The sequence below is a fragment of the Vipera ursinii genome, assembly GCF_947247035.1.
Source record: "Vipera ursinii genome assembly, chromosome: 12".
NCBI classification, from domain to species: Eukaryota; Metazoa; Chordata; class Lepidosauria; order Squamata; family Viperidae; genus Vipera; species Vipera ursinii.
In genome coordinates, this window is record NC_139525.1 from 18,733,165 (window position 1) to 19,021,522 (window position 288,358).

Below are 288,358 nucleotides of genomic sequence, written 5' to 3' on the forward strand. Positions count from 1 at the left end.
GAGAGAGGGAGGGAGGGAGGGCGGGCGCTTATTACTGCAAGCAAAGGGGGAAAGGCCTCCCCGCGGAAACAGCGCCTCCCCGCGGAAACAGCGCCTCCCCGCAGAGCGCAAAAGAAATTGTTCGCGCAGGCGCCCCAGGACCCGGCGGGGCTTCCCCTCTCCCGAGACGTCGCTCCCTGCCCCGCGAGGAAGGCCGAGTTCCACAGTCATCCGGCTGCACCTTATGGCAGTTTTGCCAAAAACAGGCACTTCTGGTTTTCAGCAAAACTGTACCATAGTGAATAATGGACTTAAGGATGACTGCAGCATTTATTTTTGTACTTAAGATCTCAGCGTTGGCTTGACCACTGCCACAAAAAATGCTTTAAAATTGGGTGAGTTACATGACAGACCCAATTTATCACCGCAGGCTCCATTACCGTTGTAAGTCAAGGACTGCCTATATATAATGATGCTTAAAACATTAAAAAATAAAAACATAAAATTGGGGGGAAATAACTACAATCTAGATCAGGGGTCTTCCAACATGGCCCTTTTAAGACTTGTGGACTTCAACTTCCAGAATTCCTCAGCCAGCGTGCCTGGCTGAGGAATTCCACAAGTCATAAAAGGGCCAAGTTTGAAGATCCTTGATTTAGAGCCATGGTGGTGCAGTGGTTAAAATGCAATATTGCAGACCAGCTCACTGCTCATTCCATCCTGACCAGCTTAAGGTTGACTCAGCCAGCCTTCCATCCTCAGAGGTTGGTAAAATGAGGACCCAGATTGTTGGGGGCAATACGCTGACTCTTACGAGAGGGCTGTAAAGCACTGAAGAGGTGTGTATATATACGTAAGTCTAAGTGCTATTGCTATTGTTATGTAACATCATACAACCTGGGATCCACAAGTTTCCAGGGCTTTCCAGAAGGCTAACTGGGATGGGGCCAGTTTCACCTGGGATGGGGAATGGGGAACGATGTTCTGGGGCGAGGTTTACAGCAGAAAAGACAGGTCTTCTAGGTCCCATCTGAACTATCTTTGCCTGGTATGCAGGGAATGGAAAGAAGTTCAAAAGCTGGATAAACCACAGGAAAGGCGTTAGTTCAGTAAGTCATGGTTCTGATCATTATGGTTCATTATAGCTGTTAACATCCAGCCAAACTGTATCTCCTTCATCTCAGCTGGACAGCTTTTGACCAGAATCCAGTGGACCATGTTCTCATGTAATTATCATTTATTATTTTGTATCCATTATTCACTTATATGGGATTGGGCTATAGCCCTTTAAACACAGTGGAATATCCTAATGATATATAAGATCACTTTGTTAAAATTCAGTGGTGGAATGATGCTATTCCCACTATTTGACTGGATTTACACAAAATTGTTATTTTAAGTAGAAAAGACATTTTAAAAAGAACTTCCCAAGCATGTTAAAAAGTGTTAATATTTCACGGGGTTTATTTTCACTTTGTCATTTTAAATATACAATTAGACAACACATAAGCTGGTGGGTTACCCTTTCAGAGATATTTTCTTACCAGATTCTCAGTCCTTTCAACCATGGCAGAACTTCTTCAGACGTTCTTCACAGGAAATTCAGAGATATATCTGCCTTGAAAATTTGTTCTTGTTGTTAGCTGCGAAGTCGTGTCCAACCCATCGCGACCCTATGGATAACGTTCCTCCAGGCCTTCCTGTCCTCTACCATCTTCTGGTCCATTTAAGCTCACGCCTGCTGCTTCAATGACTCCATCCAGCCACCTCGTTCTCTGTCGTCCCCTTCTTCTATTGCCCCCAATCTTTCCCAGCATTAGGCTCTTCTCCAGTGAGTCCTTCCTTCTTATCAGGTGGCCAAAGTATTTGAGTTTTAGCTTCAGGATCTAGCCTTCTAAAGAGCAGTCAGGGTTGATCTCCTCTAGGACTGACCGGTTTGATCGCCTTGCAGTCCAAGTGACTCGCAGGAGTCTTCTCCAGCACCAGAGTTCAAAGGCCTCAATTCTTTGGCACTCAGCCTTTCTTATGTTCCAACTTTCACAGCCATACATTGCAAATGGAAAAACCATAGCCTTGACTATACGCACTTTTGTTGACAGGGTGATGTCTCTGCTTTTTACTGTGCTGTCTAGATTTACCATGGCTTTCCTCCCAAGGAGCAAGCGTCTTTTAATTTCTTGGCTACAGTCCCCATCTGTAGTGATCTTGGAGCCCAGGAAAATAAAATCTGTCACTACCTCCATTTCTTCCCCATCTATTTGCCAAGAATTGAGAGGGCCAGATGCCATGATCTTGGTTTTCTTAATGTTAAATTTCAACCCAACTTTTGCACTCTCCTTCTTCACCCGCAAAAAGAGGTTCTTTAGTTCTTCTTCACTTTCTGCCATTAGAGTGGTATCATCTGCATATCTTAGGTTGTTGATATTTCTCCCGGCAATCTTAATTCCAACTTTTGATTCATCTAGCCCTGCCTTTCTCATGATGTGCTCTGCATATAAGTTAAATAGGCAGGGCGACAGTATACAGCCTTGCCGGACTCCTTTCCCAATTTTGAACCAATCGGTGGTTCCGTGTCTAGTTCTCACTGTTGCTTCTTGGCCCGCATATAGATTTCTCAAGAGACAAATAAGATGGTCTGGTATGCCCATCTCTTTAAGAACTTGCCAGAATTTGTTATGATCCACACAATCAAAGGCTTTAGCATAGTCAATGAAGCAGAAGTAGATGTTTTTCTGGAACTCTCTAGCTTTCTCCATGATCTAGCGTATGTTGGCAATTTGATCTCTAGTTCCTCTGCCTCTTCAAAGTCCTCCCTGTACTTCTGGTAGTTCTCGATCCACATACTGCTGGAGTCTAGCTTGTAGGATTTTAAGTATAACTTTACTAGCATGAGATATGAGTGCAATGGTGCTATAGTTTGAACATTCTTTGGCACTGCCTTTCTTTGGAATTGGAATGTAAACTGATCTTTTCCAATCCTGTGGCCACTGTTGAGTTTTCCAAATTTGCTGGCAAATTGAGTGTAGCACTTTTGCTGCATCGTCTTTTAAGATTTTGAATAGCTCAGCTGGAATACTGTCACCTCCACTAGCTTTGTTGTTGCTCAGCTTTTCTAAGGCCCACTTCACTTCACATTCCAAGATGTCTGGCTCAAGGTCAGTGACCACCTCATTGTGATTATCAGGGACATTAAGCTCATTCTTGTATAGTTCTTCTGTGTAATTTTGCCACCTCTTCTTAATCTCTTCTGCCTCTGTTAGGTCCCTGCCAGTTTGGTCCTTTATCATGCCCATTTTTGCATTACACGTTCCCTTCATCTCTCCAATTTTCTTGAAAATATCTCTGGTCCTCCCTATTCTATTGCTTTCTTCTATTTCTTTGCACTGTTCATTTAAGAAGGCATTCTTATCTCTTCTAGCTATTCTCTGGAATTCTGCATTCAATTGGGCATACCTGAAGACTTGGTTGTTTGAACAGGCCGGCCTGGACTGAGGGATTGGATTTTAAATTTTAGAATGTATTTATTGGTTAGGGCTATTGATTTAATCTTATTTTAATTTTTATACCTTGTGTGTTGTTAGCGTTTTAATTGCCCTGTACACCGCCCCGAGTCCTTGGAGAGGGGCGGTATATAAATCTAATAAAATAAATAGAAATAAATATCTTTTTTTTTTCTTCCTTGCCTTTCGCTTCCCTCCTTTCCTCAGCTATTTGCAAAGCTTCCTCAGACAGCCTTTTTGCTTTCTTGGATTTCTTTTTCTTTGAGATGGTTTTAGTTGCTACCTCTTGTACAATGTTGCGAACCTCTGTCCATAGTTCTTCAGGCACTCTATCAGATCTAATTCCTTAAATCTATTTGTCACCTCTACTGTATATTCAACAGGGATATGATTTAATTCATACCTGAGTGGTCTAGCGCTTTCCCCTACTTTCTCCGGTTTAACCCTAAACTTTGCAATGAGAAGCTCATGGTCTGAGCCACAGTCAGCTCCTGGTCTTGTTTTTACTGACTGTATAGAGCTTCTCCATCTTTGGCTGCAGAGCATATAGTCAATCTGATTTCTGTGTTGACCGTCTGGTGATGTCCATGTGTAGAGCCATCTCTTGGGTTGTTGGAAAAGAGTGTTTACTATGACCATCGTATTATCTTGACAAAATTCTATCAGCCTGTGCCCTGCTTCATTTTGTACTCCAAGGCCAAACTTGCCTGTTATTTCAGTTACCTTTTGGCTTCCTACTTTAGCATTCCAATCCCCCATGATGATAAGGACATCATTTTTTGGTGTTAGTTCTATAAGGTGCTGTAGGGCTTCATAGAACTGGTCAATTTCATCCTCTTCAGCACCGGTGGTTGGGGCATAGACTTGTACTACTGTGATATTGAATGGTTTGCCTTGGATTCGAACTGAGATCATTCTGTCATTTTGGGGATTGTATCCCAGTATTGCTTTTCCTACTGTTTTATTGACTATGAAGGCTACTCCATTTCTTCTGAGGGATTCTTGCCCGTAGTAGTATACCTGATGGTCATCTGAATTAAATTCACCCATTCCTATCCATTTTAGTTCGCTGATAACTAAGATGTCGATGTTCAGTCTTGTCATCTCTTGTTTGACTACGTCCAGCTTTCCTTGATTCATGGATCTTACATTCCAGGTTCCTATGGAGAATAAATCTTTACAGCATCGGACTTTCCCTTTACCACCAGATACATCCACAGCTGAGCGTCCTCTCGGCTTTGGCCCAGTCGCTTCATTCTTTCTGGCGCTACTAGTACTAGCCCTCTGCTCTTCCCTAGTAGCATATTGGACGCCTTCCGACCTGAGGGGCTCATCTTCCAGCGTCATATCGTTTTGCCTTTTGGTACTGTCCATGGGGTTTTCATGGCAAAGATACTGGAGTGGGTTGCCATTTCCTTCTCCAGTGGATCACGTTTTGTCAGAACTCTCTGCTATGACCTGTCCGTCTTGGGTGGCCCTGCACGGCATAGCTCATAGCTTCATTGAGTTACGCAAGCCCCTTCGCCACAACAAGGCAGTAATCCATGAAGGGGGCCTTGAAAATAGCCCTGGTTAAACTGTATAACACAAAAAAGTTATCACTTCTGTATTATGCAATACAAATATTTTATCATAATTTTTATGTCATAAAGCATTTGATAACATTTGCTGAATTTCACTCCTTCAGGATTCATGGATCCCGGATTTTGGACGCAGTTGTGGAGGTTAGCCCACTTGAGGTGCTTTGGTTCAAAAATTATTGCATTGCTATATTGCACTGTTCACCCAAATAAAAATTTTGGGAACGAGAATTTTAGTAATATATAGACTGTTCATTCTTTCATATATTTTTGTTGCCTGCAGATAGGATTTAGCCTGGCACAGATGCCGATCAGAACGAGGCACCAGGGGTGATCCAAGGAACTTTTATTGAAGTAAAAGGGAGTCAACAATACACAAATACAGACTTTAAACAGTTATGATAAAAAGTTAACTTTCTGCCTCGGCAATACCTTTGACTAACTTCCCTAATTCCAAGACCTTCATTTTGGAGAATGGTTAAAGCTGACAAGAAATTTTATTCTTAACTTTATTTTAATAGAGGCCTATTTTACCAAGCTTGCTAATGGAGTCTCGAACGCGGCCGCCCTCCGGCCCTCAGCCGGGACGCGCCTCTTCCTCCCGCCGGCATCCGCCGCAGCCCCTCCCGCGGGGCCGCTGCTCTCCAATCACCTCGGCCCAGATCGCCCTCTTGTCATTCGTTGCAGAGCGCCTCCTGGACCCCTCCCCGCCGAAAGGTGAAAGGTCGGGCCTTAGCGGAACAGGAAAGGCCGTGGACCAATGGCAGGCGGCGGAATACCGGCTTGACCAATCGGAAGCTGGCCCGACTCCCCGTCTGACCAATGGGAGCCGGGCTGCCGGCGTCGGCCGTCTCTCCGGCCGAGCGAAGAGAGTCTCGCGGCCATGGCGGCGCCGCGGCTGCTGCTCCTGCGGGCCTTGGCGCTGGGCGGGCTGGTGCTGCTGGTCGGCTGGGGCGGCTCCGGAGCAGAGGGGCAGAAGAAAAAAGAGGTGAGCGGCGCGGCAGCCGCGGATGAGAGCGGTCGAGGGTAACCCCGAGGTCATCCAGCCGCGCCACCTGAGCAACGGGACCGTGCCTGGGGAGAGGGGTCCGCTGAGCATGCGCAAAGAGCCTGAGCCAAGGCCCGCAGGCTGAGGCGCGGAGGGAGGGGCTCTGCTGGAGGGGCCGCGAGGAAGCCCGGCGCCCCTTCCCGGCCTTGGCGGCCCTCGCGCTGCTTCCCTCCGCCTGGCCGGGGGCAACGCTGCGCGGGAAGAAGCGCTTCAGACGTCCGAGCAGCTCGCCGGGAAGCGGGCTCGACCCTCCCGGCGCCTCCGCCTCGGGCTTCATCGCCGCCTCGTCTGAAGGCGTTGGCGGCCTGGGCCGGGCCTTTCAGGGCAGCCCGACGTTCGGCAGGGAAAGCTTCCCAGCGCAGTCTGGACGCCGCTCGAAGCTTCTCGCTGGCCCGCGGCATGGGCTTCCGAGGAGCGCCGCGTCGGTCCCCCCGTCGGGGTTCCTTTGCCCGTGAGAAGGGCTCCCCGCCTTGCGCTTGCCGAGCAGGCCGGAGTTGACTTTTGGCAACGCTGGTGCTGATCGCCGCCTCGGAGGGGGGTTGCTGGGGCGGGGGGAAGAAGAGGATGGAGCCCTGGGCGTGGCTAGGCAATATGTGTTCTGTCTTAATTATTTTTATAAATAATACTCCTTCACCTATTTTCCCCACAACCACAACCCTGCAAGGTGGGTTGGGCTGAGAGAGAGGGACTATTCCAAAGTCACCCAGCTGGTTTTTCATACCTGAGGCAGGACGATAACTCGCAGCCCCTCAGTTTCTTGCCTCTGTTTATTCTTTCTAATTTGCAGACCTGGTTTTTCATAGAGGGTTAAAAATAATGAATATTCATGTATTGTTGGGCTTCTTTCAATCTTGCCAAGGATGTGAATTTGCTTGCAGATGAACTTGAGAATGAAAAGGAAAAAAGGGTGGAAATTGTGGAAAATCTTGTGAAGAGAGAATCATGTAATCCTGCAGTATTCCAGATTTAACACATCATGGTAAATTAGTGGGAGCTGGCACTGCGCATGATAACCCCTGATGTGTATTTAAGTGAAATAAATTAACATTTAAGCTGTGACCATAGGGGGCTGAAAAATGGCATGCATTTCACATTGCAGAATTTCTTTCTTACCCAGATGGTGCTTTCAGAAAAAGTAAGCCAATTGATGGAATGGACTAGCAAAAGATCAGTTATTCGACTGAATGGGGACAAATTTCGACGTCTCATAAAGGCACCACCAAGAAACTACTCTGTGATAATAATGTTCACTGCTCTTCAGCCTCACAGACAATGCATTGTGTGCAAGTAAGAATTTTAATTTAGAAATTCACAATATTACCAGAAGAGTATACTAATTAATGCATTTTAAGAATTTTTATGCTGGGATTATGCTTGTTAGATGATGATTAAATAGCCATTTGTGAAGTGGTAATTTAGAAATATTCCTCTTAAAATGAGCTTGTGTATGGGGATGAATATTATGCTGAACCTGCTATAATTGCAGGTTATGAACAGCATTTCTTTGAACAATTTGTATAAAGTTCCTAAATTCCCCAAAGCAAATGATTTTAGAAACTACTGTTTAGTTCATCTTTAACTGATCAGTTGGTGAAAACTGACACTTCAACTGATTTGGACAGAAAAAAAACATGTCCCTTACAAACTTCCTAATCTTTGGAGAGGATCCAGTAATTGTTAAAGATAGCACGTTAGAAGAGTCGCTGGTCTGCTATTAAGAACATAGAGTATCAGAGATAATCAACCAACAGAGATTGAAGACAACTTAAGGCAGTTCTTGACTTACAACCACATATGGGATCAGAAATTTCATCATCAATCATTGCCATTATAAGTCAAGGCACCACACAACCAGTCTCAGGTTTGCAATCATTTATGTGATGGTCTTTAAGTGAGCCACTCTGGTTGTTAAATAAAGCACATGGTTGTAAGTGCCAGCCCATTTTATTCAATGGGCATTTTTTCCAAAAAATCCAAAAAATGTTGCAAAATGCAGTCACATGACTGCGAGACATAGGTCTGGTGTCAAACTCGCAATATCACATGATGTATCGTGATGTATCGCAACTGTTTTCCCATTGCTGGCAATGGGGCGGGCGCGGTTTTGGCATGATGCCTGCGGGCTGGCAGTATGAACCCTGCTGTAAGTGGACCTAAATGTGATCCAGTTGTTAAGCCCTGAAGCACAATCACATGACTGTGAGGATGGAGTGACTGTCATAACTTTGAGCACTGATAGTAAGTAATCTTCATGTCTAAGTTTGGTCATTAAGGGACCATTGCTCTTACAACACTGGTTGTAAGTTGAGAGCTACATGCACATGTATACCTCCGATCATTGCCAAAGAGCTGTTCTGCAAATCTCAGGAGTGCAGACTGGGGCTCCTCGTATCTCTTGGTTCAGAAAGACACAGAATACTTTTGACATACAGGGTACTTAGACTATGATGGTGTGAATGTCAGTCAAGCAAGCAGAGTATTATTCTGTTTCAACCTCATCCAACTTTTAAAGGAGAAAGGAAGTTGTAGTTTACAGTCTGTAAATTGATATACCGTGCTTTCCTGAAAATAAGGCCTATCCCAAAAATAAGCCCTAGCCTGATTTTTTTAGGGTGGGCCTAATATAAGCTGTACCCCAAAACAAGCCTGGGGGGGGTGGGCATGGCCAGCACAAGCAGCGGTGAGCATGCGGGGGCCAAGGGTGTCCAGCAGGAGCTGCAGCCTGCCAGCCCCTTGGAGCAGTGCAGGTAAACCCAGTGTGGAAGCAGAGGCGTGGGGGAAGTAGATGATCCAGACATGCCGCACACTGTTTTTATCCAGAGGGAGATGGGATCTTTGTCTGTTTGCAAACGGGGCAGTTGGAAACCGAGGGATTCGCTCCCTTTCCAACCGCCCCACTTGCAAACAGACAAAGCTTCCAGTCTCTGTCATTTTTCCATTCAGGCAAAAAGTGTTTGGGCGCCTATAGGGCGCTTGGGGCAGCTCCACCCCCTCTCCCACCTGCCTCTCCTTGTGGTGACTGTGGCGGGCTACGTGGCCTCTTTTTCACAAGCAGCCACTGAAGGGCGCCAGCGGCCATGTGGGTTTCTGCTGGGTGAGGAAGTTGTTGCCGCCACCGTGAGGAGAGGCAGGTGTCTGGGGAAAAAAATAAGACATCCCCCGAAAGTAAGACTTAGTGCCTCTTTTGGAGGCAAAAAAATAAGGGTAGGTCTTATTTTGGGGGAAACACGGTAGCAGTTCTGGGTGGAATTATGAGGGAGCAGATGTAGCATGTATCGGGTGGTTTGGCAATCAAGATTACTATGACTGGATATGTTGACTTTACACTAAACTGGGAAGCAAAGGCACAGATATTCAGGAGCCATTGCTGACCTTGATATGAACATATAGAATGCAGTAACAATTCTTTCCACACCATTCTGAAATTAAATTCTAGCTTCTCAGGCCCGAAGCACATTTGTCCTCCTGTGTGTGTGAGTCGAAGTATATTCACAGATCTGGCACGGGCTTGAGGAATCCAACATAAGGAGCTGCAAGAGCTTTAGTTTTAGTGAAGTTTCATCAAACAGCAATGTACCACCTTTATAGAATCTTATAGAATTGGCCTTGAGTATTTTGGCAGTCACATTTCAAACTGCAATCAGGTCTACGATAGAGACAGTGGTGGGGGGAAAAACTAAATTTGATTAAATTTATTTTTAAATTAAATATAAATTTGAGCTAAATAAGTACAGTTAGATGAATTTCTGTACATTTCCTTATGTGAATTCAGTGGCAAAGATTGGAAGGGCTCTTGGTGCTAATCTAAAGCTTTGGGGTATCCAAATAAGGCTAGCAACACACTTTCTGACAATTGCTAATGCGGGTGCAACGTTCGTAGCACTGATACCAGGGTACATGACTGGGCTTACTTTCATGAAATCTTATCTTTTTTCATTAATGCTTTCTTTAATTTGTGACAGGCAAGCTGATGAGGAGTACCAGATTCTGGCAAACTCCTGGCGATTCTCAAGTGCATTTACCAACAGGATCTTTTTTGCCATGGTGGATTTCGACGAAGGTGCTGATGTATTTCAGATGGTGAGTGTCTGGTGACTTAAAGTACTGAGCTTATAGGAATGGCTTATAGGGGTTTTTGTATGACAAATACTGCTTTTATTTTTTAAAAAAATCTTAAGATATTTAGAAAACAATCCAAATTATTTTTATTCAAAAATAAGTCCCTAAATATTATTTCTCTTCATTAAAAATATTTTGCATTGTCCAAAGGCCAATAGAGGTAAAGAGTAAGATTGTAAGAAGGTGAGCTGCAGGTTGCTTGTCTTGATTAGTGTTTCTCAACCTTAGCAACTTTAAAATGTTCCCAGACTTCCCCAGCCAGCATCTTAAAAGTTGCCAAGGTGGAGAAGCTCTACAGCTTTCTTTTGAAGAGCTGAAGAAAAGAGTTCTGCAGTAGACACATTGTGCCAAGGTGGAGAATCGCTGGTCTAGAGTAGCTGGAAGGTGGGAACTCCAGTGGACAAAAGGCTTTTCCCATACTTGTACAGGTACTCCTTAAGTTACAACCAAAATTGTTGGGATGAGAATTTTGGTTGCTAAGCAAGGCAATTGTTAAGTGAGTCGTGCCCAATTTTTTAACCTTTTTTTGCTGCAGTTAAGCAAATATGTAATTGTTACGTGAGTCTGGCTTCCCCCATTGACTTTGCTTGTCTGAAGCATGTTGTGAAGGTCTCAAAAATAAAATAAAATAAATCACATGATTTTTGATGCTGCAACTGCTTGCTAAGCACCCAAATTTTGATCACGTGACCACAGGTTGCTGCAATGGTCATAAGCATGAAGACCTGTCATGTCAGTTGTAACTTTGAATAGTCACTAAGTGAATGGTTTAAATCAGGGATGTCAAACTCGCAACATCGCGTGACGTGTTGTGATGTATCGCGACTTTTTTTCCATTGCCAGCAATGGGGTGGATGCGGTTTCAGCATGACGCATCTGGCCTGTGGCCCGGCAGTTTGACACCCCTGGTTTAAATTTGACTACTTGTATAGCCTAATGGCAGAGGAACTGATATCAATTATATATTAACTAAATATTGCTCCCATAAACTGAGAATCTGGGTTTTTCTGACAGCATGGATTTAAACTTTGGCGCTATAGACTAAGTTTTCAATTACATATTTTTGTATATTTTACTTAAAAATAAAGCTCAACATGAATTCTGCTCCAACCTTCATTAATTTCCCACCAAAAGGGAAGCCAAAAAGAGGAGACACTTATGAGCTGCAAGTACGAGGTTTTGCTGCTGAACAGCTTGCCCGCTGGGTGGCTGATAGAACAGATGTCAATGTAAGTAAAAACCAGATTTTGCCTCTGATGTGATGCTTTTAACTCTGACTACCCAAAGAGATGGTCTCTTATCCTGTTGTTGCTTTGGGGAGCCACTGCTGAACTCCTGGGCATCTCCTTTAACTTCAGAGAGTAGGACTGCTATGCAGAGAGACTGAAAAGTCAGTTTAGTTGGTCGAAAATAGAACCAACTTCCTTCTTATCTGCTGGATTCAGTACAATACCACAAGCTAAAACTAAGCAAAACACATTATGTCTTAGAATATTGGGACCACAGTTTGGACAATATTATAAACCACAATTTGTGTTCATGTGTCTTATTGTAACTTATTCAGTAAAACTTGTTTAATAAAACCATGGTCTAACTCAGGGGTTCCCAACCAGGGGTGCTTGCACCCCCTGGGGGTGTGAGACGATATTCCAGCAGGTACGAAAACTTGTCTTTTCAAAATTATAGTGTATATGCATAATTTGTTGCCGTTATTTCGAACTTTTGAATGGGGTGCGAGAATATATCAGAAGCATTCTAGGGGTGCAGGGTATAGAAAAGGTTGGGAGCCGCTGGTCTAACTGGACCCATATAGTTTGCATGAACCAATTGAAAACATGAAAACAATATTTTTTAATTCCCAAAGTGGAAAGGACAGTGGTTGAAGGGTGAGATATTTAAAAAAAACATCTCTAGTTATCAGATGTGCTCAGCTGCCAAAGCCATCATGGCAATGCTTTATAAAAATAGGCTTTTTATTACGGGTTTAGTATTTGTCTTACAACTTAGGAGTGTACTAGGGTGTGCAGTGATGCAATTCAGTGCTCGTCCCACTGATTTATAATTGGACCTCTTTAGAATGAACATTTTTTGTAAAATAGCTTGGATATATTTCAATAATCAAATTATTTATTGTAATAGTAATTAAAATATGAAAGTGGCTTGAATATCTAACTTTAGAAGTTAACCAGCATTTTTCTCCATGGATCATTTCTAATACTTTAAAATTTTTATTACCTTTCTCAGTATAATTTTTTCTTCGCTGGAAAATTGATCTGGAGACCTGCTTTGTAAAGATTCTCCATCATCACATTAGAGGAGTGAAATAAGTGGCAACTATTTTTATTGTAGAAATTATAGTATTTATTACTTATTTTAATTATTTCTGTTCTGCCTCTCAAAAGATACAAAGACACATATTAATAAACAAGGCACAACATAATCTTTGTTTTAAAACGTGTGGATCATATGGTGGATCAGTCATCCCGTGTAGTACTTTGCCAAGGCCCCCCATGTCAAAGAATTTGATGTGCTCACTTTCCATAAATCATGTAAACATTTTAGAAGCCTTGTGGGAGACATCTAATTAGGTAGCATTGTAGTGACCCAAATGCTGAAAAGTTACATTCCATTGATGACAGTGAAGTAACTCTCAGGGCAAGTAGATTCGAGATGACAATTGCAACCTGCCTTTGTCACAGATCCGAGTGATAAGACCACCAAACTATGCTGGACCCTTGATGTTGGGGCTGCTGCTGGCTGTCATTGGTGGCCTCGTCTATTTAAGAAGAAGCAACCTAGAATTTCTCTATAACAAGACAGGCTGGGCTTTTGCTGCTTTGGTAAGCAATCTGACATTTAAAAAGATCTATTTTGATTTCTTGATCTGCTCAATCACACAGGCCCACAACATGAACTAAGAAGTTGCATTGTGCATTCTTTTTCCCTTTTTTTAAAGCGAGAAGTTGACATATATAGGAAAGAAAGTTTCTGTATTCCTATTTGGGAGGTTTTTAATGCAGGAAACAGGAAACAGGCAGATCTGAAACCAACATTTTAGACTATTTTAGTTCCTTTGAGAATAAATTTATTGTTGATAGGATATAAATTATACCTGATTAAATTATACTGTTGTGTAATTAACATGTGAATCGTTTGTAAATGCCCATTTTGAGGTTTATCTTAAAAATACTCATTTGAAATAACAAAGTGTGAAAAAAGCCCCATTTGTTAGTTGATATATAGCCATGTAAGGGACGCGGTGGCTCAGTGGGTTAGGACGCTGAGCCTGTCGATCGGAAGGTTGGCATTTTGGCAGGTCGAATCCCGAGTGCCGCGTAACAGTGTGAGCGCCTGTTACTCGTCCCAGCTTCTGCCAACCTAGCAGTTCGAAAGCATGTAAAAATGACAGTAGAAAAATAGGGACCACTCTGGTGGGAAGGTAACAGCGTTCTGTGCGCCTTTGGTGTCTAGTCATGCCGGCCACATGACCACGGAGACGTCCTCAGACAAGCGCTGGCTCTTTGGCTTGGAAATGGAGATGAGCACCGGCCCCTAGAGTTGGAAACGACTAGCACGCCTCTGCGGGGGAACCTTTACCTTTATATAGCCATGTTCCTTTAGTAGGTTTGTTGGTGGCACACACAGCAGCTGATTTACTCTCTTGTTTTTAGTGCTTTGTTCTGGCTATGACATCAGGGCAGATGTGGAATCACATTAGAGGGCCACCATACGCTCATAAGAATCCTCACACAGGTCAAATGGTGAGTTAATTTTTCCTTGAAACTGGAGCTCATTTTCCTTGGCTCCAGGCCCTCATCTGCTGGGAAATTTCCACATTCAGTGGCCAGTGGGGGTGGGGGGGGTAATGCTGCTGAGAGCATTAATTGCCAGAACTTGCCATCACATTGTTCTGAGCTCAACTTTACTTCTAAAGAACTGGTCTGGGGGGATTTTCTGTTCACAGGCAAATGCAGGTTTGGAGCTTTGTCCCATTGAAGTAATTTCACGTTTTGATCTCTTATTTTCTAGAACTACATCCATGGGAGCAGTCAAGCACAATTCGTTGCTGAAACACATATTGTTTTACTGTTTAGTATCCTTGATGATAAACAGAATATGCAAAAGTACAATCAGAAATAGTGTTTCTCAGCCTTATGCTGCTGTGTGATGATTTTACAATTTAGAAAACGGCATACATTGGGCTGAGGGGGAATGTGCTGCAAATTTAGTCATGCTCCCTTAGCACGTCATTAATTAATTGCATAAAGACTGCGGGGGCCCCTTGCAGTCCGAATGGCAATACTTTTAATTGGTAGCACCCCATTGGGCAGTTGAATGCAGTCTTCCATTCATCTCCTTCCTTAATCCTAATACTGTAATATGCTTCCCTCAGATCTAGTTTAGTAAAAAAATCCTTTCGATAGGTGGGATAGCATATCCTTCATTAGGGGTAGAGGGTACAGATTACATTCACTAATTGTGTTCAGAATTCTATAATCTACACACAAACGGAAAGAACCATCTTTCTTCTCCCTGAACAGGACTGGGGCTGCCACTTTGGGTTTGGCAGGCTCGATGAACCCTCTTTCTAAATTTTTCTTTATGAATCTTTCCATTTCTGCCATTTCCCTTGTGCTCATGGCATACATCCTGGGTTTTGGGAGTTTTGCCCCAGGTTTGAATTCTGTGGTGCAGTCTGTGGGGTGGTGGGGGGGAAGCTCATCTGCCTGCTCTTCACTGAAGACCTCAGCAAGGTCCCTGTATTCCTCCGGTATCTCTGGTAACCCCTTCTCTTTCCCCACTGCTGCTGTCTCCTCCCTTCGGGTTGGGGGGGTGCTTTGGGGGGTTACGTTTTCCTGCTCCCCTTTTGGGAAGTTGAGTTCTGCTGTCCTCCAGTTTATCTCAGGGTTCCATTTCTTCAGCCATTCCAGTCCTAAAATCATTGGGCATTCCATGCCTGGGGCCACTATAAACGTTATGTCTTCCTCATGAGTCCCCAGGGACAGGTAAATTGGTAAGGTGGCTAGGGTAGCTGGTTCCCCCCCCCATTGATCCATCTAATTGACTAAAGGAGATTGGTTGTTTTAGTCTCACTGGGATGCCCAATCTCTCCACCAGCGTTGGGCTGATGAGGCAGTGGATGCAGCCAGAGTCTATCAGAGCTTTTATTTCGAAGGCTAGAGGAAGCTAATATAGTCAGTGTCTTAAGTATAGGTGGAAGGGGTCCACTTACCAATGGTTCTCCCTCTGAGCTGTCTTCTGAGGTGTAGGCCGGAGTCCAATCCCAGTTCCTGGCAGGAATTGTGGACTCTACAGCCCCTGTCCCTTTCATGGAACATTCTTTTAGGTTGCCTTGGGGTTTCCCTAGTTTCTTGGAGGGTGATGCCTCTGTTTTACGCTGGGGGGGGGGGTTGAGCGGCATTCTGCGGCGCGGTGACCCTCTCTCCCGCATTTGAAACAGCCTGTTGATTTTTTAGCTGTGGGCGGTGGGTTCTCCCTCTCACGTGTTTGCTCGGTTGGCGGGCGGCCCCATGGTTTCCCCCGACAGTGTCTCTTCAGTAGGTCTATCTCCCCCTCCTCTTCCAGGACATACCAGTCGTCGAGATGGTGTGGGTCTCCCCGAGGCAGGCAAGCATCATACAGATCGTAGTTTAGCCCGTTTTTGAAATGGCTAAGGAGGATGTCTTCTGGCCAGTTCAGTTTGCTGGCAATGGCTCAGAATTCTTGGGTGTATTCAGCCACCGGCCGTCTGCCCTGCCTGACTGTTTTGATTCTCTCCCGGGCTTTACGATCAGCCAAGGGATCTTCGAAACGCCGCCTCAAGGATGCCATGAACTGGTTGAAATCGTTGAGTTCTGGGGCATTGGAGTCATGTAGGTTCATCACCCAGTCTGCAGCCGGTCCGTCCAGGGCGGATTGCACAATTCGGATGTGGGTTTTTTCACTGGGGATGTCCCGTCTGTATTCTTCTATAAAGCTAAAGACTTGGATTAAGAAAAACACCAATCGTGATGGCTCCCCCTTGAAATTTGTTTCCAGGGGCGGGAGTCTTTGACTGGAGCGTTGTCTGCGCCACGGACGGTCTCTCTCCTCCTCCTGCTCCCCGTCTGTGGTTCTGGGGGGGGGGTACTGCTGAGGCAGCAACTCCCGTTCTGTTGGACGGCCCCGGGGTTTCAGGTGCTGGATCCCCTCCGTTACCTCTCCAGTTGCAGCCCCAGGCGCTGCTCGGTTGCATTTTTCAGCTCTCTCCTCCCTTAGTGAGCTCAGGGTTGCTTTCATCAGATCAATAGCTTTTTCCAGGATCTGCTCCTCCTCACTAGCGTGCAGGGAGCTCTCCATCTCTTGCCTCCATTCCGGTTGGTGGTCGCTCCGCCTCAGGGTCACTTCACCCGATGCCTTTTCCCACTCATTTTTCCTTCCAATGCCCATCGACCACCGGGGTTTTCGGTTGTGTTGCTCCACCGCTTCTTCCCCAGGGAAATATGCCGCTTCAGCTTCCCATCGTCTCTGGGATTCCATTCGGGGGAAGACTCCCTCTCCGTGGGGCTTCCCTCCTCTCTTGCTTCGTCACCAGACATAGTATTTATTGCAAAGTCCCCCGGTAAGGTTTCTCCCTTCCAGGTTGACTTTCAGTGCAAGTCCTGTCTACTGTCAGGACCCACCCCAAACCACGTCTTAGGAAAACAAAAACTCTTGGAGTCAGTTCTTGTCCAAAAGGAATTTTTCTAGGACATGCTTGGTTGTGGAAATACAAGACAGGACTTAGTATTGTTTTACAAATTGAAACTCTATAAAGGGATCCCGGTTCAACCCCCCTTCCCTCAACCCCATTTGGCCAGCCCCCATTATTTTACTTCGGTGTCATCCCTTTCCTGGGGAAAAAGGAACTTTGAATCTTTATGGTTATTGCCTTCTTCCTCTACAGAATAAACGAAGACACAGTCCAGATGCCTTCTTCTCTAACCCTCCCTTTTGTTCCCCCAGTTCGAAAGGTTCCCTTGGTCTTTGAAATAACCTTCCTCAGGAGATGGCAGAATCCATGGGGGGGGATAATGTTTTAAACATACATTTATGAATGTGATATAAATGGATTCTGACAGTCATGCCAATCTGGGCAGGAGATCACTGGGATGAATCTACAGACCCCTCACCTCCTGAACACTCTTTCAGGATGCCACTAAACACGAGGGCAGTTACTTCCCCTTGTGCCATCCCTCTCCTCAACACCTAACTCCCACCACACTATTGGGGGCAATAAGCTGACTTTGTAATAATGCCGCTTGGGGGCCCCCAAGCCCTAATAAGCAGGCATATACACAGAATGAAGCCGCCCTGAGTTTTCAGAGAAGGGCGGAATATAAATAGGATTATAAACACCCATGTAGTTTATAATATAATATAATACTTTGTAGTATTATTATTATTATCCATATCTTATCCCCTTCTTTTTTCTTTAATTCCATTTATATCCCGCCCTTCTCTGAAGACTCAGGGCGGCTTACAAGCTTAGCAGTAGCCTTCATTCTATGTATATGCCTGCTTATTAGGGCTTTCACACACACCCCAAGCGGCATTATTACAAAGTCAGCTTAATTGCCCCCAACAATCTGGGTCCTCATTTTACCTACCTCGGAAGGATGGAAGGCTGAGTCAACCTTGAGCCTGGTGGGATGCGAACCTGCACTAATTGCAGGCAGCTGGTGTTACTTAAGGAGGCATTAGCCCACTGCTCCACCAAGGCTCTTATTGGTATTATTGTGATGATGATGAATCTGTCACTTTGTAAGTACACAGAGGGCTTCTGCACTGGAGACAAATTCCTAGTGTTTCTAATCACACTTGGCCAAATAAAATATTCTATTCTACTTTATCTGTAGGAGCAGGTAAGAGATAAACACATTTGTATGAAGCTGGCTTATTTTGTTGTAATTGTAACTGGTCTCAATGTTGTAAATGCAACATTGCTATCTTGAGTTACTGCTTGCTGACTGCCTTGAAGATACAGTGGTGTAAAAAACATATTTTCAAGTAAGCCTTGCATTTACAACCATTGCAGTATCTCCTTGTCATGGGGTCTCCATTTGCATACTTCATAGCTGGCTTCTGACAATCTGAGTTAATGGAGAAGGTGGAAATAATGTGATGCCTTACTTAATAATTGTGATTCACTTAACAAGAAATGAGGCTATGAGCCCATTGCAGCCACATGATTTTCCACTTAGCAACTATGGTATTTAGTGATTGAGCAGCCAGCCCCAGTTATAGTCACTAAGTGAGAAATAGCTGTAAACATATCCCTGCACCCTAGTTGGAATTGTCATTCTGTGTGATGTTCAAATGACACACTAAACTATGGGCAGATGTTTTGTTAACCATTCCTGTAGTTAGTGTAGAAATCTGATTTTTTTGCAATAATTATGTAAGATGGGAACTCTCAATTTCTCTCAAAGATTAAAGGCTTTGTTCTGTTCTTGGCTATAGCCTTAACCTGCCTTCTCACAGATGCAGGTGTCACTCTGGGGATTGTGCTTCTTTACGAAGCCGCTACATCTGACTTGGAAGTGGGGAAGAGAAAAAGTAAGTATCAAAACAGACAGCAAAACGCTTTCATTGGATTACGTGGTTAGATGCATGTGGGGAAGAGAGGGTTTAAACAGTTGCACAGCATTTCTTAGGATAAATCCAGTATAAAATATGTTTGCCACCCCTTTTAATTAAAGGGTTTAGGACTCTTTTTAGTGTTCCTGAAAGTTTTTCTCTCAGACTTGCCTTCCTGGAGCATTGCTGAAGAAAGCAGTGGCAGTCGTTAGAAAGGACTTTGGGCTGCTGGAGCTGCTCCCTCCGGTGGGGTCCACAGGAAGTTGCTTGTTGTGTAAATGAAATCAAGGCAGTGGCTGTCTTCACATTTTGCAAAACAGCCCCTCCCCTTTCCAGGGCTTTGCTGCCCCGTTCTTTACATTTCAAGCTCCCGATGAACCAGTCTTCTCTGCTCTTCCGTAGTAATGTGCGTGGCTGGCATTGGCCTCGTGGTGCTGTTCTTCAGCTGGCTCCTCTCAATATTTAGATCCAAGTACCACGGCTACCCATACAGGTATGTGTGTTTTCTATCTTAAATTACTCTGCTCCAAGAAATGGATTCTTAACAGAATGATGACAGGCACCAGCCAACTTCCTAATATGTGGCACACCCAATATGGGCATAGTTTGGATTGTCCTAACTTCTTGATAGATAGAGAACCCCACTCACCGAAAAGCCACGTTGTACTTCCCGCTCTGCTTTCTATTATCTGGCAGATTTTCATTTGGTATATTTTTATCCTTTAAAGTAATGCTTGACATTTACATAGGGAATGCTGCAAAATACATTTGTTTTCGGTTGGTGTCATTAGGACTAGGAAGGAATCACTTTTTATTAGATAATGATCTAGGTGCATTCATATATATATATATATGTGTTTGTGTGTGTGTGTTTGTATGTGTGTGTCTGTTTGTATTTCTTTTCAGCTTTCTGATGAATTAAGAATGTTGCTGTGTTGCAATTCGCCAAAGTGGAGCGCTGGCATCCAAGATCCAGATCGTGCTACCTCTCCTTGAAATGAACGAAATCGTTGCACACCTAACCAAAGATACCTGGTGCCTTGGCAAGACAAACTGTTTGCCTTAAATGTCAGGATGCATATTACAGCCCGTTACTCTTTCCCGTTCATCTGAGGCCAAGGGATTGAAAGCAAGGGACCCTTAATTCTCAGGCCACCGTTCCAAAAGCTTCACTCAGTCCATCTCCTGCACCTTATGCCTTGCATGTGTGTACAAGAATGCTCTGTTTGTAGCTCTGCACACTGCAAGACCTTCAAAAGTGGCTTATCTGGGTTGGTGGGCTTTTTCAGACAAGGATGCCATTTTTCCAGCACCTGCAGGGATTTTATTTTTCAGCAAGATTTCTTACTGGGGAGAACTCTTGCAAGATCTAGGCATGCTGTCCCTTGATACAGGAAGAGAGTCAGATTTTGGTGTTTTGGTTCTGTGCGGTAGGTGATTTGCTTTCTCCTGAAGAGTAGAGCCAACAGATAAACACTGAGGGGGGAACCTCCTAAACACTTGTTTAATAAAGTGGCTTCCTTGGGACTTTTCTTTGAAGAGAAATGAGGAATGATGCAATGTGTAAGGCCGTTTCTATTGCTATTTACTCGGTCTCCTGTTTCTGTACAGAACTTCCTAGAATTATATGCTGCCCTTTCATCATATGTGGACAGTTTTGAGATCTGCACCATCATGTAGATTTAGTTTTGCAATTAAGTTCTATTATTGTGCTGATCTTTTATCAAACACAGCTATCTGCTCAGCTTTGATAATGGACATTATTTGTGGTGAATAGGACTATATCCAGCCCTCCACTATGTACCCAAAATACACCACTGGCATTCTTAAAATTCTTTCCATAATTGAGCAATTGGGAGGATGAACACAGAAACAGAATCTCTTCTTCATCTCTTGTGTCGGTGCTTTGTATGTAATCCTGGCATTTGTACCAAAATCAAAGGGTGATCTCATTGAAAAAGTAACTGATGGGGAGGGGACCCACTTAAATTGAAACATTTCCCATTCTGAATCCTGATGAGATATTAGACATGGTAACCTGTCTACCAATAGTATGGAGACATACTATTCAATGGACTTTTTTTTACTTCCAAAGGCCTTTTGGAGAGGAAAGAAAGAATCCCAAAATAAGTAGAGACAGTGATCGCTGGTTTTCTTCAGGTGAGAGAGAGTCGTGTGCCATTTGAATAATTCTCCCTTTTTCTCTGTGTCCTGGCTGGTTAGGCCCAGACTCTCTGTAGGAAGAGGGTTTGGTAGCATTGGTTTATTTTGGGCAGGTTGTAATAAGGGCTGTGGAAGATCAACAAAAACATATTTCTTCAAGTAGCTACTATTGTAACTCAGTTGTTTAGTTTTCACTTACGCAGGTTTCCTATATTCAGTTACTTTCCAAGTGCCTTAACACCATTAGACAATTTTTCAGTATTTGATTCCAACAATGTTTGAAAAATACCTTTTTATACAATTGAGAGCATCCAACCTGTAGCATGGATATTGAAATGACTATTATGGATATTTGTCAGCTTTCAATAAACACTTTCTTAGCCTGAATCAACATTTTTTTGAGAACTTGACTACGTCTGGAAAACCTCACTACACCAAGATGTTCTCCTGCACATTGTTCCCCCCTTCATTGTGGTGAGGAGGCAGCTGAACACCTGCCTTTCAGTCAGCTTCCATATTGGCACTACTGAGATTCCTTTCGTTTAGATGAGGGGATTGCAACCGGGCCACGGAAATGGCTGGCCAGCTTACGCACAGGCATCCTCACTTGCGCGAGCAGAGGGGGAGCGTGCCCCATTTGCATGACCGGCCACTCGCCAGAACTATTCCCCCCCCCTTTCCCCTTCGCCAGTCTGCAAAGCCAGAAACGGGGAACTCTTGATTTAGATGCTTTTAATTACAAAATTGGCGCATTGTGTCAAGCCTTAATTTCCAAGAATATTTACAATTATTTGCGGAAGGTGTTCTTCAGAAAAACAATAAAAAAATAGATTGTATGTCAGTTGACACAGGATCTTTTTTTAAATATAGATTGGTCTATTTGTTGAACTGGCTGAATTCTACATAATGATTTATTAATAAATTTCATTTTCTGCATAGTTGTTTGCAGATGCGAGTACAACAATATTTAAAACAACCCAGCAACGAAAGCAGTGCTAAAATGTGGAACTGTCACTTAGAAATCCCATTCAAAACTGAAGGATGCTTCTTAATTTGGTTTCTTTGGAGACCACTTCTGCTATTAGGTTCCACAATTGGTGTCTCGCTCAAGGCGTGTCTCCTCTGAATTCTAGTTATTTTCCTTATATTTTTAAATTTAGATTTTATTTTATTACTTTATAAATAACTCAAAGCGGTGGATACGTCCTCCTATTTTCCCCACAACTCTGTGGACTGGGCTGAGCTGAGAGGGGTGACCAGCCGAAGGTCACCCAGCAAACTTTCATGCCTAAGGCGAGACTAGCAATCATTTTCTGGTGATTGGGCCAAACTCAGCCAGCTTTTGTGCCTAAGGCAGGACTGGAACTCAATCTCCTGGTTTTTAGGCCGTCTCCTTCATCACTACATTAAATTGGGCTGCAAGTTGAGCTCTGCATGCTCAAGCCACTACTTGCTTGGCCCAATTCCAAATAAGACCATGGCTCGATAGTGGGCCGCGGCCTGGGGGTTGAAGACCACTGTTCTAAGGAACCAGAGAACGCATGGCATGGGCAATCTTGCACAATATGTTTAATAGTTTGCACATAAACGTCACAATCACAAGGGGAATCCCCACTGACACAGGGCCAAGGCACTTCTTCCAGTATCACACCTAATCCTGTTCAACCTAAGGAAGATAAGTCAAAACCAGGTGGTTTGGTAGAGTGCTAATGGTGAGGCCACAATCTTGGACCATTGCTCTCTCCAGGGGTTCTTGGGGTTCAGCTGAGTAGGGGTTAAGGGAATGGCTGTTTTCCAGGCTGGGCTTACACGGGATTTCAATCTTGTGATGGGCTGCACATTGTCCTGGTGGACAGGGAGGGCCCTGTTCAGCATCCTTGACCATAGCTGAACGAGAGCTTCTTGTCTTCTAATGCAGGGCAGTACTGGTAAGTACTGGTAACCAGTGCAAAGGAGTGGGATGCAATGTAACAGATGATACGCGTTGTCCGGTGGAGTTGGACATCAATCCTTTGGTGTGGGTGCTGGCACAATATTCAGCTGTGAAATAAGCCAAAGCCAAGGCTGTTGTTCATAGGTGTTAGCATCAACACCCTGGGATGTTCCAGCCGGTCTGTGCAGTAAATTGTTACAGCTTTTCAATTTTGCAGATTTTTTTCCCAGGAGTTGCCAGAAGGTTAATCATCTATCCAGTGTTATCCCCAGGTACTTCAGAGAGCTTTTGGTTCTGAAACTTCACTGAAGGCTGGTAATTTGTATATCTATTGCTGAGGTGGAATGTGGCTACATGGCTACCTGTTTTCATTAGGTTTGGTTGGAGGTGCCATTTTTTGAAGTAAATTTAAAAGGAGGCAAGCCAACGTTTTACTGGTCCGCAGTTCTTCAGTATTCTGAGTCAAATCTGCAGCTCTACTGTTTTGTTAAGAATCCAGCCCCCTCTGCACTTCTGGTGTAAATGGGCATGAGTATAAAGCAGTGGTCCCCAACCTTTCTGGTTCCACGGACTGGCAGCAATGGTGGGAGGGGGGCAGTGATGATTGTGCATGCGCAACCTAGATCCCACGTATGCACAAATTAAGCTTTGTGCGCTTGTCTGCCACTTGTGCAGCCTAGTTCCCAACAGGCAATGGACCGGTACTGGTCCATGGATCGGTGGTTGGGGACCTCCGGTATAAAGCATGTGGTGGAAGATCATGCTTAGAATAGAATGGATAGAATAGAATAGAATAGAGCTGTAAGGGACCTTGGAGGTCTTCTAGTCCAGCCCCCTGCTCAAGCAGAAGGACCTATACCAGGGGTCAAACTCGCCACGTCATGTGACGTGTCGCGACTCTTGCATTGCTGGCAATGGGGTGGGGGTGGCTTTGGTATGATGAAGCCGGCCCATGGGCCAGCAGTTTGCCACCCCTGACCTATACCATTTCAGACAAGTGACTTCAATAGCTAAAGTTCAGATCTAATTTGTCTGGAGAATTTCTTATATCTTGTCCTTGAAGTAGAGACGAGATGATTAGCTATGGATTCCATGCTAAAGGTAGAATTTTTTTCTCAACAGTAATGTTAAATGTAAAAAACTATAAAGTCATACAATGTGTTTTAAAATAAGAGAGAAAAACAGCGTTAAGCTCTGTGGCAAACTAGGTGTGCAACACACAATCAGTCTGTTGCGGTGGAACGTCAAAAGAGTCCCCGCTGCCTGCCTTGAACGAGGCAGAAACAGCATTTTGCATTTGGTCGAACGGCAGGAGAGACTTGGGGCCTGGTAATCCGACCTCCGTTTCAATGACGTCATACGGCGTGACAACAGTCGACGACAGCCGCCATAGTAGCCAATCGGAAGCTGTAGAGAGGAGCGATGACGCCAACCGCCCTAGCAACAGCACCGGCGCGACTTGCCCAATCGAAAAAAAGATGCCAGCCCCCGAGAGCCAATCGCGGGACGCGGAGCGATAGAGGGAAGGCGGGGGAGAGGAGGCGCCTTCCCTCCTCGCCGACAAGATGGCGGCAATGGCGACTGTGGTGGGGTTCGTGGTACCAACGGCTTTGTTTCCTCTTAGCGCTTGAAGCTGGCCGCCCCCGGCCCGGGAGCGAGGAACAGCGACGGAGACATGACCACGGAGCCCGCGAGGTAGGCGGCGGGAGCGGCAGCCGGCTCCGCGTGCCTTCTCGTGAGGCAGTTCAGCCGGGTGAGGGGCGGAGAAAGGCGGGGGGGGCGGCGGCGGGAAAAACCCCGATGCCGGTATTCTCGCCGCACGCCTATCTAGAAGCGGTAGCCTCCTTCTCGCCGGCTGTTACGCGAACACCGTGTTGCGGATTATCCGACGGTGCTAGGTAGGGTTGGGGGACGGGACAGGCCCTCCCCCTCGCGCTTCCCGCCTACGCGCATGCGCAGTGGGGGCGGGACAGGGCTGTCTGCTCCTGGGCGCCCCCGTGCGGGCACCCGCACTTGCCCTCCGCACTTGGGGGCGTGGTCTTCGCCACCTTTTTTTCCGGCCTCGCGCGGTGGCTCCGGCGGGCTTGGTCGTGGCAGCCCGGCGTGACCGAGAAGTATGGGCCGCTGCACAGGTGCGTAGTTACCTGCCCATCTTTGGACACATGGAAGGAGCTTTTCGCAGTCCTGTGGCCGGTTTGTTTGTGGCGATCTTGCCCCGTGAGCCTTGTCCTTGGCGGCGATGGTGGAAATCGGGATGGACTTCTGATCATAATCCTGGCATTTAATGGCTTCTAGCGGAGACATCCGGTATATAGATGGGGATTGCTGGGACCTTAAATAAAGGATGGAATCACCCCCGACGCTTGGTAGTAACTCTTTTTGGGTTCGTCCTGTGTGTATACACAGTCAGTTTTATTTGTGGCTTAGTCTGTTCTGTAGATCCATCACGGGGGTTAAAACTGAGACAATTATGGTTTGGTTGAAAATTAGACCAGTGTCTGTCAACCTTGGCAGCTTCAAGATGTGTGAACTACAACTCCCAGAATTCTGTGGATTGAAGTCTGCACATCTTCAAGTTTCCGAGTCTGAGAAACAGCGGATTAGATTGCTGTGAGAACATAGCCTTTGTTTTGACACAGGGTTCAATTAAATGTCTGTGTTTCTTAACAGCAGGGATTGTTTTTTGCTTCTTCAACAACAGAATTCACACTTTCTTAAAACATATATTGTTGATTCAGGATGTATGAAATCTCCACTTGTGGTTTGTAGATCATAGTTTATGATTTCCATGAACCATTTGTGTTTATATAAGTAATCATGATTAAGCAAACCATGGATGAAATATTATTGCTCCTCTTTAATCACTTTACCTCTTGTTCTAAATTTGAATATCATATTTTAATTTGCCTTTTTCCGCAAGCCAAGTTGGTGAGTTCTTATTTTATACTGTCAACAGTTTTCCTTGTCTACTACCCTTATACAAAAAGGATTTATTTTGTATTCTGATAACCCTATAGAATATTTCTTCAAATATTTCATTTGGTAATCATACATTTGACAAATGATCCTTGAATAGGAGAACCTCATGGTAATGGGCAGAACCACTGATTTAAAATTTATGAAGGAAAAACTTCAAAAAGAGAATATTGCCAAATGTGATTCGTGTGTGAATTGTGAATAGTCATAGTCCTTCAGTCATTTATTTCAATCAGTGAAATATGTAGTCTATATTAACTGTATTCTTACTCTCTTGGAGGAATAAGACACTTGCCTTGTCTCCATTTTCATTTATGAAACAGTTCAATAGTGCTTTGTATTAGTACTCTGAAAAAGTTTGAAGAAAATGCAAATGATTTCTAATTTTTTACACTTTATGTTCTTGCATTGATTTTTCCCTGCCCTTCAATGGTCATTACAGATTACTAAATGGTTTAATAATTGCCCTTTCAAGTTTCTAGTTGTCTTTCATCAGAATTCTTTTTACTGAACAGTGCAAGCAAGACTTCAGGTAATTAAAAATTAAGGTAGTAAGCATTATCCAAAAGAAGGAATATGTACAAATTGCTTGAGGGATTAAGGAGCTGTGAAAGGTCCTTAGTTCCTGAATGTTTTGGTTAACAATAAGACAGTTTTAAAAATTCATAAAGTTGGAAGCTGACATTTTGTTCAAGTAACCCAATCTTTCACTTAGCGCAGGAATCCTAATTAGAGCATCCTTAATGGATGCCTATCCATCCTTCATCTGAACACATCCACTTCCTTCATCTGAACACATCCAGCAAAGGGACCTTGCTACTTCACTGCTCAATTCTTTTTAGGAAGCATGCACTAAAATTCAAATACTTTCCTCTATCTTGAGAAAAATATTCTCTGACTTGTGGAATATGTCACTTTTCTGACTCATATCACTTTAGGTACTTGAAAAATGGTGAGATGTGTGCCTTCAGGTTTTTCCCCCCAAGGGCAAACATAATTTATTCAATCATTTCTCATGGCAGATTTCAATCCCTGAACTGCACTAATTTTTCTGAATATATATTAAATTGTAGTTCCAAAAACTGGACATTGTATTTGTGATGGGATCTGATCAAGATGGAATTTAATAGAACATTTTTCTATTGATTTGAAAGCTATAAGCTATAAGCTGACTTTGTAATAATGCCGCTTGGGGGGGGGCGAAAGCCCTAATAAGTAGGCATATACATAGAATGAAGGCTACTGCTAAGCTTGTAAGCCGCCCTGAGTCTTCGGAGAAGGGCGGGATATAAATGGAATTAAAATAAATAAATAAATAAATAAATAATCATGTTAATGCAACCTAAAACTGCATTTACCCTTTTAGTATCCATGTTGCACTGCTGATTCATATTTAGCGTGGACAACTTCAAATTTTTTTTCCAGATATACTATCACCAAGCTTTGTTTTCTCCACTTTATATCATTGCATTTTGTATGTTGGTAAGAACTTTGCATTTGACTGTTAAACTTCATTTTGTTTTCTGTCCTTCTGTGTTATTAAAATAATTTGAATAGTATTTCTATTTTGTAAAATGCTGTTTCACCCAGTTTTGTGTCATGTAAAAATCCTCCATCTGGATTATTACTGAAAATGTTGAACAGTGCTAGACATAGGAGGTTCTGGACTTTGTGGCATCTGACTTAATATCTTCTTCAAATTTGATATCATTTGATATCATTTTTACCTCTTGGTGTACAACATTATTTTTACTGAGAAAGTTGCCTAATGAAAAAGACTTGTTCTTGACAAATACATTCTGATTTCTACTAATCATTTGTGTTGGGTTTTTAAAATATTTTATTAATTTTCTAATTTTACAATCATGAGTACTTAACAATGTGTTGTCTGGGTCCATTGGTAATTCAATGGTACATATTAACTTTCTCAGTCTAGTTCCAATACTATACCGTCCAGTGCTTCCTTGGTCCTCTCTTCTTCCAGTGGTATGCATTTTTCCACACTGGGCAAATACAATTCTTGTTATTGTTACAATTGAATATAGACATCTTCAACACATTTTTCTGGTATTATACATAATATCGATAGTGTCAGTTTATAATATCTTTTCTAGCCAGAACATATCTCAATTGTATTTGCATTTAAAATCCATTTGTTCAATCAATATTCTGTTTTTCCCGCTTTTTCAAAATTTTAATTTCCTATCAATGTTCAAAATATCTTTATCACTTACAATTTTCTCATAATGAATTACCGTATATTTGAGTAACTAAAAGCTTCCCTTATTCAAACCCATTTAAAATTTTCGTACTTCCCATCTCATAAGTATAATATTCTAGTTACAAATAATACTTTTATTTCTAAACATTTACCTATTTTCTTAACCATAATCAAACATCTGCTTAATAGTATAATATTCCATCTAATTCAGGGCTTTTCAACCTTTTCACCCATTGTATCACTTTTAGGATATGGCAACATCTGAGTACCACCAGTCCGCCTAGCAAGGTGTCAAAAACCTGACCAAGAAAAAGGAAAAAAGGGATGAAGTACAGGTAGTCCTTGACTTACAACAGTTCGCTTAGTGACTGTTTGAAGTTACAATGGCACTGAAAAAAGTGCCCCCCAAGCCACAGCCGAGCAAGACACCTGCCTGCCCACCTGGCGGCCCTCTTCCTCCTGTTCGAAGTTTTCATTGTTGTGAGCATTTCTGCTGAGGATTGGCAGTGGGGGTGGGGTGGGGGGTGTTTGGTTTTTATACCTCCCCCCCCATCTGCTGGGTGGTTGCAGCAGGTTTTGGTCACTTCGCATGACCCTGGGACACTGTGACCGTCATAAACAGAATCAGTTGCCAAGCATCTAAATGTAAATCACAAGACCCTGGAGATGCTGCAACATTCCAGCTGATCAGCGCTTCTTCTGGACTCAGCAGAAGCGGCAGGACCAGCGCTGAGCTCCAGCTGGAGCCTGGTGCTAATCCTGGCGCTTCCACTCAGCCCTGACAGCCCTGCAGCTCGAGCCATCTCTTGCTTAGGCTTCTGTGGTGCTGCCACCGGTTCAGCCCATTCCCCTCCCCCACTGCCATTTTTCTAGGATGATTGCGTAGCACCTGCTAGGTGCCAATGTACCACAGGTGGTACCCGTACCACTGGTTGAAAAGCCCTGCTCTAGGGTATCTGGATTAATGCTAATTTGGCTTGTTTTCCTATAATAGAAAATGGAAATAGACTTTATCTTTTGAAAATAATATAGCTCCTTGTATCCCAGTCTTATTGTATATTAATGAAAAACTTCTGTCATTTGTTCATGGGAGCATGTTTTAAAAATGTTAAAACTTTAATTTCAGATGGTGTGCTGAAGGTGGAAACTTAATTTGCTGTGACTTTTGCCATAACGCATTCTTCAAAAAATGTATATTGTGCAATTTAGGCTGAAAGGAGCTGTCAACCATAATGGATGAAAATAATGCCTACAAATCACTATTTTTATCATTTGCTCTAAATTTTTCAAAGTATCAATATTAAATTGCATAGTTTGCTATGCCCTAAAAATTCAGAACTTTTCTGACAAGATTATTGTCATCTTACACGAATATGGAACTTTGCAAAATAGTGAAATGGTTCCTTATTTATAATATTAGTATAAAGTTTTAGAAACAATATGTTCAGGTGACATGTTCAGAAGTTAAGTAGCCTGATTAATGAGAATATACAAGTTATTGTTTTTTCTGTGAGCCTATGTAGTTATTTAAATACGGAATCAGGCTTGTTAAAGGTTATGTGTAAAAGTATACACTACTATGCGATACACTAGTACAGGGGTGTCAAACTCGCAACATCACGTGTCGTGTTGCTACGTATCGCGACACTTTTTCCACTGCCGGCAATGGGGTGGGCGTGGTTCCGGCATGACGCATCCAGCCTGTGGGCCGTCAGTTTGATGCCCCTGCACTAGTACATAGGTAGTCCTCAACATAAGACCACAATTGAGTCCAAAATTTGATCTCGATCTTATGACCATTTTTGTGATGGTCACTAAGTGCAAGCCTATTTTATCAATGGATATTTTTTGTTGGAAAAAGGCAAAAAATGTCACAAAGCGCAATCACACAACTGCAGGATGTTATTACAATTGGTAATAAATGCAAGCTGCCAAAATACAATAAGATGATTGCAAGGGTGGTGCAGCAGGTAGTGTAGTTGTAACTAATTTGTTCTGTGGTTGTCATAACTTTAAATGGTTCTTAAGCAACCAGCTGTAAGTCAAGGACAACCTGTAGATTATCCCTGGTCAAATATTCCAACTTTATATTCCTTCTTTGCACAGTCTTAACCTTTAAATCATTCTTGTGGCATTGTAAGAGTTGACATTGTATCACTTTCTAACATTTAAAAAGAATCTTTTCAAAAGCTTTCACCAGCCTACTTTGTAAATCTCATAAAAAGGCATCATCCAGAATTTCTTGTTAAAGCTCTGTTCCACGTCCAAGTCCTCTTTTTTTCTTTTGTATTCCTATTTTAGTAATTATTTGTTTAGCAATGGAAATTTTGCACTTAATTATGGTCATAAGTCAAGGATACCTGTATTATAACTCTTCATAATTCAGTACTTTCTCCTAAAACTTAGAAAGTGTAAAACATTGTGAAAGCATGTGTTTTAACGAAGCATTATCTTTATTACTCCAACAAAATACTGTTTTTTGAGAATCCTTTTTTATACAAACATAATAGAGTTCTATGAATTCTAAATTATTTTTGTTGCATTAGTCGTAATTTGAGATCCATTGATACTTTGCTATATAAGTTAAGACATTTGCCCATTATCTAGGCCAGACCTGGCCATTTTATTGTGCTCAGGCCATATCCAGCCCTTCAGTTGTTCCTGTGTGGCCTGTGGCATTTTGGATGTCAGTTTTGGGGTGGGGGTAGAACAGTGGTTTTGGGAGGCGGGGTGATGGGGGTCACAACATATGGCTCCTTAGGAAAATTTAATTGCTCACACTTGGTCTAGGCCAGGGATAGGCAACCCTGGCTCTTTTATGACTCGCGGACTTCAACGTGGCTGGCTCAGGAATTCTGGGAGTTGAAGTCCACGAGTCATAAAAGAGCCAAGGTTGCCTACCCCTGGTCTAGGCCATACAGGAAATACTAATTCTTTATTTCACTCATTTCTTAGCAGCTTATCAATTGATTTATTGATAACAAATATCTTTAGGAACTAATAGTAGGTTTTTTAAAAAATTTTTTTTAAGGATTTATTTAATATTAAACAAATTTATATGGTTGCTCAATTCACAGTGACATTGGGCAGTTTACAACATTAAAAATGAATAGTATAAAACCCCTACCCTATCCACCATTTAATATGTTTTATTTTACTTTACTTTTCTCCAAGGCTGGTCCCAATCAGTTAATAGAGAGTGAGAGGTCCAGCTCCCAACCGTTCACTTGCACTGTTCTGCAGGATGAAGCTGTTAGCTGTTATCCCTGCAGCCTCCAGGCACCATGATTGAGCAGAGACAGCATCACTTGGGTCACCAGGTATACAGATGTAAAGCTGAGTTTCATCAGCATATTGATCTCTTAACCCATGTTGATGTATGATGATACATCACCATGGGTTAAGACAGGGGTCGGCAACCTAAAAAAGGAAAAGAGCCACTGGGAACCGGTTCCATCACAAATTAAAAAAAGTGGGAGCCGCATGCGTGTGTCCATGCACGCGCATGTGCAAAAAGTTTTTTTTGCGCATGCGCGGACGCACGCGGCTGCCATTTTTAAAAAAATGAGATGGAACCGGTTCCCGGTTGCCCGACGGTGACGGCCCATCTGCAAAGCTGCCGCTTTCGGCAGCTTTGCAGACGGGCCGCGGCAGCCTCCTCAAAGAGCGGCGCCCCTGCCCATTCCGGGAGGTGCGCGCGTACCTCCGCGCGAACGGGCAGCGGTGCCGCTCTTTGAGGAAGCTGCCACGGCCCGTCTGCGAAGCTGCCGCTTTCGGCAGCTTCGCAGACGGGCCGTGGCAGCTTCCTCAAAGAGCGGCGCCCCTGCCCATTCCGAGAGGTGCGCGCGCACCTCTCCGAACGACCGGAGTTGCGCGGGCACCTCCCCAAACCTTTGGGGAGGTGCGCGCGTACCTCCGTGTGAAGGGGCAGCGGCGCCGCTCTTTGAGGAAGCTGCCGCTGCCCATTCGCGCGGAAGTACGCGCGCACCTCCCCAAAGGTTTGGGGAGGTGCGCGCGCACCTCCGGTCGTTCGGAGAGATGGCGCAGCTCTCGGAATGGGCAGGGGCGCCGCTCTTTGAGGAAGCTGCTGCGGCCCGTCTGCGAAGCTGCCGCTTTCGGCAGCTTCGGAGACGGGCCGCGGCACCTTCCTGAAAGAGCGGCACCGCTGCCCATTCGCGCGGAGGTACGCGCGCACCTCCCCAAAGGTTTGGGGAGGTGCGCGCGCACCTCCGGTCATTCAGAGAGGTGCGCGCGCTCCTCTTGGAATGGGCAGGGGCGCCGCTCTTTGAGGAAGCTGCCACGGCCCGTCTGCGAAGCTGCCGAAAGCGGCAGCTTCGCAGACGGGCCGCAGCAGCTTCCTCAAAGAGCAGCACCGCTGCCCATTTGCGCGGAGGTACGCGCGCACCTCTGCCCATTCGGGGAGGTGCGCGCGCACCTCTCCAAATGGGCGGTGCCACTCTCCATTTGGAGAGGTGCGCGCACACCACTGCCCGTTGGAAGAGGTGCGCGCGCACCGGGCGGCTGGGAGCCGCAAGAGACGGCTCAAAGAGCCGCATGTTGCCGACCTGTGGGTTAAGAGATCAATATGCTGATGAAACTCAGCTTTACATCTGTATACCTGGGATAACAGATATCCTGGGAAGACTGAGTAGCTGAGTAGAAGACTGGAGCCTCAGGATCCAGGTTTTTATCATCCTTAGTTCTAGGCAGGATCGTGCTGTTCAGGCCCTGTTTGCAGCTTAGGAATTCTCCTGGACTCATGTCTCTGGATGGAAGAGCAGGAAGTGGGTGGGAATAGAAGAGTCTTTGCACCAGTCGTAGTTTTTCCTAGATCATGACTCTCTGTGCTCAGTCACTGAAGCCCTAGTCATCTCTTGCCTGGACTACTGCAATGTGCTCTACATGGGGCTACCTTGAAATCTATTTGGAAACAGCTGGTTCAAACTGCAGCAGCAAGTGCAGTCTTTGGGGCTAGATATCTTTTGTTATGGTTTTGTACTATATTCCTGTTGTTTTTTCTGTTTGTTTTATTGTTCTATTATTTTATTTTGTTTTATTTACATGTCTTTTCACCTAGAATAGCCCCACGGGGAGATAGATTGTCAATAAATTTAACAAATAAGTACAACCAATGCTGTTTCTGACTAGAAGGATAATCCATTTTATACAGGACGCTCTGAAATTGCCAAGTAATCACCTCTGTCACCTTCCCTAAGAAAGGAAGGTTAGAAACTGTTTTCTGTTTTCCTTTTAGTCCAACCCCTTGCCCGAGCAATCTTCCAGAAAGGGGGGGGGGCAGCCTATTTTCTAGAGCACTTAACATTAAGACAAGTAATGGATGTTACCTTATGAAAGAGAGATCCAACCCAGAGAAAGTTCCTGACAGAATAATTAATCAGTGGAACAGCCTGCTTTCAGAAGTTGTCCCATCACTGAATGTTTTTAAGAAATTGAACAGCCATTTGACCAGAATTATAGAGGATCCCCTGCTTTGGCAAAGGGTAAAGACAAAGACCTTCAAGTTTCCTTCCAATTCTGTTACTCTGTATTCTGAGATGTCAGAATTTTTGGTTTTATGGCTGTTATTGTTAACTGATCAGAATTGTATTCAAGATGGGTCACCATACAAATTGTTTACATAAATAATTATTTATGCAAATTGTTTAAATAAAATCAGTATGTTAAATCAATATGTAAGTGCCTGATCAGATATGTAGATTTTGGCAGATAGAGGTGCATAAATAATCATTTCTATTAGGAAAATAGAAAACATTATCAGCTTGGATACCCTGAGGGTTCTGAATGTGAAATAAAACATTCCACAGATTAGGACAGTGCGGGGCATTTTATTCTGCATGTTCTACCATAGAGAATGGTAACTTACATGCAAGCCTAGTGGTGTGATAATTTATGCTAAGTGTTATTTGCTGATTATTGTCTAAAATATGTGCCAATAGAGTAATATTGCAACCTAATTGCAAGCAATGTAAGTGATAGTTAAATAGAAACTAGCATACTTTTGCAGCCTGGACATTGTTTAACATTTATTTTAAAAAGTCATTACCTTGGCTAAAGTTAAATGTAGCAAATAATTCTTTTGTAGATTCAGTAACAGGTAATATTTAATGTCTTTCCCCTCATTGACTGTATTTCTGGGGTCATGGACTGAATAATATGGGAACAAAAGCTTACTTTAAGTTTCCATTGTTCCTTGGTAGAACAATAGAAACAGTTTGAGTTTTGTTTTGCCATAACATAGAATATTCGAAACTTCTAAAAGAACATTTTGAAGGGGACCATTTTTTTTCTATCTCAGAACAGCCCATTCCCCCCTATTATATGCATATCAGATTTGTTTTGGTTGGTTGAGATACAGAGCTCTTGCTTCATTCTGTAATACTAAAAGAGATATATTCAATGGTGCATCTTTTTTTAACAGTGAAAGCAAGTTGAATACATTGGTGCAGAAACTTCATGACTTCTTGGCTCACTCATCAGAAGAATCGGAGGACGCAAATTCTCCTCCAAGATTATCTATGAGTAAAAATACAGGTAAAACTCATCATTGTAAAGCTGTTAAGATTTGTAGTTTTTGTAATATATATTTTCTGACATCACACAGAATTATATAGCTAGGAAATACTGTTGGAACATGACAGTTATTGCTGTTTTGTTTTAATAAATATAGTAAACTTATAACTAAAAAAACTATATGGGAAAGAGGAAATGTTTCTGACTAATTTTATTGGTATTTCCATTGTTTCTTTGAATTTCATAATGTGCTGCATTGTTTTTCTGCCAATTTTATTTTCAACTATTTTTGCTTATGTCAATTTCTTCTTTCTTCTTTGTTTATTTTCTTACTACTTTTATTTGTGTGAAGCAAAAATCAAAATTTTTGGCAGCTTATATAGAAAAATACAACCACAACAACTATGCAAACCTTGAAAGTAGAAAGCACTCCGAAATAGTTCAGAAATTTATAAAAAACTAATAAAGTAAGAACTAGTTTGATCTTCACAGCATCAGCAGCATGAAAGAAATAGCTGCAGAGGATGTAGAATTGGAATTCTGGCACTTCAGTAGATTTGGAGAACTATATGTCTATTTCACATACTGTAGCAGTGAATTTTTTAATTAATATTACTACCCAGCTGTCAATCTCAACAACTTTGTTGGTATGGATCAAAATATGGGTTACTTCTATGTGGGCATTGGTTTCTCATACACTGCATGTCCAGTGTATTTAATTTTCTTTTTAAAAGTATAGCAGCTGTTTTAAAACTCATATCTAAAAGAGGGTAGTACAGAAGGGGAAACATTTTTGTTTCATGCTAGTAAAAAATCCTAGATCAGCCAAAAAGTTTAGATCATGTTGCAACAATATATAATCATATTGGTTGTCCTTGGTGAGTTTCTTGCAGACATTTCATTACCAAACTAGGTAACACCATTAGTGCTAGAAGGGAGTGGGGTTATAGTCTTTACAGTCTTTACACTATGTATTGTACATGAGGGCTTTTCAACCGATGGTTCGCATACCACTGGTGATACTTTGGTACCTGGCAGGTGGTACGCAACCATCCTAGAGAAGTGGTAGCAGGGTGGAGAGGAATGAGCTGAAGCAGTGACAGCACCGCACAAGCCTGAGGGAGAGACAGCTGGAGCTACAGGGCTGTCAGGGCTCAGCAGAAGCGCCAGGACCAGCGCAGGGCTCCAGCTGATTGGCACTTCTGGAAGCTGGAGGTGCACTGAAGAGAAGAGGAGGAGGGGGGAGAGAGGAGAGGGTATAAAAGGAGGTTTTGGCGAGAAAGGGCCAGCAAGGGGCTGCCCCCGCCTCGCCCCCTGGACATGTGAAGAGGCAGCAAGCGCCCAGGATCCCTGTTGACCATCTCTGCTGACTACTGAGAAAGAAAAAAGGTAAGTGAAGTGCTTCCCTTTCCTCCAGGACACCAGCACTCGCCGTCTTCTCCATGCACCCCCAGGGGGCAGGGCAGAGATGGGGGGGCTCGCTTGCTCCAGGGCTGCCCCGCAGATCTAAGGCTGAGCTCGTTCTGGCTTTGGTGACCCCCACCAGTAGATGAGTGCCATGCCTGCTCGCTGACCTAGCCTCACACCCAGCAGGCTTCCGTTTCACCGGGACCGCCCCTGCCTGCGTGGGATATTGACGGCTGGCGGCAGCATAGCCACTGGCAGCACTGGCTGTCTCTCCCCCTCCCATCATCCCTTCCTGAACGCAGAGGAAGGAAGGAAGCAAGGAGTTAGTAAAGGAACTGGCTTCTGAGCGCTTCTCAGGTTTATTTTTTTTAACTTCCAGATGCTCCAGGCAGGAGGCTTCCCATTTTGACCTCTCCACCATCATTGGCTCTGTGTCTGAAGGGCCTCTGCATGGCTCTCAGCTCACCTGTCCCAGACCCGTGCACATGTTTGTGTGTGTGTGTCAGCACCCACCTTAACCTACTTCTTAAGAAAGTAGAACTCTTGGAGACAGGGTTTTCCAAGCAGAAACCTTTACTAAGAAATAGAAGATAGCAGGCATAATAGACAGGATCTGAGGGATTCCCTTACATCTCGATAATTTTAACAGTCACTCATGCGCTCGTGACCTCCCGGTTAGACTACTGCAACACTCTCTACATGGGGCTGCCCTTGAGGACCACTCGGAGGCTTCAGCTGGTGCAGAATGCGGCCGCGCGAGTTGTGATGGGAGTCTGCTGATACTCCCGTGTGTAACACCTCTTCTCCACGAGCTGCATTGGCTTCCAGTTACCCTCCGGGTGAGATTCAAGGTACTGGTGATGACCTATAAAACCTTAAATGGCCTGGGTACAGACTATCTAAGGGAACACCTGCTGCCCGCATCAACTTCCCATTGTCCTGTGCGCTCCCATAGGGAGGGCCTCCTTAGGGGGCCGCCGGTCAGGGAATGCCGGCGGGTGATCCCCAGAGGGAGGGCATTCTCTGTGGGCGTGCCTGCCCTTTGGAATGATTTACCTGTGGAACTCCGGACTGCCCCCGACCTGCACTCGTTTCACCGGGACCTGAAAACCTGGCTTTTCTATCTATCTGGCCTGGACTGAGGGGGTTTTTAGTTTTAAGTTTTTAACATTGTTTTATTGTTGGGCTATTATTAATTTTATTCTTTTTTATTCTATTTTTATCTTAATTTTATATTGTCTTTTAAATATTGCCCTGTAAACCGCCCTGAGTCCTTCAGGAATAGGGCGGTATAGAAAACTAAATAAATAAATAAAATAAATAAATAAATTTTAAAGTGCCCCCAAGCAAACTCCACCCCACAGTTCATTCAGTCAGTTCCAGATCAGCCAATCTCCAGGTGGTAAATCCATTGTGGGAAAGGAAAGGTAACAATCTGTTTGCAGCACAATCATTTTCATAGCTCCTCACACCTCCTTTGGAGAAATAAACCAGATCCGGTAAGTTCAGAGAGAATGCCTAGTATAGAAAGCAATTTGTTACATTGTAATGGATAGCAGACAGACAGAATAAACAAAAGGGTACATTTATGGAGGAAGTGAAAACAATAAAGCCCATAAGCCTGTCCCCTCTCCCCCTTGGGAATGGCAAAATCCAGGGAAATCCAGGGGAAAATGAGATTTGGTTTTAGCACAGAGGAGATAGTTAGAAATGAAATATAAATGGATTCTGACATCCTACCCCCTTAAAAATAGGAGAAATTCACCTGTAGAGGAAACAAAAATATAGGTGTTAGCCTGGTTTGTTGGGATATTCTGTATGAAACTTCTTTAGCAGCTTCAGTGCTCTGATGTGACGTTTATGGACCCACTCGTTTTCTGAGGAGGGAAGGTGTTTCCAAGCTACTAAGTATTGAATTGCTCTGTGATACTTTCTAGAATCTAGGATTTCTTTTACCTCGAAATGTTGTTCTCCTTCAACCATGATTGGAGCTGGTGGTGGGGGATTTTTGGCCATAAGGGGGACTGTTGTTCCCTTTTCAGCAAACTGCAGTGAAAAATTGGGTGTATTTGCCTAAGTTTTTTGGGTAGTTCTAATTCTACTGTTACTGGGTTTATGATTCTTTTAATTGGAAAAGATCCTATATATTTTGGTTTTTTACAGGGCTGTAGGGATTTTAGGTATTTTGTAGATAAATATACCATTTCTCCAACACTGAATGGTGTGGGTTTGACTCTCTTTTTATCTGCTTGTGCTTTGTATGCTTGCCTAGCTTCGTCTAAAGCTTTCCTAACGATTAGCCAGGTGCTTTGCAATTGTGCCATCCATTCTTTCAGCGATGGGATTTCCAGTTTGGTTGGGATTAGTTCTGGCATAGGGTTGAAAGTTTGACTGGTGGCTATTTGAAAAGGAGTGTAGCCTGTGGTAGAGTGGACTGTGTTATTGTAAGCAACTTCTGCGAAAGGGAGTAGGTCCGTCCAATTTGTTTGCTGGAAATTATTAAAGCATTTTAAGTATTGCTCAGGTACTGAGTTTGAGCGTTCCAATTCACCATTCCCTGTGAGTGGTTACTAAGAGGGATAAAAATTCCTTCCAAATTTTTGATGTAAATTGCACTCCCATCCTGATCCCCATCTGCGGGTGGGGGGTGGGCTGCTGAGGTGGTAGCTACGGGTTCAGCGGATGTCCCCAGTGCTACAGTTTCTGGATTCCCTCCACTGTCTCCAGCTGCAGCTCCGGGGCTCAGGTTTCTCCTCCCTTAGAGAGCTGAGGGTTTTTTTTCAATAGCTTTCTCTAGGATCCAGTCTGACTGTGGTGCATAACTCCCATCCTCTTCGCTAACCTGCAGGGATTTCTCCATCTCTTGCTTCCATTCAGGTTGGTGGCTGCCCTGTCTCAGGGTCACTTTTCTCGATACCTTTCCCCACTCGCTTTTCCTTCCAACGCCCATCGACCACCGAGGTTTGTGGTTGTGCGTCTCCACCACCGCTTCCTCTGAGGAATATTATGCTTCAGTTCCCGATAGCTGGTGGATCTCAGTCGGGGGGAAAGCTCCCTTTCCATAGGGCTTTCGCCCTTCCCTACCTCATCATTTGACATTGTAGTTTTTGCAAAGTCCCCCGGTAAGGTTCTTCCAGGTTAACTATTAATGCAGATCCTGTCTAATGTCGGCACCCGCCTCAACCCACTTCTTAAGAACGTAGAACTCTTGGAGACAGGGTTTTCCAAGCAGGAACTTTTACTAAGAAATAGGAGATAGCAGGCATAATAGACAGGGTCTGAGGGATTCCCTTACAGATTGATATTTTTAAAGTGTCCCCAAGCAAAACCCCACCCCACAGTTCATTCGATCAGATCCGGATCAGCCAATCTCCAGGTGGTAAGTCCATCGTGGGAAAGGAAAGGTAACAGTCCATTTGCCACAGGATCAATTTGTTACATTGTAATGGATAGCAGACAAGCGGAATAAACAAAAGGGTACATTTATGGAGGAAGTGAAAACAATAAAGCCCACATGCCTGTCCCCTCTCCCCCTTGGGAATGGCAGAATCCAAGGGAAGATGAGATTTGGTTTTAGCATAGAGGAGATTGTTAGAAATGAAATATAAATGTATTCTGACAGTGTGTTTGTAAGCGTGGACAGGCGGGGGTCTCCTTGCAGCCACTCGCTATGACATTGGGGAGGAAAAGAACGGGAGAGGTAAGAAGCTGCGATGGGAGCTTCTTGCAGCCATCCATGGGGCTGGGGGCAGGAGCATGATGCGATCAGCAGCACTTTGAGAAAAATAAACAAGTATTCCAAAAAACCAGCTTTCATTAGTTTGAGCCTGCCATCGCAGAAGGTCTCTGTTGAGGGTGCGGGGCTGCAAGGGGTGAGACTGACCACGCACACACACACACACACACACACACACACACACACACACACACACGGGTCTGGGAGAGGTGAGCTGAGAGCCAAGCAGAGGCAATGACAGGGGGAGGGGTCAAAATGTGAAGCCTGTTGTCACCTCTGCCCAGAGCCTTTGGCAGTTTTTTTAAAAAAACAACAGGGGAGGGAGGGAGAGGCAATTTGGTTGGAAGTTCAAAGGAGAAAGCAATTCTGTGTTCTGTTTTGTCACAGAAAGAACTTTGCTGGCAATCCAAGTTAACATTGGTATTCTTGAATTGTGAGCTCTTAGGAAACTATCGCTTCCTTGTGTGTTGCTAACAGCCATTTCCAGTGGGGAAAACATGACAAAGCAGAGTGGGAAAAATACCTTCCTTTGATATATTTCCAGTCGGAATTAGATCAAGGCAAGGTCCCTGCAACAGAGCCCTTTTAAGGATTATGTATTAATAGAAAAGCAAGCCCCTTCATGGATTACTGCCTTGTCGTAGTGAAGGGGCTTGTGTAATTCAATGAAGGTATAAGCTATGCTGTGCAGGGCCACCCAAGACGGAAAGGTCATAGCAGAGAGTTCTGACAAAAGGTGATCCACTGGAGAAGGAAATGGCAACCCACTCCAGTATCTTTGCCATGAAAACCCCATGGACAGTACCAAAAGGCAAAATATGACGCTGGAAGATGAGCCCCTCAGGTCGGAAGGCGTCCAGTATGCTACTGGGGAAGAGCAGAGGGCTAGTACTAGTAGCGCCAGAAAGAATGAAGCGACTGGGCCAAAGCCGAGAGGACGCTCAGCTGTGGATGTATCTGGTGGTAAAGGGAAAGTCCGATGCTGTAAAGATTTATTTTCCATAGGAACCTGGAATGTAAGATCCATGAATCAAGGAAAGCTGGACATGGTCAAACAAGAGATGACAACACTGAACATCGACACCTTAGGAATCAGCGAACTAAAATGGACAGGAATGGGTGAATTTAATTCAGATGACCGTCAGGTGTACTACTACGGGCAAGAATCCCTCAGAAGAAATGGAGTAGCCTTATAGTCAATAAAACAGTAGGAAAAGCAATACTGGGATACAATCCCCAAAATGACAGAATGATCTCAGTTCGAATCCAAGGCAAACCATTCAATATCACAGTTGTCCAAGTCTATGCCCCAACCACCGATGCTGAAGAGGATGAAATTGACCGGTTCTATGAAGCCCTATAGCACCTTATAGAACTAACACCAAAAAATGATGTGCTTATCGTCGTGGGGGATTGGAATGCTAAAGCAGGTCAAGAAGCAACAGTGAGAACTGGGCACGGAACCACTGATTGGTTCAAAATTGGGAAAGGAGTCCGGCAAGGCTGTATACTGTCGCCCTGCCTGTTTAACTTATATGCAGAGCACATCATGAGAAAGGCAGGGCTAGATGCATCAAAAGTTGGAATTAAGATTGCTGGGAGAAATAACAACCTGAGATATGCAGATGATACCACTCTAATGGCAGAAAGTGAAGAAGAACTAAAGAACCTCTTGTTGCGGATGAAGAAGGAGAGTGCAAAAGTTGGCTTGAAACTTAACATTAAGAAAACCAAGATCATGGCATCCGGCCCTCTCAATTCTTGGCAAATAGATGGGGAAGAAATGGAGGTAGTGACAGATTTTATTTTCCTGGGCTCCACGATCACGGCAGATGGGGACTGGAAGCCAAGAAATTAAAAGACACTTGCTCCTTGGGAGGAAAGCCATGGCAAATCTACACAGCACACTAAAAAGCAGAGACATCACCCTGTCAACAAAAGTGCGTATAGTCAAGGCTATGGTCTTTCCATTTGCAATGTATGGCAGTGAAAGTTGGACCATAAGAAAGGCTGGCTGCCAAAGAATTGAGGCCTTTGAACTCTGGTGCTGGAGAAGACTCCTGCGAGTCCCTTGGACTGCAAGGCGATCAAACCAGTCAGTCCTAGAGGAGATCAACCCTGACTGCTCTTTAGAAGGCCAGATCCTGAAGTTGAAACTCAAATACTTTGGCCACCTGATAAGAAGGAAGGACTCACTGGAGAAGAGCCTAATGCTGGGAAAGGTGGAGGGCAAGAGAAGAAGGGGACGACAGAGAATGAGGTGGCTGGTTGGAGTCACTGAAGCAGTAGGCATGAGCTTAAATGGACTCCAGAAGATGGTAGAGGACAGGAAGGCCTGGAGGAACGTTGTCCATGGGGTCGCGATGGGTCGGACACGACTTCGCAGCTAACAACAACAGAAAAGCAAGTAAGCTACCTCTGTTCCTAAACACTAAAGATGTTGCACATAAAAAAACGGACGAGCTCTGATCAACTATCAATATAAAAGTGGCGGGGAGATGACATTGCCATAGGTGTATACTATAGGCCACCCAACCAAACGGAGGAAATAGATGAACCTTTTGCTAGTCAGCTAACTAAGGTATGTAGGAAGCACATCACAATAGTAATGGGGGACTTTAACTATCCTGACATCAACTGGGAGGCAAACTGCACCAAGTGGAATATCTAACAGATTCCTGACAAACCTAGCAGACCACTTTGTCTCCCAAAAAGTAGAGAAGGGAACTAGTGGAGTAGCCATTTTGGATCTAATTCTCACTAACAGATGAAATGATAAAAGGTGTTGAAGTCATAGGAAGCTTGGGAGGAAGTGATAATACAATATTGGAATTCAACATTATGGAAGCACAAGCAATAGAACACAGTCAAACTAGAGTCTTGGACTTTAAGAGAGCTAATTTCAATAAACTTAGAGAGAGCTTGGGAAGGATTCCATGGATGAGAATCCTCAAGGGGAAAACAACTCAAAAAGCTTGGGAAATTTTGAAAAGTGAGATAATAAAAGCCCAGTCTAGCACAATACCAACAAAGAGGAAAAATAACAGTGCTCAAAAGAAACCAGCATGGCTGCATAAAGAATTCTCTGATAAATTGAAAGATAAAAAGGACAAGTATAGAAAGTGGAAAGAGGGGCACATAACTAAGTCAGAATATCAGCAAATAGCCCGTGCCTGCAAAGATGAAGTGAGAAAAGCTAAGGCTCAAAATGAAGTAAGGCTTGCAACGAAAGTAAAAAACTAACAAAAAAAGCTACTTTCAACATGTAAAAAACAAGAAAAAAGTTAAAGAAATGATTGGTCCATTAGTGCGTGAAAGTGGCAAGAAGATGACAAGCATTATCTTTATCTTAACTGATAAAGATTTTCTCAAAAATTAATTACATTTAAAAATTTAACTTTTATTTTTTCCATATGAACCACCTCAGCATTTCTTAAGGAATAGATAAAACAGTGGAAAAAAGAAGAGCAAGAGTAAAGAAATATAAAAAATAGCATGCTACTTAAAATATATATCCCGCAGCTCATATATGATCTTCCAAACTGAGCCGTGAGTCCAGGAGGACGCCCAAGTTGCGGGCCCTATCTACGGGGGATAACACCTCACCCCCCATAGTTAACGATGGAATAGACTGGTTAATCCGAGATGCTGGTATGCACAGCCACTCAGTTTTATATATTTGTTTCCAAGCTTTCTTATTCTTTTTAACCGTAATTAAAAATATGTTTAATCTGTAAGTATTCCATTTAATACATCTAGTCATCTAGTCCTTTAACTCTTATTCAAAACATTTTTATTTATTATACTTTTCTTAAATTCAATCACATTTAAATATCTAAAACATTTCCTTTAAGATCTTTTCTATTTTTTAAACCATATTCAAACAAATGTTTCTTTTTTAAGTATACTGGTAAATCCCATCATTATTTTCTTGATTTTCACTTTGGTCTTTTTCCTTTGCCCAGTATCTTTGCCCAGTATCTATCTCATGCGCTCGTGACCTCCCGTTTAGACTACTGCAACACTCAATACATGGGGCTGCCCTTGAGGACCACTCGGAGGCTTCAACTGGTACAAAATGCAGCTGCGCGAGTTGTGATGGGAGTTTCCCGTTACTCCCATGTAACACCTCTGCTCCGCGAGCTGCATTGGCTTCCAGTTGCCCTCCGGGTGAGATTCAAGGTGCTGGTGATGACCTATAAAGCCCTATATGGCTTGGGTCCAGGATATTTGAGGGAACACCTGCTGCCGGCATCAAGCTCCCTTCGTCCTGTGCACTCCCACAGGGAGGGTCTTCTCAGGGTGCTGCCGGTCAAAGAATGCCGGCGGATGACACCCAGGGGGAGGGCCTTCTCTGTGGGGGTGCCTGCCCTCTGGAACCAGCTGCCTGTGGAGCTTAGGACTGCCCCCGACCTTCGATCATTCCGCCGAGACCTGAAGACCTGGCTCTTCGAGCTTTCCGGCTCAGGCTGAGTTTTAATTGGGTTTTAACTGGGGTTTTACATGTTGCAGGGACTTAGTTTAATCTTTTTTAAATTGGTCTTAATTTTTGTATTAATGTTTTAAAAATTATACCCTGTAAACCGCCCTGAGTCCTTCGGGAAAGGGCGGTATATAAATTCAATTAATTAATTAATTAATCGATGTATTTTGCTGAGTTCAAAGGTTTTTCCATATGTTCATAAATGTACTGTAGTTATAAAAAGTAAATCAGATGAAGTGTCTTTGTACAGGGCTTCTGCCTTTTCATGTTTGTTGAATATCTTTTTCTTTCCGCTTCTCTTATCATATTCTTTCTCTCTGATGTTCCTGACATTTCTAGAGTCCATTTTATCCACTCTTGTCCTCAGATTTATTTTGTAGTCTTAAGGGATAAGTTGTTTTTTCCAGTTCTTGTGAATTTTTTTCCATTAGGATTAAATCATGTTTCCTTGTTTTGTTAAGTTCCATTTTTAAGTCTCTATTCTCAATTTTGTATCCATTTATCTCTTTTATCTGCTCCTTCTCTGTTGTTGTTTTCTGGGGGTTTTTTTGGAAATAGATATATTTATATTTTCAAAGTTATTTTGGATTTCTTTGTGGTTTAAAATCATTGTTGTTTGAAGTAGTTTGAGTATACTATATATCTCCTGTGGAGTATTTCTTTTCTTGATATGTTCTTTCTACATGTCTCTGATCTGTGATGGCCAATTTGAGTTTTTCTCTTCTCTTCTTTTCTCTGCAAATAGCTTTAGAGTCCTGATTAAATAGATATTTGTAATCCAAATAGTTCAAAAAAGATTTTTTTTCCTGAAATTTATAATTCTCTCTTTATCTACAGCCCAGATTGTCTTTGTTTTTAAAGCTTTGAAGGTCACAGATTAGCGTTTCACAGATTTTGCCAAGTCTTATATTAAAGTCATAGCTGTCATAGTCTTCATCCACCACTAGGTGTCACCATTAGTTTTTCAATTTCCAAAATGAACAATTGTCTTTAGAATGAGAGTCATAACCATTCAACAATTTTAGATTTATCCAGATTTAAGTTTTAAATTTCAGGTTTTATATTTATTTCATTTCCATATATTTTGATCCTCCATAAAAATATTAATTTGCTGCTTCTGTTAATATAAAGATGGAGCAGAAATCCCCCTCCTTCCCTTTCAAAGGTATTTTGCTACTTGGGGATCTTTTCCAGGAAATTAAATATAGAATAGAAAAGAGAAGATGAAATTCTTCACCCAGTTTCAAGCACATTGTTCACAATTGTGCTGGTTAGTGCTTTTGGACTTCGGTTGCAAGTAGCTTGGGGTGGTCGATGAAGTACGGCTAGCCTTTCTCCTGTCAGGTTAGAAGGCTTTCCCCAAGTCAAATGGAACGACTGCCGCCATTCCAAAATTGCCGGAGCACCCTTCTTTCTTTGCCCCCTGTCCAGGGTGACTTAGACCCATTTAGGGTGCCCTGGCAGGGTGAAATTAGCCACGGGGATGCAGAGAAGCCACAAGCTCGCTACCGCGCAAAACTGGAAGTCTCTGATCAGGCACTTTTTGATAAAGTTATGTGATTATCCATTTTATTGGAAGAACCAGCAGTCGCAGACAAAATACAGGAGTCATCTAAAACATACAGTGTAAGGACTGTAACAGACACTATTGTAGGACAAAGAGGCAGAAGACTGGTGCAGTGCATCCATGAACACCAACTAGCAGACAGAAGACATAAATAAAACTCCAATTTCACAATACATAGACAGACTTGACCATAGTTTCAACTGGGAAACTGTGAACATCCTAAATCAAGCCAAGTCCCAAAAACCCAGAAAATTCCTGGAGATTTGGCACTGATTGGCCATCAACAGGTACCTAGTGCTAAAAATCATCTGTACCATTCAAAAGAGTCAGTCAGAAAGTCCAAAAGGAAACCAGAAGACCAGAACACCAGCTCATTAACAAACACCTACTGTATATGTGTAGAGATTAACACCAAGATTAATACTAGCCCAACAATCTAAGAAGTAAACAACTGTAACCAAAGAACTACCAAGGCAGACAAACAAGCCAACAGTAAACAACAGCGTAATCAAGAAACTACTAAGAACACACCCACCAACACTGACAGGGCAAGCCACTGGAATATAAAAATAAGAGCAAATCCCACTCCCTTCTAGCACTGATGATGTTACTTAGTTTGGTAATGAAATGTCTGCAAGAAAGCTCAAGAGAGGAGAGCATCAAGGACCCTACAACCCTGAGTTACAACTATTTTCTTCTGTTAGTAATCATGTTAGTTGTACTACAGTTTGATTCTGTGCCCCTCCCCCCGCCCCTCCAAAACCACCTAGTGGGGTGTTAGATGGTGGTTAGTACAAGGCTGGTGTTCCTTGCATGGCTTTATACAACCCTCCCCCCTCCAAATCAACATGGTGTAATAGTGAATAACCTTATAAATATAAGGTCATTTGAGTATTTTGAACAATTATTACAGTTTTTTAAATGTTATGACATGTTTGTATGTTTTTTGTAGATTGTGACAAAATGCCTGGAAATCTTCCAGCCCCAGTGGAAAACAACAAGGAAGAGGTAAGAATAGAAGGTAGTAATTGTATTGATGATGATGATGATGATGATAATAATAATAATAATAATAATAATAATAATAATAATAATAATAATAAGATGATGATGATGATGATAACAATAAAAATACTACTACATAGGAAATTATTCGATAGTTCAGATCTTTCAGATTACTTTTATTGAATATGTGCAAATTGCTCTGAATTTGAGTTATTTTGAATCCCAAATACCTCTTTTAAATTTTAAACACTCTATTCTAAGCACCAAACAGCTCACCTTAAATGCAAAACAGACTTTTTGTCCATCTTTGTTTTTAGGCATGAAACACTTGTAAATGATTGAAGGGAGACATTTCAAATGTTAAACATTGTGCAACCCTATTTATTACTATTGTGTTTGTAATTTAAATCTGGTATGAACATATTTTGTAGTAATACTATATTTGGAAATAGGATGAATGTCTGCCTTAAACCTATAATCGAGTATTTAAAAACGACTAAGAGCAAAAATATGAAAAATTGCACCATCAGTTTTCAGGTCACTTGGTAGCCTTCAAAAGTTTAGGAAGGGATTGTTATTGTGAGAAGTGAAAAGCAATTCTTCTGAGTAGTCTAATATATGTATACTAGAGTCTCTTTCCAATCAAGCTGTCTTTGAACTCCTGATGACTTTGTGGACACAACCATGTAATTTGTTTGGCACCACTATGGACATGGTTTGCCATGTTCTTGTTCAGAGTTGTTTTTTCAACTTCCCAGTCTAGTCTAGTTGCCCTTACATAACTAACCAGGCTTGATCTTGCTTAGCTCCCAACTCCAGAAAAAGAAGTGCTTCTTTTTGGTTTGTGTGCTTGCATTTCTTTCTCTCTTTCTCTCCATAATCTATATTTCTATATACCTATATATCTGTCTTTCTTTATATTTAAATACAACTACATGAATAAATTTGCAAAGATAGCAAAACATGTTTTTCCTAGTATTTTTCTTTTCCACAAGTGCAATTCAGAGCCAGTGCATTTGTGACAAAGGTAGTGAATAAGAAGCTACTTTCAAATAAGAGTCAGTCTAGAGCAGGGGTCAGCAACCTGAAACAGTGAAAGAGCCACTCGGAACCGGTTCCCTCACAAAAGGAAAAACTGGGAGCCGCAAAAAATGTGTGCACATGCGCGTACATGCGCATGCGCAGAAAAGGGTTTGACTGAAGAGTGGAGCCAAGGCAAGATATGCACCTACCCTGCATATTTGAATTGATTGGTTGAAATTTTTTAGTCCCACTTTTTTTTTTCTTTTTTCTTTGGACTGCACATGGCAGAGGACTGGGAGCCGCAGGAGACGTCTGAAAGAGCCGCATGCGGCTCCGGAGCCATGGGTTGCAGACCTGTGGTCTAGAGACTATGACTGGATTATATAACACAAGATAATTTCAGTTATTAAATTAACAGATTTTCTGAGTCTACAGTCCAAGTGGCTAGCAAAACAAGTTAGGCTTGTTCAACACTTTGAGCCATAAAAAACCCTCTAACTGGGCTAAGCATGTTGTGGGCATGCATTTTCTGTATCTTTCAACTGATTTGGCTAAGCTGTGACTTGATGTCACAGAAGTGAGAGTATGTCTGTGTCAGATTCACTGCTGATCATTCTCTAGGTATGATGGAATACAATTTCTTTTATTCCTCTGTTATCTGGGGAAAGCACCAGTTTTGTATTGCACTTATTTCTTAAATTTCTATTCTACCTTTAAATCAGGAGTCCAAGGAGATATTGTGTAATGTTCCTTCCTTTTATTTTATTGCTACCACAAAAACTCTGTGAGGTAGGTTGAGTTGAAAGAGAGTGGTCCTGTAGCTGAGGGTGGACTGGAACCTCGGCCTTCCCATTTGGACTCCAATACCATAACTATAGTATGCTGCTATCTCATGTTCAAGAAGACTGTCTCTTTGAGATCTGCCCCATCTATGTAGCAGTACAAAATTGTTATTTTCTACATGCAGTACACATTTCCAATTTTGAGGGGTTACCAAGGACTTTAGTAGCCTAAGAATCTGTATCTTGCTAGGCATAGAGTGCAGAGACATTCAAGGGAGTCATAATAGCAGTTAGGCACTCCCCTTCCATACCTCAAATATACATTTCTTGTGGGTTCACTCTACACCATGCTTTTCAGCCACTTGATGTGCGAAACTATTCTAGCTGACTGTGGATATAAGTTCTACATGTAGTCCTTGCAGAATGTCTACTCTTTCAGTAACCAATATTTGAAATTATGATAGTATTGAATGAGGGGTACTTACGATGGAATTCTCAGTTGTGTCTGTTGCAGCATCTTGCAGTCCCATGACCACCATTTGTGACTTCCACTGCCAGCTTCTGATAAGCAGAATCAATGGGAAAGCTGGCAGGTGGTAATACATGGTGATGCTGCAACTGCATGGAATTTGCCTAAAGAGAGTGGAGTGCTTGATCTGCCATCCTAAGTTAGGGTGATCACATAACATTGTTCTTTATGTCTGCATCACTCAGTGACCAAAATCCCCATCCACTGGGGGACTGCTAATATTTGGTTTGTTGATATATTCTTGTGAAAGATTTAGTTTGACACAAAAGTCTTTTTCATTCTAACTGAAACCAGATTGATTCTTTTCAATAATTTTACCCACCGTTTTTGCTTATTTTATACAGTGATTCTAGTAATATCCAGCATATAAATTAGGCACATTTATTTATTATTTATAAATATTTTTGCCTGCTCAAGGCAAATATTTACTTACACATATTTTTGCCTTTCCAAGTTTTTTTTAACACATCCAGTAATTGGAGTATACATTTATGTAGTAATGAATTAGTATATTTGTAGCTAAACTTTTTATGATGTCTTAAGGATTGAAATACAGAAGTAATTTGCATTCAAAATAATGTCTGAGATGACTTGCACAGACAGAGGAATAATGCTCTTTTGATTCTCTATAAGAGGTTTGCATTTTTTCATTTACAGGGTAGTAGCTCTTCTGAAAGATCCAAATCATTAGGATCATCACGCTCCAAAAGGTCAGTTGGTGTGTTTTTAAATTTTTAATTTGCCTGTTCTCTGAATTGATTGACTATAAAAATTTATAATTATGCTCAGAGGTGATTTAACAGAAATATTATGGGGCGCTTGATGGAGTATATTTTTTGTACTTTTTAAAATAATTCATAATATTAATTTACCCATTGAATACAAATATTCTCAGATCTGAAATCCAGTTGCACAGAATTGACAATATGGAATTATATATCCATTATAATTCTTTTAGTTGATTGTTTAAATTCTTCATAAATTGTGTTAGATTTGCATAAAAATATAATTTCAGGCTGTAATTCTATGCAAAATTGGAGTTTGCTAAAGTTTTGTAATTTTGTTAAATTATGTACACATGACATAACATTTGTCTTTGCTGCTCATTCAGAAAACCCACAGTTGTAACAAAATATGTTGGTTCAGATGAAGAACAAACTTTAGATGAAACCATGACTCAAGATATTTCAAATGAAAACTCGGAAAATGAAGTTGATATGAAAAGTTTGCCAAAAGGTAATTAATCTGTTAGTTCAGAAGTACTGTTAATATTAGAATATTTTCTTAGTCACTGAATAAGCTTCCCTATTTTTTCAATTCTCTTCCATTTTGAAAATGCTGGCTGCTACTGATAAAAATAATGGATTCCTGTTCAAGTAGCAGTAGTTAATTTCAGGATATAAAGAAGTGGGGATAAGCAGTTCATTAATTTAAATGTATATTACAACAGATTGTATACAAATGTAACATAAATTAAAGTTTTGGAGGAATTAAAAGAATATATTTGTAACATCTGTTTTTAACTTTTTAAAAATGCCCCAATTAAGCAAACAGGATTAAGTAAGCAAGAGTGATTGGGTGATTCAGGTGTGGGCCCCAGTGCGGTGGGAAGCAGGCCCAAGGCCTGTGGGGTTCCAGTTGGTGGTGGCGGGATGGATTGGGATAGGCGAGGTATTTCAGTGTCGGTAACTTCAAACTAAATCATCAATAGCTTTTTTGGGGGGGGGAGGGCCTGCTGTAACTTTGAATGGTCGCTAAGCAACCAATTACGTTGAAGATCATCTATACCAGAGGTCTCCAACCTGTCCGGCTTTGCAGACTGGTGGGGGAGGGGAGAAAGGATGATTCCATGCGAGCCACTTGCACAATTGGGGATATGCACACTCTCATGGCGTTTCCATGGCCAGGTTCCAAGCGGCTCACTGCCTGGTACTAGGTCATGGCTGGGGGGGGGGTTGGGGACCCCTGACCTATACTCCTGCCACTTATTTTTCCCAACAATAACCTATGAGAGAGGTTGGTCTGAGGGAAAGTGATTTGATAGATATGATCAGAATAGCAAACAAATTAAAGGCACATAACTGATAAATTGAAAGACAATCTACCATTTGGGAAGCTAAAGCTAAAGAATTTTAATCAGATAAATCCGCAAGTACCTGTATTAGGAAGATAATACATAGATAATCTATATGTGGAAATGATTAAATAGTACATCTGTATAGAAAAAACAGTTTAGTAGGAGAGTTGTAACAGTGGGGAATATGTAGATTTAATGTACATTCAGTTAGATAATTTAATACTATTAAAAGGAATTTAAAATACCTTTTTTAAAAAGTGAGTGGTATGATTTTTTTAGTATAATCTATCATAAGTATCCTTTTATAGTGCCCACTGTGCTCGCATTGGCAGAGTTAATAGATTTCTCTTGACTCTGATAATTGCACTCCACTCCTGGTGGGTGATTGATGTATTCTTATTAAATAACCAATACCCGTTTTGAAGGCAGTTGCAACAGTTTTATTTATAGCCTTAGCTTACAAAAACTGTTTGGTGCATTGTATATGTATATTGATAATTTTATAAGGTTTTCTTTTTTATATATGTATGTACTGTTAATACTTGCATTAATGGTGTGCTGCATTTTAAAATTCTGTCATTTTGTCTGTGGATCATATATAAGTAAATCATAATATAACTGTAATGTTGTTATACTGAAGTATAGAAACACTGGATGTTGCAGATCATAAATGTATATTGCACTATATTTGAGTACCTCTGTCTAAATCATGTATTATCACATTTATTAGTGAACTATATAATCCATATATTAATGTCAGTATTTTATCACAAATATATAACGCTAATTATTATCTAATACCATACTACAATGAAATTATTTGTGCTGTGTATTAGTGTGAATGTATACATGAGAAAGATGAAGTACGTGAAACTCATTCAAAGCAGGCCAAAAAGGCGGAAAGGTTTACCCAGGAATATTTCAGTGCATGCTGCATATGGGAAAAATCAGTTATTATCTTATAATCAGTAGATATGATTCCCAGAATGTGGATGAGAAATTGGCACCTGGCTTCCGGTTTGCGCACGTGGCACTGGTGGATGTGCCAGGAGAAGCTCCTCCCCCCCCCGCCGTCAGGTCTTTCTTCCTCCAAGGACCCTGCAAAGGGTTAAAAGTTACCCGTGAGGAGGCGCACTCTGCAATCGCGGAAGGGCGGCAGCCCTCCATTTGATCCAGAGTTACTCCTCTGGCCCGAAGAAGAAGAGATCCCTACTGAAAGCCAAAATCACTATCAAGTACAACGAAGCAATCTGGAGGATTTGGGTGAGACCTTACCCTTCTAGCAACTTTATTTGTACCTCTGAAATTTTTGGGCCACTAAAAAGTTTCATTGCTTATTTCTACGGGGACCTACTACCCTATTTACTACTAAAAATGAATTAATTGGATAAAAGACTTACATTAGTCTGCAAAAGGATTGTACATGCTATTGAGGACATCTTGTGGCGAAACTTGGTATAGCAGGAAAACCTTTTTTTTACTCTGAATTCTGGCTCTAACAGATTTGTCCTTGACATTATCTTTAAAGATAAAAATTGGGAATACCTGGCACTTAAAACAATCTTTAGGAATAGTGGAGCTGGACATTTATTGACTTTTATTAAAATAGCCTCCACTAAAGGCCTACCTGTAAAATACTAAAGAAATGGAAGAATATATTCCACCACTTGACTATAAACTCATACTTGTTACAATTTTGGAAATGACTGCAGAAATAAAAGCCAGACTTATGACAAATCTGACAGCACAAAGTCACCAAATGAGACTGTTACTTCAATTGATGAACTGACAATCCAAAAACAAACAGAAGCAGAGGATGAGGAATTTAACAACAAAATAAGAGAAGTACAACAAGTACAATCTACTAAGAGCCTTGATGCCCAAACTTTGATTTCAACTATAAAACCTACTATCCAACAAGCAACAGAAGCTGAAGAAAGCAATACTAAGATGGAGGATGCCAAAGTTCTTCAAATACAGTACACCAAGAATTCAACCAACCAAACAATAACTACAACACCAGACATGACCTCTTACCTAAGCCAGATGGATTTGAAAGAAGAAGAAGACCACATTGAATTAATGACAATTGCACTACGCCAAGCATGGAGATTGGAACGAAAATTTAATGACTACAAAGGGGTCACTATGAAAAATTGATAACTGGATGGTCTCCCTAGATTCAAACAACGTGCATAGGAAGAAAGGGAGACACATTTGAGAAGCTAAAGGCAATGATATGGAAGCTGCCTGGCACAAGAAGAAAGCTAGAATTAGATTTAAAATAAAATTCTGTTGTAAGTGTTGGGACTTGCAATAATAAAGCTTAAATTTTTCTCTCAACGGGCCAAGGAGAACTGTTAAAAGATATAAACTGAGTCTATATTTAGGATTTTTTTTTGCCCAAGATGGTGGCGACCATGGGTGGTGTTTTTTGAGCTCCGCGGTGAGCCAATACAATGGATGGCTGGGGGGCTCACCAAAACCCAGCCGAGGTACATACTCGGAGTGGGGGTGCAGGAACAACAAGCTAGCACCGTTTTGCGGTGTGGAGCCTTCCCCCCCCAGAGCAGAGCAGCGGCAGTGGCTGGGCGGCTTGTGGTCTGCCACTGATCAGCTGGCGCCCGGAATCAGCTGTTGGGTGCCGTTACCGGCTTCAATCGATCTCTTACTTTTGGCTTGCCTCGGGCGTTGGACTGGAGTGGCTTCGGCAGCCTAGAAGTCTTCTGCGGTGCCTGAGATTAATCGGAGGGCACCGTTCGCAGCCGCGTGGATCCCTCTACCCCTGACTGCTACTCTGGCCTTTCGACCTGGTATTCCTGTCTGGACAGTGGTTGGATGATCTGGGAGGGGGTTCACCGGTCATTGTTCCCCTGTCATGGTCCGACCATTATCTCCTGCGGCTGGTCTTCCGTTATGCCACCCCCCGCCGCTGGGCTGCAGAGCCGACCAGATGGTTCCGCCCCAGGTGCCTAATGGACCCAGAACGGTTCCAGATGGCGCTTGGGTCTATACACATCGCCCTCACTCACAGCCCAGTTGATGCCTTGGTTGATGCCTGGGAAAGGGCGGCTACTGAGGCACTCAACTGTGTTGTACCCTTGCGACCCCTGACCCGGCGCAGATCTCGCTGGGCTCCATGGTTTTCTGTGGAGCTCGGGGAGATGAAGCGTCGGAGACGGTGTCTAGAGAGCGGTTGGAGGTCCAGCCGTTCCGAATCTGACCGATTGCAGTTAAGAACCTTTATAAGGTCTAATCTTGCTGTGATGAGGACGGCGAAGTCTAATTACTTCACCGCCCTCATCGTGTCCGCAGATAATCGCCCGGCCGCCCTGTTTAGGGTGACCCGCTCCCTCCTTAATCAGGAGGTGAGGGAGGAGCCCTTGCAGGGGCAGGCCGAGGAGTCATCATCTGACGGACAAAATTGCTCAGATCCGGGCCAGTTTGGACTCTAACTGGGCAGAGTCTGACATGGAGGAATCGGACAGTCTTGAGCATGTTATCTGGACTGAGTTCGATCCTGTTTCCCCTGATGATGTTGACAGGATTATGGGGAGGCTGAGCTCCACCACGTGTTTATTGGACCCGTGCCCCTCCTGGCTGGTTTATGCGGCTCGGGAGGGGACACGAGGCTGGCTCCAGGCAGTGATAACTGCTTCTTTGAGTGAGGGTAGTTTTCCCGCCGCCTTGAAGGAAATGGTGGTGAGGCCTCTCCTCAAGAAGCCTGCCCTGGACCCGGCTGTTTTAAACAACTATTGTCCGGTCTCCAACCTTCGCTTTCTTGCGAAGGTTGTTGAGAGCGTGGTGGCGCATCAGCTCCCTTTGTTCCTGGAGGTAGCTGATTATCTGGACCCGTACCAATCGGGCTTCAGGCCTGGGTACAGCACGGAGACGGCATTGGTCGCGCTGGTGAATGATCTCTGGAGGGCTCGGGACAGGGGTTGCTCCTCTGTCCTAGTTCTATTAGATCTCTCAGCGGCTTTTGATACCATCGACCATGGTATCCTATTGTGGCGTCTCGGGGGAGGCACTGTTTTGCAGTGGTTCTCCTTTCTCCTGGGCCGCTCGCAATTGGTGTTGACGGGAGGGCAGAGGTTTGCCCCAAGGCCTCTTGTTTGTGGAGTTCCTCGGGGGTCAGTTCTCTCTCCCCTCCTGTTCAACATCTACATGAAGCCGCTGGGTGAGATCATTTGTGGTTTCGGGGTGGGGTATCATCAGTATGCTGATGATACCCAACTTTTTTTCTCTACCCCGAACCAACCCAGTGATGCCCTCGCCGTGATGTCCCGTTGCCTGGAGGCGGTCCAGGTCTGGATGGGGAGAAACAGTCTTCGTCTCAATCCTGCCAAGACTGAGTGGCTGTGCATACCGGCATCTTGGACTAACCAGTCCATTCCATCTTTAATGATGGGGGGGTGAGGTGTTACCCTCCGTTGATAGGGCTCGCAACGTGGGCGTCCTCCTGGATTCGCGGCTCAGTTTTGAAGATCATATAGGAGCCATGACCAGGGGGGGCTTTGCCCAGGTTTGCCTGGTATGCCAGTTGCGGCCCTACCTGGACCGAGATGCCCTGCGCACAGTCACTCATGCACTTGTGACCTCCTGATTGGACAACTGCAACGCTCTCTACATGGGGCTGCCCTTGAGGACCACTCGGAGGCTTCAGCTGGTGCAGAATGCAGCCGCACGGGTTGTGATGGGGGTTTCCCGATACTCCCATGTAACACCTCTACTCCGCGAGCTGCATTGGCTCCCGGTTGCCCTCCGGGTGAGATTGTTTTTTTTTATTATTAAAAAGTTTTACAATATATTTTTTAAAATAGAAGAAACTCCCTCCCCCCTCCCCTCCCCCAACCCTCCCCTCCCCCTCCCCAACTTCCCAGAGCTGAATACAGGGTATAAACTCACAAACTTAAGCTAAAATATGCTAACAACAAAAATAAAACATTAAATTCTATCGCACTTTAACTCTCCATAGTCATAACTATATTACTAACAAATAACTAATAATACGTCATATAAAACCACTACTTATTCAAATGCTAAATGAAACTTTTTAGTCCCATATTTATTCTGAATATATTCAATCCATCTTCTCCATTCCACAATATATCTCTGTTGCGATTGTTCTTTCAAATATGCTGAAATCTGTGCCATTTCCGCCAAATTAGAAACTTTCAAAGTCCACTCTTCTATAGTCGGCAGTTCCTCCTTCTTCCAATATTGCACTACTAAAAATCTTGCTGCCGTAATTAAATTCAACATCATTTTAGTATCTATAACAGTAAAGTCTGTAATAATACCCAACAAAAACAACTGCAGAGAAAACCTTATTTTTTTCTTAAATATCTTTTGCATATTCCACCAGATTTTAATCCAAAACGCTTGACTTTTTTACAAGTCCACCATATGTGAAAATACGTTGCATCCTCACAACCACACCTCCAACATTTGGGCTGGCAGTTCGGATACATACTTGCTAGTATTTTAGGGTCTAAGTGCCACCTATAAAACATTTTATAAAAATTCTCTCTTAAATTTTGGGCCTGTGTAAATTTTATGTTTCTAACCCAAATCTTTTCCCAAGTATCCATTGTTATAACCACCTGAAAATTCTGGGCCCACTTTATCATACAATCTTTAACAAGTTCCGTTTCTGAATCAATTTCTATCAATGCATTATATATCCTTCTTATATGTGCTTGACCTTGATCTCTAATCTGTTTTACCAAATTTCCATCAGTTATCGAAAAGCCAACTTTCTGATCTTCTTTCCATCTTGCTTGTAACTGCCCATACTGAAACCAGGTTTGCACAATCTTTTCTTCTTTTAAAATATTATATGGCTTTAATTGCCATACATTCCTTTCTATCCTTAAAATTTCTTTATATGTGGTCTCATCATGTTTAAATCCAACATTTATATTTTCTATTGCATTGTTTAGGTTTTGCCCAAATTGGTATCTTATAATTTAACTTATCCGTGCGCCTTTGGCGTCTAGTCATGCCGGCCACATGACCACGGAGACGTCCTCGGACAAGCGCTGGCTCTTCGGCTTTGAAACGGAGATGAGCACCGGCCCCTAGAGTCGGAAACGACTAGCACGCATGTGCGGGGGAACCTTTACCTTTTTTAGTTTAGTTAGTTAGTTTATTCAATTTCTATACCGCCCTTCCCCCGAAGGACTCAGGGCGGTTAACAGGGCATATATAAATAACAGTACAAAAATTAAAAAGAAATTAAACCAATGCCCAATTATTTATTTATTTATTATTACAATAAAAATAGTAAAAAAAAACCATTAAAAAACCCTAATATTCCCCATCAGGCCAGACCAGCTAGTTCAAATAAGTGGGTCTTCAGCCCGCGCCGGAAGGAGCGAAGGTCCGATGCCATCCGGAGCTCAACCGGCAGTTGGTTCCATAATGCCGGAGCACCCACAGAGAAGGCCCTCCCCCTGGGGGCCACCAGTCGACATTCCCTGACCGGAGGCACCCTGAGGAGGCCCTCTCTGTGGGCACGCACAGGGTGGAGGGGAGTTGACGCCGGCAGCAGGTGGTCCTTGAGGTATCCCGGACCCATGCCATGTAAGGACTTAAAGATCATAACCAAAACCTTGAACCTCACCCAGAAGACAACTTTAATTTAATTTAACTTATGTCTATATTTTTTCCATACTCGCAACAGAGCATACCTTAATATATGTACCCTCTGGGTGAGATTCAAGGTGCTGGTGATGACCTATAAAGCCCTAAATGGCTTGGGTCCAGGATATTTGAGGGAACACCTGCTGCCGGCATCAAGCTCCCTTCGTCCTGTGCGCTCCCACAGGGAGGGTCTCCTCAGGGTACCGCCGGTAAAAGATTGCCGGTGGACAATACCCAGGGGGAGGGCCTTCTCTGTGAGTGCGCCGGCCCTTTGGAACCAGCTGCCTGTAGAGCTTAGGACTGCCCCTGACCTTCACTCATTCTGCCGGGACCTGAAGACCTGGCTCTTCGAGCTTTCTGGCCTAGACTGAGAGTATTAACTGGGGTTTTAATTGTATTTTTAATTGTAATTGGGTTTTTATTTCAAGGTTAGTGTAATTATTTTAATTTTTTTTTAATTTTTATAACTTGTTGCATTGTTTTAAAAAACCTTGTGAACCGCCCTGAGTCCTACGGGAGAAGTGCGGTATATAAGTTTAATAAAATAAAAATAAATAAAATTAGTTTTTTAAGGGAATGAAAATTAGCTACAAACAATAAAACATACTTTGTTAACTATAGATGAATTGTAAGGATGACAAACAGAATATATATGTATTTCAGATCTGATAATTACTATACAATGAAATAGACTAGCTATCAGAACATAACTTTGAAATATTATAGAATTTGCAATGATATAATAAAAGATATTATTTTAAAAATTGATGAACTACTAAGATGATAAATAGAATATATTAGTTGCAATGATAGAGCTAAAAAAATTTCTTAATGGACTAAGGGGAATCTTTAAAAGATACATATTGATTTTATATTTAACTTTTAGACCTTTAAAGGAAAAGAAAGTTAGCTATTAGAATTGACTTATATTACAGAATTTGGAAGGATACAACAAAGATATTTTTGCAATAATTGGTGAACTATTAAGATGTTAAATAGAATAAATTTGTATAACATAAGAATGCACTGAAATGAACAATATATGTATTTTAGACAGGATAATTACTATATATAATGAAATGGGGGAAATGTGGGCTACCCAAAAATTAAGTTTTCTTTTATATATTACAGGCTAGTTCGGAATATCTTATTCGAATTAGGTAAAACTTAAAAACAGGACATGGATATGTATATGTGAAAATATATTGAAAATTGTTCTAATTGATTGTGTTATAATTAGAAATGTATTAATTTGATTAATTTGACTATGCTATCATAACTAAGGGAATTGAAGAGGGAATTCTTGTTATTTACTATTGTTTACTTTTAACTACCCAACCACCGTATTGCTTCATAAATACCTGGATGTAAAACTAAAAAATCAATAAAACTTGAATTAAAAAAAAGAAGAAAGAAATTGCCACCCAATAAAAATACCAGGAGACTTGAAAAAGACTGCCAAACTAGGATTGGCAAAGCCTTCTGTTGAAGGTTGTTTTTTTTTTTTTAAAAAAAAACCCTTGGAATTACAGTCCTTTAGAGTCACCACAAAGGTTAGATAAAGTGGCTAATCCTCAGAGCCCAGTAACTGTTTCTGATTTCATAAATTTTATTGTAATTTTTAACTATAATTTTCCTAGGAACTATTGTTGTACAACCAGAGCCAGTACTTAATGAAGACAAAGATGACTTTAAAGGACCTGAATTTAGGAACAGAAATACTGCTAAACTAAAACCAGAAGCTCAGAAGAAGCGAGGAGGTAAATGCATTATGAATTACGTTAAATTCTATCTTTAAAATGTTCCACATTGGTCATTACTTTGTGCATATTGTATGTTGGATTTCAGTGTCTTCTGCTCTCTTAATAGGCAAGATAGGTTAATAAGAATTACATTACTTTTATTGCCAACTGGCAATTGGGAGTTAGGGTGGGCAATCTGATAGCCCAGAGATACAAGACCACAAACTCTTTTCCTGTGGCACCAGCTACCCTGCCATTCATAGCTGCTAGAAATCAGCATCATACTTCCTTTACATTTTGAGGTGAGAAGAACACGAAAAGCTAAAGTAATTAAAAAGCAAGATCGTCCAGTTTCCCCAAATTAACTCAGGTTAAAAAAAAAATCCTGTCCACCTTTGTGATACATCATCTCCCATTCTGCGTCATTTTAAAACCCCAAAAGAAATCTCAGTGTGCAGAAGTTTAGTGTATCAGGTGTTGGTTCAGAAAAAGCTATCAAGAAAAGAGAACTATTTTACCAGCTGCTTAATGAACTTTTAGTGAGCTAATTGCTGTTAGGAAGTGTGCATTGGATGATGTAGTTTGTTATTCATGCCATATAGAAGATTTTAATGGTGTGCAAAATGTTTCTTGGAGAAGCAGTTCCTGTATATGTGATGTACTAAACAAATTGAGCATAGTTGCTCACTAATTGCTGTTTAAAGGAAGAACCAACTGCCACAAATTGTCCTATAATATAGCTTAGTTGTGTGTAGAATCTGCAACCTGAGAAAGTTGTGTATGGACCTTGTAAATTAAAAATGTTTTGTGAATTGCAAGACCAATTGTGAGACTGATGCACAATTCCCATGCTAATGGAAATCAGGCAAATCAGTAGAACTATATGTAGGCTTGAAATTTTGATATATAACTATTATTTTGAAAATGTGAAATACAGTTTTATTTAGAAGTTGAAACTTCTTTTTTTGTTCAATTTTTAATTTTTAAAAGCTTGTTAATCCTGTTGTCTTTATAAGTCATATAGTATTTATATGTAATTTTTATAATGTTTATCTTTTTATTTATATTAATTATAAATTATCCCTGGGAGGATCATCTGAGTTGGCTCGGGAGTTCATGGCTTCCATGACGGCCATGGACCTGATGCAAGTAATTCAGGGCCCGACTCATGGGGGGGGGGTGTCACACGCTCGATTTTGTTTTTCTATCTGAACAATGGTTAGATGATCTGGGTGGGGGTTCTCCAATTGTTATGCCCCTGTCATGGACCGATCATCATCTCCTGCAGCTGGTCTTCTGTTTCGCCATTCCCCGTCGGGCTACGGAACCAACAAGATGGTTCCGCCCTAGGCGCTTAATGGACCCTGAGCGGTTCCAGGTGGCGCTTGGGTCCCCACCTGCCACCTTCGCTCACAGCTCGGCCGATGCCCTGGTGGAAGCCTGGGAAAAGGCAGCCACGGAGGCACTCGACTGAGTTGTACCCATGCGGCCCCTGACCTGGTGCAGATCCCAGTGGGCTCCATGGTTCTCCACGGAGCTCCGGGAGATGAAGCGTCGGAGACGGGACCTAGAGAGCTGTTGGAGATCCAGCCGGTCTGAATCCGACCGATTGCGACTAAGGTCCTCTATGAGGTCTTATCTTGCGGCGATGAGGACGGCAAGGTCTAATTACTTTGCTACCCTCATCACTTCCGCAGATTATCGCCCGGCCGCCCTGTTTAGGGTGACCCGCTCCCTCCTTAATCAGGTGAGGGAGGAGCCCTTGCAGGGTCGTGCCGAGGAATTTAGCCAACATCTGTCAGACAAAATCGCTCGGATCCGGACCCGTCTGGACTCCGACTGGGCAGAGTCTGACGGTGATGACATGGATGGTCTTGGTGATGTTATCTGGGAAGAGTTCGATCCTGTGACTCCGGAAGATGTGGACAGGATCATGGGGAGGCTGAGCTCCACCACGTGTTTATTGGACCCGTGCCCCTCCTGGCTGGTTTATGCGGCTCGGGAGGGGACACGAGGCTGGCTCCAGGCAGTGATAACTGCTTCTTTGAGTGAGGGTAGTTTTCCCACCGCCTTGAAGGAAGCGGTGGTGAGATCCCTCCTCAAGAAGCCTGCCCTGGACCCAGCTGTTTTAAACAACTATCGTCCGGTCTCCAACCTTCGCTTTCTTGCAAACGTTTTTGAGAGCGTGGTGGCGCATCAGCTCCCTTTGTTCCTGGAGGAAGCTGATTATCTGGACCCGTACCAATTGGGCTTCAGGCCCGGGTACAACACGGAGACGGCATTCGTCGTGCTGGTGAATGATCTCTGGCGGGCTCGGGACAGGGGTTGTTCCTCTGTCCTAGTCCTATTAGACCTCTCAGCGGCTTTCGATACCATCGACCATGGTATCTTACTGCGGCGTCTCGGGTTGGGAGTGGGAGGCACTGTTTTGCAGTGGTTCTCCTCCTACCTCCTAGGACGTTCGCAGTCGGTGTTGGCAGGAGAGCAGAGGTCGGCCTCGAGGCCTTTCGTTTGTGGAGTTGGTCCTCTCGCCTCTCCTGTTCAACATCTATATGAAGCCGCTGGGTGAGATCATTCGTGGTTTTAGGGTCGGGTATCATCACTATGCTGATGATACCCAGCTTTTCATCTCCACCCCAAACCACCCCAGTGATGCCCTCGATGTGATGTCCCGTTGCCTGGAGGCGGTTTGGGTCTGGATGGGGAGGAACAGGCTTAGGCTCAATCCCGACAAGACTGAGTGGTTGTACGTGCCGGCATCTCGGGAAATTCAGGTTATTCCAGCTTTAACCATGGGGGGGGTGAGGTATTACCCCCCGTAGATAGGGCCCGCAACTTGGGTGTCCTCCTGGATTCACAGCTCTCCCTGGAAGATCATATAGGAGCTGTGACTATGGGGGTCTTTGCCCAGGTTCGCCTAGTGCACCAGTTGCGACCCTATCTGGACTGGGATGCCTTGCGTACAGTCACTCATGCGCTTGTGACCTCTCATTTAGACTACTGCAATGCTCTGTACATGGGGCTGCCCTTGAGGACCACTCGGAGGCTTCAACTGGTGCAGAATGCATCTGCGCGAGTTGTGTTGGGGGTCTCCCGATACTCCCATGTAACACCTCTACTCCGCGAGCTGCATTGGCTTCCAGTTGCCCTCCGGGTGAGATTCAAGGTGCTGGTGATGACCTATAAAGCCCTAAATGGCATTGGTCCGGATTACTTATGGGAGCACCTGCTGCCGGCGTCAACTTCCCTTCGTCCAGTGCGCTCCCACAGAGAGGGTCTCCTCGGTGCCGTCGGTCAGAGAGTGTTGGCTGGTGGCCCCCAGGGGGAGGGCGTTCTCTGTGGGTGCGCCAGACCATTTACCGGTTGAGCTCCAGACAGCTCCTGACCTTCGCTCTTTCCGCCGTGACTTGAAAACTCACCTATTTGAACAAGCCGGCCTGGTCTGGGTTTCGGGTATTTTAATTTTAATTGTAATTTTAATTAATTTTATTGCAATTGGGCTTTTCTATTTAATTCTTATCTTAACTTTTGTATATTGTATTTTTATTGCATCTTATTGCCCTGTACACTGCCCTGAGTCCTTTGGGAGAAGGGTGGTATAGAAATTAAATAATTAAATTAAATTAAATTATTAAATTAAATTAAATTAAATTAAATAAATAAAAAGATACAGTTATCTACTTAGAAATCTTATTCATATTATACTGAATTATAACTAAAATTTAAGTGTAGGTGAATGTCTTGAAATGGAAGCTAATATTTTCTATGTTGTAATAATTTATTTGTTTAATAGTATTTTTCTACATGCCTTATATTAACCTCCAATTCAGGGCCTTCCATATGTGCTTGATAATATGTCACAAATTGTGCCATGAGGAATCTCTTTTCAAATTATACTGGATAAAATGTGTTAAAATAATATTTTACAGGAAAAAAATGAAGAGTTTCTAATACATTCTCCTCTCTCTCTCTCTCTCTCTCTTTCCCTCTCTCTCCCTCCCTCCCTCCCTCCCCTCTCACTCTGGTAGAGGAAGGCCTTCATGGAATTGTTAGCTGTACAGCTTGTGGTCAGCAGGTGAATCATTTTCAAAAAGATTCTATCTACAGACATCCTACATTGAAGGTTCTTATATGTAAGGTATATATCTATATATTCTCTTTCTATTTCTTTCTGTGTACCAGCATTCTCATGAATGTATCAATAGGGTGAAGATACATTTATCGATGAAATCCATTTTGTGTTTGTATGCACTCATGCACTGATTTTTGTCTTCTGTGGTCTATAAAAAAGCATCATCTCTTTAAACTTGTGTCATGAAAATACGGATTTTGGAATAAGACAAAAATATTTTTGAAGCAAGAAAATATTAATAATTGATGCAGCATCTAAACAGTTACTGAAGTTCTTTCCATCTCATGTCAAAAGAGACCTGATGCGTCCAGAAAGTGAGAACCCACGTACCCAGAGTCAGGGCCTATAGGCCAATCACAATATGCTGTATTACTTTTAAATTTTGCAGAGAAAATGTTTCTATACAGGTAGTCTTTGTTTAGCAACCATAATTAGGACCAGTAGGTCGGTTGCTAAGTGACACAGTCTGATTCACATGACTGATTGTGCTTATGGTTTTACTTTAGCTTTCCTTTGATTTGCAGCATCAGAAGGATATGATGCCAAACAGCTAGGTGAGGTCCAACAGTGGTCTGTGTTTCTGGGGCTCAATTCACAAAGAAGCGAGATTAAAGGGCAAATCTTTTTTTTTTATTGAAAAGTTTTAACATACAGTTTATCTTTAACAGTCCCCCCACCCCCTCCCTTCTCCCTTCCCCCCTACCTCTCCCCCCTCCCCCCCGACTTCCCAGAGCTAAATACAAGGTATATATAAAAAAACAATCATAAACAACCATATACTAACAACCATAAACTCTAAAATCCATCACTCTCTAGCTTATATAGGATAAGACAAACCTTAGTGATATTAAATATATATAGAGAAGCTAAAAGAGAAAAAAAAGAAAGAAGACTTATTCAAATGCTACATGAAACTTCTTAACCCTATACTTGTACTGGATATACTCAATCCATTTTCTCCATTCCATAATATAACGTTCTTGCGAGTGATCTTTCAAATAAGCCGAAATCTTTGCCATCTCTGCCAGGTCGGAAACCTTTAAAGTCCATTCTTCTATGGTCGGCAGTTCCTCTTTCTTCCAATACTGACCTATCAAAAGTCTTGCTGCCGTAATTAAATTTAACATCAACTTAGTGTCCACAACCGTAGCATCCGTGATTATTCCCAACAAGAAGAGTTGCGGACAAAATTTTATCCTTTGCTTAAAAATCATCTGCATATTCCACCAAATTTTTATCCAGAAAACCTTGATCTTTTTACAAGTCCACCATACATGAAAATATGTTGCATCTTCATCACCACACCTCCAGCATTTTGGCTGGTAATTCGGATACATACTTGCAAGCTTTTTAGGATCTAGATGCCATCTATAAAACATTTTATAAAAGTTCTCTCTTAAATTTTGAGCTTGTGTAAATTTTACGTTCCTCACCCAAATCTTTTCCCACGTGTCCATTGTGATAACTTCCTGAATGTTTTGGGCCCATTTTATCATACAATCCTTAACAAGTTCTGTTTCTGAATCTCTATCGATGCAAGATATATCCGTTTAATATGTGCTGGTCCCTGATTTCTAATTTGCTTTATCAGATTTTCATCAGTCATTGTGAAACCAATTTTCTGGTCTTCTTTCCACCTGGCCCGTAGCTGAGTATATTGAAACCAATTTTGAACAATCTTCTCGTCTCACAAGAGACTATATGGCTTCAAACACCAAACATTTCTTTCCAAGCTTAGAATCTCCTTGTACGTAGTCACATCATGTTTGAAACCAGCATGTATATTTTCTATTGCGTGTTTTGGAATTGCCCACAATGTTATCTTACAATCTAGCTTATGTCTGTACTTCTTCCAAACTCTCAGCAATGCCTGTCTTAAAATATGCACTCTAAACACATTATCTACCTTCTTATCATACAACAAATATGCATGCCAGCCAAACAGCAAGTCGTGGCCCTCAAGATTTAATAATCTCTCTTGTGTCAAATTAATCCAATCACTTATACCTGCTAACGCAGCAGCTTCATAATATAATTTAAGATTAGGCATTTTAAGACCACCTCTTTCACGAGTATCCTGCATAATCTTAAGTTTAACTCGTGGCCTTTTCCCTGCCCAAACAAATTTGTTGATACCTCTCTGCCATTCCTCCAAATTAGAATCTTTCTTAAGAACCGGTATCATTTGAAATAAAAATAAAAATTTAGGCAGGACATTCATTTTTACTGCTGCAATTCGCCCCAACAAAGACAATTGCAGTTTTTCCCAACTCTCCATTTCTTTTTGGATTTTTCCCCATAATTTTTCATAGTTATTTTTATATAATTTTGTATTAGAGGGCGACAAAAACACCCCCAAATATTTAACCCTTTTGACAATCTCAAATCCAGTTAACCCTTCTAAAAGGGCCTTTTGCGATGCTGTCATGTTTTTAGCCAAAATTTTAGTTTTTTATACATTAACTTTAAATCCAGAAACCTTCCCATATTGCATTATTATCTCCATCAGGTCCACAACAGAGCTCTCTGGCTGGGTCACTGTAACAACCAGATCGTCTGCGAACGCTCTCAATCTATAATCCTGATCTCTAATCTGTATACCCTTAATTCTTTCCGAATTTCGTATTTTAACCAATAATATCTCCAATGTTAACACAAATAACAAGGGCGATAACGGACACCCTTGCCTTGTGCCCTTCTCAATATTACATGCTTCTGTCAGGCTATTGTTAACTATTATTCGGGCTGTTTGTTTTTGATATAATGCCCTAATTGGTTGCAAAAATTTATCCCCAAAATTCATTTTATCTAAAACTTTCATCAAAAATTGCCAATTCAATTGATCAAAAGCTTTTTCAGCGTCTAAAAAAATTAGCGCCGCAGGGATCTGGTTGCTCCTTTCCAAAAATTCCAACACATCTACTATATGCCTCACATTATTTTTCATTTGCCTACCACTAATAAACCCAGTTTGATCCCCATGAATCACCCGTTGCAGAACCCTCATCAATCTATTAGCCAACACCTTAGCAAATATCTTATAGTCTGTATTTAATAGTGATATCGGTCTATAGTTTTTTACTTGAGTAGCATCTTGGTCTTCCTTCGGAATCAGAGAGATAAAGGCAGTTCTCCAAGATGGAGGCACCTTTCCCCCTCTCTGGATTGTCTGGAACAATTCCTTTAACGGTTTAACCATCTCTAATTGTAAATTTTTGTAGTAGGCCGCAGTCAAACCATCTGTACCTGGCGCTTTGTCAACCTTCAACTCCTTAATTACTGTAAATATTTCTTCTTCTGTAATCAGTTGATTAATCTCCTCTTTTTGTACTTGTGTAAGCACCGGGATGCTAGCATTCTCCAAATATTCATCAATGTCTTTTTCATTAATCTTCTCCTTAGCATATAATTTAGAATAAAAATCCACAAAGGCTTCCTTAATAAAATCCTGTTGAAACACCATTTTTCCCTTGTGTTCAATTTTGTCTATGTTAGAAGCCCTCTGCTTTTTCCTTAGTCTATAAGCTAGCCATCTACCTGGCTTATTAGCATTGCAAAAAGTATTATGCCTGGCAAACCTCAAATTGGTTGCCACTTGATCAGCCATTAATTTATCAAATTGTCCTCTTAATAGCTTGATAGCCTCCTTAGTCTTCACATCCAATGGATTCAAAGTCAAAGCATTCTCTTTTTCCTTAATTTCATTCTCCAATTCTTTCCTTCTAGCTTCCAAAGTACGTCTATGTTTGTTGTTCATATATATCAACACTCCTCTCATATAGGCCTTGCTAGCATCCCAGACCATATCCATAGAGGTATCCTTATTCATATTAATTTCAAAAAAATCCTTCATTCGCTGTTTACACTCTTCCACATTTTTCTGGTTTCTAAACAAATTCTCATTTACGCGCCACGAGCGCCTATCTCTGTTATCCTTATTAATCTCTAACCATACTGGGCTATGGTCAGAAATAGCTCTTGCACAAATCTTTACCTTCTTAATCCTAGAAAAAAAATCATTAGTCAGCAAAATAAAGTCAATCCTAGAAAAAGATTGATGTCTATCAGAAAAAAAAGTATAATCCTTTTCATGTGGGTGTGTGTCACGCCAAATGTCTCGCAATTCCAAATCATCCTTCATTTCAAAAAAAGACTTAGGCAGTCTGGCATGACACGGAATACGCTTAAAAAAACCAGCCTTATCCATTTGTACGTCCAAAACGCCATTCCAATCCCCCATAAAAATAAACGATTTGTAATCCAACTGAGTAAGCTTTGTGTGAAGTAAGCTAAAAAAGTCAGCCTGTTGTTGTTGATTAGGAGCATACAGTCCAACTAAAAGCGTTTTTTTACCTTCTAGCAACAAATCTATCATTACGTATCTTCCATGCTTATCTGCTTCAATTAAGTCCGCTGTTATAGCACTTTTAACATAAACAACCACTCCATTTTTCTTATTCATTGCAGAGGCAACAAATTGCGTACCCAGTCTTGAATTCAGTAAAAACTTTTGGTCCATAGCCCTAATATGCGTTTCTTGCAAGCATATAACATCAGTCTTAAATTGTTTTAAATATAAAAAAACTTTCTTTCTCTTCTGAGGCGAATTTAATCCATTAACATTCCAAGTCAAAAATTTAGTCGCCATTCTTGTCGCCCCGAAGCTTTTGGAGCACCTCTTCAATGGCCCTGCCTCCTTTGGGCCGCGCTCCTCCCACTGCCTCGCTGTAAGTGCGCTTTGAAAATTCCATAAACTTCTGCTGGTCTTGTTCTTTTATTTGTTTTGCTCTTTTTAAAGCAGCACACGTCACCCTTAGCTCTCCAACATCAGCCAACAAAGTTGTAGTTTGATCCCCTCCAGCACCATCCTCCTCTGTCTGACCATCTTCAGCCTCATGAGGTTTTTCTTCACCAGATCCCTTTGCCGCTTCCAGAAGTGATAGTGGAGTTGCTTTTAAAACATTATTGTAGAATTCACGCGCCTGTGCCACAGTAACCAGACGGTATCTTTTACCTTCATGCATCGCCTCCAGCCCAACTGGAATCTCCCATCTGAACCTTATATCACGTTGTTTAAGTTCCTGCACCAGAAATGCATAGTCCTTTCTTCTCCTTAAAATCTTTGGAGGAATTTCCTTTAAAACCAAAACTTCTTGGTCAGCGACCACTATTTTAGTATCATAGGCAGCTTGGATAACTTCATCTCTGATTTCTCTCTTTGTAAAGTAAACCACCACATCTCTAGGTAGCTTCCTCTGTCTGGCAATCCATGAATTTACACGAAAAACTTTATCCATACATCCCTTTATTTCAGATGCTGGCTGACCCAATACTGCTTCCAGGGCTTCAGAGATCAGCTGCTTCAAATCTTCTTTAATATTTTCTTTTAAGCCCCTAATTCTGATAGCATACTGCATCTGATGAAACTGAACAAGGCTTAACTCTCTGTCCACTTTGTCTTCATTCTCCAATACCTTTACTTCTAGTACAGCATTTTTTTGAGTCAAATCTTCCACTTTTTCTTCCAAACCTTGTACACATTCAGCCACACTTTCCACTGTAGACAAAATGTCTACCCTCATCGCACTAAATTTCTCTTCCATCCTCTCTTCTATTCTCTCCTCCATTTTTGCCAATTTATCACCCAATGTTTCTAAAATTACCTGGGCATGCTTTTCAAGGGCATCTTGTAAATCCTTTGATGTCAATGCAGCAGGAGGAAGCAAGGCTTGCAACGATGTCTGTTGCACCGGAGAAGTTCCAGCACTCTGAAGAGTTTTTGAAGGAGGTTTAGCCGCCATCTTTTACTTTCACTTGTGACGCACTTTCACTTTAAGTTTAAAAAGTCCATTAAGCTCGAGAGTAAAATATAATAATCCTCTTCACCTTTTCCTCTTGTACCGCTCTGCCTGCTCCTTTTATTCCAGAGTCTTTCCTTCAGGCAGGGGTGGTCGCAAACGCCTGGCTCTGCTCCAAGAAATCCGGAGCAGAGACGCTGACCAGCTAGGAGCGACCCAGGCTACGGGGGAGTTCGATCCTTCAGCCGCCCAAGCTTTAAGCTCAGGCGGCCCCGGAGAACTCGACCCCTACCTGGGGCCTCACCCCCTCCTCTTCCCCCGAGGAGGGGGCTTCAAATTCACCCGAACAGCTGATCGGCGCTGTTTCAGGTGAAAATTACACAGCTGAGCCGCGGGCAGCCTGAAAAGGCTGTCTCCGGCGCCGCGCCGCCACCGGAAGTCTAAAGGGCAAATCTTTTAGCACTTTTTTCTCACTCCCCTGCCTTTAGAAAGTTTGGCATTGGGATAATTAGCAAGAAGGGAATTAATGTTTGTGTTTACATTCATTGGAGATTACAAGAGATTAAGCAGGAACACAGTGGGGAGCAAACACTGAAAGCAATGCGCTGGTGCTGGCTATTTGCATAGTGTGCTTGGGGCTCCAACCCTAAGCTGGTTAGGAAGGAAACAAAGTCTTCTCAGTTACAGGTAGCAGCTGTCGGTTAATTAAGATCACAGAGCTGAACTTCTTAACTCGCATTGCTCTTTTTGGGGAAATGCTACACTGCAGAGAAAAGCAACCCAGGGAGAGATTGCAAGGGAGAAAAAGAAAAAAAAAATGAAACAGGCATAAGACAATTTGACTGTACTAACTAACTGTAATGGCAAACACATGACAGAGACACAGAGATGTATGAAAGTCATAAATGTGAACATTGGTCACAAAGTTACTTTTTCACACAGTTGTTGCCCAAAGCAGCCACTAAGCAAGGTCTTCTGCATTTAGGCATGTTCAAAGGTCATGCATCAAATAAATAAATGAAGAAAATGATAATTCAAACATTTAATGTAATTTTAAATAATAAATTGTCTTTGGAACATAACTTTGGTACATACTATATGTAGTACGGCAGGATGGGGATGTGAAGTATGTAGAGACCAATTTGACTGAAGCAGTGTATACATTTCATAAATAAAAAAGTTGACTCAGTTTCAGCTAGGTTCTGCCTAGTGTTAGTGGAGAAATAATATTGTAAATTACTTTGGAGCAAAATTTGTGTATTTGCAAGGATAAAATAAAAAAAAGACTTCTCAGTGTCCTAAAAAAAGCAAATTTGTTTATAGATAAGTAATAACGGTGTTAAGCAATATAACCCAGCAACTCAAGCTTTCTGAAAAAAAATGTTTTTTTTATAGACTTGCTTCAAATATTATATGAGTGATGATATCAGCCGTGATGCAGATGGAATGGATGAACAGTGTAGGTAAGTGTATAAAAGTGCCATCATTTAATTTAACCTGATAAACTGAATAGAAGTTATCTCGCATTGTTTAAAGTGATCAGAAAGTAGATTGCTTTATCTTCTATTGGAGAATAATGCAACTAATTATTTAGCCCCATAGGGTTTTGTCAATATTCAAGGTTTGTTAATATGCCTATATGGATTTGATGTATTAGAGTTAGTGAAAGCAAGTTCCTACAAAAGTTGTTAATTGATCTTTAAATAGGAGAAATAGTTCACCTCATTCACCTTGCCTTTTATTTTTATAATCTGTATGATTTACTTGCATTTAGATCAGAAGTAACTGGAGAACAATTGAAGGGTGATTAATGAGTTACGGGATGCCAAGCCTTTTATAGCGTGAGACAAGTGCATCCGTCCCATTGAACTCATCCTTTGAGAACAGCTCTGAATTTTCAGTCTCTAGGGCAGGGCTTTTCAACCTTTTCACCCACTGTACCACTTTTAGGATATGGCAACATCCGAGTACCACCAGTCGCCTAGCAAGGTGTCAAAAACTTGATGACCAAAAAAAAGGAAAAAAGTGATGAAGTACAGGTAGTCCTCGACTTACAGCAGTTCGCTTAGTGACTGTTCAAAGCTACAGTGGCACTGAAAAAGTTCCCCCCAAGCCGCAGCCGAGCAAGGCACCTGCCTGCCCGCCAGGCGGCCCTCTTCCTCCTGTCCGAGGTTTTCATTGTTGTGAGCATTTCTGTTGGGGTTGGGGGGTGTTTGGTTTTTATTTCCCCTGTCTACTGGGTGGTTGCAGCAGGTTTTGGTCACTTCATATGAACTTGGGACACCGTGACCTTCATAAATAGATGCTAAGCATCTAAATGTAAACCACAAGATCCTGGAGATGCTGCAACATTCCAGCTGATCAGCGCTTCTTCTAGGCTCAGCAGAAGCGCCGGGATCAGCGCCGAGCTCCAGCTGGAGCCTGGCGCTGATCCTGGTGCTTCCGCTGAGCCCTGACAGCCCTGCAGTTCCAGCCGTCTCTTGCTCAGGCTTGTGTGGTGCTGCCACCAGTTCAGCTCATTCCCTTCCCCTGCTACCACTTCTCTAGGATTGTCACGTACCACCTGCCAGGTGCCAATGTACCACAGGTGGTACCCATACCACTGGTTGAAAAGCCCTGCTCTAGGGTATCTGGATTAATGCTAATTTGGCTTGTTTTTCTATAATAGAAAATGGAAATAGACTTTATCTTGAAAATAATATAGCTCCTTGTATCCCAGTCTTATTGTATATTAATGAAAAACTTCTGTCATTTGTTCATGGGAGCATGTTTTAAAAATGTTAAAACTTTAATTTCAGATGGTGTGCTGAAGGTGGAAACTTAATTTGCTGTGACTTTTGCCATAACGCATTCTGCAAAAAATGTATATTGCGCAATTTAGGCCGAAAGGAGCTGTCAACCATAATGGATGAAAATAATCAATGGCATTGCTATATCTGTCAACCAGAACCTTTGCTGGACTTGGTCACTGCTTGTGATAGTGTATTTGAAAATTTGGAACAATTATTACAGCAAAATAAGAAGAGAATCAGAGTTGACAGTGATAAAAGTAAAATATATGATCATTCCCTTAAATATTCTTCAAAGAAAAATAGTTCAAATTGTAATGGAGAAGAAAAGAAATTAGATCATCCATATTCTGGTGCTCTCACTTATTCTTATAAAGCATTAATGGTGCCAAAAGTATTGTTGAAAAAAACAAAAAAGCTTGTTGAAACCACAACTAACATGAATGCTAGTTTTGTAAAGTTTCTCAAGGAGGCAACTGAAAATTCTGAAATAAACAGAACAGTACATATACGTCAGCTGAAGGCTTTTAAATCTGTATTAAATGACATAAAAAAGACTCATGCAGCATTGGAGGAAGGTCTGAATCTGGAGATTCAAAATCTGGGCGCTAAATTCAAACAGAAACATACCAAAGAGAAAGAAACAGAAATTAAAATGAGTAATAGTGAAATGAAAAGAACAGAAGGAAAAGAATTCAAAGAAACTAAGATTGTATCAGAAATTAATGAGCCTTCCAATGATCAGAGTGTGCCAGTAACAGAACGGACGGGAAACAAAAAAATGAACTGTAAAGATAAAAAGTCTGGCAAAAGTGAAGAGCTTCAATATAACCCTAATAACACTGAAGCAACAGATATGGATATTGTTTCTGTTCCCTCATCTGTTCCTGAGGATATTTTTGAATACTGTATGGATGTGCAGAAAGCAGGTGTACAGAGTATTGTAAACAGAACAGAACATGGTTCAGTAAATACTAATAAATCTAAAGATAGTAAAGGTGGGACTAAGTTGATACATTCTCCCAAAGTAAAGAAGGAATTGGTTGTAAAATTGACACCAGTTTCCCTCTCTTGTTCTCCTGTAAAACCTGAGGATCCAGATGAGAAACTGGAAAAGGGAGAGGACAAAGAAGATGGAAAAGAAAATTGTAGTACTCAATGTATACCAGAAAAAGATTTCTTTCCACAGGTAGAAGATCACGATCTTAGAAGGTCTCCACGAGTTAAAACTACACCTTTAAGGCGTCCAACAGACATAAATACCTTAACTTCTAATTCCGAAGAAGATAGCAATGAACCATATGGTGAAAACTATGGCAGAAAAACTCCACAGTCCAAAAGGAAAAAAGATAAGCCAAGTTCTCCGAGTGGCACTGTTTGTAGTCCTCAGTCAAGCAAAGGGCTTACTATAGACCAGAGTTCTGATTCTGATGAAATACCTGCTGTTCTCCAAGAGGTAGCCATGATGAGCCATAATTCTTCAGACCTTGATAGCAGCAGTGAAATACCCAAGGATGTGCTAAATCCATTAAAGAAGCGAACAGTGAAGGAGGAGAATGGAAAACGAAAAAGGAAAAGTTCTAGCTCTGGTTCAGATTTTGATGCTAAGAAAGGTAATTCAAATAAAGATTTAGGTGCTGCTAAAAAGAAACGTCAACACTGTTCAGATTCTTCTAATAATGATTCTGAATTGGAAAGAGAAAATACAAAGAAAACAGAGCAAACAAGGAAAACAACAAAAGAAACTCCAAAGAGAGAAAATTATGTTTCTGTGGAAGAGAAATTGCCTGAGAAAGAAACGAGAGAATCAAACCAGAAGCAGCAAAATCAGTTGCCCAGTGAAGTTGATGAAGAATTTTTAATTTCAAATACGGAGAAGGCAAGTGATTCTCTGGCAGACACACCCGGTAAAGAGGCGTCTGTTAAAGAAAAGCAAGTGCAAGATTTCAATGAGAGCTCCTCGAAAGGAAAACAGAATGTTTCATCGAGAAAAGACAACAGCAGCCCTTCAGGCCAGCAAGGCAAACTATGGGGGAAATTACGGGGTTTACCTTCTGACGATGCAGGACGGTCCCCAAAGCAAGACCAAAGTAGCGAGTCCTCAGATGAGACGAAGAAAACCAAAACAGAGAAAGGAAGCATAAATGAGAGAAAGACCTCTGAAAGGAGGCAAAGCGATTCCTGTTCTGAAATTGAGAAGCCGCCTCCTGGCAAAGAAAGCTGCAGTGCTTCCGGAAGTCTCGGTAGAAACCCAAAAACACCTGAAGGAAAAACAGGAAGGAACTTAAGAGAGAGAAGCTCTAAGAAACTCCAAGATAATGTTTCAGACGCTGAGAAGTCTCCCTCAAACAAAGTGGGCTGTGACCCTTTGGAAGACAATTTAAACAAAAAGGGAGAGAAGGCTAAAGACAAAAAGAAAAGCCCTAAAAGGAGGAATTCAAAAAAACCAAGAGGCGAGTTACTGTCTTCTTCCGATGAAGACTTCTATGAGGAGAAAAAGAACAAAAAGAGAGGGACAGCCAAGAAGGGAAGTAGCAGATCTGGCCGTAAAGAAACAGGGAAAACTGAGCTTAAAAAAGCCAAGGACGCCTCTGTCAGTGCGGCCACCTCATCGTCATCAAACGAAGCTGAAAATGAAAATTTGAATTCAGCAGACGAGGAAAGCAGTGATGAGCAGAAAATAAAGCCAGTCACGGAAAGTTTGTTGGTGGATAGAAAACTGGGATTTTTTCAGTCTTCAGGTGTGCAAATAATTAAATCTAAACCTTTGTTAATTATTTCTTTAGACAAAAAAAAGTATCTATACATTTTTGAGCCTATTCCATACATTTTACTAATTTCTTGGAAGATTTTCATTTTTAGGGTGCTTTGCATTTAGGTTTCAAGAATGTTATTTGGATCAGTGCTGAATTGCTGGTCTTGTTGATACGACTGTTAAAAAGGAGAAATTCAGTATAATGGTTAAGCAGGTGCCTCCTGGAAGCCCTTTTTTCCTTAGGAGAATGAACTGTTCAAAATATAATTGCATTTAAATTTAAAGTTTCTAGCGTTTTTAGTAAGCCACTAACATTGCTGACTAGAAATTCTGAAAGCTGTAATTTAGGTACACGGGTAGATACATTTAGGTACATGGAGGAACCAGGGTGAGAAAATTCACCCCCGAACAATGCTATTTCACAGTTGCTTTGTCTTTTCTCTTTCAATGTTTCTGTTTTCTGCTAAACTTTGCCTTAATGTATATCTACCATCATAAAAAAGGAGAAAGAAAAATGAAAGATACTCATAGCTCATTGGCTGAAGCAAAGTCTAGTAACAGTTGTGTTGCTTAGAATAGACTATTTATACTCCATGAAGATGCGTAACTATGAGAAATGATTCAGTTTATTGGTAGAGACATTGGTTCAGAGTTTTTAATGTCTTTCTTCCCAAAATTGCTCAAGGCTACAATGAAAATATAAAATTATTCAACAGTTGCAAAACAACATTTAAAACAACCAGGTATAAAGCTGGTTTATATAACTATTTATATAACTATATAATAGTTTATATAACTATATATGTCACAATTTAAGAGTACCTTTCATGAAAAGTTGGTTAGATTTTCTATAAATGAAGCACATAATGGCATGCACATGGAGACAAGTGCGTTTAAGGCAAAATTTCAGAGCCAGTTGACAATGGAATGCCACAGCATAGGGCTACTTATTCTTCCTCTGGGAGGAGGGAGGATACAGACACACACACACACACACACACACACACGAAATGCTTTTACTTTCCCATCAAAGTGGTACCTATTAATCTACTCGCATTTGCATGCCTTAGAACTGCTGGGTGGGTAGGAGCTGGGGCAAAGAAGGGGAGTTCACCCTGTTGCACGGCACTCGGGTCTGGAGCCCGAGTTGTCAGCTCCCCAGCTGGCAAGCTCAGTGTCTTGAACCACTGAGCCACTGCACCTCAAGTGCACAGGTGTACACATAATGACAACACATACACATACAAGCACTTAAAACGTTTCTATTGGGCATTTTAAAGAAGGTTTAAAAACGAAAAGTTAATAAAGTTAACAGTTGAAGAAAAAAATGGACTTAAAATAGGCAGATTTGTTTTCCAATATATCATTAGTTAATTATGAATGACTAAATATAGGACATTTTTTAAAAGTTTTAGAAGGTGATGTTAAATTCTAAATTAAACATGAATATCAAAAAACAGGTCAGCAGGATAAAAATCACTGAGTAAGATTACATGCTACAGTAAATTTAGTTCACGTCGCCCAAATTTTATTCTAATGTAGATGTCCTTTAAAATTGAAATGCAGACTATAGAGAAATCTAGATTTCAGGTCCATTTATTAAGTTGTAAGGGAAGAAATTCCATAATTGCATAGCTCTCAGTGGCGAAATCTCTCTTAAAACCTTATATTAGACCCTTCTCACTGATGTGAATGCTGGGCCTCAGGCAGAATGAATATTCTAACATTAACGTGTATATCCTGATTATTTAATATAAGGGCTAGTAATTTGTTATAGTGTGAATAATAATGATTATTTTTATTGCTCATCCTACCAGAAACTTACAACTATAGGTTATTTTAAAGGCATTTAAGTCGCTAGTCATCCAGACAGCTTTTAGAAGCGCATTTTGTAAATCATTTGGGTGCTAAATGGATCAAAACAGGCCGGAGGCTGGAGGACAAGCTCTGAAAGCTGTACAAGAGCTGTACAAAATCTGTAAAGGCCATCACCATATTACAGTTTTGAACTTAAGATGCTCAAGTATTTCAAAATTCACTATTTGTTCAAGGTTTGTTTGTTTAAAACACAGTAACATATTTAGAGAAACAGTTTGATGTAGCAGTTAGGACATCAGGCTAGAACTTTGGCAACATTGTGCTCCGCTCCCCCCTTAGACACAAAGGCGGCTGGTTGACCTTGAGCCACTCACTCAGCCCTAGGAAGGAGGTAACGACAAGCCACTTCTGGAAAACCTTGCCAAGAAAACAGCAGGGACCTGTCGAGGCAGTCTCCCAGAACCAGACACGATTGAATGGAAGAAAACGAGCAAACCCTCAAATGCTAAATTGGCTTGCATTTTCTTAATAAAAACTAGGATTGTATAGTAGGAAACTGAAGGTTTTAATATGACAAAAAAGGGAAAAATACAGTTACACGTGTATCACATTGGGAAACAGTTATAGAATGGTCCTATAAAACCCACTCTCCAGATAGAAATCTCTATTGGCCAAGTTTGATTGGGCACACAAAGTCTGTCTCCTGTGCATAAGCTTTCAGTGTACATACAAACAAAATAATATTAAGATACTAATAGTAGCAGGTAAAAGGAAAGATGAGAAGGTTAATAATAATAATACAACCCTACTACATGGCTAAATATCTTTAGACATAGGTTAGTGCTGTGGGAATTAGGTGTTGAGCAGAGTGATGGCACGAGGGAAGGTCTGTCCCTGTGTCTTGTTGTTTTGGCATGCAGTGCCCTGTAGTGGCATCCTGAGGGTAGAAGTTGAAACGGTTTATGTCCAGGATGTCAGTAGATACCTTCTCAGCCCCCTTTCTGGTTCATGCAGTGTACAGGTCCTCAGTGGAAAGCAGGCTGGTTGCAGTTGTATTTTCTGCAGTCCTAACTATCCAAAGAAGTCTATCTGTCCTGTTTGGTTCTAGTGCCAAACCAGATAGTTGTAGAAGTACAGAAGCCAGATTCAGTAATTCCTTTGTAAAACTGCTTCAGCAGCTCCTTGAGTAGTCTCAGCTTTCTGAGTTGACACGGGAAGACCATTCTTTGTTGTGCCTTTTTAATCATGGTTCTAATGGTAGGTGTCCATTTCAGGTCCTGGGAGATTATGCAACCCAGAAACATGAAGCTCTCTACTGTTGATACTGTGTTGTCTAATATTGTAAGAGGTGGTAATTTTAAGTGTATTCAACTCCAGGTGGTTCTGGTTGCACCACAGGGCCAGTTCAACCTCCTGTCTGTGCGCAGACTTATCATTGTCTTGAGACTAATGACTTTTGTATCATCTGCTGTGCAGTGATGCTATATATTGCAGCAACTTAATTTTGTAAGAACACATCCTGTTCTAAAATTGGTGAACAGTGCACTGCAAGACGCTGAATAAATATTGAAACGGACTGCTTTAGCGTTCAGTAAGATTTCTTGAGAATTGGGGCAGTGGATTTGAATAGGTGTTACTTCTGTTGAAGAATTTTGTGGTAGTGTTTGTAAGCAATTCCCTTGGAAACTTTGCTATTATCTGACCTCAGTAGGAGCTGCATCTATTGGGATAGAATACAGTGATGGGAAAAATTGTTTGATGCCCTGCTGATTTTGTATGTTTGCCCACTGACAAAGAAATGATCAGTCTGTAATTTTAATGGTAGGTTTATCGTAACAGTGAGAGACAGAATAACAACAAAAAAATCCAGAAAAACGCATTTCAAAAAAGTTATCAATTGATTTGCATTTTAATGAGTGAAAGAAGTATTTGACCCCTTCACAAAACATGACTTAGTACTTGGTGGCAAAACCCTTGTTGGCAATCACAGAGGTCAGACTGCTTGTAGTTGGCCACCAGGTTTGCACACATCTCAGGAGGGATTTTGTCCCAATGCAGATCCTCTCCAAGTCATGAAGTTTTCGAGGTTGATGTTTGGCAGCTCGAACCTGCAGCTCCCTCCACAGATTTTCTATGGGATTAAGGTCTGGAGACTGGCTAGGCCACTCCAGGACCTTAATGTGCTTCTCCTTGAGCCAGTCCTTTGTTGCCTTGGCCATGTGTTGTGGGTCATTGTCATGCTGGAATACCCATCCACAACCCATTTTCAATGCCCTGGCTGAGGGAAGGTGGTGCTCACCCAAGATTTAATGGTACATGGCCCCGTCCGTCGTCCCTTTGATACGGTGAGGTTGTCCTGTCCCCTTAGCAGAAAAACATCCTCAAAGCATAATGTTCCCACCTCCATGTTTGACGGTGGGGACGGTGTTCTTGGGGTTACAGGCAGCGTTTCTCCTAACATGGCAAGTTGAGTTGATGCCAAAGAGCTAAAATAATTTCTGTGTAGAAGCACAGAGTACCATTCACATGAAGATTTATTTGAATTTACTTAAATTGTGAAGTCAGTCCTCATCAAGAAGAAAAAGTGCAGTATAAAATTCCTTAAGTTATAACCATGAAGGATCATTTGTAATAGATTTCTTCCAAGTTAGATGTGGCAATCAGGGCAATTCACAGGAAAGCCCTCTGTTTTTTATTTCTGCTCATTTACTTTTTAAATGCTTTGAAAAAAGTAAATGATCTCAATGAATATTTGCCAAAATCATAAGAAAGGCGAAATAGTATTATGCTTTATGCTAATTCTTTTTCTATAACTCCAAGGCTTATAGTTAATTTTAGTCAACTAAAATTAGTGCCTTTTAGTTCATTTTCTATTACAAGCGTTTCTGAGTCTGGTCAGTGAACATGGTTTCTGTAATCAAGTTTAGAATAAGTAAACCATTCTTAATAGCATGGTGTTTTGTCCCACTGTTCCTCACTTATTGTACTAATGGATTTGCTGGCTGTCTACAAGCTTTAGCACTTTATATACTATATACCAAACTCACTCTGTAGCTATCAAATATTTTCAGTGCTGCTCCATAGTTTCTTATGATTTTAGGGAGACCCCTCAGAATTAAAACCTGTTTCCTCTGAGCCAAGTAATTATCACTTGTGACTTATTTTATTGACTTTCTAAATGCCTACAGAGCATTTTTTTACCTCTGTAGTGTTGATTACAACAGTATCTGTCTCAGCTCTGTCACTTTTTTCTTTGGCCAGATTTGATTACAGCAGCAAAACCAAAACCAAGCGAGTTTCCTTAATCTTCCTTTTCTTTCTAGGTTTGCCAAACAATAATCTTGCTTGGCTTTGTTAGGCTGGAGCTGCTTGGGTAATGATTCCATTGCTTTTGTCTTAATTACCCAACTGGACTGTTAAGTTTAATGTTTTTTACTGGAAAATATTCTAGTAGTGAACTTCACTAGGACTACTTTTTGTTAGTGGCTAAAAAAAAAGAAAGATATTACTCTTGGTTATCTCAGTTTGCCCATCATTGGTATAGTATTGTTGCTGTTACAAAAATAGATGCTTTGGTCCATTGACAGCAGAAAAACAATCATTTTTAAATATAAAACTGCTATAGGATCATAATATTCACTCAGTTCCTGGAATCTTAATTACTGCCTGATTTTGATAATGAACATATCTAGTTTGTACTTTTTATTAACCATAGATTGATAAATTATCACTCAATATTAATTGATACGTTTACCCTACTAAATTATTAAAATAATATTCAGTAACTCTTGGTTAAAATATTTGACTTTATGCATGCCATCTCTAATATCATTGGGGGAGAAACAGGCTATTAATTAAGCAGGAGGTTAGCTAAAGTACTATGAGAAGTACCTTTAGGAAAACGTAATCTAACAATTGCAGTCAAAATTTGTATAGCCAAAGAAGAAGCACTTTTATAATGACATGCCCATTTTAATTAACATTTTTAATTATTTATATTTAATGCATTGGGGCTAATAAACAGCTATGCTGGGCTTCTCCAGTAACCAAAACTGCTATAAGATGGGCATATTTTTTTTAATCTAATTTTAACTAACATTGTTTGATACTATTTCAAAGGAAAAGTTATAATTAACAAGAATAGTAGCACATTTGATCCTAAATAATGATTGGGGATCAAATCAAAAGCTGCTTTTAAATCAGTAAAATATTACTTTTTTATATTTCAGTATTAAACATCGATTAGATTCTAATTGGAGGTAGAATCAGCTGTTGTCCATTAGATTAACCTTATTTAACTCCAGCAAGACAACAAGTATATCTTCCACTTCAAACTATCTTAATAGTTTATTTAACAAAAATATAGCATGTTTACTGGTCATATTGACATTTACATTGCATTAAAGGATGATCATTCCCAGCACTGGATTTTTTTTTTAAAAAAAATGAACAGGAATTGCTGTCCTTCTAATTTATATATGACAACAGTACTGCTAAAGGAAGAATGTACCAACAGCATACAACTGTCACATGTTATTTAAAATGCTACAAATGGTTTACCCATATTTTATGACATGTGACAAGTAAAATCTCTGTTAAATTCCAAATAACTGTTAACATTATTTGGGAAAAATGGATATAATTTGATATATTTTTCTTTATAGTTAATAACAATATTTTTATTTGCCATATGCTTTTTAAAAATGCTTTTAATATTTTATAATTAGTGTAATTATATCCTTATGCTTTCCAGTTGCTTTTTGTATACTTTGTGATTAACTTGAAAAAGTGTAGGGATTATGCCATGCTAAAAAATTCCTTGTTTCTGTTCTAAATATCTAAATATTCAATTAAATAAATAAAATAAATATATAAATAAATCTAAATACTAGATTTCTTGATCTTGTCTCCACTAATTCTTTTGAGCTAGGTTTGTTTTTTGGTTTAAAAAAGATCAACATATTCACTTGATTTAAAATTTTGAATTCCTTTTGAATAAAGAAAGTAATGTGGTTGAAACAAAGAAAAAAATGCCCACAAAAATACCGAGCCTGTGGGATTTCATTTGTGAGGGTGTTTTCATAGCACAGTCTTAAGGCAATAGAATTTAGTGATGCGCTCAAATTTTAATGTTGGAGAAGTTAAGCTTGACCCCCAGCGGGTACAAGACGTTCCTGAGGGCTCTGCTGCTCAGAAACGGCCTGGATTAGCTGGAGCAAGATGGCTTTTATAAGGGGAAAATGACAGAATCGCTATAATCCAGGCCCTTACTTTTTCTCATTGGAAAATACATATTGAAGAGAAATTAAAGTATTAATGTCCTCTGTACTTTTTCTTAAACATTGAAAGGGGGAGACAGATTTATTGTTCAAATAATAAGTGTCTGATACTTTTTCACACTTTTATGAGCTACAGCATTTTTTCGAGCCTCTTGGTGGTTCGTGGTCTAAAATTTTAAGTTCACTGGGATTTTTGATTCTGGTGTAGACTGATTTTGCAGAAGCTTTTAGATGATATGCTTCTGACATAACTTCTTTTCCTCCCCTGCCCAAATCCTCTTCAGAAAAACCTCTAAAACGTATTGTGAGCTTGTGGGTAGCAAGATACTCCAGGAGACCCTGATGAAGGACAGGGGACTCTAAAACCCTTAAGAGAAAGCCATATTTGTCCTCCCTCTTATGTGGAGTCAGCACTAGGAAGCGTAGGTATGCCTACTGAAAAATAGAACACCTGAGCAATGGATTAGCCCCGTCGGAGGCAAGAATGTAACCCCTGATCTTTGGGCTGGATTGTGAGAACACCTTTAAAGCCCTCCATTTTAAAAGACCAGCTGTTTGTTCCTTGGCCTTGTTGCTTTTTCTTTGGCAGACTTTGTGTATTTGAATCATTTGGATGTTATTTGACTTCCTGTGTGCAGATTTACTCATAATAGTTGCTACAAGCGGGGCTTTTACTAGAACCACTAGAATTTTTTAATATGTTCTTTTAATATTTTCAAGTCATAAATGTTTCCTATGCTCATGAAATTGAGAAGTTGCCCAGGTTTCTGTAACTAGAAGAAACATAATATTGATCCCAGTGACTGACCGTCTCTAAGTATTGTATCGCTTCCTGCCCAATTCCTTATCAAGTAGCCACACCCAACACTTAAGTGGTGTCTTGGTACTAATCTCCTTCAGATTTCACACTGCAGGGAACATTTGCCCTGCATACCAAGGGCAACTATCAGCATTCCAAGCTAGATCCAAGGGGTGGCTTGTAGAATGAGAGTTTGACTTCAATAGTTCTTACATTGCTTCTACATTGAATTTGCCAAAAATCAGAATAGTATTACTGATAGTACTCTTCCAAATAATTTTTTATTAAAAGGCCCACGTTTTCATGCGCTGTAGTTCACCTCATCAGATAGAGATAAAATACTTTGCAGTGCACGAAGGTTTAGGCCTTTTAACAAAACTCTTGTTGGAAAAGGTGCTTCCAGACTCACCCTGATTTTTGCCTAGCAGATGAACCTGGCTTTCTATCTACAATGCCTTTGAGTTTGTAAACAAATCATATAAAGATGAGGAATGGCCTAACAATACCCCTTAACTAGGTTTAGAAATAATGATCATGATATTGATAAATTGTTTAAATGCAGTTGATGGAGAGGAATTCATCCTAGAGAAAGGTGATTTAACATTTGCAAATGAGAAAATTTGATGTTGTTGGAATAAGTGCAGTATTATGCCCATAGTAAATTGCACTCCCAATTTTATGGAGGTCTATTTTTTTTTAGAATTTGTTAGGAATTCTTTGTCAAATTGTACCAGGAACAGTTATTGGATGACTGTGCATTTGAGTTCTGTGCATTGTCTTGAGTAGATAGCTTTAGCCAGATAGTTCATTATATTTGTAGTGTGCTTTTTTTGAAAAGTGGTATACATGGTGTTAATTCCATTTATATTTGCTTTAATCTATGGAATAGACTGAGATTGACCTTGGGCCGGTCAGTCTCTCTCAGCCCAGCCCACTTCAAAGGGTTGTTGCGAGGAAAATAGGAGAAAAGTATGTTGGATATGTTCACTGCCTTGAGTTATTTTGAAAATAATGAAGGCAGGATATAAATAAATGAATAAAGTAAATAAATGAATAAGTAAATAAATCTAGTACAGGATGACAGTCCTCTGCCATATGTTTGAATGGACTAAGTATATAGAATGACCAGTGCCAAAATGTAAGATCTATAGATACTAATCCCCTATTGTCTTTCTGATAGTTGTAGGTCTGTATAATTCTTCCTTTTCACGAGGTTGAAATGCAGCATCTCTTCTATAGCGCATGGGATTTGGGTGGCTGTACACATCTATCCCCCAAATAGTGGAGATGGTATCTCATAGCGGTGATAGCAGACATTTTTCTCTTTGTGCCAAATACATCTCCCCCTTTTTTCTTCTAAAGGAGATGAAGGAGAGCATAAATCTGCAGCTGTGCCAATGGACGAAGAGGAAGATGACGATGATGATCCTGAGAATAGGTATGATTCCATCCGTAAGGACTTTAAAAAGATTATAACACACCCTAGGCGTGGGCGCAAGCCAGAGCAACGGAACAGCAAGCAGGTTGTAAAAACCAGAAGTGCCTGCCTTGTACAGACTCGCTCACAGGCCTCCCGCCAGCTTGAACGAGAGGCCAGAAAACAAACCCCCCAATCCAGAAATGAAAAGAAAATACGATTTAAGTGTTAAGTCACACACCTTGCATAGGGTGTGTTATAAATGCAGCACTGTCCATTTTAAGTTCCATGTATAATGTGAATTTTGTGTAAATTGTATAACACACTCTTAAAAAAATGATAATTACAGCTCTCTACAGGAATGGGAGATGAGCAGTTATTCAATATTGATAGCATTTTGATGGCACTTGAATGCCTTTTCAACCAGAGTATAAATTAGCTCTTACAAAAACTTGATCAAAACTAGCCAGAAGTAGAACATGCTTTTGGAGAAATTCATTTCCCAGTATCCGGAATAACAAAGTGACTTGAATTGCTTTAATCATTTGAAATTTTATTGGCTTTGTTTAGACGACAGTTGCATGTTAAATTGAACATGTGCATACATGTTTATTTCTTAACATTTAATGTTAAAATATCACTGTAGTTAAGGATTTAGCTTTGTAGGCCTTATAAAGTTCATGGTACATGAATTCTGTAACTGATGTAAATCAGGAAAGAATAGGAATAGAAGGGATTTTTTAAATTAATAGAACAGTTGCAATCTTTAGTAACTTAACAGGGCATGAAGCCTCAGTGAACACAGGTAATATGCACTGTTACAGAATTGACAACATGTTTTTGTTAAGGCATTTATGCCTAATGATGGTTGTCAAGCAGTTTCTTTGTGGGAACTGTTTCAGAGTGATAGATATGCATTTGGCTTTGTGGGGCTTAGAATTGTTTGTTACTAAGTAAACTGGTTTTTACCTAGGGAAAACAAAACCTATTTTTTGTACCTGAAATGAGTTTTAACACTTGTTCTCCAATGTGGGCCTGGGTACAGATAAAATGCTGCTATTCTAGGTTATTACTTGCTTTTCATATACAATGTTTAAAAATGTTTGAAAATGAACTTTAATATTTGTTTAGGGATTACTATAGAAAAAGTGATGAGGAAATTGTTCAAACGTTCTGTTAAGATTTTCAAAAAGTCAAAATAGAGTTCATTTTTTCATTGTTAAGTTTAAAAGATTAATTTCTAGTAGAAAAATTATATAGAAAATCAAAAGCTGGATTTTTCAAAAAATCCACAGTGTTTAGTAGATATATCTTAAATCGTATTTGTAATCATCAAATATAATTTTACTCATAAAATTCCTGGAATTGCTTTAATGTGGGAAAAACCCAGAATACTGTATTATCCAGGAATAAAATTGATCTACCTCTCTTACATGGAGTTGGTGTTCATAGACAAGCAATCTTAACCAATATGTATGTTGGTTAACATGTATTAAAATACATCATTTTGCTTCAGAATCAGGAAGCTGCAATTAAGTAGTTGGTTCAATATTAGAAGTGTCCCAAGAGTTGTATGCACAGACCCCCGGGCATGGAGACTCTTCTGCTTCTCATTCCTGTTGTGGTATCTTCAATCCCACACTGAAGAGCAGCTCTTGCAGCACAAAAGTGCAGCTGTGGTTATCATCCCTGCTCCCATTTGCAAGCTGAACTGATTTTGCCTGCACATGGGATCTGCCATTGGGAGTTGCACTGTGATCTATCAATCCAAACTTTCAAGTCAATGTGCTTAGGCTTGCAATTTGACTTTGCTTTTTTAATGGATGAAACAGTTCTGCCAGGCCAAAGAAAGATGTTAGAGATCTGTAGTATTGTTACAGTTTAGACAGTTGTATTTACAACTTTCTTTTTCTGAAGAAACTATTTTAACATGCCTCTTGTTAAAAATGTTAAAATCAACTTTGCCAATTTGCAATATTTTAGTGAGTCTTAATATAACAGACAGTGCTGTATTTTCATTGTGGCGTGTATTTGTTTATTATTGGTTTGTCTGAATTTTGAAATAGTGCTGTTTTAATATGTTTGGAGTTATTTTGTTCATTAAGAGATAGTGTATTCATGCACAATGCCTTTGAAGTATTTGATGGATGCAATAAATTTTTGTAAAACATGTTTCTCGTCCAAGCATTTAATTTAAGAAGCACATTTTTTTTTACTAAGATATAATAGGAACCTATTTAGCTATTGTCATTTATATTGTCCTCATAATATACAGCTTACCATTCTTTGAAATTTCAAATTTTAACACTATTTAGTCATGTTATATCAACTAAACTGAATTAGGGTATATAATATTTTTAATTTACTTTCATACTCAGAGTATGTCAAATATGTAATTGTAAACATACTTGGTGTGGTAGGTGGTAAGACATCTCAGAAAACATGTACATGGATTTGGGACTCTTCCCTCTGACCATCTGCATGATGCCCTTCCAGATTGCTTAACACTCACCTCTCCTTATTATAAACAGTGTCAATTCATGCAGTTGTGGGTACAGTAGACCATGTACTGCTAAGCTTGTAAGCTGCCCTGAGTCTTCGGAGAAGGGCGGGATATAAATGGAATTAAAATAAATAAATAAATAAATAAATAAATAAATAAATAAATAAATAAATAAATAAATCTTCAGAGCTGATATCAAAAATTGTCCGGGGGGGGAATAGAACATACATATGTGGCTGTGCAAATATATATGCAATTAGTCTTGCATTGAAACTGCGATAGATCAGGATACAGTAGAAATGGAAAGGAGTAAAACTATTCTCACCTCAGTACTATAAATTGAATAAACAGTTAATGATGTCACCAACAATCTTGTTGAAGAAAAATAAGGCAGTATTAGTTTCCAGTAATGGGGTCTGCAGATAACTACCATCTTGGCTATTAGAACAGTAATTTTAAGATGGTCGAATCCAGAAAACGTCAGCAAAGATTTAGCTTCATTGACAATCAATCAAATGTATTAGTTGTGACTAATGTACTTTGGATCTAATTCATAATGTTGCTATTTAAAGGCATTTTAAAATAGTTTATATTGTGAGGAGCATATGCTTCACATTCTTTATATCGCAGTATGGGAAGGCTGGATGATAAACGCGAGTAATACACTAGTATTTGTCAATAGTATTTGTGTTTACTAAATAAAGATTTAATGAATAGAGAGTTCAGCTTCTCTGAAGTTCATTCCCATATCTGCATCTCCTTTCCTAGTTAATTAGCATTTTCTGAATGATATTATGTCTTTACAGCAGTTAACATGGATTTTTATTTGAAACACCAAAACATTTTACTATCAGTATGACTTAGAATATGTGTCTCCTTTTGGAAGTCCAACTATTTGATATTACATGTTTTTAAACCTAACCATAATTTGAGATGGTTTGCTTCTTTGTTCCACTTGATAAAAGCTACGTATGGAAAGTGTACGTTAAGACTAAATACAATAATTTAATCAGAAATTGAAACTGTCACATTTAATTAAAATGTTACAGAAAAAAACCTCAGCTTTTGTCAACATTTCTGTTTCTCTTTGGCTTTGCTTTCCATAGAAACCAAGGTCAAAATACATTGTAGGATTCCAGAAACATGGAATCAGGTCTACCAAAAAAAAAATTCTATAAATGAATCTAAATTTGGGGGTGGGGAACGATACTTGGGGTAACCTACTTAATATCAGGTAATCATTTCTAACCATTATTGTGTTGTTCATCATAACATTTAACATGCTGATTAATATAGAGCCTTGGTGGCGCAGTGGGCTAATGCCTCCTCAAGTAACACCAGCTGCCTGCAATTAGTGCAGGTTCGAGTCCCACCAGGCTCAAGGTCGACTCAGCCTTCCATCCTTCCGAGGTAGGTAAAATGAGGACCCAGATTGTTGGGGGCAATTAAGCTGACTTTGTAATAATGCCACTTGGGGTGTGTGTGAAAGCCCTAATAAGCAGGCATATACATAGAATGAAGGTTACTGCTAAGCTTGTAAGCCGCCCTGAGTCTTCGGAGAAGGGCGGGATATAAATGGAATTAAAATTAAAAAAAATATATACCTGCACATCTTGTGATCTGACTGTGGAAAATTTATAAGTTATTCATGGTAGACTGGCAAGCTCAAAACTGTTAATTTGGACAGCAAAAATACGCAATGAGAAAAAGTATATAAAGGGCCCTTGGTGCTCTCTGAACTTGGTTGTTTTCTTGCAGATGTTTCATTACCCAAACTAGGTAACTTCAACAGCACTGATACTGCCTAGTTTGGGTAATGAAATGTTTGCAAGAAAACAACCAAGAGAGCAGAAAGAACCCCTTATTTCAACCGTGAGCTACAAATATTCTTTATCAGAAAAAGCTTATTTTTATAGGGTTTGGTGAACTTTGAATCACGACCTATGTCAAGGTTGAAGTAAGTAAGCTCTCCTTGTTGCAACCCCTTTGGTTTCTTGCTAGCAGAGTTTCTTCAGATTTGCCTTGCTGCTGTTCTAGTTTGCTGACAAGTTTAATTCATTGATTTGGAGAAATCGAAATATTGTTGCTACAGCTTTGGAAAAAGGATGGCTGTGATTAAATAGTTGTTTTCTTTTGTATTAAATTTCTCCTTACCATTCAATTTCATTGCAGAAAACTGCTCCCTGAAGATTTATATTAGATTGGCATTTTTTTGTTTTTCATTTTATTAAGGGGAACCAATACAGTGGTAGATACCAATCTTGCTCTTTAGTCCAGAAATACGTCAGACTGAAAAAGACTGATGAAACTTGAGGAAAGTCCAAGAGTGTTTTTCAAACCAGTCTGTATGGTGAGGGGATTCTGTACTCAACCAATTCAGAAACATCTAGATGCATATTTGAAACTGGGTACACATAACTATTTCAGAGATTAGCAAAAACTATAGTTTTATTCAATAGGCTTTTGAGAGACACCTGTTTTTCTCAACTCCGGTTATTACTTACATATATCTGGGAAAACATTCAGCTGAGATACCTTGAAAACTATGGACAAGCCCTCTCAGTTTGCTCTTAATTTCTTTCACTGAAAATTAGTTATTGTGTTGAATGTGAGCCAAGAATCTGAAAAACATTACTACTACTACTACTACTACCACCACCACCATTATTATTATTATTATTATTATTATTATTATTCCACCTCAGGATGAGGTGGACTTCTTCTATTTTAAATTGTACCACTTGGACCAATCAGCACAGTCTTAGGTTCTAGTATGGTTGCCTTCAATTTAAGGCTTTTGCAATTGGTCTTTCCTGTGTCTTCTGTACCTTCTGCCCATGAGAAGGAAAGGACAAAGTTTGCCTTTATCATTATTGGGTTACTGCCATCTGTTTTGAGGGGGAAGTGAGATTCCTCTGCAGAGGTCCCACTGGTCTTTGTGCTTTTTGTACTATGATGAAAACAAAAGGAGTTGACAGTCTGCAAGTACTCTTAAGCCAGGAAAGTGCTCAGGGAGTACAGGGGCTTCCTTTGGGCAGTGTTGATGGACCACTAATTGTCTGTCCATTATAAGGTGTGTCACAAAATGTGACTGGGCTTAATCTCCTTCAGGTTCCTAGCCAGGGCTTCAAGTTTGTTATCTTGCACAATTCTAAAAAATAGCACTCAAGAACTGGCTTTTAAACTTTCTCTTTAAAATGATACTTCATATTGAAATATGCCTGATACAGGATCCTGATATTCAGCTAAAATTGCTGTAGTATAAAGATTGTTAGCACAATACTGAAGGGAGCAGAAAATGGAAGTTAGCACAGTGGTTGTATTAACAACAGCCACAGAAATTATAGCTAGTCCTTGACTTATGACCACAATTGAGCCCAAAATTTCTATTGTAAAGCAAGACAGTTGTTAAGTGAATTTTGCCCCTTTTATGATCTTCCTTGCTACAGTTGTTAAACGAATCACTGTATTTGTTAGGTTAGTAACGTGATTGTTAAGTGAATCTACCTTCCCCGTTCATTTTGTTTGTTAGAAGGTCGCAGCACGTGATCCCATGACTCTGGGACACTGCAGTTGTCGTAATGAATGCATGCTAGTTGCCAAGCGTCTGAATATTGATAACGTGGCCATGGGGATGCTGCAGTGGTCATAAGTGTGAAAAATGGTCATGTCACTTTTTTCAGTGACTTATAACTTTGAACAGTCCCTAAACAAATGGTTGTAAGCCAAGGACTACTACTACTTCTATAGCAAACTGATCAGTTGATGGAATTTGAAAATGTTTAATAACTCATGCTTCCACAGACAGATTGATGCTATAGACCAATTCCATCGCTGATGGCCTTCCATTAATCTTGTTAAATTATTTTAATAATGCTTGATCTGCTTAATATAGTTGTATAATTACATTTATCATTTATTATTGGTTATTGGTGAACCAATGGAATACACCCAATGGAATACACCTTTTTTGTTTTACTTCAAAGAATTGCCAAGAAAATGCTTTTAGAAGAAATCAAAGCCAATCTTTCCTCAGAGGAGGATGCTTCGTCTGATGAAGAATCCAGCGATGGGAAGAAAAAGAAAGAAAAGCGAGCAAAAAACATAAATAACAGTGGTAAGCACCTGATAGAAAAACAAATATTTTTAACGCATTTTCATATCAATGTGCCTTGTAACAGTTTCTCAATAACATACTATTTGCTTCTAAGTATAACCAGCCAAACCTTAAATGGTAAATGATGGCGAATCCATTATTAGGTTAGTTCCAAGATGTGGGGGTGGTTACTAGCTTGGCTGGCTTCATAAAAGGCTTGGAGGAACTCATAAAAATCATGGGAGTCAGTGGGACGGCCTTTGAAGCCTCTCTGCCTGGAAACGAACAGGCTTCCTTGTGCCACTGGTTGGCCAGACTGCTGGACTAGATAGAGCAGCATTCTCACCCATGTGGCACTCCTCGGGTTCTGAATAGGCCACTTAAACTTTGCCCTGAGGATTTTTATCTATCTGAAAATTAAATCTTTGGATTCAATGTTGCCTCTTCTCCTCAGCAGCATTTTTCTAGTTTTTAAGAGTATCCCTCCCCGAATGGATGGGGCCCAAATGTTCAGCTGGGTTGAGAGGTGGTCGTAGAAGGGTAACTAAAAAGCTATTTTACCACTTAAAAGTAACTTGCTTATTTAATAACATTAGTAAAAATAATGATTTGTTTGTGCTTGTTCTAGAGACTGCTATAATGCAGTTAATTCGTTATTATATTTATATAAATCTGATATTGATATAAGCTTAAAAAATTTGTGCATGTAAGTCTTATGTTTTCTGTTTTCCTGCAGCAGGAGAGAATGAACAAGAAGATGACTTTGACTCGGATTCAGATGATGAAGAAGAGGCCAAGAAGCCTAGATACAGGCACCGTTTGTTAAGACACAAATTAACAATGAGTGACGGAGAGTCCCAGGAAGAGAAAAAGGGAAAATCTAAAGAGGCAAAAGAAGTTAAACGCAGAAATAGGAGGAAGGGTATTACGTTTGTTTATGTTGATGTGTGTGCAGACTAACAAGAACTCTGTTGGCTTAATTATTTTATTACACATTTACTGTTAATGATGCATAATGAAATCCCCCTCACTTTTTCACAGCTGCTTTAAATGCCCAAGGCATTGGATATGTCTAGAATTTCTTTAATCACTAAATCTTATCCTTGTTTTCCTATTTCATTAAAAAAACACTTATGTGGATAGTTTACATGTGGTCCTCACTTCGTGACTATTCGTTCAGTGAACATTTGAAGATACAATGGCACTGATCAAATGGTAGTTATGATAGATAGTCCTCAAAGTTATGGCCATTGCAGTGCCCCTATAGTCATGTGCCAACATTTGGATTTGGGGCAGCCTGCCCAGATTTACAACTGCAGCCCCCTCTCCCTTATGGCTTTCCCTGCCCTGGCTGATGAGAGGCTTGGGGAATTCTGATGAGCAAGATTGCAACTGACAGGTCTGGTGACACCAATTCCATTTTGGCTGCTCCAATTTGCACACTTAATAGTTTAGACAGAATAGTTATATGTATATATAGACAGCTCAGGGAGGCTTTTTTAAAAAGTAAATCTGATCAAAGCCAGCATGAAGCATAAGTAGGCATCATCCTGTGTCAAGGATTCTGTCAAAGATATATTTTGTCCTCTTCTCAGTCTTCTAATAATTCATAACATCCTCATTTGGAATCTGTGCTGTTTTTGAGACCTTGCCTTCCTCTTTCTGCATCACTAAGAAATAAACCATAATGACTGGTAGAAGGGATTGTTAATGGCAATCAACTCTGTAAGAAGGGTATCAAAAGTATCACTCCTTTCAGTCAGTGATTCTCTCTTTTATCTACCTGTGAGCAAAAAATATTCCAGGAACAAAATATTCTGAAGAAGTCCAGAATGTTCAGTTTCTCCTAAGGACTGTGCCAATTTGGCTGTTCTGGAGGTGGGCTAATAGTTTTATAGAAGTTCATCTTTTAAAGCAGGAGGAATCTTTCAAACTAGAGTCTAGAATTTGAAAACTGCCAGAGTAATGAGGTTGGGTACAGAGATAGAATGTTGCAGAATCTGGCTTTCTCCATAATCATAAACATAATCGTAAAGTTGGAAGGGACCTTGGAGGTGATCTAGTCCAACCCCCTGCTCAGGCAGGATTTGATCATACCTGATCAAATATATCATCAACTTTTCCCTTTTATCTCTAAAGTTAGTTAATTATTTTTTATTAGAATAAAAGGTTGTATTCTTTTTTTCTTTTTAGCCCTTTTAATAAGCCAAGACAGTAGAGAGCACATTATAAGTAATAATAACAATAACAATAACAATAACAATAACAATAATAATAATAATAATAATAATAGTTGGAAGGGTCCTTGGAGGTCATCTAGTCCAATCCCCTGCTCAGGCAGGAAACCCTATACCATTTCAGGCAAATGGCTGTCCAGTCTCTTCTTAAAAACCTCCAGTGTTGGAGCATTCAGAGCTTCTGGAGGCAGGTTGTTCCACTGGTTAATTGTTCTAACTGTCAGGAAGTTTCTCCTTAGTTCTAGGTTGCTTCTCTCCTTGACCAGTTTCCATCCATTGCTTCTTGTCCTGCTTTCAGGTGCTTTGGAGAATAGCTTGACTCCCTCTTCTTTGTGGCAGCCCCTGACTTATTGGAACACTGCTATCATGTCACCCCTCACCCTTCTCTTCGTTAAACTACACATCCCCAATTCCAGCAACCGTTCCCTATATGTTTTAGCCTCCAGTCCCCCGATCATCTTTGTTGTTCTTCTCTCAACATCTTTTTTACATCATGGTGACCAAAACTGGATGCAGTATTCCAAGTGTGGCCTTACCAAGGCATTGTAAAGTGGCATTAGTACTTTACGTGATCTTGATTCTAAGTTGTTTTTAAATGTGTCTGAGAAGGCATTTGGAAGAAATGTATTACTGCAGATTTTTCTTGCCACGTGGGAATCAGGCTAATTATTTCCAACCATTCAGTTTGATTACCCAACTTCATTAGGTGCCTCTCTACAATACCAAAAAGATTTGTTGTTCTTGTCCTTACAGATTAACAGACAAGCTTTCATGCACAACAGCTTACATCTGATGCAACTCACAAAAGCTAATGCTTTGTTGTAAGATTTGCCAGTCTGCAAAGATAGTACCAGACTCTCTCTGATTGTTGGCTCCCATGTCTCTCCACCTATATTGTTATCCTTGTGTGAATAAGCATCCAAGAGCACGTCCTAAGGATGAGTTTCTTTTGTCTTAAGACAGCAGCTCTCTTGTACTCCTGATTAGATAGTCACTTTTCTCTCCTTCTGTTGGGATCCTCAGTTTCAGAATAGCCTTATCTTAGCCCTTGGGACAGAATTGGAGACAGGTGCTACTAAGACTTTAATATTAGAAAAGAGATTTAAAATGTTGGGACTTTTCACTTTGGAAGAGTTGGAAGATAGAATCCATTGTTGGATGGCTAAAATGGAAACAAATCTTCATAAAAAATTACCAATCTTTCATTTTATTCATATATTTTGAAAAAGTATTAATATTAGCACTCATTAATAATAGTTCTCAGACAACATTGTATACCAAAACTGCAATTCATTTCAGATGCAAACATTTTAGTTTCTGTGTCAAACTTGAAATGAGCTCTCCTGCTTTACCAGAAGCATCGCACTGCTCTTCTAAAAACTCTAGAAGTATTTAAATGAGAAATATTGGATTCAGAATGCTTCTGGGATTAATCAAACAGTTGCAACACTGAGCTGGATTAGATTAGTTTTCAAACCTAGAAATTTTACATTCAAATCATTATGCAAATCACAATTGTATATCAGTTTTTGCCTAGTTTTTCACTTATATTGTTTTACTACATGTTTATTGCTCATTACTTTTTTAAGACCTGAGAGACCAAGTTAGGGACAGATCATCTTGAAGAAAATCTGTGTGGTTGGCTAAAAGTCAACAACAACTTGATGGCACATAATTATTGCAAATCAAATTTACAAATAATATAATTATTTAAATAGGATTTGTTTTACTAGGCAGTTTTTTATGACAGGTTTGCATTTCTTACATGATAACAGGAGATAGTTTTCATTCATTTCATAGTTTCTTGCTATCTTGCTGTTACATTGGGTTTCTATTTAATTGTGCTAACTGAAAATGTACAATTTCTTGATACTTTTTTAATTATTTAATCTTAAAGTCAGCAGTGAGGATTCGGGTAATTCAGAAGCCAATGAATCTGGAATTAGCGAAGAAGTGAGTGAATCTGAAGATGATCAACGTCCTAGAACGAGGTAGCGTTGTTTTTTTTTAATGGAAGTCCTAGGTCATATTTTGTTAGTGTTAATAATTTTGAAGAAAGACCTCTGCCGAGATCAGTAAAGATAAAATTACAAAGCAATTCCCAACCCAGAAATTTCAAGTTTTTTTTAACTTGCTCTAGCCATTAAAACCTGAACACCAAATTCAGATTTATAATACTGCTTTTTGAAGAGAAAGAAACAAAAAATCTGTTTACTATCTGGAATGCTTTGGAATTATCACGTTTTTTCTACAAATCCGGTTTCCTAGAATCCAGGCATTTTTGTTTTTTTCTTTTATTAAAAAAGATAAGCATCTGGGATACTTCTGTGGTTTTTCCTGGTTTCACATATTGCAGAAAGCATGGAACCAGTATGGTTTGTTTTGTTTTTGGCTTGGGGTGTCACAATATGGTTTGTAAATCATGCTTTATGCTAGTTATGCAGATCAGCCAATCAAGCAGTAAACCACCATTAAAGAGTAACTCAACCCAATGTGAAAATCCCCCAACTGCATTCCTTCATTCTGAAATATCAATACAGAAGAAACAAGAGTTAAGTGGATCATAAAGAGGGAAAAACTGCACCCACATTTTCTTAAATAGTTTAGATTGACTTGATTAGGAATAATGTATATATAATCTTGGAGGAAAATAAGAAAAAAAAATGGTCAGTACAGTTGGCTAAGAATAATTTTTTTTAGAACAGTACGCCTTCATTTTTTAGATCCGCCAAGAAAGCAGAATTAGAAGAAAATCAGAGGAGTTATAAACAGAAGAAGAAAAGGCGACGTATAAAAGTCCAGGAAGATTCATCTAGCGAAAACAAGGTATTGCCTGGTTAGGCCAGCCTTTTTTGTTTTTGTTTTGTTTTTGTCTCCAAATCTCCATGATTTTAAAAATCTGTTACAGATACCTTCCCAACTACAATAAAATGTTTCTGAAACTAAAGAAACTTTCCAAACAACTTTGATATGGCAACTGTCAGCCTTGCAAGATAGTGCAGACAGGAAGCATGCCCAGATAAACTAAATATACTTCATTGTAAGCTTATATTAATAGAATCTTGCAAATCTGAAAATACATTTCGTCCCCATCACATTTAATGCTCAGTAAATCTTTACTACATCACTTTTACTTACAGTCTGAGATGTTTCCCATACCCATATCCTTCTATGGGCTAGATTGCCAGGGTGTTCCCCTAGCTGTGGGACTATTTCCAAGGTCATTCCCACATACCATTCCAACATAAGAATAGATGTTCTAGTTTAATTCTAACTCAAGTATTATGACCAATTCTATTCACAAAACTGGAATAGATTTAGAGAAGAATAACAAGATTGATCAGGGAAGTATAAATTAAGACCCCTGAGAAAGAGTAGTTAGAAGCTTAGTTTTGAGAAAAATGAGTGATAGGGAGATGATTGCATTCTTTAAAAGGAGACCAAGGCCTCATCTTTGTCAGCCCAGAATGCATATGATAGATAGATAGATAGATAGATAGATAGATAGATAGATAGATAGATAGATAGATAGATAACCTTTATTGTCATTTTTTTACTGCTTGCTCTCAAAGTGTACACATACATAACACACATTTAAACATACCATATACAACATACGTATATAGACTTATACCCTTACATATAAGCAACATATAAATATAATCACTGTCCATCTTGAATACATAACAGAAGGCAAAAGCTTTAGAGTTCACAAAACTGACTGAATCTGGATGTTCTGCTTTGGATACGACGAAGCCTCCTCCCAGAAGGTAACAAAGAAAACAGGTCATGAAGAGGGTGTGTAGCATCCCAGACAATATTACGGACCCTACTCAAGCAACGCTTATATGCTATGTCCTGATAGAATAAAGGGACTTAGTTTTTAATAAGTTTGTCTAAGGGAAAAACTCCCTGATTGTGTTTTTTTTAAAAAAAAAGTTAAGATGGGCTTCCCTTCACTAGATATACTCAAGGGGCAACTGAACAATGTATCAGTCAGGAATGCTTAAATTTGGACACAATGGCTAAATGGCCCCTTCCAGTGTTGAGGTTCTGTGTTTGCTGTTTAAATATGAAACAGTCCTAAATAGTACTAAACTCCGAGTAAGCTTTTATATCATACAAAACAACTGTTACATCCTATTCTCTGATGTTAGCATACTCATTCTCAATAGGTTTACTTTGGATTGGACAAATCATTCCAAAATCACACCAAATCTCACTTCATTGTGTGACAGTCATGGCATTTTTAAAATAAAATTCAAAAACTTGCACCTATTGTTCTTGTACTTTGCCTCCTGTGTGATTTATAATACAGTAAAGGGCTTTGGAAATATAGGAAATCTCAAATCCAGTTGAGATATAATGGAAAGGAAATAGAAATTAGTCCTTGAGACTAATTTATACACATGGGAAATGCTTACTGTACTATCTCAGTGCAAGTGATAACCTATACGCCCTGCCTAGAAAAGTTGCATTGTGCAGTTTGGTTAGCCAGTATTTGTATTAGGAGTTATTAAACAATAAAAGGCAATAACAATCAATTGTTAAGCTTGTTGAAAGAGTGTTTTGTGTTTTATTTGAAATCATGTTGAGAATATATCTTTCTTGAATTTTTACAGAGTAATACTGAAGATGACGATAATGATGATTCTAAATCTCCTGGAAAAGGGAGGAAAAAAATAAGGAAGATTATTAAAGACGATAAACTCAGAACAGAAACGCAAAATGCATTGAAAGAAGAAGAGGAGAGAAGAAAACGAATTGCGGAAAGGGAGCGTGAAAGAGAGAAGCTCAGAGAAGTATTTATATTTTTTAAATTGGGATATTACCAGGATTTTTAAACAAGTATTTTGAGGAAAAGTAAAACTCTAAAATTGCTAAAAGAGAATTTTAATAGACATATATCTAATAGTCAGTGCTTTGTTTATGTAATTTTACTTTTGAAAGCATTTTTCTTGAACATGATTCTTTTCTTTCTTTTCTTTTCTTTGCAAAAGTGTTTGAAAATAGAATTGCTTTTGTTAAATTGACATATAAGACATATATGCAGAACCCTGATTTTCTCTTACCAGATATATTCATTTGGGACTCTTGCCCTGCCTTTCATATTTAATACTAATTTTTTGCTTTCCTTAGTGTAGTTTTAACAGCAGTAAATTGTCGTGACTATTGTGGTTGGAATGAAAGGCAAGGCCCACACTTCAGAAAGCTGTGGCTGGATTTAGCTGAAAGCATGTAAATAATTACCCTGAGCTTAAAAGCTTTTAAAGCCTTTTTATACCATTTGGTTACATGAGGTTTACATTATATTATTCTTTTTTTATCTTTTATTTTGTCAAAGATAATTTTTAAAAGTTACATTACATCAGTGTTATGAGAACTCCCCAGCCAGCACGGTTGACTGGAGAATTCTGGGAGTTGAAGTTCACACATCTTAAAGTTGTCACATTTGAAGAAAGACTATATTAGATTGAAATAGATATGCTCATATGCTGCTTTTAAGAACTAATCAGGTGACAGTGTAGAATTTTAAGAACTAATATAAGAATCAGATAATGATAATAGTAGAAGTTGATAAAAATCACCAAATTAGCAAAAATTTCGAACTACAGGAAGTCCTCCTTTAGGGATCTTTCACAGCTACAGCAGTGATGAAAAAGAAAGGAACTTCACCACAAATCCTTGCATTTACGACTTTCATAGGTCTGTAGTTCAAAGAAAGCTGAAATAAGATCATAAGCAAAGTCCCGGTTTCAGTTAACAATCACCACTTTATGACTGAGTTGCTGGTCCTAATTGTCATCACTAAATAAGGATTACCTGTAATTTGAAGCATCCATTCTGCTAGTATGAGAAAAACTATAAAAGGTGGCAATGCACATTAGACTTCTTGGTCAGACTGATAACATGCTAGCATATTTACTACAGGTAGCAACCTTAATTGGGACTGGCAACTTTGTTGCTAAGCATTGTGTATATTAAGTGAAATATCAGACTTACAATGTTGGTTCTGCTGCAGTTGTCAAGTGAATCACCTGTGGTCGTTAAGTGAGATACCACATGACCATGACTTGCAATTTTACTGCCAGCTTCTCCATTGACTTTGCTTATTGGAAGCCAGCTGTGAATTTCACAAATGTGCTACATCATAAATATGTGCCAGTTGTGAATACTGAAGTTCACCAGTACTGGATAGCCCCCAAGCAGCCTTTATTTTTGAGATGAAAATGTTAAGAGATTCAGGAACAAATGTTTTTCAAAGCAAATATCCTATGTTGACAGCATTACTTAATTTCGTTGTCAGTTACACAATAACAATAAAGATACTCTATTCTATTATCACTAAATAAAGCACCAAAATATTTAACCCATTGTTTGGGAGCAGCAGTTCCACAGAGGAATCTTTATTGAAAACAGGTAAAATAAAGTGCCAGAATACAAAGAATACGTTTTCTTCTTTTATCATTTGGACAGTTAGTTCTTAATTTTCTTTCTGAGCTTTTGCCCTTTTCTTAGAATTTCTAGAATTTTATAATTCCACACACCGCCTCCAGAACAGTCCCTTGAGAACTTCTGGAACATGAGGCTTTGTTTACCTCATTGTGCTGAATAAGTCCCCCCCCCTCCCCAGAGCCATGGCACACCCTGTGTCAACCCAGGCTAAGTGCTATGCATTGGGCATGATGCTGTCTGCTATTTGGGTTCAGCAATATCCTTCTAAAGTTAATAATATTCCATATGTTCTCAGAATTGTATCTGCAACATTCTATAGCACTTCAGTTTGAAGCTAGTAAAAAAATAAGATAACCTTTGTCATTTTTTACTGTGGCCACACTGGCACACATTAAAGTGAAATTCTCAAAAAAACAAAAACAAATAATTAACAAATAGATTTCTAAACGTCCAATAAGGACAGATAAATGCACATAAGATTTCGTCTGTGATTTGCCCACTAATCAAGCATATTTTGTTATAGTTTTCTAAGGCACATACTTTATTCTGGCCTATCAAATTTTTGGCAAATAAAGAAAAAATGTTTTTTTTTTCTATCTTAAATCATCGTATGGTCATGGACTTAAAAATATTTGTCATAAATGTGTTTAGCACCTTGAAGTATGCAGAAAGTACAATGCAATCCCCACTGTTAATTTAAAAGGGAGAGATCTTGTCTGGTAGCAATGGCATGCATTACGGAAACTTGGTTGGGCTCGGAGGGAGGGGTCCCTCTGATTGATTTATGCCCTCCAGGTTTCCGTGTGCTGCATCAGCCTCAAGCTCAGGGTAGGGGCGGTGGGGTGGGGTGGCGGTCGTTATTAGGGAGGCCCTCCGTGAGAGGCCACTGCCCCTCAGATAGGCGGATGTGAGTCCCTCCTCTTAAGGTGGGGCCCTGGTGGTCAGTTGGGCCTGTTGCTTACGTACCTCTCTCCCAGCTGCGTTGCAACGGCTCTGCCCGGGCTACTCAACGCTCTCTCGGGGTTGGCGGTTGAGTTTCCCAGACTTATGGTTCTGAGAGATTTTAATCTGCCTTCCCTGGGCGGTGTGTCGGGGGTGGCCCAAGAGTTCATGGCTTCCATGATGGCCATGGACCTGACCCAGATTATTCAGGGTCCGACTCACGAGGGGGAAAACACGCCCGAACTTATTTTTATCTCTGGGCAGTGGCTTAATGGTCTTAATGTTACCCCAACATCTCAAACCCTTTCATGGACAGGCCATTATCTCCTGCGGTTGGGCCTCCGTCATGCCACCCCCCGCTGCTGGGAGGCGGAACCGACCAGGTGGTTCCGCCCCAGGCTCCTGATGGACCCAGATAGGTTCCAGACGGCGCTTGGATTGATTCCTACCTCCCTTTCCCACAGCACGGTCGAGACCTTAGTTGACGCCTGGCAATGGGCTGCTTCGGAGGCTCTCGACCGTGTTGTGCCTTTGCGGCCTCTGACCTGGCGCAGATCCCTGCTCGCTCCTTGGTTTTCCGTGGACCTGCGGGAGATGAAGCGCCGGAGAAGGGGCCTAGAGAGCATTTGGAGATCCAGTCGGTCCGAGTCTGACCGAACAAAGTTAAGATCCTTTTCCAGATCTTGTGGCAATGGAGGTGGTGAAGCGTGCTTACTTCACCACCCTCATTGCATCCTCAGATAACCGCCCGGCTGCCCTGTTTAGGGTGACCCGTTCCCTTTTAAATCAAGGGACGGGAGAGGACCCCTTGCGGGGACGGGCCGAGGAATTTAGTGAGTATCTGGTGGATAAAATCACTCAGATTCGGGCTGGTCTGAACTCTGACTGGGCAGTGTCTGACGAGGGGGAAGCGATGGGTTTGGCCGAGAACATTTGGGAAGAATTTGACCCTATGACTCCGGATGAAGTGGATAGGATCATGGGGAAATTAAGTGCCGCCACATGTTTGTTGGACCCGTGTCCCTCCTGGCTGGTTTATGCGGCTCGGGAGGTTACGTGAGGCTGGCTCCTAGCAGTTATCAATGCTTCCTTGAGTGAGGGGTGCTTTCCTGCCACCTTGAAAGAGGCGGTGGTAAGGCCCCTCCTCAAGAAACCTGCCTTGGATCCAGCTATTTTAAATAACTTTTGTCCTGTCTCCAACCTTCGCTTTCTTGCGAAGGTTGTTGAGAGCGTGGTGGCACGGCAGCTCCCTTTGGTCCTGGAGGAAACTGAGTATATGGATCCGTACCAGTTAGGTTTCAGGCCCGGGTACAGCACAGAGACGGCATTGGTCACGCTGGTGGATGATCTCTGGCGGGCCCGAGATAGGAGTTATTCCTCTGTCCTGGTCCTATTAGATCAGCGGCTTTTTATACCGTTGACCATTGTATCTTGCTGCGACGTCTTGAGGGGTTGGGAGTGGGAGGCACCGTTTTACGGTGGTTCTCCTCCTACCTCTCGGGCCGTTCGCAGACGGTGTTGGCAGGGGGGCAGAGGTCAGGCCCTAGGCCCCTTAGTTGTGGGGTGCCTCAGGGGTTGGTACTCTCGCCCCTCCTGTTCAACATCTATATGAAGCCGCTGGGTGAGATCATCCGTGGTTTCGGGGTGAGGTATCATCAATATGCTGATGATACCCACCTTTTCATCTCCACCCCGAACCAACCCAGTGATTCCCTCGACGTGATGTCCCGTTGCCTGGAAGTGGTACAGATTTGGATGGGGAAGTACAGGCTCCGGCTCAACCCGGCCAAGACTGAGTGGCTTTACGTACCGGCATCTCGTTTAGTCCAAGAGGTTCCATCTGTCGCGACCCACAGGCGCGAAATTCAGCGGGGCCTCTCTTTGCAGCACGGCGCACAGGCCGCACCCGTCACACCGCGGACGTGCCTCCCTCGCTACGGGAGCCACCCCCACCCTCCCTGCTCATTACAGGCACGGACCCACCTCGACGAGTCGCAAGCACGCCTTCCGCACATCGGCTGCCACCTTCAACTGTCCGGAGCGGCCACGAAGCTTCTCCGTCAGCTGGCCGGCGCGCGCATGCGCAGGACGACTCTGCCGGGCCCCGCCCGGTGCCAGCCAGCCCCGTAGCGTCTTCGTTTGGTGCCAGGCCCGTCCGTGCCGCAACGAGCCTGGACGCGGTGTGGACTGGGGAACACGGCAGTGACAGACTGGCTGGGAGGTGGTTTCGGAGCGCGTTGCTGGGGGCTACGTCCAACGGCCCCGCCAGCATGGCTGGAGACGTGGCGGCACCAGGGTCCATGGGAGATGAAGAGGGGGCCAAGGACTGGGGCTTCGTGGGGGCCATGCACGGGTGGGAGATGGGCATGGTGAAGGGAGGTGACGGGGCGCGAGGTGGTGGTCCCGGGGTCTGATGGAAGCTCACCTGGCGGGCGGCAAGCGTCGGGAGGCAGGGGCCGAGGCAGAAGACATTGTCAGGGAAGGGTGGGGTGAAATCGGGGAGTGGCTGGGTGTAGGGTGGGGTTAAACCAGGGAGTGGCCGGGTGTAGGCTGGGGTTGGGCGTTGGCGTTGGGAGGGTATTTAGCAGCGTTGGTTGTGGGTAGCAGCCAACGCTGACCATTTTCTTTGGGATCATTTTTTGGCTGTTTGCTTCGCAATAAACACGTTTCTGTGGACTCAGCTCTCGTTCCGGCTGTGTTTTTTTCATCACGCTTCCGGACGGGCTGAGACCATCTTTGGTTATGGGATGAGAGGTGTTACCTCCCGTTGATAGGGCGCGCAATTTAGGTGTCCTCCTGATTTCACGACTCAGTTTTGAAGATCATATTGGAGTCGTGGCCAGGGGGGCATTTGCCCAGGTTCACCTGGTGCGCCAGTTGTGCCCCTATCTGGACCGAGATGCCCTACGTACGGTCACTCACACACTCGTTACCTCCTGTATAGATTACTGCAATGCTCTCTACATGGGGCTGCCCTTAAAGACCACCCGGAGGCTTCAGCTGGTGCAGAATGCGGCCGCGCGGGTAGTGATGGGAGCATCCCGATACTCCCATATTACACCCCTCCTGTGTGAGCTGCATTGGTTACCGGTTGTCCTCCGGGTGAGATTTAAGGTGCTGGTACTTACCTTTAAAGCCCTACATGGCTTAGGCCCGGGATACTTGCAGGACCATCTGCTGCCAGGAACGATCTCCCATCGCCCAGTACGCTCACACAGAGAGGGCCTCCTCAGGGTGCCGTCGGCTAGACAATGTCGGCTGGCGACCCCCAGGGGGAGGGCCTTCTCTGTGGGAGCGCCAGCCCTATGGAACCAACTTCCCCTTGAGCTCCGGATGGCCCCGGATCTCCGGTCCTTTCGCCGCGGCCTCAAAACACTTCTTTTCCATCAGGCTGACCTGGACTGACAGGGATTTTAAAATGTTTTTTAATTTTTAACTTTAATTTTAACTTATTCTATTGGGGCTATTAATTTAATTTCTTTTTAAACTTTTCTATCATTGTATTTTATTGTTGTTAGCCGCCCTGAGTCCTTCGGGAGATAGGGCGGCATATAAGTCCCAATAATAAATAAATAAATAATAAATAAATAAATAAATAAGTCCCATTGAATTGCTTCATAGTTTTTCTCCAACTTAAATGGGATCTGAAAAAAGACCCTTGTTTGGTTGTAGCACTTAGTGTATACGTGCCTTGTGTAGCTTGAATGTTAAGTCTCTTGAATTAAATGCACACATCCCAAAAAATCTTTGCAGGTAATAGAACTAGAAGATACACCTTTGAAATGTCCAATTACAACTAAGCTGGTTTTAGATGAAGATGAAGAAACCAAAGAACCATTAGTGCAAGTTCACCGAAACATAGTGACAAAACTTAAACCTCATCAAGTAGATGGTAAGATGACATGATAATTTTTGTATTTTAAAATGCTAGATTCAGGAGATTTATGTATTGAATTGATCGGGTTAGAGCCACATTAGAGTGTTCTGTGTGATCCTTGGTGCTCTTTGAGCTTGGTGGTTTTCTTGCAGATGTTTCATTACTAAACTAGATAACACCATCAGAGACGGATTATGTTACCTCATTTGGCAATGAAACGTCTGCAAGAAAACCAAGCTCAGAGAGCACCAAGGATCCCACAGTTCAACCCTGAGCTAGGAATATTGTCTCCTATCGGGTACGGTGTTCTGTAATAGCTATTGCACTTCAGAGCCAAAAATAAGTGCTTAATTGTCCACTGTTAAATTGTAAAGGATCTTTTTAAAAACATTGCTTCTAGGTGTTCAGTTTATGTGGGATTGCTGTTGTGAATCTCTGAGAAAAACCAAGAAATCTTCTGGCTCAGGATGCATTCTGGCTCATTGTATGGGTCTGGGAAAGACCTTGCAGGTATGTTTGAGAATCTGTTGGTTAGGATGGGCTTTGCTCCCTCCAGCTTCTTCCAGTAAAAGATACGTGACCATGTCTTGTGAAAACTTGTGAAACTTTTCCAAGTTACTTAATGCATATTCCGACTGCTGTTATATATAATCCCTGGAGAGAAGAGTGAATAGCTTAGGCACCTTGACTACACTTTCTTCAGGAATTCAGCTGCTTCATCTGTAGGACTGGAATTCAGTTCTCAAAAGAACCCTGTGAGATAAGTTGAAAGAATGACACGTCAGGTCACTGAGTTGACTCTGGATGGGCTTGAATTTGAACATTTGACTCCATAGTGCTGGTCAGAACATCTGTCTATTATAACCCAAGGTTGACTTCAACTACCTTTGAAATTCATTCCTTCTGCATCAGATCCTTTCTGACTTGAAATCATGCGGAAGGGACACATGTGCAAAGAGGTGTTTGTAATCATAGAAGGAGAGTAATAGCAGATAATAGACACAAAAAGAGGTCTAGTTTAATACCATGATTAAGGCTTGAGACTAGGAGCCAGGAGACTGTAAACTCTAGTCCTGCTTTAGTCACCAAGCTGGGCCAGTCACTGTTTCAGCCCTAAGGAGCAGGCAATGGCAATCCGCTTCAGAACAATTTGGCCAAGAAAACTGCAGGGTATTGTCTAGGCAGTTGCCTGATATATATAGCAAATATACATACATACTCTGTGTGTGTGCATAACAAACATATGTTCCCTTTCTTAGTAACTTCATTAGGAACCAGATCTTCCTTGTTCATTCCTATACTAAAACTGTATTTTGAGTTAGTGTGCTACATACAACTTATGGTAGCTAAAAAGGGGTTACCTAAGATCAAGAAAAATGGAAAGAGGACAAAAACAGTTTGTTATTTTGGTTAGCAACTATAGTAAATATACAGCAAATTAATGTAAGAAGAAAGTAGTTAACTCACACTAAGTACATCAAAATATTCTTTTTTGTGTTTACAAAAATCATTCATGTTCCGTTTCCCATTTTTTTTGTTTTTTAAAAAAGCTTTTTCTAGGTGCAGTTTTGTTCTAATGCTGATTTTCTTGCCTTTCTTTTGAAGGTAGTTAGTTTCCTTCATACTGTTTTGCTTTGCGACAAACTGGATTTCAGAACTGCTCTTGTTGTGTGTCCATTGAATACAGCCCTCAACTGGATGAATGAATTTGAAAAATGGCAAGAAGGCCTAGAAGATGATGAGAAACTTGAGGTATTTAATGTGTAATATGGATAGGTGGAGTGTATCTGCATTCAGGAATAGTAAATTGATCTTTAGAATTATGAAATTCTTGGCTTTCAGTATGTAATCCATATTTATATATTGAAAGCACATAACAAACAAATGTTGACTTAAAAAAATAAAAATCATTTATTTGCTTGCTTTCCCAAGGTCTCTGAACTAGCAACAGTGAAACGCCCTCAAGAGAGGAGCTATATGTTGCAAAGGTGGCAGGATGAAGGAGGTGTCATGATCATAGGCTATGAAATGTATCGCAACCTTGCACAAGGGAGGAATGTGAAGAGCAGAAAACTGAAAGAAATATTTAACAAAGCATTGGTTGATCCTGGTAAGCCAGAACACTGCAGATCATTCCTTCTGTGACAAGTAAGCAAGTCATGTAGAGAAGAAGATGTTCTTGAGTAGGTAGATATCACATTCTGTGTACCAAGCAATGTGTAGAAGAATGCAGGTTAAGGCATTATCACTTTTCAAACTGGAGAAAGTAACAGCAGTAACCAGAAAGTAACCTTTCTGTAGGAAAAGGAGAGATAACTTGGTTGGTGAATGGTAAAACTGGACATGCTTTGGAATTCTGTCGGATTTCTCAAGACACAAGGTGCAGATTTACATTTTTAAAAATCCAGACGATTAGTTATGTGGTATATGCTGTCTCCAAAAAAAGCCCCCCCCCCCGAAAAAAAATGAAATGAAAAGAAAGAAAAGTGTTTGGTAGTTGCTGTAAGTCAGAAGCTTTAGTTAATTGTTTTAGCAAAGTTCAGAAGAGAAATTCTGAAAGCCAGCCTGAAAAAAACATTTTGGAGCTTCCAAACTATTGTAATTCCCTGTGTGGTCTAAAGATGAGTGGTATTCTCCAAATTTCTATTTTAATTTTTGATAAACAATAGGGTATCGGAAAGCATTTGATACATCACAAGAGAAATAAAAATCCAGGTAATTGAATAAAGCGTGCAGAAAAAAGTTTGCATTCTCTGTTTTTGTAGCATCTGGCTTAATGAAATGGCATGGCACTTGTACTGACTTTTTATTTGTTTTATTTAAAGAACTTACACGGCCTCTTATCTCACACACCAATTCTAGGTGGCTTACAGCAGCCAGTAAAAACAACATAAAAACACACCATAGCCTTCCTGTCAACCATCGGAACCATCTATATTACTGACCCCCGAATCAACCTCATCTTAGCTCAGTGTTTGAGGGAACAGTCAGTTTTCCAGAAGGCTAAAAAAGTAGGGCTTCTCTAGTTCTCTGATGTGGGGAGGGGGCTATTCCAAAGGGCCAGGGTTGCTACTGAGAAAGCACACCTGAGATACCACTATTTGACAGCATTTGATGGAACCTAGTGGGTTGGGCAAATAGCCTCAAGGAGAGATGATCCCGCAGATACCTTGTGCCAGGTAGTGCTTTAAAGATAGTTGGAAGCTAGTGCAGGTCATGAAACAAGAATATAATACAAGTGAACTGCAAAGTGCCCAGAACTGCACTCCCTACTGCATTGTGGACCAGTTGCCGCTTCCAAATGGTCTTCTAAGGTGGCTTCCCATAGAGCATGTTGCCTAATCTAATCAGAAAATGACTTAAGGTGTGAGTGAGTGTAAGCAAGGGCTCCAGTCCAGAAATGGGCACAACTGATGCAAGGTGAATTTGTGCAAAGCCCCATCCCACCCCAGCCACATCTGCTATTTGCTTTTCCAGCAAGAGCTGCAAGTCCAGGATAATGTCTCCTGACCTGGGAGGCAAAAACCCCCAACCACTCCATCCTGCTAGGCTTGAGTGGCAGCCAGCTCCTCCTTATCCAGGTCCTTAGAGTTTCCAGGCACTGGGTAAGCACTGAACAGGATCATCTGCCTGGCATTGGAGAGAGATGCACAATTGAGTCTCATTAGTGTACCTTTGACACTAGACTCCATGCCACTAAATGACCTTACCCAGCAGTTTCGTGTAGATGTTTAATAGGAGAGGTGAGAGATCCAAGTCCTGAGGCACCACCTTTTATAGATGGTGCTCAGGACTTGGATCTCTCACCTCGCCTATGTAAGGGGCATACAGCTGAATCTCTCCCCCCAACACTGATTGATACTGGTCATAAAGGCAGGAGAAGCACTGCAAAATGGAGCCCCCATTCTAAACCCACAAAGCTGGCCTGGAAGGATAGTATAACAGTTAATGGTATTGAATGCCATAAAGAGACCCCAGAGGATCAGGGTGGACATATGACCGATGCTGTCTTGATACTGTAGCTCTCTATAAAGCCTGACTGAATAGGTCTAGATAATCTGACACGGCCTCTGAAGTTGTTTGCGTACCACTATCTCAACAAGCTTCCCTAACAAGGGAAGAGTGGGGGATAAAATGGAAATTATCCAAAATAATTAGGTCCAACTATGACTTCTTGAAGAGAAGATGTGTTGTTTTTCTGTGCGTGATTGACAAGTCTGGACTGTATAGTCAATTACGTCTAGCTTCCGTAGATGTAGTTGCAACTGCCCAACTGAATTTGTAGAGGCTGCAGAGAATAAAGGCAGGACTGCATAAGCATAAGCAGTCAGTTGAAGTCAACCTGCATGTCCATTGGAACACTTGAGCAAGAATTCTGTGAAATTTGGGAGTAAGAAAATGAAAACTCCCATCAAACCCTTATGGGCTGTAGACAAGTGGCATTCCAAGCAATTTCCCCTCCCTTCCAATTTGCAATATGGAGACGATGAAACACCCCAATTGTAATCTGTCCTTCCAGACCTGCACAGCCTTTTCTGGGCTGAGAACCATGCTTTCCCCTTGGAGTAGCACCTGGCAGAGGTTGTGCTTCAGAATGTAGCCAGGAAGAAAAAAATTAAATTAATGTAATATGAAGTCCACCCAGTTACATTGAAAACAACTGGTAGAGAGTGTCTTCAGATCACCTACTGTGAACTTTTTCTATAAGACTCATTCCTTGTTTCTTTTTGTGCTTTTTTCAGCAGTCTGTTTTCTGAGAAGTCATGCTTGTGGACATTTGATGGCTTTATCTTTTAGTCAGGTAGTTCTTACTTAATGACCATTTGTTCATCAAGCATTCAAAGTTATGGTGACACAACTGAGCAAATGGTACTTAATGGTCCCTGACGTTATGGCTGTTAACAGTCTCCTTGCGATCATGTGATCAAAATTTGGGTACTTGGCAGCTCAGCCACACTTAGGACTGCAGGGGCATTTCGAGTCCTTGCACCTGCCTGTCTCCCTCCATCTCTGCCCTTTTATCCACTCTGCACAGCCACGGATAGCCTTGGGAAGTCCTCTGAGGCCTTCTGAAACCTTCCGCGTGTTGTTCTCAGGATGCTTCAGAAGTTCTCAGAAGCTTTCCAAAGGCTTTCCGAAGCATCGCAAGAAAGGGACACACTTTTTGGAGAATGTTATGAGCACCCTCTGGAAAAAGGCTTGGAGCAGCCATCAGGCCAGGCGCACTTGGTCAGCAGCAGGCAGGAGAGAGCGAAAGCCTGTGTGTGTGTGTGTGTGTGTGTGTGTGTGTGTTGAGGAACACAAGATGGGGCTTGGGGGCAGACGTAGGTGGGATGGGAACTGAAGCAGAAGCAATCCCTTACCTTACCAAGGCTCAGGGATTATCTAAGGGAACACCTGCTGCTGGCATCAGCTTCCCATCGTCCTGTGCGCTCCCACAGGGAGGGCCTTCTTAGGGTACCGCCGGTTAAGGAATGCCGGCGGGTTATTTCCAGGGGAAGGGCGTTCTCTGTGGGCGCGCCAGCCCTTTGGAACCAGCTTCCAAAGCTTAGGACCGACCTTCGCTTATTTCGTAGGGACTTGAAAACTTGGTTTTTTGAGCTGTCTGGCCCAGACTGAGGGGTTTTAATTATTTAATTAATGGGGTTAAGTTCAGGGATTAATTTAATTTTAGTTTTAATCGTTTTTAATTGTATGTGATGTATTTTCATTTTTAATTTTCCCTGTAAACCGCCCTGAGTCCTACGGGAATAGGGCGGTATATAAATTTAAATAAATAAATAAATAAATCAGGGAAGGGAGGGACCAAGCTGGGAATGACTTGGGTCAGGGTGGATCCTCACTTGGCCTGTGGGATTCAGTCAGCAATTGCAGCTGGGACTGCCATGATTGCCATTGCTAAACGAGGCGGTCAAATGACATCCTGCTTTATAACCACCTCAGTTAAGAATAGAGGTTTCAGTCCCAAATACCATTATAACACGAGAACTATCTGTATTTACATTATTCCCTTAAAGGCCTATTTGTGTGATGGATGCTTATTGAGTAGGCAGTCTTTTCCCCTTTAATGCAGTGGCTTCCAAGCCTTTGGGTCACCAGGGACCGGTTCCATGGAGAGAGGTTTTTCTGCGGTTCGGAGGGGGCCTGTTTTCACATGCTGCCGTTGGGGCTTCGCTTGTTTCCGCTGCCTGGTTGCTGGCATGCCACGGACTGGGGCCAATCCATGGGCTGGGGGTTGGGGGCCCCTGTTTTAATGGTTCGTTTTCAAACATCAAGTGAAGTTTGTTATCCAACTTCTTCTTTAAAGGAGATTATGAAGATACCAGATATATTTTCTTTTAATCAGCCAAAAGGGAGAAAAGCTGGCCAGTTGATAGTGATTGTTGCCATCTTGATAACTTTCTTGTGCATTGCTGTCAATCAGTAATGGACTGTTGTTTCCATATGTTCATATTCAACTTTATTTTCAGTTTACCAGTAGATGGTGCTATGATCTGTGTTTATAAAAAATGTTGAAAAATATTACTTGAGAAAACCTCTGTGTGTATTTTCTTGGTGGGACATTTTCTTAAGAATTAAAAGAATATGTTATGTATCAAATAATTTGTTTCCTGCATATGTCTAATCAAGTAGTTGTTTGGGTTCTTAAATTCTAGGGAATAGTTTAGTGCCCCATGACTTTGCATTTCTAATACTAAATTAGTTTTTAAAATATAGAAAGTGCATAGTCCTTGATGACAAGTAAAAGAGTAGTATTGCAGGATTCTTGGTGCTCTCTGAGCTTGGTTGTTTTATTGTACACATTTCATTACCCAGCAGAGCTACCTTTGATGATGTTACCTAATTTGATAATGAAATGTCTGCAAGAAAACAACCAAGTTCAGAGAGCACCAAGGACGCCATTTGAGCTACACATATTCTCTTATATTGGTAAAAAAGTGTTCAGTCTGGAAGAGGTTTAAGATCTTATAAGAATGTAGACTCAACATCGGTTTGCAGCTTTTTAAAGTGGCTGCATCATTTTCCTAAAAGTGCTGTGCTGTAATTACTTTAATACATTTCAAACAGATGTGGAAATTCTGTTACTTTGTATTCCCTGAATCATCTCTTCCAAAGTAAATCCAAAGTAATGGCATAGCCCTGGCTGGTTACTTTTGAGAGAATCCATGTAAAAAGCATCCAAAAGGGTAGGTCCAGTAAAAATGCTCCATGTACAGAATACTTTTTGTCACGGAAAACCCTTTGTAAGATCCCACTCAGCATTTATGAGCAGGCCAGCAGCACAGGGTACACATGTATTTATATTGTGCGTAAGGCTATGAATACCAGTTTAGAGTAAATTGTCAGATAAACCTTGGCAGAAAATGCTTATTTGGAGTTAATACACTTAGCTCCTTCATGACTTGGCATTTAAGCAATGTTCCATACTTCACAGACATCTGTGAGATGTTACTTCTGTAATTTCAGGCCCAGATTTTGTTATCTGTGATGAAGGACATATACTAAAAAATGAAGCTTCTGCTGTTTCTAAAGCTATGAATTCTATCAGATCCAGGAGAAGGATAATTCTTACAGGAACCCCTTTGCAAAACAATCTCATAGAATGTAAGTACATTTTAAGAGGGAGCCAAACATATGCTTTATATCTGATTGCAATTTCAAATGAAAATAAAATAGTTCTGCTTAATATGGAATAATATGCTCCATGCATCTTTGGTTTTCTCCCCACTTGTGATCCTTAAATATAATCATAGTTTGATTATTCAACAAACATCTGCATTTATTATTGTAAATCTATACACACTGTTTCCACACTTATTAAAGATATTTTTGCTGGGGCTCTCCTTGAATTCTTTCCCTCCCTGTAATTTATGTAATGTAGCATGACAAGTTTCATATGTTTGTGTTAAAAAAAAACCTCATACAAGGATTGGCCTAGTCTCTTGACTGCTAGGACTGCAAACCTGTGCCTTCAGCGATGGCAGCTGTCCTGTCTTGCATCAGTGTTGTTTTTTTTTCAAATTAAAAAAAAAACAGTCAGAAACCTGGCTCAGTTGTTCACCAGCTCTGCTTCTTCTTCTGGAAGAGAGTATCTTGCATGTCAAAACTCTGCATCCAGGATAGCAAGGCATCAGGTGGCTTTGCCTGGCTGAAAATGGCATGCTGAACTGCAGGATGCTGGAAAGGGCTGTGCTTCATGCACTTGGCACATTATTGCACAGATTGGGTGCAAAGCACTGACTAGCCCAATCCCCAGTTTGAATTAATGGTCCCTTTCTTTTAAAAGAAAGAATAGCCCAAACCTGTTTCCAAACATTTCTTTATTTTATTTAAATATTTATAAGTTGCCTTTCTGGATCAAGGCCACCCAACTAGAGAAGGCCTCAATGAATATATACTTGACCATCTTTATTAAAGACTTGTAACAAGATTACTCTGATTAAAGGAACTAAAAATTAAATTTTCCCTTCCTCAGATCACTGCATGGTTAATTTCATCAAGGAGAATTTACTTGGATCAATTAAGGAGTTCCGAAATCGATTTATAAATCCAATCCAGAATGGCCAGTGTGCTGATTCCACTCTAGTAGATGTGAGGGTGATGAAAAAGCGGGCACATATCTTATATGAAATGCTAGCTGGATGTGTTCAGGTGTGTGGATTTTGATTTGTGCTACTTTGCTCCATTGTGAAAATTAAAAATTCCTTAAATCTGAAAATGAAACTTAAAGACTTTTGTCTTTTGATTCGCTGCTCTCCTGTCAACTGAAGTTGTACCTTTCTCTTAACAAGCAATCCATTATTGCTGATTAACAAGAAAGAAAATATTTTAAAAGCTTTGATTTGCCCACAGCCATTTGATTATTTTTCTTTTATTTTAAAATGTAAACCCCACCAGGCACGGGCACTCAGGGTGGCCTGCAATTACTGGATAATATCTAAGGAAGATAATTTGGGACAGAACTTTTAATCTTTTTAGACTTGTGACCCACATTTCACCCCAAGCTATGACATGGGAGTCTCTTAACCTTTTAATTTTTTTCTCCTTGTTTATTTGTGTTTCTACTTTCTCCTTCCCTCCCCTTTTAAAAATCGTTGGCAAAAAATGGTGATAACTTAATTGTATATGTCAGTTGTAGACAGGCAGTGTAAAGCGCATTACTCCAGTTGCATTTCAGCAGGCTGAGGTGGGGTTCTAAGCTTTCCTTTCCTTCTCCAGAGCAAGAGAGGGTCTAGTTGTGGGTCCTAACCGGCTTAAACTGTGATCAGTCTTATCTTCAAGTGTTCATTTGAAACAGACTAGTTGGCTTGTGTCTGAAAGCTATGTTTAAAATAGCCACTAGCACAAGTTAATTAAATAAAAAAGGTGAACATTTTGAAACTTGTCCCTATGGAACCCCAGAGCCACTTCCCCTTAGCACTAGATCTGTCTCAGGGTCACTCCCCTGTATGGAGAGACTTCTGTGCACCCTGGTCTCTCAGGGAAGGAGCACAGCCGTGTGTGAATACTGAACAATCTCACTATTTAGAGCGGTATTTTTTTTCCTTAGCAGTTTAGTTGTAATTTAAGTTATAAAGTTTATTGAATCAGGGTTGGTATTTTGATGTTCAAATGACACCTTAGCACTATCCTAGCTTCTCTTTTTCTGATCTAATTGTAGAGGAAAGATTATACAGCATTAACAAAGTTCCTGCCACCAAAATATGAGTATGTCTTAGCTGTCAGAATGACTCCCATTCAGTGTAAACTGTACCAGTACTACTTGGATCACCTAACAGGTAAGGATAGTTCACTGTTTAATTGTAGTTAAAAAAAAGAACCAGAGGATATTTGCATATGGGATAGGCGAAGCTGAACTGCACTGTGGAGTTAATTACTTTTTTTACCTCGATGAAGGTGATCTTGTTGGCTTGGTATTCAGGGAGAATGGGAATCTCCCTGTCCCGCTTGGTGGTACATTTGCAACTAGAGTGTTGGTTGCTGCAAAGACTTTTACAAAGTCTCTAGCAGAGCTGGAAAAAGTTTAGAAGAGAGAACAGCTGTAGAGCTTGACCATCTTCCCTACAAGAAACGGCTGAGGCATATCTTGGAAAAGGTTTTTGAGAGGATGGAAATCGTGCGTGGCACAGAGAAAGGAAAGCCGCCTCCCTTTCTCCAAATATTCCCGGGCCATCCGGTGAAGCTGATTGGGAGGAGACATTGCAAGAGACAAAAAGGAGCATCTCACACAGATCGATACAGTTCATTACCGTGAGACATGGCGATGGGCGCTGGCTTCCATACTGGCTTCCATGACTTTAATAGGGGGTTGGATAAATTCCTGTATGACAGGTATACTAAGTATAAGTATTAGATAAAAAATTAACTTCTCAAATATACTTAAATTTTGGAAATTTTAATGGTTTTGAATTTCCTCGACTATTTTAATTTTATGGGACATTGAGGCTGAATGAGAGAACTTCACTCTTAAAAAGTTACCTTTTTGCAGTTGTCGGTTTTTAGTATTGTGTATAAAGATATTGAAATATGATTTGCAATAGTTATTAAGGCCTTATGAGGGAAAATATTGTGAATTTGCTTTTTAAAATGGGATTTCTAACATATAAATAAATAAATTAAAAATGCTGCTTGCATATGTAAATAACATATACCTATAAATAATACAGACTGTCAAAGCTGTAAAACAAGATGAATGGTGATTTTTTAGCAATTTTAAGAAAATACTAATTCAGCTGCTTGAATCATCTGATTTCTGGTAGCAGTATTGCACCAATGGGAGAACCCTCTCTTATAAGTGACTAGGAAAAAGAGAGTGAATTCCTGATGATTTTGCTAAATTTACAGTTTGGTTAATTTATTTCAAGTATGTAATTGAACTCCATTGTCAGGTGTCAGCAACAGTAGTGAAGGTGGAAGAGGCAAAGCTGGAGCTAAACTCTTCCAAGATTTCCAGATGCTAAGCAGAATTTGGACTCACCCTTGGTGTTTGCAGCTGGATTATATTAGCAAGGAAAACAAGGTAATCTACATCTCTCTGTCTTTGTGTGTCTCATAGCAACTCTGAAGTGAGACATGCCAAATTCTAGAGAGTTTCAATTTTTGGTAACTGGTTCCATACTTTTTTTCTGTTTTGTTTTACTTTGTGTTCTGAAAGTTCGAAAAAAGGATGGATGTGGCCTTATTTTTCAGGGCTATTTTGATGAAGACAGTCTTGATGACTTCATAGTTTCTGATTCTGAAGAAACGTCAGTAAGCTTAAGCTCTGATGAATATACTAAGTAAGTAGAATTATTCCTCTGAAATAGTAAATCAATTTATTGATGGATTGCATGTTAAAACAGTTGGGAATAAAATTAGTGCGACTGAAGAGTTTTCATGTTGAAATATATTTTTAGAAAGAAGAAAACAAAGGGCAAGAAGTCTAAGAAAGACAGCAGCTCCAGTGGAAGTGGGAGTGACAATGACGTTGAAGTGATTAAAGTCTGGAATTCAAGATCTCGGGGAGGTGGAGAAGGAGCTGTAGAAGAGCCAGTAAGCAACCCTCCAGTCATTGTAAAGGCAGATGAAGGTAAGTAAGATGTTTAATGGCTGTGGAGGGCTTTTTGCAGTGGGCAGTCAAGGGCAACTAAGTCCACCACTCCATCGCCCATGCAGTTGTAATAGTTTTGTGCACAGTGCTGCTTCCGCTCCTTTTTCTGGCCCTGAAGGTTTATTAGCAGGGGTGCTTAACCTGGGGACTGCAGATCTTTGAGAGCTGGGCTTAGATTTCAGGGGGTCTGTGGATGGGGAAAAAATACAAATTTATTTTCACTAATCTCTAACAGACATTTAGTTTATCTTGTTTTTGCTTTAATGGATTAATAATGAAACTCATATATTATTGTAGACAGTACAGTCATCTAGATGGGTAATGAAACATCTGCAAGCACCAAGTGCTAATAATTCTTTGAACGCAGTTGGCTTCCTTTTGTAATACAGTTTACGTGGATGTTTAAACACATCTTTCTGGGAAAGAATGGGGAGGCTTCACCATGCAAGAAAAAGAAGTCATGGCACAAAAAGGTTAAAAATCCCTGCTTTAAAGACTCAAGAATGAACTGTGTGTAATATATTTGATATGAAAATGTGGCTTTTATTTTTAAATTTTTCTATATTCTCAAGCTCCAATGGATCCCAAGGTCGTTTTCAATTTTTTTTAAAAAAAATCAGAACTGAATTTGTAAACTATAATGTTTAATCAGCCCAATACAATGTTTCTTGGGAGGAAGTCCCAAAATTGGGATAATTAACAAGAGAAATAGTGAAAATGTACTGCTATTTTTCTGAAAGCTCAGAATTTCATATCCCAAAGTTAACGTGGTGTCACACTTTAAAGGCATGAAGATAGTGAGAAAAAAATCAGGATAAATGACAGGAAGAGTAGTGAAAGTTTACTGTTATTTTTCAGCAAGTTCGGGATTTGACATCTCAGGATTGATGTCCTCCAGATTCTAAGGGACTGGAGGCATGAAGGTAGTGAGAAGCTGCATTTGAACATGGGAGCGGGGGAACTCATTCTGATAGCTGGACATCAACGTTTTCATGGGAGAAATAGTGCCAGGAGTGATTGAATGGTGGCATCATGCTGCTTATGGGGTACAAAGAAGAAATCCTTGAAGGCAGTTTGGAAACTGCAGTTGGTAAATGCCTTAGTTAAAACAGTTTCTCTTGTTGCTGGCTTTTTGAACACAATTTTAGATGGAGAGTTCAATTCAGCACTGTGTTCTGTACCAGCCTACTACCGGCCCTGCAGAAAAGTCAGGAACAACCCCTTTACAAAAAGGCAAGAGGCTGCAACTAAGCCTGCCAAATTTATTGACACAAAACAGAGCAAACAGAGCAAAACCAAAACACGAACCATGAAACAGGAGCTGTTCAAACGGTTGCCTTCAGCAAACCAGCCCCTTTTAAACAGTTCAAGGTGTGGCTTCTCTCTGCCTCCTTCCGAGGTGCCGCATTGCCTTCCTCTGTTTACTCCTGATTGACTGCGTCGGGCGTCCTTGAACAGGGCCAGCTGTGGGTCATCTTCATCCACACTGTCAGGCTCACACAGCTGGGTCTGCATAGTGACCAGATGAGAGGGGCCTGGCTGAGGTCTCTGCGAAGCCTCAGGGCTGTCCTCTGCAGGCTCTCCAACACCCCCCTCCTCCTCCTCTGAATCGTCCGACCCAACTGCCGAACCCACAGGCTGACCCTGAATCACAACACACTGTCAATTGTCTCTGCTCATGCTAGCAGAATGAAAATGTGACCTCACCTCTATTTAACTTTTTCATCTCTGAAGCAGTAACCAAAGCAAAAGATGTAAATGTGTATTTTCTTGTTCTGAAGTATATTATTGTAAGATGATGGGTCATTTGTTTAAATGTTCACTTCCTCAATAGATACTGCACTCAGCAAATTTGTTCTGTATGTGGTAACACCTGTAAAATAGTACAAGGAAAAAATTCCATGGAAATAAATGCTGTAATTAATAGTAAAATTGAAGTTCCAAAAGGAAGAAAGTTTGTTCTGTATTTAAAATAAATCATTCTCTATATAATATACATATACATATACATACACATACACATACACATGCACATACATATATACATACACACATACACATACACACACACACATACTCATATATGTGTGTGTATATATATGTGTGTGTGTGTATATATATATAATAGTTAACATATCACACACACACACACACACACACACACATACACACACACACATATATATATATATATATATATATATATATATATATATATATATATATATATATATATATATATATATATATATATATTTCAAATGTTAACTCTTTAGATTACCTTGCTAGGCCCCAAACATGGGGCAAATCTTTATTTCCTGTTTTCAGCCTATCTTGAAGGCTATCAAACAGGCAGTAGTCACACCGGACAATTCCTATATTTGTGTAAATTACTAACAAAGAATTAAAGGGAAACTGAAATGTCAGAAATGCATTTCAGTTTCCCTTTAATTCTTTGTTAGTAATTTACACACACACACACATATATATATATATATATATATATATATATATATATATATATATATATATATATATATATATATATATATATATATACATACACATACACATACACATACACATACATACACCTTTGGTCATTCGGGTTTTTTCCCCGCGTAGAAATGAAAGTGTAGGCGCAACGTTTCGACGGAATCCCATCCGTCATCATCAGGCTGGTGGCTTCTGCTTCCTTCTTCTGGGAGAAGCATGTGGTAGTGGCTGTTTGTTCCTCTTTTTTAAACTGCCAGAGGGGGTGTGTTCTGTGGGTGGAGGTGTGCTCTGATTGGGTGGGGGATTAAGTGTGTTCTGATTGGGTGGGAGTGTGTTTTGAATGGTGGGTGTGTTCTGATTGGGTGGGGGTGTGTTTTGAGTGGATAGGCTGGTCTCAGCTGCCAGCCTTAGACCTGAGCTGGTGAGTTGTGCTGCTTTTGTTCGGCTTCGTGTTTGTGGTGGTGCCATGTTTTTATAGTGGGTGTCAGTTTGCTTATTGTGTAGTTTGGAGGGGTTTAAAGTGGCTGATGTTGCAGCTGTAGTTAGGTTTCTGTTTTGTGGTTGTGCGTCGTTATCATTGTGGGTTTGGATTTGCTTTTTGAATAGTTGTGTGGTGGTGATGTCATGTGATGTTATCATGAGTTTGGGTCTGGTATCATTCTTGGTGGTTGGGACTCGTCTATCAATCAAGGCGGGTTTCCAAATGGCTGGTAGGCGAGAGGTATCATCTCGTTTGTTCATGCTGTGGGGGCGTTTTTCTATCTCAATGGCTTCTCTGATTATTCTGTTGTTAAAATGTTCGATTTTGGCGATAGTTTTGGTTTTTTTAAAATCAATTTCATGTCCCGTGGCTTCAAAGGGATGAAGTTTGTTCTCCCTTTCTGAGTGAGTTTTTGTGCTCTTCAATGCGTGCACTTATTCTTCTGTTGGTCTGTCCGATGTATGTGGTGGGGCAGGTGGTGCATGGGATTTCGTATACTCCTTGGTTTTCTAACCCAATTGTGTCTTTGGGGTTTCTTAGGATGGTGGATATTTTTCTGTCTGTGTAGAATGCTGTTTTGATGTTGTGTTTTTGGAGGATCTTGCTGATTCTGTCTGTGGTCCCTTTTAAGTATGGGAGGAGGGCTTTGCCATTTTCTTGTTCTCTGTCTTGGGTTTCTGTGGGTGTCTCTCTTCGCCTACACCTTTATTTCTACGCGGGAAAAAACCCGAATGACCAAAGGTCCACATACAGACACCCGCGAAAACCTCAGAAAACAAATATATATATATGTATATATATATGTTTTTAACTTAAAAATAAATTAAATTTGAAATAAAACAGTGTATTTAAATAGCACCAGTATAGACGGAATATATATTTTTAGTTACAAAGGAATAGAATATTTTACAATTCAAGGTATTTCCTGGAAATGTAAATTGTCAGATAATATACCATTTGTTGACATCCAGCTGAGCCAAGGTAGATATCACATTAACTGAAGTATAAAAACTTACTATTTATAACTATTTGATAGTCTTTAGTATCAGGATTCTAGCTAAGAACTTTTTGTTTTTATTTCCTAAACAAATGTCTTAATAACTGGCTGCAGATTTATTTCTTTAGCCTGGTTAACTTACTAAAGTCACATTGTATCCCATTTTAACAATTGCATAGGGAATTTCAGTCCATTAAATAAACTTCTAAGATGGCGGCGCCTAGATCGGCTGTGGCTGCATTGGCTCTTGAAGATGAAAAATTTTGGGAGGGATATTAAGGGACATAGGAAGGTTTTCATGTGTTTGAGCAACGTGGTGGAACTAAGGTAACATACAACCGACAATCTTTGCTGGCATGGTATAAGGACCCACTTCAATCTACATCTTAAGAAAACAGAACTCTTGGAAACGGTCTCTTCCAACAGGAATTTTTATTAAGAGAAATTGATAGTAGGCATTCTAGACAGGATCTGGGGCATCCCCCACCATTCAATGTTTTAAAGTGTTCCCAAGCAGTCCCCACCCCGCAGATCTCTAAGTGTTAACTCCAGGAAAAATAACATCAGTCTGGTGTCAACGCTGCTAACATCGGATGTTCTTACTTTGACAACAGATGAAGAAGTAGCTATTTCATATTTAAAACTTGTGTGTTACTTTTAGAGCTAGAATCAGTTGATGCTGGGGGGAGGAGGATGAATGTCTCAAGGCTGTCTCGAAATAAGAGAAGATAGAATTTGGCTGGTTGTCTAACAGAAGGGAAAACTGACCCTTCAAACTAATTGGAGAATGTGATTAATGACAGCAATGAAAGGAGGAGAATAGTGTTTAATATTATTGTGCTAAGGGAAGGGGAATTCAGATTCCAGATTCCAGCAAGCATTGTTGATGTTATAGGGCTCTAATAAAAGACTTTTAAGGTAAACAATGCCTCAAGAGTCCTTTGAAGAGCTCATCCATCGGAAACTTGACATCCGGCTCCGGTTGGCAGGATCATTCAATCCTCTCTCTACCCAGATTCCAGGTGTTGCATCTCCCCCCCCCCCATTTTCTCCCACTGCCAGTAAAGAGGAGAAGTTCAGAGAGGCATAGGATGAAAGGCAGATGGCCACATTGTTATGGTTAGCAGACCCGAAGTGAATCAACAAAAGGTTACTTTGTAGTGAATAGAGGAAGTGAAAGTAGTAAAACCCTGTGCATACCCCCCTCCTCCTTAGTAGTATGACGGAATCCGAGAGATAGTAAGAATTGGTTTTATATCAGAGAAGATAGATAGAAATGAAATATAACTGGATTCTGACACATGGCGAGTTTCTAGCTGTTTTGGAACCGTTGGTGAGACCGTTAAAAGTCGTCGGCGCTGTTTGAAATTGTTCTGCCAGCAGCAAGATCTGACTGCTGGCCCAGCGACGGATTCTATTGCAAATCAGGGCTGTTTCCGAAGGAGGCAGAGGAGGAGCGGTCCCGGGGCTTATGGAGTGAAGGAACTGGATGAGGCTGTCGGCAGGCCCAGAGGAAGAGAGAGAGGCTTTTGGAGGAGTTGGTGGTGGCAGCAGCGTGCTCCGTGGGTGAAAAAAAGCAAGGTCTCTTTAAGGAAAAGGTGGAAGAGACAGGAAAGGAGGCGAGGTTGTCGTGCAGGAATACAAGCTAATTTGAGGGCTAATCAACACGGAGCTCTGTTTCTATCTGTCCCGTTTGCCATCATTCCCTCCCTAGGGCTAAAATGGATGGTCTGAAACGAGCTGGCCACGAACAAGGAGTGTATATTGGAGGTGGTGACCCTTTGAGAGCTGTATGCAATGAAATTTCATTTTGATGTATGCCGATTGGTATACATTCAAAGTGACATTAAAGTTGTTAAATATGCATACACAATATGTGATCACAACCGATGATTGGCTTAAGCTACATAAAATGAATCACAGTTAGAGTTAAAAGGATTTATAAATGCTTAAGAAATTGGAGAAATCCATAGTTTATGCTTTAAAAAACACAGTAAAGATTCAACCCCTCACTAAGAGAATTGTCTTTGGTGGGGTCATCCAAAGATAACGCCCCTCAACATCAGTGTAGACAGCTCAGCCCAGCAGTGTGTCAAGACTTAACTCTGGATTGGACGTGAACGGCCAGACGTTGGATGGGAGCCTCGGTGGAGCTTCATTAGAGAGGCCCTGAAGTTCAGCACCAGCCACAGGAAGAGCTGGGTGTAAAAAAGTCATCCTCAACAGCAGGAGTTTCAGAAGACAAAGAAAGGGTCGCAGGGCCAGAGGCCAGGCCAGAGGCCAGTCCTATGTAGGGGAAGGAAATACTGTGTAAAGATTGCAGAGATAAACTGCAAATATATATTTTAGCTGTTTAGCTGCTCCTTCCCTGGCCAGGAAGCAATATTTTCCTCTTCTCTCCCTAAACCTAAGGATTAAAGCTTAGGTGTAGGATAAGATATAATACTATGATGTTATAGTCAAAGTGTAAGTTTGGCTAAGAAATTTTATTTTCGTGGTTGACTACTCTGAGAGGAGCCGGTGCTTTGCATTTTTAAGTGACACTTTCTTCCCTTTTTAACTCCTCTAAGGTAAAGCTACTTCCTCCAGTCCAGGCAGCCCCGCCCCGGATTGGTATAAGGGTTTTGTGGCTGATGGTGATGCTGAAGTTCTGGAGCATTCGGGGAAGATGATGCTTCTCTTTGAAATCCTGCGCATGGCTGAAGAACTTGGAGATAAAGTGTAAGTGACTCTTGGTGATTAGGAAAAAAAATCTTCCATTTTTAGCTTGCAATACAGGTACTCCTTGATTTATGACCATGATTGAGCCCCAAACTACGGTCATAACTTGTGCTGGTTGTTCAGCACGTGGACCATGTGATCATGCCCAACTTTTTTTATGATGGTCATTAAGTGAAGGGGGTGGTTATTAAGCAAACCCATTGGCAGCTATGGGAGCTTTTTGCCAGAAACTGGAAGGCCAAAATGCAGCAAAAAATATTATAAATCATGTTCTTGTGATCACAGGATGCTGCAAGCAGCCATAAATTTGGATTGGTTGTTGAGCAACCAAAATGCAACCATGTGATCACAGGGGAAAACTGTCGGAAGTTGGGGGGTCTGTTGTAACTTTGAACTGTTGCTAAATGACCGGTTGTAAGTCAAGAATAATCTGTGTTTGTGTACTTTATCTTTCTATATTCTTCTTTGCAATGGTAGCAAATATGTGCAGCTCGGGGTTGGTATGTTTTATGGCTGGAGTTGTGAGAGTTTGGTTCTTCGTTGGAGATGTTTCATTGCTCTACTTGGTAACATGAGTGCAACAGTTAGCCTGAACTCAATGAAATTCCCCTCTTAGGTGATACAACATCTGCAATCCAGAAACCCAGGGGGACAAGACTTCAACAGTGCCGTGGGCTTTTCCCCATAAAATTACCAGAAAAACAAGCTTTTTAATATTCCCTTCCATTTATAAACTGAGTTGATGGTACCAAGCACAACACATCAGTATGCTAATTACATGTGTGAAAACTGATAATCTTTCCCAATTCCCATTTTCAGTTTAGTGTTCAGCCAATCTCTGATATCACTGGACTTGATAGAAGATTTTCTGGAGTTAGCAAGCCGGGACAAAGAAGAAGGAAAGCCAGTAATATATAAAGGTGAGTAAGCAAATATCCACTTAGAGATCTGCAAATCTTCCACACTCACATTTCCCATTTTATATTCTTTTCACAATGCAGCATAACACAGCCTTTAAAACCTTGTGCTTTATCCCTTTTTTTAAATTCCATTTATATCCCGCCCTTCTCCGAAGACTCAGGGCGGCTTACAAGCTTAGCAGTAGCCTTCATTCTATGCACCGTATATGTCTGCTTATTAGGGCTTTCACACACACCCCAAGCGGCATTATTACAAAGTCAGCTTAATTGCCCCCAACAATCTGGGTCCTCATTTTACCTACCTCGGAAGGATGGAAGGCTGAGTCAACCTTGAGCCTGGTGGGATGCGAACCTGCACTAATTGCAGGCAGCTGGTGTTACTTAAGGAGGCATTAGCCCACTGCTCCACCAAGGCTTTGAGATTGATTTTTTCCTTTCCCAGGTGGATAAAGATATTTTTGCTTTGTGAAAGTGCCTTTCTGTTATCAGAAACACTGCAAGGAGGCACAGTCACCCAGTATTACTTCGTCCTTTGGGACTAAGGTGTGATCTGCAGTGGCAGCTGCCACTGTTGAAATTGTTCAGTCAGAAGTCTCTTTGGTGCAGACTTTAAACTACAAATTACACTGCTGTGGTCTTAGGTTTTAATATTTGAACTTTTGATTTTTTTCCCTTCCATCTTTGGCTTTCTGCAGCTTTTATAATTCTGGAGAGTACGTGCACAGATTTGTGGCATTTGAGTTCTTTTTGCCCCAACTGAATAGATGGCTCATTTTACCTGCCTGGTGAGCTTATGATGAACTTTATAAAAAATATCCAGCTAGCAGAAATGTAGAAGAGCGTCTCCCTTTGAAGTTAAAGAAAGTGGAGATGGGAAGAGAAAAAAATTCTATCTCTGAGCTGGCATGTTAAATAAAAGAGTATTATGAGCAGTGGTGTCTTCAAGACCCTTATCTTCTGGTTAAAACCTCTTTCTTTGGCTCTTTCACCCATCACGCACTGTGAGAAAAGCAGTGTGAGGCTCTTGTCATCTTCCTTTTTCTTCTTTTATGTCTTCAGTTTTTCCTTCAATTATTATTTGTCCTTTCAACAAGTCCATTCATTCTTCTTTTTTCAGAGGCAGAGATAAGGAATTGCTTATACTATTGTGTTCAGAATAAGAAGTGCTTTTTTGTAAAGTCTCTCCTTGTATCCATATTTTTCACAGATCAGTAATGATATTCTTATTTGGGAGAAAAATGTGAGGTTTCTCTAATCTCACAGTTTTAAGTCCCTGAATTTAGGAAGAATCTAATTCAGTTTTTCTCAACTATGTCAAATTTAAAATAGGTGGGCGTCAACTCCCAGAATTCCCCAGCCAATTAACATGGTTGAGAAATGGTGATCTAATCTAACGATGGAATTAATTTGATTAATAGTTCTGGTTTAAGTGGTTATATATCCTGTGGAGTGGGGAAGCCTTTGTTTTTTGAAAAATTATAGCATTCAGGACTCCCTGAAATAACACAAATCCTCTACTTCTAGGATAGCTACATTGCTTTATTTTGAAACCAAAGTTGTAAAAAATAGATTTTGCTTTCATCACCCATATTTTAAAATCCTTTTTGCCACTTACAGAGACTATAGCAAGCAACATGTTTAAAAAGCAGAGCAACTAGCTGTTATAAATATTGTCTACAGTGATTAAGCATTGAATTGTAAAATTTATTTAGAAAATGTAATTTCCAGGGGACAGATCAATCAGTACAAAAACCAGAAAACTATTTCCTCAAATGAAAATTTCAGTGATAAAATACAGTCAACAAGTATCCATCCCTCTAAGCCATCCACCCACCCATCTTTAAAGATATGTTTAGTTAATTCTGTGAAATTTATACTTAACTAGTATTTTATTTGAAATCCTTCAAAATAAAAGTTGTTTATAATGCAAATTGTTTAAATGAAGCATATAAAAAGGTGTTTAATTGTGGCAGAATTGAAGTTGAGTACATCACATTCTGTAAGTTACATTTCAGTTCATTAGTTTTAGTCTGTGGCAATCTATGTTAACCCTAACTTTAGTTCTAAATTATTGTTAGATATAAAAAATAGAATTTATTATAAGAATGATAAAACATGCCTTTGTGCCTTAAATAATGACTAGTGCCGCCTCATTCTCTGTATTTCATAGGCGTTTAAGAGGCATAAAAAAACCCAATACAGTTTTAAAGCAAGAATATAGTTTTTCACTGAGAAAACAGCGTACCATTTATATATTTCTTGAGTATATCACCCAAGAAATGTGTGGATATCTGGGAAAAGTCTGCTACATGTCTCCATTGTGTCAGATCTTATAATTAGAAGGAGTCTGGTGGCGGCCTTTCAGACAGATTCAGTTAAAAGTTAGAAGCTTTCATGAATTAATAATAATATTTTTAAAAGAAATGGAAACTGTCAGAGGATGATAAACACTTGCCTCCTTGTAAAATACACTTAAACCCATGCTTTTTAAACTCCTAGGTGAAGGAAAATGGTTCAGAAATATTGATTATTATCGGTTGGATGGTTCTACTACTGCTCAGTCAAGAAAAAAGTGGGCAGAAGAGTTTAATGATGTAACCAACATCAGGTAAGAATGAAAGGGTATGTAAGGGAGCCTTATCTGTAGGCCAGTAGCCCGTGACTTTTGGGCCAGTCTAATCAATTGCCTTTTTTTCCAACTATTGAAATTAGATTTATAAACAAATATGAAAGACTGTGGATATGAAACTCACAGAAGAAATGCCATATCTAAAAGGTGTTAAGGCCTGTGCTTGTATACTATGCAAATATGATTCTAAATTTGACCACTGAATCAGAACCATATGTTCTGGAATATTAAATTAGAAATAGGAAATCTGCAGGAATTACCAGTAAAACTGTTTAAAAACATACAAAATGATGCCATTAAATGCTTTATGCAACTTGAAATGCTTATATGAAGAACACTGCAGTGGGCAAAAGACTGGAAAACATCCATCTATATTCCAAAAAAAGAGCATTGCTAAGTAATGTTTAAAACATTCAACAACTGTCTTATGCTAATGTTAATGCTAGATTTCAACAGTCTTTGCAACAAGAGCTGCCAGAGATACTGTCCATGCTGGTTCAGAAGAAACAGGGCATTCAGAAACATATTCCTTACATCCAGTGGATCATGGAAACAGAAAGGGAATTGCAAAAAGCGACCTATTTTTACTTTACTAATTATACAACAGCTTTTGATTGTACGCAATAAATTGTGGATAATAGCTCTTAATGTATAATAAGCTTAACGTACATGCAGAATATGTGGTTCTGGATTAGAAAAAAAGAGAAAGTGGAGTTAAAATGGCTGCCTCAGAGATGCTGATGATATCTCTTTGATGGCTGAAAGTGAGAAAAACTTCAGGAATCGCTTGTTAAAGAAAAAAGCAGAGAGCGCAAGATAGGTCTGCTGCTTAACATGAAGGAACAAAACTTCAGAAGACAATGCCCACTGTTATAATTAGAGAAGCAGTTGACGCAGAAACCAATTTTTTCTTCTTCTTGGGCTCACAAATTCACAGTGTGGTGCATGTAGGTACGGAAGGGCTACGGGGGAGAAAGACTGTCCTGTCGGATGAAGTAGAGGAGGGCGGAGAGCATCTTGAAGAAAATAGGCAATTGGTTCAAAAAAGCTGTTCATCGTAGTTCAGGACACGAGGGTCAATTTACAAAAGCTCTTAAAAGAAGGGACTGACAGTCCTAGTGAAATGATTTCCCTTCAGTCATGAGTTGCGTGCAATTGTATTTCTTCAATAATCATTTGTTGGAGTATAAATTATACATAATTTTTGACAATATTCCATAGGCTGAATTAGGCTGATATTTTACTTTTCTATCCTAGACGCATTATCTCTGACATAATAGTTTTTACAAGACACAAACTCAATGCAACTCATAATATTACCATTTCAAAAGGATTTCATGCTACTTTTTCAGCCTATTAAATTTTTTTTAAAAAATTTTTTAAAATTCCATTTATATCCCGCCTTTCTCTGAAGACTCAGGGCGGCTTACAAGCTTAGCAGTAGCCTTCATTCTATGTATATGCCTGCTTATTAGGGCTTTCACACACACACCCCAAGCGGCATTTTTACAAAATCAACTTATTGCCCCCAACAATCTGGGTCCTCATTTTACCTACCTCGGAAGGATGGAAGGCTGAGTCAACCTTGAGCCTGGTGGGATGCGAACCTGCACTAATTGCCGGCAGCTGGTGTTACTTAAGGAGGCATTAGCCCACTGCTCCACCAAGGCTCAAATTTAGCCTATTTAATAACTTATTTTACTCTTTATTTTTGCAGAGGTCGCTTGTTTATTATTTCTACTAAAGCAGGCTCCCTCGGGATAAACCTCGTAGCAGCAAATAGAGTAATTATTTTTGATGCTTCTTGGAACCCATCTTACGATATTCAGAGTATCTTCAGAGTGTATCGTTTTGGGCAAACTAAACCAGTATATGTGTACCGATTTTTAGCTCAGGTAAGTCAGAACTGAATTTTTTCCATATAATTGAAGTCTGATTTTCAAGTATATTTGGAATCATTCATTACAACACCTCTTGTAGTTCAATTTTTTAACATTCTACAGAGCATATCACAAGGATGACATGTAATATATTGTCATATTTATTAATTTCACTGTAGCTTAAAGTTATTTTTCAAAAGGCATAATCTTTATTTTTAAATCTCATTCAGGTACAATTTCAAACTGTTAGATGCTATATATTTCTCTTTTGAATAGAATAGAAAGTTTTTTTAGTTATCTAACCATATCAGAAGTATAAAACTAATGCAAATACACAAATAGAAAGAAAACAATAGGACATGTTCATAGTAAGTTGTCATCCCATATAGTTGACCCCAATCTGATCTAAATATTCTGTCCTCTTTGAAATGGCCTTTGAAATAAAGTGGGCCGGTTCAAAAAGTAAGACAAGTCTTGGGTGCCCTAATATGTTTTAGTTTTTAAATAAGAATCTAAAAGGCACACTGGCTGGGGAATTCTGGAAGTCGAAGCCCACATATCCTAAAGTTGCTAAAGCTGATAAACACTGAGATAGAGGATGCTGGACCACGAATCCTTAGGCCTGATCTGGTGGGGTGCTCTCACATTCTGAAAGATTTCAAATGACATAAAGTACAATAATATTGTTATGTGTTTGAAAGACTGAATACTGTAACCGCCCCTTGTGGAGTATGGCCAAGGTGCCATTCTGTAGGTTGGTAGTCCCCAACCTTTCCGGCTTTGCGGACCGGGGGGGGGGGAATGGTCCCATGCAAGCCTGCCACTTCCGTGGCCTGGTTCTTAACAAGTGGCGGCCCAGGGGTTGGGGACCCCTCCTCTAGGTGATTTTCCTGTGGGAGAAGGAAGGAAAGCCCTCAAGTTGCCTGCTGTTCTCTGTAAAAGGGATTTGCATTAATTTTAGCATGTTTTCAGAGCCTGTCAAAGATTAAAGAGGAGGATCAACAGTTTTGATATCATCACAAGATAAGGTCCGTTTCTCGGTAGCCAAATGATGTTTGCTAATGACATTATCAGAGAATAGATTTTGACCATGTGTTGTGTCAAGATAAATTTCTGCTTTTAGTTTTCTGGAAATGATAATATCATTTGCATAATTCCTGTTACTGCCACCATGCATGACGTTGGCATCTTAAAACTGTAGTAACTTTCTACCTGCCTTTAAAAACATGCTTACCTGAAGAAAGGCTATTCATCTAATCAGAATAACTACAATATTACGTGAGTGAATGAGATTAAATATTCTTGAAGGGTTTATGAGCCTGGTGGAACTAATAATAAACACAGCAAACTACTAATACCATTGCCTGCATTAATGTATTTTTCTTTTAAAGGGAACCATGGAAGACAAGATCTATGATAGACAGGTTACCAAACAGTCATTGTCTTTCCGAGTGGTTGATCAGCAACAGGTTGAACGCCATTTTACGATGAATGAACTCACAGAACTTTACACATTTGAACCAGATTTACTGGATGATCCCAATTCAGAAAAGAAGAAGAAAAGAGACACACCCATGTTACCCAAAGTAAGCTCCTCTATGCAGTTACCATCTTTAGTTGCAAAATACGTAAGCCTTCTGTCCTTGCTAGAAAAAGGAAAGCAGAACAGCCAGGAGGGTGAAGGCTTTTTTAGTTTGTTTCTGACCACAGCCAGTTAGCTATGGTGGCCACATTTTTAAGCCCAAGAATAATATCTTCTCTTTCTTGTCATCAAAGTATTAAAAAATACTTTTAAAAGCAAAGATAATGGTGTGAGATACAGATATGAATACAGATAGTCCTCAACTTAGGACCATAATGGAGCCCAAAATTTCTGTTGCTAAGTGAGACAGAAGTTTTGCCCCATTGTATGACCTTTCTTGCTACACTTGTTACGTGAATCACTGCATTTCTTAAGTTGGGAACACGATTGTTAAGTAAATCTGGCTTCCCCATTGAATTTGCTTGTCTGAAGGTTGCAAAAGGTGATCACATGACCATGGGGTACTGCAACTCTCATAAATATGAGTCAGTTGCCAAGCGTCTGAATTTTGACTGTGACCGTGGGGATGCTGCAGTGGTTGTAAGTGTGAAAAACAGTCGTAATTCACTTTTTTCAGTGCCTCTGTAACTTTGAACAACACTAAATCTGTTGTAAATCAAGGTCTACCTGTATATTGTTTTGTACAGTGAGGGAAAAATTATTTGATCCCCTCATGATTTTGTACGTTTGCCCATTGGCAAAGAAATGATCAGTCTATAATTTTAATGGTAGGTTTATTTTAACAGTGAGAGACATAAAAACAACAACAATCCAGAAAAACTCATTTCAAAAAAGTTATCAATTGATTTGCATTTTAATGAGTAAAATAAGTATTTGATCCCCTGTCAGTCAGCAAGATTTCTGGCTCCCAGGTGTCTTTCATACAGGTAACGAGCTGAGATTAGGAGCACCCTCTTAAAGGGAGTGCTCCTAATCTCAGTTTGTTACCTGTATAAAAGACAACTGTCCACAGAAGCAATCAGATTCCTAACTCTCCACCATGGCCAAGACCAAGAGCTGTCCAAGGATGTCAGGGACAAGATTGTAGACCTACACAAGGCTGGAATGGGCTACAAAACTATTGTCAAGCAGCTTGGTGAGAAGGTGACAACAGTTGGTGTGATTATTCACAAATGGAAGAAACAAAATAACTGTCCATCTCCCTTGATCTGGGACTCCATGCAAGATTCACCTCGTGGAGTTTCAATGATCATGAAAATACTGAGGAATAAGATAAAATAAGATAATCTTTATTGTCATTTTTTACTGTGGGCACAATGGCACACATCAAAAATGAAATTTAGTTGCCCGCTCTCAAAGTGAAACACATACATGACACACACCTAAAATATTACTATATACAACCTATGTATAGACCCACACCCCTATATATACATAACAATAAAATATTAAACACTGTCCATCTTGAATATATAATGGAAGGAGGAAGCTTGAGAGTTCACAACGTTAATGCTGTATGGAATGAAACTATGGCTGAATCTGGATGTTCTGCTTCGGATACCACGAAGCCCCCTCCTCCCAGAAGGGAACCAGGAAAACAGGTCATGAAGAGGATGAGTAGTGTCCCAGATAATCTTACGGACCCTGCTCAAGCAATGCTTCTGTGCTATGTCCTGGATGGGAGGGAGGGAACTGAACTCTTTTCGGCCATCCTCACTACTCTGCACCGCCTTCCTGTCTGAAGCAGGGATGCTTCCAAACCAGACTGTGATGCTGTATGACAGGATGCTCTCAGTCCTCCTGTAGAAAGTGGTCAGGACAGGGGAAGGAAGATGAGCTTTTCTCATGCGACGCAGAAAATGCAGGCGCTGCTGTGCCCGCTTCACCAGTTTCTCACTGTTGAGTGACCAAGCCAGCCTACTTGTTGGTCGCAAGGCAGCTGGAACCATAGTCACCAAGAAAACAATTGTAATGCAATACGCCGTGAAGGACTGAAATCCTGCAGCACCTGCAAGGTTACTCTGCTCAAGGAAGCACATGTACAGGCCCATCTGAAGTGTATTCTTTGAAGCTTGCTTGCTCTGGGCTGCCATGGAAATGGGGAGGAGGGTTGGGCATTTGGGGTGGGAAGATCCACGCCCATTTGCACTATTCAGGTGACCCTGAGGACACACAAACCCTCAAGTGGCCTCAGCAGCTCTCAGAGAGAGTGCTAAAACCAGGTGACTGCAAAGAAATATGATTTTTATATTCCACCCGCCATCCAGTCAGAACTGATAGAGCTTCTTGGATGAGAAGCAAAATGTTCAATTGCCTTTGGAAAACAACCATGACCTGAATGCCTGAGAATCTCCAGAGTAGACTCATAGGTTGAGTATTATCTAAAATGCAATAGCTAAATACATTGTCAATATTTCTGCCTTATCAGATGCTTAAAAAGGTATGAAAAATGTCTTGAAATTTGGGGAGGATTAATAGACTACATATGAAATGCTTCCTATAAACAGCTCTGTGCATAGGAAATATCTAAAAAGAAAAAGCAATGAACAAAAAACGATCAGCTGTTGTGTCCTAATTTGATTTTTTACAAAACCTCACTTATTAGATATATTCATTCTTTGTGTTTTTCTACACATTTGGTGTCCATTGTCAAATTCTTTGGGACATAAATACTATTAGAAAGATTATTTTAGGAGATAATTTATATTATCATATAATAGTCTATTCCTGCCATCTCTGTTTATTTTGTTCAGAATTGTTTTTGAAATAAGTCTTCACATCTTCAGCCATAAATAGATACTTTTAATTGAATGATTGAGTACTGGGCTAAGATTTCATGAAAGTAGAAATTTTATTTTTTTCCTGAAATCGCATTTCAGACAAAGCCATACAGATTTACCCAGTTGACAATAATCTAAACCACATTGTTACAAATACATTGGCATGGTGTGCATGGATTAAATTTCACTGTGCTCAACAGTATTGTTTCCATAGGAACTAATGTACATGTATGTCTTAAGAATTCTGCAGTCAGTTAAATTTTGTTGTACAAAGTATGAACAAGATCTTACTATGTTAACTGAACTTTTGGATCTGATATTTTTTTAGTTGGCATATTCTCAAATTCTATTTTACTAGTTGTCTCCCCCTCTTAGATATCCCAGTTTTACTTCTTATATTGTCTTCCCTAAATGTGACACCCTCCAGGGCTGTTGATTTAGAATGCAACCTCCACAATCGTAACCAGCACAGGCAGTTTTTAAAAACATTTATTGATGGATTTGACTTGTATCCCACCTTTATTTTACGCATTTCTGGGAAATCTTGGAGCTTGGTAGGTTGGGGAGGATTTGGTTTTCCACCTTCATACCAAAGATTTCTGTAAATGCTTGTGCTATCCACATAAAGACGCTGAGCAAAGTAGAGTTTCAATTTAACATAAGTGAGCTTTAGATCTGTTCCGTTTTCTGTCTCTGGGTTGATGTTTATGGTCTTGTGCTTGAGATTCTTTAGAAAGCATGAGAGAACTGTTTTATTTTTATTTTATTTGCTGCTCATCCCTCACTTCACAAGTTAGAATATTTTACACACACACACATACACACACACACACACACACACACACACACACACACGTCCATTCACTTACCTTTACAGCACTGAGGTAAAGTACTGAAAATTGGTGAGAAATCCAAAGTCACTCTGGGAGCTGTATTGCTATGCGGAGACAAGATTTCTTACCCAAGATTGAATAAGTGATTAACTACATAACAGAAAGATGCTGCCTGTAAAGGTAAAGGTAAAGGTTCCCCCGCACATGCGTGCTAGTCGTTTCCAACTCTAGGGGCCGGTGCTCATCTCCGTTTCAAAGCTGAAGAGCCAGCGCTTGTCCGAGGACGTCTCCGTGGTCATGTGGCCGGCATGACTAGACGCCAAAGGCGCACGGAACGCTGTTACCTTCCCACCGGAGTGGTCCCTATTTTTCTACTTGCATTTTTTACGTGCTTTCGAACTGCTAGGTTGGCAGAAGCTGGGACGAGTAACAGGCGCTCACTCTGTTACGCGGCACTCGGGATTTGACCCGCCAAACTGCCGACCTTCTGATCGACAAGCTCAGCGTCCTAACCCACTGAGCCACCGTGTCCCTTAGATGCTGCCTACCAGTAACTAAATACAAATGTTCTTCAGAAAACAAGAGTTCTAGATCAGAGGTCCCCAACCTTTTGGGCACCAGGGACCAGTTCCATGGAGAAAGGTTTTTCCCCAGACCAGAGGGGGTGTGGTTTTATCTGCTGCCTGCATCCCACGGATGGGGTTTTGCTTGTTTGTGCTGACCAGTTGCCGGCATGCTGCAGCCCAGAACCAGTCCACGGACTGGGGGTTGGGGACGTCTGTTGTAGATAAAAGAACACATTCAGTTCCAAACTAGAGAAAGTCTTACTTGTATAGAGTGCATGTTTTTTCCCCAGTAGATATCCGTCCTTCCATGACAGATTGAAAACACCATAATATCTCACAAAGTGTCTGCCTTCGATTAGTTAATCCACACTAATGTAGTTCACACTTGACCATTCTGATAGTTTCAAACAGTGAGATGCATTAGATAGTCAAGGCAAAGACTCAGAATTTTAAGGAGCAAAAATACTGACTACTTATACATTTTTTAACAGAGTGAGCGCCTGTTACTCGTCCCAGCTTCTGCTAACCTAGCAGTTCGAAAGCACGTAAAAATGCAAGTAGAAAAATAGGGACCACTCCGGTGGGAAGGTAACAGCGTTCCGTGCGCCTTTGGCGTCTAGTCATGCCAGCCACATGACCACGGAGACGTCCTCGGACAAGCGCTGGCTCTTCGGCTTTGAAACGGAGATGAGCACCGGCCCCTAGAGTCGGAAACGACTAGCACGCGTGTGCGGGGGAACCTTTACCTTTACTTTACCTTACATTTTTGAAAAGTATTTCTGCATGTAAAATGCTGTAGGATCACTTTTGGAAGCGCAAACAGCATAGTTTATTGCTTTTCAGTCTCAGAACTCCATAATCATGAATTCTGGTTTGAAATCAGCTTTGCAAACAGGATTGAATGACCTGTTAAGTTTAAAACATTTGTCAGTCCTTACTAAGCCTGCTTCTAGAAAGGACTTTGCGAAGGCAAACAGGTTTTGTTTTACCAGATGTGCTCACCTAGGCCCATAACTATATTCTGTTCTTTTCTACTAGGACACAATTTTAGCTGAATTGCTGCAGATTCAGAAAGAACATATAGTGGGTTATCATGAACATGATTCCCTTCTAGACCACAAAGAGGAAGAAGAATTGACTGAAGAAGAAAGGAAGGCAGCTTGGGCTGAATATGAAGCTGAAAAGAAGGTAGGTTGTATTAAACGATTAAGTTCGAGGTAGTATACTTTAGAACAACCAAGCCCGTATTCTCTGTCTAAAAATTGGCCTAGGACAGCATCACCCCTTCTCTTGAAAATTAATGGGAACTGCAGTTCTACAACTAAATTGTCTATTCAGTAAAGACAGAAGAATTGCTTCTAGCATGAATAGTCTTCTACTGTAGGATGTCTTTAATAAAATTACAGTGGAATTCCATTAAACGTTATGAACTTATATTTTGCTGTGATTTTTATGATCCTAGAAACTGTCAAGATATCAGATCTTTCCTCAGGAGCTCAAAGTGCCATAATATAATACTTATTTCTCCACTTTTTAAAAACTTTTGTCTGTGAGGTGACTTGGTATGAGAGAGATTGGCTAATTCAAGGTCACCCAGTAAGCTGCTTTGTTTAAGGGTGGGCTTGAATTTGGGTCTCTCCATGTTCAATCCAACACATGAATTGATACACTCCACTGGTTGCCTACATCTAGAAAAGTAAAGTTTCCACATGTTTCTTTGATTATCCCCTTCCTGACTCTTTATATCAAGTTCTGTGGAGGCAGTTCAGTTTGTTTCTTGGTGGGGCATGTTCTCCCTGTGCAAAAAGTTGCAAGAAATTATTAAATCTTCTCTTTACTCAGAAAAGCTGGGTATTCAGCTGGACTCAAACGTACCATTATTGACTCTTAAGTTGATTAAGCAAGTGTTAGCTTCCCAACTCTAAACACTGATTAGTTGGACCTATTTCCTTTAGTTAGATTTTCAGATGAGATTTCTTTGGCTACTTTGGTGGGTGACTTTTAAAACTGGCTAGAGAGAATGCAGCCATCTAGTTCTCTTAGATATCCTGACAGTTTTTGATACCATTAGTAGTTTTATTCTTCTGAATCAATTTGTAGGGCTGGGACTTAGCTGGGTGTTTTGCAGTAGTTTCCACCTTTTCTGTCAAGCTTTGTTTGGAATAAGGAGCTGGAAGGGGGCAATACTATCAGTCCTAGATGTAGACCATGCCTAGTTTTTCTGTTCTTTGCTCTATCACCATGGCCATCAAAGGGTGAGGGTGTGCCGAAATGTGCATCACAACACTGCACCCCTTTTGTACATGCCTTGGGATGTTGCACACATGTACGTAATGGGCAGAAATTCTATGGCAATAGCCATGGTGCATATTTTGTTGTTCTGACAAAACCTCTGGGTTCTATGAAATTCTTTGCTTCTAACTCCAAGGAAGCAGCTGATTCCCTTAACTGATTGTGAAACTTCATCCTAGGCCAGATGGGGCTGAACTAAATTTCCAAGGAAGATGATGGACATGTTCAAACAGAGGCCAGAGAGTGGCCTGTGATTTTTATATGAACAGGAAGTTGTGGCTGTTCATTTATGTCCTGTTTCAATTGCGTTCTGAGAAATCCCAGAAAGACAAACAGGAATTTGTCAGTAGAGGACTGGGCTCTGGGGTTCAACTGGTCTAGTTGGGATTGATCCTCAGCTGCCAGGATTGCAATTTGATAAATGGGGTGATTGCCAAACAGCAGCACTGAAAGGTTTTTCCCTGCTCCGACACTGGAGATTTTAAAGAAGAGATTGGGCACCATTTGTCTGAAATGGTCTGGGGTGTCAAACTGTCATCCAGAAGCCACACCCACCCCATTGCCGGCAATGGCAAAACCATCCCAAGACGTTGTGCGATGTCACGTGACCTCGAGAGTTTGACATGTCTGGTTGCATTAGAATACCTCCAGGGTCCCTTCCAACTCAGTTATTCTGAGATGGGGCTGGGTTGGGAGGAATTCTTGTGTTCCAGAGTCCCTCTTGGCTTTCCCCTTCCCTCCCAGCTGTTAAGATAACTGCACTCCTGGTCTTTTTAGGCCAATTGAGTTTCCTTATTTCTGTTGCAAATAGCTCGTAAAAATTGGAACTGACCCCTGAACAGACTTTGCTCTATTTAATTAGTTTGTGCTGTTCTGTTGGCTTCTTTCTCAGTGCTGTTACTCTGTCAGGTATCATTGCAAGAACGTCAGTTCCAGCTTATAGTTGCAATGGAAGCTTCAGGAAGTGGTCTTTAAAAACTGCAGGGTGACATTTAAGCCAACCATATATTTGTGCCCTTTGTTTTGTTTGAATGCTATTAGCATTTTTTGTTTTGCTTTCACAAATTAGAATAGAGAGTTGTTGTATAATTCCTTCGGATAAAGAGTGGCAGTGTTTTTCTTCATTTATGATGATATAGGAGCTCCTTTGAGTTTGAGAAATCAGTTCTGTTTATTAATGAAATGTTGCTTATACTTTTTTAAAAAAATTCCAAGGCTTGGATAATACATGCTAACTAAGTACCACTTTAATCAGCTGAATTTAGGCTAGGCATGCATATTTTCAGGCAAAATAAATTTACCAAATTGCACTCTCTTGTGCCAGGCCCTATTATCATTTTGACAATTAAACTGTTCGCATTATTTCTCAGTAGCCAAACTTTCAGCTTGAATACTCAAAAATGCCATTCTGGTTTTTTAGGGTCTGACAATGCGCATCAATATGCCAGTGGGGCCAAACATGTTCCCCCCCAATTTTACATCTCAGACTCCATATATTCCCTTCAACTTGGCAGCCTTGTCTGCGATGAGCAACCAGCAGTTGGAGGTAGGTGGCAAGATCATAGGCTCTGTCTGATCTGTTTGTTTGCTTGTTACTTGTTAGAGTAATATGAGCATTATTTTTTTATCTGGCCCTTGATGAAATGTAGATAATAGCATTTTTTAAAGAATTCCATAGTTTATATCTTTTGTTCAGTCTTACTGTTGTTTCATACTGAAAGTGTTACACTTTTGTGCAGTATGAATTTCTGAGTTGTATTATTAAAGACCAAATCATGAGCACTTAATTGTTTTCAGGAAAATTAGTTCGAATATAAAAGCTGCTGATTCCATGTTCCATTGCTAAGTGAAACAAAGCTGTTCCTATGTGAAAATGTTTATGTTTTTACATCTGTCTCCAGGATGGGTAAATTGTTTTTCTATCTAGTGCCCCATAGCATGATTTGAAATGGGACCCTGTTTTTGCATGATTTAGATATATAAAAGCATATGTAGAGATGTGGATACAAAAATTCATTATATTTAAGAACACCTCAATTTCTGACTGTTCAACCAGTTTTGATGACTTCCAAAATTCCTTCCAGGACCTCATTAATCAAGGCAGAGAAAAAGTTGTGGAAGCAACTAACAGTGTTACTGGTGCAAGAATTCAACCCCTTGAAGACATTATTTCCTCTATAGTAAGTGTGGTAGAAAATGTGATCATCCATTTTTGTTCTGAAATTGTATACTTTTTTCAGATTGTTGTGTCGTGTTCAAACTTTAGATGATAAATTGCTATTTCTTTTGTGTAGTTTTATTTCAAAACTTTGATTTTTAACAGGTCTTTTAAAAACAGACATATTTCTTTTGCAGTGTAATGTTATATAAAAAGGCAGGGTAAAAATCTAATGAGGAGAAGGAGTTGTTAATACAGTGGGAAAGATTTAAATTTTGGCACTGAAGTCAGTTGACAACTCTTTGGAGTTGTCTAGATTAGATAACTGTTAATGAGCAAACGTTAGACTGTTATTCAAAAATGTCACTGATTCTCATTAATAACAAGAACCAGTTTATTTGGAATCTCCAGAATAAAGTCTATGCTCAGATACATTCAACTGGGAGTTGCATCAATGATGAAAGCAGATATGAAGATATAACTTGTCATATGGTGCTGGTGTTCCTGACCAGATGATGCTCAGTTTGTGTGTGATCTGATTTGTGGATGGCACCAGACTCTTTGTCAATTGATTGTGTGTGGACGGAAGGCTCCTCTGGACATGGCTGGCTTCATAGGAGAACAGAGGACAATGGTGTATATTTCCTCAGTGAGCCTTCAAGCCCAGTCTGAGCCAATTTCAGTAGTGCCGACTCTTTTGCAATTGGCCCTTCCTTAGTCTGCTCCCCACTCATGGCGACTCCCGTTCAAGGGGGGAAATGCAAAGTCTTGGCCGGGCAGTCCTTTAGGGGAAGCAGCTGCCTGACTCTGCAACAATATTGGGCGGGAAGGCCCAGGTCTGGCAGGAGAAGGGGAATTCCTGCCCATGGCGATGCCCCAGATGGCCTGCTGCTTCTGGGCTTCCTTACACAATCCCTGGAGAGGCAAAATTGGCAGCAACTCCCCTATGCATTTCACTGCTGATCCCAGGTTGCCTCTGCCAGAGAGAATCGCCCATATTTGTGTGGGGAAAAATGTGAGGACTTGCTCTCCTTTGAAGAGCAGCTGGAATGCATGGCGATCAGTCGGCCCTTTTCACAGAGAAAGGGCCACTCTTTGGAACCTCTCTGAAGGTCTTTGTGATGCTTTTCTTTCGCAGTGGAAGGAGAATCTCACCCTGACAGAGTCTCAGGTCCAGGCTTTGGCTCTGAGCCGCCAGGCAAGTCAGGAGCTGGATGTGAAACGTCGGGAAGCTATTTATAATGATGTCTTGACCAAGCAGCAAATGGTGAGGAAAAAAAACTCAGTCTTGGTGGTTCCTGTAGGGATGTAGAAAGCGACTTCTTTGTATGGACCTTGTAGGGTCACTCCCACCCCGAGTTGTATCCAAGTTGATTTGGAAGCACCCAGACAACGTTTGGATGGGAGAACTAAGATCTCTAGTCTGGCATAGTGCCCAAAACGTGAAATCATTATTTTTCCTTTCCACGTAGCTGGAAACCACGTATTAAGAAAAATGCTTAATGAGGAATATTGGAAGGATTTGCTCTTGCCTCCTTTCCCTTCTCCCTTGGTGAATTGGGGGTGGGTGGGAGGGGAGCATCAAGGATTACTGATTCCTGGTGACTACATAGACAGATCCCCACACTGGGTTTGCTGGGGTGTGATTTTGGAAGTGGCATCCTTCTTAGAGATAGAGGATAGTTTTGTGCCTAGGACAAGACTGGAACTCAGGGTCTCTCAATTTCTAGCCCTAGAGTTTCTAGCCTCTAAAATCAACTAGCTGTAGCGATATCGGGGTAATAATGTGATAAGATTCCTGGAAGGGTTTTTCAGGAAGTCTCCTCTTGAGCTACTTAGGAACAGCAGCTCGTAAACCTTGCACAGCATTTTATTGTAGCCCGGAGCCGTTGCCATTTTTGGCCCTGGTCTTCTATTTCAGATGATGCAAAGAGAATGCGCACTTGCCTCAAAGTCAATCTAATTTATAAGTTTAAATCAAGTGAAAATTGCATGCCTTTAGAAATAGCTTTTGAAATATAAAATGGAATAAGGCAACAATGGAGCTGTGTGGGGTCAGACTTTTCTATGCTTCAGTGGGGCTTTACTCCCTAGAAAGTGCCACCTCTCAAGGAATTAATGCATAATAAAAGGGATTGGTAGTTAAAGGATTGCACTTGAACATTTCTGATGAGACATTCTGTGAAACTGTCAGTGGCCACAACCCAAAACCTCCGTGGCTCCATCTGTTGAGAAAGGTATAGCTGTATTAGAGGTCAAGTGTATTGCAGTATTGCACAGCCAGAACTGAGAATTGCCCACCAAAATCCCTAAGTTCTACTCCCCCCCCACTGTCCCTCGCTTCCCCCCCATCACAAATCAAGGCCATGCAAGATGTTTTCGGGATGGTCAGTCCAAGTGCAGCTTGGTGGAGGGCTCCCCACTCCTTCCGACTGGGTGACTTTGGAGCAGTGTCTCTTTCCATTCCCCAAGCATCCCCTCCCCAAAGTTCACGGCAGTCTGTCAGCAAAGCACAGCAAGCATAAGGTGACAGCCGGCCAAAACGGAGACTGCCCATTCCTCTGGCAACTCGGATAAATGCCGCTGGCCGAGAAAATCGTCATCTGAACTGGGGTCACCTTGCAGCCACTCCAGTCACCCGTTTGCAAATGCCACCATGCTAGCAACGGTGGTGGCAGTGTGGCAAATGTGAGGTGGAGTTGGGATATCCCTCGGTGCAACGGTATGTGAGAATGACCTTGAGGGAAACGATCAGAGAAGAGGGGCGGGAGCCTCCGGGGGCTTAAGGATTAGAGGAAGGAACTTAGGAAGGGCCTGTCCCAGTTGATTTAGACGGTTAAAAGTGGCGGTGAGAAGTTTGTCCTTCGGATACGCAACAGATACTTCTGTTAATGCAGCTTTACAATACAGTAGCATGAGCTCATCGGATCGCGCTTCCTGTCTGGCTCACCTGGGCGGGGCAGGCTCACCCTCCCCCCGGCTGAAAAGGAAGGTGCGCTCCGGCCTGCTCACAGCTGCCCTTTCCTCCCACAGCTCATCAGCTGCGTCCAGAGGATCCTGATGAACCGGCGGCTGCAGCAGCAATTCAGCCAGCAGGCTCAGCAGCAGCAGCAGCAGCAGCAGCAGCACCCACAGTTCTCCTACCAGCAGGCTCAGCAGGCAGCCATGAGCCACCTGATGATGCCCAAGCCCCCCGGCCTGATGATGAACCCCTCCAACTTCCAGCAGATCGACCTCCGAGGAATGTACCAGTCGGTTGCTGGCGGCCTGCACCCCCCGCCCCTGCAGCGAGCGCCTCCCCCCATCGGTGGCAAGAGCCCCGGGCCCTCCCAAGGGAAACCGCTGTGATTTTGCACTGGCCGCTCGAAGGATTGTTAAAATCAGAGAGAGAGAGAGAGAAACTTTTTTTATTTTTTTAGGAATCAGTGGCTTAACAGAACTCAACTGTATAAATAGTTCCCCTCCTCTTAGTCACACCCTCTATTTTATTATTTTCGTATTGTTTTGATATGACGTGCTATCCTGTCCCAATCTTTGTCAGTGACATTGGCTGGAATCTTCTTACATGTGTCGAGTTCAGGAGATGCGGAGTTGTTTTCAGTGAAAACGGCCCCTCCCGTCCCAGGAAGGGGCTCTGCAGGCTTCCTCTCCCAACTGCCCCCGAAGCCAAGGAGGAGAAGAGCCTCGAGAACTTCGCCCAGATCTGTACATTTCGGTCCTCACCCCTCCGTGTACGCAGCTGAGTTCTTGGTTAAAATTGATTCCTCAAATGATGGGACTCTTTTCTATTTCTTCCCACGTGGCACACAAGACTGACCCAGAAGTCTGTTCTACTCTTTATGATTCGTGATGGAAAAATAAAGAAAATGATCTAGAGACAGTGCAATATTTTTTAAAAAAACTACCGCTCTAAAACGTCTGAATTACAGTTTCCTGGAAACACTTTGCAGCCTTAAATCATGGCCGGAGGAAAGTCTCTTTTCTCTAGCCTTCTGCCACTACTGTTTCCTCTTTGGGGGCGGGGAGGGGGGGGGAGAACATCCAGTACCTTTTTGTCCCTCAGCCACGTTTCTTCGTCTCGCGCTGACTCTGACGCAAAGCGCGCTTCTAGCGACACCTTCATCTCGGTGCTGGTGCCCCGCCCTGTTGCCGACCAGTAGGGTGAGCGAGGAAGCCTGCTGAATTCCAGGGACCTTGGGGCAGTTTAAAGCGGGGGCCCTTGGGAGGGAGACTGGCTCCGGCCTTAATTTTGAACTGGTGGAGCCATTGCTCTCCAAGCGTGAAGGAGGAAGGGGCTTTCACAGCCTGCCAGAGTTGTGAAACAATTCCTCCTTTTATAGAGAAGTATCTCTGGTTATCTCACATTTCTTCTCTAGTTTTCATTCTTTTAAGAATATGAAGGTGAGGGAGAAAAAAACATTTTTTTTTTTATTTCAACCTTAGGAGGAAAAAAGAATGTCCGATTAAGTATAGCACTAACAGCTACTTCTCAGCATAAAAATGGAAGTCATCTATTTTCTGTTTTGGCAACATAAAGCTTTTTTGTGCATTAGTCCATCTGATTTTTTTCAAACAGAAGAACTTCTGGAATGTGAGCATCATAATAAAATGACAGGTGTCTTTGTGCTACTGGAGTCGGAAGAAGAAAATGTACAGATGGAAGAACTGACTACAGACCATGAAAAGTGAGAATTACTAATATCTGTTGGAGTCCAGATTTTTGGCTTTCTATATCATTCTTGAGGAACAATGCCTTTTTCTTCTCTTACCTGAATCTTAGAATTTAGACAGCACTGATTTTGGAGAATATTTTTATTTTTAACTAGATACTTCTCGATTGGTGATTGGAACATCTGTTTTACAGGGAAAAATAATTGTGAGTTATTTTTAGTTCTCTTTTCATAGTGAAGTACTGGAGTGAATCTTCAGCCCAACGTCATCCAGTGGAGTTAATTTATTACATTACTTTAAATTAGTAAAAAAGGAAATGCTCCGAAATTTGTGCTTACTTCAGAAGAAACGAAATACAGACTTTCTGAGACAATTGTTTGAAAGCAAATATATCTGTCTAGAACATTCCTACATTTTCTGAGTTGGGAATTTCTAAAGACTTAGTGTGAAATTTAGGCAACATTTTAAAATCCCATTATTTTTCCCACAATAAGAAGATACCTGATGTGGATGAGGATGTCTTCGAGACTTGGACCACTTACATATTTCTCACAACATTATAGTTGCATAATAATGTGCTTTTGAGTATAACATCAAGCTTTAATCAATATTTAAAGACAGAAAACAAAAACTCATTTTTATATTTGTTTTAGATGTTTTCTCTAGTTGAAATGGCTTATATAAGATGATGAATAAAATGTTGCTTGTAATACAGTTTTGCCTGCTAAATTCTCCACATTTTGTAACCTGTTTATTCCTTTGGATGTAAAGCGTTTTTGCTTAGTATTGTGATCCTGTACATGTTTTTGTCCCAGTTGTATAGTAATGTTTCAGTTCCTTGACCAGCTTTGGCTGCTGAATCATACAGCTGTGAAAACTTGGCCTTCATTTCTGTTTAGATGGCTTTTTCAGTTATGTATTAAATATCATAAAAGTACTGTAGAAAAGATGTCACTTCTTCCTATAAGGCTGTTTTGTAAAATATATATTATGGACTGGAAATTGTTTTTAAAGAAAAGCATTCAAGTAAGACAGTATGCTATCTGTGTTTTCACCATTCAAAGTGCTGTTTGGTAGTTGAATCTTAAAATATTTAATATCTCATTTAATAAAGTGACCAAAATACACCCATGTTCACTGTACTGCTTTGGTTCTGCTGCTGCCCTATCTGGCACAAGAAATAGGAACTTCCTTGTCGAATCAGGACCTCCCCCCTCCCCCGCTTCTGTAGTGACCCCGCTAGATGCCTTCAGCAGCCCCACAAGTTTCTCGGGCACAGCAGAACCCCTTTGCCACTTGTGCCCCAGTTTGCCCCCAGATGCTCATAAACTCAAAACACTGCTTGGAATGTTAAACAGTCTTGCTTAAATTAATACTTGAAAAGATAGGCCCAAATATTTTCAGTTTCAGCTAGGGATTAACTCATCCATTCTAGTTCCCCAATCGGGACACTTTTTAAAAAAGAAGCATAACTTGTGTCACAAATCTGAACAAGACTTATGATTTTGTAAAACTCAGTTTTGCAATTGATTTTTTCCTTACCTAGGAATTTATCCCTGGTGAATCTCCTGTGAAAATTAGGAAACAGCACATAAAACAATTTCCTGGCTTGAACCTCACTTTAAAAACAAAAACCATCACCCAGCACAATTTATTTGAACATTCTTGCAATCAAAAACTTTGAAGATAAGATTTTTCCAATTTTTCATTCTCCCAAACAGATCATTAATATTGTGTAAAATTAAAATCTTGAACCAGAGTTCAAGATGTATCACTGGATGTATTAGCACTATAGTTTTATTAGATCTGTGGCCCCTGGAGAGCAGGATGTTAGCATGCTTACTTTTCAGTTATTTTGAAGTTTATTAATACAAGTGCTTATTAATACAAGTACTCCCTTAAAACACCTATAGTGGATTTTCTCTGCCTGATGCTCTTAAGATACCTTGGGTTCCACCAGCAATAAAGAAATGCACTGTCAGAACCCACTCCAATCCACATCTTAGAAAAGAAAAAGGAGACAAGATTGTCCAAGCAGGAACTTTTACTAAGACATAGGTGACAAAGGATATAATAGACAGGACCTGAAAACTGTCTCGCAGATCGACATTTTTAAAGTGTCCCCAAGCAAAACCCCACCCCTCAGTCCATTTGGTCAGTCCCGGATCAGTCAAGTCTCAGGAGTCAAACCCCTCGTGGGAAAGGGAGAACCATCAGAACACAATTACTTCCTCCCCTTCACATTCCATCCAGAGATACAAGCCAGAATTCCCCCACCCCCTTTCTTGTTTGCTCATAGATCAGAGAGGGAGAGGGTTCCTTTCCTCGGTCTTTTGCGATGGCCAACGGGCAGGCTGAATAAACAAAAAGTTACATCTAAGGGAAAGAGATGGGGCAATAAACTCCCCCGTCTTCTCCTTCCTCCTTGGGAATGGCAGAATCCAGAATGGGGTGGGGGTGAGATTTGGGTTTGCACAGAGAGGGAGTTAGAAATGAAATATAAATGGATTCTGACATCCTGCCCTCCTTTTTTAAAAAAGGTCCACCTGTAGAGGAAACAAAATATAGAGGTTAGCCCGGTTTGTTAGGATTTCTGTATGAAACCTCTTTAGCAACTTGGGTGCTCTAATGTGATGTTTATTGACCCACTCATTTTCTGAGGAGGGGAGGTGTTTCCAAGCTACTAAGTATTATTATTATTATTATTATTATTATTATTATTATTATTATTATTATTATTATTATTATTATTATTATTATATTATTATTATTATTATTATTATTATTATTAATTTAATTTAATTTCTATACCGCCCTTCTCCCGAAGGACTCAGGGTGGTGTACAGGGCAATAAAAATACAATAAACAAAAGTTAAAAATAAGATTAAATAGAACTAGCCCATTACAATAAATAATTAAAAATTACTAATTAAAATACCCCAAACCCATTAGACCAGGCTGGCTTGTTCAAACAGGTACGTTTTCAGATCACCGCAGAAAGAGCGAAGGTCAGGAGCCATCCGGAGCTCAATCGGTAATTGATTCCAAAGGGCACAGAATGCTCTCCCCTTGGGGGCCGCCAGCCGGCACTGTCTGACCGGCGGCACCCTGAGGAGGCCCTCTCTGTGGGAGCACACAGGACGAAGGGAAGTTGACACCAGCAACAGGTGCTCCCGTAAGTAATCCGGACCCATGCCATTTAGGGCTTTATAGGTAAACACCTATATTGAATTGCTCAATGGTGTTTCCTAGAATCCAAGATTTCATTTACCTCAAAGTGTTGTTCTCCTTCAATCATGATAGAGGGGAGGAGGAGTTGGTCGTAGGGGTGACTGTTCCCTTTTCAGTAAACTGCAGTGAAAAATTGGGTGTATCTGCCTAAGATTTTTGGGTAATTCTAATTCTACTGTTACTGGGTTTATGATTCTTTTAATTGGAAAAGGTCCAATATATTTTGGTCCGAGTTTTTTACATGGTTGTAGGGATTTTAGGTATTTTGTGGATAAATATACCATCTCTCCCACCCTGAATGGTGTGGGATCGACTCTCTTTTTGTCTGCTTGTGCTTTGTATGCTTGTCTAGCTTCGTCTAAAGCTTTCCTGAAAATTGGCCAGATGTTTTGTAATTGTGCAATCCAGCCCTTCAGTGATAGGATTACCGGTTCGTTTGGGGTTAGTTCTGGCATTGGGTTGACCGGTAGCTATTTGAAAAGGAGTGTAACCTGTGCTGGAGTGGACTGCATTATTATAGGCAACTTCTGCGAAAGGTAGGTATGTCCAATTTGTTTGCTGGAAATTAATAAAGCATCTTAAATATTGCTCAAGTACTGAGTTAGATTTTTCAGATTGACCATTCCCTTGAGGATGATGACTAGATGTCAGCCCCTGAGTGGTTCCTAAAAGGGATAAAAATTCCTTCCAAAATGCCGACGTAAATTGCACCCCCTATCAGATATGATGCATTGTGCCCCATGCAATCTGTAAATATGCTGCATGAAAAGTTTCGCTAAAGCTTTTGTGGTGGGGATCTTTTGGCAAGGGATGAAGTGTACCTGTTTGGGGAACAAGTCTGTGACCGTCCAGACTACAGTGTTCCCGTTGCTTTCTGTTATTTCCACTATAAAATCCATGGCTATTTCTTTCCATGGGGCTGAGGGGTTCGCCACTGGTTGTAACAGTCCGGGCAACGTCCCTTGCAGCCTCTTAGCTGTCGTGCAAGTTTGGCAGCTGGCCACGTAGCTTTCTATGTTCTTTTTCATGGATGGCCACCAAAATTGCCTTTTACTTAAGTGTAGGGTTTTTACAAACCCAAAATGTCCTGCTGATTTTGTATCATGGTACAACTGCATGAAATTGATCCTCTGACTACCCACCCAGGGTAGTCCATCTTTGATTGTGCACACATGTCTATTTTTCTGGAACCATTCATCAGTTTCCAAAGACTTTAGGAATTCCAGTTTGGCTATCCACCCGCGGCTTTATTTTAGCTTGGGTCCTGGTGGTTACTGGTGCTCCCAGTTGTTGTTCGGCCATAAGTGGTTTAGAGTCAGTGGCCCGTGTGCTGTTATATTGGGGCATGCGAGATAATGCATCCACCAGGAAATTCCCCACCCCCAGTAAGTGAGAATGAAATGGAATCGGTGAAAATGTTGGAACCAGCGGGCTTGCTTAGGAGTGAGTTTCCTGGGTGTTTTTAGTGCTTCCAAATTTTTGTGGTCAGTCCAGACCTGGAAGGGGATTTTATTCCCTTCAAGGAAATGGAGCCATGTAAGTAATGACCACCTCACAGTGTACACCTCTTTTTCCCACACGGCCCAATGTTGTTCTGTCTCCGTGAGTTTCCTGGACATATATGCACATGGTTGCAATGCCCCCTCGTCATTTTCCTGTAATAATACAGCTCCCACCGCCATGTCACTCACGTCTGCCTGAATTACAAAAGGTTTATCGGGATCTGAGTGTCTCAGGACAGGTTCGGCAGAAAAAAGCCTCTTTAGCCTCTCAAATGCTGCTTGACATTCCATTGTCCACTTCAGGGGATGGCTGGGTTTCACTGGGCACCCCCCCCCCTCATTTTCAACGTTTGTGAGGGGCAGGGCTATTTGGGCAAACAAAGGGATGAATTGGCGGTAGAAGTTTGCAAACCCCAGGAAGCTTTGCAATTGCTTCCTTGTGTGGGGAAGTGTCCATTCTAATACTGTCCTAATTTTCTCTGGGGTCCATTTCGATGCCCTGTGGGGATATGAGATATCCCAGGTAGTCTATTCTTTCCTGGTGGAATTCACATTTTGATAATTTTGCATATAGGTGGGCAGCCCACAATTTTTTCAGAACTGCTCTGACTAGGTTAATATGCTCCTCTTTGGTCTCAGTGAAGATAAGGATGTCATCTAGATAAACCAGGACCCCTTATATAGCTGCTCTCTTAGCACTTCATTAATTAATTGCATAAAAACTGCAGGGGCTCCTTGCAGTCCAAATGGCAGGACTTTGAACTGGTAGCAACCCATTGGGCAATTGAACACAGTCTTCCATTTGTCTCCTTCCTTAATCCTAATGTGGTAGTATGCATCCCTCAAGTCTAGTTTGGTAATAAAATCCTTTTGATAGGTGGGATAGCATATCCTTCATTAGTGGTAGGGGGTACAGGTTACTTTCACTAATTGCATTCAGGGCATGGTAATCTATGCACAAATGCATAATGCCATCCTTCTCCCTGAACAGGACTGGGGCAGCCACTTTGGGTTTGGCAGGCTCACTAAATCCTCTTTCTAGGTTTTTTTAATGAATCTTTCCATCTCTGCTGATTCTTTGGGGCTCATGGAGTACAGCCTGGGCTTTGGGAGTTTTGCTCCGGGTTTGAATTCTATAGCACAGTCTGTGGGGCGGTGCGGGGGAAGCTCATCTGCCCGTTCCTCACTGTAAACTTCATCAAGGTCCCTGTATTCCTCCAGTATCTCTGGTAACCCCTTCTCTTCCCCCACTGATGCTGACTCCTCTCTTTGGGTTGGGGGGATGCTTTGGGGTTTTAAGCTCCTATGCTCCCCCTCTGGGAAGTTGAGTTCTGCTGTCCTCCAATTTACCCAGGGGTTCCATTTCTTCAGCCATTCCATCCCTAAAATGATTGGGCATTCCATGCCTGGGGTCACTACAAATGTTATGTCTTCCTCATGGGTCCCCAGGGACAGGTGGACTGGTAAGGTGCTAGGGTAGCTGGTACCCCCCCTTGCTATGCACCCATCTAGCTGGTCAAAGGAGATTGGTTGTTTTAGTCTCCTCACCAGAATGCCCAAATTTCCCACCAGCATCAGGCTAATGAGGCAGCGGGTGCAGCCAGAGTCTATTAGGGCTTTTACTTTGACAGCTTCGGGCATGGAGGAAGCTAATATAGTCACTGTCTTAAGGATGGGTGGAATGGATCCACTTACCAAGGTTTCTCCCTCTGAGCTGTCTTCCAAGGTGTCCACTGCAATACTGTCCGAGTATTAGAATGTACAGCCTGGGCAGTAATACTAATGTCTAATGTCAGAACCCACTCCAATCCACATCTTAGGAAAGAAAAACTCTTGGAGACAAGATTGTCCAAGCAGGAACTTTTACCAAGACATAGATCAAGGCTTTTCACTGGTGGTACGCGAGCACCTGGCTGGTGGTACGTGGCATTGCCTTCCTTCCACCCGCCTCCCCCTCTGCTCCTTACCAGCTCACTTGCTGCCGGAAAACATGCTGCTTGCCGGCAACCTGCAGGCGAAGAGCGCAGGCACAGAGTGAGGCCCCGCCTTCCCCTTGGACTCATTGTCAGCAACCTTCTCCCGGAAGCAAGCCTGAGCCTGAAAGGGACAGAGACATCCTCGGCAGGTAGGTGTTCATTTTCTTTTCCTCCTCCCTCTCCTCTTCCCGATGTTCTTTATGGAGGGGAAAACAAAGCGGCAATGAGTCCCCAGGACTCATCCCACAGCAGCAGGTGGGAATCAAGGCCCACGTTTTTTTCTGATCCGCGCCAAGGTAGGCAAAGCCATCAGAATGTGGACGGAAAAATGCGCCCGCCTGACTCCCTCCCCCCTCCACTGGCCCTGACCTCCACCAACTAGAGCCCGTTGGCGGAGGTCGGGGCCGGTGGTACAGAGTCGTCAGCTGATCAGTGGCTCTGTGTATGCATCCTCCCGGGCCCACGGGAGCTCTGGCAACTCCGTACGTCCGGCCCCGACCTTCACAAGTGGAAATCGAGGGAGATTGCCAGGAGCACGAGATCAGCATTTCTCAGCCCACGCTGATCTTGCGCTCCTGACAGTCTCCCTCTCTTTGTTTCAGCTTGCTTTCTGTTGATCAGCGCGTGCTGAGAAATGCCAATTCCTTCTGCTGCGCACCCCAATTGCTTTCCTTGCAGCAAGGGAAGCAGTTGGGACGAAGACTCGAGATCTGGTGTTCCTCAGCACGCGCTGATCAGCGCACGCAGAGAAACGCCAATTCCCTCTGCTGCGCACCCCAGTTGCTTTCCTTGCAGCATTTACTGGCCTCACTTAGCAACCTCAAGCTCCCAGAGAAGGGAGGGAGGGAGGGAGGAGGGAAGGGGAGGAGGGAGGGGGAGATGGGAGGGAAGGAAGGAAGGGACAAAGAAGGAAGTAAGAAAGGAAGGAAAGAAGGACAATAGGAGAGAGGGAGGGAAGGAGGGCACCCAGCCCAGTCCCACCCCCCTCCACCAGAGACCCATGGATTCCCCCTGCACACACACACACACACATAGGCACCTTGTAACCTGAGGGAGGGAGGGAGGGAGGGACAACGGAAGGGAAGAAGGGACAAAGAAGGAGGTAAGAAAGGAAGGAAAGAAGGAAGAGACAATGGGAGAGAGGGAGGGAAGGAGGGCACCCACCCAGTCCCACCCCCCTCCACCAGAGACCCATGGATTCCCCCCCCACAGGCACCCTGCAACCTGAGTAATGAGCTGCCCCCCCAGCCATTGACTTCACTTGTCAAAAAGTTGCAAAAGGTGATCACATGACTCTGGGTCGCTGACCGTCATAAGTATGAATCAGTTGCCAAGCATCCGAATGTAAATTACCTGACCCTGGGGATGCTGCAACAGTCATAAGTGTGAAAAATGGTCATAAGTCACTTTTTTCAGTGCCATCGTAACTTCGAACATTCACTAAGCGAAAAGTTGTAAGTCGAGGGCTACCTGTACTTTATCATTTTTATCATAAACTGAACCATGAGCATCTTCTAGTGCTCTGTAAGTTGATGGATGGTGTTTTGTATATTAACCTTTTAGGTTCCTCTGTACCCATCTAACCCTCCTATCCCATTTTTAGTCTTGCTTTTTATATGCTTTGTTTTAATACATATTTATATTTTCTAGCTTTTTATATTTCTTTAGACTAAGGTATCTTCTGTGCTTTTTAATCGAGTGCATCCCACCCTCCTTATGCCGGTTTGTCACTATAATAAAGATTTGATGCTGTTAAGAAATCAGATAGGGGGGAACTAAATTCTTCACTTTCTGCTTTTGACTACAAAATGAAGCAGGGCACAGGCTGATAGAATTTTGTCAAGAGAATACGATGGTCATAGCAAACACTCTTTTCCAACAACCCAAGAGACGGCTCTACACATGGACATCACCAGACGGTCAACACAGAAATCAGATTGACTATATGCTCTGCAGCCAAAGATGGAGAAGCTCTATACAGTCAGTAAAAACAAGACCAGGAGCTGACTGTGGCTCAGACCATGAGCTTCTCCTTGCAAAGTTTAAGCTTAAACTGAAGAAAGTAGGGAAAAGCACTAGGCCACTCAGGTATGAATTAAATCATATCCCTGTTGAATATACAGTAGAGGTGACAAATAGATTTAAGGAATTAGATCTGATAGACAGAGTGCCTGAAGAACTATGGACAGAGGTTCGCAACATTGTACAACAGGTAGCAACCAAAACCATCCCAAAGAAAAAGAAATGCAAGAAAGCAAAATGGCGGTCTGAGGAAGCTTTGCAAATAGCTAAGGAAAGGAGGGAAGCGAAAGGCAAGGGAGAAAAACATAGATATGCCCAATTGAATGCAGATTTCCAGAGAATAGCTAGAAGAGATAAGAATGCCTCCTTAAATGAACAGTGCAAAGAAATAGAAGAAAACAATAGAATAGGGAGGACCAGAGATCTTTTCAAGAAAATTGGAGAGATGAAGGGAACGTTTAATGCAAAAATGGGCATGATAAAGGACCAAAATGGCAGGGACCTAACAGAGGCAGAAGAGATTAAGAAGAGGTGGCAAAATTACACAGAAGAACTATACAAGAATGAGCTTAATGTCCCTGATAATCACAATGAGGTGGTCACTGACCTCGAGCCAGACATCCTAGAATGTGAAGTGAAGTGGGCCTTAGAAAACCTGAGCAACAACAAAGCTAGTGGAGGTGACAGTATTCCAGCTGAGCTATTCAAAATCTTAAAAGACAGTGCAGTAAAAGTGCTACACTCAATTTGCCAGCAAATTTGGAAAACTCAACAGTGGCCACAGGATTGGAAAAGATCAGTTTACATTCCAATTCCAAAGAAAGGCAGTGCCAAAGAATGTTCAAACTATCGCACCATTGCACTCATTTCTCATGCTAGTAAAGTCATGCTTAAAATCCTACAAGCTAGACTTCAGCAGTATGTGGATCGAGAACTACCAGAAGTACAGGCAGGATTTCGAAGAGGCAGAGGAACTAGAGATCAAATTGCCAACATACGCTGGATCATGGAGAAAGCTAGGGAGTTCCAGAAAAACATCTACTTCTGCTTCATTGACTATGCTAAAGCCTTTGATTGTGTGGATCATAACAAACTGTGGCAAGTTCTTAAAGAGATGGGAGTACCAGACCATCTTATTTGTCTCTTGAGAAACCTATATGCGGGTCAAGAAGCAACAGTGAGAACTGGACATGGAACCACTGATTGGTTCAAAATTGGGAAAGGAGTCCGGCAAGGCTGTATACTGTCGCCCTGCCTATTTAACTTATATGCAGAGCACATCATGAGAAAGGCAGGGCTAGATGAATCAAAAGTTGGAATTAAGATTGCCGGAAGAAATATCAACAACCTAAGATACGCAGATGATACCACTCTAATGGCAGAAAGTGAAGAAGAACTAAAGAGCCTCTTGTTGCGGGTGAAGAAGGAGAGTGCAAAACTTGGGTTGAAACTTAACATTAAGAAAACCAAGATCATGGCATCTGGCCCTCTCAATTCCTGGCAAATAGATGGGGAAGAAATGGAGGTAGTGACAGATTTTATTTTCCTGGGCTCCAAGATCACTGCAGATGGGGACTGTAGCCAAGAAATTAAAAGACGCTTGCTCCTGGGGAGGAAAGCCATGGCAAATCTAGACAGCACACTAAAAAGCAGAGACATCACCCTGTCAACAAAAGTGTGTATAGTCAAGGCTATGGTCTTCCCAGTTGCAATGTATGGCAGTGAAAGTTGGACCATAAGAAAGGCTGAGCGCCAAAGAATTGAGGCCTTTGAACTTTGGTGCTGGAGAAGACTCCTGCGAGTCCCTTGGACTGCAAGGCGATCAAACCGGTCAGTCCTAGAGGAGATAAATCCTGACTGCTCTTTAGAAGGCCAGATCCTGAAGCTAAAACTCAAATACTTTGGCCACCTAATGAGAAGGAAGGACTCACTGGAGAAGAGCCTAATGCTGGGAAAGATTGAGGGCAATAGAAGAAGGGGACGACAGAGAATGAGGTGGCTGGATGGAGTCACTGAAGCAGTAGGCGTGAGCTTAAATGGACTCCAGAAGATGGTAGAGGACAGGAAGGCCTGGAGGAATGTTGTCCATAGGGTCGCGATGGGTCGGACACGACTTCGCAGCTAACAACAACAACAACAAAGAAGAATGGGCTACATGTTTAAGTCTCCAACTTTTCCACGGAGGAGCTATGAAATCAGCAATAGGCATACTGGATGCTGAGGGAGGAGGACATCTTTGTTAGTCTTGGGTCGCCCAAATCAGGAGTAGTCATGTAGCATCTTACCAGGTGAACCAGACAAGAAACATCACCAGATGTGCCAATTCTACTTTATTATAATGCTATATTAACAGAATCTTGCAAGTGTAAAAGTACAGTTCTCCTGCCATTGTGCGGCACAAATAATCAAGAACAGATAAGAGAAAATAAAATAAACTTTTGTTATTTTTTTACTGTGGGCACGCCACACATCAAAAATGAAATTTAGTTGCCCACTCTCAAAGTGGAACACATACATGACACACACCTAAAATATTACTATATACAACCTATGTATAGACCCACACCCCTACATATACATAACAATAAAATATTAAATATTGTCCATCTTGAATATATAACTGAAGGAGGAATCCCGAGAGTTCACAAGGTGAGTTCACTGAGCCTTGGTGGAGCAGTGGGCTAATGCCTCCTTAAGTAACACCAGCTGCCTGCAATTAGTGCAGGTTCGCATCCCACCAGGCTCAAGGTTGACTCAGCCTTCCATCCTTCCGAGGTAGGTAAAATGAGGACCCAGATTGTTGGGGGCAATTAAGCTGACTTCGTAATAATGCCACTTGGGGTGTGTGTGAAAGCCCTAATAAGCAGGCATATACATAGAATGAAGGCTACTGCTAAGCTTGTAAGCCGCCCTGAGTCTTCGGAGAAGGGCGGGATATAAATGGAATTAAAAAAATAATAATAATACTGTATGGAATGAAACTATGGCTGAATCTGGATGTTCTGCTACGGATACAACAAAGCCCCCTCCTCCCAGAAGGGAACCAGGAAAACAGGTTGTGAAGAGGATGAGTAGGATCCCAGACAATCTTATGGACCCTCCTCAAGCAACACTTCTGTGCTATGTCCTGGATGGGAGGGAGGGAATTGCCAATGATCTTTTCGGCCATCCTCACCACTCTCCTTCCTGTCTGAAGCAGGGATGCTTCCAAACCAGACTGTGATGCTGTATGACAGGATGCTCTCTATCGTCCCCCTGTAGAAAGTGGTCAGGACAGGGGAAGGAAGATGAGCTTTTCTCATGTGACGAAGAAAATGCAGGCTCTGCTGTGCCTGCTTCACCAGTTCTCACTGTTGAGTGACCAAGCCAGCCTACTCGTTAGCTGCACACCCAGGAATTTGATGCTGGTAACCGTCTCCACAGGTGAATCATTAATGCACAGAGAAGTGTGGCTGGGCCTGCCTTTTCTGAAATTGACAATGATCTCTTTGGTTTTTCCAGTATTTAAAACTAGGCTGTTTTCCTTACACTAGTTCACCAATCCCTCGACCTCCTTGCGGTAAGCTTCCACCTTGTCATCATGAATAAGGCCCACTACTGTTGTATCATCTGCAAACTTCACAATATGGTTGGTGGCAAACCTCGCACAACAGTCATGGGTCAACAGGTTGAACAGCAGCGGACTTAGGATGCAGCCCTGAGGAGAACCTGTGCTCAAAGAAATGGTATTAGAGGTATTTGTTCCAACTCGCACATATTGGGGCCTGTTGGGGCCTGTTGGTAAGAAAATCAAGAATACAGTTGCACAAAGGAGTGTTTAAGCCTAGAAGGGCCCAGTTTCTCTACTAGATGCTGGGGAATAATTGTGTTAAACGCCGAACTGAAGTCGACAAACAACAAACGCATGTAGAATGGAAGAAATAGCATCCTCTGTAGAGCGATTTGGTTGGTAGGCTAACTGAAGTGGGTCAAATGCTGGCGGGATGCTGGATACGATAATGTCTTTTATCAGCTTCTCAAAGCATTTCATAATGGTGGATGTCAGTGCAGAACAGTAGTTAAGTTCAAAGCACTAATTCTTGGCACTTAAACACAAGAATCTGAGCAACTAATGGTCCAAGCTAAACTGCTGCTAGGTGAGGATCAATGGAATTGGGGGGGGGAGGCAGACTCCAATTTCTTGTGACTGCAATGACTCTAAACTGATGATGTGTTTAACCGCTCTCCAGATCAGTCTACTCAACTCCTACAGCCATCAGTACAGTCCAATCACTTGGAGGAGAGTCCCTTTTGGGTCTCTTTCTCCTCCCATTATTCAAATGTGGGCTATGCGCCCTCTTAGCTGAGCACCCCTTTGGTGGCATCTTTTTTGGCCTGTCTCCCAGGGTCATTCCTGCATATCATACACACATTTTATATTTGCAAAGTATTTCAGTAGTATTCAGATGACTGTGCATATAAGCTGCAAGTAAATCCCAATTTGCAGCAAAAGGACATGCAGATGAAGGCTCAAAGGTATTCCTTTATGCATGTCCTTCCACTCCATTTGAATACAAAACCATGTTTGTAATCAGTGGTCGAGTTTCATATACTGTACTGCTCAGTTACTGTTTGACAACCAAATTTTAGAACTGCATGAGTATTTGAAGTATAAAATCAACTGGCCCTCACTCAAGGCATACAAGAATTCCAAAAGATGTCCTACTTCTAGTCCATTGGCTCCTTTTAATGCTGCTTTTTTATTTAAAGCTATCAATAACCATCACAGATGTACCAAACGTCTTTCATGTAATTGGTCTGCAAGGCTTGTTCTTAAGCAGCCAAAATGAAGCCTTCAGTTTCTTTCTTTAGCACCCCTGATCTCAACCAGCTCCATGTTAGCTTTGTATCTACCTTTCCTTCAATGTCTTTCAGGTATTGACTGTGCATAGGCGTCTTTTACCAGTTAGAAAGTTGATGTTCAATTGTTTCCTTTCGATACTTTGCTTGTTTTTTTCAAGGGGTTTCCCTTGTTCACCTCCTTCAGCAGAGGCTCTTTTGCTTTACTTATATAGTCATTTAAGCCATGTTTTTCCTCTTCCACAGTTTCTTTCATCTGTAAGAGTCCTCTGGCAAGTACAATCAATCAATAACGATGATGGTGGTGATGGTTCGTCATAGTCAGCCAGGTGTTCAGACTGGATTTGGCATTTTTGTTTGATGATTGAGTCTTTCCCAAGAATGTTGAGATAGACAGATGTAGATGTTTGATGGTGTTACAGATATCATCACAAGATCTAAGGTGTTCCAAGTAAAGTTGAAATTTGTCAATTTGTCAATGCTGGTGGTGTTCAAGTGGTGCTCCAATTATTTTGGGATTGTATCCAAGGCACCTATTACTATTGGTACTATGTTTGCTTTTTTATCACAGTCATTCTATTTCTATTTTCAGCTCTTTGTATTTTGTTCTTTTCCGGGTCTTTCCCTTCTCTTCTGCTCTACTGCCATGTCCACTATCCAGATTTTTTTTGTTTTTCTCAGATATAATGTGGCAGGTGTCTTATTGGTTTGAATTCTAAACTCCTAGAACATTTCAGCTTCTTCATTTTGTATGATTTTCTCTATTTTATGGTCCCACCAGTTTTTGTCTGCAGGTAAATGGTATTTCTTGCAGATCTTCCAATGCACCATCATTACTACTTTATCGTGCCATTGTTTGTAGCCAGTCTGTGCACTCTTCTTGAAACAGCTGACGAGGTGATCCACTACTTTGTCAGCTTCTTTGCTGGGGTGGCATTTGCTATTTGTTGCTGTCATCTCAATTTTGGCTTTATATGCATTTGTTCTTAAGGCAGCAACAACATCACTTGGGTCACCAGGGATTCAATTCCCCAAATCCTCTACTGTATCATCCATATAATTGGAGTACTCAAGTTTGGAAAAAGCTATCTAAATTACTGAACTTCTCCCAAATGTCTATCCCAGCAGACAACTCCTAGAACAGCTGAACTTTGATGGTCATACCTGGGAGGTGTTGGCTTTCTAAGGTTTGCTGGCATCTGTTGGTGTCTGCTTCCTCCTCGTTTGGCTCAAAGAGTTTCAGAGAGAAAGCAGATGTTCTTCCTTTCAGGACTTTTGATGCTAACGACCTCTTTAGGATTAAATAAAAGGACAGCTCAATAATCAAGCAACGGACCTGTGAAGACCTAGAAACAACAAAGCTATTACTGGAAGCCAACATAGCTTTGTCGAAAACAGATCGTGCTAAAGGTAAAGGTAAAGGTTCCCCCACACATGCGTGCTAGTCGTTTCCAACTCTAGGGGCCGGTGCTCATCTCCATTTCCAAGCCGAAGAGCCAGCGCTTGTCCGAGGACGTCTCTGTGGTCATGTGGCCGGCATGACTAGACACCAAAGGCGCACAGAACGCTGTTACCTTCCCACCATAGTGGTCCCTATTTTTCTACTTGCATTTTTATGTGCTTTCGAACTGCTAGGTTGGCAGAAGCTGGGACGAGTAACAGGCGCTCACTCTGTTACGCGGCACTCGGGATTGCACAGCCAGAACTGAGAATTGCCCACCAAAATCCCTAAGTTCTACTCCCCCCCAACTGTCCCTCGCTTCCCCCCGTGCAAGTTGTGATGGGGGTCTCCCGATACTCCCATGTAACACCTCTTCTCCGTGAGCTGCATTGGCTTCCAGTTGCCCTCCGGGTGAGATTCAAGGTGCTGGTGATTACCTATAAAGCCCTAAATGGCATGGGTCTGGATTACTTATGGGAGCACCTGCTGCCGGCGTCATCTTCCCTTTGTCCTGTGCGTTCCCACAGAGGGCCTCCTCAGGGTGCCGTCGGTCAGAGAGTGTCGGCTTGCGGCCCCCAGGGGGAGAGCATTTTCTGTGGGCGCACCAGCCCTTTGGAATCAATTACCGGTTGAGCTCCAGATGGCTCCCGACCTTCGCTCTTTCCGCCGTGATCTGAAAACCTATTTATTTGAACAAGCCGGCCTGGTTTAAGGGTTTCGGGTATTTTTAATTATTTATTGTTAGGGCTTAATTAATTTAATCTTATTTTTAACTTTTGTATGTAATGCTTTTATTGCCCTGTACACCGCCCTGAGTCCTTCGGGAGAAGGGCGGTATAGAAATTCAATAAATAAATAAATAAACAGATCGCAGCTAGGCAAACCTTATTGCCTTCTTTGACGAAGTGATTAAATTAATGGACCAGCAAAATGTTGTGAACATAGTATACTTGGACTTCAGTACTGATCAATTTTCCAGCAATGCCCAATTTTCCAGCAATACCCCCAGAAATGTTAACTTTATTACACACCTTTGTGTCATCAGCAAAAAGACAAACCTTACCTAGCAATCCTTCTATCACTTATACCCACATTGAACAGAACAGGATCCGGGACTGAGGCTTCAGACTGTCTCTCCATTAACAATCACACGCTGGGATCTATCCCTGAACCAATTTCTTATCTTCTGAACCACCCACTGGTTAAATCCTAGCCTCTTGTGATTTCACTATGTGGAACTATATCATATGCTTTGCTGAAATCCTGATTTTTTTTTTTTATGAAACTAGATTGCACTGGATGGACAGATCACTCTCCAAATTTTCTCCACCAGATTTAAAAAGAAAATTGAATGAAATTGTAGAATTGGCAGAAAGCCTAATAATTTTCACTATTGTGGCTATAGGCTAAAAAAATGTTCTACGCTATGCAAAAGCCTTGCAAAAGCCTTGGTGGAGCAGTGGGCTAATGCCTCCTTAAGTAACACCAGCTGCCTGCAATTAGTGCAGGTTCGCATCCCACCAGGCTCAAGGTTGACTCAGCCTTCCATCCTTCTGAGGTAGGTAAAATGAGGACCCAGATTGTTGGGGGCAATAAGCTGACTTTTTAAAAATGCCGCTGGGGGGGGGGCAAAAGCCCTAATAAGCAGGCATATACATAGAATGAAGGCTACTGCTAAGCTTGTAAGCCGCCCTGAGTCTTCGGAGAAGGGCGGGATATAAATGGAATTAAAATAAAATAAAAAATAAAATAAAAGAATAGCCATCAGGGTGAAGAGATTTTCCTTTTTTCATAATTCAATAGTATCTGTATCTCACTGATAGTAACTTTGTTTTATGCCATTCAATTAATATTGTACATCAGTGCACAGAAGGAATTATTAGTAGAAATGCTTTATTTACTTTTGATAGGTTGCCTGCATTTGTTCTCAGAAGTTCCTTATTTTCTTTCATGAAACAAAAATTCATGAATATTTGTTTGACGGTTTTATGAACCGTTAGCATATGACCATAACCATAATACAACAATGAATTGACTATTTATTGAAAAAAGATGACATTGTCTTACAGTAGTTGAGTTTTATTGGTGTTTCATTGGATATTGCAATATTACATTTTTGTCTCCTGTATTACATTTATCCACCTGATCAAATTAGAATCAAGACATAAAAATAAGTAAGGAACATCTCTGATGTGTATTTGAAAAAAAGTTATCAAGGATTTAAACGTTGCCATAAATCCACTATAGATTTTCAAGATAGATGCCTGTTGCATTTGCTGTGCGTGGGAATTACATTTATGTGAAATAGTTTTATGATTGAACAAAAGATTAAAGAGGAATTTGGAGGTCAGTTTAGGGCAGAGAGTTCCAGCCGAAATCCTTCTGGGTCTGTTGCAGAAGGACTTGTTCACTACCTCCAGAGCTGCAATGCCGAAGCCTTTTTGTGCATTTCGTATACTTTTGCAAAGTCCCTAGCAATGATATACCATTAAATGTACATTGATTGAATTTTAAAAAGTAAGGTTCAGTGCAACAAAGCCATTTCACTTAAGTTACTAGCCAGGAGCCTTTTCCTGAACCTAAATACTAATGGTTGGTTTTATTGCTGCGTTCAAGCACGTCCTGCGTCTCCTTGGAAGCAGAGCTGCTCCAGAGCACGAGGGAGGTGAACGATTTCAGCGAACAGACCTGCTCCATCCATGCAGTCTTGGGATTTCCTTGGATGGCCTGACTACCCGGGCCCTGCTGTGGCCAGGTTACTTGAGGAAAGTCAGGATTTTTGGGGATCTTTTGTTCACTATGGTGTTGGGGTGTTTCTTATCTCAAAATGGTGGGAAATGACATGGTTCATATATTAAAGATCATGGTTGGAGGTCCACTGGGAGCATCCATATTATGACAAAGGATCAAAACAATTTAGTCCATACTCTTACGCAAGACTATTATTGTCAGAATGTAGGAGGGCTGGCCAAGCTCCAACTGTAACCTTTAATTCAGCATTTATAAAAGTTGGATGTGTTTCTCAGCAGATCTTCCCCCACCTGAGAGGAATAAGTGGAAGTTTAAAGGTAAAATAATAATAATAATAATAAATAATAAACCTTTATTGTCAAAGTACAACATGTGTACATTGAGATTAGCTGAGCCTCCCCCCCCCGTGCTCTCTCCCCCCAACACACAGTGACAACAAACCCTCCATCCTACCACACCATGTGAACCAACTACACCACACACCGGCCTCCCAAGTCAATTCTGCATAAGATTATGTCCCATTTAAAAGCCTAACAGCCCACGGATAAAAGCTATTTTTCAGCCTGTTGGTACGGCTGGCTATATTCCTATATCTCCTACCGGATGGTAGGAGAGTAAAGAGATACCGTCCAGGGTGTGAGTCATCCCTGAGAATCTTCCTCACTCTTCCAAGGCAACGAGCCCTGGCGAGGTCATCCAGTGGTGTCAGGGAACAGCCCACAATGTTTTGTGCTGTGCTCACCACCCTCTGTAATACTTTCCTATCCGCGGCTGTCAGGCCAGCATACCAAACCACAATACCATACGAGAGGACGCTCTCTATAGTAGACCGGTAAAAGAGGGTCATTAGCTGTTGTTCTACCCTGTTCTTCCGCAAGACCCTAAGAAAGTGAGGCCTCTGTTGGGCCTTTCTAGCCACCTGAGTTGTGTTAACTTTCCAGGTCAGATCTTCACAGAGGTAGACTCCCAGAAATTTAAAGGAGGAAACTCTCTCTACACAGTTCTCTCCGATGTAAAGTGGGGCAGGTTCCTCCTTTTTTCTCCGGAAGTCTAACACCATCTCTTTCGTCTTGCCGATGTTTAGGTGCAAGTTGTTGTTACTACACCATATGGATAGTTTTTGTACTTCCGCCCTATATGCTATCTCATCCCCACCTGTAATAAGACCCACCACATAAACACATATGTAGCAAATTATTTACAGGACACTAGATAACATTTTAGGCAATGAAAAAACATGATTTCATCTTGGCCCTAGAATTCCCAGAGCCCTCAAAGTGGAAAACAAGGAGAATTCTAGATTGTATTCAAGAGATTAAAAGAGTCATTTTCTTAGTTGGTATTTTCCAGATGTGTGAGATTTCAATCCCCTATTTTCTCCAGTATGACTGAAGTCTGTGATGATGCAAAGAGAACCTAATCCAGGGGTAGGCAACCTTGGCTCTTTTATGACTCGTGAACTTCAACTCCCAGAATTCTGGGAGTTGAAGTCCATGAGTCATAAAAGAACTAAGGTTACCTACCCCTGCCCTAATCCATCTGAATGACTCTCAGTCAAAAAACAAAGGACCACAATGTCAGCTGGGATACAACATTTGAACCACTTTTCTGTTACAGTGAAAAGGGATTAATAATTTGGTTACAGTTACATGCCAGGGGCCCAGAGAAGGAACCAAATGGAAACGGATTGAAATCTAAAGCTCTTCTAAAAATGATTATACAAATCTTTCCTGGCATGTTTATATTGTTTTCTTGGCAATGGCACAATGGCAGTTTGCCTTCTTCTGGTTTGCTTTTGCCTTCTCAGTCTAGCCTACAGCCGTGTTTCCCTACAGCAGAATTTTTCAATCTTGGCATCATTAAAATGTGAGGACTTCAAACTGAATTCTTGAAATGAAAGTCCACACATCTTAAAAGTTGCCAAGGTTGAAAAGCCTTGCCCTAAAGGGCCTCCCAATCCATGCCAAGCAAGTCGGATCCTACTTAGCATCCCAACCCAGCTAAGGGCAGTCTAGGAGAGGGCTCTTTCCTCGCTAACTTCACTCACGTGATGGCCAGCGAATTATCAGGATGAAAGAGGCATCCTGAGCAGAAAGTCCATGTGCCAACCATGTAATTATGGAGTTTATGGAGAAATTTCTGTTTTGTCTTATGTCCTTGTCTGTCTAAGACTGGTAGCAAGAAGAAACCTGGGATAGTTGAATCCAAACACTTACCTATGGCTTTTCTCAATTCTTCATTTTGAAAAAAAGTTGGACCTGTTGTACAAATGCAGTAGAAATGTCCTGGTAAAGTGTTATATGAGGTAAAAATTCTTAATAGAAAATGTCACACTAGCTTGTGATCTGATGGCTGCCATCTTTCAGGGCAGGATACCAGGAACTGGTTGTTCTCCAGAATACCAGCAGTCTCACCAGTTTAGCATGCTGGAAACTATAATGCAATACCACATGGGGAAGCTCTGGGCTTCCCACTCATGTTCCCGAGGTTGTGAAAATGACCCAATTGTTAACTTGGAGAAAACCAAGTCTTTTTTTTTCCCTTAGAGGAGCAAATTCTGAGCAGCTCAAAAACAGATTTCCTATATGGGGGAAATGGATTTGTCACAAATTTAATTCAAATTTGGCTACAATTCTATACCTCTTTGGGGATAGTATAGCAACTGAATGGGGCTAGTTTTGCAGAAATCGCTACAGAACCATCCACCAAATGTATCTCTGCCTCTCTCCATCACTTACCATAGAATGTTTTCTGTAATTGTAGGTCTCTTCCACATTCTTAAATTCTTAAATTATGAATCAGTATGATTACAATAAATTAATAAGTCACCTGCAATATATAAAAACATTTTATTGCTGATGAAGCTCTTTAAAGTCCCTCTCTCTTTTTCCTACATCAGTAGGACCTTATTCTTTCCGAAGAAAGTTGGGTCATAATATCTCTCATTTAAAAAATAATACATATATATTTATATATATATTTGAAATAAATAAATATATAAAATAAATATATTATACACTTTATAAATAGATTTGTCCTTATGAACAGTGTTGTGTTTCTATCTTAAAAATGCTTCTTTGATCTCACATCCTCCTTCCTGCCATCAGACTCCCAATGGAAGGAAACACAAGCAGGTCGAAGTGTGTGCTTGTACATATAAAGCCACATTTACGCACACCTTCCTGAGGAGCCAAACATCCAACAGATTTGGATTCTCCACTTTTACTACCATGCAAGTCCATGAGTTCTCAGATTTTGGATCACCAATATCTAGCAAGTCTCAAAGGAGCAGCTTAGCAAGCAAGCTTTCCAACTTTTTGAACGCAATGCAAATTATTTATAATTTTTTCTGTGCCCAGTTGCGTAGCTCAGGATCAGTGCTGCTGGTGGTTGTCAAAGACAATCTCCTCTGCTCAGTGTGAACGGCTTCCTCTTCTTAGCCCACCAAATTGTACATGCAATTGGAAAATGATCCTATATAGGGTTCCAAGCTCTGCCCCATCCTGTTGCGCTCCCTGGGGACTCAATCCATCCTTCTTGCACCCTTCTTTGAAAGCCAAGGCATTCAAGGCAAAGGCATCTCTAGGCGTTAACTAGGCTTGCAGGAGGGATGAAAGGAACAGGCTTATAGTGCTCCAGCAAAAGCTTTGGAAACCCAACTGAGTGTATGCTACACCATCATGTGCATTCACACACATATTGGCTGCAGGGAGTATCACCTGTAGCGGAGAAGGTCTCTGTACACTGCAGGTATCTTAGCAGGATCTACCGGCCTAGGTAAAAAATGAGTAAATTTTTGATGTCTCTTAGTCCTGAATCCTTCTCGGGGAGACCCATCTTTGTTCAAGGCAATGTAATACTGTCGCTCGGAGTCAGTGTGCTTGTAGAGGGTCGAGGCATAGGTGTTATACCAGTTTTCTTCAAATTGCTCGCGGAAAACACACTCCCGTGTGAGCTTCTTCTGTGTGAGCAGGAGGTGGAAAGGAAAAAAAGAGAGATGTGAAAAACAATCCTGATAAAGGAAGGAAAAATCGCATTGACTCAACCCAAAGATGACTAATAACTATGATTGAGTGATTTCTATCTTGCCCTCCTTCCAAGATCAAGATGGAGGATTACATTGCGTCTTTCTCTTGCTCAACAGAACTTCTTGTATTAGGGCCAATTATTGTTTGATTATTGCAGTTCTGTGTAAAAAATTAGCCCATCCCAATATCATCCTAAAGGAATGGAAGCTGACAAAAAAACCCTACATGGCACAAAGTTCAACACATCTCCTACGGTTTCTAAACTTCTGGGTTTGCATGTTGTGCCAACCCAGTCCAATGTGGCTTAAACAGCAAGCTGTGGTTAGAAATCCCTTGGCTTATTGTGATCTTTGATCCCACTGAAACTTTCTAATGTGGTCTAATGGCTTAGAAGCTGGCATCTTCCTCAGTCAATGATCAACGGCAACAACGTGCCTCTCTTGGAGATGATGGAAGTCGTTTCTTTGCCCTCCTCTTTGGGGGCTGTACTCCCGTTACAGAAATTCAAAAAGCAAGTTGTCTACTTTTCAAGTTGCACTAGAGTGATCCAGAGACAGGATCAAAGAAACAAGAATTGTTTCACCAAGGAGCAAGTTATGCTGTGGGAATATTAAACTGTAAGAAATTGTTGTTTCTAAATACTACTATATGCCCACCAAGTCCCAAAGGAATAACTGCTTAGTTGCTTGTGAAAATATTGAAACTGAGCCCTTGTATTCACATTATTCAATTATTTAGTATTAGCTTTATTTTAAAGACTTAGTGTTTGATGTTATATTTAATTTACATTATATCTGTGTGATTGTTTCTATTCTATTCCAACTTGTTTTGTATTGGAAAGTATCCTGGCTACCCTGAACAGATCCTGGCTTTTCCCCTCATTGGACTGATTGGTTTCCCCCTTTTGCCCTTCAGCATCCTCAAAAACAGGAAGGTGGGATGTGGTGTCATTTGCCTTCAGAATCTTACGATATAAACAGGGAGGCCCAGCAGGCGCTTGTTGCATTCTTGATATGTAAAGTTGCTGCTACAGGTTGAATGCGAACCGCATCTCCTAGTTCTGCTCATAGGATTCATTCTCTACCATTTGCCAACTCAGGGTCCCACTAAAACATGGGACCTCAGAGCAGGGCATAGAAAGGGGCAGGCAACTCAAAGCCAACACTCAGAGCTCAGTACTCCACCTAGCCTTCTAGGTCTCTGCTGAATGGGTCAAATTTCACCCCTCCAGGGTACTGTCGTCCTTGGACCAGAAGAGATGGAAGCACCAGAGGAATCTGGGAACTGGCTATTCAGTAACATCCTTCTTAGCTAGGACAGGGGTGGTGTTCCTAGGACCACACAGCACCAACAAAAAGTGGGAGGGTGGATATCCCCTCCATCAGGGAAATATATTTCATGTTACTTAACTTCACATGGAAGAGACCTGGATAGATCAGCAGGAAATCTCATCTGGAGAAACTACCTCAAAGGGGTCACTTGTTGGGACAACCAGGAGGAAAGGCAGCTTTGGTGGTTTCCCTATTGAGTAAGCCTGTGGTAAGGGGAGGACTGATGATCAGCCTCCCCAGACATCACCTCCAACCTGGTATCCTGCTCCTGCCAAAAGAAGGAGCAGGAGGGAGGTGTAGCATCCAAAGGGCTAAATGGACAAGTCGCCAGACTTTGGGTTATTAACAGAGGTGGGCAACCTCTCTTGTTTTGAAGTCACATGACCCTTCCTATCCCCCCGGGGGGCACAACGGTAATGGTTGCCATCAGCGCTGTAATATTGGAGTGAGAGGCTTATTTTTAGACCCTTTCATTAGGACGGGGAATTTTTGTAGTGGGTGGGATTAAAGGTAATATGGATTCCCCTAAACCTTCCAAAGCAAAGCAAAACAATGAACTGATTTATGATGGTGGTTCAGTTTTTAAGAAGAAAATAATGCTACTCAGAGAGATCCCTCTTATAGAATTTTTGGCTAAATTGTAGTTTCATGACTTAGCCCTTAAACTATTTGTGAATGTACTGGTGGTGTAACTTCAGACAGACATTTAACATAGTTTACTGTGCTATCTGGATACGTTTCTCTGTGTCTGTTGACTATTCCATATTTCACTATGTTAACATTTGTAAACACAGCAATAAATCATTCCAATTTGTCTGGATTTAAGTTATTTGCAGCCAATTTAACTCCCACTTAGTTAGGTGAATCTGTTCTATACAGGTCCAAATACTGTACGCATTTCTGAAATTCAGATGTATATTTTTCCTGGAGGTATGTTGAAGATGGCATTTATGCTCTCCTGAATCCCCAGTGTGCCACCGAAGGTCCCTGTGGAAGTTCCTCCTTGGAGTAGGAAGCTCCCTCAGTGAGCACCCTTCTCCCCATAGTACTTTCATGTGAGGATGTGGCTCAAAGTCCTGCCTTTCATACAAGGTGAGGTGGAAAGGAGTTACATCATCTCCACTGTGGCTCTGGAACTTTGCAATTTGATCTGGAATTCTTTCTTGCAGTTTTAACTTTGGTTTTTGCTATATATTCCCTTTCTCCTTCTCAAGAAAAAGGTGTCTGCAACTCGTGGCTCTTGCCAGGGCCGTAAACACACCAGCTGTCCCATCACTTGCAATCCAGGTACTCCTTCTAACGCCCAACAGATCAAGGTTATTTAAGAGAGGTCATTCTGAATAACATCAAGTTCTGATAAAGTCAGAAGGTTGTAGGAATCACACTTACCGATCCATACAGCTCCCCTCTCTCATTCATTCCAAGATAAAGGCCAGAATCCACTCCACGGATACTAACCAGTCCTACAGCGAAACTTATAAACTCCAAAATTCCTTTTAGAAATAATAAAAAAGAGTTACTTGTAGAATGAAAAAGGGAGAAAAAACTTCACTCTTCTTAAGCAATGAACTTTCCAAACCATATCACTCGGAGATCATACAGAAGTAGCCCCACTATCTCCTCAAGGGTGTGGGGCACAGTCCTTTCATTTTGAAAATTTACATATACATATATACACACACATACACACACATGATAAGCCCATCCACAGAGAAGCCAAACCAAATTTTGGGTGTGTGTATATCAGCACCTAAAATTCTCAGCTTATCTGTAAGTATATTGTGTATACAGCATGCATTTTATATACATGGCTCCTGTAAACAGAGTGTGATGAGCAGAGGCAAATCTTCTATCTATCCCATCACCAACAAGCACAAAATTACACTCTCCTAGAAGCCCAGAGGTTCTCTCTCCCTATCCCTGATAGTGTTTTCTGGGTTTTCGATAAATGACAGGAATTGCAATGACTTCGTACCTGCCCAGAGCACTAGATAACAACTGAAGAGTTCTATCCTAATATCTTTTCCGTGGCGACTCCTCACTGGAGGAAATATCTACGGTTCACTACTACTCCCCTATTCCTCCAATCCTGTTTGTAGACTTCTGAAAAAGCCTTACAGACAGTGGAGAACCTCAACCCAGAATCTCCTACTCATAAGAACGAAATTAGTAAACTCTTGAGTTAAGGAATTAGTTTACCATCATGTCAAGGGCCAATAAAGAAGAACATCTGGTTGTAAAAGCATCTGTATCAACGGAAGCTCATGACAGGCAAACTCTGGAAAAATTGGCCAAAGACGTATTTATTCAAACCGTAAAATGAAGAAACACCAATTTATCTGTAAAGTTTCTAGGATGTCCAGCCATTCTTGATACCATCATTAGAGTGCACTACTGCTTTCCTTTTGCAACACTAAGGTTTTTGAGTACTACTTGGAAGGGCTTAATGCAATATATTTCAGGAGATATATAATGAAGCTTTCAGATTCATGAGGCAGTCACAAGAATCCTTGTGCAAACAAGGACATCATCAGGCTAAATGAACCCTTGGTAGGATATCAGGACTGGAAGAGACCTTGTGAATCGTCATCCAACCCCCTGCAGGGGTGGAATCTATTATTATAACCTCATCCCAAAGCACCCTCTTGACTTTAAACCATGATTGCCATTGCGTCACTGTCCCAGAACTGTTCTGATACCCAAGCTGCCTTGCTTCAGAGAGGGATCTCCTGTCTTTCAACAAGCATCAAAGCTTTTGTGTGTTTGTAGGCACACTAGAAAGCAGAGCTGAACTTCACCTCTGAAGGCCCAAAACAATAGAATAACAGAGTTGGAAGGCCCCTTGTAGGTCATCTAGTCTAACCCCCCCCCCCCCCAAGCAGGAGGCCATACACCATTTCTGACAGATGGCAGTCCAGTCACGTCTTGAAAGCTTCCAATGATGAAACTCCCATGACTTCTGAATGCAATCTGTTCCCTTAGTTGATTGTTCCCACTATCAAAAAAAATTCTCCTTATTTCCAGGTTGAATCTTTCCGTGATCAGTTTCCATCCGTTGTTCCTCGTCTGTCCTTCAGGTGCTTTGGAAAATAGGTTGACCCCCTCCACTCTGTGACAGCCCCAGATATTGGAACACTGCTATCAAGTCTCCCCTGGTCCTTCTCTTCACTAGACTAGCCACGCTCAGTTCCTGCAACCGTTCTTCATATGTTTTAGCTTCCAGTCCCCTAATCATCTTTGATGCTCTTCTCTGAACTTTTTCTAGTCTCAACATCTTTTTTATAGTGTGGAGACCAAAACTGGATGCAGTGTTCTAGGTGTGGTCTTATTAAGGCTTTATAGAGTGGTATACTTTGGGGCACATGGAAATGTCCGCATAGCACCTGTCTGAAATTCTTATAGCCTCTGCACCTGGTCCAAAGAAAGCCCATCTCGAAAGGCAGCTTGGAAATCCTTTCCTGGCACTGTAGGATCGATTGGCAGAGTGCAGCTATGTGATCTGGGAAAAGATGCAGCTGCTTTAAGGACCTGTGGATGGGGCAGCCTTTGTTCCTTCACGCTCTGAAGCACTCTTTGGCTTCTAAAACTGAAACACTGCAGTACAGCTAATAAAAAACTGAATGTTTCCCTATTTTTTAATTAACTCGCTGCTCTTGGGTGACCGATAAAGGTAAAGGTTCCCCCACACATGTGTGTTAGTCGTTTCCGACTCTAGGGGCCGGTGCTCATCTCCGTTTCAAAGCTGAAGACCCAGCGCTTGTCCAAGGACGTCTCCGTGGTCATGTGGCCGGCATGACTAGACGCCAAAGGCGCATGGAATGCTGTTACCATCTCACTATAGTGGTCCCTATTTTTCTACTTGCATTTTTACGTGCTTTTGAACTGCTAGGTTGGCAGAAGCTGGGACGAGTAACAGGCGCTCACTCTGTTACGTGGCACTCGGGATTCGACCCGCCAAACTGCCCACCTTCTGATCGACAAGCTCAGCGTCCTAACCCACTGAGCCACCGCATCCCTCTTTGAGTGACCGAACAGCACCCTAAACCCATATTGGATGACACCCAGAGAAGGAACATCAGTCTGCTACTTCAATTGCTGGGAGCATTTTTATATTGTTTCTGAAAAGCTTTTCTTCAATAAATCTATACAAGCACACACACACACATCACATACATACAGGTGATCTCTTCTCTAATTTCTTTGAAATTGTCCTGAGCAATGTTGGTCTATTCAGCCTATATTGCTCCGAGAATTGGGAGAGGTTCTGAAGGTCCAAAACAAACCCATAGATAGTCTGAGGCAGCCTCACTCATTGCTAACCTCGGTGATTAAGATTCCAGATCCCAATGGGATAATGTCATACCCAGAGCAGGCTTCAGATTTAAGAAGGGAAACAGAAGTCTCTGCAGGGTCTGGTCACAAAATCAACATGGTTCTCCACCTGGTTGGACATCAAAATAGGTTGAGCTTCGACAGGATTACCATGGCTGCCACCTTGACTTTTTTGACTACACCCTGCAGCCAACCTGGGGGGAAAGGCTGATTCCTAGGGGTTTGCAACATTCAACAGCCAAATCAAAGTCAGCTTAGGTGCCTTTTAAAACTTTTGTTCCCTTGCTTTTGCAGCTCTGGGCGTGGCTATTGGAAGAGGATCAAGAATCTACTTTCTCATGGTTTCAGTAGCCAAATGGGGTTTGTTTCCCAAGCCCTTCTTGCTCTTTCCTGCTGCAGCCAACTACTGTAGATCCGTTTCTTCTGTGGAGCCTCTCTGGATTGGCTTCTGGAATTCCTGATGCCTAGAAAGCCTCCCCCACAGCTGCCAGTCATTGTCCTGGCACTGGGACAATCAGTTCATGACAACTTCGGCTGGCAACTTGCACCTGTCTCTCCTTGTACAAGCTGAGCCCCAGGCCGGGCCAGCCGGAAGGGGGAGGCACTGGCCGTGGGGTTTCTGAACAAGCTGGAGGTTGTACTCGGATCTGCATATCTAAACTTTCAACACCCACCCCCCACCCAACAGCTGCTTGGAAACAGGTGCACAGGGGCTGCACTCAACACTGGAGGGATTGTAGGGGGGAGGAAATCTTCCCAGCAGCAGAGGGGCTGCTGGAGAAAAGAGGAATTCAAACAACGGCCCCATAGCCGCTCCCCCCTCCAACCTGTGGATCAGGACTGCAGCAATCTCAGAAATTCTCGCTCCAAGTGAGGAACTGGGCCCTCCCAGGTAAAAGAGGACACCTTCTCAGGCCTGGGGAATCAAGGCCAGCGCTGGTGCAAACCCCTTTCTGCGCATGGATGAGAAGTACAAGGCAGCATGAACAACGTGTGTACATATGCGCACACAAATGTGTTCCCAGAAATTTGCTTCTGCCAAAAGCCTCCTTGTGTTTGGAAGTTCCTCGCCAGCCACCTCGACCACCTGCTGCCTTTGAAGGTCTGCCAGGAGAAAGGCATGGCGGAGGGGACCTTCAGCCCCTCATTTTTATTCTCCGCTCTGAGTCACAAAAGAGCTCGTCTTGGCAAATGCTCCTCCTTTCTCAAAGCTAACGTCTGTTGCCAGCTCTCAAGGTGACCTCAGCTTCAGCCTTTATCTCACAGAATGGAGCCATACCCTGGCCCGCCTTGCAGGATTGTTGTATATCTATGTATTGTACTGTTATGGCACATAGACATATAACTGCTACCAACCGTCTGCCCTGCTTTTGCATGGAAGCCCCACCGCTGGCTGAAGTTCCCTGAGGGGGACTTCATAGGCCCACAGACAACCAAGCTTTTGGGATCTCCTCCTCAGGGAGAGCCAACTCTGCCCTCCAACCACGGGGCCAGGGTCGTCAAAAGGCCACAAAAGAAGGGCAGCTTCACCCCAGCTTCTATCTGCTCAGTCTGTCTTCTGTCCAAGCAACAATTGCCGATTTCAAGGAGCTGCCAGACTTTTATACTTCGGGGACCGCTTCTTCCTAGTTTTCTAACACAATCAGTCTGTCCTGCATTCAGTTAAAAACAAAAAACAATTGCACAAAAACTAACAGAAGCTTTCTGTTTAAAACACGGAAAAGAACCAGGAGGACAAACTGCTTCAAAAGAGCAGCAAGTTGACCGTTAAAAGATCCCCCAACTTTGAAATGGCTGCATATAATGAAGGCACATTTTCTCCAGCTCTTTTCAAAGAGGGCAGCTTATGGCAGCAACGTTCTCAATTATGGCACATACTTCTTCTCTCCCACTGCGGTAGCTGGGACTGGCCAGAGTAGAACATGGCTTAGCGGCCCTGGAAAAGGTTCATTGGCCACGGAACTCAAGGTCAACGGCTGCCTTCTTGGAGAGGTTGGGGAAGCAGTGTCTGCATGCCTGGAGAGCTCTGACCATCCCTGATCTGACAGAGGCGAAAGTACAGATAGTCCCTGACTTATTGACAGGGTGTTTAGCTGTGTTCAAAGTTACAGACAACCTCCCTGGGGATACTTATGACCTGGATTGGAAGTTCCAATGGTCTCACACACACACACACCCCAGTCAGTTGCCTTTGGCAACTGGGCTGCATTTACGGCCATTTGTAGCGTCCCACAATTATGGGACCATGTTTTATGACAGTTTTGCCCCAAACCATTGTTTACTTCCAGCTCAGAACAAACCACTGGTGCATTTAATGTGATGTTTACTTAACAGCTGTTTCAGTTACTTTATGACCACTGTGTTCATTTAACAAACACCACAAAAAAGGCCATAAAATTGGGTCAGTCACATGGGTGACCTGATTTTTAACTGTCATGAGTTACAACCATGATGGGCAGGTTCTATTACAGTCATAACTTGAGGACTACCCATTATTGTTTAGGATTATTAGGCAGTTCCTTGTATTCCCCACTTGCCAATTTTCAGGGTCGCTGCCCTATCTGCCTCTCAAGGAGGCAGGGTCCCAATGGCGCTACAGGCAACGGGAAATCAGTTGGGCAGCTGCAGCCACCATCCCACAAAGGTCTCCTCTAGACTGACAGTATTCAAATGGTGTTCTTGGGAACTGAAGGGTTCCTCAAGAATCATTCAGAGGTTCAACACGACAGTTTGTGTTCACAGGGTAACAAATGCATTATTGCAACATAATTGTAACATTCTTTTGCATTGCATGAGAAGATAATGGGTTAAATCCTCGCTCTTCATACTGAGAAGGGTTGCTTGGATAGCTCAACTTTGAAGACCACTGCTAGATATAACGATTAATAGATTTTTTTCCCAAGCTGTTCTGGAGCTGTTCTATTTTAAAAGAGCAAGTTTACACCTGGATGACAATCATCTACATAATGTTATCTTGCTGACCAGATCAGAGCCGTGTCACTGTCTGAGACGCTCATCTTAGTGCAATAAAGCTCTTGGAATGATGCCGCCAGTTCAACAGTTGCAACTGGTGTTAAATCAGTTCAGGGTTGGCACTGCTGCCATCTACATGGTTGGGGGTTGTACAGAAAGACTATATTCCCCTGAACAACACTCCTCTGGGTTTCCAGCTGTTGGGAGAACAGACTAAGTATTGGGCTTGGTTGGTAGACCTTTCCACCATTTGGATCTTGCCATCGAGAAGGCATTCTGCAAAACACATTTTTCCATCAACCTCTAAGGATGTGGTTTTCAACGTATATCCAGATGCCTCCCGAGAATATCTCAAGAAAATCAATCAGAGAAAATCAATCAAAGTCAGGTCTAGAGATTAAGGCACAAGGCTAGAAAGCAAGAAGCCATGAGTTCAAGTCCTGCCTCGGCCATGAAAGCTGACCAGGTGACCTTCGGCTGGTCACTCTTTGCCCACCTCACCTCACAGGGTTGTTGTGGGGAAAATAGGAAGTGGAAGGTGTGTTGGATATATTCACCACCTTGAGTTATTTATAAAAATAATAAGGATGAGATATAAATAAATAAAATATGGCAGAAAACCTCCATAAGACAGCTTGGCCACCATCTTCCCTCCAAAACAGAGTAAGTTAGTGATAGTCAGATCACAGCTAGAGCACTGCGTGCACTTCTGGATATTGTAAGGAAATACGTTAGCACATTGGAGCACGTCAGAGGAGAGTAACCAAGATCAAATGGGGCCTGGATGGAAAACTGAAGAGGAACAGTTAGAGAGGTTGGCTCAGCCTGGAGAAGAGTAGACTCTGGGGAGACAGGATGGCCTCCTTCAAGGACCTGAAGGGCTGAGATGGAGACAAAAGAGCAGGATTGTTCAGAGCTGTTCCACGAGACAGGACGAGAAACAAGGGGGTTGGTTTCATGCAAAGGCTCCACATGAGCTTTTCCTAAGCCATGGAACAGACTGCCTTGGACAATAGTAGACTCTGCTTTATGGGAGGACTTGGGGAGGGACAGCTGATGGATTTCTGCATTGATGGGGTTGAGGTCCAATCCTTCCAGTCTAATAACCCCTTGGTTGGAACAATGATGTGAAGTCCGGGTGAGTTCATGTACCAATCCTGTGTGATAAATGGTCTCTTGAGAGACACATCAAAGCTACATATATGGCTATATAGAGACACTGTCTGCAGCAGAATTTCTCAACCTCAGCAACTCAAAATTTCTGGACTTGAGATTCTAGAATTCCCCAGCCAGGGTGCTTTAAGAATTGCAGCCTTCAGCTCCTAGAATGCCATTCTGGCTGGGAAATTCTGAGAGCTGAAGTCCACCGGTTGCGAAGTTGCTGAGGCTGAGAAAGGCTGGTCTATGGGGCAGCCAAAGGCCGTCTCAAACTGGTCGCTCTCTGGCGCAGCTGTGGCTTGGCAGGCCTTCTCCTTCTGCACAGGAAGTCCAGATTGGCTCTTTTGACTTTCAGGGCTGACCGGCGAAAGCAAGCCCAGAGGGCAGGAGGCGTTTCCCAGTCCTTGTCCAACATGGTGCCACTTGGTCCTTCAATCAAGGGCAGCTGGCTGCAGAGCTACCTGCACAGACTCAGCCTACCCAACTCTGTCCCACCAGCCTGATCGGCAGCTCACTGCAAGAATCTCCCTGCCGGTCGCTTCCTTCTCCCACTTAGGTATAAGCACCCTCTGTTCCTCTCCACAAAGAATCCAGAACTCTGCGGCAACCAAGCCTGAAGACCAGGCTGGACGTCTCTGAGCCTCTTTCCTGGCTGAAGATCCCTCGTGGAGAAAGAGGCGGCACGTTGTCTATGCTAACACCTGACCTAGTTCCTTCTTTTAACAGATGGCTGGATCCAGGCAAGGCAAGACAGATGGCAAGGATTTAGCCAATCTTCTTTGAATTGTTTTGTCTACCATTACATCAAAATATGAAACTCCTTCAGGTTGGGGTCAAGGGGAAGTTAGGCTGGTGTAAAACATCTGGTTCAGGGATTACTGTATTTCTAAAAATTCATTTGATTCCCCACAGGGATCCTAAAGGTTTTCTTGAAAAATAAAATGAGAGACTGCCCAATCTTCCCCTTGTCTTCTGGCAAAAGTGCCTTTTTGACCAAGGCTGCCATTTTGTAAGTGTGTCCATAACATTCTCTCCAAGTTGTGGCTCTCTGTTCTTTACACTTTACCAACAACATTGTTTTATCTGAAATTGTGCTTAATCTTAGGTATAATTAAGATCTATTGAAGTCCTGTCTTGTGGTCTGTCTCCCCTGTTTGGCCTACAAGAAATCCAGAATGAACACCTGGAGACTTTCAGCAATTAATACTACTTCCTTTGAACTACTCAGGGCTGTGGGAAAGCAGATGAGGCCGGCTTGCCAGGTTCCTTCTGGCCCCATGGGTCCTTAACCAAATCCCCCAGCTCTTCCTCCGGTTACAACAAATCACGCTTTGTTTGGGAGAAGCAGGACATAATATTTTAAATCAGAAGTCGGTTCTCATGTACGTAGCTCGATACCAGCAGCTGAAATACTTACAGAATGCTAAAATTTATGGGATGGGGAGTTCAGTTAAGGGCCCATCTTGACCCTGCCTGTCTGCAAGAAACGGGCACGGCTGCTGCCTTTAACAAAAGGGAAGGGACAGTGACTTAGTTCTGGAGAGGAGCTGGTATCCCAGCCCTGCACTAACTCCTTGTTCTGGGAGGTAAAGCCATCCACCCCCCCCCCCCCGCTTTTCTAGCTAAATTTGCTTAGGGTTGCAGACAGGAACATTTTCTTCATTCCTAAAAGCTTGTCTAAAACCTTCCTGGGTGGGTCTATTGGTGCACCCACCCACCCACCCACCCAGGGATCACCAGCTCAAGTTATCAGGGCCTCTTTCACCCCCTCCTTTCTTCAGGGGAACCCCATGAACGCCAAAAGCGATGTCCCCCCCCTTCCTGGAACAAGGAAAGGAACAGATACCTCGTTAAGAATCAGCCTTGCTGAGCTAAAATGTGGCTATCCTGAGCCCCGTTTTTAGTCGCTCTTGTTATTTTTCAAAAGTTAAGGAGGGAGGGAGGGAGGGAGGGAGAGAGAGAGAGAGAGAGAGAGAGTGATTAGGGAGAAAGAAGGGGCTGAAAACATTCAGAGGATTCAAACAACCCAAACAAAGCCTGCTAGACTTAATAAGGGGGTAAACTCTGTTCCATAACTTACTTTTCAGTCAGTCAAGACTGACCTGTACGCGGGTCCCCTTTGTGGCAAACAATCGTGTAGCTGTTCTAAAACGGGGCGGGTTGCAAGGCAGGAAGGCAGGCAGAACCAACCAGAAACCGTAAGGCGGGGAGAGGGCCGAGCGGCGTCTGGCCCTCCGTTCCCAGGCTCTCTCCGGCCTCGGGCAGCGGCAGAAACGGGACACCTGCAGCGCCCCCCCCGCAGCGCTTCTCGCACCCGACTCGCCCGCGGAGGCCGAGGGACCGCGAGCCACGCCTCCGCCCGCCGCCCCCGGGCTGCCAACTCCGAAACGCCCCGGCGAGAGAAGCGCCGCGCCCCCGCTCGTCCCCGAAGCACCTGCCGCGTCTCCGGCACTCGGGCCCCGCTTTCTGGGCAGCGGCTCCTCCCCGGCTTTGCGGAAGGGAGGCCAACCTGTCCGCGCCGGCAAATCGCCCGGAGCCGCCGAAGCCCCGCAAACGCCCTCGGGGCGCGCGGCGCTTGGAGCCCTCCGGAGAGGCGGCGGTTCCCGGGAGGCGGCGGGAAAAGGGACCCCGCCGGGCGAAGGAGCGCAGCGGCTGCGCGGAGTCGGCGGGCGCCGCTCCCGGCCCCGAGGCCCCCGCCCCGGGGGCTCCCCTCCCCGCCGCCGCCGGGCCCCGGCTCACCGAAGCGGCTGTGGTCCTGCCGGGTGCCGCGCACGGTGCCGTTGGGGAAGAGCTCCAGGTGGAAGCCCATGCGGCAGTAGAGCTGCCGGCGGCGCAGGATGCCCTTCAGGTGGGCGAAGTCGGTGGGCGAGCCCCGCTGCAGCCGCCCCTCGATCTGCCCCAGCCGCTCGGTCAGGAAGCCCGGCGAGTCGGCCAGCGACGACGAGAAGCCGTGCAGGTCCAGGGAGCCCAGGAAGCCCCCCACCTCGGCCATGGCGGCGGGAGGCGCTCAGGAGGCCCGCGCCGGCTCTCCTCGGGCTGGCCGCCGACGGGGCGCCCGCGCTGCGGCCGGCATGGCGCTCGCTCTGGCCGGCGCGCCCAGCCGGCGGGGCCCTTATATCCGCGGGGGCGCCCGCCCCGCCGCCCCCCCGCGCGCCCACTGCGAGCACGCCCCACCTCGCCGCCGCCGCCCTTGGCCGGCGCCGCGGCTCGGGGGGGGGAGCGGAGGGCGCGCCCGGCCCCGGCTGCGGCTCCCGGGCGGGCACGCTCGGCCTCTGCCCTGCCCGCCGCCGTCTCTGCCCGCGGCCGCCCCGTGGCTGGAGGGGGCGCCGGAGAGCCGCTGCGGCCCCGTCCGCGGGCGCGGCGAAGCGCTTCTCCCTCGCCCGGCGGCCGGCTCGGGTGCCGCGGACTGAGCTGCCCATCGGCCACGCCGGGGCGGTGGGTCGGGCCGCGCTCGCTCGGGGCGTAGGCGCGGTGAGGCTCCGGCGGCTCTTTTCGGGGGGAAGAGGCGCGTCCGGGCCGTGGCGGTCCCGGGAGCCCGCCGCGCAGCTCCGGCAGCAGCCGCCGCTCGGACGGCGGAGACCCTCCGGCAACGCTTCGCCCCTTGGCCGAGCAGCTCCTCGGCCCCGAGCCCGAAGGCAGAGCCGCGCCGGCCGCGGTGCCGTTGCCCGCTCGGGCGCTAGGCGGCGCTGTCGCTCAAGGCTCGGGCGGCGCCCGCCCCGCGGCCCGTCGGTGGGTCGCTGCGCTGCGCTGCGCGGCTGTCCGGCTGCTCCGGGCGCGGAGCCTCGTGTGGAGGTCCGCGCGTTGGGCAGGCGCCGGCCGGGCTGCGGCTCGGCCCCTCGACGGTGGCTAAGCGCAGGCCTCAGGTGGCCTCGGGTGGGGCTCTGCCGCCGGCGACGTCGGGGCGGGGGCGTTAGGCGCGCAAATGGCAGCCGAGGCCCGTCCCGACGCAGAGGGGATGAAGGCAGAGCCTTCGGTTTCTGGGTTGCAAGCCACGTTTGTCCCGACCTGGGAGTGAACCTTCCATTTTCTCCTTCCACGAAGCAGGCGAGAAGGAGGCCCGCGTGCCGTGGGGGGTCACCCCCTCCCCGAGGCTGAGGCGCCCCTTTTCTGCGGTCCCCACAGCCGCCCAGAGGCCTCCCCCCCGTGTCCTTCCTTGCTGCCGGCCGCTCCCGAGGAGCCGGCTCTAATTCCGCCCTTCCCCACCAGCACCCCCGCCCCGCCCCGCCTGGCTGCTCCCTCGCCCGGCCCGGCCCGCCCGCGGCCTTTCTCCGCAGGCCCCAAACAGGCGAGAGACGGCTGGGCGACCCAGAGCGCCCCAAACCCGGGTCAGCTTGTGCACGGCGTGCTGGCCCAGCCTTTCGGGTCACTCGTTTTGTTCGTTTGTGCATCAGCCATTGTTGTTTGGAGCTGTCAAATCTGGGCTGCCAACACACCCAGAAGGTGGCACAGATGGTGATGAAGGTTGGGATCCATTGAGGGGCAAATCGCTCAAGTGTCTGCATCTCTTTCCTTACGATGCTGGGAGTTTGAAGAGAGGTTCTTTTTACAATATTGGCCCTTTAGGAATATGTGACACATAAATTAAGTATATTGATCAATCGAGCGCCTAAAAGGCATGCATTTTTTTCAATTTTACCCTCAAATAACACTATACTATAAGTTCTAGTGGCAGATTATCCCTTATTTATTTATTTATTTATTTATTCGTTTTATATACCGCCCTTCTCCCGGAGGACTCAGGGCGGTGTACAGAGCAAAGTAAGTATACAATAAACCAACAATAAAACAAATAAAACCCCAGATCTAAAAATAAAACCCCAAATCTATCAGGCCAGGCCGGCTTGCTGGAATAGATAGGTTTTTAAATCTCGCCGAAAGGTGCGAAGGTCGGGGGCCATCCGGATTTCGGCTGGTAAGCGGTTCCAGAGGATTGGCGCACCCACCGAGAATGCTCTCCCCCTGGGGGTCACCAGCCGGCATTCTCTGACCGGTGGCACCCTGAGGAGGCCCTCTCTGTGGGAGCGCACAGGACGGAGGGGCGTTGACACTGGCAGTAGGTGCTCCCGTAGGTAATCCGGACCCATGCCATGTAGGGCTTTGTATGTCATCACTAGCACCTTGAATTTCACCCGGAAGGCAACTGGAAGCCAGTGCAGCTCACGGAGCAGAGGTGTAATATGGGAGTATCGGGAAGCCCCCAAAAGCGTTCGTGCAGCTGCACTCTGTACCAGCTGAAGCTTCCGAGTGGTTCTCAAGGGCAGCCCCATGTAAAGAGCGTTGCAGTAGTCAAGACGAGAGGTCACAAGTGCATGGGTGACTGTACGTAAGGCATCCAGGTCCAGATAGGGTCGTAGCTGGCGCACCAGACAAACCTGAGTGAAAGCCCCCCTAGTCACAGCTCCTATGTGATCTTCTAAGGAGAGCTGTGAATCTAGGAGGACACCCAGGTTGCGAGCCCTATCTACGGAGGGCAGTAACTCACCCCCAATATTAAGGGATGGAATACTCTGAATATCCTGACATGCCGGTATGTACAGCCATTCAGTCTTGTCCGGGTTGAGTTGAAGCCTGTTCCTCCCCATCCATTCCCGGACTGCTTCCAGGCAACGGGACATCACGTCGAGGGCATCACTGGGGTGGTTTGGGGTCGAGATGAAAAGCTGGGTGTCATCAGCATACTGATGATAACCCACTCCAAAACCACGGATGATCTCACCTAGCGGCTTCATATAGATGTTAAACAGGAGAGGTGAGAGGACTGACCCCTGAGGAACTCCATAAGTGAGAGGCCTCGGGGTCGATCTCTGGTCACCCGCCAACACCCACTGTGAACGTTCCAGAAGGTAGGAGGAGAACCACTGAAGAACAGTGCCTCCCACTCCCAATCTCCTGAGACGCCGAAGTAAGATACCATGGTCGATGGTATCAAAAGCCGCAGAGAGGTCTAATAGGACCAGGACAGAGGAATGACCCCTGTCCCGAGCCCGTCAGAGATCATTCATCAGAGCGACCAATGCCGTCTCCGTGCTGTGTCCGGGCCTGAAACCCGATTGGTACGGGTCTAGATAATCAGTATCTTCTAGGAACAGAGGATGCTCTGTTATTATAGATGCTCCAATAGAAAAAAGTAGCATGAATTGTGCTGAAGGTGACTCACAAATCAGCTGAAAAGCAGAGCAGCCTGTGTGGACGGAGCTGGTCCTGCAAATACAGTGGGACAAAAAAGTATTTAGTCAGCCACCAATTGTGCGAGTTCTCCCACTTAAAAAGATTGGGAGTGTCCTGTAATTTTCATCATAGGTATATTTCAACTATGAGAGACAAAATGGGGATTTTGTAGGATTTCTAATGAATTAATTTGTACATTCCTCGGTAAAATAAGTATTTGGTCACCTACAAACAAGATTTCTGGCTCTCACAGACCTGTAACTTCTTCTTTAAGAGGCTCCTCTGTCCTCCACTCGTTACCTGTATGAATGGCACCTGGTTGAACTTGTTATTAGTATAAAAGACACCAGTCCACAACCGCAAACAGTCACACTCCAAACTCCACTATGGCCAAGACCAAAGAGCTGTCGAAGGACACCAGAAACAAAATTGTAGACCTGCACCATGCTGGGAAGACTGAATTTGCAATAGGCAAGCAGCTTGGTGTGAAGAAATCAACTGTGGGAGCAATTATTAGAAAATGGAAGATATACAAGACCACTGATAATCTCCCTCGTTCTGGGGCTCCATGCAAGATCTCACCCCGTGGGGTCAAAATGTTCACAAGAACGGTGAGCAAAAATCCCAGAACCACACGGGGGGACCTAGTGAATGACCTGCAGAGAGCTGGGACCAAAGTAACAAAGGCTACCATCAGTAACACACTACGCTGCCAGGGACTCAAATCCTGCAGTGCCAGACGTGTCCCCCTGCTTAAGCCAGTACATGTCTGGGCCCGTCTGAAGTTTGCTAGAGAGCATTTGGATGATCCAGAACAGGATTGGGAGAATGTCATATGGTCAGATGAAACCAAAGTAGAACTTTTTGGTAAAAACTCAACTCGTCATGTTTGGAGGAGAAAGAATGTTGAGTTGCATCCAAAGAACACCATACCTACTGTGAAGCATGGGGGTGGAAACATCATGCTTTGGGGCTGTTCTTCTGCAAAGGGACCAGGACGACTGATCCGTGTAAAGGAAAGAATGAATGGGGCCATGTATTGTGAGGTTTTGAGTGAAAACCTCCTTCCATCAGCAAGGGCATTGAAGATGAAATGTGGCTGGGTCTTTCAGCATGACAATGATCCCAAACACACCGCCCGGGCAACGAAGGGGTGGCTTCGTAAGAAGCATTTCAAGGGGCCAAAATACCAGCAACAGTGTGTGCAAACCTTGTGAAGACTTACAGAAAACGTTTGACCTCTGTCATTGCCAACAAAGGGTATATAACAAAATATTGAGATGAACTTTTGTTATTGACCAAATATTTATTTTCCACCATACTTTGCAAATAAATTCGTTAGAAATCCTACAAGGTGATTTCCTGGATTCTTTCCCCCCATTTTGTCTCTCATAGTTGAGGTATACCTAGGATGAAAATTACAGGCCTCTCTCATCTTTTTAGGTGGGAGAACTTGCACAATTGGTGGCTGACTAAATACTTTTTTGTCCCACTGTACCTCTGCCCAATATGAGAAGCCAGGCTCGGCATGGAAGTGCTGTGGTACCTCAGCATTGATCGTTAATGGGTTCCAGGAGGCACAAAGAGTGCCAAAAATAAGAACTCAACAAACTTTTCCCACAAGGAATAAAGTAAATAAATTTAATGCTTTCCCAAACCAAAGACAATGCACATATGTAAAAGGATAAGGTTGTACATAATTACATGATAAATAAAACTAAAAATACTTTCTAAAAAAACCCCTTCACTTTACCTGAACTGAGATTTTTTAAAAAAATTATAAAACCAGCTGTGGCTGGCCTTAAAAACTTTAGCAATCTCATCACTTGGGGCCCGTTTGTTTTTCCAAAGAGAGGCTTTGCTTTTTCACATATCGTGGCTTCCGATGCGCTCACCTGCTAACTGCTTCTCATTTACCAAAATTAGTAACAGCTTTTCAACTTCTTCACAAAACTGCAAAAATTACACAAAATGACCACAGAACCTAAGGCAAGACTGCAAGCTGATGTGCACAGGCCAGAGCTACTGCCTGACTCCAGGGGTGACCCTTTGCTTCAGCGGAAAAGGGGAGCAAGTCAGCAGGTAACCGACACCAACAAGTCTTAGCTTGCACCTGGAGCACCAAGAAACAACATTTTCGCATCAAAATGTGTCAAGTACCAAACTCGACAAATCTTAAAGCAGTTGAGAATAAAAAGGAAGGGCTGGATTGATTTGATGAGTAGTTGCGTGGACGGTCGTAGATCCAACTCAGTGTAATATCATGGCCTCTTTGCCATGCCTCCAAAACTCGGGGGTGACAATATACCTCTGTGCTAAACATTTTTCTAACCCATCAGAAATTTAAATCTATCTTCCTTCCTTCCTTCCTTCCTTCCTTCCTTCCTTCCTTCTTTCTTTCTTTCTTTCTTTCTTTCTTTCTTTCTTTCTTTCTTTCTTTCTTTCTTTCTTTCTTTCTTTCTTCAGAACAGGTAAAGTATTCCTATGTTTTCCTTTCCCTTCTGAAACCTGGGAATATTATCCCCATGGGCTGTCATTTTAATCAGCATACATTTTTTCCTAACCTTGGGTCACTTTTCCTTTGCTATTTCTCTTATCCTTCAGCCTACATCTTGCTGAGCAAGTGGCAGTATCTCCAATCTCCTTTTTCTCTCTGTGATTCTAAGTTCTTTCCTTTTATAATACATGGACCTCTTCTGAGGCCAGTTCTAAGTAAATCTATCCTCAGTGTAGAAGGGGCTCTTCCAGCATTTGTAGAAACAATAAATTTGCCAAGCACGCATTACACTGTTGGAAATTTCTTGCAAAAAGCAACTGCAAGCTTCAACAACTTCAATTTATACTTTAATTTTATAATTTGTGTTTTTTTGTATATTTCATTTTTTCTTCTTAGGTATACTGCTTAAATCTTTAACATTCACAATACAAATCAAATTTTTGGTAAAAGAAAAAAAATATGATATAACCAATGTAAATATTATAAATTAATATTTAATTTTACATATAGAATTATTTAAAAGAAAAAAGAGAAAGTGATAATGGGGCAAGTTAAAATGCAAAGTTGCAGAATATTGAAGTTTCTTTTGCAAAACAGTTTGAGCAAGAAAATTTTGATCTGGAAATGAAATATAAAAGCCACAAACTATAAAATGCCATTAAAATAAGTAATGACTTGATACAATCACAGTCATGCCAGATGAAAACGAAATGGAATAAAACAAAAAGCCAAAATTCCTGGATGTCTCAGTATAAAAGAATAAATTAAAGGAAAAGGATGGCAACCCCTCCGCCAATAACAATGGGGAGGAATTTCCCCCCCTTTCAAGAATGGTCTTTATAGAAGCTAACCTTGTGTAATCCTGGGGTTGCAATTGCTATCTGAACATTCATCCTCACACTTGCTCTGATGAGAAACATATTTTGGCTATCAAGGATGGGGGAAGTGGGGAATAGATTTATACAAGTAGAAATTTAAAAATTGCCAGAGGAATGACAATGCAAATTAAGAAATCCTCCAATTTTACAGCTGAGCAAGCAAAGATGAATGTTTTGGGTGGTTGATAATGGAGAGAGTTGGATGGCCCAAATCAAGTTTTATGTGGTCAAACTAGCCTGACCTTTTACGTAAGTGTTTTGCAAATCTTTCCGATCTACAGGTGGGCCAAATTATTGCAGTTTGGAATTTTAATTTAGTTTTAGGTCCAATTCTCAAGAAAACTTTAGAAAAAACAAATTCTCAGAGTTGTCATGCTTTTCATGCAAGTGTGTGGCAATTTAGCAATTTTCATGGTTCAGAGCCTGGATTGGTTTGGTCAGACGGCCTGTTCCTTGCTGTGTCTGTTCATCGGATGAGACCTGACCAGGTTGGCCTCTATGAGCCTCATCACTTCACCAAGTCACCTGGTGGGGGCAAAGAGATGTGATGCCATCCCTGCTACCTGGAGCAGCAGAATAACAGAGTTGGAAGGGAGCTTGAAAGTCTTCTAATATGGTCACTCTCACCCAAAGTTCTGGCAACTTCACCCCCCCCCCGGCACTTTTTCTCTATTAGTAAGAATTAGGTCCAATGCAGCTTTCCCTCTGGTTCCCTCCTGTACCTTTGGGAGGACAAAGTTGAGAGCTAAGTTGGTCAGGAATCTGTTCGATCTCCCACTCGCTGCAGAATTTGTCTCCCATTTGATATCAGGGTAGTTAAAGTCTCCCATTACTACTGTGGTGTGTTTCCTACATACATTTATTAATGTATGCACAAAGAAGTGTTTAAGCCTAAAAGGCCCAGTTTGTCTACTGGATGCTGGGGAATGATTTTGAAAGGTCTGGTACACTGGTTCTGAGATGACATCTGCCAGCTCCTTCAAAACTTTGGGATGAAATCCATCAGGTCCCGGTGATTTATATTCATCAAGATCAGACAGGTGTTTTCTAATCATTTTCTTGCTTATTTTAATTTTTATTTCTAATCTGTCTTTTACAGTTAGGTTTTTGGTAGGTTGGGTTATGTTTCTTTTTGCATGAAGACTAATGAGTTAAGCAGCTCTGCTTTCTCCCTGCTGCCTGTTACTTCCTTGCCGTCTTCTCTCTTTAGTAGACCGACTGTTTCCTTAACTTAGTTTTTGTTATTTATATGTTGATTTTTTTATTATTATCTTTGATTTTTGTTGCAAGTTTTTGTTCATTCTGAGCCTTTGCTTTCCTCACTTCATCTTTTCCAGATTTGGGCTATCTGCTGATATTCTGCCTTAGTTATGTGTCTCTTATTTTAATTACCGTATTTTCCGGCGTATAAGATGACTTTTTAACCCATGAAAATCTCAAAAGTTGGGGGGTCGTCTTATACGCCCAGTCGTCTTATACGCCGGGAAAAAACATAAATCAGTCAAGCGTCCCCGTTCTTGCAAAGCAACTTCAAGCCTCCTTAGTCCAGTCCCCCTCCAACGTGACTCTCCCTTCCTACCCCCAAGAGCCTCTAAGCCCCTTCCCCTCCCCCTTGCAAACGCCAGACCCCAGGAGCGGCAGGAAGCCCCTCCCCCTCACCCAAGCGGCATCTGAGCATAAGCAGAGCGCACCCTGCTACCCGCTATCTCTCCCGGCAGACGCCCGCATCTGGCCTCGCAACCAGCCGCAGAAGCCCACGCCTGGCTTTCTTTCCCCCCACCCACACCCGGCTACCAGTTCCTGGGCCCCGGCCCTAGCCGCAGGCCAGCTCGCCAGCAACTAGGCCGATGGACTCCCGGCCGCCAGACGCTGCGTTTTGGGAGATGCTCCCCGGCGGGTCGGGGAGGGAGTGCCCGCCTGCTGCCAGGCCGTTCCAAGAACTTCCAGGGACTTCCGGCGGGCCGGGGAAGACTGTGCCTGCCAGCCCGTTCCAGGAACTTCTGGGGACTTCCGGCGGGCCTGGCACCCCTCTCGCCTGCAGACCACGCAGCGGCCCTCGTCAGCCAGCCTCGGCATGGCCGCCCCAAGCCCGGCTCTCCAGCGCGTCTTCCGAGCCCACCTGGCTGACCGCCTCCTGGGCGGGGCTTGGCTCCAGACACGCAGCTGCTCCATCTGCAAATGTGCTCTCAAATGGGTGGGTGGAAGGAAAAGCCCCTTTGGGCTTCAAAAGGGAGGCTTTGCACCATCTGCATCAGACGGGGCTGAATCGGGCTTGTGTCGGACACTTGGCAACTGGCATGTAAGTATTTTCCGGCGTATAAGACGAAAAATCTTGAAAATATTCTCAAAAGTTGGGGGTCGTCTTATACACCGAGTCGTCTTATACGCCGGAAAATACGGTATATATGTTGTTGTAATTATATTTAAGTCAGTTAAATTCTAGTCAATTCATTGATTTTAAAAAAACAGAAAATTAAAGAAGAGAAGTGATTATTTTTAGCACTTTAGTTATTGGTTTTTCTACTTGAGAATCATTACATTGTTTGAATTACAATCTCAGATCATGAGTTTCAGAAAAGAAAATTCAAGCCAGTGTAAAATGAGACTATATAGGTAATCCTTGTTTAGCAACCACAACTGGGACCATCAGTTCGATTTTTAAATGAAATGAAATGATCATTACATGAAACTATGAATATGATATAACAACAACAACAACAACAACAACAACAGTGCAGGAAACCCTATACCATTTCAGACAAATGTCTGTCCAGTTTCTTCTTAAAAACTTCCAGTCTTGGAGCATTCACAGCTTCTGGAGTCAGGTTGTTCTACTGGTTAATTGTTCTAACTGTCAGGAAGTTTCTCCTTAGTTCTAGGTTGCTTCTCTCCTTGACTAGTTCCCATCCACTGCTTCTTGTCCTGCTTTCAGGTGCTTTGGAGAATAGCTTGGCTCCCTCTTCTTTGGGGCAGCCCCTGAGATACTGGAACGCTGCTATCATGTCCCCCCTCGTCCTTCTCTTCATTAAACTAGACATACCCAATTCCAGCAGCTGTTCCTTGTATGTTTTAGCCTCCAGTCCCCTAATCATCTTTGTGGCTCCTCTCTGCACTCTTTCTAGAGCCTCAACATCTTTTTTACATCGTGGTGACCAAAACTGGATGCAGTATTCCAAGTGTGGCCTTACCAAGGCATTGTAAAGTGGTATCAACACTTCATGTGATCTTGATTCTATCCCTCTGTTAATGCAGCCTAGCACTGTGTTGGCTTTTTTGGCAGCTGCAGCACACTGCTGGCTCCTATCTTCTGGAGTGGTAGCTATTCCTGCCAGCTTGGTGTCATCTGCAATTTTGATGAGTTCCCCATCTATCCCCTCATCCAAATCATTGATGAAGATGTTGAAGAGCACTGGGCCCAGAACAGAGCCTTGGGGCACCCCACTACACACTTCCCTCCATGTAGATGCAATTCCATTCAGGACCACACTCTGGTCAGCCAGCTACAAATCCATCTGGTGGTGATGCTGTCTAACTTACATTTTTCTGTCTTATCAAGTAGTAGATTGTGGTCTGCTTTATCAAATGCCTCACTGAAGTCCAAGTAAATTATATCCACAGCATTCCTCTGGTCCACTAATTTTGTCACCTGGTCAAAGAATGCAATAAGATTTGTCTGGCATGATCTGTTTTTGACAAACCCATGTTGGCTTTTAGTAATGACTTTATTTGCCTATAGGTGTTCGCTGATTTATTGCTTGATTATCTTTTCCAAGATCTTCCCAGGTATTGAGGTCAGGCTGATAGATCTGGAGTTTCTTGGATCCATTTTTTCCTTTTTTGAAGATGGGCACTACATCAGTTCTTTTCCAGTCCTCTGGTAGTTCCCCAGTGCTCCAGGATCTTTAAAACATATAGTTCAGTGGTTCTGAGATCACATCTGCCAGTTCCTTCAGAATCTTGAGGTGTAGTCCATCTGGTCCTAGTGATTTGAACTCGCCTAGGGTGGACAGATGCTCACTTACCATTTCCTTGCCTATCTTAACTTGTGTTTCTAATCTGGTTTTTATGGTACTGGTTTTGATAGGTTGGACTGTTTTTTCCCTTCGTGTCAATATGGATGCAAAAAACAAGTTGAGTAGTTCTGCTTTCTCCCTGTTGCTTGTCACCTTCTTGCTACTTCCTCCCACTATTGGACCAATCATTTCCTTAACTTTTTTCTTGTTTTTTACATTTTGAAAGAAGCTTTTTTTTGTTATGTTTGACTTTTGTTGCAAGCCTTAGCTCATTTTGAGCCTTAGCTTTTCTCACTCCATCTTTGCAGGCTCAGGCTATTTGCTGATATTCTGCCTTAGTTATGTGTCTCTCTTTCCACTTTTTATCCTTGTCCTATTTGTGTTTCAGTTTATCAGAGAGTTCTTTATGCAGGCATGCTGGTTTCTTTTGAGAGCTGTTATTTTTCTTCTTTGTTGGTATTGTGTTAGACTGGGCTTTTATAATCTCATGTTTCAAAATTTCCCAAGCTTCTTGAGTTGTTTTCCTTCTGAGGATGCTCATCTTTGAACCCTTCTCAAGCTTTCTCTAAGTTTGTTGAAATTTTTAAATTATAAATATTATAAAATTAAAAAAAAATATTAAAAAATTAAATTATAAATATTATAGAGTGATGCATTCCTTGATTTCTTTAAAGCTTTCCTTATTTATTTATTTATTTATTTATTTATTTATTTATTTATTTAATTTAATTTTTATACCGCCCTTCTCCCGAAGGACTCAGGGCGGTGTACAGGGCAATACAATAAAATACAATATATAAAAATTAAAAAAAAAATTAAATACAATAGCCCAGTTTAATAAATTACAAAATGTTAAAATACCCCTAAACCCATCAGACCAGGCCGGCTTGTTCAAATAAATATGTTTTTAGGTCACGTCGGAAGGAGCGAAGGTCGGGAGCCGTCCGGAGCTCCACCGGTAAACAGTTTCACAGGTCTGGCGCGCCCACAGAGAATGCCCTCCCCCTGGGGGCCGCCAGTCGACACTCTTTCACCGACGGCACCCTAAGGAGGCCCTCTCTGTGGGAGCGCACTGGACGAAGGGAAGTTGATGCCGGCAGCAGATGTTCCCGTAAGTAACCCGGACCCATGCCATTTAGGGCTTTATAGGTCATAACCAGCACCTTGAATCTTACCCGGAGGACAACTGGAAGCCAATGCAGCTTATCCCAGTTAGGAACCCAAAAAAGTTCCAAGAGCTACTTGTAAACTTTGCAAATTAGATTATTACCATCTAAGAAGCAATGCTCTCTACATGGGGCTGCCCTTGAGGACCACTCGGAGGCTTCAGCTGGTGCAGAATGCAGCCGCGCGACTAGTAATGGGAGTGTCCCGATACTCTCATGTAACACCTCCGCTGCATTGGCTTCCAGTTGCCCTCCGGGTGAGATTCAAGGTGCTGGTGATGACCTATAAAGCCCTAAATGGCATGGGTCCGGATTACCTTAGGGAGCACCTGCTACCAGTATCAGCTTCCCATCGTCCTGTGCGTGCCCACAGGGAGGGCCTCCTTAGGGTTCCGTCAGTTAGAGATTGCCGGTGGGTGATTCCCAGGGGGAGGGCGTTCTCTGTGAGTGCGCCCGCCCTTTGGAACAAACTGCCGCTGGAGCTTCGGACTGTCCCTGACCTTTGCTCTTTTTGCCGGGACTTAAAAACCTGGTTGTTCGAATTGTCTGGCCTGGACTGATGGATTTTGATTTTTAAAGTATTTAATGTTCACCGCCCTGAGTCCTTCGGGAGAAGGGCGGTATACAAATTAAATTAATAAATAAATAATAAATAAATAAATTAAATTATATTAAATTATATTAAATTAATTTTAAATTTTAAATTTTATTTATTATGAATTGTGGGCCTGTACTAATTTAATTCCATTTTATTCTCTTTTTGTACTGTTTTAACTGCCCTGTGAACTGCCCTGAGTCCTTCGGAAATAGGGCGGTATATAAATCCAACTAATAAATAAATAAATAAAATAAAAAAATAAATTAGCTCTCTTAAAGTTCAAGACTTTTGTTTGACTGTGTTCTATTGCTTGTGCTTGCATAATATGATCTTCCTTCCTTTGTTTTATGAATTCTGTGAAGGTTGTCTTTCAGGAAATGGTTGCAAAACAACATTTTTCATCACCATTGTAACTGCAAACTTTACTGTGATTATCAGTAAAGACCCGCAATTTTTTCAGACAAATAGAGGATCAATCAATGTGAGGAATGGAATGAAATCACTGTACAAAGTTAATATAATATTTTTTTTATCGTTTAGTAAAAAATATTGCAGATTGATATGGGAATTCAACTTTTATATTTGTTTCTTTCTCACATGAATCATTTTCCAAAATTTCTGAGCTTTATAATATTACAATTGAAGATGAAAGCATAATCTGACTAATTGCTGCATTTACAGCAAATTTTAGAAAATAAATAATTGCTTTTAGCAATAAGGGCTGAGATAATATAACAACAAAGAAATGTCAAAGTCAACAAAGAATATCATATACTGATTTTTCTAATATTTGGTAGAAATTTAATATTCTTCCACTGAAATATCCATTATTACACATCTACTTCCACATCTAAATTCTGCATTAATTTAATGATGCAAACTTTGCCTTGTTCTGAGTATTTCACCACTGATTTGTAAGTGAGTCTTAGCAGCTTTTCTAAGTTACATACAGTATTATAAGAGTTTCAAATTCAATCAAATATCTTTGTTCTCTTTGTTTCCGCAATTCTTTAAATACTCTGCTCCTTATACGAAGATACTAATGACCACATGGACTGCACCACATGTGTATGTTGGCAGAGGCAATCCTTTTATATGCACAAAGATGGAAATACTAATTTCCACAATGGAAGAATGGCTGATGAGGGTGAGGCAGTAAGCGCAGTGGCAAAATATATTGTATATATTGTACTGTTTTAATTTGCCCTGTAAACCGCCCTGAGTCCCTCGGGAAAAGGGACTGCCCTTTTCCCGAGGGACTCAGGGCGGTTTACAGGGCAAATTAAAACAGTACAATATATACAATATATTTTGCCACTGCGCTTACTGCCTCACCCTCATCAGCCATTCTTCCATTGTGGAAATTAGTATTTCCATATAAATCTAAATTAAATAAATAAATAAATAAATAAATAAATAAATAAATAAATTTGACATGTTTTAATTCAAGAGCTTATCTACTTTCATTTCTTCTTGGAAACCACTTCTGGACTTTTTGCTCAAAACTGAAAACAATTGAAACTTTGATTATGGGGTTTGATGACTAGAATGACGTTGTTATAAAGGTAAAGGTTCCCCCGCATGTGCGTGCTAGTCGTTTCCGACTCTAGGGTCCGGTGCTCATCTCCATTTCAAAGCTGAAGAGCCAGCGCTTGTCCGAGGACGTCTCCGTGGTCATGACTAGATGCCAAAGGCGCACGGAACGCTGTTACCTTCCCACCGGAGTGGTCCCTATTTTTCTACTTGCATTTTTACGTGCTTTCGAACTGCTAGGTTGGCAGAAGCTGGGACGAGTAACAGGTGCTCACTCTGTTATGCGGCACTTGGGAATTGACCCGCCAAACTGCCGATCTTCTGATCAACAAGCTCAGCATCCTAACCCACTGAGCCACTGTGTCCCTTCTTGTTATAGAAATGGTTTTAAATTTTGGGGAAGGTAAAGCCAGCTGTTGAGTTTTTTTATTTATTTTACTGCACTGAAAAATGTCAGAAGTCAACACTATTTTTCTCTCTCACTCTTGTTTTTCTTTCTCTTAGTTTTCTAACTTTTGTTTTTCTGTATTTTCATTTTATAATGAAATTTAATAAAGAAATATATTAAAAATGGTAAGCCCCCTAAATAACCTCCGGGTGTGTGTGTGGAGAAAAAAAATCTAACTTTACCAAAATTTGAGTGTGAAAAGCAACTAATTTCTAACTGATGTATTTTACAATATATTATAAAATATTGTGAAGATCTTTCAACTAAAAGACAGTGGATACATCTAAATAAATAGATAATCAATTATAATAAGACAAGGCAAGTAGGTCAAATTTTGATAAGTACGTTCAGTCAAGTACGTTAGGGAAGGAAGATGTAACCACCTAGATCAGTATATCTGCCAGCAGGAAAATATTAGGTCAAACAATCACCAGTAAACATCAGACAGCACCTTGGACAGCACCCAACTTTCTCCCTAATTTAGATGCAAAAAAATGTTGTCACAGCAAAGGACAGATGGCTTCATTATAAGCCTTGGAAAAGGTGAAACAGAATAAAAGAGTTGGAAGGGACCTCGGAGGTTTATCTTGCCAACCTCCTGCTCAAGCAGGAGACTTTTCCAGACAAATGGCTGTCCAATCTCTTCTTGAGAACCTCCATGATAGAGCACCACAACTTCTGGAGGCAAGCTGTTCCACTGGTTAATTGCTCTCACTGTCAGGAAATTTCTCCTTAATTCTAGGTTGGTTCTCTCCTTAATTAGTTTCCATTCATTGCTTCTTGTCCTGCCCTCCGATGCTTTGGAGAATAGGTTGACCCCTCGTCTCTGTGGCAGGTCCTAAAATATTGGAATGATTTATATCATGTGAAGTGATAGTACCACTTTATAATGCACCAGTGAGTTCACACTTGAAATACTGTGTCCAGTTCTAGTAATCATGATCCAAAAATATGTAGAGAGTCTAGAAAGTTCAGAGAAAAGCATCCAATATGATGAGTCTGGAGGCCAAACCATATGTTGATTGAGGGAACGAGGTATGCCAATTCTAACAAAGAGAAGGGCTAGGGGTGACATGATAGCAGTCTTCCAATATTTGAGGGGTTGTTACAGAGAAGAGTGGGGTCAACCTACTCACCAAAGCCCCTGAAGCCAGGACAAGAAGTAACAGGTGGAAGATCATTAAAGAGAGGTTCAACTTAGAAATAAGGAGAACTTTCCAACAGTGAGAATAATTGATCTGTAGAATGGCTTCCCTTCAGAAGTTGTGGGTGCTCCATTGCTGGAAAATTTCAGAGAGAGACTAGACAGCCTTTTGTCCAGAATGATACAGGGTCTTCTGCTTGAGCTAGAGGATGGACTGGAAGATTTCCATAATCCTTTCCAATCTTCTTATTCTATGTTCTGTGTCACCCCTGATCATTTCTTCATTAGACTAGACATACTTACTTCCCGCAATTGTTCATCATATGGTTTAGCCTCCAGTGCCCTGTGAGACCACACTTGGAATACTGCATCCATTTCTGGTAGCTATGATACAAAAGAGATGCTGAGGCCCTAGAAAGATTGCAGAGAAGAGCAACTAAGGTGAGAAAGAATCTGCAGAATAAATTTTTTAATTAATTTAATTTTAATCCCATTTATATCCCGCCCTTCTCCGAAGACTCAGGGCGGCTTACAATTTAAAGCACAAATCAATGTGCTTAGCAGTAGCCTTCATTCTATGTATATGCCTGCTTATTAGGGCTTTCAGCCCCATCTCAGGCGGCATTATTACAAAGTCAGCTTATTGCCCCCAACAATCTGGGTCCTCATTTTACCTACCTCAGAAGGATGGAAGGCTGAGTCAACCTTGAGCCTGGTGGGATGCGAACCTGCACTAATTGCAGGCAGCTGGTATTACTTAAGGAGGCATTAGCCCACTGCTCCACCAAGGCTCTTGTATGAGGGATGGTAGCTTAATGTTTAGCTTAATGAACAGAAGGCTTAGGAGTGACATGATAGCCATCTTCCAATACTTGAAGGGCTGTCACAGGAAAGAGAGGGGTGATTTATTTTCCAAAGCACCTGAGGCAGGGCAAGAAGTTGAAGATCACCCATTGTAATGCCTGCTGAATTCTGAAAGGCTGAGGAATTCTGGGAATTGAACTCCACCCACCTTAAAGTGACTTAGTTTGAAAATTGCTGTTTTAAACTTTGCAATAGCCTGGGGCCTATATCCTCAGATACTTCCGAAATACTGTACTCTGTTAAATAGCTTGTAGGTTTTTCTGCTCCATCCCTCTGATTCTGGGCACAAGGGCAGAGGACAATTACAGTCAGCCAGTCTTTCAGTTGAAGCATGAAATTTCTTCTTTAGAAAGTGGAGAGATACTAGGTACAAAGGAGAGACAAAAGTTGGGGGCCATTTCTGACATTTCCCTATGCCAATTGTGGTGCTGCTGAAATTAGTTCAGATCAGTTCCATTTTTCTGTCTGGTTCCACATCACGCAGATCATTGCTAGCATTGGGGATCCTGCTGGTGGTGGAGAAGAGTCAGAATTGCTCAACAAACAGCCCCAGTTGGCCATTGATTCATGCGAGGGGTGTTTTAAGCATGAAAGAAAGCACAGGGCACATATTTTTATATTGCTGCTTTGACCTCATCTCCTTTAGGAAATGAGTGTCTCTTATTGGGAAAGTTTCTGAGATGCTTGCATGATTTCTATGTCACCTGGCACTTACTGGATCAAAAGACAAACATTCTCACAATGAGGCCCTGTTTGGTGTGGGTGTCTGCAGAAAAACATCCACCCATTTAGCCAAGCCATTATGTTTAAAATCTTCCTCCTTAAACATGTTTAACCATGTACAGTTTTTGCATTACTTGGTTGGTCTATGAATAAAATAAAGATATGATTTTTTTGGGATTAATTATTGTATAAACCAAACATGAGGACAAGAATTTGTTTTTTTAAGATCCCTTTTATTGAAGTAACAGAAGTGTATTTTCTTAACTGGTGGTCCAGCATAATAAAGTTTTATAAGTAGAAGTAAAGAAAACAAGAAAAATGCCTTCCACAAACTCAGGTTTAAGTCTCCTCTGCCAGGGAAGATCACTGGATGCCTTTAGGCCAGTAACTGTCTCCCAACCCAACTTACCTCTCTGGCTTGTTGTTGGCAGTAGGGAGTATTTTACTTCATAGAGGATGGATGGTATATGAATCAAGGAATAAATAAGGCTGACAAATTAACAAAAGGACAACCACTCTGCACATTTAAAGGAAAAGGCAAGCATTAGTAGAATGACTGAGAATGCCAAGGATACCCACTGCACTGTAAACACAGATTTACTCCTTGTACAATCTGGAGAGGCCAGCTAGCATCCTCACAGGTAAGACTTCAGCTCTCCTGGCTTCTTGGTGTTTAGCACTTCATATAAATTTAAGGCCACCAATTCTCAAAGTTGTCAAGGAAAACACTTCCCACTGAAAAAGCTAGATTAAAAAATATTTTTGAAAGGCCACAATAATTCCCATCTTTTTGTCTGATGATTATCCCAGAGCTAAGCATGACTAGTAAAAATGTATCTTCAAATCATTTGCCAGACCAAAGTTGTGTGTCTTGTGATAACTTTAATCACCATGGGGATCTCACCAAGTCATGCACTTTTCCAGGAATTTGTTAATTACTGGTTAATTAGTGGTTGGTTGGATGGATTGAGGAGCTTAGTCTTTGGAATACATTTTGTCCCAGTGCATGTTTGCTTTCATTTTTGTGTTCTACAGAAGCATTTTATGCCATTACATGGACATCTGTTTCTTCACTAGGAATTGGAACTTTTTTTCTTCTAACAATGATGTAACTGAAATACTTTTTAGTTCTTCTTGGGTAGAAGAAACCATTGCAGACTCAACATTACTATTGATGGAAAGGATGTGAAGTTTTGTCTCCAAACTTTTGAGAGATGTGTCCCAAACCTTTTTAGCATTGACAGACATCATCACAGGAAAACCACTGATTAGAGAGAGAAGATTACGTGGTCAAAGAAGGTGTTCTTCTTTGGAACGTTCTGCTTTTTCTCCTACAAGAATTACCCTGTAATAAACAATACCCTGAGATAAACAATCAAAGGGATCTTGTCTGTTGTTCAGAGCTACTGATCATGCTCTAGTTTTGCCAATGGTCAATTCTGAAGCGACAGAAGATCCCAAGCCTTGTAAATATTTTATCATGAAAGTGACACAAGGCTTACTTGAGCATTTCTCTGGAATTGTTCCATGAATTTGTTTTCTTTCCAATGAAATGTAGTTGTAAGCAAATTAAACCCAAATTATATACCGTAGTTTGATTTCCAAGGAGGGAAGGAAATGGCAAATGGATGATTTAGCTTCTCTCCATATTCTCTCCACCACTGATATACTGTATGTAGCATTAGCAATCTGGACCTCGCATGTTCTCTGTTCCTTCACTGGTGGTCGGTCACCTGCAGACCGATTCATGCACATACTGTAGCAGGAATTAGTATGATTTCTCCTGCTGATTTTATTTTATTTGGAAGAAGGACTTTAAAAAGATATGTCAGTTTTGGCTTCCTCTTTTCTTGATTATTGGACTTGCTAGGTAATGGGAGATGAGCTCACTGCTGGGAAAGATTAAGTGCAGTATCATAACTTGGCTGGTCTTAAAAGAACTCCTTTCTGAATTCTGTTTTGAAATCTCACAGAGTATCTGCCCAGTAATTGGGACAGATTGCCATGAAGTTTTTTGAAATAATGAGGGCCCTGCCTATCTACAAAAGCTACATGATAAGGTCATTTAAAATAATAAAGCCTGTCTACTGTGGAGATGTATATAGAGGGAGATTGAGGTGGGCAATTCCTGAAATTTTTTCTTTGAAGTACAAAAAAAAAAGAAGAGATGAATATGGCCAGACTGAGATATTTGGAGAGCTGAAATGGAAAGTCTTGTTTTGCCATGCACACAAACACACTGTCAGATCAAAACCAGCCAAAACCATTAGTGAATGTCTCCTCTCAAGGGTATCCCAAGGTTATTATGAAAAAAGACAAGATGGTCAGAACACTGCAATTGAAACACTGTTTGTAGGTGCATCACAATAGGGGGAACTTTGATGACCCTGTTGTGGTCATCTTCTTGGCTGTTTTGTCTACATCCTGAAACAGAAATGCATTTCCTCCCTCCCTTCCCAGAGTTGCAGGTAGCTCACAAAAGCAATAAAAACAAAGAAATATATACCATGTCATTCTTAAGATCGATTCCTATCACACAGTTGATTTTTCAATCAATGTGCTGCCAAATTTCAACAACATACTAGGAGAAGCACATATGTTTGCATGCATGCAGAGAGAGGTGGAGGAAAACGCAAGCAACCTCTCCTATAGACAGCTCTTATGTGTGGCCTCTGCTTTTCCAGTGTTGGTCTTGATGTATGACCTTCCTTAATACTTCATTTGTCTTTCCTTCCTTGGTCTCTGCTGGACCTGGCCCACTTCCTCTTCTGAGCATTATTTCTATTTTGCTGGACTTTCAACCGAGCACCCTCCTGAGTTCCAATATCTCATTGTTGATAGTCACATCCAAGTTTTCAGTTCTTCAAAGAGCCTCACTTGAACCTTCTTCCTCTTGGCCATCTCAATGTGGTCTCAGTAAGTTGTCTCTGAGGAGCCTATCTGTTTCTGAGTTGCAACATCTTCACGTAAGATTGTTAACTGCATGAAGTTTTTCCTATTTAATAATTGTCTGTGTGAAGAGCAGCTCTGAGTTACATAAAATCCTAGCATCAGTTTGCAAAAAGGGGGCTAAAAACTGCCTCCTTTTAAACAGAGAGGAAACTAGCCGTAAACACAAAAGCAAACGTCCCATCTTGAGGCTATTTCTCATCTTCGCCAACCAAACACCACTTAAAAACAAGGTGAGTCCCACATTTTGATGAAAACACCAAATTTATTTAGAGAAAAAAAATTAAGAAGGGACTTAACCCCCAAATAGCCTGGAAAGGACTGAGTTCAGTGAGTATGATGGTGGAGTCTGTCTTGGGGAAAAAGGTGGGAATCATGACCTCATATGATCTATTTATGATATCTCTATCACATTTACATTCTGCTACAATCCAAAGGCAATTAGCAGCTTTCATGATCTTAAAAATTAAACACCCAGGGCATATCAAACAGAAAAAATTAAATGTAAATAAAACATCATAAACCAATGAATCAATTTAACAACAGTCACACAAGCAAAGAAAGAGCAAATAATAAAGATAAGACAAATCATGAATTCAGCTGGAATGCTTTCCAAAAGAGCTGTTTTTAACATCCTCCTAAAACACCTCAGGGAAGGGGCTGGGCCGATCTCTGGCACTTTGGAAGACTCTTGCAAAGGGCTCTCATCGTCTCCCAAGAGAGGTCGAGATAATTAAAGTCTCCAATCGCTGTAGTTCCATGGCTCTTCAAAAATCTGCCCTTTGCATATGGAAGGCAGCATCCAACTGGTGAACAGTGCCGGGTTTTCAATGCTGGTGCTCTACATGTGCTATTATCATCAGGTACCTGGAAGGAAAACGGAGAAGAACAGCAGTGGAGGGACTTAATTATAACTGCAACAAGGGTACAGAATGGCTTTATTGCTAGTTTATATGGTACTATTATGTTAAAGTAAAAAGTTGAGGTTTGATGTTGCTGTTTTGTTCCACTGCACCAGAGGGAGTCGGAAGTCAATGCCCCCCCACCTCTTTTCTACACTTCTCCTTTCCCCTTTCCTCCCTTATTTTTCCTATTATCTGATTTTGCATTTTTGCATTTTATATTATAAATTAATAAAAACTATAAAATTTAAATAGGAAAAAAGAATGGCTTTATTGCTTAATTGGAGAGCAGAAAATGCCTTTTGTTTTTCTTTGTTTAAATTATTGTTTTGAGATGGTAACATATAAATCTGAAATCAAGAGGAGAGTGAAAGCAAAGAAATCTTCCTCTGAAGGGGAATAGCTTTTCAAAGCTGCAGAATAGCCCAAAGTCAACACCCAAGAGGACATTTCTTATCAATTTAAATAAGCTTTCTCATGATTTTTTGGCATGAGGAAATTCCTGCAGAGAAATAACTACAATGAGTGAGTTGAAACAATGCATATGTCATGGTTCCGACAGATGAAACCCTTCAAAAGAACTTTGAGGCGGTGTTTACCTTAAAGAATCTTTTATTTGGGAAACAAAGTATCAGCACCTCATAGTTGAACCCAAAAACTAATTTCCCCTCCCCTGGATACAAAGTAAAAAAGTACAATTCCCACCTCCAATAAACAGTCATAAATCACATTTCCCAATTAGCTTGAAGCGCAGGCTTTCTCCCCAGCTCTCCACCCGCCAAAACGTTATCAGCTCAGGATCCCATGGCAGAGTTATTATGACTAACTCAACTGTCATCCCAATCCCCCCTCCCAGCACCAACTAATTCTAAAAGCATAGAGAAAATGGCTGCATTTTCATCTGTTGTCAAAGCAAGAACATCCGATTTTAGCAGCATTGATAGCAATCTTGATTCTTCAGATCAGAATGGCAGAGTTAAAAACTTTAGAGATTAATTCAGATAGAGAAGAATCATCTAGCTTGAAAATTTTGATAATTAACATACCAAAGAGGTTAAAACAGAAAAAATAAAGTAAATTGGGATGTTCAAAATGAAAAACCCCACTTATAAAGTCTATTTCACAAAAAGAAAAAAAAGCATGTGTTGATGATAGGACAGTCTACCTTAGGCAGATTTGCTGTCTCCCGGGAGCAAAGATTAAAGATGTGATTGAGAGGCTTACTAAAATAATTAAGTCCACATTATCTTTTTCTCCTTTCTCATGTGGGGGGTTGAATGATATGATAAAGATCCTGAAAACAGTATCAAGAGACTATGAGCAACTAGGCATGGAAGCCAAAAAGATGGGGGCACAGGTGGTGGTGTTCTTCTGCACTCCCAACAAATGGTTGGCATCCAATGAGAAATAGAACTTTTGAAGTCAACCACTGGCTTAGCGGGTGGTGCTGTCAAGAGAACATTGGATTCCCAGATCATGATCCTCAATTCCTGCAGGAGGAGAGTGGCTTCTGGTGGGGGTTGGGTTACAACTCATAAGAACTGGGAAGAACATTTTTGGAAACCAAATGGCTCACCTTATCCGAAGGACTTTAAACTAAAACTGGAGGGGGAGGGAGATGAATTTTTAGGAGCCAATTCAAAGTATAAACCTCAAGGCAATCAAGTGGTAAGACAGAAGGGGAAGTCAGATACAAAGTATAAAGAACAAAGAGGGTGAACGTGAAGTTCTAGTAATGAGGGCAGATATGACATTGTTGCCATTACAAAAACTTGGTGGGATAAAACCGATGACTGAAACATACAGCTAGAGGAATTTAAATTGTTCAAAGGAAACAGACCTGAATACAGATCTCTGTCCAGAGAACACTGTGGAAAGTTAACATTTGGAAGGCAGCAGGCCCAGATAATATCCCTGGGCGTGTTCTTAGGGAATGTGCAGATGAGCTGGCTTGTGTTCTTACAGATATTTTCAATCTCTCATAGCAGCAGGCAGTGGTCCCATATGTTTTAAAGATGGCCATTATTTGCCAGTGCCAAAAAGTCTACAGTTACAGATCTCAATGATTATCATCCTGTTGCATCCATCATTGTGAAAAAGAGAGGCTGATAAAGGATATTATTGTATCTAGCCTCCCGCCAGCATCTGATCTACTTCAGTTTGCTTACTGACTGAGTCACTCTACAGAGGATGCTATTTCTTCTGTTCTCCATCTGAGCTTGGAGCACTTAGAGGAAAGAAATACTCATGTGTGAATGCTGTTTGTAAATTTCAGTTTGGCATTTAATACAATCATTCCCCAGCATCTAGTAGACAAACTGGGCCTTTTAGGCTTAAACACTCCTTTGTGCAACTGGATTCTTGATTTTCTTATTGACAGGTCCCAGTATGTATGAGCTGGAACAAGTATTTCTAACACCATTTTCTTGAGCACAGGTTCTTTTCAGGGCTGCATCCTAAGACTGTTGCTGTTCACCCTGTTGTCCCATGACTGTTGTGCTAGGTTTGCCACCAATCATATTGTGAAGTATGCAGATGATAGAACAGCAGTGGGCCTTATTCAAGACAACAATGAGGGTGCTTACTGCAAGGAGGTTGAGGGTTTGTTGAACTGGCGTAAGAAAAACAGCCTAGTTTTAAACATTGGAAAAACCAAAGAGATCATTGTTGATTTCAGGAAAGGCAGGCACAGCCACACTCCTCTGTGTATTAATGATTCACCTGTGGAGATGGTTACCAGCATCAAATTCCTGGGTATGCAGTTAACAAGTAGGCTGGCTTGGTTGCTCAACAGTGAGAAACTGGTGAAGTGGGCACAGCAGCACCTGCATTTTCTGCATGAGAAAAGCACATTTTCCTTCCCCTGTTCTGACCACTTTCTACCAGGGGGACGATTGAGAGCATCCTGTCATACAGCATCACAGTCTGGTTTGAAAGCATCCCTGCTTCAGACAGGAAGGCAGTGCAGAGAGTGGTGAGGATGGTGAAAAGATCCTTGGAAGTTCCCTCCCCTCCATCCAGGACATAGCACAGAAGCGTTGCTTGAGCAGGGTCGGTAAGGTTATCTTGGACACTACTCATCCTCTTCATGACCTGTTTTCTTTGTTACCTTCTGGGAGGAGGGGGCTTCGTAGTATCCGTAGCAGAACATCCAGATTCATTCACAGTTTTGTGCCATACAGTATTAACCTTGTGAACTCTAAAGCTTCTTCCTTCCATTATATGTTCAAGATGGACGGTAATTAATTTTTATGTAAGGGTGTAAGTTTATACATATGTTGGAGAAAGTGAGTTCGGAATTTCTGGCAGCAGGAGCGAGACCCCAAACTCAGGAGCCATTGTTGTCCTCGAAGTGGACCCTGCCCAGGGGAGACCCTAAGCACCCGAGGCAGCCCAATCAAAGAAGAGTTCTTTGAGAGTAGCTGAGTCGGAGTTGCAAGTGGGTGCCGCACGGGAATCACGTTCCCCCAATCAGAGAACAAAAAGATTGGCAGAAGATTCGGATGAGTGGAAGTACCTCTCTGCAGCCCGTAGCCAATCGGTGGAGAAGTTGGTGGAGAAGTTCGAGCAGCTAGATGTGGAAAGCGAGGGACAGGTCACCCGCTTCTTCCCCACTAGTGAGCATGATGACCGGTGAGATCAACACCAACCTATGCCCAGAAAAAGCCTCAGCCCCACATTCAGAGCCACCAGCATCAACCTCAAGCCCAGTGGGAAGGAAGAGTCCTGATGGTCAATCAGGGGGCGACAGTTCAGGCCATCATCAAGCATCAAGGAGTCCAGAACGCCACTCATGACGTGACAGCCTTGGCTATCAGAGAAGCCCTGATTGGCGTTGTTCATCATGGTCTCCTGATAGGCATCACCGCCGCGAAAGCTCCAGATGGTGGGATCATTATGACAGCCCCAAGAGAATCCTTTGTGTTGTGTCACCACTCAGGCTGATGATCTCAACAAAGGAAACACACCTGAGACATTGCAATCTCTAAGGCCAGATTTTATTAGGAAATGCATTAATGAAGTAATGAAGTCCAAGTGAGCTCTGATTAAATTGGTGCGAAAGCAGTATACTGTATTCAAAGCATAGCAAAGCGTAGCAACTCCCTTCCCCCCTGACAGTGCAGGTTACATTACCCAATTAAGCACCAGACAATTATTATGAGAAAGAACTTTCAGTTTCCAAAACAACCTCTACAGCTGCAGATACAACCCACATTCCATTCTTCCCCTCCTGTCTCTGTTGGCAAGTCAAGGAAAGAAAGAAAGAATCTGAAACAGCATGGAGTTTCCCCCCAAAGTTGGAATGAACCTGGAAAACAGGATGGATATACACTATACCATGTTACCTCGTCCCTTGTGGGGCCCCAGGCTTCTGGGGATACTTAGCGTGGAATCGCTTCACCAAACGATCTGCTTTTATGTAATCAGCCTTTACCCATCTAACATCTATCAATGGATAACCCTTCCATTGAATCAGATATTGTAATTCTCTTTGTGGATTCTGAAATCCAGAATCCACTTGACTTCATAGTGTGTCTCCCCCACCCCACACACACCATTATTGGATGTGGGACTGTTGTCCCCACTTGCCTCTGTCAGGTCCCCAAATCTTTATTGTCTCCTTTCCATATATATATTCTTATACTTTGTTTTGGAGCCTGCCATTATGCTGGGGGGGGGGGGGGAAAGATATTTGCTTTCACTTTCTGCTTTTCCTCTCCAGCCTCTATCCACTTGTGAAAGGAATGCATCTCCCTTATCAGGGAGACGGTTACAGAGAAATGAAAGCTGGAGAAGACCTTGAGATCTGTGCCAACTGTGCCAGTTACCTGCTTGTTGTGCCACCTGTGGATTGGCTGGATTTCAAATGGACATTATGACTTTGGTGGGAGGAGGAATATTGCTGGTTTCACTATACCATTTGGGCAGGATTTTCCCAAGATCTCACCTTGACTTCCCTACTGTCACTAACCCCTAATAAAACTTTCCTTTTAAGACAATGCCTGCCTCAAGAGTTCTGCTTTCTTGGGTGGTTAGCTGAGGTGGGTCCTTACATAAGGCGAGATCTGCATAGTACTCAACCCAGAGAAGCTGCTGCCCTACCGGGAGAGTCGCAACTAAATTCCACATGGAGGAATTCCAGGCAGAGAAATGGGCCAAGGATCTCCTGTGCTTGAAACCAGATGAAAGCCTCTCCAGGGACCTGGAAGAAGCCGGACCTTCTGGTGAAGAAGATCGAGCCAGATGGTCACTCAGGGTCAGTAAGAAGGAAGGATGGGAGGAGAAAGTCCCGAAAGTCACTCTTACCTGAGGTGGAGGGAAGAAAAAAGCAAAGAAGAAAAATCCAGAACCTACCCCTCCCGATAAAGAAGGAGTAAAGGAGGAATCAAAGTTGGGGATGATGGAAGCTGTGGTGGACTATGTGAAAAAAACCCTCGACGAATTTAAGGTGCAACTGAAAGAAAGCCCCAAATAAGAGGAAGAGTTGGCTGGTGAATCGGAGGGAAAGGAATCCGAGGTCCAAGAGACGGCTGTGGCTGGAGCCTAGGAGGCAGCACCAGAGCGAGGCAATCCATCTCAAAGGGCCAGAGGCAGACCATCCCAAGCAGCCGAGGTGAAACCAATCCCAATCGGAGTGAAGACTGACAGAGACCGAAAGCGCTTGGGGTATTTCCTGGCACAAGTATTCACCTACATGCCAATCTATGGGAGAACACTGCCTTACTGATGTTAAGAAGGTCTGAGTCATCACCCTAGCAGCTGACTGGATGGTGACCCTGTATAATTGCAATGCACCTGAATTGAGGAATTTCAACTGCTTTATGGCTGCTCTCCACAGATGGTTTGAAGACCAGCTAGCAGACCAGAAAGCCCAGGAGCGCATAAAGACTGTGAAGCAAGGAAGGAGATCAGTCGCTGAATACACCAAAGAGTTTAGAGAGCTGGCCAGTTGCCTTTGCTGGCTGGAAGACATCCTGGTAAGTTGTTTCCAGGATGGGCTCAACAAAGAGCTGTACAATGCCTGTGTGGCCCGTGGAGCACCAGTGCAGCTGTATGATTAGTGCCTGCTAGCTGAGGGAGTGGAAATCAACCAACGCAAATACCTACATCACCTAGCTGGACTTAGAGGTGGTAACACAGTCCAAGGTGAGAGCGGAGAAGATGGGGCAGCCTCAACTGCGCAAGGAGGGGGCTGTGGCAGGATCCCTCTACACTGGAAAGAAGACCCAACTGACAGGCGGCATGAGGAAGACAGCTGAGTTGGAACTCCTGTTAGTCCCACCGGGGGGTGCTATAACCCAGAGAAGTGAGTTGAAGGCCAAGAAGGCTGCAGACTGGGAGGAAGCAAAAGGATGGAAGCCCCTAACCACTTCCCTCAGTCCCTTAGTGAAGCAGTTGCAAGAAAGGTTTGGAGAACTGGATATGCGAGGAGTAGAATGGGGGAGATCCCCGGTCTGGGCAGCTTCCTTGGGGTGGAGGTGCAAGGAGTGGAACACGCAAAATCCCCAGGCAGAGGAGCAGCGCTGAAGATGGCCCCAGCTGCGGCTTCACCCCCTCCCCAGTCTCAGCTGGCAGCACTGACCCAAGTGAACCAGGGGCCAGCAGGAGGCAGGGGAACAGTGGGGAGTCCATCAGTGGCTGTCAGAAAAGCCACCCCGATCCCTGCAGTGGGGGGAGCTCAACAGGCTGTGGGGGTGCCGCCTACTATCTGCTGGTATGGGATGATCGTGAGCCATCGCTCCTGAAGCCCACATTTGACGGGCAACCTGAGAAGCTTGCCTACTTCCTGAACCAGGTGTGGATCTATCTGGATCGATATGGGGCAGCATTTTCAGATGATATGGCCCATGTGAACATGATCGCAGGAAACCTGGAAGGGGATGCTGCTTAATGGATGGTAGCACTCCATGATGAGGGGGCTCCAGAGTTGGGAGACGCTGACACTTTCCTGGAAGGGCTCTGGGCAAGGTTCAGGGATACCACCCAAGCCTGCTGGGCAGAATCCGACATCTGCTCTTTAAGGCAAGGGAACTGAACCGTGGCTGAGTATATTAGGGAGTTTTGCAGGATAGCCAGGAGAGGGAGGGGGTGGCCGGAGCATCTGCTGGTCTACCAATTTTGAGATGGGCTAAGCAGAGAGGTGTACCAGAACTGCCTTCCCTGAGGGATCCCTGTCAATCTCCAAGCTTGGTACCAGCTGGCACCACAGTGGAGCTGGAACTGATGGAGTCGCCCTTGCTGGAGCCAGGAAAAGCGCCCACCAGCACGGAAGGGGGAAGGGCTCCTCCCCCCCACCAGAGAGGGTCAGCATTGCCCTGCAGTAGCTTGCTTCTGATGCAAGAAGGAAGCCAATTGCCTGGCTCCCCAACCTGCATCAATGCCCAGGGCTCTGAGCCAACCCAAGCCAAAGAATCCAAAAAAGATGAAGGAGAAAACATGAGTGGCACAAAAGGTCATGGAGTCTTCCCCCCCCCCCCAATCAAGCAAAGGGACCCCCAGCAAGCCTGGAGAAATCCTCTATGAGAGCGACAGTGAAGGGGAAGATGATATTCAATGGTAAGTAGAGCCATCAACCCGCTGACTGCCCAGGTGGAGGTGGTAGTTCCCCAGTCAGGAGCAAGGGGGGCCTTCACGGCCCTGCTAGACTCGGGGTGTACTCATTGCTTAATCAGCAATTGGGACTAAGGCTTAAGAGGCTGAAGCAACCTACAGAGGTCAGGCAGGTGGATGACTCTCTCGTGGGGGTGGGGATGCTTGAGCCAGTGAGCCTAAAAATGGGGAGCCATGAAGAGACTATCCGGTTTATCGTAGCCCCAAAGATGGCAGAGGCAATGATATTGGGTTTGTCATGGAAAAAATGGAGTCTGTTAATTGACTGGGAAGGCAACACGTAGCAACTAAGGGTGAAAGATGAGAAAGGACCAGGGGTGGAAAAGCCCCCTAAGGCTAGACAAGCTCGATCAGCTGTGAAAGTGAAGGTAGAGGCAACCAACACTCTAACTGAAAGCAGCCCAGTAGAGCCAAGCATTCCAAAGGAGTATCAGGACCTGGCAGAAGTCTTTAGCGAGTAGGTGTCAGATGAGCTCCCTCCTCACAGCCCCACAGATGGAGCTATTGAGTTGCTGCTGGGGCCAAAACTCCCTAAGCCAAAAATGTATTCCATGACCCCAGGGGAGTCAGTGCCAGAATGTGTAGTCAATAAAAACTTATCTCCTATGGCACCTGAAGGCCGTAGATTTTCTTTAATGTTGAATTCGCCAGGCGGAAGGTTGACACCTAAAGGGGAAAACAACTCAAGTAGCATGGGAAACTCTGAAAAATATAATCATAAAAACCCAGTCCAACACAAAACCATTGAAAAAGAAAAACAAGAAATCTAAGAAGAAACCAGCATGGTTGCACAAAGATCTCTCTGATAAACTGAAAGACTAAAACAACAAGTACAAAAAATGAAAGAGGGACCCATAACTAAGGCAGAGTATCAGCAGATAGCCTGAATCTGCAAAGATGAAGTCAAGAAAGCAAAGGCTCAGAATGAACAAAGTCTTGCAACAAAAGTCAAAGATAATTTTAAAAAGTTTCTTTCATCCTATAAATAACAAGAAAAAAAGTCAAGGAAACAGTTCGTTCATTAAAGAGAGAAAATGGCAAGGAAGTAACAGGCAGCAGAGAAAAGGCAGAGCTGCTTAACTCATGCAAAAACAAACTATAGCCCAACCTACCAAAAGCCTAACTGTAAAAGACAGATTAGAAATAAAAATTAAAATAAGCAAGAAAATGATTAGGAAACACCTGTCTGATCTTGATGAATATAAATCACCGGGACATGATGGATTACCCCACAGAGTTCTAAAGGAGCTGGCAGATGTCATTTCAGAACCACTGTACCATATCTTTTAAAAATCATGGAGCCCACGGGGAACAACCAGAGGATTGGAAAAGGGCTGATGTGGTTCCCATCTTCAAAAAAGGAAAAAAAGGAAGGAAAAAAAACCAGACCCAGAAAACTACCGACCAATCAGTCTAGCATCAATATCTGGGAAGATACTGGAAAAGATCATCAAAAAACAGATCTGTGAACATCTAGAAACAAATAAAGTCATAACCAGTAGGCAGCATGGGTTTGTTAAAAACCAATCATTGCCAAACTAATCTTGATTCATTTTTTGACAAAGTGACTAAATTAGTGGACCAGCGAAATGCTGTGGACATAGTACACCTAGACTTCAGCAAGGCAATCATCAAAGTAGACCACAACCTACTTTTTGGTAAGCTAGAAAAATGTGGGATAGGCAGCATCACCACCAGATGGATTTATAACTGGCTGACAAACCTTACTCAATGAGTAGTCCTTAAAGGAACTATGTCCACATGGAGGGACTCATGCAGTGGGGCACCCCAAGATTTTGTCTTAGGCCCAGCACTCTTCAACATCTTCATCAATGACTTAGATGAGGGAATAGAAGGGGAACTCATCAAATTTGCAGATGACACCAAACTGACAGGAGTAGCCAACACCCCAAAAGACTTGAACAATGGGCCCTATCCAACAACATGAAATTTAATGTGGAGAAAAGCAAGGTTTTACACTTAGGCAGGAAAAACCAAAGGTACAAGTACAGAGCAAGTGAAACCTGGCTCAAAGCTTGAAGCATGTCTGTGAGGTTGTCACCATTATTGCTTCTCAGCTTGCCAGTGCAGTGGGGAGGGGAGGGGGACAGGGGAAAATGGAATGCAGGCTCCAGACAACAAACAGCCCATGTAAACCAAGGATGTTCCAGCAGGTGTTTGCAAACCCACAAAGACACTTTCTTTCTTTTTTTAAAACAAATTTTATTATTTATTATTTAAAATATTTAAATAACATGGTGTTATCGGTCCAACATACCTTCTTGTCTAACATCATTTTTATATGTTATGTACATTTTATATACATATTGTTATGTATTGGGGTTTGGTAAAACACCTATTCACTTGCATACTGAGAACTAACAGTTCTCCAGCACATGTACTGAGCTCTAACAGTTCAGGCGGGAACCAAAATAGCAGGAATAGTGGGTTCAATCTGATTGGTTGTATGATGATAAAGAGTGCATGTACACCCTAAACCCCTTAGTACAGTAATGGTTATCAATAAAGCTGTCTCTGTACTCATCTGTCTGGCATCTTTCCTGCTCATTCAAACCAGAAACACAATAGTGACGACGAAGGTGGGATTCTGCTTCACCACAGAGCTGAAGTCACAAGGGGACTGCTTACATGCTGGAGTAAAGAGGCATCTTTCCCTCCCCTCTCTGTCAGCCGGCTAGTTCAGCACGCTAGTGGCCACATGCTCAGAATCACCCATCTGAGCCTGCGGAGCAGGATCCAAACACAATAGGAAGAAGATGCCAAAAGTTGGTCAGCCCCGTGAATTCGACATTCGCCATCCCGAGCAGTGGCCGTCGTACCTTGGGCAAGTAGAAAACTACTTACAGGTGAACCAGATCGCAGAAGATACCCAACTTTTTCTTTCCACCCCAAACCAACTCAGTGATGCCCTCGACGAGATGTCCCGTTGCCTGGAGGCGGTTCGGGTTTGGATGGGGAGAAACAGGCTCTGACTCAATCCTGCCAAGACTGAGTGGCTGTGCGTACAGGCATCTCAAGTGAACCATTCTATTCCATCTTTAATGATGGGGGGTGAGGTGTTACCCCCTGTCGATAGGGCTCGCAACTTGGGTGTCCTCCTGGACTCGTGGCTCAGTCTTGAAGATCATATAGGAGCTGTGACCAGGGGGACTTTTGCCCAGGTTCGCCTGGTGCGCCAGTTGCAGCCCTATCTGGAGATGCCTTGCGCACAGTCACTCATGTGCTCGTGACCTCCCGGTTAGACTACTGCAATGCTCTCTACATGGGGCTGCCCTTGAGGACCACTCGGAGGCTTCAGCTGGTGCAGAATGCAGCTGCGCGAGTTGTGATGGGGGCTTCCCGATACTCCCATGTAACACCTCTGCTCTGTGAGCTGCATTGGCTTCCGGTTGCCATCCGGGTGAGATTCAAGGTGCTGGTGATGACCTATAAAGCCCTAAATGGCTTGGGTCCGGGATATCTGAGGGAACACCTGCTGCCGGCATCAAGTTCCCTTTGTCCGGTGCGCTCCCACAGGGAGGGCCTCCTCAGGGTGCCGCCGGCAAAGGATTGCCGGCGGGCAACACCCAGGGGGAGGGCCTTCTCTGTGGGTGCGCCTGCCCTTTGGAACCAGTTACCCGAAGAGCTCAGGACTGCCCCTGATTTTTGTTCGTTCTGCCGGGACCTGAAGACCTGGCTCTTTGAGCTCTCCAGCCAGGACTGAGAATTTTTAATTTTTAATTTTTAACTTATTGTAATTGGGTTTTTAATCAGAGTTATAGGGGTTTTAGATTTTTAATCAAGGATAATTTAATCTATTTTAATTGTTATTAACTTTTTGTATTGTAATGTTTTAATTGCCTTGTGAACCGCTCTGAGTCCTACGGGAGAAGGGCAGTATATAAGTTCAAATAATAATAATAATAATAATAATAATAATAATAATAATAATAATAATAATAATAATAATAATAATAATAATAATAATAATAATAATAGCAGCAACTCTACTCTGCATCAGCGGACCTGCAACGTTTGACTTGGCTGAAAGTCTATTCGCCCCGACACCGATTGAATCTGTTTCGTTCGCCAACCTCAAACAGAAGCTGAATGGACATTTCAAACCTAGAATGTCTGAGACGGCCTGGCACTTCAGATTCGATCAGAAAGTGTAATGCCCTGGGGAAACTGCATCAGAGTTCATCGCGGCCTTACGCCAGGCCACACGCCTCTGCAGGTTTTCCAACCTGGACGAACGCCTACGGGACTGGCTAGTATGCAGCCTTCAAGACAAGGCACTACAGCAGAGACTTTTCGCAAGACCTAACTTAACGCTACTCAATGCGCAAGACAAAATAATGGCGGATGAAGCAGCAGGAGGTGCGGCCCAAGTAGAACAGACATCCCAAACCCTCAAACCTGAAGAAACAATTCACCACAAAGCAGCTAAGTATGATGAAATCACAATTGAGGAAGAAGCCAAAGTAGACAAGCTTCAGAAGCTAGCTGGGACACAAGAGCGCAGACTGGATCACAGAGAGAACAACCGTAAGGCAGCCCTTTTTCCTTGATGCTTGGGTTGCGGCAGCAACCATTCACATGTGAATTGCAGGTTCTAGAAGGCCACGTGTCGGGCCTGCGGACGAACGGGACACATCGCAGTTGTATGCTGAGCCCGATCCAGAGAAGGTCAGCTCAAGCAACAGTCGGAGAACTCAACAAGGAGAGGTACTGGGGCCCAGAGTCCAACCAGGTTGTTTTTTTTTGAGAGCCGGAGAACTATTTGCCGAACCGGGGCCCACCCCCCCTAAAGCCTAAACTAAGACTTGAAATTAATTTACAAGGCATTCCATGCAAGGTGGAACTAGACTCTGGCTCAGCGGTCTCAATTATCTTGTACGAGACCTTTAAATTTGTTTGTGGCTGCAGTAAACAGTGGGTAAAATTGAGGCCCTCTAGTATCATACTGACTGATTTTCAGAACAACAGGGTTAAAATTAAGGGGGAGGCCACCCTGTCTGTAAGGTTTAAAAAGTTTCATGGGCACCTGGATGTCGTCGTGGTAGAGGGCCAACGAACCAGTTTAATAGGGTTAGATTGGTTTGAGGTATTAGGAATCTTAATTACTGGCATTAATCGAATGCATGGAAGTAACATCGAATCTGTCTGCGAAGAATTTGCAGACGTGTTCGATTCAAAGGTAGGAATGTACACAGGGCCCCCCATTTCATTTAAATTAGACCCAAACGTTTTGCCCATTAGGATCAAACCCAGAAGAATCCCTTTCATGTTGAAACATAAAATTGAAGCGGAATTGGACAAACTAGTTGAACAAGGACTGCTGCAGCCTGTAGAAGGGGGGAAGTGGAAGACCCCTATAGTTACCCCAATTAAATCTAATGGGGAAATTTGTATATGTGCGGATTATAAATGCACCCTAAATAAGGCTTTAAATAACCATGCTTACCCGGTCCCAATGGTCGGCCATTTTCTTGCTTCCCTTCAGGGTGGTGCCATTTTTGCAAAACTTGACTTGGCGCAGGCGTACCAGCAGCTGCCTGTTAGTGTGGCTACAGCAGTAGCTCAAACTATTGTTACTCACAAGGGAGCATTCAGAGTGAATCGCTTGCAATTTGGCATAAGTGTGGCACCAGGGATATTTCAGGAAATCATGGAAAGAACGTTGAAGGGCATCCAGGTCATATGCCCATACTTTGATGATGTTCTCATTGCGGGTGAAACAGAAGAAGTTTTAGCCAATAGACTCAGGGCTGTACTGAGTAGGCTTCGTTCCGCAGGTCTCAAATTAAAAAGAGATAAATGCAGCATAGGGGTTGATTCTACAGAATTTCTGGGATTCCGAATAGATGCAAACGGAATCCACCCCGCAGAGTCTAAGATTAGGGCAATTAAAATGGCCCCAAGAATAAAGCTGAACTGCAAGCATTTTTAGGCTTATTAAACTTTTACCATACTTTCCTACCTCACAAAGCTGCTATAGCTGAGCCATTACATAGGCTGCTTGATAAAAAAAGCTGTTTGGAAGTGGACTAGCCTGCATTTGAGAAGCTTCCAGGACCTTAAGGGTCTGCTGTCTGACAAATCAACTGTCACTCACTACATTGAATCCAAGCCTGTCTGCATCGCTTGTGATGCTTCCCCCTATGGAGTGGGAACTGTATTGAGCCACTTAGAGAAAAATGGGAAGCAAGTTCCCATAGCATATTATTCCAGAACTTTATCAGTGGCAGAAAGAAATTATGCACAAATAGATAAGGAAGCCTTAGCCATAGTAGCAGGGATCAAAAAATTTCACGATTATCTTTATGGTAGAAAATTCACTGTGTTCACTGATCACAAGCCCCTCTTGGGCTTGTTCACAACAGAAAAGCAAACGCCCCACATATTATCACCTAGAATGCTCAGGTGGTCCATATTTTTGTCTGCCTATGATTTTAAAATGATTCACAAACCGGGAAAAGAAATGGGCCATGCTGATGGTCTAAGTAGGCTACCCCTACCGTACATTGAGCCTGATCCAGCCCCTGCTGCACAAATACTGTCCATACAGGAGTTACCTGAATTCCCACTCCATGCAGGGGACATAGCTGCTGAGACTGCTTCAGGTAAGATTCTAAGCAGAGTCCTGTCTTGGGTATTCATGGGATGGCAAGACAGAAGTCCAGGCCCTGAGTTCCAAGCTTATTTTCTAAGAAGGCATGAGTTATCAGCTCACAAAGGATGTTTATTATGGGGAAATAGGGTTATCATACCCTCAGTCTTGAGAGATAGGGTGCTACAGTCCCTACATGAGGGACACCCTGGCATAGTGCACATGAAGGCATTAGCTAGAAACTACCTGTGGTGGCCGGGGTTAGACAAGGCTGTTCAGGAGCAGGTACATGGATGCTATATTTGCCAAAGGTCTAGACCAGAAATGCCTCAGGCACCTGTCCATAGGTGGGAGGAAACTCACACGCCCTGGCCTAGGGTCCATATTGATTACGCTGGCCCATTTCAAGGACAGCTCTTCTTAATTGTAGTAGATAGCCACTCGAAATGGCTGGAAGTAGTGCCAGTCCCCAACATGACTACTGCCAGGACCATCCAGGTGCTAAGGAAACTTTTTGCCACACATGGGTTACCTGATGTCCTGGTCTCTGATAATGGGGCTCAATTTACCGCTGCTGAGTTTCAGGCCTTCCTCAGAGCAAACATGATCAGACACGCCACATCCGCACCCTTCCACCCATTGTCAAATGGACAAACAGAACGAATGGTGAGAATGACCAAAGACACACTCAAGCGCATCATCACAGGTGACTGGCACCACAGACTTGCAGATTTCTTACTTTGTCAACACTCCACACCTTGTACAGCCACAGGGAAAAGCCCTGCGGAACTGCACTGGGGCAGATGCCTCATCACAAAACTGGACAGACTTCACCCTGACAGAGTGGCATCTGATGCTGCTCAACCCAAACCCCCAAGGGGGCTACAACCTCGTGACTTGGTCTGGGCCAGGAACTATGGTCCAGGGCACTTGTGGGTTCCTGGGAAGGTGGTTGACAAATCAGGCCCCCTATCTTACACAGTAGGGGTGGAGGGGGGGCGTCTAGTAAGACGGCATGTGGATCAACTAAGTGTCGAGCCCCGTGGACCCGACACTACGAGGGGCGTTTAGGGACTGGACTAGAACTTAAGGCATCCACCCACCCACACGGCTCTGCACCCACACAGACACGGGAGCGGCGGTCCCAATGACCAGCCGGGTGTCGGCCTCTCAAGGTACAGGCCAGACAGCCAGTTGTTTCGTGGGCCCCGCATGCTCAGACTCGGTTGCCACCTGCTCGGCGGGCTCCGGAAGAGTCCCAGCTGTTCATTGCCCCCCAAGGCTGGCAGCCGGCTGCTCCACATTTCTGGGTTCTGGCGCTCTGATGATCAGCTGTTCCAGGACTCTCTGTCACGCTTGCATCAGAGGGACCTGGGGAAGGCCCCACAGGCACTCGAAAGGACAGCCCAGACTGCCCGGTTGCACAAGGATCCCAACAGTTGCCGCTGAAGGTAGCCACCGGAGGCCCGACCATAGATGGGCCTACGTCAGGAGGGTGCATGGCCGGTCGAGGGGGATTTTTTTGGGATCAGAACAATATTCGCCTCTGACCATGACTTTGGGATTTTTGCTTCATCCAGGACTGTGTTAAACACATCCAATAAAGGTTGTCCTAAAATATTTTGTTGTTCCTTATAGATTTCTATCGGAAAGCCATCAGGACCCGATGGTTTATTATTTTTTTGTTTGTTAATGGCCATAATCACCTATGTCATCCTAATTTCGTCATTCAACATATTTTTAATTTCCTCTGTAACTTTTGGTAGTGTTGCTTTTTTGAAACATTCCTCCGCTTTCTCCTCAATTTCCTGGTTATCTTCCTTGTATAATTTCTCATAGAATTCCTGGGCTATAATTTTCTTTTCCTCTTTGATAATGTATTCTCCCTTTGTCATTTCCTAAACTACTAATCCAACTTTTCTTGTTTTTTCAATTTATGTGCAAGCCATTGACCAGGTTTATTTGCATTTTTGAAAAAATTCTGTTTTATGCGTCTTATCTGTTGTGCTAAATTTTCTTTTTCTAAGATGTTAACTTTGTGTTTAATTAAATCCATTTGTTGTTTTACATTCTTTTTTTGTGGTTCTTGTTGGAGTATTGTTTCTAATCTTTTGTATTCCCCTTCTAACATTTTCTGTTGTCTCCTTATTCTTTTTCGACATATCTGCTATAGCTACTCCTCTCATAACTGCCTTAGCTGTGTCCCAAAGGTTTTGGACAGAGGTGTCTTCATTTTTATGTTCTTTGAAGAAGAAGTCCTGTTCACTCTCCATCTTTAATCTGAAGTCATCTTCTTTTAATATTGACCTTGGTATAGTCCATCTAGATGTTTTTTGGGACCCTTTCCAGCTAAATTTCACAGGATTGTGGTCTGCCTAGGTGCTTGTCTCTATACACACATCTTCAACTCCTGAGTTAATACCATGTCAATCCTAGACCACGAGCTGTGCCGATTTCAGTAATATGTGTATTGTCTTGCCTCGTGGTTCCTTTCTCTCCATATGTCCTGAATGTTTAGGTCTTTGGCCAATTTAAAGAAGGATCTTGGTAGTATTCTTCTTTTCCTTTTCCTGGTCTTGTTACTGTTGTAATCCAAATTATTATTGATAGGAGCATTGAAGTCTCCTAACACAGAGATCTCATCATAATCTATATCATGTATCTTGTTAAAAAACTGTTCTTAGTTTCCATTCGGGGCATATATTTCTACTACCACAACTTTCCTATGATTTATTTCTACCTCTCTACATTCTTCTTCCTTTATTTTACTTATATCTGGGTCTTGTGCTTCTCGTTGTGCGGATCTCTTTTGTTTCTTTATCTCTACCTTCATATTTCTCTGTAATTATTTTCTCTATCCTCTGTTTCTAGTACCTTCTCTTCTGTAGCCTTCTGTCTTGCATCCCTTTCTCTTATGATCCATCTTGGTCTTTTACTTCATCTTCATTGTTAAAATGGAGCTTGTCTGCCTTGTCTATCGAGTCTAATCTATACCTTCTGTCTTGCCACATGACTAGGATGCCTTCTGGAGTCAGTCATCTAAAATTCACATTGTAACTAATCAGTTTCGATGTCAAAAATTGGTAGCCTCGTCTCAAGTCTCCCATTCTTTTAGGTATTTGTTTGAGGATTGTTATTTGTTGTCCTCCATAATCTAGCGGCTCCTCTCTTGATCTATGTAGTAATTCATCCTGGGTTGATTTTTTAACCAATCTCACATGTACTTCTTTCAGGAGGTTATGCCTCCTCGCATAATTAGTTTGGACCCTGTACGTCTCATCTATTTCCGCCAACATTTCATCTTGCTAAGCACATTTGATTTGTGCTTAGATTGTAAGCCGCCCTGAGTCTTCGGAGAAGGGCGGGATATAAATGGGATAAAAAAAAATCTTTTCCTATGTTTTTGCCATTAAGTCCGCCATCATATCCGGCAAGTCCTCACCTTTTTTTTCCTTAACATTTTGAAAGGGCAGGTAGTGGGCGGCTTTCTCTGATTCCAGGAAAATCATTGTTGTTTCGAGCTCTCTGTTCACCCGGATTAGTGTTTCACTTAATTCCTCTACTTTCTTCTCCTCCTTCTCCATTCTTACTTTCATTTCCTGTAGTCTTTGCTCATTTTTTATTAAGTGTTGTTGAATCACCTCAAATTTACCATCAATCGCTTGTATTTTTTGCTTGAGCTCACCGGTATCATTTCTCACTTGGCCTATCTCTTTCTTCATCTTTCTTTATCTCTTCATGGTTCTTAGTCATTGCTTCTTGCATGTTTTGCAGAAGGACTTGTAGATCTTTAAAGGAATTTGACCTTTCTCTTTGTAGCATATCATCAATGGACTTCTGACTAGAAGGTCTTGAAGACATCCCTAACCCCTGTGGTACTGCCCTCTTTCCTGCATTGATCTTTCTTAAGTTCGGTATGCTTGTCACCTTTAACCAGATTTTTATAAAAATACTCTTCATGGAATATTTCCGCCTTCTTATTGCCCCTCTATCTCCCTCCACCACTACCTCCTTTTCTGTTTCCTAATTCGGGGGAGATATATTGAAATCAACAGCCACACTACCCTCTATCTCTAATCTATTATAACTCTTATGATATTAATAAATTCAAACAAACCCCCAAAATGTTACTCAGTTGATACCACTCTTTACAAATACTTAATTCCTTTAACCTTAAGTAATCCTTTATCAATATATCAATTAAATTATATATCTATCAATCAAGTAGTTAATTAATTAGCTATTTAATTATTTCAATTCTATTAATTGAAATAATGACTCTACTGTCCAGGACAGGGGGGGACCCCTGAGAAGGTCATCCCAGTCACATAGGCCTCCTGTATATCTCACGGACTATGTGAAATCATGAGGATGGCTGTGGGGCTTGGCATCACAGCGCGCCATTGGCAAATCTGTTGTCATTGTGTGTGTGTGTGTGTGTGTGTGTGTGTATATACTCTCTACTTGGGGCTGCCCTTGAGATCCACTCGGAAGCTTCAACTGGTGCAAAGTGCAGCGGCGCGGACACTCTTGGGAGCCTCCCGATACTCCCATATCACACCTCTCCTCCGTGCGCTGCACTGGCTTCCAGTTGCCTTCCGTGTGAAGTTCAAGGTGCTGACAATGACATACAAAGCCCTACATGGCATGGGTCCGGACTACCTGCGGGAGCACCTTCTGCCAATGTCAACGCCCCACCGTCCTGTGCGCTCCCACAGAGAGGGCCTCCTCAGGGTGCCACCGCTCAAGGAATGTCGGCTGGTGGCCCCCAGGGGGAGGGCATTCTCAGTGGGTGCGCCAGCCCTCTGGAACAGTTTGCCAACCGAAATCCGGATGGCCCCCGACCTCCGCACCTTCCGGCGCGAATTAAAAACTTACCTGTTCCAGCAGTCCGGCCTGGCCTGATAGCTCTTATTGGGGTCCCAATTTGTATTTTACTATTGTTTGTTTTTCACTACGGTTCATTCTGTATGCCTATCTTATTCTGTACACCGCCCTGAGTCCCTCGGGAGAAGGGCGGTTTATAAAAACAAATAAATAAATATATATATATATATATATATATATATATATATATATATATATATATATATATATATATATATATATATATATATATATATATATATATTGTATATATTGTTCTTAAAAGGGGGAGGGGTGTTATGTATTGGGTTAATTGGGAACCGTTGTGACAGCAGCACAGCTGATACCACCAGGTGGCGCTGTACTGAAACTGCTGTGACAGGGTTCAGGTTTTGGCGGGAATCTGGGGTTTGAAATGATTGGTTGAAGGCGTACCTGGTCACATATAAAAAGGACACAGGTAACCCTGATTCCCCAGTACAGTCACTTCCACTAAATAAAGAGCTGATATGCTGTACTCATCTGCCTGGCGTCCTTCATGCGTTCCAGAACCCACTACGTAATATGGAGACTAAAACATATGAAGAACGGCTTCAGGACTTGGGTTTGGCTAATTTAAAGAAAAGAAGAAATAGGGGTGACATGATAGTATTCCAGTATTTGAGGGGCTGCCACAAAGAATTATTCTTCAAAGCACCAGAGGGCAAGACAAGAAACTATTCTCCAAAGCAGCTGAAGGAAGGAGAAGAAACAACGGATGGAAACTAACCAACGAGAGAAACAACCTGGGATTAAGGAGAAACTTCATAACAGTGAGGACAATTAACCAATGCAACAGCTTGCCTTCAGTCATCATGGGTGCTCCATCACTGGGTGTTTTTAAGAAGAGAATGGACAGCCACTTGACTGGAACGGTACAGGGCCTCCTGCTTGAGCAGAGGGTTGGACTAGAAGATCTCCAAGGTCCCTACCAACTCTATTGCATTAGTAGGTAGTCCTCTACTTACAACAGTTCATTTAGTGAGTGTTCAAAGTTATAATAGCAGTGAAAAAAGTGACTTATGACCTTTTTTACATTTATGATGTTGCAGCATCTCCATGATCATGTGATCAAAATTCAGATGCTTGGTAACTGGTTCATATTTATGATGGTTGCTGTGTTCTGGGGGTCATGTGATTGTTTTTTGTGTCCTTCTGACAAGCAGATTCAATGGGGAAGCCAGGTTCACTTAAAAACTATGTTACTAACTTAACAACCGCAATAATTCACTTAACAACTATAGCAAGAAAAGTCATAAAATGGGGCAAAACTCACTTAACAAATATTTCACTTAGCAACCTAAATTTTGGGCTCAATCTATCTGTATTCAGTTATTCTGACTTAGGAAGGCCACTCTGGAATTTCCAAGGAGCATTTCTCAACTCCAGAAGGGCAGCAGTTTTCACGGGACACAACAATAGGTTTGGGGTTTTGTTGAATTGCTCTTTCCTAAGAAACATTGAAAGATTGGACAGAATTTGGAAAGATATGCACAGAGATATGCAATTCTTTCCAAGGATAGTTGAGAGCAAAGAGGCTGAGTTATGTTTTTGGGAACAGACTGTGTTTATCCTCGATTCAGGGTGTTGCCATAATATTAATCATTATTATGAGTAAAAAGGAAAATAAGGAAGGAATAAAGAACAAAACCTTGGCCCCAGTTGTGACCTATTCTGTTTTTTATTTTGTCCTGATAGTTGCTGAAATTCATTGTCTTTTTTGGCACTGATTAATTTCCCCCAAGAAATGATAATCTTGCTCTGAATTCTTTGGAGAAAGATCCCAGATATCCATAATAAGGCTGTGGAAGAATCCAGAGAAACAAATATTTTGGGAAATATTAAAAAGGCAGAATATATTTCCCCAAAGGATTTTAAAGGCAGAAAGTCTCTCTGCCCCAAACAGAAACCAGGTCTGCAGAAATGCAGATGTGATAATCTTGTCAGAAAGATTGGAGTCAGGAAGCTGGGATTAGAAAGAAAGATCCCTAGAATCAACAATCCCTCACACCACAAATTCCAACACTCATCAGCCTGAGCCCCAGGGAAGCAGCATATGACCTTTGGAAGATAATAGGATTAACCCACCACCACCAGAATACCAGAAGGGCACACTCAGACTAAAGTCAAAGTACATGACACAGGAAATACAAAGTCTCAAACAGGAACAGGAAACAACCTCAAGAGACCCAGAAGGTATAAAAACCCACTCCCTGCTACATGTGGTCAGTCTTTTTTCAGAGCCATCTTTCTGTCTGGCTCTCCTCTTCAATAAACTGCAAGCTTCTTTCTAAAGCAGTCTCCATGTTTCTTTATTCCCGGCTTGGACTGGACCCTGATGAAGATTTTTCTTTCAACAAGGCAGAATTACAATTTACATAGCATTCAGAAGGAATTTGGTAGTAAGTACCTTTGGAAACTAACAATTCCATTAAAGTGTGAGCGTAAATATGCTTTAAACAGAAGTCTTGATCTCAGAAGATATGACTGGACTCTTCCTGAATCTGTGCTATTTTCAACTAATATGGCTCTCCTTCTGCAAAATCTTGCACAATATATTAGTGAAAATGGTAGACTAGCTCTATCTAATCCCTTTCTTCTCTCCCCCATATATGGTTCAGTTTCTCTTGTTTAATTGCATGCTGTTTCCTGCTTAGTAATATTTGAAGAAAATTGTTACAAGATGGATATTTTATTTAAGTAGCTAAAATAAAACCATTAGTCTTAAAAAGGTACCAGACTCTTTCTAAATTCTGTATAACATGTAGTTCTGCCTGAATATGGTTATCTGGAGAACTTTCTTTTCCATTCAAATTAAAGCAAGGTTATTGTACTCTATCTAACATTCTTTCTAAATGTGCTCATAATTTTATATAAATAAGTTTTGCAGTTTTTATCTTGAAGTAGTCTATCTTCAGAGGGCTGCCAACAGGAGAAATAATACATGAATGCTGAAGTATGAACAACACTCTTATCAGGCATTATTAAAACTAATCTTCTTCTAGTCTCTTTGATGCCTCTTAGTACTTCATTTTTCCAACAATCACTTTAATGTTTCCTTTGCCCCTTATTACACTTTTCTTAAACATTTATTTTATAAAGGTAGAAAATAAACCTTAAACCATATGAGCTTCTGGATCATAATAGATCTCTCATACAAAAGTTGAGCTTCCTTCAAATTAATGTTGGCAGTTGAAGCTTTACAAGAGTTCAAATGCAAGTTAATAAAGATTAAACCTTATGTAATGTATTGGCCTTTTGTATATGTTGTAAGTGTTTGCTCTTGTTGCACTGCTTCCTAATTGCTTGCATTCAATTGCTAAGTGCTAGCTCATGTATATGTTGTAACAGTTGCTAGATGGCCCAGACTGGTTGTCTCCAGCCGGCTAAGTAGGTCTTTGGGTTGGAAACCTCTGCTTGAAACCTATTGGTCGCCGCCTATCGACCAACCATATAAAAGCTGCGCAGCTGCTCCCTTGTTGCTTCTGTTTTGTTCTGACCTTCAATAAAGCCTGTTGCTGTTTTGAACCTTCCGTCTCACTCACTGCCTGCAAAGAACTGGCTACACAACACTAGTGATGAAGGTGGGATGTGCTGCTTCATTGTAAGAGCCTGAAGTCACTAGGAGGTGAGACCAGCACAGAGCCTGGTAGGGAACAGTGTTTCCTCCTCCCCCCAGTCTGCCTGGCAAGCCATGCTGGAGACCACCCTGCCCTGAGGACCAGTCCTAGGGCCTACTCAGAAGCCAGCAGCACGAGGCAACATGAGACATGAGCCGCGAAGACTTCTCACCATGGTGAAGGTCAGAAAACTCAAAGAATTTGATGTGACGCACCCAGAGAGATGGCTGTCCTACATTTCCAGTGTAGAGAACTACCTACGTGCAAATCAAGTCAGCGAAGATGGGCTGAAGGCCACGACCCTCCTCTGTGTGTGCAGCCCAGCAATCTTCGATATCACAGAGAACTTGGTCACCCTGGCGCTGTTGGAAACCGTCACATATGCAGACCTAAAGAAGAAGCTGTGCGACCATTTTGAACCAAAGCTTTCAGTGATAGCGTGGAGGCACACGTTCGAACAACGCGAACAACCTGGTGAGTCAGCGACAGAATTTATTGCAGCGCTTTGTCAAGCTTCGCTACTCTGCAATTTCTCCGACCTAGAGGAGCGACTAAGAGACCACTTAGTCTGTGGACTCAGGAACAGAGAGCTCCAACAAAAATTCTTTGCGAAGGAGCCTTTCTCACTTCAAGAAGCCTTAAAGGAGGTTATGGCGGACAAAGCTGCCGGAAGGGCCGTGAAGGCATTGTGGCCCTCCAAAAGCGCGTCATCTACAGAAATCATCCACCACAAGGATGCCGAACGAGTGGAAGACACCGACCCTGACCACGAAGTCGACAAGATTCAGCAACACCACGAAAGAGGAACGAGGCCAACTGACAAGGCAGTTCTGTCCCCGAGGTGCTTGGGCTGCGGAGGCTGCCATCAATGCACGGATTGCTGTTTCAGGACAGCCACATGCTGGGTGTGTGGAAAACCAGGCCACATCGCTGCCGTCTGTTGAGGTCATCAGAGGGACTGCCAGCTGGATGAGACTTTCAGGAGAGGTATTGGGGCCCTGGGGCAACACCGAGTAGGGTTCTGCTCCAGCCACCGGAGCATTTATCGCACTGGTGCCCACCGACCTCTTAAACAGAAGTTGCGACTGCAGGTCGAACTTCAAGGAGTTCCGTGTAAAATGGAACTGGACAAATGCTCCGCTGTGTCCATCCTCTCCATCAGAACTTTTCAGCATGTTTGCAGCCGTAGTAACAGATGGGTCAAGCTACATCTAATATCCTACTTGCTGACTTCCAGAATTCCAGAGTGGCAGTCAAGGGTGAGGCCACACTTGTGGTGAAGTTCAAGGGGTTTTCAGGCCCACTAGATGTTATTGTGGTAGATGGCCAATGAACGAGCCTCATAGGGCTCAATTGGTTCGATGCATTGGGCATCCAGGTCACCAGCATTCACCGGACTCAAACAACAGATTTGTCTTCTGTCTGCAAGGTTTTTGCAGATGTTTTCAGCCTAAGTTTGGGAGAGTACAAGGGCCCTCCAATAGCTTTGAAACTTAATCCCCAGGTCATGCCAATTCAGATTAAGCCCCGCCATGTGCCATTTGCGGTAAAGCATAAGATTTATCAGAGCTGGACAAGCTTGTTAGTTGGGGTTTTGCAGCCTGTAGACAGTGGGGAGTGGGAGACCCCCATTGTAATGCCACTCAAGGCCAACGGAGAGGTATCAATGTGTGCTGACTACAAGTGTACCATTAACTGGGCGCTACAGCAGCATGCGTACCTCATCCCAGTCGTCAGCCATATTCTGGCATTGTTTCAAGGAGGCCGCATGTTTGCTAAATTAGATTTATTACAGGCCTACCAATAACTGCCAGTGGATGAGGCCACAGCAACCGCACAAACAATTGTCATGCACAGGGGGGGCCTTCAAGGTAAAGCACCTTCAATTCGGGGTAAGTGTAGCCCCAGAGATTTTTTAGGAGATCAAGAAGCGCACGCTCAAGGACATTCCGGGGGTTTGCTCCTACTTCGATGATGTACTCATCACCACGGAGTCCACAGAAGTTCTGGCTGAGTGGCTTAGAGCTGTCCTTCAGTGGTTCCGCACCGCGGGACTTAGATTAAGGAAAGACAAATGTAAGATTGAGGTTCTGTCCACAGAATTCCTTGGGTTTTGAATCAGTGCCGAGGGCATCCATCCTGCAGAGTCAAAGCTGAAAGTGATTCAGCTGGCACCAAGCCCTAAGTCCAAGGGAGAGCTTCAAGCCTTCTTGGGCCTCTTGAATTTTTATCATTCATTCCTCCCCAACAAGCCCACAGTGGCAAAGCTGCTACACCGACTCTTAGACAAAAACTCCCCATGGCAGTGGACCAAGCTCCACAAAAGGAGTTTTCAGGCAATCAAGGTGTTGTTGTCCTTGAACTCAGTGCTCATGCACTTTAACAAAAAGCTGCCAGTTTGCATTGCATGTAATGTGTCCCCATATGGGGTTGGAGCTGTGCTGAGTCACTTGGCAGATGGGAGACAGTCACCCATTGCCTATTACTCGAGGACCTTGTCCTCAGCAGAACGCAACTACACACAAATCGACAAAGAGGCCTTGGCCATCGTGGCCAGGGTTAAGAAGTTCCATGACTATTTATATGGGAGGCAGTTCACGGTCTTTACTGACCACAAGCCCTTGCTAGGCTTGTTCACAATGGACAAGCAGACACCTCAAATTCTGTCGCCATGAATGTTGAGGTGGTCTATTTTCCTTTCAGCCTACGACTACAGGCTGGTTCACAAACCCAGTAAAGAAATAGGCCACACAGACAGCCTTAGCAGATTGCTCTTGCCACATGTGGAGCCTGATCTGGCACCAGCTGCAAGCATTTTAGCAGTTCAAGACTTGCCAGAGTTTCCCCTACATGCAGGGGATGTCGCTGCAGAAATGGCAGCTGACAAAATCCTAAGTCGCATGTTGGCTTGGATACACACAGGATGGCTGGAAAATAGTGGGGCCCCCGAGTTCCAGAGTTTTTTCAGTCGGAAAAATGAGCTTTCAGCTCACAAGGGGTGCATCCTTTGGGGTACAAGGGTCATAGTCCCCAGTTCACTCAGGCCCAGGGTTCTCCAGTCTCTGCACAAGGGCCATCCAGGCATCGTCAGGATGAAGGCACTGGCGAGGAGCTACCTCTGGTGGCCAGGGCTAGATAAAGCTATTGAGGCCCAAGTACATGGGTGTCACACATGTCAACAGTCCAGACTGGAGATTCCACATGCCCCTGTCCACCGATGGGAGGAAACGCACACACCATGGTCAAGGATTCACATAGATTTTGCTGGGCCCTTTCAGGGACAGTTGTTTTTAATAGTGGTTGATAGCCACTCTAAATGGTTGGAGGTGGTTCCAATGCACAATATGACTACTGCAAGGACCATCCAGGTGTTGTGGTCAGTGTTTGCAATGCATGGGCTTCCGGACATCATAGTCTCCGAAAACGGAGCCCAGTTCACCGCGTCAGTGTTCCAGGCCTTTCTCAGGGCCAATCTCATTAGGCACGCCACGTCGGCTCCTTTCCACCTGTCGTCAAACAGGCAAGCAGAACGGATGGTTCATACAACCAAAGAGTCCCTTAAACACATTAGTACGGGGGACTGGCACCACAGGCTGGCCAACTTCTTGTTATGCCAGCATACAATACTTTGTACAGCTGCAGGCAAGAGCCCTGCAGAGCTGTGTTGGGGAAAGAGACTAATAACAAAATTGGGCAGACTGCATCCCGATAGAGTAGCCTCCGACATGGCACGTCTGAAGGCACCTAGGCATTTACAGGTGGGGGACCGGGTTTGGACTCGGAACTATGGGCAAGGGCAGTTGTGGGTGCCAGCCAAATTGTTAACGTGTCAGGACCACTCTCCAACGAGGTGGTCCTGGAAGATGGGCGAGTCATTCGCTGACATGTCAATCAGTTGTGCTTGCAACTAATGGAGCAGTCATCATCTCAGGACTCCCAAGGGGAGCAGACCTGGAGTCCACAACCTCACACTTCAGCAGAGCAGTTCGGGTGCTCTGAGACATTTTGTGTGACAGAGAACGGGGACAGGGCCATAAAAGCGCTTCCCCTGACTGGACCACAGGGGCTGGGCACTCATCCAACACCCAGCAACAGCCATGCCGATTTAGTGGCACCGTTAGACTTTGGGCTAGGCCGACTGGGACAGGCCAGCCAAAGGGACTTGAGTTGTTTTGACTCCACTGAACCACAGAGCCCGGGTCTACTAAGCACAGCAGATGAACCGGTAGACCAGGAGATTCCAGCAACCCCTCCATGCTCAGAATGAGCCCAAAGACCCCCCAAATATCTTCAAGATTTTGTAACCAAATGTTTGTGTGTTCCATCCAGGGGAAGGGGTGTAATGTATTGGCCTTTTGTATATGTTGTGTTTACTCTTGTTGCACTGCTTGCTAATTGCTTGCATTCAATTGCTAAGTGCTAGCTCACGTGTATGTTGTAATGGTTGCTAGCCAGCCCAGACTGGTTGTCTCCAGCCAGCTAAGTAGGTCTTTGGGTGGGAAACCTCTGCTTCAAACCTATTGATCACTGCCTATCGGCCAACCGTATAAATAGCTGTGCAGCAGCTTCCTTGTTGCTTCTGTTCTGTTCTGACCTTCAGTAAAACCTGTTGCTGTTTTGAACCTTCCGTCTTGCTCAATGCCAGCAAAAAACCAGCTTCACACCTTACATAAATAAAATGTAGATTATATTGATGTTTGCACTTTCAGTGGTCATTTATTTATTTTTATTTTAATTCCATTTATATCCCGCCCTTCTCCGAAGACTCAGGGCGGCTTACAAGCTTAGCAGTAGCCTTCATTCTATGTATATGCCTGCTTATTAGGGCTTTCACACACACCCCAAGCGGCATTATTACAAAGTCAGCTAAATTGCCCCCAACAATCTGGGTCCTCATTTTACCTACCTCAGAAGGATGGAAGGCTGAGTCATATTAATATTTTGGTATTTCTATATTTAAATCTGGGGGTTCTTTTATGTTGTGCTTTCATTGCAGTTGTGTTGGCCTTTTATAAGACAAAAAGTGTTAAAATGTTTAAATAATCATTGATTTGGATTAATAGATGTTCTTGTATTTTGAGATTATAAAAGTAATTTTTTTACAAAAGTTATCTAAGGGTTGTGCTAATATTCATGATTTAAGACTTATTCAGTATCACAGGTGTGTCTCTGTATATGTTTGTTTACCTGTACTTGTACCTCTGTAGACATCTAAGTCAGAATACCAGCATATAGCCTGAATCTGCAAACATGAATTCAGGAAAGTTAAGCTTCAAACTAAGATGTGCAACAAATATCAAAATAATGAAAAAGCTTCTTTCAACATGTAAAAAACAAGAAAAAAGTGAAGGAAATGATCAATCCACTATTGGAAGAAGATAGCAAGGAGATGACAGGCAGCTGGGAGAAAGCAAAACTGCTTAATTCATTTTTTGCATCTATCTTTACACAAAAGGAAAAACAAGTGCAAGCTATATAAAGTAATACCATAAAAGATTAAAAATAGAAGTCAAAACAGACAAGAAAATGGTAAGATAACGTCTACCCAAATGGATTACATGAAGAAATGGGCATATATATGTTCTCAGAACCATTGTACCATGTCTTTCAAAAATCCTAGAGCACTGGGGACCTACCAGAGGACTGGAAAAGGGCTAATGTGGTTCCTGTTAAGTCGTGGGCTCTGGTGAGCAGGAATGAAGACACACGGCTGAGTACAGAGAAACTCATTCTTTTATTCTTGATGGAACTGTACTTGAGTTTGGGCTGCACCCAGCCACAATATATAGCCAAGCCCTATGGTAGCAACCAATAGGATTGAACCCATGCTTGCTGCCTGGGGCTGACCAATTACAGGACCGGAGACAGCCTGTCTGGGTTGCTGGAGAGCTGTTAGCCAAAGAACCCTCTACACAACACTGGCAACGAAGGTGGGATCCTGCTTCCCTGAAAAAGAGCTGAAGTCTTAGAGGGGAAGCCAGCGCACGCCGGAGGGAAAAGGCATTCCCCCCCCCAAGGTTGGCTAGCAAGCTATGCTAGCGACCTCGTGCTCAGCGGACACATTCCCTGAGCCTGGGAAGCAGGATCAGAAGGAATTGCAGGAACCAGCAAGAAACAGAATGCCGAAGGTTGGAAGACTTTGAGAATTTGATGTGAAGCATCCAGAAGAATGGCCATCTTATTTGTCCCAGGTAGAAAACTACCTCCGGGCAAACCAAATCACGGAAGAAGGCCTCAAGGCCGCAATGCTACTGTGCCTCTGTGGCCCAGCAACCTTTGATTTGGCCAAGAACTTCTTCGCTCCAATGCCAATAGAATCTGTCTCCTACGTGGATCTCAGGAAGAAGTTAACCAAACATTTCCAGCCCAAGATGTCTGAAATGGCTTGGCATTTCAAGTTTGACCAGAGAGTGCAGCAACCCGGTAAATCAGCTTCAGAATTCATCATGGGCCTGAGGCAGGCTGCATGCCTTTGCAAATTTTTGAACTTAGAAAAGAGACTACGAGATTGGCTTTTTTGCAGCCTATGGAACCGAACACTTCAACAAAGACTCTTTGCCAGACCAAATTTAACGTTTTCAGAAGCACGAGATGAAGTTTTGGCCGTTGAAGTCACCAGGGGTGCAGTTCAAGCAGTCCAGCCCACCAAAACGACAAAGCATGAAGAAACAGTCCACCACGAGGACGCCAAACGCCCCGAAGAGTCCTCCGAGGAGGAAGAACCAGAAATCAACAAACTTCAAAAGCAGCCCAATGCGCAACACCGCAACAGCCAGCAGCCAGAGAACACTTGCAAGGCAGTTCTCTTACCTAGATGTAAAGGGTGCGGTGGCAGCCATTTTTGCACCAATTGCAGATTCCGGTCAGCCACGTACAGAGCCTGCAACTGGACAGGCCACATTGCAGTGGTTTGCAGAGCCCGCCAGAGGGACTGGCCACCCAAACACCAGTTGGAAGAACTGACTAGGAGAGATACTGGGACCCAGGGTCCAGTTAGTGTGGGTTTTTTCAGAAGCCGTAGAAGTGTGTGCCACACTGGGGCCCGATGCCCCCTCAAACCTAAACTCAGACTCCTGGTAGAGCTACAAGGAGTTCCTTGTAAAATGGAATTGGACTCTGGCTCTGCAGTCTCCATTATTTCTCAAGACACTTTTAATTTCGTGTGTAGGCGCAGTAACAATTGGGCCAAACTGAGGCCCTCAGACATAATTCTAACTGACTTTCAAAATGCTCAAGTTAAAGTTAAGGGAGAAGCCACCTTGACTGTAAAATTTAAGGGGTTTTATGGGCACCTGGATGTCATAGTAGTAGGGGGCCAGAGAACGAGTCTCATTGGACTCGATTGGATTGATGCCTTAGGTATTCAGATTACTGGTATCAACCGGACACAAACTGCAAACCTCTCATCAGTATGCGAGGACTATGCTGACATTTTTGATTCTGCCCTAGGAACATACACAGGCCTCCCTATCTCATTCAAGCTAGACCCCAACATAGTTCCAATTAGGATTAAGCTTTGAAGGGTCCCCTTTGCCTTAAAACATAAAATTGATTCTGAACTTGACAAGCTTGTAGAACAAGGTGTTTTACAACCAGTTGATGGGGGGGATTGGGAAACTCCTATAGTCACCCCACTTAAAGCCAACGGGGAAATTCACATTTGTGCTGATTATAAATGCACTCTAAATAAAGCCTGTTGTGACTCAGGGCCAGCCTGTGGGTCCGACAGCCGGCTCCGATGTATTGGATGACTCAGATGAGGGGGAGGAGGGAAACGAACCGGCTGATGATGGTTTGGAGGCTTTGCAGAGCCCTCAGCCGGGGACCTCTTCTCAGCTGCGTGAGCCCGAGAGTGCGGAGGAAGATGACCCACAGCTGGCCCTGTTCAAGGACGCCCGACGCAGGAGGCAGTCGAGCAGGAACAAACAAAGAAAGGCTGCGGGACTCCTCGGGAGGAGGCACAGGGAGACCACGCCCTGAGCTCTCTATAAAAGGAGTGTTTGGGGAGGGGCTGGTTGCTGAAAGCAACTTTTCCGCTTGAGAAGACAAGCTCTGGTGTTTTTGTTAACTGCGCAATAAATCTTGGCAGATGCCTTTTAGCCTTGGACGCTCTCCAGTCTCTTCTTTCTGAATAGGGGTTTGCCTTACTCAAGGCCAGAAGAGGGCTGGTTCAGAACAGTTTGCTTTCAGCCACCCACCCCTTATTACTACGATGGAGCAGCTTCTTGCCGAGAATGCCCAGCTCACCCAGCAACTCACTTTGCTGGCAGCTCAGGTGGCTCAACTGCAAGCTCAGGTACATGCTGCACCCCCACCCAGGAGGAAATGTCAGATAGCTATGCCGGATAAATTTGCTGGTAATCCAGAACTGTTTCCTGCCTTCCTGGGACAATGCCAGCTTTTTATCAGCGTGAGAGTAGCTGATTTCCCCACTGACCGAGATAAGGTGGGATTCGTGTTGAGCCTTCTGTCGGGAGATGCAGCTCGTTGGGGCACGCCTCTGTTGGCACAGCCTAGCCCTTTGTTGGATAACTTTGGGGGGTTTTGTGACCATATGCGCCTCATGTACGAGGACCCGATTAAGGCGCAGACTGCCACCCGACGCCTGAAAGCTTTGAGGCAGGGTCAGCGCCCTCTACAGGCCTATATCAGCGATTTCCGGCTGCTTAGCCAGGATTCCGCCTGGAATGAGGCTGCGCTCATGGATGCCTTTCAGGATGGCTTGTCAGAGGAGATGTTGGATGAGCTGGCCCGCGTGGACATTACCTCAGATCTGAATGGGCTGATCCATCTTTGTCTGCGGATCGATGCCCGGCTGCAGCAGCGAAAGAGTCGCCGTGCCACCCCACAGACCCCTGCCGCCCCTGTTGTGTGTGAGCCCCCAGTCCAGAGGGAGGAGCCAATGGAGCTGGGTGCCGCCAGGTCCCGTCTATCGGTGACGGAAATGGACAGACGACGATCGGAGGGGTTGTGTTTTTACTGTGGGGACCCTGGACATTTGGCTGCTTCTTGTCCAAAGAAGCGTCAGCGGGCATCAGTGACCAAGCCGGCCCCGAGAAAGTCCCCTGCTTTGCTGTCGGGAAACGGCCCGAGCCCGATCTAGACGGTGTGATAGATTGGACGACCCACCACGACCACGCCGAGCGACGCCATTCCGATGGTGCCTGTGACCCTCCACGGCATTTGATTTTGGAGGCACGACTGATCCTTCCTGGCAAGCCAGAGGGGATTCCGGTCCATGCCTTAATTGACTCTGGGGCTACCACTAACTTTATGGACTCGGCCTTCGTGGCCAAATGGGCTGTTCCTCAGTGTCCGGTGGATCCGCCCATGCTAGTGGAGACTATTGATGGTCGAGTGCTCCTGTCCGGGCCTATTACGGCCGCCATGCAACCAGTGAGTATGGCTATCAGTTCCCATGTGGAGGCCATTCAGTTCTACATCACTTCGGATCTGCACTTCCCCGTGGTCCTGGGACTGGCGTGGCTCCGGGCGCATGATCCACAGATCTATTGGTCTCAGAACTTGGTCACCTTCCCAAGTTTGCAGTGCGTGGACCACACCCGCCATATCTGTGCCGGCCAGGTGGAGGGCTCCTCAGGAGTTTCTTTGCCTCCCGATCTGTCCGACTTTGCTGATGTGTTCAGCGAGTCAGAGGCGGACCAATTACCCCCGCACAGGCCCTATGACTGTTCCATTGATCTAGTTCCTGATGCGCCTCTCCCAGTGGGGCGTTTGTATTCCATGTCGGAGCCCGAGTTGGCTGCATTGCGGGACTTCTTGACAAAGAATTTGGCTCGTGGTTTCATCCGGCCCTCGTCCTCGCCAGTGTCTGCGCCCGTGCTCTTCGTCAAAAAGAAGTCGGGCGAGTTACGGCTCTGCTGTGACTACCAGAAACTCAACGCCATCACGGTGCGTAACCGCTACCCGCTGCCCCTCATCCCCGAGCTCTTGGACCGACTCCGGGAGGCTAAGATTTTCACGAAACTGGACCTGCGTGGAGCTTACAACCTCGTCAGGGTTCGGCCGGGTGATGAGTGGAAGACGGCATTTGGTACTCGCTATGGACATTTCGAGTACACGGTGATGCCATTTGGCCTGACCAACGCCCCCGCTGTGTTTCAGCATTTTATGAACGACATCTTTCGAGATCTGTTGGACCAGTTTGTCGTGATTTACCTGGACGACATCCTGATTTACTCCCCGTCGCGTGAAGCGCATCATCAGCATCTCCGTCAGGTCCTGCAACGCCTCTGGAAACATCGGCTGTTTGCCAAGTTGGAGAAGTGCCAGTTTTACCAGGTGACCATCGATTTCTTGGGTCACCGCATTTCTCCTGAGGGCATCGCCATGGAACCGAGTAAAGTTGAGTCGTTGCAGAGTTGGCAACCCCCACGTCGCGTGAAGGATGTTCAGCGACTTCTTGGATTTGCCAACTACTATCGAACATTCATTCCTGGCTTTGCTGCCTTGACAGCCCCCCTTACCCGGCTCCTGCAGAAGAAGACTCGGTTCCAGTGGAACGCCCCCGAACAACAGGCGTTCCAAGCTTTGAAGGACGCCTTCATGAAGGAGCCCATCTTGAAGCATCCTGACCCGCAACGGCCGTTTGTCGTGGAGGCGGACGCCTCCGACATTGCCATTGGGGCCGTGTTACTCCAGGCAGCGACGCCCAACGGTACCCTTTTCCCTTGCGCGTATCACTCTCGGAAATTGAACCCCTCGGAGCGCAACTATACCATCTGGGAGAAGGAGCTGCTGGCCATCAAGGCGGCGTTCGAGGCTTGGAGGCATCATCTGGAGGGGGCGCGGCATCAAATCGAGGTCCGGACGGACCACAAGAATCTGGAAAGCCTGCAGACCGCTCGGAATTTAAACCAACGCCAGATCCGGTGGTCCCTCTTCTTTGCGAGGTTTGACTTCCGGGTGCGGTACATACCAAGCGGGCACAACCAGAGAGCGGATGCTCTGTCCAGGAAGTCCGAGTACACCTGAGTGGAAGACAAGTTTCCGCCCAGGACAGTGATCCCCGTCGAGTCTTTTGCTGCGGTGCGGGAGCCGGTGGATATACGGGCTCGGATCCGGGAGGCGCAGCAGCAGGAGGCGTGGGTGGCTCAGCGGAAGGAAGAGGTGGGGCCAGATTCGCCTTGGTCGGTCACGGATGGACTCCTGTATTATCGTGACCGGCTCTATGTTCCAGGAGGGCCACTCAGGGGACTCGTCCTCAGCCAATGTCATGATAACCCGGCTGCGGGGCATTTTGGCCTGTTCAAGACTCTGAACCTGGTCTCCCGTACCTTCTGGTGGCCCCGAGTCCGACACGATGTCCAGTCTTATGTCACCTCCTGCGTCCCATGCAGGCAGGCCAAGTCAGCGACAGGGGCCCCGCCTGGTTTACTGCAGCCTTTGCCAACGCCCAAGAGACCCTGGGGGGCTGTGTCCATGGACTTTCTGACGGACCTACCCCCATCCTCCGGCTTCACGACAGTGTTTGTGGTGGTGGACATGTTGACCAAGATGGCGCACTTCATCCCCTGTCGCGGCTTACCGTCAGCTCGCGCCACTAGTCACATGTTCATCCAACAGGTGTTCCGGCTGCACGGCCTTCCCGATAGGGTCGTCTCCGATAGGGGGGCCCAGTTTACAGCCCGCTTCTGGCAGGAGTTGATGCGGGCGTTGGACATTAAGGTTTGCCTCTCGTCCGCGCATCATCCTCAGACCGACGGGGGTACCGAGAAGGTCATCGGCATCTTAGAGCAGTATCTGCGCTGCTATGTTAACCTGCAGCAGGACAATTGGGTGGACTATTTGGCCATAGCCGAGTTTGCCTTTAACAACTCGCAGCACACCTCCACGCAGATGACACCGTTCTTGGCCAACGTGGGTTATCACCCCAGGTTTTTCCCCCTTTCTCCCGTGGACTCACCGGAGCCGGCAGCGAACGAATTCATGGCGGAATTACAGGCGATCCATCGGTTGGTGCAACGGCAGCTGGAGAAGGCCAAGGCCGACTACAAGAGGTTCGCCGATCGGTCGAGAAGGGATACGTCTCCATTATCGGTGGGGGATCGGGTCTGGCTGTCCACCAGGAACCTACCATCCACTCGGCCGGCGAGGAGGCTGGACCACCGTTACCTTGGACCGTTCCCAGTCGAGGCCATCATCAACCCGGTCGCCTATCGTTTAACTCTGCCACGTTCCCTGCGCGTGCACCCCGTCTTCCATCGGTCCTTGTTGGTCCCCGAACAACCGGCTTGTCCACTTCGCCAAGCGGAACCTCCCCCATCAGGACCTCGTGATGGCGACAGCACCCCCGAGTACGAGGTCGCCAGCATCAGGGATTCCCGCTGGCTGAAAGGTCGCTTCCAGTACCTGATCGAGTGGAAAGGGTACGGGCCGGAGGACTTCACATGGGAAGACGCGACCGCCGTTCATGCCCCTGCGTTGGTGACTGCGTTTCACGAACAGTTCCCATCCTGACCGCATCCGGATCGGCAGACCCGGGGGAAGGGCCCTGCGGTGCGGGATAGTGTTGTGACTCAGGGCCAGCCTGTGGGTCCGACAGCCGGCTCCGATGTATCGGATGACTCAGATGAGGGGGAGGAGGGAAACGAACCGGCTGATGATGGTTTGGAGGCTTTGCAGAGCCCTCAGCCGGGGACCTCTTCTCAGCTGCGTGAGCCCGAGAGTGCGGAGGAAGATGACCCACAGCTGGCCCTGTTCAAGGACGCCCGACGCAGGAGGCAGTCGAGCAGGAACAAACAAAGAAAGGCTGCGGGACTCCTCGGGAGGAGGCACAGGGAGACCACGCCCTGAGCTCTCTATAAAAGGAGTGTTTGGGGAGGGGCTGGTTGCTGAAAGCAACTTTTCCGCTTGAGAAGACAAGCTCTGGTGTTTTTGTTAACTGCGCAATAAATCTTGGCAGATGCCTTTTAGCCTTGGACGCTCTCCAGTCTCTTCTTTCTGAATAGGGGTTTGCCTTACTCAAGGCCAGAAGAGGGCTGGTTCAGAACAAAGCCTTCAAGCAACACGCTTACCCAGTTCCAGTGGTCAACCACATTTTAGCTTCCTTGCAAGGGGGTACTATTTTTGCTAAACTTGATTTAGCACAGGCCTATCAGCAATTGCCAGTTGATGAGGCCACAGCTGTGGCTAAGACGATCGTGACTCACAAGGGCGCTTTCAAAGTAAAACGCTTACAGTTTGGAGTCAGTGTTGCCCCAGACATTTTCCAGGGAATAATGGAACGCACACTTAAGGGCATTCAGGGCACTGCCCTTATTTTGATGATGTTCTTATTGCTGGGGAATCCCCAGAAATGTTAGCCAGTAGGCTCAGAGCTGGTTTACAGAGGCTTCATGAAGCAGGCCTCAAATTAAAAAAGAGCAAGTGTAGTATTGGGGTTCCTTCAACAGAATTCTTGGGATTCAGAATTGATGCTAACGACATTCACCCTGCTGAATCTAAAGTGAAGGCCATTAAAATGGCTCCTAGGCCCAAATCCAAAGGTGAGCTACAAGCATTGTTGGGTCTCCTTAACTTCTATCACACATTTCTACCTCATAAGGCAGTATTAGCAGAGCCTTTGCACAGGCTTCTAGATAAGAAAGCTCCATGGAAATGGACTAATTTACATGAAAAAAGTTTCCAGGACTTAAAAGCACTATTGTCAGAAATGTCCACTGTAACCCATTACAAAGAGTCTAAACCAGTATGTCTTGCATGTGATGCATCTCCCTATGGGGTGGGGGCAGTTTTAAGTCACTTAGAAAAGAATGGAACACAGGTTCCTATAGCATTCTACTCAAGGATGTTGTCCTCTGCTGAGTGCAACTATGCTCAGATTGACAAAGAGGCCCTAGCCATTGTTAAAAAATTCCATGATTATTTATATGGCAGGGACTTCACGGTCTTCACAGACCACAAGCCACTGTTGGGACTTTTCATAACAGACAAACAAAACACCCACATACTGTCCCCAAGAATGTTGAGATGGTCTATTTTTCTTTCTGCATACAATTTTAAATTGATTCACAAACTGGGCAAAGAAATGGGCCATGCTGATGGCCTCAGCAGACTACCACTGCCACTAATGGAACCAGATCTAGCTCCTGCTGCCAGAATTCTGTCTATACAGGACCTGCCTGAATTTCCCCTCCATGCTGGGGACATTGCTGCTGAAACAGATACAGATAGAACACTAAGTTGAGTAAATTCATGGGTATACACGGGGTGGTTGGATAAAAGCCCAGGTTCTGAATTTCAGAATTATTTTGTCAGAAGACATGAGCTTTCTGCCCACAAAGGGTGCATTTTATGGGGAAACAGAGTCATAATTCCCTCTTCCCTAAGAGACAGGGTCTTACAATCATTACATGAAGGCCATCCAGGCATTGTCAGAATGAAAGCTTTAGCAAGAAGCTACCTTTGGTGGCCTGGCCTTGACAAGGACATTGAGGCACAAGTCCATGGTCGTTATACATGCCAGCAATATAGGTCTGAAATGCCACAGGCTCCAGTTCACAGGTGGGAGGAAACGCACACTCCCTGGTCTAGAATTCACATAGACTATGCTGGGCACTTTCAGGGCCAGCTCTTTCTCATAGTGGTGGACAGCCACTCCAAATGGCTGTCCCTAACATGACTACTGCTAGGACCATCCAGGTGCTGAGAAAACTCTTTGCCACACATGGGTTGCCAGATGTCTTAGTTTCAGACAATGGGGCCCAATTCACTGCTGCTGAATTTCAGGCCTTCCTTAGAGCAAATCTCATCAGACATGCAACATCTGTGCCCTTTCATCCGTCTTCTAATGGTCAAGCTGAACGCATGGTGAGGACAATGAAGGAATCACTCAAGCGCATTGTAACAGGTGACTGGCATCACAGATTGGCAGATTTTCTACTCTGCCAGCATTCTACGCCCTGCACTGCTACAGGCAAAAGTCCTGCAGAACTGCGTTGGGGGAGGCGATTGATCACTAAACTGGACAGGTTGCATCCAGATAGAGTAGCAGCAGAAGCCTCTCAACCAAAGCCCCCTAGGGGGCTGCAAATGGGCGACTGGGTTTGGGCCAGAAACTATGATCATGGGAATCTGTGGGTTCCTGGTAAAATTACCAAAGCATCTGGGCCCCTATCTTATGAAGTGGGCCTGAAGGGAGGGCGAGTTGTCAGACACCACATTGATCAACTCAGAAAACGGTTTCCAGAATGGCCACTAAGTGAGGACTGTTTCATAAGTCCCAAGGTCCTCAAACTTGTGGCCAAGCTAGTCCTCACTTGGACTCTCAGGACTTTTCCTTCATAACCGATGAGGAACCAGATGGAGAAGTGGGGAGTCCAGGAATGCAACATGGATCCCCTGAAGGAGCAAGCCAACCAGACTTCAGCAACCGCTGTGCCTACTCTGCTGAGCAGTCTGACTCTGGGGTGGGCCAACCTGGAGAGGCCAGCCAGAGAGCATCTAATCCCCTTGACTCAGGAGCAACAAGGGACATGGGTCTACCCAGCCCACTGGGTAAGCTGGTAGACCACAAAGTGACTGGAACTCCGATATGTTCCACTAGGGCACACAAGCCTCCTTCATATCTTGCTGATTACGTTGTAAAATAAAGATCTATAATGTTGTTGTATTGCAACTTGCCACTGTACTACAGAAACTGGGAGTTATGATGTTAACTGTCTAGTGTGCTGTCAATGAAGGCCTATTCATTCAGATGCTATGATGTTAACTGTCTAGTGTGCTGTCAATGAAGCCTATTCATTCAGATGCTGTAAGTTAACCTTGTAACCTATATGGGTTTATTTTCTATTACTATTATTTAGGATTGTTTTGATAATGAATCTTGATAATTGTATTAATACTAAATTGTGTTAAAATATTGTGTGATCTAAGAGGGGAGGGGTGTTATGTATTGGGCTCAATGGTAATACCATGTGGGTTTCTGGAGCAGCTAACAGCTCTCCAGCAACCCAGACTACAAGTCTCCAGTGCTGCTATTGGCAAGGGTTGCTTCAAACCTATTGGCTGCTGCCTAGGGGCTAGACTATATATTGCGGCTAGTTACAGCCCAATTCTCAGTTCAGATCTTGCAAGCAATAAACCATGAGCTTTTCTAAGCTCACTTGCCTCGTCTTCATTCCTGTGCCAAAGAACCCACTACACAACAGTAAGGTGGATATCGCTGGGCTCTGGAGCAGGCCGAGTCCTGCAGGTCCTTGGGTGGGAAGGAAGCTGCTGAAGGCTTGAAAGCTCCAGCTGATCCATGCCTGCTACAGCAGCCTGCTCTCCCTTGGGTAGATGAGGGGTTGCAAGGACCCAGTTGGGTGGGTTGGGCAGATGGGCGAATGCTGTAGCTTCCCTGGAATTGGTGATAAGAGCAAATTACTGCAGAGGGGCTACAGCCATTGTAAATTTGAAAGGGGCCATAAGTGGCTTTACGGCAGCCCCTGGATGCTACAGACTAGCCATACTGAACGTCTGTGGATGTGGATGTGTGTGAGACAGTGGGTGTGCTCACAATTGCTATCTAAAGAACACAGTCAAGCTTAAATATAAATAATTCCATGGATTCCATGCCTCTCAAATCAGATTGTATCACATCATTCTCTTTCCAAGGGGAAAACAGAAATTAGCAATGTTGAAGGCCAAACATTCACCATGTACTGGATCCCATTTACCTACTCCAACATGCAGCTTTATGCACTTGAAAGTTTTAATAAAATTAATGTGGAAATAAAATGGATGACTACATTTAGATAGAGACAATGAATTTTTTTTGCAATTAACATGAAATGGATAATTTAAAACAAGTTTGACAATTGTGCTAGCAAATTTTTGTTGTTGTCATTCACATGGCAAGCTGAAGGGAAGTCAGGCAGAAGAAAGCTGAGATCTATTTTTTAATCATCGCTAGGTACAAGAAGAAAAACAATTGTCTGAAGTTAGAGGAAGGCAGAATTTAGTTAGATAAAATTTTCTAGTGGGGAGATAGTGGGGTCAAAAATGTAAAGATGGCAACTTTGCCCATGGAGTCGAATTCTCACTCTTTTTAAATTATATCTTGACTGTGAGACTCGTATAAAACAGGGGAGGGCCTATGGCTGCCTTAGCATTTTTTAAACCTGTGTGTAGACACCTTGTGTGGACACTAACAATGTTGAGCAGTTCATCAGTGGAACTACTTGCCTACAGATTGGGTGGGATAAAAAACTAATCAATAAAATATAGCAGAGAAGGCATGTGGCACATTGAAGTGGGGTTGGAGAAACTCAACCCAAAGGAGTGCTTTCATGGTATTTTAATGCTTAGTAGCAATTTAAATTGTATTGCTTGGTCTTGGGATGCAGCTGCTAAAGGTCACCCAGGTCCTAGATGATTTTTCATAGAAATGTGTTATATCACTTACATCAGAAAAAACTTGAATTTTATGCTTGGAGCACCTGGTTAATACAATATTTCCGCATTAGAATTATAGCTTGTGATGAATTATATCAACACTAGAAGTCTAATTTCTCTAAAGAGATGGGCAACCAGTAAATGTAAATAAAGAAAACAATAATTAATGATACTTTTAAAAAACAAAAATTAAATTTGGGATGTGGACAAATCCATGCCTTAAGTTATAGTCCAGGGATGATTTGAGAAGTGGAGGATCGACTGCCGTGCAAGAAATCTAAGAATAGGCTTGGCCTCTGTCAGAAGATCCAGACTGAAGAAGGTTGGTATCCTAGAACTGAAAGGGGCAACTTGAACCCTCTGCAGCCAAAGCCCGCATAAGAGGTGAATTTCCAGGCTTTTCTTGAACAAAGACAAAGTTTCATGCGTAAGGCAGGCAGTCTGCAGTCTCCCCATTGGAAGAGCAAGAGGCACTGTAAGGTAAGGTTATCTAAGCAAAGTCATTAGTGGAATGTGCACCATTAAGTGAGGGTGAGCCCTTTGGGGAGGGCAGCCGATGAAGCTTGAGGAAATCTGGGAAGGGGCCACGTGGCTGAGTGCAGGAGAGGAGCACTTGTGCCATTTAAAAGGCCCCAGAGATAAACAAGTCAAAGGGAGAGAAAGGTTGGTGGTGAATGAAGCCAGGGTCAAAGGGGTGATGGAACAATCACTTATAACATCTGAAAATGGAACTGCCTGACATGGACAATTTGCACCCAGAATAACCCTTTAATATACTCAGGACTGTGATGGTTGGTGATGGAAGAGCAGTTCCTCCCGCCCCCGGTTCTTTTTCCATGTTTTGCTGGGGATAATACAGGACATGCCTCTTATTCATGCCATAGTTTTGCTTGCAAAGAAGAAGGCAGGGATGAGGTTTTGCAAGTTTGCAAGTTACAAGCAGAGTTGGTGAGAATTGCGCTCTAGGCCTTCTCCATCCAAATGTAAACATTGTCAGAGGAGGAGAGCTGGGTTAATCTGCAGTGGCAAAACAACCAGGAGGAATTAGCTTTCCCAACTAAGACATTTTAGCTGAAAGCTGAAGCTTTCATGAACCACAGCTCACTTCCTCACAGGCTTGGAGTGACTAGATTAATGTTGGATTTAAATTGGGGAGGGTGGTGGTGGAGGGGAGAAGAGAAGAGAGATTGGTGGTGGAGATGCAAATTATATGTGAGACAGATAACAAATAGTGTCTCTTTTCATTTAACAACTGTGCTAAAGTTCATTAGGTTTGTTGAATGTATGTTGTAGAGCCTTGGTGGTGCATTGGCACAGTGATTAGAATGCAGGATTGCAGGCTAATTCTGCTAACTACCAGCAGTTTGATCCTGACTGGCTCAAGGTTGACTCAGCCTTCCATCCTCCAAGGTGGGTAAAATGAGGACCAAGACTGTTGGGGTCAACAGGCTGTCTCTGTAAACCACTTAGAGAGGCTTTAAAGCATCGTGAAGTGGTATATAAGTCTAAATGATGTTGCTGCTGTTGCTGTAGTACATTCTGAAATTGCCCGAAGGGGGCATTATTGGCCAATGACACAATGATCTCACATGAGAGGAACAACATGGGAAGGTACCTCTAATCTTGCAGCTGTGCACTTGTTGAGACCTGTGATGGTGCTGTTAATATAGATAGGGGGGCACCGAAGACATCTGGGCTTGCTGCAGTCTCGTTCTCAGGGTAGCATCACTGTTCAGGCCTTTCTTCTTCCCCCCAGTCACATGACCACATCTTGGATGCTCAGCCACCGGCCCTCATTTACAATGATTTGCAGTGTCCTGTAGTCATGTGACCACAGTTTATGATAGTTTTGCCCACACCTGGCATTTATTTTCATTTTTTTGGCAAAACTGGCCCAAAGCAAATCATTGATTCACTTAACAATCCCAACACTTGCTGAGCAACTGCCACAGAAATGGTAATAAAACTGGATTAGTCACACAAGTGACCAATTTTATGACTTATTGTGATGGATAGGCTGCATTACAGTCATACATTGCGGACTCCCTGTGAATGTATGAAGCAGCACTTCATTGAGCTCCTTTGGATGGTCAGCCCCACCTTCTCCATAAAAGGTGCAGAACTCAAAAGCTGAAAGCAAATGTGTGTGTGTGTCTGTGTGTCTGAGAGAGACAGAGAGACAGATGGTGGCCACAACCACCCAACCAACTTTCCTCACCCTTTTATGTGTATTACACATATTCAAGTCATGATCATGAATAGGATCAATTTTTACAGCATCCAAAGATAAAACTTTTGAAAAATCCAGTGTTTGGCTAAGCAACCTGATTATGTACTGGTAGACTTCAACATAATATCCATAGGGATTCACTTAACAACTTTGCAAACAAGATTGTAAAACTGTGTGCTTAGCAATAGAAATAGAAATAGGAATACAAATTGGAATAGAATAGAATAGAATAGAATAGAATAGAATAGAATAGAATAGAATAGAATAGAATAGAATAGAATAGAATAGAATAGAATAGAATAGAATAGAATAGAGCTGGAAGGGATCTTGGAGGTCTTCTAGTCCAGCCCCCTGCTCAAGCAGGAGAACCTATACCATCTCAGACAAGTGACTGTCCAGCCTCTTCTTAAAAACCTCCAGAGATGGGGCACCCACGATTTCTGAAGGCAAGCTGTTCCACTGGTTAATTGTCCTCAAAGTTAGGAAGTTTCTCCTTAATTTCAGCTTGCTGCTCTCTTTGATTAGTTTCCAACCATTGTTTCTTGTCTTGCCCTCTGGTGCTTTGGAGAATAATTTGACCCCCTCTTCTTTGTGGCAGCCCCTCAAATACTGGAATATTGCTATCATTTCACCCCTGTTTCTTCTTTAGACTAGCCAAATCCAAATCCTGCAGCCGTTCTTCATATGTTTTAGTCTCCAGGCCTTTGGTCGTTTTAGTTGCTCTTCTCTGAACTTTTCCCAAAGTCTCAACATCTCTTTTCTAGTATGGTGACCAAAATTGATTGCAGTATTCCAGGTGTGGTCCTACTAGGGTTTTATAAAGCAGTACTTGTTATATTTTCGGTTCAATGGCCAATACATTACAGTACTAATTCTTTGTGTGATCTTGATTCTATGCCTCTGTTTATTGTCATGGTTCCAATAGATGAGACCAGTAAATGCAGAACTCCAAGGCAAGAGGTTTGCTTAAAGAACATATTTATGCAGTAATTTAATATGCCCTGTCATGGTCTCTGTGTAAATGAGGATATCATCAAGGTAGATTAGAAGCCTTTGTACAGGTGACCATGTAGCAGTTGATTGATCAATTGTGTGAATACGGCAGGGCCCCCTTGAAGACCAAAAGCATAACTTTGAACTGAAAACTCCCCAGGGGGCTGTTAAAGTCATCTTCCACTCATCTCTTTTTTTAACTCACTCGATAGTATGCCTTTCTTAGGTCTAATTTGGTAAAAATCTTTCCTTTTGCTAAATGGGCTAGCATGTCTTTCATTAAAGGGAGAGGATACATATTCTCCACGCACAGCCTCAGCAACCCATCTTCTCTTTGAAACGAACAGGGGAAGCTATACGGGATTAAGCTGGCTGAATGAATCCCCTGGCTAAGTTCTTATCAATGTACTTTCTCAGCTCTTTCAACTCCCAGGGGGTCATAGAGAACATTTTGGGCTTGGGAAGTTTGGCTCCTGGCAAAATCTCAATGGCGCAGTCAGTTGTTGGGGGGGGGGGAGGACATCACATTCCTTCTAGCTGAATGCATCAGGTAAGTCTCGATATTCGCTTGGTATGAGCTGTGAACCAGGCAGGGAGTCTACGACAGATTTCAGAGTCTTAAGGGACTATAGGTACACGCATGGAATAATTCACGGTCTAAGCCAGCCTTGAAGTGGTGGATCAGTGATCGCTCGGGCCACTGCTTGATTCATCCAGCCACCTTTCGGAATTCCCTTACATATTCTTTTGTGGGCCGGCCCCTCTGCTTCAAATTTTCAGCTTTCAGGACTTGGGATTTGTCTTCAAATCTGGGCCTCAGCTCACCCATAAACAGATTGATGTCCCACAATTCTGGTGCCTGCTCATCGTGTAGGCTAATCACCCATTCAACAGCTTCCCCTTCCAGGTTCACTGCTACGGCATCAACCATTTGGTCCCGTTCAGGTAAGTATTTGCATAACGATTCAGGTGAGCCCACACCTGATTCAGGAAGAAAGTCAGCTTCTTAGGGTCCCCATCAAATGTGGATTTGATAGTGGTTGGGTCCACAGTCTGTTGCCCCCAGTAAGCTTGCTGTATGCCTGGCCACTGGCACTGGGGTCATGGAAGGGCCCATCCCTGGAAGCTCCTGGGCTGGGTCCCTGGGCTGGCAGGGAGTCGATCTCAGTCGGAGCTCTGCCAGTGCACTGGGTTCAATGTTAACGCTGGTCTAGGCAGCAGGGAGGCAGCACGAGCTATTGCTATGGGGCTGGGGCTTTGCTGAGGAGGTGGAAGGGTTTTGGGACACCTGTCGCCTCGTCCACTGGAAATCACCTGGTGGGCTCCACTTATCCCACCTTGAGTCGGTCAAACTTCTCCCCCAGGCATTTGACGGAATGACTATGGATGGCTGTCAGGTGCCTCCACTCCCCTGATTCATCCCACCCAGCTGGCTGCTAATGAGAGCCATGGGATGAGATCAATGGGAATTCAGCTTCTTCAGCCTTAAAGGTGCTTCACTGCTGCAGGGCAGCACCTGATTGCCAATTCCCTCCGAGGGTCAGTATTCCTTCTTGCTGTATCAGCCTCACTGGTGGGATCACCCTGACTTTTGGCTTCGCTCCAGCTACAGGGGCTGCACTCTCTGCCTGAGCTGTAGCCTGTGTTCCATCAGCCAATGTCGCACCAAGGCCAGTGGCTGACTTCCCTTTCTTCTTCATCTCGATATCTTCCCTGAGTCTTTGTCATCCTCCTGAAAGGGTTAGGTAGGTGACTGGGACTCAGGACCCCAAGTTTTAAAATTTTAAAGAGACTTGGTTTAATGTCATGGTTCCAATAGAGGAGACCAGAACGCCAAGGCAAGAGGTTTCCTTAAAGAACATATTTATTGGCTACAAAGTATCAGCACAGTCAAAAGTGAAACCAAGACTGGAATTCCCTCCCAAGTTGAAAGTTGAACTTCCCACCTCAGAACTATGTAATTATCCACATTCTCCAACAGAATACTTTGGCAGACTTTCTAATGGAAGGTTCAGCCCGCCAAAGTCAGGCAGCAATGACCTTGGTTCCCACGAGACAATTTATTGTTTAGTCTAATCTTAAAACCACTCATCCCCCCTCCCAGTACTGTGGCAACTGAAAGCAAAAATGGCTTCAGGCAAGATTGTTGCAGTGTTGACATTTATACAACCCAGGATTGTATTAGCTTTTTTGGCTGCTGCTGCACACTGCTAGCTCATAGTCAAGTGATCATTCACTAGGACTCTAAGGTCCCTCTCATAGTTACTGTTTTGAGCCAGATCTTACCTAATCTGTACCCATTTCTTCAGTACTTTGACTCACAAGACTATGAAGACATTAGCAAAAGACTATACTAATTCTAATCCCCTTCATGGATTACTGCCTTGTTGTGGTGAAGGGGCTTGTGTAATTCAATGAAGTTATCAGCTATGCCGTGCAGGGTCACCCAAGACGGAAAGGTCATAGCAGAGAGTTCTGACAAAACGTGATCCACTGGAGAAGGAAATGGCAACCCACTCCAGTATCTTTGCCATGAAAACCCTATGGACAGTACCAAAAGGCAAAATGATATGATGCTGGAAGATGAGCCCCTAAGGTTGGAAGGCATCCAATATGCTACTGGGGAAGAGCAGAGGGCTAGTACTAGTAGCGCCAGAAAGAATGAAGTGACTGGGCCAAAGCCGAAAGGACGCTCAGCTGTGGATGCATCTGGTGGTGAAAGGAAAGTCTGATGCTGTAAAGATTTTTTCTCCGTAGGAACCTGGAATGTAAGATCCATGAATCAAGGAAAGCTAGACATGGTCAAACTAGAGATGACAAGACTGAACATCGACATCTTAGGAATCAGCGAACTAAAACAGACAGGAATGGGTGAATTTAATTCAGATGACCATCAGGTATACTACTGCGGGCAAGAATCCCTCAGAAGAAATGGAGTAGCCTTATAGTCAATAAAAGAGTAGGAAAAGCAATACTGGGATACAATCCCCAAAATGACAGAATGATCTAAGTTTGAATCCAAGGCAAACCATTCAATATCACAGTAGTCCAGGTCTATGCCCCAACCACCAGTGCTGAAGAGGATGAAATTGACCAGTTCTATGAAGCCCTACAGCACCTTACAGAACTAACACCAAAAATGATGTCCTTATCATAATGGGGGATTGGAATGCTAAAGTAGGAAGCCAAAAGATAATCGGAATAACAGGCAAGTTTGGCCTTGGAGTACAAAATGAAGCAGGGCACAGGCTGATAGAATTTTGTCAAGAGAATACGATGGTCATAGCAAACACTCTTTTCCAACAACCCAAGAGACGGCTCTACACATGGACATCACCAGACGGTCAACACAGAAATCAGATTGACTATATGCTCTGCAGCCAAAGATGGAGAAGCTCTATACAGTCAGTAAAAACAAGATCAAGAGCTGACTGTGGCTCAGACCATGAGCTTCTCATTGCAAAGTTTAGACTTAAACTGAAGAAAGTAGGGAAAAGCACTAGGCCACTCAGGTATGAATTAAATCATATCCCTGTTGAATATACAATAGAGGTGACAAATAGATTTAAGGAATTAGATCTGATAGACAGAGTGCCTGAAGAACTATGGACAGAGGTTCGCAACATTGTAGAACAGGTAGCAACCAAAACCATCCCAAAGAAAAAGAAATGCAAGAAATCAAAATGGCTGTCTGAGGAAGCTTTGCAAATAGCTGAGGAAAGGAGGGAAGCGAAAGGCAAGGGAGAAAAAGAAAGATACTCCCAATTGAATGCAGAATTACAGAGAATAGCTAGAAGAGATAAGAATGCCTTCTTAATTGAACAGTGCAAAGAAATAGAAGAAAACAATAGAATAGGGAGGACCAGAGATCTTTTCAAGAAAATTGGAGAGATGAAGGGAACGTTTAATGCAAAAATGGGCATGATAAAGGACCAAAATGGCAGGGACCTAACAGAGGCAGAAGAGATTAAGAAGAGGTGGCAAAATTACACAAAAGAACTATACAAGAATGAGCTTAACGTCCCTGATAATCACAATGAGGTGGTCACTGACCTTGAGCCAGACATCCTAGAATGTGAAGTGAAGTGGGCCTTAGAAAAGCTGAGCAACAACAAAGCTAGTGGAGGTGACAGTATTCCAGCTGAGCTATTCAAAATCTTAAAAGACGATGCAATAAAAGTGCTACACTCAATTTGCCAGCAAATTTGGAAAACTCAACAAAACCGACTTTTTCTCTTCAACTTTCTCTCATGGGAACCAAGGTCACCGGCTGCTCCCGAGACTGCGGGCTGGGCGTTTCATGAAAAGCCCACCAACAAGCTGAGTGGTGAAATGTAGGTGCTTGCATAGCTTTAGGGATGGGACTTCTTAACTTTGTATTGGGGAATTGTTATGCAGCTCTTCAGACTTGGTTTCACTTTTGAAGTGTGAATACTCTGTATAAATAAATATGTTCTTTGAGGAATTTGCAAGCCTTGGAGTTCTGCTTTATTTGTCTCTGTCAATCGGAACCAATACAGCAGGCTGATGCTCTGCCAATCCTTGGCTGCCTATACAGCATTTCTAGGGAGCAACTCTGCATGGAAGAGGCAGAAACAATGTCCAAGCCATGATTTCCCTGGGGACCATGGGTCCTGGAGAGGGATCCAGGAGTTTCACTTGCTAAATGATGCAATTCTTCAAGAGGAACATGGAGGAACTAAGTGGAAGACAGAGGAACTATTGTACTTCCATGTCTTATTTTTGCTGTCAGAACCCATATATTATTAAGGGGAACTCTCATTCTATTTCGTCTATTGCTCTGGGTTACGTCATACTCCTGGAGGGGAGGAGGGAATCGCTGGAGGCTACTCTTTGCTTTCTCTATCGCTGCAATGTATCTCTCTCACTGTCTCTGCATACTTGCTCTTTGAACTGTTTCTCCCTTGATGCCACCTTGGGGGAGAAAGAAATGAGCCTCTGGCCATCTGGCTTATCTCCCGTTGTGGAAGGGAAGGTGCGAAGCCATAACAACATCACTATGAGCCTGGGAAAGACTGGTGTTATCAGCAACTTTCCCACAATAGACTTGAGGATTGGCCCATTCGAACTGACCGGATGAACTATTGGGGTGGGGTTTGCTGGGGACTCTTTTAACCTATTGATTGGAGTGGGGAATCCTCAGATACTGTCTATTATGCCTGCTATCAGCTTCTCCTAATAAAAGTTCCTTTTGGAAGAAACTGCTTCCACGAGTTCTGCTTTCTTAGGATGAGGTATTGAAGTGGGTCCTGACAGTTGCATTACCAGGTAGTCCTTGAGCTACGAGCACAATTGAGTCCAGAATTTCCAGTGCTAAGCAAGGGAGTTGCTAAGTGAGTCATGCTTGAGTTTATGATCCTTTTTGCCGAGGTTGTTAAGATAATCACTGCAGTTATTTAAATGAATCATGTTATTGCTCAGTGACTCCAGCTTCTCCCCACCTCCATTGACTTTGCTCATCAGAAGCCATCTAGGAAGTCACAAATGGCAATCACAGGACCCTGGGAAGCCACAACTGTCGTAAATACATGCCATTTGGCAAGCCCTGAGCTTTGACCCAGTGAACGTTGGGATGCTGCAATGGTGGCAAATGCATGGAGGGGTTCCGCACCATTTTTTTCAGTACTGCTATAACTTCAAAAGGTTGCTAAATAAATGGCTGTAAGTCAAATATTATCTGTATTGCCTAATATTTCAATAAGCTGCCTAAGGTTATATAGTAGGCGGCACAGAAATATTGACAAATAAAAAATAAAAGGGATTTTTTTTTGGAATGGAAACATTATTTCCATTCCAAAATGAAGCGTCGGAGACGGGGCCTAGAGAGCGGTTGGAGATCCAGCCGATCCGAATCTGACTGATTGCGACTAAGAACCCATATTAGGTCTTATCTCGCTGCGATAAGGGTGGCGAGGTCTAATCACCTCGCTACCCTTATCGCGTCCGCAGATAATCGCCCGGCCGCCTTGTTTAGGGTGACTCGCTCCCTCCTTAATCAGGAGGTGAGGGAGGAACCCTTGCAGGGTTTAACCAACATCTGTCAGACAAAATCGCTCGGATTCGGACCGGTTTGGACTCTGACTGGGCAAAGTCTGACGATCAGGACACGGGCGGTCTTGTCGATATTACCTGGGAGGAGTTTGATTCTGTGACTCCGGAGGAAGTGGACAGGATTATGGGGAGGCTGAGCTCCACCACATGTTTATTGGACCCGTGCCCTTCCTGGCTGGTTTATGCAGCCCGGGAGAGGACACGCAGCTGGTTCCAGGCAGTTATATCAGCTTCTTTGAGTGAGGGTAGCTTCCCTGCCATCTTGAAAGAGGCGGTGGTGAGGCCTCTCCTCAAGAAGCCTGCCCTGGACCCAGCTGTATTGAACAACTTTCGTCCGGTCTCCAACCTTCGCTTCCTTGTGAAGGTTGTTGAGAGTGTGGTGGCGCATCAGCTCCCTTTGGTCCTGGATGAAGCGGATTATCTAGACCCGTACCAATCGGGTTTCAGGCCCGGGTACAGCACGGAGACGGCATTGGTCGCACTGGTGAATGATCTCTGGAGGGCTCGGGACAGGGGACATTCCTCTGTTCTAGTCCTATTAGACCTCTCAGCGGCTTTCGATACCATCGACCATGGTATCCTGCTGCGGCGTCTCAGGGGATTGGGAGTGGGAGGCACGGTCTTACAGTGGTTCTCCTCCTATCTCCAGGGACGTTCGCAGTCAGTGTTGACAGGAGGGCAGAGGTCGACCGCGAGGTCTCTCGTTTTCGGAGTTCCTCAGGGGTCGGTCCTCTCGCCTCTCCTGTTCAACATCTACATGAAACCGCTGGGTGAGATCATTCATGGTTTTGGAGTTGGGTATCATCAGTACGCTGATGATACCCAGCTTTTTCTTTCGACCCCAAACCACCCCAGTGATGCCCTCAACGTGATGTCCCGTTGCCTGGAGGCGGTTCGGGTCGGGATGGGGAGGAACAGACTTCAACTCAACCCCGACAAGACTGAGTGGCTTTGCATACCTTCATCCCGGGTCTATTCGGATATTCCATCTCTTTCTATGGGGGGTGAATTACTACCCCCTGTAGATAGGGCTCGCAACTTGGGAGTCCTCCTAGATTCACGGCTCACTTTGGAAGATCACATGGTGGCTGTGACTAGGGGGGCTTTCGCCCAGGTTCGCCTGGTGCGCCAGTTGCGGCCCTATCTAAGCCGGGATGATTTATGCACGGTCACTCACGCGCTCGTGACCTCTTGTCTAGACTACTGCAACGCTCTCTACATGGGGCTTCCCTTGAGGACCACCCGGAGGCTCCAACTGGTACAGAATGCAGCCGCGAGAGTTGTGTTGGGAGTTTCTCGATACTCCCATGTCACACCTCTGCTCCGTAAGCTGCATTGGTTACCAGTTGTCTTCCGGGTGAGATTCAAGGTACTAGTAATGGCGTTTAAAGCCCTACATGGCATGGGTCCGGAGTACCTTAGGGAACACCTGCTGCCGGCATCAACTTCCCTCTGCCCTGTGCGTTCCCACAGAGAGGGCCTCCTCAGGGTGCCACCGGTCAGAGAATGTAGATTGGTGGCCCCCAGGGGGAGATCTTTCTCTGTGGGTGCCCCGGAACTATGGAACCAGTTACCGGTTGAGCTCCAGACAGCGCCCGATCTTCGCTCCTTTCGCCGCGATCTGAAAACATACTTGTTCGAACAAGCCGGCCTGGCCTGAGGGGGGATTGGTGGGGTTTTTACTATCATTTTATTGGGGTTTTTATTATGTATCAACTGTTTTTATGGGCATGTATTTAATTACCTTTTAATTTTTGTAACTCTGTGTTTTATTCTTGCCCTGTACACCGCCCTGAGTCCTTCGGGAGAAGGGCGGTATAGAAATATTAATAAATTAAATTAAATTAAATTAAATTTCCAAATAATCTTTTAAAATTCTTGCGGAACTGCTTTACTAAACTTGGGATTTTGAATTATAACCAATAGAGCAAATTATAACATATAATATTACCAATATTTATTGGTTCTAAAATTGGATAAGTGTTCATTTGAATGGTTTTTTTCCTGCTTTCTTATTCCAGGCACAAGGCTGACTTGTACAAGTTAGAATATGACTTTTGGTAACTTGAAATATACAGTTTCATCAAGGCCGATTTCATATGGTGCATTTTCAGATATCTGCCATTATAATCATCATTAATTTACTAAATGCAGAAACCTAGAATAGAAGGACCCATACCATCTCAGACAAGTGACTGCCTAGCCTCTTCTTAAAAATCTCCAGTGATGGAGCAACTACGATTTCTGGAGGCAAGCTGTTCCACTGGTTAATTATCTTCACTGTCAGGAATTCCAGGTTGTTCAGTTTCCAACCATTGTTTCCTGTCCTGTGCTCTGGTGCTTTGGAGAATAGCTTGACCCCCTCTTCTTTGTGGCAGCCCCTCAAATACTGGAACACTGCTATCATGTCACCTCTATTTCTTCTTTTCTTTAAACCATCCAAACCCAAGTCCTGCAGCTGTCCTTCATATGTTTTAGTCTCCAGGCCTTTGATCATCTTAGTTGCTCTTCTCTGAATTTTTCCCAAACTCTCAACATCTTTTTTGTAATATGGTGACCAAAATTAGTTGCAGTATTCCAGGTGTGGTCTTACTGGGGTTTTATAAAGTGGTACTAATACTTTGCATGATCTTGATTCTTTTTTAAAATTATTATTATTTCTTTTTATTTTCCCATTTCTTCCACAAACAAGTCAACACATATACCGCAATACATAAATACATATACTCGTAAGTTTGGGTGCTGCTCGTCCATTTCCCCTTTCACTGTATCCACCCTCCTTCTCTCTCTTTCCTCTTCTCTACTTTCTCCCTTTCTCCTTTCTTTCCTACTTCCCTCTTCTTCCTCTCCTCTCCTCTTTCCTTCACCACTCCCCTCCCATTTCTCCCCACTTCTCCTCCTCTTTTCCTCTAACCTTCCTACTTCCTTCCCCCTCCTCTACTCTCTTCCCTCTCTCCTCTCCTTTTTTCCCTTCCATTCCTCTTCCAGTACAATTGGGAGACCGGTGTGTGGTGTAGTTGGTTCACATAGTGTGGTGGGATGGAGGGTTTGTTGTCACTGTGTGTTGGGGGGAGAGAGCACGGGGGGAGGCTCAGTTAATCTCAATGTACACATGTTGTACTTTGATAATAAAGGTTTATTATTATTCAGGGGTAATGTCTGAGCAGCTCCTCTCCTTAGATTTTCAATATCTATATTAGATATGATAACCTTAATTTTCTATTACATCTATATTTCTATAAATCTGGCCTTCTCAGTATATACTATAAATTTTTATACTACCTCCAGTTATGCAATACAGTGTCGCCTGGGTCTCCCTCCTTATCTCCTCCTTTTTCTTCCATCTAAATTAGTATTAGCCATCTTTTAGGCATATTCTCTTTTTCACCCACTCATAAAATTTTCCCCAGATTTCATAATACTCTGACTCTATCTTATCTTTAATTATCATTGTTAATATGTTCACTTCCGCACATTCCATTATTTTCCTGATCACCTCTTCCTCTGGAGGAGCTTCCAGTGCCTTCCAGTTTTGTGCAAACACAATCCTAGCTGCAGTGGTTATATGAATAATCAAATATGTGTTCTCTTTACTATATTTTTCTGGTAAAATACCCAACAGGAATATTTCTGGTCTTAGTTCTATACGTTGTTTTATCATCTTTTCTATCCATATTCTAATTATATTCCAATAGGTTTTAGCTTCTACACACATCCACCACATATGATAGAAAGAGCCTGGTATTTGATGACATTTCCAACATTTCATAGATCTGTCCTTGAACATTTTAGCTAGTCTTTCTGGGGACATATGCCATCTGTAGAACATCTTGTACATATTTTCTTTATATGCTGTCACCATTTTTAGTTTATAATTTCTTTCCCATAGTTGCTGCCATCTATCTAATTCAATCATATTGTCAGGACCCACCTCAATCCACATCTTAGGAAATAAGAACTCTTGGATGCAAGTTTAGTCCAAAAGGAAAATGTTTACTAGGATGGAATCGATTGTGGCAATACAAGATGGAATCTAACAAAGTTACATTTCAATCCTATATAAAGCATTCCCATTTCAGCCCCTCCCCTCATCCATTTGGTCAGGCTCTCATCATTTGCTTAGGTGTCAGGCCCTTCCATGGGAAAGGGAACTCTCCTTGGTTTTATGGTTATTGCTTTCCTTTTCAGTTGTAAATGAAGATGCAATCCAGATCTGTCTCTTCCCCTCCCTCCCCCAGTTCAAACGTTCCCTGTTGTTTGAAGATCACCTTAAGTAACCATCCTCTCCCCCCCTCGGAGAGATGGCAGAATCCCCAGAATAAGCCCAATGTTCTACCTATACATTTATGAAATGTGATATAAATGGATTCTGACATTCGGCTCTCCTTTCAGAAAAAAGATGAGTCCTTCTGTGGGGAAAAGAAAACATATAAATGTTAGCCTGGTTTGTTCGGATATTCTGTATGAAACCTCTTAAGCAACTTAGGTGCTTTAACATGGAGTTTGTTAACCCACTCATTTTCTGAGGAGGGGAGGTGTTTCCATGCCACTAAATATTGTATCGTTCCATGGTGTTTTCTGGAATCTAAGATTTCTTTCACTTCAAAATGTTGTTCTCCTTCCACCATGATGGGTGGTGGTGGTGGTGGGATTTTTGCTCGTAGTGGTGATTGTTGTTCTCTCTTTAATAGACTGCAGTGAAAGGTTGGGTGTATTCGTCTAAGATTTTTGGGTAGTTCTAATTCAACTGTTACTGGGTTTATGATTCTTTTAATTGGAAAGGGTCCAATATATTTTGGTCCTAGTTTTTTACAGGGTTGGCATGATTTCAGGTATTTTGTGGATAAATATACCATCTCTCCTACCCTAAATGGTGCGGGATCGGTTCTTTTTTTGTCTGCCTGTGTCTTGTATGCTTTTCTGACATCTTCCAACGCTTTCCTAATGATTGGCCATGTATTTTGTAATTGAGCAATCCATTCCTTCAGATCAGGGATAACCGGTTCTTTTTGGGTTGAAACTCTGGCCTGTAGCTACTTGAAAAGGAGTGTAACCTGTGCTTGAGTGGACTGCATTATTATATGCTACTTCTGCAAAAGGCAGTAGGTCCGTCCAGTCGGACTGCTGAAAATTAATATAGCATCTCAGATATTGTTCAAGTATATTATTAAGTCTTTCAGAAGCTCCGTCTGTCTGAGGATGGTGACTAGATGACAGTCCTTGGGTGGTTCCTAAGAGGGATAAAAATTATTTCCAAAATGCCGACGTAAATTGCACCCCTCTGTCAGATATGATGCGTTGTGGTACCCCGTGCAATCTGTAAATATGCTGTACAAAAAGTTTTGCTAATGCTTTTGCAGTTGCGATTTTTTGGCAAGGTATGAAGTGTACTTGCTTAGAGAACAGATCTGTGACAGTCCAGACTACGGTGTTTCCATTACTTTCTGGCAGTTCTACGATAAAATCCATGGCTATTTCTTTCCATGGGGCTGAGGGGTTTGCCACCGGTTGTAACAGACCTGGCGGTTTCCCTTGCAGTCTTTTGGCCATCGCGCAAATTTGACAGCTACCCACATAACTTTCTATGTCCTTTTTCATAGATGGCCACCAAAATTGCCTTTTAGTTAAGTGTAAGGTTTTTACAAAACCAAAGTGTCCTGCTGATTTTGTATCATGACACAGTTGCATGAAATTGATTCTCTGTGTGGCAGGTATATATAGCTTCTCCCCCACCCACGGCAGTCCATCTTTAATTGTGCACACATGTTTATTTTTCTGGAACCATTCATCACTTTCCAAAGATTTCCTGAATTCTATTCCAGTTTGGCTATCTACCTTCGGCTTCATTTTTTCTTGTGCCCTGGTGGTGACTGGTGCTGCCAGTTGTTGTTCCGGTACAAGTGGTTTAAAGTCAGTAACTCTTGTGCTGTTATATTGGGGCATGCGGGATAATGCATCTGCCAGGAAGTTCTTTCCCCCCGGTAAGTGTTTGAGAGTGAAATTGAATCAGTGAAAATGTTGGGACCAGCGGGCTTGCTTAGGAGTGAGCTTCCTGGGCGTTTTTAGTGCTTCCAAATTTTTGTGGTCTGTCCAGACCTGGAAAGGTATTTTATTTCCTTCTAAAAATTGGCGCCATGTTAGTAATGCCCACCTCAACGAGAATGCCTTTTTTCCCCATATTGGCCAGCATTGTTCTGTTTCTGTGAGTTTCCTGGATGTGTATGCGCATGGTTGCAACGTCCCCCCATCATTTTCTTGTAATAGTACGGCTCCTACCGCTACATCACTCGCATCTGCCTGTATTACAAAAGGTTTGTCGGGATCTGGGTGTTTTAGGACAGGTTCAGCAGAAAAAAGTCTCTTTAGCCTCTCAAATGCTGCTTGACATTCCATTGACCATTTTAGAGGCTGGCTGGGTTTCACAGGTGACCCCCCCTTCGTTTTCAACAAATTTGTGAGGGGCATGGCTATTTGGCCAAATGCGGGGATGAATTGGCGGTAGAAATTTGCAAACCCCAGGAAACTTTGCAATTGCTTCCGTGTGCGGGGGGGGGGTGCCCACTCTAGTACTGCCCTGACCTTCTCAGGGTCCATTTTGATGCCCTCTGGAGATATGCGATATCCTATGTAGTTGATTTTTTCCTCATGGAATTCACACTTCGATAATTTAGCATATAAATGGGCAGCTCGCAACTTCTTCAGGACTCCTCTGACTAGTTTGATATGTTCCTCTTTGGTTTCTGTGAAGATAAGGATGTCGTCGAGGTGCTCTCTCAGCACGTCATTAATTAATTGCATAAAGACTGCGGGGGCCCCTTGCAGTCCAAATGGCAATACTTTGAATTGATAGCACCCCATTGGGCAGTTGAATGCAGTCTTCCATTCATCTCCTTCCTTAATCCTAATACGGTAGTATGCTTCCCTCAGGTCTAGTTTGGTAAAAATCTTTCCTTTTGATAGGTGGGATAGCATATCCTTCATTAGGGGAAGGGGGTACAGATTACATTCACTAATTGTGTTCAAATTTCTATAGTCCACAACCAAACGAAAGGACCCATCTTTCTTCTCCCTGAACAGAACCGGGGCGGCCACTTTGGGTTTGGCAGGCTCAATAAATCCTCTTTCTAAGTTTTTCTTTATGAATCTTTCCATTTCTGACATTTCCCTTGGACTCATGGCATACATCCTGGGTTTTGGGAGTTTTGCCCAAGGTTTGAATTCTATAGCACAGTCAGTGGGGCGGTGGGGGGGAAGCTCATCTGCCCGTTCCTCACTGAAAACTTCAGCAAGGTCCCTGTATTCCTCCGGTATCTCTGGTAACTTCTCTCCCCCGACTGCTGCTGCCTCCTCCCTCCGGTTTGGGGGGGGGTGCTTTTGGAGTCTAAGTTCTTCTGCCCCCTCTTTGGGAAATTGAGTTCTGCTGTCCTCCAGTTTATCCCGGGGTTCCATTTCTTCAGCCATTCCAGTCCTAGAATCATTGGGCATTCCATGCCTGGGGCCACTATAAACGTTATGTCCTCCTCATGGGGCCCCAGTGATAGGTGGATTGGTAAAGTGGCTAGGGTGGCTGGTCCCCCCCCTGCTATAATCCCATCTAATTGACTAAAAGAGATTGGTTGTTTTAGCCTCCTCACTGGGATGCTCAATCTCTCCACCAGCATTGGGCTGATAAGGCAGCGGATGCACCCAGAGTCTATCAGAGCTTTTATTTTGGCTGCTTCAGGCATAGGGGAAGCTAATATAGTCACTGTCTTAAGTATGGGTGGGAGGGGTCCACTTACCAATGGTTCTCCCTCTGAGCTGTCTCCCGAGTTGTCCACCGTCCCTGCGGTGAAGGCCGGAGTCCAATCCCAGTTCCTGGCAGGAATTGTGGACTCTACAGCCTCTGTCCCCTTCATGGAAGATTCTTTTGTGTTGCCTTGGGGCTTCCCCGGCTTCTTGGAGGATGATGCCTCTGGTTTTCGTGGGGGGGCTTTTGAACGACATTCTGCAGCACGGTGGCCCTCTCTCCCACAGTTGAAACAACCCGTTGATTTTTTGGCTGTGGCTGGTGGTTTTTCCCCCTCGCGTGTTTGCTCGGGTGGCAGGCGGCCCCATGGTTTTCCTCTGCAGTGTCTCTTCAGTAGGTATATTTCCACTTCCTCTGCCAGGATGTACCAGCCATCGAGATGGGGTGGGTCTCCTCGAGGCAGGCAAGCGTCATACAGGTCGTAGTTTAGACCGTCTTTGAAGTGGCTAAGGAGTATGTCTTCTGGCCAGTTCAGCTTGCTGGCAATGGCTCGGAATTCTTGGGTATAATCAGCCACTGCTCACCTGCCCTGCCTCACCGTCTTGATTCTCTCCAGGGCCTTACAGTCAGCCAAAGGATCCTTGAACCGCCGCCTTAAAGATGACATGAATCGGTTGAAGTCGTTGAGTTCTGAGGCATTGGAGTCGTGCAAGTTCACCACCCAGTCTGCAGCCAATCCGTCCAGGGCGGATTGCACAATTTGGATGCGTGTTTTGTCACTAGGGATATCCCGGCCGTACTCTTCCATGTAGCTGAGGACTTGGGTTAGGAAAAATCCCAGTCGTGATGGCTCCCCCTTGAATTTGACTTCCAGGGGCGGGAGTCTTTGGCTGGAGCATTGTCTGCACCGTGGCCGGTATCGCTCCTCATCCTGGTCCCCGTCTGTGGTTCTGGGGGGGGTGGGGGGGTACTGCTGAGGCAGCAATTCCTGTTCCATTGGACGGCCCCGGGGTTTCAGGTGCTGGATCCCCTCCGTTACCTTTCCAGTTGCGTCCCCAGGCGCTGCCTCGGTTGCGATTTTCAGCTCTCTCCTCCCTTAGTGAGCTCAGGGTTGCTTTCATCAGATCAATGGCCTTTTCCAGGATCCGCTCCTCCTCACTGGCGTGCAGGGAACTCTCCATCTCTTGCCTCCATTCCGGTTGGTGGTTACTCCGCCTCAGGGTCACTTCTCCCGAAGCATTTTCCCACTCACTTTTCCTTCCAACGCTCATCGACCACTGGGGTTTTCGGTCGTACTGCTCCACCGCTTCTTCCCCGGGGAAATATGCCGCTTCAGCTTCCCATCGTCTCTGGGATTCCATTTGGGGGGAAGACTTCCCCTCCATGGGGCTTCCCTCCTCTCTTGCTTCGTCGCCAGACATTGTATTTGTTGCAAAGTCCCCCGGTAAGGTTTTCCCTTCCAGGTTGACTCTTAAAGCAGATTCCGTCTACTGTCAGGACCCACCTCAATCCACATCTTAGGAAATAAGAACTCTTGGATGCAAGTTTAGTCCAAAAGGAAAATGTTTACTAGGATGGAATCGATTGTGGCAATACAAGACGGAATCTAACAAAGTTACATTTCAATCCTATATAAAGCATTCCCATTTCAGCCCCTCCCCTCATCCATTTGATCAGGCTCTCATCATTTGCTTAGGTGTCAGGCCCTTCCATGGGAAAGGGAACTCTCCTTGGTTTTATGGTTATTGCTTTCCTTTTCAGTTGTAAATCAAGATGCAATCCAGATCTGTCTCTCCCCCTCCCTCCCCCAGTTCAAACGTTCCCTGTTGTTTGAAGATCGCCTTAAGTAACTATCCTCTCCCCCCCCTCGGAGAGATGGCAGAATCTCCAGAATAAGCCCAATGTTCTACCTATACATTTATGAAATGTGATATAAATGGATTCTGACACATATATCCAAAGTTTCTTGTCCATTTTATCATTGACTCCTTAACTTGCTTCTCTTCTAATTCCCTATGTAGTAAGTAGCTATACATTTTTAATCCATTTTTCTTCTGTTCCTGTAAGTATTTCATCTAACTCTGTTCTCCCCAAATTAAAACCATCTATTTTAGCATCCTTTTCATATCTAGATTGTATTTGTGTTCTCATGTACCAGTCCATCTTTATTCCTTGTTCCTCAAATTGTCGTTTGGTTTTCAGCTCCCCCGTGTCTGTTAGGAGGTCTTTATATCTTAGAATGTTTCCCATGTTAAACATGTTGGGGTGTATTAACGCTTCCATAGTTGAGAGCCAATCTGGAATCTTCAAGTAATGCTTTCTCTTTATTTTTTCCCAAACCATCAATAAAGAATTCCTAATATGATGTCTCTGGAAATAGCTGTGTATTCTATTTTTACCATACCATATGAAAGCATGCAATCCCAACTGTAAATCATGTCCCTCTAATGTCAATAATCTAGAATTCCTCAGTAAGATCCATTCTCTCACCCATGATAGTGCTGCAGCCTGATAATATAATTCCCAATTAGGTAAACCAAGTCCACCTCTGAGTCTTGCATCCTGTAACATTTTTAAATTAATCCTTGCTTTTTCCCCTGCCAAATATATTTCAAAATTATTTTATTTAGCCCCTCAAAATATTTCTTTTCCAATCTTATTGGTATTGTTGAAAACAAAAAGAACAATCGTGGTAGTATATTCATTTTGATTATTGCAATCCTACCTATTAATAATAATTGTACCTTTTTCCATTTATCTAAATCTACTTTTATTAATAATTTAATTTAATTTAATTTAATTTAATTTAATTTAATTTAATTTAATTTAATTTAATTTAATTTAATTTAATTTAATTTAATTTAATTTAATTTGTATACCGCCCTTCTCCCGAAGGACTCAGGGCAGTGAACAGGGCAATAAATACCAAAATACAAAAATAAAAAACAGATTAAACCATGGTGCCCAAATACAATAAATAAATTACTTAAAGACAATAATTAAAACCCAAACCCATCAAACCAGGCCGGCTTGTTCAAACAAATAGGTTTTTAGATCACGTCGGAAGGAGCGAAGGTTGGGAGCCATCTGGAGCTCAACCGGTAGACGGTTCCACAGGTCAGGCGCACCCACAGAGAACGCCCTCCCCCTGGGGGCCACCAGTCGGCATTCTCTGACCGGTGGCACCCTGAGGAGGCCCTCTCTGTGGGAGCGCACTGGGTGGAGGGAAGTTGATGCCGGCCGCAGGTGCTCCCTAAGGTACTCCGGACCCATGCCATGTAGGGCTTTGTAGGTCATTACCAGCACCTTGAATCTCACCCGGAAGGCAACTGGAAGCCAATGCAGCTCACGGAGCAGAGGTGTAACATGGGAGTATCGGGAGACCCCCAACAAAACTTGCACGGCAGCATTCTGCACCAGTTGGAGCCTCCGAGTGGTCCTCAAGGGCAGCCCCATGTAGTTGCAGTAGTCTAACCGAGAGGTCACGAGCACATGGGTGACTGTACGCAAGGCATCACAGTCTAGATAGGGCCGCAACTGGTGCACCAGGCGAACCTGGGTGAAGGCCCCCCTAGTCACAGTTACTATATGATCTTCTAAAGAAAGCTGTGAATATAGGAGGACTCCCAAGTTGTGAGCCCTATCTACAGGGGGTAATAACTCACCCCCTATAGTAAGAGATGGAATGATCTGAGTTTCCCGAGATGCCGGCACGCACAGCCACTCAGTCTTGTCAGGGTTGAGCCGAAGCCTGTTCCTCCCCATCCACACCTGGACTGCCTCCAGGCAACGGGACATCATGTCAAGGGCATCACTGGGGTGGTTTGGGGTCAAAATGAAAAGCTGGGTATCATCAGCATACTGCCCTGTAAACCGCCCTGAGTCCTTCGGGAATAGGGCGGTATAAAAATTTAATAAAATAAAATAAAATAAAATAAATGATACCCAACTCCAAAACCACGAATGATCTCACCCAGAGGCTTCATACAGATATTGAACAGGAGAGGCGAGAGGACCGACCCCTGAGGAACTCCGCAAACGAGAGGCCTCGAGGTCAACCTCTATCCCCCGACTGCAAATGTCCCAGGAGGTAGGAGGAGAACCACTGAAGGACCGTGCCTCCCACTCCCAATCCCCTGAGACGCCGCAGCAGGATACCATGGTCAATGGTATCAAAAGCCGCTGAGAGGTCTAATAGGACTAGGACAGAGGAGCAACCCCTGTCCCGGGCCCTCCAGAGTGACCAATGCCATCTCCGTGCTGTACCCGGGCCTGAAGCCCGATTGGTACGGGTCCAGATAGTCAGCTTCCTCCAGGACCAAAGGGAGCTGATGCGCCACCACACTCTCAACAACCTTCACAAGGAAGCGAAGGTTGGAGACCGGACGAAAGTTGTTTAATACAGCTGGGTCCAAGGCAGGCTTCTTGAGGAGAGGTCTCACCACCGCCTCCTTCAAGGCGGTGGGGAAACTACCCTCACTCAAAGAAGCAGATATCACCGTCTGGAGCCAGCCTCGTGTCCCCTCCCGAGCCGCGTAAACCAGCCAGGAAGGGCATGGGTCCAATAAACACGTGGCGGAGCTCAGCTTCCTCATAATCCTGTCCACTTCCTCCGGAGTCACAGGATCGAACTCCTCCCAGATAACATCGACAAGACCACCCATGTCCTGATCGTCAGACTCTGCCCAGTCGGAGTCCAAACCGGTCCGAATCTGAGTGATTTTGTCTGACAGATGTTGGCTAAACTCCTCGGCACGACCCTGCAAGTGTTCTGTACCAGCCTGCTACAGGCCCTGCAGAAAAGGCAGGGACAACCCCTTTACAAACGGCAAGAGGCTGGAATTAAGCCTGCCAAATTTATTAACATAAAACAGAGCAAAACAAGACACCAACCATGAAACAGGAGCTATGAAACAGGAACTAATCAAGCGGTTGCCTTCAGCAAACCAGCCCTCCCACGCATTCCCCTTTTATACAGTTCAGGGCGTGGCTTCTCTCTGCCTCCTTCCGAGGTGCCCCATTGCCTTCCTCTGTTTACTCCTGATTGACTGCCTCTTGTGTCGGGCGTCCTTGAACAGGGCCAGCTGTGGGTCATCTTCATCCATGTCAGGCTCACACAGCTGGGTCTCCATCGTGACCAGGTGGAAGGGGCCTGGCTGAGGGCTCTCATCAGCAAGATCTTCAACCCCCTCAGCAAGCTCTTCAACACCCCCCTCCTCCTCTGAGTCGTTCGACCCAACTGCCGAACCAACAGGCTGTCCCTGAATCACAACAGCAAGGGCTCCTCCCTCACCTCCTGATTAAGGAGGGAGCGGGTCACCCTAAACAGGGCGGCCAGGCGGTTATCTGCGGACGCGATGAGGGTAGCAAAGTAATTAGACCTTGCCATCCTCATCGCCGCGAGATAAGACCTTGTAAAGGATCTTAGTCGCGATCGGTCAGATTCAGACTGGCTGGATCTCCAACAGGTCTCTAGGCCCCGTCTCCGACGCTTCATCTCCCAGAGCTCCACGGAAAACCATGGAGCCCACTGGGATCTGCACCGGGTCAGGGGCCGCAAGGGTACAACTCGGTCAAGTGCTTCCGTGGCTGCCTTTTCCCAGGCTTCCACTAAGGCATCTGCCGAGCTGTGAGCAAAGGAGGCAGGTGGGGACCCCAGCGCTGCCTGGAACCTCTCAGGGTCCATTAAGTGCCTGGGGCAGAACCATCTCGTTGGTTCAACAGCCCCATGATGGGGAGTAGCAAAACGGAAGACCAGCCTCAGGAGATGATGATCGGTCCATGACAGGGGCATAACAATTGGAGAACCCCCACCAAGATCATCTAACTACCATCCAGATAGAAAAACCAAATCAAGCATGTGGCCCCCCACATGAGTCGGGCCCTGAATTACTTGCGTCAGGTCCATGGCCATCATGGAAGCCATGAACTCCCGAGCTAACTCAGATGATCCTCCCAGGGATGGTAGATTGAAGTCACCCTGAAGTAGCCGAAGGACCACTCGGACGACAGGCTACTTAACTAAAGGTTTTATTAGAGCAAGGCAAAAACAGAGTAACTCGTCCGGCTTTTATAGCCGGCAGCTGTCAGTGAGGACCAATCAGGAACGTTTCTTTTGGCGCCATGTCTAACCGGACCAATCCGCGCCGTCTTCTCTTGACAGTTCTTGCTTCCGCATGGCTCGGTGTTTTGACAGCCGCGAGCTGTCAGTGGCTGCGCCTGCGCCGTGCGGGGAACTTTGACAGCTGTCAAAGTTCCCGCGTGTTCTCCTGTCAGATTTGTTTCCCCCTCACCGTGCAACCGGAATAATTTGTTTAACTTGTTATTAATGTTGTTTATAAATATATTACACCCCTTACCCCTCCCCTGGAGCGTTTCCACCCCCTCCTTGGTTGTTGGAACCTGCCCACTGGTAGTCTTTTAGGTAGGTGGGGGCTCTTCTGTTCCTGTTGGAGCGTCTTGGGAGTGGGGCGATGTCTGGTTCAGGCGGTAGTAAGTTCTCTTGCTCCTCTTTCTCTTGGTTTGGTATCGGCAGTATTTCTGCGGGGGCTTGCAGTTCGTGGTCCTCTGGTTGGGGTTCTGGGCTGTGCGGTGGTTGTCTTGGTCTGAGTTGATCGATATGTCGGCGTAGATTGCCGTCAGTTTGTGTGGATATTAGATAAGAAATGGGTCCAGTTTGTTGTATCACAGTCCCTTGGACCCATTTGTTTTTGTCTGTGTATGACCGTGCCCATATCATTTGCCCAGGTTTGAGTGTGCGGTTTGGGTGGGGGTGATCATTTTCTGCGGAGTATGTGTCTGGATGTAGTCTGTCGAGCCGCGTTATTAGTCTCCTCCCCCATCTTAGTTCCGCGGGTGATTTGCCCGTTGTTGTGCATGGAGTTGCGTGTTGTGACATTAGGAACTGGCTGAGTCGCCGCTGCCAGTTCCCTTTTACGAATTTTTTCAAAGCTTCTTTTGTGGAGCGCACCATAATTTCAGCCATCCCGTTTGTCGATGGGTGGAACGGTGCAGACGTGACCAGTCTAATACAGTTCTTCATAGCGAACATCTGAAATTCACGAGAGGTGAATTGAGGTCCATTGTCTGAAACTATGGTTTCTGGGAGGCCATGTGTGGCGAATATTTTTCTAAGGGCCTGTATAGTGGCTCCTGAAGTTGTTTTTCTGAGGGGGGTGACTTCTAACCATTTAGAATAGCTGTCCACTACTATTAGGAAACTCTGTCCCTGGATAGGTCCTGCGAAATCTAAATGTATGCGTGACCAAGGGTTTTTTGTAGTTTCCCATTTGTGAATTGGTGCTTGGGGTGGCTCGCTTCGTGTTGCTTGACAGGTGTAGCACCCTCCCACATATTTTTCTATCTCTTTATCTATGCCAGGCCACCAGACATAACTTCTGGCCAGAGCTTTCATCTTGACAATGCCTGGATGTCCTTCGTGTAAGATGTCTAATGTTTGGTTTGTGTTCCTATTGGGTATTATCACCCTGTTCCCCCATAGAAGGCATCCCATATGTGAAGATATTTCATTTCTTCTGTTATAGAAAGGCTGGAATTGAGGGTGTGGGTTTTTTGCTGGCCATCCAGTTGTTGCCCACCTGAGGATTCTGCTGAGTATTTTGTCTGTGAAGCAGCTTTCACAAGAGATCGATGGAACGTTAAGGTGCTTCCAAGTGAAATAGGCAGAATGCAGAGATGCAGTCATTATGAAGCTTTATTCATCGACAGGTTATATAAAAAGAGCTATATGGCATGGAAGCATCCATGCTTGTATGAGAGAAGATAGATAGAAAGAGAAGCAGAGCTAGAACAAAGAAGCAGCCCCTGGGCAGAGGTATTTATGGGGGGTCTCGGCCCCTCCCTAGCCATAAAACTCTCTCGCCAATGGGGCTGCTGCAGGGGAGCAAAGAAGCCTCTTTGCTCCATCTGATGACTTTTTTAGGGAACTGCCATGGGCTGGCACAAAAGAGCTATATGGCATGGAAGCATCCATGCTTGTATGAGAGAAGATAGATAGAAAGAGAAGCAGAGCTAGAACAAAGAAGCAGCCCCTGGGCAGAGGTATTTATGGGGGGTCTCGGCCCCTCCCTAGCCATAAAACTCTCTCGCCAATGGGGCTGCTGCAGGGGAGCAAAGAAGCCTCTTTGCTCCATCTGATGACTTGTTTAGGGAACTGCCATGGGCTGGCACAAAACATGTAACATTGTCTTTAGCTGAGTTGTTAGCTATGATCTTTGCAGAGAGGGGGCAGTCTGGAAGTTGGGAGATTGCTAGAATCAGCCCTGCTGGGGCTGGGTCTGGGTCCTTGCTTTTAATTGGCAGCCTGCTGAGGCAGTCTGCGTGTCCTAATTCCTTTCCTGGTTTATGTATTAATTTATAAGAATATGCTGATAAGAAGGTGGACCAACGCAGTATTCTTGGTGAAAGAATCTGCGGTGTTGTTTTATTCCAAGTGAATATTCCTAGTAGGGGTTTGTGATCTGTGAATATGGTAAAGGGTCTCCCATAGAGGTAGTCATGGAACTTTTTTACCCCTGCGACTATTGCTAGTGCTTCTCTGTCGATTTGTGCGTAGTTCCTTTCTGCTTTTGACAGAGTGCGTGAATAAAAAGCTATGGGTCTTTGGGTGCCATCCTTGTATAGATGACTTAAAACTGCCCCAATTCCATAGGGAGATGCATCACAAGCGATGCATATTGGTGTGTCTTCTCTGAAAAGGGTGATTGTTGAACTGTTACAAATAATCTTTTTTAATGACTGGAAGCTATTTTCATGTGTTTTGGTCCAGGACCAGGCAGTTCCCTTGTCTAGGAGCCTATGCAGAGGCTCAGCTATGGTGGCTTTGTGGGGAAGGAAAGCGTGATAGAAGTTTAATAGTCCTAAAAAGGCTTGGAGTTCTTGTTTATTCTTTGGGCTAGGCGCTGTCTGAATAGCCCTTAGTTTTTCTGTGGTGGGGTGAATGCCTTGGCCGTCTATTTTGTACCCTAGGAATTCTGTGGACGTGACTCCGATGGAGCACTTTTCGCGTTTAAGTTTGAGACCGGCTTCTCTGAGCCGGCTCAGTACAGCTGACAGTCTGTCAGCTAAGTTTGCTTCGTTTTCTCCGGCGATGAGAACATCGTCGAAATAGGGGCAGACCCCGGGTATTCCTTTCAGGGTTTTCTCCATGATACCCTGGAAGATACCCGGGGCTGCCGAGATGCCAAATTGGAGCCTTTTCACTTTAAAGGCACCGCGGTGGGTGACAATTGTTTGAGCTTCCGCGGTGTCATTTGTGACAGGCAGTTGCAAGTACGCCTGCGTCAGATCAAGTTTTGCAAAAATGGCGCCGGAGCGGATGGAAGCAAATACGTCCCTTACCGCTGGCACCGGGTAAGCATGGGGGCTGAGGGCTAGGTTGAGGGTCGCTTTATAATCTGCACATAGTCTAATTTCTCCGTTAGGTTTAACTGGGGTGACTATTGGTGTCTCCCAGCTTCCCCCTTCCGTAGGTTCTAGCACCCCAAGTCCTACGAGGCGTTCTAGTTCATTTTCAATTTTTTCTTTAAGGGCAAATGGTACTCTCCTAGCTCTTATCTTTATGGGCTGGATGGCTGGGTTTAATTGTAAGGAGATGGGGGGGCCAGTGTATTTTCCTAGTGTGCCATCGAAGACGTCTGCATACTTGTTGCAAACGGCTTCGAGGCTAGAGGATTGGACTGAATTTACCCCCGTAATGGCGATGCCCAGAGGCCCGAACCAGTTCAGCCCTATCAGGTCGGTGCGGTTTCCTGGAGTCACTAGAAATTCTAGAGGTCCCTTGAATTTTTTGTACTCTACTGCAACCTTAGCCTTCCCTTCCAGAGGAATGGGTTTTTTTTTGGAAATCTGCTAGGTGGACCTGGGTTTGCCTCAGAGGGATTTTCCCCTTGCTTTGCTGGCAGATCTCCTGATACGTTTTGAATGAAATTAAGGAGACTGCTGACCCGGAGTCCACCTCCATGGGGCAGGTGACTCCCTGAATTTTTACCCTGATCCTCACTTTTGAGCTTAGGATGTGTACCTTATCAATTGTTTCTACTAGGGCCCCTGGCGTTTTTTCTATGTTGGCCCGGGTAGTTGGCCTACCTGGGGAATTGGCCTCCAGATCATTCACGTTGTCGCGGGCCCGGCTTCGGCACACCGGTTTGATGTGGCCGGTCTTTCCGCAATTGTGGCACTTTGCGTTTCTGAACCGGCAGCTTCCACGGGCATGATTGCCCCCGCAGCTGGCGCAGGCGGCCCGTTGCTCGTATCGTGGTGGTGGTGGTGGGGGGTTCCTGGCTCTTCGGCGATCCGATGTGTCGCTTCTTCTCTGTTGTCTGCGTTCCATTCTGCGCTGAAGGGCTTCCCCGTCAGTGAAGTCCACCGATTCGTCGCTGTCACTGAGAGTTGCGCTCTCTTGGTATACGGTTGCTGGGCTCTCTGGGGTCGTGGTGGTCGATTTCTTCTTGTGGTTATACTCGTAGGCCATAATTTCTCGGGTCAATTCGGCTAGACTCATGTCGGGTTTGGATGTCAGTTTCTTCTGTAGCCGCTCGTCCCTCAACCCAATCACCACCTGGTCTCTGATGCGGTCTTCCAGGTCGGGGAAGCAGCAGTTCCGCGCGGCGTGCCTGACCCTGGCGATGAAGTCATTTGCGGGTTCGTCTGGTCGCTGTTTCTTCTGGGCGAATTGTACTCGCCAGTACAGTTCTGAGTGTGCCGGCATATAATGTTTGTTAAGCTGGTCTACCAGGTCCGCGTAGGAGACTTCGGTGATGGGTACCAGGCTAAACAGCCCGATGGCAGCGTCGTATACCGGGGGTCCGCTGATGTATAGGAGAGCGGCGGCCTTTGCTCTGTCGTCGGTGATTTTGCTGACGAGGAGAAATCCCTCGACTTGCCCCAGGTGTGATTGCCATCTCTCGGGATGGCGGGTATCGAATTCCCTCACACGCCCGAAGTTTGCCATGTCGTCCGGTCCTAGGTCTCGCTCCGTTGGAAGTTAAAACTTCCAGTGACAGCTCTGGCCGGGAACTCTCTTCCTCGGCCGTGACTTCAGCTCAGGAGCGATCCCACCCTCGTCGCCAGTGAAGTAGCCAAAGGACCACTCGGACGACAGGCTACTTAACTAAAGGTTTTATTAGAGCAAGGCAAAAACAGAGTAACTCGTCCGGCTTTTATAGCCAGCAGCTGTCAGTGAGGACCAATCAGGAACGTTTCTTTTGGCACCGCGTCTAACCGGACCAATCCGCGCCGTCTTCTCTTGACAGTTCTTGCTTCCGCATGGCTCGGTGTTTTGACAGCCGCGAGCTGTCAGTGGCTGCGCCTGCGCCGTGCGGGGAACTTTGACAGCTGTCAAAGTTCCCGCGTGTTCTCCTGTCAGATTTGTTTCCCCCTCACCGTGCAACCGGAATAACTTGTTTAACTTGTTATTAATGTTGTTTATAAATATATTACACACCCAAAACCATAAATTTGGGGAACTCAATCACCAGCCCCGAGAGGATATTGAGAAGCTCAGGCAGGGATGCTGCTGCATGACTAGGCGAAAGGTACACCAGCAGCAAGCCCAACTGCGCCCTAGGGCCACATCTCAGGAGGAGGGACTCACACCCGGCTATTTGGACAACGGTGGCCGCCACTCCCCCGCCCCTACCCTGAGCCCGAGGCCAGTGAAGCACCTGGAAACCTGGTGGGCAAATATCAACCAGAGGGACACCACCCTCTGGGCCCAACCAGGTCTCCGTAATTCAAGCCAGGTCCACATGTCCACCCCCAACCAGATCCCGGATGAGAGGAGCCTTATTGACTACAGACCTGGCATTCAAGTACACCAGCCGGAGCTCAGGTGGCTGCTCATCCTCACTCCCGGAGCCTCGGGACAAAACCAGAGGGTCGGAGTGCTTCACCGCTTGGAGATAGCAGAGATGCACTCCCAGATGTCGATACAGCCCTCTGTTCATACACCTGCTGCCATTCCCTAACGTCGTGGGAATAGGTAATCCCATGACCCGCTCCAGAGCCCTGGAGGCAACCAACCCCAGCTCCCCCCCGTGTGATCAATCCCGGAACTGGCCTGAACAACAGTTGGTGGACTCCCCCCCATTGCCATCCAACCATGAAATCCCTCCCCCCTCCCTAACCCCACAAAAATTTAACTAAAAAATTAACCAGGGCCTCTTATTAAATTTGTACCGGAGGCCCCTATCCCTGCCCAACCATCTCTCAGGGTCCCAACAATTGGGCCTTTCATCAAGAGGAGGAATGGAAAATGAGGTGGGTCGCACCCAGGAAGGGGGGGCACCCCTGAGGGCGAACAAAACCGTGCTGGAGTAGCTAAGGCGAGTCATGTTTATCGAAATAAGTCCGGCAAAAAGGCAATCCCTAGATCGATCAGGAGGATCTTAAATCAAAAGGTAAGTGTCCAGTCTGCCAACCCAGCTCAACTGCCACTTGAGCTGGGTGTACCCCCGGAACAGATCAACCCCTGTCCTCTCACGATGGTCAGATCCGGGGAGCAGCTTGGAAAACACAACCGGGATAAGGCATACCACCTAGAGATCTCACCTCCGGGGGGGGGTAGCAGATGGTAAGTCTAGGCCACTCTCCCACAGTGGCTTTGTGCCCGAGTCCTTCTGAAACCTTTGGGGAGGGGGGGGCGACAGGCAAAAGAGTCAGCAGATTAGGGAACACCTGCTGCCGGCGTCTACTTCCCTCCGCCCTGTGCGTTCCCACAGAGAGGGCCTCCTCAGGGTGCCACCGGTCAGAGAATGTCGACTGGTGGCCCCCAGGGGGAGATCCTTCTCTGTGGGCGCCCCGGAGCTATGGAACCAGTTACCGGTTGAGCTCCGGACGGCGCCCGATCTTCGCTCCTTTCGAACATACTTGTTCGAGCAAGCCGGCCTGGCCTGAGGGGGGATTGGTGGGGTTTTTATTATTTTTATTGGGGTTTTTTATTATGTATTAACTGTATTTTTAATGGGCATGTATTTAATTACTTTTTAACTTTTGTAATTCTGTGTTTTATTCTTGCCCTTTACACCGCCCTGAGTCCTTTGGGAGAAGGGCGGTATAGAAATATTAATAAATTAAATTAAATTAAATTAATCCAAGGCATAATAGCCTGCAGAGTCGTAAAATGGCAAAAAAATCCTGCCTGCAATGTTCTTCTCCACGTCAGGAGAGGGTCAGGCGATAGGTAAGCCAATAGAGGAGGAAACCAGGAAACCCGTAGTACTTCCGCTGGGCCGCAAACTCGGTCTAGCTGGTTTGTGCCTCCCAACTGTCCAAAGCACGAAGCATCCGCTCTCTACCACTGGGGCATGGTCTCCACGCCGGAGCGGCCGCAGCGCTCCAACTCACTTCGCCGCCAGCCGCTCCAGACACCACCACAATGCCTCCACCACTCCACCACTCCGACGCTGCTCCAAGCCGCAACTCCATCGGCACCGACCATCAGTCGGTCGGCACCCCACAGAGCGTGGCTCCTCCAAACCTTCCAGGCAGCTGGCAAGCTCTCCCAAGCACCGCCGGACTCCGCCAAGTTCTCCTGGGCTCCGCTGGGCTCCGCCGGGCTCTCGCAGCACCGACAATCAGCTGGTTGGCACCGCACGTAGCGCGGCTTTTCCGGGCTCTTCCGGGCCTTCCAGGCCTTCCCAGGCTCCACCGGACTCCGCCGATTTGTCTTTTCAATTTGTAATAGTTATCTTCTTTAATTGTTATACATCTTGCTGTCAGGTGAATTCCCAGATATTTTACCTTCTTTACAATCTGTATATCTAACTTTCCCATCAATTCTTTTTTTGTTTTTCAGTCATATTTTTCACTAACATTTTTGTTTTATCTTTATTAATCTTCAAACCTGCTACCTCACCATATTTTTCTATTTGTTCTATTAATACAGGATCATCTGCGAAAGCTTATAGCTTATATTCTTCCCTCTTAACTTTCGTACCTTTTATATCCTTATTCTGTCTTATACTTCTATTTATTATCTCTAGTATCTCTAGTATCTCAATACAAACAATAATGGAGATAGAGGACATCCCTGCCTTGTTCCCTTCATAATATTAATCTTTTTAGTCATATCTCCATTAATCATTACTTTGGCTACTTGCTTATTGTAAATTGCTTTAATTACATTTGTAAATTTCTCCCCCAAATCCATAATCTGTAGTTGTCTTATCATGAACTGCCAATTCACATTATCAAATGCTTTCTGCGCATCCAAAAATAATCAATGCCATCTGTTTTTCGGGATGTGTTTCATAGTATTCTAATGTGTTTAATATAATTCGCATATTGTCTCTAATCTGTCTTTTCAGCAGAAACCCATTTTGATCCAAATGAACAAATTTGTTTAAGAACTTTTTAAGTCTTTCTGCCATGATTGATGCGAATATTTTGTAATCCACATTCAGCAAGGAAATCGGTCTATAGTTCTTTATTTTCTGTATTTCCGATTCTTCCTTTGGTGTCAGGGTAATGAGTGCTTCCGACCACGAATCTGGTATCTTAGCTTCAGAGAGAAGTTCATTATAGAGTTCCAGCATTACACTGCCTAACGGTTCCTGCAATGTTCTATATAGTTCGGCTGGTAGCCCATCTGGACCTGGTGTTTTGCCATTCTTTTGTTTTTAATTGCTTCTGTTAATTCCATCATTGTTATTTTCCCTTCTAGCAGCTTTTTAAATTTCTCTGTTACTTTAGGTATCTCTGTTTTTTCCAAGAATTGTTTTATCCTATCATCTGAAACTGTTTGTTGCTTATATAAATTATCATAATATTCCCAAGCTATTTTTTTCTTCATTCCAGTGTTGTAAAGTCCCTTTAGCATCTTCCAGTTGTTTGATCTATCTCTTCTCTTTTTCCTTTTTAATTTTGTATGTCAACCATCTCCCTGGTTTGTTTGTTCAAAAAAGATTTGTTTAGCTGCCTTTATTTTCATTGCCACTTCTTCATTTTCTATTAAGTTCATTTTATGTTCAACTCCATTAAATTTTTGATCTTTTTGTTTTGTGTATCCTTCTGTAATTCTTTCTCAAGTATCTTATATTCTTCCTCCAGTTTTCCCCTATTTTGTCTTTTCTGTTTATTCTTTTCCCCCAAATTACTTATAGCAAGTCCTCTCATGTACGCTTTTGCCGTGTCCCAGACATTTTGAAGTGAGGTATCTTCTTTTTTGTTTTCCTTGAAGAAGAAAGTCATTTTTTCCATATATTGCTGAAAGTCTTTTTCATTCAATACGGTTTGGTTTAATGTCCATCTTGTTCTTTTTTTTGTCCTTTCCATATAATTGTGACTGGGTTGTGGTCCGCCCAGGTATGTGTTTGTTTCTATGGTTATATTTTGTGTGTTTATGAACAAGTCTATTGACGTCCGTATCATATGTATTCTTGACCAGGACAGTTGTCTGTTAGAGTAGAATGTATATTGCTTCTAATATACATTAAATATATCTAATATATTTAATTCATCCACCATATTATGAAAAGATTTTGGAAGTGTTCTCCTTAGAGTCTTGTTTTTTTTTTGTCGTATTATAATCCAGCTCGGCCTTTACGATAGCATTGAAATCTCAAATCATAAATTCCAATTCTATTATTTTCTGGTGTAATTTTGAATAGAAATTTTCTTGGTTTTCATTTGGGGCGTAAATCGCTACCAATAAAGTTTTTTTTACAATTCATAATTACTTCCACCATTAAAATTTGCCCTTCTTTGTCTGAATATCAATGTAGATTGTATTGCTTTTATCAATGTAGATTGCTTTTATCAATGTAGATTGTATTGCTTTTACTCTGATCTGCAAGTGAGGTATATAATTCTCCCAATTTTGGATATTCTAATAGATTTTTATGTTGTTTCCTAATATGAACTTCTTGCAAGCAAGTTATGTCCATTTTTAATTTCCCTAATTTATTTAGTGTTCTTTTTCTTTTTATAGCCGAATTTAGTCCATTTACATTTATCGAAATTGCTTTTATCTCTTCCTCCATGATTATTTATTCGAAGTTTTAGTTGCTCTCATTATTCTCATCTCTGTTTGCTCTTTTGCCTCTTTTGCTCTTGTCCCTTCTCTCAGCACCCTTTCCTCCTGTTCTATACTATACTTACTCCGTTGCTTCTCTGTCTCGTCTCCCTGCTGTCTGATTACTCTTTCCCCTCTCTGCCTTTCTTCTTCTTGCTGCCCAAAGTATTGATCATAGAAAAGTTCTGCTTTCTCTAATGTGTCCAGTCTATGTCTCTGTTCTTGCCAATTTATCATTACTCCTTCTGGTATTAACCATTTAAAATTTATCTCTTTTTTAATTAAGCATTTCGTCAAAAATTGATACTCCTTTCTCAGGTCTCTCACTCTTCTTGGGATCTGTTTTAATATCACTATCTCTCTTCCTTTGTATTTTATTGTAGCATTTCTTAGCTTCTGTAATATATCTGCCCTTAATGCTTTTTTAGTAAATCTTATATGCACCTCTCTGGGGAGAGTATTTCTCATTGCATATCTAGTATGTATTCTAAATATCTATATCATTAATTACCTTTTCCTTGCTTTCCTCCAATGCTTCTCCTAATATTCCCGCCATTACATCTGCTAGGTTCTCTTCCTTTTCTTCTTCAACATTTTGGAATCTTAAATAATAATCAGCTCTATCCATCTCTAAGGAGATAATCATTTTTTCCTGATTCCTGTCTGTTGATGTAAGTTGGTTCTCAATCTCCTCTAGTCTCTTATCTGTTAGTTCAATTCTTTCTTCAGCTTGTTGCAGTCTTTGTTCATTTTTCGCCATCAGATTCTTTAACCTCTTTTAGGTCCTCTTCTAGTTTGCCTATCCCTTCCTTGAAGTCTGTGTGTAGAGCCAGTATCATATTTTTCAATTCCATGTTAGATCTGTCTTGCTGTGTTGTGTTGTCCAGTGATTTCTGGTGCCACTGGACTCTGTGATATTGGGGCAGCTGTTGCTGGATGTATTGTAGTCTTCTTCATTTCCTCCAGTAATTTGTAATCCAAATGTTCATGGAGTATTATAATCCGAATGTCCTCACCCCCCAAAAAAAGTATGAAGGATTTCAATGACAAGAAAAGGGGAGAGCAAAGGAAAGAAAAAAAGAGAAGGAAAAAGCCAAATATCCTTATATCTGAGGGGAAAAAAGAGGGAAAAAGAAAAAATAATAATCCATACAGGTTACACTCTATTTGTTTCATGTTCTCCGTGCCTTAATCCAAAAGAAGAGAAAATCCAAAAATATTATCTCCAAATTAGAAAAACAATCCACCATTCAGCAAACCAAAAGGCAGACTCTGTAAGCTTCTTATCAGTGAGTCCAGCAGATGTCATTCAAGGTCACTTACTCTCTGTTATTTTATATATTTATTTATTTATTTATTGATGGGATTTATATCCCGCCCTATCTCCCGAAGGACTCAGGGCGGCTAACAACAAAACATATAAGTACAGAAATCAAGATAAAAATAAAATTGAAATCATCTGTGCAATAAATTAAAATTAAAGAATTAAAAAATAAATTAAAAATTCTAAATATAAATTAATTAAAAATATAATAGCTTCAAGAGTATTCTCAGCTGAGATACTTGATTCATTGCCTTCTTTTGCCTTCCTTTGTTTTCTGCCACTACAATTCCAGAAGAGGAGCAGCTTGAAAGTCCGCTCCCTCCCCCCACTTCTCCATGGCTTCAAAATCTTCTTATTTTGCCCCCCACAATTTCCAGTATTTAAGGTCTCTCAATTGTCTCACCCAGGCAATCCTCCAAACTTTCCAGATATTCTAAGAGGCTGCCCCAGCTTGTGATGTCTCGCAATGGCCATCTGACAGCTGCTGGTCTGGGAAGCTTCCGTCGGCTCTCCAGGAGGTTGTGCTGCCCTCCTGTGCTGTCAAACTGTGCTTCCCCTCTTCACCATCCCTACAGGATGGCTCTGATCTGTCTGGAATTGAGACAGACCCCCCAAACAAGAGATGTGTTGTCCCACCGTGGCACTGGCCCCACCTCTGCATGATCTTGATTCTATGCCTCTCTTTATACAACCCAGGATTGTATTAGCTGCTGCGCACTGCTGGCTCATTGTCAAGTGATCATCCACTGGGACTCCAAGGCCCCAGGTTACTGTTTTTAAGCTAGGTCTCGCCCAATCTATACTTGTACCTTTGATTTTCCCTGCCTAAATGTAAAACTTTGCTTTTCTCTATATTGAAACTCATTTTGTTGGATTGGGCCCATTTTTCAAGTTTGTCTAGATCTTTTTGGATCCTGAGTTTGTCTTTTGGGGTGTGAGCTATTCCTGCCAGTTTGGTGTCATCTGCAAATTTGATGAGTTCCCCTTCAGTTCCCTCATATAAGTCATTGATGAAGATACTGAACAGTACTGGGGCTAAGACGGAATCGTGTAGTATCCCACTGCTTACTTCATATGGATGTAGTGCTGTTGAGGACTACTCATTGAGTATGGTTTGTCAGCCAGCTACAGCTCCATCTAGTGGTGATGTTGTCTATTCCATCTTTTTCTAGCATATCAAGGAATAGGTTCTGGTCTACTTTATCAAATGCCTTACTGAAATCTAAGTATACCACGTCAACAGCATTTCGCTGGTATACTAGTTTAGTCACTTTATCAAAGAAGATTGGTTTGGCATGATCTGTTTTTAACAAACCTGTGCTGGCTACTAGTTATAACTTTGTTTGCTTCTAGTTGTTTACAGATCTGTTTTTTTATTATCTTTTCCAGGATCTTCCCAGATATTGATGTTAAACTGATGGTCTGTGGTTCCCTGGGTCTGTTTTTTCCCTTTCTTGAAGATGGGAACCACATCAGCCCTTATCCAATCCTCAGGTCCTTCCCCGGTGCTCCAGGATTTATGAAAGATGTGTGCAATGGTTTTGAGATAACATCTGCCACGTTTTTCAGAACTCTGGGATGTAATCTGCTGGCTCCTGGTGATTTATATCCATCAAGGTCGGATAGGTGTTCTCTTACCATTTTCTTGCTTATTTTAATTTTTGTTTCTAATTTGTCTTTTGCAGTGGTTTTCTTTGGGTAAGTTGGGCTATAGTTTCTTTTTGTGTGAAGACTAATGCAAAGTATGAGTTAAGCAGCTCTGCTTTCTCCCTGTTGCCTGTTATTTCCTTGCCATCTTCTCTCTTTAGTGGACCTACAGTTTCCTTGACTTTTTTCTTGTTGTTAATATGTTGGAAGAAACTTTTTTTTATTGTCCTTGATTTCTATTCTAAGTCTTTGCTTTCCTGACTTCATCTTTGCATGTTCTATCTGTCTGCTGATAATCGGTCATAGTTATGTGCCCCTTTTTCCATTTTTTGTATTTGTCCTTTTTGTCTTTCGTTTTGTCAGAGAGATCTTTGTGCAGCCATGTTGGTTTCTTCTTAAGTTTCTTGTTTTTCTTTTTTGTTAAAAGCAGCTCTTTTGAAGTTTAAGACACTGGTTGGGTTGTTTTCTATTGCTAGTGTTTGTATTATATTAAATTCCAGTATGACTTGGTCACTTTCACCCAAGTTGCCAGCAATTCCCTCCATCACTTCTTCTGTACTAGTAAGAATTAATTCTAGAGTAGCGTAGAGTAGCGTAGAGTAGAGTAGAGTAGAGTAGAGTAGAATAGAGTAGAGTAGGAAGGTTCCTTGTAGGTCTTCTAGTCCAGCCCCCTGCTCAAACAGGAGAACCTATACCATCTCAGACAGGTGATTGCCCAGTCTCTTCTTGAAAATTTCCAGTGATGAAGCGCCAACAATTTCTGGGGGTAAGCTGTTCCACTGGTTGATTGTCCTCACTGTCAGGAAGTTTCTCCTTAATTCCAGGTTGCTTCTCTCCTTGATCAGTTTCCAACCATTGTTTCTTGTCCTTCCCTCTGGTGCTCTGGTGAACAACCTGACCCCATCTGCCTTGTGGCAGCCCCTCGGATACTGGAATACTGCTATCATGTCTCTCCTATTTCTTGTTTTCTTTAGACTGGCCAAACCCAAGTTCTGCAGCTGTTTTTCATATGTTTTGGTCTCCAGGCCTTTGATCATCTTAGTTGTTCTTCTCTGAATTTCTTCCAAACTCTCAATATCTTTTTTGTGATATGGTGACCAAAATTGGCTGCAGTATTCCAGGTGTGGTCTTACTAGGGTTTTATAAAGTGGTACTAATACCTCATGTGATCTTGATTCTATGCCTCTCTTTATACAACACAGGATTATATTAGCTTTTTTGGTTGCTGCTGCACACTGCTGGCTCATAGTTAAGTGATCGTCTATGAGGACTCCAAGATCCCTCTCACAGTTACTATTTTTAAGCCAGGTCTTGCCCAATCTGTATTTGTTCCTTTGGTTTTTCCTACCTAAGTGTAAGTCTTCATTTTTTCCACATTGAAACTCATTTTGATGGATAGGGCCCATTGTTCAAGCTTTATGTCTAGTTCCCTCCTCCACCTTTTGAGTGACAAAGTTGTTGGCTAAGTTGGTTAGGAATCTGTTTGATCTCCCATTCACTGCAGAGTTTGTCTCCCAGTTGATATCTGGATAGTTGAAGTCTCCCATTACTACTGTGGTATGCTTCCTACATACATTTGTTAACTGGTTGGCAAAGAGTTCATCTATTTCTTCTGATTGGTTGGGTGGCCTGTAATATACACCTATGGCAATATCACTTTTTTTCTCTTTTATATTGACCCATATACATTCTGGAGAGATTTTATCTTTGATCATGTGCATTTCTATAGATATGCAGTGTTCTCTTACATATAATGCAACTCCCCCTCTTCTTTTGGTAGACCTGTTTCTTTTGAATAAAACCTGTTTCTTTTGAACAAAATTATTTATCTTTATTAGTTTTTGAATTTCAGACTGGATTTTTCATTTGTTAGAATCTTTTCCAATCTTAATCCTCTCTTTTGACATGTTTTGTCATCTCCATACATGAGAAGTATTCGCACCGCTCTGTCACTGAGACTCACATTCCTAATCTGGTGATAAATCATTGATAAGTATGTTGAATAATATAAAATCTGCTTCAATGTCATGTGGCATCTCACTTGATGGACACATTTGACTTTTTAGTCTAACTATATATTCATATATTTTTCTATAGTCAGATATAGAAAACTGAGTGGCTTTCACACAAATTTGAATCCATTTGCCAATGGAAAAAAATCTGATAAATTCCAATAAATAAATCACATCCATAATATTCCTAACACTTAATAAATAGATTAATTGTGGAGATGATCAGAAAAGGCACCTAGTTAGTAGAACTATCATAATTGTGTTGCTAAAAATAACAATTTTACAAGGACATCCAAGCAAATTCTCATTGCAGATGTGCCCCTTCCTCTGATGGCTGGAGACTCCACCTTAAATTCTGAGGATATTATTTGCTTTATTGAATATTTATTCCATATTCATCCATGGGAGGCCAGCTAACTAGTTCAGCCCTGCTCCCTGCAGGAGACATAGAAGCTGCAGTCCAGTTGCCAAGTGACTGAGGAGACTTTACTTCATCAGTCTCTACAGCCAAAGGTTGCAACACAACAGACCATCCATCCCACGAAGAACAAAGACTTGAGTCAATATTAGAACTTTCTCAGCAAATTGCTCTGCCAACTAGTCAATTTTAGAACACAGAATAATGATCTTAAAGTACAGAAAGGAAGACAGGTTCTGGCTGAATATCGGGGAAAATATCCTAAGTCCAGTTCAAGAGTGGAATCAGTGGAATCAATGCAAAAGTATTGGCTATTATGTTAAATTTCCATCTTACCTTTCAACTCCAAGGATTAATTAATCACTTTTGATTAGTAAATCTTGACAGGGTTCACACAACACATTAAGGTGTAAAACTGGGTTAACAAAATAGAATATGACATATGAACAACATGATGATATGAACAATACAATCCCTATCAACATCTGGAAACTTGCTGAGGATCTTTGTGTTTAAGCAGGCATGCAGAGATTGTGGAGGCAACAAAGTATTGCCCAGAATATGTATGGGTGCAGTTTATTGTGGTTTCATTTTTTCCAATACGTGTTTACATTAGGATGACAATATGATATTATCAAAGATGGTTCTGGAGTTCAAAGAACAGAGAATTGGTCATCCCTGGTGAGGCTGCAGAACAATCCAACCACATGAGTCCTGTAGCTAATCTGAGAAATGGAAACCATCATAAGCAGAAATCAGTCTTTCTAAGAATAAGCTCACCTTCTGAAAGATGAGGGAAGCTCACCAGCAAGAAGATGGCGGCTTTCCTCTACATACAGTACAAAGGGCTCACATGTTGATTGTTTTCATTTTGCGCCATAAATTTTACTTGTGAGAGCAAGAATAATGAGGGTGATGATGATTCTCCCCCCCCTTGAGTTCATAGACTCAAGGAAACTTGTATGTAGTTTTATCTTTCATTTTACTCCTATAACAACTTGTGCCTGGGCTGAATGACCAGTCCCATCAGCAAGTGACCTTCCTTGCCTCTGCCTGAGTCATAGAATCAGAGGGCCGGAAGGGGCCTCTGTTCAAGGTGGGAGACCTTGTACCATTCTGGGCAAACCATGGTTCAATCTACTCTTGAGTAGACTGGAACCAGAGTATTCCCCCCCCCCGTCTAGCACGAGCCCTGCAAAGAATTATTCCCCTCCCCCGAAGAGCCCACCTGTCATTTTTGCATTATATTTCCACTTCAGTCTCGTATTCTGTCCCTTCCCTTTCAAAGGTTATGTTGCTATTGGCTATTCTTCCCTACTGGCTGACATCATGAAAAATGTGTCTTCAGAAGCATTGAGGTTCTTATTCAGCAACCATTTTTTGCAAAGAAATACAATCCTTCATTCCCCCTTCCCAATCTATCCTTCCATCCCCCCACCATCCAGTCTCAACTGTCAGTACCTGCCCTTCCATCCTGCCTGCCATCACAACTGATGAAGCTTTCTGGATGGGAAGTGAAATGTTTTCTTCTTCTTCCTCAAGGAAAAAACTGTCCAGTTGCATTTTTAAAAAACATGCCTTTGAGTGCATTTTCAAGACAAATGTTTCCTAGTGCTTAACATGGAAGGGACACTTCCTGTTAACTTCTGTTAACTTCTGTCTATATATAGATCATAAATTAACTCTAAGCACAATGTTCTTCACCAAAGTCAACTCTGAGTGCATGAAATTACATCCCAGAGTTCTAAAACTGGCAGACGTGATCTCAGAACCACTGAACTGCATCATTCAAAGGACTGTAAAAACATTGATGAGGTCCCCATCTTCAAAAAAGGAAGAAAAAAAACACATCCAGGAAATTACAGACAGTAATATCTGGAAAGACCTTGGAAAACATAATCAAGCAACAAATCTGCAAACACCTAGAAGCAAGAAAAGTTATAACCAGAAGCCAATGCAGGTTTGTCAAAACCAGATCTTATTTCATTCTTGACAAAGTGACTAAATTAGTGGATCAGCAAAATGCTGTGAACATAGTATGCTTAGATTTCAGTAAGGCATTTGACAAATTAGGTCATAAGCTACTTCTTAATAGGCTAGAAAATTGTGGGTTAGACAGCATCACCATCAGATGGATTTCTAACTGGCTGACAAACCATATGAATGTGTAGTCCTCAACAGAACAACATCTACATGGAGGGAAGTAAGCAGCGGGGTACCACAAGGTTCTGTTTTAGGCCCAGGACTCTTCGACATCTTCATAAACAATCTAGATGAAGGAATACAAGGGGAACTCATCAGATCTATAGATGACACTAAGCTGGGAGGAATAGCCAACACCCAATTTTAACTTGAAATGTTCCACAAAACATTAACAAAATTTTATTTCTAGCAATATTTCAAAATAACTTACCATTGTGATGGCTGAAAATGGAACAGATTTCAATTCATTATAAGCAGTAAAAAAAAAGGTAAAGGTTCCCCCGCACATGCGTGCTAGTCGTTTCCGACTCTAGGGGCTGGTGCTCATCTCCGTTTCAAAGCCGAAGAGCCAGCGCTTGTCCTAGGACGTCTCCGTGGTCATGTGGCCGGCATGACTAGATGCCAAAGGCGCACGGAACGCTGTTACCTTCCCACCGTAGTGGTCCCTATTTTTCTACTTGCATTTTTACGTGCTTTCGAACTGCTAGGTTGGCAGAAGCTGGGCCGAGTAACAGGCACTCACTCTGCTATGCGGCACTCGGGATTTGACCCGCCAAACTTCCAACCTTCTGATCGACAAGCTCAGCATCCTAACCCACTGAGCCACTGCGTCCGTTCTGTATAAGCAGTGGTGGGATTCAAATATTGAACAACTGGTTCACTGTGTGGATGCCATTTTCGGAAGTCCATTCTGGGCCCAGGCAACAAAAAATTAGCTACCAATTCTGCCGGCTGAATCCCACCACTGAGTATAAGGAAAAACATACTGATAAGATCTGTATAAAGAGGATCTGTGCGATGATCTGTACAAAGTGGAATAGCTCTTTACCAAGTTGGTGGTTCTCCATCTCTGAAGTTTTCAAGAAGTGGCTGGACAAACACCTTGCAGCTGGTTTTCCTGCACACTGCAGATGGTTGAACTTTAAGAGCTCAGCTGAGGACTTCTGGTGGATGAAGTCCACATATCTTAAAGTTGCTAAATTGAGAAACACTGGACTAGATCACAGGTCCCCAACCTTTTGGGCACCAGGGACCAGTTCCGTGGAGAGAGGTTTTCCCACGGAGTGGAGGATGCAAGGTTTTGTGTGGATGGGGCTTTGTGCGGACTGGTTGCTGGTACTGGTCCACACACCAGGGGTTGGGGACCCCTGGACTAGATGATCCTTCTGATCCCTTCCAGCTCCACTCTTCTATGATTCTATGACTAAGTTCAGAACACTTAGGGCTCTTTATGCATTTTGTCTTGAGAAGATTTGATTCAGTGAAGTTTGCAGCTACCTAGGATTGAACTCTCAACCTTCTGAGTGAGAGGCGAGTATCTTCACCATTAGGCCACCACACCACTCTATAGCAGTAAAATAAACAAAATTTTTAAAAATTAATACCAGCAGTAAAGAATTAAGCAAATAGTTTGGTATTGGATTTCCACAGCTAATTTCAACACCAGCAGATGGTGCTAAAATGTGTATTTTTTTTTTTAAATCACACCTCTAATTTGATTACAATTGTAAAGTACTAGAAAATACACTGAGATGCACAGGAAGTCCTTGAGAAATGACAGGCCATTTAACAACTGTTCAAAACAACCACCGATACCCCAAGCATTTCAAAGTTATGACAGATGCAGTGCAGTACACTTCCCTGATCCACTAATGCTGTCACTTTGTCAAAGAAGGCAATAAGGTTTGTCTGTCATGATCTGTTTTTAAGAAATCTGTGTTAGCTTCTATTAATTGCTTTGTTCATTTCTTGATGCTTGCAAATCCTTGCCTGATAATCTTTTCCAGGATCTTTCCAGATATTGATGTTAGGCTGATTAGTCCATAGTTTCCTGATTTCATTTTTTTTCTCTTTCACTTTTTGACCCCTCTGTAGGCCCTCTGCTCATGACTGCCCATTCTGACATTTGGAAGCCTAGCTTTGTCTCTTGAAAGAATAAGATGCCCGATTTATTCCTCTTTTCTCAGCAGCCTCTTTAACCCCGGCAACTTGGTGGAATGGAATGCTGTGATTGGAACATGGAGTCTTTTCCCTGCAAAGATTTCAGTCCAGCTCCCCACCTCCTGTCATATTGGAATTCAATATAATGCACACACAAGCAATAGAACATAATCATATAAGAGTCTTAGATTTTAAAAGAGCTGATTTTAACTAACTCAGAGAGACGTTGGGAGAGATTCCTTAGATGAAAAACCTAAAGGGGAAAACAGCCCCCTTAGTAGCCAGCATGGGTTTGTTAAAAACAAATCATGCCAAACCAATCTTATTTCATTCTTTGACCAAGTAACTAAATTAGTAGACCAGCAAATGCTGTGGAGATAGTATACTTAGACTTCAGTAGAGCACAATCTACTTCTTGGAAATCTAAAAAAAAGTGGGATAGTCAGCATCACCATCAGGTAGATTTTTAACTGGCTGACAAACCATACTCAACTAGTAATCCTTAATGGTAGTACATCTACATGAAGGGAAGTAAACAGTGGCTTACCACAAGGTTCTGACATAGGCCCAGTACTCTTCAACATCTTCATAAACTACTCAGATGAAGGAACAGAAGGGGCACTTATCAAATTTAAAGATGAGACTAAGCTGGCAGGAATAGCCAACACCCTAGATCAGTGGTTCCCAACCTTTTCTATACCCTGCACCCCTAGAATGCTTCTGATATATATATTATCGCATCCCTTACAAAAGTTCAAAACAACAGCAACAAATTTTGCATATACACTATAACTTTGAAAACCCAAGTTTTTGCACCCCCTGGAATATCATCTCGCACCCCCAGGGTGTGTGAGCACCCCTGGTTGGGAACTCCTGCCCTAGCTGATAGGCTCAAGATGAGATGGGTTTCAACAGATTTGAACACTGGGCCCTATCTAACAAAATTAAATTCAATGTAGAGAAAAGTGAAGTCTTATACTTTGACAAGAAAAACTGAAAGTAAATATACAGTTAAGGTGAAATCTGGCCTAATAGCAGTAACCGTGAGAGGGATCTTGGAGTCCTAGTGGACAATCAACTCAATATGAGCCAACAGTATGCCGCAGCAGCCAAAAAGGCCAATGCCATTCTAAGTTGCACTAACAGAGAGATTGAATCAAGATCATGTGAAGTACTAATATCACTCTATAAAGCCTTAGTATGGGCACACCTAGACTACTGCATCCAGTTTTGGTCTCACCACACTATAAAAAATATGTTGAGACTCTAGAAAGAGTGCAGAGAAGAGCAACAAAGATGATTAGGGGACTGGAGGCTAAAACTGGGCATGGCTAGTCTAGTGAAGAGAAGGACCAGGGGAGGCATGATATATATATTATATAGAATAATATAGAATAACAGAGTTGATAGCAGTGCTCCAATATCTGAGGGGCTGTCACAGAGAGGAGGGGGGTCAACCTATTTTCCAAAGCACTGAAGGCCAGATGAGGAACAATGGATGGAAACTGATCAAGGAGAGATTCAACTTAGAAATAAGGAGAAATTTTCTGATAGTGAGAACAATCAACCCATGGAATGGTTTCCCTTCAGAAGTTGTGGGTACTTCATCACTGGAGGCTTTTTAGAAGAGACTGGACTGCCATCCATCAGAAATGGTATAGGGTTTCCTGCTAGAGCAGGAGGTTGGACTAGATGACCTACAAATTCCCTTTCAACTCTGTTATTCTATATTATTCTATATAAATCAACCCCTGGCTCTGCGATTTGCTGGAGTCACTAGTACATGGGTAGCTTTTATAGACAAAGGTCCTACGAGGCAGCCTGTCTTCAACAAATTCCTAACAAATCTGCCAGGATTGTGAGTTTCATGTTGTGTTTCATGTCAGCTGTAGAACCTGTACCTATAAGAGATCTTCACAGATGTTCAGGAAACAGGAATTGGCAGCTGTTGAAAATTAGATCCACCCTGTTTATTTTTTTTACCAGAGCTCTTCTGCTGTGGCTGTGGTTACCTTTTTTTCTAACTGTTCATATTTAACTATATTAATTCTTATGTAACTTTTCCTTTTTAAAGAAATAGTAATACCATTCCAGTACATTCTAGAAAACTGGAGCACAAAGAAAGATTTATAATTTTAAGAGCAGCAGAACCCTTGTACAGCAAAAGGGCGTTACACAATTTGGATTTTCTTAATACAACACTTAACCATACCAACTCTTGCCTGATTTGTTAAATGTATATATTTTTTTCAGTCAGATAAACACTGTTGTTTAATTCTTATTACTTATAATTCTTATTATTCTGATTATATATTCTTACTATATTTTTATTTTTATTTATTAAATATTCCATTACTTTTAGGTGCAGCATTGATCTAACGCTACTTTAAAATTTGTACTCAGTTTTATATAGATGGATTTTTTTTCTTGTTTATTTCTTTTCTGCTCTTTTCCCCCAGAGGTAGGTTTTTAAATGTCTGAAATATCTCCATCTGCATTGTTCTTATGCTAGCTTGTACTGTAGGTGTTTGCCTTGATTTCATATCCTATTTAGGCCACAGAGAGTCTTTGACTGCAGTGCGATAGAAATGTTAAATACAAACAAATAAAATGTCATTGCCTTGTTGGTTGACTGTATTGCACACATCCCATAGTTACATGAGTGAGGTGGTCTACAAGTGAAAAAGAAGGAAATAATGAGAGAAGGCAAGAAGGAAGGAAGGAAGGAAGGAAGGAAGGAAGGAAGGAAGGAAGGAAGGAAGGAAGGAAGGAAGGAAAATAGTCCCAAGAAGTGATGTCAGATCTGGCATTTCTCTCTACCAGCCCTTCTGTTCCTGGCACCCTTCAAACACTTGGGCCAATTTTTCTTACTGGCTGGTGGTGATGAGTGCCTGAGTTGAGTACACCTTCAGCCTGTTGGGTTGCCAAGACAGCACAGGTCAAAGTTTCCCTGCAAAGCAAACTTCTGCATCTCTGAAAGATGAAAACAAGATTGGCCGAATGAGAGGCCAAAGGAATGCAGTGTTGCTCCTAAAAGTTAACAAGGCAAATCAGATTAAAGCCTCAGACAGTTCTGCAAGTTGTGATATCACACACCTGGACTATTCCAATTGCACTTGGGTTTAGTTTTCTTTTTCTTGAGTAAAAAGAGAAAAAGGAGGCAAGCTGGGCTGGAGAGGGAGGGATAAGGAATATTCCAGATGGATTTAAAGAACTGGATAGCTGTTTGAAGGAAAGTAAGCAGCTGACAAAACTCCTAAGCAAAGATTAATCACCACTTTGGAGCAAAACCATTGGTTTTTTTGCTCCTTTGGCAAACAGGCTTGGGCAGAAGGAAAGAGATGAGCTGCTTGCATGAGTAGGTGAGCAATATAAATGGTTTGGACATCTTGAAATAAAACAGAAATTGGCAATTGGGGGGAAAACTATTAAAAGGAAACTACATAAACAATTGGACCACACTCCGACTTGTTGAAAGATAGGAAGAAATCAACTTCATATCCCTTTGAGGCCAAGGAAATATGATCTTCATCAACTTGCCTCACTCTGATTGCATATTCCAGAATTGATGGGATGTTTCCCAGAACTCTGGAATTCTGGGAATTGTAGGCAAAAGGCACCTGAAAGGCATTAGTTGCCAGGAAGAGAGGGAGAGAGGGAGGGAGGGAGGAAGAAAGGAAATATCTGAAATAGAAATAAAAAAGAAGAGCTCTGGAGCCAACAGATGTTTTGAGGAGTGGCCTGCTATGCAATACTTCTACCTTTGAGGAAAGGATAGAGGCCAATATTCTGGCCCATTGTGTCGTGGCTTGTAGCGGTTGGGAATTAATTGATGAAATTCACTGGCCCATGAGATGGCCTTCAGGAAGCCTTACAGAAGATGAGTTTCCTGTGGTTTAAGAACATGAGAATGTGACCAGAGTTTCATTGGGCTAGCCAACCAGTCCAGGCTATTTGGATGCCTTTGGGAGCTCACCAGTCCTTCCTAGAAGCCTCTGTTTTGGGCTTGCTGCTTTTGATGGCAGAGATGATCAAAGACACAAATGTCAGTAGCTACTATATGTCTGGATTTCCAGGAACCCAGCATGATTCCATTAGAAATAATTCAGCCTAGCTTCTACTGATCCTAACTGTTGGCAGCGTGTTCTGTAGTATCACTACACACACACATCACAAATCCGTCTGTTTCTTCTCCCACATTTAGATTTAATGGAAGGAATTCTAACATTCAGAGAGAGAATGAAAAAATTCACTCCCAATGTATCTTCTGTCCCATGCATAACTTAAATACCTCTATCATGCCTCACTTCCCTTCTAAATTCCTTTTAAAGAGCACTGATTGTCAGTGTTTCTCAACTTCAGCCATTGAAACTCCCAATTGAAACACTGGTTAAGTCTGTCCATAAGTTGTGAAATTAAAGAGTTTTCATCATGTCTTCTGACTGCTAGTGGTGTTCTGCTAGTCTCCTACCTGTTTTTCCTACATAGTGGCTACAGCTTACACTGTGAGCTGTAGATGACTCCTGTTTTTCGTTCTGGGGTTGCTGGGTCTTTTGGTTTACTTACTGTAGGATACTTTGGAGGGCTTTGGTTGGCTTGTGTACTGCTCTGATTCAACTGGGAAACTGTGACTATCCTAGGCCAACCCAAGACACCAGAATATAAACTGAGAACAAGCCCCACTCCTTACTTGCACGGATGTTGGTAGCTAGTTTGGGAAATGAAATGTCTGCAAGAAAACAACCAAGCTCGGAGAGCACCAAGGACCCCTCATTTCAGACCTGAGCTACAAATATTCTCCTTTATTGGTAAGATTCAATAATTGTAAGTGCATTTGGTCAGTGGATTCTGATTGACTACGGGGAGCTACAGTAGGTGAGCAAGATATTAAACTTTTCATGGTTTCTGGACTATTCAAGGAAAGAAACAAGAGGTAAGGATGAAAAATGTTTCATAAAATCTCCACCAAATTATCTAAGAGATGGATAGAGGTTCTCCACAAAATAATATATTAATGTTTAATTACTTAGGCTGCCCATAACAGTGGTAGGACATCTTCATTCCTATCCCAACAACAAAACTGCACAGCAGTCATCTAGCACAAAGCTCAGTGATGAGAAAATAGTGAAACATGTAGGACAAAGCCATGACTCAAACTCAATCTTTGGTACTTCCGTCATGACTTAGTATGGAAAGAGAGACAGGTAAATATCCAGATACATGAGAGAGTGGTGATAGACAGACAGACTGATATAGACAGAGAGATAGATATAACAATGTGACATTACACACACACACACACACAGGACTCACACAAACTTACACACATATGTAGATGGAATCTGAGCAGGGATAGAAAAACTAATGAAGTGCCTATTCTTCCTGCAAGACACCACTGTAATCTTTATCCTTCAGGTCCAGCCAATCAATCGGATGCTGTATCAAGGAACTTGTTCAGCTAAATGGCTCAGAGAACCAGGTAGGAGCATTGGAGATGGTCAGGGAAGCAATACCATGTATGGCAATTAAACCATTTGTTGCAAGTAAACATAAGAAGGTTAGATAGGTAACTTTAGTACAGAGAATTTGGAAGTCATATATAAGAAGACATTCTCCATGATACAGCAGCCCAGAATCTGCTCCTTAGGTCAGCCCCCCATTTTAAATTCCTGGAATCTTCCTCCTGCTTCTTTAAGTCATCTGTCATACAGCTACTTGTTTTTTTAGAAAGCTTCTAAGTTTCTTTCTATGTTTCTTAGAACGTTTCCACCGACTGTTCCACTGCTTCTTGGTGTGACTTTTTAATCCAGGGGCAGGAATTGGATCCCATTTGTACTTCTTGAACTGAAGTTAGAGATGAGAGGCCTCATGCTGACAGATTGTGATGGTTGGGTTGCCCATCTTTTGTTGAATTGGCAAGCACAAATGACTTGGAAGACATTTTATGAATCAATGTTCCTTGTTCCTTGGGTTCTGTAGTCCAAACATCTCAATGGCATTATATTGGGAAGAGTTGAGGCTTTAAGTGAAGTCTTTGCATCCCCATTGTTCTGACGGGGATTGTATCAGTGTATGGACACAACTGAAGGCAAACTGATGAGCGTGTTCTCCACTTGTGGTTAACCATGGAGGACAAGTGACACCACATGTCACAACATCCTCCAGCAAATGATGTAATTAATGTCAATGCATAACTAACTGATCCCTGCCATGTAATTTTCACCATTTCTGGTCTCGATGTCACAACGCCCATGGAATCACCATGTCTTCTTCTGCAGCATTTTTCAATCATGGTAACTTTTAAGAGGTATGGACTTCAACTCCCAGAATTTTTACTTCATACTTCTAAACAAAACAATGGCAGAATGCCAGCCAGATCCATCTGGAGCCCAGAAGCATTGCTTGCTTAATGCAGGTGAGACTAGGTACTGGTTCTTTGCTTTACAGAAGAAAAGAAAATCCAAGATGGACAACAAGAGACACTGAACCATCCATGGGGACAACTTTCTCCTGGCTTGATGGCTCATGAATTACAGAAATGCACTCTTCATGTGGGTGATATATCCCATCAGAAAAAACTTGGAAGGGAGCTGTACCTTGGCCTGACTTCCAACAGGCTGTTGTCAATGAGTTTTTTTTTACAAGCCCAGAGATGTGTCTTCCATCAGACTTGCTATGGTTGTCTCTTGATAAGATTGAGAAAATATTACTCTTTTATTCCATGGATTTTGAAAATTCCATTGCAAATATGCAACATTTAACATTTCTCTGCTGAGAAGGTTGATATTTTGGCATGGGGGAAATATTGACATTTTTATAAATGGTTTCATGCATTCTGTCAGATACTTCATTCAATTGGGAGTTCAGGATCAGATCTTTGGAAAAGTGGCTTAAAGGTCATAATTGGTGTGAAGATTGGGTTGTTGGCTTTTAAGAACTGGTGGTCTCAAAGAATATAAGCAGGTGAAATGAAAAGACTATTTTTTAAAACAACTTGGATATCCAGATCCAGCTGCCCCTACTCTCCAGAGCCTCATGA

General features: G+C 43.0%; 3 protein-coding genes across 6 annotated transcripts; 2 read left to right on the forward strand and 1 right to left on the reverse strand.

Moving 5' to 3' along the window:
* Positions 1–5,866: 5,866 nt before the first annotated feature.
* Positions 5,867–21,374, forward strand: MAGT1 (magnesium transporter 1). Its single transcript, XM_083371957.1, has 10 exons — positions 5,867–6,047; positions 7,225–7,394; positions 10,070–10,187; positions 11,315–11,455; positions 12,926–13,066; positions 13,898–13,987; positions 14,256–14,319; positions 18,729–18,803; positions 19,227–19,317; positions 19,731–21,374. The coding sequence occupies exons 1-10, from the start codon at positions 5,943–5,945 to the stop codon at positions 19,744–19,746; spliced, it is 1,011 nt and encodes a 336-aa protein (XP_083228083.1). The 5' UTR covers positions 5,867–5,942; the 3' UTR covers positions 19,747–21,374.
* A 3,102-nt stretch (positions 21,375–24,476) lies between these two features.
* On the forward strand, positions 24,477–144,229 carry ATRX (ATRX chromatin remodeler). Of its 4 annotated transcripts, none has more exons than XM_083372297.1 (35): positions 24,477–24,615; positions 34,557–34,669; positions 46,794–46,849; positions 49,838–49,890; positions 50,292–50,416; positions 59,546–59,665; positions 63,676–63,785; positions 70,973–71,040; positions 72,376–75,107; positions 84,380–84,455; positions 90,924–91,054; positions 91,770–91,955; positions 95,168–95,261; positions 95,994–96,096; positions 97,893–98,072; positions 104,422–104,560; positions 104,946–105,055; positions 106,151–106,297; positions 106,478–106,655; positions 112,013–112,150; positions 113,022–113,197; positions 114,207–114,324; positions 115,435–115,565; positions 115,736–115,824; positions 115,942–116,114; positions 122,680–122,830; positions 123,650–123,750; positions 126,250–126,358; positions 128,097–128,274; positions 129,651–129,845; positions 135,020–135,169; positions 137,694–137,819; positions 138,358–138,453; positions 139,570–139,698; positions 141,465–144,229. In XM_083372297.1, the coding sequence occupies exons 1-35, from the start codon at positions 24,596–24,598 to the stop codon at positions 141,777–141,779; spliced, it is 7,116 nt and encodes a 2,371-aa protein (XP_083228423.1). In that variant the 5' UTR covers positions 24,477–24,595; the 3' UTR covers positions 141,780–144,229. The 4 variants fall into 4 exon arrangements, with proteins under 4 accessions (XP_083228423.1, XP_083228422.1, XP_083228424.1 ...); XM_083372296.1 differs by lacking the exon at positions 24,477–24,615 and adding an exon at positions 25,190–25,227; XM_083372298.1 differs by lacking the exon at positions 24,477–24,615 and adding an exon at positions 25,190–25,227 and having other exon boundaries at positions 91,773–91,955.
* A 19,292-nt stretch (positions 144,230–163,521) lies between these two features.
* On the reverse strand, positions 163,522–177,678 carry FGF16 (fibroblast growth factor 16; the record flags this gene model as incomplete). The annotated part of the gene is made up of 4 exons (XM_083371782.1): positions 163,522–163,693; positions 164,584–164,825; positions 167,613–167,716; positions 177,426–177,678. The coding sequence occupies 4 exons, from the start codon at positions 177,676–177,678 to the stop codon at positions 163,690–163,692; spliced, it is 603 nt and encodes a 200-aa protein (XP_083227908.1). The 3' UTR covers positions 163,522–163,689.
* Between the last annotated feature and the right edge of the window lie 110,680 nt (positions 177,679–288,358).

What these genes read in the sequence shown, in the direction of transcription:
- MAGT1 (XM_083371957.1), top strand. Translation starts at nt 5,943, where the DNA reads ATGGCGGCGCCGCGGCTGCTGCTCCTGCGGGCCTTGGCGCTGGGCGGG. An exon ending in GTGCTGATGTATTTCAGATG is followed by an intron (nt 10,188 to 11,314) that starts GTGAGTGTCTGG and finishes TTAAAAATAAAG; the next exon opens with CTCAACATGAATTCTGCTCC. An exon ending in ATCCTCACACAGGTCAAATG is followed by an intron (nt 13,988 to 14,255) that starts GTGAGTTAATTT and finishes CTTATTTTCTAG; the next exon opens with AACTACATCCATGGGAGCAG.
- ATRX (XM_083372296.1), top strand. Translation starts at nt 25,205, where the DNA reads ATGGCTTCTAGCGGAGACATCCG. An exon ending in AGCTCAGAAGAAGCGAGGAG is followed by an intron (nt 59,666 to 63,675) that starts GTAAATGCATTA and finishes TCACTCTGGTAG; the next exon opens with AGGAAGGCCTTCATGGAATT. An exon ending in GCAAAACAATCTCATAGAAT is followed by an intron (nt 112,151 to 113,021) that starts GTAAGTACATTT and finishes TCCCTTCCTCAG; the next exon opens with ATCACTGCATGGTTAATTTC.